Source organism: Limanda limanda, chromosome 19, assembly GCF_963576545.1.
Source record: "Limanda limanda chromosome 19, fLimLim1.1, whole genome shotgun sequence".
Taxonomy (NCBI): Eukaryota; Metazoa; Chordata; class Actinopteri; order Pleuronectiformes; family Pleuronectidae; genus Limanda; species Limanda limanda.
In genome coordinates this window covers 7,076,031-7,357,655 of record NC_083654.1, presented here as the reverse complement: position 1 = coordinate 7,357,655, position 281,625 = coordinate 7,076,031, and the positions used below count along the sequence as shown (strand labels likewise).

The 281,625-nt window shown below is 41.6% G+C and overlaps 17 protein-coding genes and 1 pseudogene across 24 annotated transcripts; 6 read left to right on the top strand and 12 right to left on the bottom strand.

Moving 5' to 3' along the window:
* Nucleotides 1-1,919: 1,919 nt before the first annotated feature.
* Nucleotides 1,920-8,333, bottom strand: LOC133026427 (coagulation factor XI-like; annotated as a pseudogene).
* A 4,900-nt stretch (nucleotides 8,334-13,233) lies between these two features.
* Nucleotides 13,234-30,243, bottom strand: LOC133026426 (uncharacterized). The gene is made up of 17 exons (XM_061093322.1): nucleotides 29,935-30,243; nucleotides 29,030-29,139; nucleotides 28,751-28,926; nucleotides 28,443-28,705; nucleotides 26,503-26,697; nucleotides 25,680-25,822; nucleotides 25,465-25,597; nucleotides 25,099-25,205; nucleotides 24,707-24,866; nucleotides 24,154-24,248; nucleotides 21,631-21,805; nucleotides 21,312-21,384; nucleotides 20,823-21,173; nucleotides 14,738-14,937; nucleotides 14,365-14,471; nucleotides 13,973-14,132; nucleotides 13,234-13,522 (listed from the first exon to the last, which is right to left on the bottom strand). Exons 1-17 carry the CDS (start codon nucleotides 30,114-30,116, stop codon nucleotides 13,420-13,422), a joined length of 2,733 nt encoding a protein of 910 aa, XP_060949305.1. The 5' UTR covers nucleotides 30,117-30,243; the 3' UTR covers nucleotides 13,234-13,419.
* A 5,598-nt stretch (nucleotides 30,244-35,841) lies between these two features.
* LOC133025702 (coagulation factor XI-like) lies at nucleotides 35,842-47,967 on the bottom strand. Of its 4 annotated transcripts, XM_061092434.1 has the most exons (13): nucleotides 47,899-47,967; nucleotides 47,377-47,483; nucleotides 46,996-47,155; nucleotides 43,888-44,044; nucleotides 42,983-43,092; nucleotides 42,716-42,881; nucleotides 40,527-40,645; nucleotides 40,312-40,444; nucleotides 39,913-40,019; nucleotides 39,521-39,680; nucleotides 38,976-39,070; nucleotides 36,716-36,797; nucleotides 35,842-36,494 (listed from the first exon to the last, which is right to left on the bottom strand). In XM_061092434.1, the coding sequence occupies exons 3-12, from the start codon at nucleotides 47,135-47,137 to the stop codon at nucleotides 36,748-36,750; spliced, it is 1,239 nt and encodes a 412-aa protein (XP_060948417.1). In that variant the 5' UTR covers nucleotides 47,138-47,155; nucleotides 47,377-47,483; nucleotides 47,899-47,967; the 3' UTR covers nucleotides 35,842-36,494; nucleotides 36,716-36,747. The 4 variants fall into 4 exon arrangements, with proteins under 4 accessions (XP_060948417.1, XP_060948414.1, XP_060948415.1 ...); XM_061092431.1 differs by lacking the exons at nucleotides 46,996-47,155; nucleotides 47,377-47,483; nucleotides 47,899-47,967 and adding an exon at nucleotides 44,187-46,447; XM_061092432.1 differs by lacking the exons at nucleotides 46,996-47,155; nucleotides 47,377-47,483; nucleotides 47,899-47,967 and adding an exon at nucleotides 44,187-46,447 and having other exon boundaries at nucleotides 36,726-36,797.
* Nucleotides 47,968-52,814: 4,847 nt separating this feature from the next.
* LOC133025704 (coagulation factor XI-like) lies at nucleotides 52,815-56,896 on the bottom strand. Its single transcript, XM_061092435.1, has 9 exons — nucleotides 56,710-56,896; nucleotides 56,413-56,569; nucleotides 55,980-56,089; nucleotides 55,711-55,879; nucleotides 54,526-54,644; nucleotides 54,311-54,443; nucleotides 53,958-54,064; nucleotides 53,566-53,725; nucleotides 52,815-53,129 (listed from the first exon to the last, which is right to left on the bottom strand). Exons 1-9 carry the CDS (start codon nucleotides 56,879-56,881, stop codon nucleotides 53,027-53,029), a joined length of 1,230 nt encoding a protein of 409 aa, XP_060948418.1. The 5' UTR covers nucleotides 56,882-56,896; the 3' UTR covers nucleotides 52,815-53,026.
* A 1,094-nt stretch (nucleotides 56,897-57,990) lies between these two features.
* LOC133025705 (glutathione S-transferase A) lies at nucleotides 57,991-61,171 on the bottom strand. The gene is made up of 6 exons (XM_061092436.1): nucleotides 60,926-61,171; nucleotides 60,755-60,820; nucleotides 60,480-60,585; nucleotides 59,553-59,671; nucleotides 58,396-58,481; nucleotides 57,991-58,310 (listed from the first exon to the last, which is right to left on the bottom strand). The coding sequence occupies exons 1-6, from the start codon at nucleotides 61,091-61,093 to the stop codon at nucleotides 58,178-58,180; spliced, it is 678 nt and encodes a 225-aa protein (XP_060948419.1). The 5' UTR covers nucleotides 61,094-61,171; the 3' UTR covers nucleotides 57,991-58,177.
* A 2,418-nt stretch (nucleotides 61,172-63,589) lies between these two features.
* Nucleotides 63,590-67,758, bottom strand: LOC133025806 (glutathione S-transferase A-like). The gene is made up of 6 exons (XM_061092564.1): nucleotides 67,494-67,758; nucleotides 66,880-66,945; nucleotides 66,205-66,310; nucleotides 64,287-64,405; nucleotides 64,127-64,209; nucleotides 63,590-64,040 (listed from the first exon to the last, which is right to left on the bottom strand). Exons 1-6 carry the CDS (start codon nucleotides 67,659-67,661, stop codon nucleotides 63,908-63,910), a joined length of 675 nt encoding a protein of 224 aa, XP_060948547.1. The 5' UTR covers nucleotides 67,662-67,758; the 3' UTR covers nucleotides 63,590-63,907.
* Nucleotides 67,759-68,417: 659 nt separating this feature from the next.
* Nucleotides 68,418-70,014, bottom strand: LOC133026182 (glutathione S-transferase A-like). The gene is made up of 6 exons (XM_061093048.1): nucleotides 69,847-70,014; nucleotides 69,213-69,278; nucleotides 69,015-69,120; nucleotides 68,799-68,917; nucleotides 68,642-68,727; nucleotides 68,418-68,550 (listed from the first exon to the last, which is right to left on the bottom strand). Exons 1-6 carry the CDS (start codon nucleotides 70,012-70,014, stop codon nucleotides 68,418-68,420), a joined length of 678 nt encoding a protein of 225 aa, XP_060949031.1.
* A 1,434-nt stretch (nucleotides 70,015-71,448) lies between these two features.
* On the bottom strand, nucleotides 71,449-125,701 carry fhod3a (formin homology 2 domain containing 3a). The gene is given in 30 exon segments (XM_061093321.1): nucleotides 71,449-71,555; nucleotides 72,356-72,520; nucleotides 72,671-72,881; nucleotides 73,155-73,178; nucleotides 73,309-73,513; nucleotides 73,614-73,804; nucleotides 74,008-74,169; nucleotides 74,488-74,607; nucleotides 75,540-75,722; nucleotides 75,838-75,996; nucleotides 77,230-77,370; nucleotides 78,118-78,806; nucleotides 79,915-80,238; nucleotides 82,089-82,306; nucleotides 84,679-84,729; nucleotides 85,820-85,954; nucleotides 86,451-86,510; nucleotides 87,432-87,836; nucleotides 88,016-88,147; nucleotides 89,943-89,969; nucleotides 90,123-90,358; nucleotides 90,564-90,707; nucleotides 91,271-91,365; nucleotides 91,484-91,595; nucleotides 92,316-92,410; nucleotides 94,210-94,315; nucleotides 95,188-95,255; nucleotides 115,189-115,256; nucleotides 119,546-119,655; nucleotides 125,537-125,701. Coding segments are annotated over 30 exon segments (4,908 nt in total).
* A 6,639-nt stretch (nucleotides 125,702-132,340) lies between these two features.
* LOC133026063 (sodium-dependent neutral amino acid transporter B(0)AT1-like) lies at nucleotides 132,341-137,781 on the top strand. The gene is made up of 12 exons (XM_061092892.1): nucleotides 132,341-132,545; nucleotides 132,886-133,026; nucleotides 133,376-133,513; nucleotides 133,602-133,783; nucleotides 133,895-134,005; nucleotides 135,019-135,131; nucleotides 135,216-135,344; nucleotides 135,430-135,586; nucleotides 135,774-135,978; nucleotides 136,075-136,234; nucleotides 137,249-137,411; nucleotides 137,572-137,781. Exons 1-12 carry the CDS (start codon nucleotides 132,341-132,343, stop codon nucleotides 137,779-137,781), a joined length of 1,914 nt encoding a protein of 637 aa, XP_060948875.1.
* A 1,155-nt stretch (nucleotides 137,782-138,936) lies between these two features.
* On the top strand, nucleotides 138,937-151,383 carry LOC133026029 (sodium-dependent neutral amino acid transporter B(0)AT1-like). Its single transcript, XM_061092842.1, has 12 exons — nucleotides 138,937-139,141; nucleotides 147,196-147,336; nucleotides 147,421-147,558; nucleotides 147,642-147,823; nucleotides 148,827-148,937; nucleotides 149,027-149,139; nucleotides 149,276-149,404; nucleotides 150,064-150,220; nucleotides 150,307-150,511; nucleotides 150,605-150,764; nucleotides 150,976-151,138; nucleotides 151,234-151,383. Exons 1-12 carry the CDS (start codon nucleotides 138,937-138,939, stop codon nucleotides 151,381-151,383), a joined length of 1,854 nt encoding a protein of 617 aa, XP_060948825.1.
* Nucleotides 151,384-153,338: 1,955 nt separating this feature from the next.
* LOC133026424 (sodium-dependent neutral amino acid transporter B(0)AT1-like) lies at nucleotides 153,339-162,806 on the top strand. Its single transcript, XM_061093320.1, has 13 exons — nucleotides 153,339-153,379; nucleotides 155,478-155,684; nucleotides 158,812-158,952; nucleotides 159,037-159,174; nucleotides 159,263-159,444; nucleotides 159,538-159,648; nucleotides 159,738-159,850; nucleotides 159,941-160,069; nucleotides 160,811-160,967; nucleotides 161,053-161,257; nucleotides 161,340-161,499; nucleotides 162,344-162,506; nucleotides 162,657-162,806. Exons 2-13 carry the CDS (start codon nucleotides 155,486-155,488, stop codon nucleotides 162,804-162,806), a joined length of 1,848 nt encoding a protein of 615 aa, XP_060949303.1. The 5' UTR covers nucleotides 153,339-153,379; nucleotides 155,478-155,485.
* A 2,040-nt stretch (nucleotides 162,807-164,846) lies between these two features.
* Nucleotides 164,847-171,361, top strand: LOC133026082 (sodium-dependent neutral amino acid transporter B(0)AT3-like). Its single transcript, XM_061092916.1, has 12 exons — nucleotides 164,847-165,155; nucleotides 165,912-166,052; nucleotides 166,619-166,756; nucleotides 167,548-167,729; nucleotides 167,821-167,931; nucleotides 168,033-168,145; nucleotides 168,250-168,378; nucleotides 168,460-168,616; nucleotides 168,812-169,016; nucleotides 169,094-169,253; nucleotides 169,345-169,507; nucleotides 170,296-171,361. Exons 1-12 carry the CDS (start codon nucleotides 165,014-165,016, stop codon nucleotides 170,512-170,514), a joined length of 1,860 nt encoding a protein of 619 aa, XP_060948899.1. The 5' UTR covers nucleotides 164,847-165,013; the 3' UTR covers nucleotides 170,515-171,361.
* Nucleotides 171,362-171,516: 155 nt separating this feature from the next.
* tert (telomerase reverse transcriptase) lies at nucleotides 171,517-183,186 on the bottom strand. The gene is made up of 16 exons (XM_061092915.1): nucleotides 182,971-183,186; nucleotides 178,411-179,722; nucleotides 178,141-178,330; nucleotides 177,904-178,057; nucleotides 177,630-177,797; nucleotides 176,701-176,862; nucleotides 176,518-176,619; nucleotides 176,350-176,435; nucleotides 176,109-176,225; nucleotides 175,943-176,014; nucleotides 174,939-175,127; nucleotides 174,077-174,203; nucleotides 173,338-173,399; nucleotides 172,923-173,047; nucleotides 172,680-172,817; nucleotides 171,517-171,621 (listed from the first exon to the last, which is right to left on the bottom strand). Exons 1-16 carry the CDS (start codon nucleotides 183,184-183,186, stop codon nucleotides 171,518-171,520), a joined length of 3,324 nt encoding a protein of 1,107 aa, XP_060948898.1. The 3' UTR covers nucleotide 171,517.
* A 1,060-nt stretch (nucleotides 183,187-184,246) lies between these two features.
* Nucleotides 184,247-189,189, top strand: LOC133025845 (histone-binding protein RBBP4-like). Of its 4 annotated transcripts, none has more exons than XM_061092620.1 (12): nucleotides 184,247-184,453; nucleotides 184,997-185,147; nucleotides 185,256-185,401; nucleotides 185,731-185,904; nucleotides 186,032-186,147; nucleotides 186,298-186,458; nucleotides 186,562-186,688; nucleotides 186,914-186,991; nucleotides 187,166-187,242; nucleotides 187,604-187,661; nucleotides 187,785-187,895; nucleotides 188,476-189,189. In XM_061092620.1, the coding sequence occupies exons 1-12, from the start codon at nucleotides 184,438-184,440 to the stop codon at nucleotides 188,536-188,538; spliced, it is 1,278 nt and encodes a 425-aa protein (XP_060948603.1). In that variant the 5' UTR covers nucleotides 184,247-184,437; the 3' UTR covers nucleotides 188,539-189,189. The 4 variants fall into 4 exon arrangements, with proteins under 4 accessions (XP_060948603.1, XP_060948602.1, XP_060948601.1 ...); XM_061092619.1 differs by having other exon boundaries at nucleotides 186,029-186,147; XM_061092618.1 differs by having other exon boundaries at nucleotides 184,976-185,147.
* Nucleotides 189,190-207,113: 17,924 nt separating this feature from the next.
* On the top strand, nucleotides 207,114-241,920 carry nhsl3 (NHS like 3). Its single transcript, XM_061093107.1, has 9 exons — nucleotides 207,114-207,345; nucleotides 233,830-233,988; nucleotides 234,192-234,235; nucleotides 234,354-234,492; nucleotides 235,343-235,450; nucleotides 235,541-235,707; nucleotides 235,823-236,014; nucleotides 236,150-239,660; nucleotides 240,679-241,920. Exons 1-9 carry the CDS (start codon nucleotides 207,114-207,116, stop codon nucleotides 240,717-240,719), a joined length of 4,593 nt encoding a protein of 1,530 aa, XP_060949090.1. The 3' UTR covers nucleotides 240,720-241,920.
* A 531-nt stretch (nucleotides 241,921-242,451) lies between these two features.
* On the bottom strand, nucleotides 242,452-250,794 carry yars1 (tyrosyl-tRNA synthetase 1). Of its 2 annotated transcripts, none has more exons than XM_061093105.1 (23): nucleotides 250,715-250,794; nucleotides 250,230-250,303; nucleotides 249,760-249,906; nucleotides 249,472-249,647; nucleotides 249,221-249,350; nucleotides 249,017-249,097; nucleotides 248,584-248,676; nucleotides 248,331-248,466; nucleotides 248,140-248,225; nucleotides 247,882-248,017; nucleotides 247,595-247,773; nucleotides 247,062-247,208; nucleotides 246,797-246,972; nucleotides 246,538-246,667; nucleotides 245,255-245,335; nucleotides 244,825-244,917; nucleotides 244,572-244,707; nucleotides 244,380-244,465; nucleotides 244,122-244,257; nucleotides 243,904-244,013; nucleotides 243,588-243,781; nucleotides 243,345-243,486; nucleotides 242,452-242,834 (listed from the first exon to the last, which is right to left on the bottom strand). In XM_061093105.1, exons 2-23 carry the CDS (start codon nucleotides 250,284-250,286, stop codon nucleotides 242,724-242,726), a joined length of 2,763 nt encoding a protein of 920 aa, XP_060949088.1. In that variant the 5' UTR covers nucleotides 250,287-250,303; nucleotides 250,715-250,794; the 3' UTR covers nucleotides 242,452-242,723. The 2 variants fall into 2 exon arrangements, with proteins under 2 accessions (XP_060949088.1, XP_060949089.1); XM_061093106.1 differs by having other exon boundaries at nucleotides 247,595-247,767.
* Nucleotides 250,795-252,232: 1,438 nt separating this feature from the next.
* LOC133026368 (SOSS complex subunit C-like) lies at nucleotides 252,233-252,795 on the bottom strand. The gene has a single exon (XM_061093261.1). The coding sequence runs from the start codon at nucleotides 252,678-252,680 to the stop codon at nucleotides 252,366-252,368; it is 315 nt and encodes a 104-aa protein (XP_060949244.1). The 5' UTR covers nucleotides 252,681-252,795; the 3' UTR covers nucleotides 252,233-252,365.
* An 808-nt stretch (nucleotides 252,796-253,603) lies between these two features.
* mfsd2ab (MFSD2 lysolipid transporter A, lysophospholipid b) lies at nucleotides 253,604-269,883 on the bottom strand. The gene is made up of 14 exons (XM_061092449.1): nucleotides 269,643-269,883; nucleotides 265,855-265,980; nucleotides 265,201-265,325; nucleotides 260,989-261,112; nucleotides 260,361-260,439; nucleotides 260,096-260,271; nucleotides 259,900-259,990; nucleotides 259,286-259,404; nucleotides 258,985-259,068; nucleotides 256,831-256,914; nucleotides 256,523-256,635; nucleotides 256,146-256,289; nucleotides 255,589-255,765; nucleotides 253,604-255,499 (listed from the first exon to the last, which is right to left on the bottom strand). Exons 1-14 carry the CDS (start codon nucleotides 269,730-269,732, stop codon nucleotides 255,445-255,447), a joined length of 1,587 nt encoding a protein of 528 aa, XP_060948432.1. The 5' UTR covers nucleotides 269,733-269,883; the 3' UTR covers nucleotides 253,604-255,444.
* Between the last annotated feature and the right edge of the window lie 11,742 nt (nucleotides 269,884-281,625).

The following is a 281,625-nucleotide window of genomic DNA, read 5'->3' as shown; positions in this document are numbered from 1 at the left end:
AAATATATATGTTTTTAAGAAACATAAGAAAAAAGGTAAAATAACATTTAAAATACTTTTTATACTTTAATACTTTTTTGTATTGGACTTGCTTCTCTGATGTCTATGAGTTGTCTGTTCGCAACTTGGGAGCAAGATTTACAAAAGCTGCATCTCCAATTTTCTTTCAGCTGTTGTTGGGAATATATACTAGACTTGTCTTGTTGCAGAGACACATGTCAATACCATTGCTCAATTCATTCATACTTTATCTCTCTGCAATAAGAAGTAGAGCTCTGTGAATACTGACTCTCAAATAAATGAAGCAGGATGAAAACTTATTGCATTGATCGTTTTATTTTTCAGGTTACAACACAAAAACAATCATCTGTATTTTAAATGACAAACAACTGATCATGTGAGGACCAGCCAACAATCCAAAGTGAGGCATGAAGTGTGGCTGCGAAGACAGATGGGGCGTTCCAGCCTGAATGAGGATAAGGAAAGTGTGTGTGTGTGTGTGTGTGTGTGTGTGTGTGTGTGTGTGTGTGTGTGTGTGTGTGTGTGTGTGTGTGTGTGTGTGTGTGTGTGTGTGTGTGTGTGTGTGTCTGTGTGTGCCTCTACACACAGTTCTTCAGGGAGAATCCGGACACGACATTATTCAATTTATACACTTTGGGAGGAGCAGGTGCTGTGATGACACGCTTGAGATAACAGCGGCGCCTGGGACACAAAATCAAGAAACAAGATTAAACACCATGTAGACAACACTAGATAGTTGATATGATGGGAAGTTCACAAGTCCACTGAGGAGCAGGGCCAAACCTCAACCACACCTGCAATCACCTGTCAAGACTAAATTTACTTGATTTACTTTATCAACCCATCATGCTCTGTTTATCTTCCCTTCCCTTCATCAATCCTCACACACATCCCTTCATCTTCCTTCCCTCATCCCTTCCTCCTCTTTCCTTCCTCCCTCATCTCCTATCTTCACCTCAACCACTTCCCTCAATGTCCATTCATTATTTCCTCAACATCCAATTTATCAATTTCCATTCAAACCTTTCAATCACATTGTGTTTGGGCGTGGTCCTTTCTAGTAAAGATCAAGTTAAATGTTTCATAATTTCTCTGTGTGAACTGAATTTCTGGTTAATGATTTTGTTGACATGAATCAGCACTGTACCTGAAAGCAGAGTTGGAGTAGGATTCATTGAAGTAGGTGTAGAACTGGCAAAGAGGATCTGTAGTACAGGTCCTCTGACACGTGTCTGGATCATCCATCGACTCAAAGCGAAAGGCAGAACCTTGGAAACTGACTCCTTGATGAGACACTTGAAGCCAACCTGTCAGCAGAGAGGGACAGAGTCAGACTCCCCCTGCTGGCCAAAGCACAAACATACTACCCTAACAAGTATTACATAATAACCAGCTGTAACTGTTACCTATTTACACATAATGTGTTTCATAATGGGTAAATGATACATTTCTTCATAAACGTGTGTATAAAACAGTTCGAAGCCAGTGTGTGTGGTTTGTGATGGTCCACAAACAGTTTGTCCAGTCTTAGCGTTGGTTTGTGATACATACTGTCATTCATCTGGCAGAAGTGCACTGGTATCCCAGATGTGACTCTCACTTTGGCTCTGGTCACCATTCCAGCTGGATTTCCCTTCAAGTAACATTGGAAGTCACCACTGCATAAAAAATAAGTTTAGACAGTTAAGACAAAACCAAGCAGATTAACATATTAAGCTGAATTTGCAGAACCAAATGTTCAACCCCCTATATGATCTTCAAGATATTGTCCCAGGAACAACAAATAAGGTGATATATATAAATAGACAATATATACAGTTACTTTACACTTTCTAATGTTGAATGTATTTCTGTTTGCCACATGAGAAGTTAAAGTTGATTTAAATGCTTGTTTCACACTACCTGGTATAAGAGAAATATGTACAGAGTGGTTTATCAGTGCACAGAGCCTGACAGTGTTCAGCAGAGGCGGCAGGAAGCTTGTCAATGTTGTGTCCTGGGATGTCAGTTTTTAAGAGAAGCTTTCCCTGGCAAACTGTAAAACACACAGGTAACATAACAAGAAAACATATTATAAAAGACCTCCCGCTGGATGTTGTGCTTCCACCTGTGCATACCTGGTCCAAAGTATTGAGTTATTTGCAGTTTGCGGGAGAATCCAGATACTGCTCCAACCTTTCTCTTTATAACAGGAATCCTCGGTACCGACCAGCTGTGTTTAAGGTGACATTCGTTTCTGAGAAAGAACAAAGAAACAACATCATCATTGAATGTTAGAACCGGCGATGTTCTGACGCCAGAGATCCTCCCTTCTCATTGGATGGATTCACTGAATTCACTCATCGCAAGGAAAACTAATCAGCCTGTGATGTCACAAAATGTCTGTTGCTCTTATGGTATATTCTAAGCAGCAGAGATGTTGATGATGGTGAAGGAAGAATTCTCTGTGGACCCAGTACTTGCCTGTATAGTAAAGTTTATTACAAATAAGTTACAGGTCAGGACGGGTGTTGGTCTGGGGAAAAGTCGGGGTCGGAAACCTGCATCTTGAGACACAGAGACACTTGTGAGGAGTTAACTGTCCCTGTCAGTGTGTGCTTTCTGTCCCTTTGATGCAATTCTTCTAACCACATTCTTTCATTCACACTCTTATCAGTCTTAGTGCTGTGTTACTATAGTTCCTTCACATGAAGTTCATATTAGGACTACTCAGATCAGTTCCATTGTCCAAATCTTATATTTTTTCATTAACCTATGTAAAGAATTTTTTTATTTTAAGCATTAGTTACCATAAGTCTTCAATCAATCTCCAAAAAGCTATCGTAAGGAGCAAATATGAAACTTAGTAATATAAACATCATCAAATTAATGTAATAACCCCTATATATAATAATCCATTCAGTTCTTTGGAGGGTAAAAAGCAATAAGAAGGGTCCGAAGGCTTTCAGGTCATACACAGACTTGGACCATTAAAACAGTCCAAGCCATTAACTATTCGGACAATTTGTATATGTACGTAGATACAGATCATAAAACTTACTTTTCAACTACAACATAGGTTTCAACCATACTTAGTTAATTTCTCCATTACATTTCCCCCCTTTTGTCATAAATTGACAACTTAAGGGAATGCACTACAGTAAAAATCAAATACATCAAGTCACATGTATTCAAAATGCTTCAACATTAATACTGTAGGAGAAATCAAACTGCTGCTGTTGTGGACACAGGTATGCGCCTTTGTGAACCAGTGTTATAAAATGTCAGCCAACATCCTTTCTAAACATGATTCATCCCATGCATTAACTTTTATTATCAGAGCCTACCCACACCCCATCTGTGTATGTGCAGCCACTTTTCCTCCAAAGTGCACGCTCATCTGCTGAGGCTCTAAGTTGCAGTTCCTGCAGGTCAGCTATTGGGGTGGCAGGGTCAACCCGTTAGAGAATATATGAGACAGATAGTGGCCGGCGAGCCGCTATTGTTGCTGCTGAATTCGCTCTGGGCCATTATTAAAAGTGTGAGCATCACACTTGCACATGTTATCTGCCATTACTCAGGTCAACAGTTATAATGCTTTGTAAAGCATTATAACTGTATGACTCCCTGTTGGCACATTTGGTGCCCGACACCGCACACGTGTCACTCCCAGTGAGGAAAAACAGATATGTTTTTCTTATTTATACCAGCCCTTAGTGTAGATGTTGGCACACTTGATACAAGCATATTTGCATTCTGTAGTCAATGCAACCAATTTCCTTTCTGCGTTTATCAAAATTATCATTATCCATTATTTTAAGTCCAAAATGTCAAATTAAACTGAATTTGTTCCCAAATTAAACCCCTAACTAAGTATTGACGAATTTAATGAAAACCAAATGAAACAAAAACCTTCAAGCAGTAAAAGATTTTTTTAGAACTACAGACATATCCAATCTAGCTGAATCTAGAAAGCAATTTTGTTTCCTAATACTGTCTGCAGAATCTCGCTTTCCCACAAACAGACAAACAAATTGCCTTTTTAGCTTAAACTAAACCCCATTAAAGAATTGTTTAAAAAAACAAAAAAAACAAAACTGTGTTACTCCTTTCTTGTGACCTACAATAGAGTGCTCATCACAGTGAAAATCTCCCTCACGTTTGTACACCCCCCTGTTTGCTCCTTACAGGGGAGATGAGGAGAGACCGCCACACACACACCAGGAAGGTGGGGGCGAGTGGAACGTCCCCCCTTGCTCCCCCTTTTCTGAACACATGTGGTCTTTCTCTCAGGGGAGCCGAGGAGAGGTCTGAAGAAAAACTCTATTTCGTTGCTTAATTTAAACAAAACTCATATACTTCCTAATTAAAACCCTGACTTGTTCAATAGTCAAAGTTCCTTTAATGCTTCAACAAATGTTAAAGTTACCTAATCAATTTAAACAGCTCTCTTTCCTTTGTTTTGAGATTCTACTTAGTTCTAAAGTATTTAAATGTAATTCCCGTTATTTGTTAAAGGAGTTCATAAACTCTCTCTCCACACTTTTTTATTTTATTACACGAGAGAGAGCAAGCCTTGTCTCACACACACACACGGAACATGGGGAAAGTGGAGACGAGTGGAGGGAGGGAAAGGGAGACTCACATGATCTTGTACGTCCTCTCATAGGAGGCTCATTGTTTCATTGCGTCCCCTTTAGGAGAGGCTCATCGTTTTATTAGTCCTTTTAAAAGAGGCTCATTGTTTATTCAATCATATGATCTTTGTTATTAACCTAAACCACATAGACCAACCCCTGCTGCGGGCTGTCACACACAGCTGGAACACATTAGCGACCATGCTTCACACACACACAAAGGACACTGCTGGGGAAGGCTCCCTGTTTCACCAACGCACACACATTTAAAAATACTGTAAATTCAATCCAAGAACACAAACAGCACTCATCTTAAATTCCCAAATAGAACTTCAAACCATACATTCACATAGCATGCTTTTTGCTTCTTTTTCTCTCTTATTTTCTAAAATGTATGCTACCTTATGAGATGTAAATAAAATGATGAGAGGCTGCATCAGACACTGTTTGTCAACAAATGTTAAGAGTGGGAACAGTAAATCGAATTTTTAATTCTACAATCTCCAGTTATTAAACTGGCCTGTGGTGATATTCCAGGATTTATGGCCCATACTAACAGCTCCTTCACTGAGGGGTTTTTTATCCAGATTCTGCGGCTCAGTCCCATGATCATCTCTTTAATCTTATCTTCCTCTCATTACTCTATTTCTTATCACTGTTTATATTTATTTAGCCAAATTCCCCGGATCCAGGTTTATCCCAATTTTTCTCTTTAACTCAATTCCTGACTATGCCAAAGCCAACTGTAACGCAGTAAATCATTAAGAAGTTGAGGGCCCATCTTCTTAATCTTGCACAATGTCATTTAACCACCTTATCGTTACAATGAAGCTATTCTAAACTATTTCCTGTCTTTACCTTATTTCCTTCCTTTTTTAACTCTTATACGATTTCTATGATACTCCCCCTTTTGATTGCCTCGTGCACTACGCAAACAAAAAAATGCTCACCGTGTTTGAAGTCGTCTGGGGAAGCCGCGGGCCCAAGCACGTTTGTTGTTCCTGGCGCCAAGTTTATGGAGATATTTAAGCATCCGAGATGATGATGATGAAAAGGGAATAGCCCATGGACCCTCGACTTGCCTGTATAGTAAAGTTTATTACAAAGAAGTTACTGGTCAGGACCGGCTCCAGATACCCGGAGACATCACAAGCCAATATTGAAGTCTGACTTGCCAGGATCGAACACACATTATATAGAGAGGTTGCCTACGCCTACGACCCGAGGCAAAAGACCCGAGATCATTCCCTAGGGGGAGAGAACTAACGAGAAACAAATGGAGGAATTTCCGAGGATCCGAAGAAGCATGTCATTCTGGTTGATACCCATGTTAAAAATATCTATTAGCTGAATATACCACACTCTAACCCTCACCACTGAGGTTATCTTGACCACTGACAAACTCTGCCTCCAGATCAGGCACCTGTTTAAATGAGGAATATTTAAATTGAATGAAACATTACGTTACCCAGTTATACCATATGTGTGAAGGTGTGAAGGCGTCATTTACAAAAGTAAAGAACCGACAGTGAGGGTCCTGCGTGCAGACCCTGTGACACTCTTCATCACTGGAGGTGAACAAAGATTTGTAGTCTGACCCCGGGAAGTCCACATTCTTGTACAGCTGAGACCGACAAAGTTGTTCTGCCCAGGTGAGAAGACAAAAAGAGTTAAGGAGAGCGTGCCCATACATCACAAATATATAAACAGTTTTTTAAAATCATGTAAAATGTTTGTGAGCTTACCCAGCTCTGAGGGGCAGTTTTTGAGAGAAAAGCCCGAAGTGACACCCTGTAGTGGAGTCCGGACTTTGGGCTTTAGAGAGGGAGAGGACTTGAGGTAGCAGTGGAAGTTGCTGCAGAGAGAAGCATGCATCCATTATCTATGACATTAAGGATTGGATGGGATTAGCTTGAGCTGATGCTAGCATCACATTCACACATATGGCAGTTTAATCTAAAATCTGTATGTTTTTAGGACTGTGGGAGGAAGCCAGAGTACCAAGAGAAATACTGACAGGAGAGGGGCAATTCAGGGGTCGATCATGTTTCAGCTGGGGTCAGTGCCCCCCTGGTTGCCCCCCTTGATCTGACCCTGCTTTGGCTTTATTCATCATTAAAATAGTACAGGGCCTCAATGGATCCAGGTTTATCCCAATTTGTTTCTTTAACTCAATTCCTGACTATGCCAAAGCCAACTGTAATGCAGTGATTAATATACACAGTTGAGGGCCCATCTTCTTAATCTTCCACAATGTCATTTATTCCCCTTATCGTTACAATGAAGCTATTCTATACTATTTCCTGTCTTTACCTTATTTCCTTCCTTTTTCACTCCTATACCTTTTCTATAATACTCCCCCCCTTTGATTGTGTCATGCACTACGCAAACAAAATCGAATTTAGCACAGAGCTTCACTTCAAACACCATCACAACATGCCATGTCCACAAAAAACAGGTTAGACACATAACAGCCTGGCGATAAAAAAATGCTCACCCTGTGTGAAATCGTCTGGGGAAGCCGTTGACCCAAGCACGTCTGTTGTTCCTGACGCCAAGTTTACGGAGAAATCTAAACAGCCGAGATGATGATGATGATGATGAAAAGGGAATTCCCCATGGACCCTCGACTTTGTTTCTCATATTTCACGTATTCATCATTAAAATAGTACAGGGCCCCTATGGATCCAGGTTTATCCCAATTTGTTTCTTTCTCTCAATTCCTGACTTTGCCAAAACCAACTGTAACGCAGTGATTAATACACACATGACCATTAAGAAGTTTAGGGACCATCTTCTTAATCTTGCACAATGTCATTTAATCCCCTTATCATTACAGTGAAGCTATTCTAAACTATTTCCTGTCTTTACCTTATTTCCTTCCTTTTTTCACTCTTATACCTTTTCTATAATACTCCCCCCGTTGATTGCCTCGCGCACAGCACAAACAAAATCGAATTTAGCACGGAGCTTCACTTCAAACAACACAACATGCCATGTCCACAAAAAACAAGTTATTTACAGTGTGACCAGGCACCAGACACATAACAGCCTGGCGATAAAAAAATGCTCACCCTTTGGGAAGTCCTCTGGGGAAGCCGCGGGCCCAAGCACGCCCTTTGTTCCTGACGCCAAGTTTACGGAGAATTCTAAACAGCCGAGATGATGATGAAAAGGGAATTCCTCATGAACCTTCGACTTTTTGTTTTTCATATTTCACGTATTCATTATTAAAATAGTACAGGGCCTCTATGGATTGTATTATGAGTTATGTGATGCGTCAGTGTTAGATACCTGTTATCTCCGGTCCAGTCATGTCGAAGAAAGGTAAAGAAGAGACAGGAGGGGTGCTCAGTGCACAGCTGCTGACAGTGCCTTGCATCCGGAGAGAAGAGCAATTTTATATCTGATCCCCAGAAATCCACATTCTCGATTAACTCTTGAGCGCATTCTGAACAAATGGGAAAGACAAACAAACACAGTTAAATGTACATATAAACACAGATTTGACTACATGTGTATCTGATTTAAAAAAAAGGCTATTCAAAGAGTGTTACCTTGACTAAAGCAGAGGCTGCAGATAGAGAGCAAACCCAGTAAAATCCAACTGGTTCCCATCTTCTTGATTTTGCCACAGAGTAGAATAAGATCACTGAAAAGCAACTGCAGTAGAAGGAGGCGTCTCTGCAACTGCATGCAGGCCAAGGGACTGTTGCAACATTTATACATCCGATCTATTTGCACAACTAAGTGTTGACACAATCATTGGCTGGTTGACAATGATACAGCCCCCTTAATGAAAAATTGTGGAGGTGAGACGGCTGGGAGAGCACCTTCACCTTCACCACAGACGATCAATCAGCACAAGTGAGAGCTGTAGATGATTGATCTCACAGAAGAGGACTCAGAACAATATTGTTTCATATACCTTCATATTTTAAAGTCCTATTTACAGGGAATGCATGATTTACCACAAGCTCTTCATACATAGATTTATATTTGACTTTGGTTTAAAGGCACTTTAAAAATCTGTGTAAAATACATTTTTAAGTTAATTCCATGAAAAGCTTTACTCATTTTGGGGAGCAGGGGCTAAAGTGAGAAAAAGTGAAATATAGTATCACATCTCTGACTAGCTTACAATTTATTTCAATAACCTCTGACTCACATCATTGTTAAATTCTCTACAGGAGTAGAATGAGTGGTGATTCGATGAGGACCCTACAATCAAAACGATGCAGTTCAAGGCAGAACCCTACATGCAAAAACGTTGTTTTTTTTTTGTACTTAATTAATTTAGCATCCATGCCTCATTCTGACACTCTGATGGAAAGAAAACGTCAAAATATAACACCATTTTGTTGGGTTTGTTTTACGCACTGTCCGTTTGCTATTTGCTAAGACACAAGTTCACTATATATGTTTTTTGTCTTTAGGCTAATTGTAAACCTGAGGCACTGGCAGCTTAGTTCATCAGCACTCAGCTCCACACAAGCAAAGAAAAAAAACAGTGCAACTGGAACAGGAGCTGGGAGGTGCTGACTGTGTGACATGACTGATGACTGTGTGCTCACTAGTGCACCTTCACCAGCCTCACGATTCAGCAGTCAACGATTCGAATGCACAACAATGCATCTTGATGCATTTCAATGTATTAATCAAGTGAAAGTCTGGAGTTACTGTTTTCATACTTTGAGGGTCCCTACTGACCCCCTTCAAAAACCTAAAAGACTGTCATACCCCCTCGACGAAATAAGGCAACACACTAAACATTTCGCAATTGCTGCTGGCACTCAGATGACAGAGAGACTCTCCAGTTTTCTTTAAATACCCCTCCACATAATCACACTCACCTGGGAGGAGAGAGAGAGTGAGGAAAAGGAGGAGGAAACAACAAAAGCACGTAACAAAAGGACAAAATGCAGTGACACCGTATTATTTAACCGTTAAAACAGTGGATCCAAAGATCAAACTGATTGCATTTTGTTCTCTTCAACCCTTTGAACAGAATTTGAAAATTGAATGTCATTGAATAGGTGTCAGATAAAACGTCATATCCTGCAGACTTGCACACACAGTGATGTGTGAATGAATCGAGATATATATTTTTTTTTTTTTCGGAAACATAAGAAACATGGTAAAATTACAGTTTAAAATACTTTTTTTTTAAAGACTTTTACTGAACTTGCTTCCCTGATGTCTATCAGTAGTCTGTTACACAACTTGGGAACATAATTTACAAAAGCTGCGTCTCCAATTTTCTTTCAGCTGTTGTTGGGACCCTCTAATAGACTTGCTGCAGATGATGTCAGTGTTCTATAGGGAATATAACTAACAGTTATATTTCTTATAACTTCTTGGGTGAGGAGTCACAGATGCTAACAATGAAAGGTTTCATAGCCTTGTGCCAGAAGATACAAAAATATTAATAAAAATTTCCAAAAAGCAAAACTGTCAGACATTTGTAACACTTATGATGAATAATTAATACAAGCAGAAATTTTAAGTATCTTCCAATGTCATTGAATGGTTGTATTAGAATATCTTGTTACAGAGACACATTTTAATATCATTACTCATGTCACTGATACTCTATCTCTCTGCAATAAGAAGTAGAGCTCAGTGAATACTAACTTTCAAAAAAAATGAAGCAGTACGAAAAATTATTTAATTTATATTTCATGATACAACACAAAATCAATCATCTGTGTTTTAAATGGCAAACAACTGATCATGTGAGGACCAACCAACAGTCCAGAGAGAGGCATGAAGTGTGTGTGTGTGTGTGTGTGTGTGTCTCTATACACAGTTCTTTAGAATCCGGACACAACATTATTCAATTTATTAACTTTGGGAGGAGCAGGTGCTGTGATGACACTCTTGAGATAACAGCGGCGCCTGGGACACAAAATAAACTAACAAGATTAAACACCATGTAGACAACACTAGATGGTTGATATGATAGGAAGATAACAAGTCCACTGAGGAGCAGGGCCAAACCTCAACCACACCTGCAATCACCTGTCAAGACTTAATTTACTTGATCAAACTATCATGCTCTGTTTTTCTTTCCTTCCCTTCATCATTCTTCCCTCATCCATTCATCCCCTCTTTCCTTCCTCCCTATCTTCACCTCAACCCCTTCCCTCAATGTCCATTCATTATTTCCTCAACATCCAATTCGTCAGTTTCCATTTGAACCTTTTAATCACATATTGTTGGGGCATGGTTCTTTCTTGTGAATATCAAGTTAAATGTTACATGATTTCTCTGTGTGAACTGAATTCCTGGTTCATGAATTTGTTGATATGAATGAACAATGTACCCAAAATCAGGGTTGGAGTAGAATTCATGGAAGTAGGTGTAGAACTGGCAAAGAGGATCTGTAGTACAGGTCCTCTGACACGTGTCTGGATCATCCATCAACTCAGAGCGAAGGTCAGAACCTTGGAAACTGATTTCTTCATGAGTCACTTGAAGCCAACCTGTCAGCAGAGAGGGACAGAGTCAGACTTCCCTGCTGGCCAAAGCACAAACATACTATTCTAACAAGTATTACATAATGACCAAATGTAAGTGTCACCTATCCACAGAATGAATGATACATTTCTTCATAAATGAGTGTTAAAACGGTTCAGAGCCAGTGTCAGTGGTTTGTGATGGTCAACAAACACTGTGTCCAGTCTCAGTGTTTTGTGATACATACTGTCATTCACCTGGCAGGAGTGCACCGGTATCCTAGATGTGACTCCCACTTTGGCTCTGGTCCCCTTTAAAGATGGATTTCCCTTCAAAAAACATTGGAAGTTATCAACATATTTAGCTGAATTTGCAGAGCCATACGCTCAACCCCCTATAGGACCGTATAGAAACTGTCCCAGGAAAACAAATAAGGTGATATATATATACACAATATACACAGTGACTATACACTTTCTAATGTTGAATGTATTTCTGTTTGCCACATGAGAATTAAAGTTTCTATCATTGCTCATCTCACTCATACTTTATCTCTCTGCAATAAGAAGAAGAGCTCAGTGAAAACTGACTTTCAAACAAATGAAGCAGGATGAAAACTTATTTAATTTAGTTTTCATGTAACAAAAAACAAAAATCATCTGTGTTGAGATAACAGCGGCGCCTGGGACACAATATCAAAAAATAAGATTTAAAACCATGTAGACAACTCTAGATAGTTGATATAATAGGAAGAAGTCTACTTAGGAGCAGGGCCAAACCTCAACCACACCTGCAATCACCTGTCAAGACTAAATTTACTTGATCAAACTATCATGCTCTGTTTTTCTTTCATGGATTAAAATTTGACTTTTGTTTGAAGGCACTTTAAAAACCTGTGTAAAATGATGTTTAAGTTAATCCAATAAAAAGCTTTACATAACACAGCACGTTCCTGTGCAGGGACGTGAACACACATTTTGGGGAGCAAGGGCTAAAGTGAGGAAAAAGTTAAATATAGTATCAAATCTCTGACTAGCTTCAGAATGTATTTTAATACACTCACATAATTGTTAATTACTCAACAGTGGTAGAATAAATAAGGATTAGACAAGGAGCCTACAATCAAAATTATGGATTCTAAGGCAGGACACTCCAGACAAAACAACAGGATGTTTCTGAACGGTAAGTTACACCGTCCTCATGTTTAGTCAAGTTTTAGCAGGACAGTCGGCCAATGTAGGAGTAACGTCCCGAGTTACAGTACGGAGTCTCTCAGCCCCACCCAGCAAGAAGAGTGCGATTTCATGATGACATCATACGGAGAGGAAGTACGAAACGCGAAATTTCAATAACATATTTCTTAGAATGGTCTGAGTGAAAAAGCTCAGAGTGATTGTTTTCATACATTGAGGGTCCTTACTGACCCCCTTCAAATATCAAAAAGAAGATTATCAGAGACCCCCCACAACTCACAAGGAAAAGGAAACACACAATAAACACTTCCACGAGTGCTGCTGCCACTCAGATGGCAGAGAGACTCTCCAGCTTTCCTTAAATACCCCTCCACATAACCACACTCATCACACTCACCTGAGAGGAGAGAGATAGAGTGAGGAAAAGGAGGAGGAAACAACTAAAGCAAGTTACACAAGGACAAAATTACACTGAATTATTTGAACTAACAACAGTGGATCCAAAGATCAAACTGATTGCATTTTGTTCTCTTCAACCTATGAATAGAATTTGTAATTTGAATGTCATTGCATAAGTGTCAGAGAGAAGATCATATCCTGCAGACATGCATATAATGAGAAGTGAGACTGAATCACTAAATATATGTTTTTAAGAAACATAAGAAAAAGCTATAATTACATTAAAAAATACTTTTGAAACTTTTTTCATTGAACTTGCTTCTTTGATGTCTATCAGTTGTCTGTTCGACAACTTTGGAGCAAGATTTACAAAAGCTGCATCTCCTATTTTCTTTCAGCTGTTGTTGGGAACTTAGAATAGACTTGTCTTGTTGAAGAGACACATGTCAATACCATTGCTCATCTCACTCATACTTGATCTCTCTGCAAAAAGAAGTAGAGCTCTGTGAATACTGACTCTCAAATAAATGAAGCAGGATGAAAACTTATTTCATTGAAAGTTTTATTTATCATGTTACAACACAAAAACAATCATCTGCATTTTAAATGACAAACAACTGATCATGTGAGGACCAGCCAACAATCCAAAGTGAGGCATGAAGTGTGGCTGTGAAGACAGATGTGGCGTTCCAGCCTGAATGAGGATAAGGAACGTGTGTATGTGTGTGTCTCTACACACAGTTCTTCAGGGAGAATCCGGAAACGAGATTCTTATATTTTTTCACTTTGGGAGGAGCAGGTGCTGTGATGACACGCTTGAGATAACAGCGGCGCCTTGGACACAAAATCAAAAAACAATATTAAACACCATGTAGACAACACAAGATAGTTGATCTGATAGAAAGTCCACTGATGAGCAGGGCCAAACCTCAACAACACCTGCAATCACCTGTCAAGACTAAATTAACTTGATCAACCCATCATGCTCTGTTTATCTATACTTCCCTCCATCAATCATTACACATATGCCTTCATCTTCCTTCCCTCATCCCTTCATCCTCTCTTTCCTTCCTCCCTCATCTCCTATATTCACCTCAACCACTTCCCTCAATATCCATTGATTTTTCCTCAACATCCAATTTATCAATTTCCATTCAAACCTTTCAATCACATATTGTTGGGGCCTGGTCCTTTCTAGTGAAGATCAAGTTAAATGTTACATGATTTCTCTGTGTGAACTGAATTCCTGGTTCATGATTTTGTGGACATGAATGAGCTCTGTACCTGAAATCAGGGTTGGAGTAGGATTTATTGAAGTAGGTGTAGAACTGGCAAAGAGGATCTGTAGTACAGGTCCTCTGACACGTGTCTGGATCATCCATCAACTCAGAGCGAAAGTCAGAACCTTCGAAACTGACTCCTTGATGAGACACTTGAAGCCAACCTGTCAGCAGAGAGGGACAGAGTCAGACTCCCCCTGCTGGCCAAAGCACAGACGTACTACTCTAACAAGTATTACATAATAACCAGATGTAAGTGTCACCTACTTACACATATTGGGTGAATAATACATTTCTTCATAAATGTGTGTATAAAACAGTTCAAAGCCAGTGTGTGTGGTTTGTGATGGTCCACACACAGTGTGTCCAGTGTCAGTGTTGGTTTCTGATACATACTGTCATCCATCTGGCAGAAGTGCACCGGTATCCCAGATGTGAATCCCACTTTGGCTCTTGTCACCATTGCATCTCGATTTCCCTTCAAGTAACATTGGAAGTTATCACTGCATAAAAAATAAGTTTAGACAGTTAAGACAAAACCAAGAAGATTAACATATTTAGCTGAATTTGCAGAACCAAATGTTCAACCCCTATATGATCGTCAAGATATTGTCCCAGGAACAACAAATAAGGTGATATATATATATATATATATATATATACAGTATATAGACCATATATACAGTTACTTTACACTTTCTAATGTTGCATGTATTTCTGTTTGCCACATGATAAGTTAAAGTTTATTTAAGTTCTTGTTTCACACTACCTGTTATAAGAGAAATATGTACAGCGTGGTTTATCACTGCAAAGAGCCTGACAGTGTTCAGCAGAGGCGGCAGGCAGCTTGTCAATGTCGTGTCCTGGGATGTCAGTGTTTAAGAGAAGCTTTCCTTGGCAAACTGTAAAACACACAGGTAACATACCAATGTGGCACTCGACGTTTTGAGGGACCAATAAGATGAAGTTTTAGTTGAACTAGTGACAAGTTGCCAGCAACGCCACCCCAGGAATTTCACCTGGAGAGTTAGATTAACCTTAAAGTTAAAGCACACAAGTTCACTACTAATGAAAGCTTGAGACTGGGTCCAGCGTACAATTTCAATTCCTTTTAATTAATATATATATAATCTTTAAACATGACTTCACAATAAAATGTGTTCAACTTAAACAAACTCAATAAATGCAAACAAAAGAAAACTAACGGAGAAATTAAATCAAAAGTAATGGAGATTTATCCAAACTGATAAATCCAAATAATTAAGTAAAGCAATTTAGCCAAACCAAAATAACTAAGAAAACGAATTAAACCAAAAACATGCAAAGCAAACCACAACAAACAAAAGAAAACTAACAGAGAAATTAAATCAAAAGTAATGGAGATTTATCCAAACTGATAAATCCAAATAAGTAAAGCAATTTAGCCAAACCAAAATAACTAAGGAAACGAATTAAACCAAAAACATGCAAAGCAAACCACAACACACAAATAATATCATCAATAAGATCAGTTAGAAGTCGGTCAAAAACATGCAGAGCAAACCACCACACACAAATAATATCATCAATAAGATCAGTTAGAAGTCGGTCAAAAACATGCAGAGCAAACCACCACACACAAATAATATCATCAATAAGATCAGTTAAAAGTCGGTTAACTGAATAGATTAAGATGAGACTAAAGATGAGGCAGCAGTCACCATACTCGGTGGCAGGTACAGCACAGTAGGAGATGCAGAGTAGGATGGATGTGTTGGCTATATAAGCCAGTGGGCAAAACAGCAGCCGGCCAACAGCAGCGTGAAGAGGGGGGGGGGGGGAAACGTGCTGGCAGAAACCGCACACACACACGTCAACCCTGCCATAGAAAAATACATTTATTCTAGAGGCTGAACAACAACTGTGGTAACTTGAGTTAGCGTCATCTTATCCACATACCGTCAGGAGTTGAATGAACATCAAAGGAGAGGAAGGGGATCACTTGCGTCGAGCAGCACAATTACGTGCACTCGATCGATCAGCTGATCACTCCCCGCTGCAACCGGCAGAGGAGGAAAACACTCGCATGCCCTACAATTGGGGCCGATACGGGAGAAGGAAGACCCGGCCAATGAACTGCCTGAGGGATAGAAGCCAATGTTGAGGACTTGTGCAAAGTTTAGAAGGTACACAGACGCAAACAACTACTACATACCAAACAACGGCGAGCTGCACGACTCAGCTGAAAAGGCGATCAGGAGAGGTGGCCAGGTGCGGTGATAACAGGAGGCGGGGCAGTCTGTAGCCCCAAGGCAAGAGGGCTCCCAGTGCACAACCACTCACCTTTATAGACAGCGCAACCAACCGTGAAAGGCCGGTACTGCAGCACTAATTAAAGGCGCATCCTGCTACACCAAGAAAACATATTGTAAAAGACCTCCCGCAGAATGTTGTGCTTCCACCTGTGCATACCTGGTCCAAAGTGTTGAGTTATTTGCAGCTTGTGGGAGAATCCTGATACTGCTCCAACCTGTCTCTTTATAACAGGAGTCCTCAGGACCGACCAGCTGTGTTTAAGGTGACATTTGTATCTGGGAAAGAACAGAGATGTTAAAATGTTATGTTAGAACCTGCGACGTCACTCCACCCTCCTGAAGGCAGAGATCCTCCCTTCTCATTGGATTGATTCACTGAATTCACTCATCACAAGGAAAACTAATCAGCCAGTGAAGTCACACAATGTCTGTTGCTCTTATGGTATATTCTAAGCAGCAGAGGTGTTGATGATAGGCAAGGAAGAATTCTCCATGGACCCAGTACTTGCCTGTATAGTAAAGTGTATTCCAAAGAAGTTACACTTGTGAGGAGTTAACTGTCCCTGTCAGTGTGTGCTTTCTGTCCCTTTGATGCAATTCTTCTAACCACATTCTTTCATTCACACTCTTATCAGTCTTAGTGCTGTGTTACTATAGTTCCTTCACATGAAGTTCATATTAGGACTACTCAGATCAGTTCCATTGTCCAAATCTTATATTTTTTCATTTACCTATGTAAAGAAATTCTTTATTTTTCCGCATTAGTTATCATTAGTCTTCAATCAATCTCCAAAACGCTATCGTAAGGAGCAAATAGAAAACTTAGTGATATAAACATTAAATTAATGAAATACCCCTATATATTTGTCTTTGTGCTAATTAGCTGTAAACCTGACTACAGAACAGAGTGAAAACGATGACATGGAAGCTAAATTAATTAAGTACACGAAAAAACAATATTTTTGCCTGCAGTGTCGTGCCATAGACTGCATCGTTTTGATTTGAGACTTCTCATCTCATCACTATTCATTCTAAAACTGTTGTGTATTTAACAATTATGTGAGTGTGAGTGTATTAAATTACATTGTTATGCTAGTCAGAGATATGATACTATATTTAACTTTTTTTTTGTAATTTTTTGTCTTTATATAATTAATTATGACAAGTGCCCTTCTCAATTTGTGAAAATCTGTGCAGGTTCCTGCTCTACAGGTTTACAAGTGACTCTGATGTTTTATAATCACCACACTTAGAACTGATCTTTATAAAAAGCTGCTGAAGTCATATTCTGCAACAATGAAGTTAAAACCCCACGTTGCATTTTAACCCTGATGTCCTGACTTTGTGCCTCATGTTAAATCTCGTGTTGTGTAGCAGGTTCAAACAGGTCCCTTTAACTCTAGAGCGGATCAAACAAACACAAAGTAAACAACACTCCTGTACGTGTCCCAATAAGTTGTGATCAGTGATGGTGTTTATTGTGAAAGTGTAAAGTGAGTGCAGATCAGAGGAGGAGTGAGGAGGAAGCAGACTCCGAGAGAGACTCAGGAGGACGAGACTTTTAATGTGCATCTGTCCTGGTCCTGAAGCAGTGGTGTTCTTATTATTAAGTGGTGGGAAATCGCTAAAAACAATATGAATGGATTATGTTCTGTCTCTGTATCAATGCAAAGTTGTCCACGTCGTGATGCAATTACGAATAAAGAAATGTCCACAGCTCTAGTGCTCAGCACTGTGCAGGACACGTGGCGGGAGGGAGGGTAGAGACAATCTCCAGAACTGATATTTTGATTGTTAATTCTTTCAATATATTTGTTTGACAGAGAGGCAGTGCACGAACAGGAGTATAGATTTTATTTATTAAAAAAAAGCACCCCCAAAAAAGGGAGAAAGAAAACAAGGCCAGGGTCTCAAGCCCCCTTTGATGTCCATGTGTGCACGTGCCAGCTCACCTTTATCGATATTATTCTGTTTGATGTTTGTGCGTGACGGCACGTCAGCAAAGAACAACCAACTCACTACCCTCTGCCATAGCAGACAACAGGTTGACAAACTGAGGAGAAATAGGCACATCTATCTCCTCTATATCAATTAAACTGTACAAAATCATGATATGATTACTCAAAGCACAATGATTAGACATGGCCTGGGTCACAGCACAAGCCAAAGACACCTGAGAATACTTTTTAACCAATCCGTCCGGACGCTCTGTCACCATCGGGTCGGCTGAAGCCAAACCCAGCTCTTCCGAGTTGGTTGGGTTGGGATAGTTGTCAGCTCGTGAGGCCATGCAGGGCGTGGCTGCTCCTCCCAAATCAGAAGAGGGGGCTTCCAGCATGAGGTCTGCTTGTTTTATTAGGATTGCAACGGTCTGTTTATTGTGTAGTTTGGTGTTAATAAATCCAATTTTTTGGGCTGTTTTAAAGGCTTCTTGTTCTTGATTTGTGTCAATGATGGTAATTGAAACGAGCGTATTAACAAAACAAAGGAGAAACAATGTTAAAGTTCCCATATACTCCACCTTTCTAGGATTTCATTTGAGTTATTGGTAACCCTAATATGATATATCAGTGGTTTAAAGTCTAAAAAAACTGCTGGTATTTCCATGTATTCTATTCTGCTTCTCCTTCCCCCTCTTCTGATTGGCTGACGTCACTTTGAGTGACACGCTACGAGGCCTATCACTGGTCCTATTCTGGCGACTTCACTCTTGTAAACACAGCTGAAAGTCACGTTGGTATGTTTGAATACCGCTATAGGAGACCAGCCACACATTTACAGTTGACTACAACAGGATGCTTCTGAACGGTAAGTTCAACCATCCTCATGTTTGGTCAAGTTTCATCAGGACAGTCGGCCAATGTAGGAGTAACGTCTCGAGTTACATATACGGAGTCTCTCAGCCCCACCCAGCGAGAAGAGTGCGATTTCATGATGATATCATATGGAGGGGAAGTACGAAACGCGACTGTTACGGACCTATAAGAAATGGCTCGTGAGGCCCGGAACACATCAAATAAACGAATCAGAAACAACTGTTGCCACTAAATAATAACAAATGTTTATTGGTTGAAACAAACAAATATTTAGAAAGGCAACAAACCAAAAGGGTTGGAGGTTCCCGGCCAAAACAAACAAAAGAGAGGGGAACACTGAGCCAGCCATCGGCCGTCGAAGTCAGTGTTCACCCCCGAACTAAGTCTGCCTAAATAACCCACTACCTAAATGAAAGAAAAAGGTTATCCGAAAACGGGACTACCGGGAACCCCCGAACCAACTACCAACATAACAAAAGCTCAAAAGGACTTCTGGCATGGGGGAAACCGGAGCCTCGGTCTCCTCACCCGTTCACCTGCATGGAAGAATAGAGAGCAAGAAAGAAATTCACAGCCTCCTTAAGTCAGCTCCAGCTGACGAGGTGATGAGTCTCACCTGAGGACTGGCTGCGTGGAGAGAGAGAGAAAGGTGGAGAGAGGCACAAACACACACACACATTCTCACACAGAGCCCCACCTCCTGGCCACACGTAACACCCCCACCCAGAGCTTGTGAATAGCCGGGGGCAAACGTGAAGACCAGGGAGGAAGGAAAAAAAAACAACACATTCACAAGACCTAACACCGTGACAACGTGTCGGCCAGGACGTTGTCCCGCCCCTTCACATGCCGAATGACCACGTTAAAGGACTGCAGGGGCGGTGATCCTCCGCAGAGGAATAGCCTCAGGAAAACGAGTGTTAACGCACATAATGGTCAGGAGAAACTGATGACCCGCCTTTGTACGGGGAAGAGGCCCTACACAGTCTACGATAACACGTTCGAAAGGCTCCCCTACAACAGGAATCGGATAGAGTGGAAACGGGGGAATGGTTTGATTGGGCTTACCAGAGAGTTGACAGACATGGCAGGTCCTACAGTGCTGACGCACATCGGCTTTAAGACCCGGCCAAAAAAAACAACGCAACACTCTATCATATGTCTTATTTACCCCAAGATGGCCAGCCAGAGGATTATCATGGGCCAGCTTCCAAACTTCTGGTCGAAACAGCTGTGGAACTACAACTTGCTTCACAACCCCCCAATCCTCTTGAAAACCCAAACGTGGTGGCAGCCACGCACGCATCAGCACCCCGTCCTTCAAGAAATACCTGGGAGACCCACCCCCATCATTCAAACCCACAGCCGCAAAAAGAGAAACCAGCGTGGGATCACGCTGCTGTTCGATAATAAGCTGTTCACGTGACATGGACAATTTAACATCTGAACTGTCCAATATAGAAAGGGGAGATGGCGGGGGAAAAGGAACCGGGCCTGGGGAGGGAAGAGAAACCGGGTCTGGGGAAGGAAGAGAAACCGGGTCTGGGGAAGGAAGGGCTGGTAACACTGACGAACCGTCCCCAGCCATAAAACTGTCACTCAATTCTACTTCCTCATCACCGGACTCAGGCTGCAGCTGACGTTGCTTTGCTGCCATGGCACGGGTAATGGCGCAGACAGAAAACACCCCTGGGAACTTTCTCACCAACTCATCTGAACACCCAGACCGGGGAACAGCTGTTACTTCAGGATTAAGCAGGACCTTCCCCCCCGCTAAATCGTTCCCCAGGATGAAAGACACCCCCCCGACAGGAAACTCATCACTGACACCGACAATAACAGGCCCCGTAACCAACTCCGAGTCCAGGTGAATGGTGTGCAAAGGAATCCCCACAAACTGCATCCCAAACCCACGGACTAACGCAGCCGAGTCGGTTGAAGATTTCTCAGACAGAGGCAACACTCCACTCAAAATGACCGACTGAGAGGCTGCACTGTCCCTCAGAATAACGACAGGGACTTTCGGGCCTCCCGCAGTCAGCGAGACCGCCCCCTTCATGACGAAAGGCAAAAACACATCATCAAGCTCCGGAGACTGCCCAGGATGAGAGCGTGAGAGAGATGAACTGGGAGCACGCTTCTTGCAAAAGGAACAAACCCTGTCACTCTCCTTACCCCCTCCACTCTCCCTACCCCCTGGCCTTACACTCGGGCCACTCCACTCTCCACTCACCTTCTGCGTCACAGGGGGCCTGGGCGCAGAGAAGCTGCGACCCAGGGAGGACTGTGGCTTATCATAACTGTCCCTATGAGTCAAAACGTATTCATCAGCAAGTACCGCAGCCCTAGAAATTTCTAGCACGTTACGGTCATTAATGTGTGTCACAATTCGTTCAGGCAAACAATTCTTAAAGTCTTCCAGCAACATCAACTCACGCAAGCCAGCGAAATCAGAAACCTTCATAGAGCGACACCAACGATCAAATAACACTCCCTTCTCATGACCAAACTCCACGTATGTCTTCTCATACGACTTCTTGAGACGACGGTACCTCTGGCGATATTCCTCGGGCATTAACTCGTAGGCCCTCAGCACCGCCTCTTTGACATGATCATAATTCAGGCTCATACCAGACTCCAAAGACGCGTAGGCATCCTGGGCCTTTCCCGTGAACACACATTGTAAAAGCAACGGCCAAAACTGCCTAGGCCACTCCAGGGTCTCAGCTACACGTTCAAACAGGGTGAAATATTTGTCAACATCTTTATCATTAAAAGACGGAACGAAACGGATGCATCTACCTATATCAAAACCACTGGCGGCAGGAGGGGGAGGAGAAGGAGGTGCATGCTGTAACTCCAGCTCCTTCAGATGCACCTGCCTCTTTGTCTCTTCCTCCAGTTCACCCAACAGCTCCTTCTCCCTCAGATCCAGACGGCGCAACTCAATCTGCAGCTCCAATCCCCTGAGACGAGCCGCTTCATCCACATCTGACCGTGACTCCACCCCCTTCACTCAAAAGACCCTCTTTATACAACACAGACAGCAGCTCAGTTTTTATAGCCTGCTTCTTCATCTGCTTAGTCACCGTAACTTTAAGAAAACTGGCCAGAGAAATTAACTGCTCTTTAGTGCAAGAACAGAACTGCTCCATCGTCGGATGAGCAACAAACTCCTCAGCACTAAACGCCATGACGAGACTGGCCACACTGATCAGACCAGGGCGAGAGGAAAAAAAACAAAAAAAACAGACCGCTCACCAACCTACTCCCTCAAAAATACCACCCAAGAGGGCAAAACACAGCAGCACCAAAAAGAAAACCATGGTGCACAAACGTGCCGGCCGAAAAAAACACTGGCAACCACACTAGGAAGTCCAAGCCAACAAACTCTGTCAGTGACGACCAAGTCACACCACAAAATCAACTAGACACGGCCTATCACAATAGACACGGCACTCACAGTTGGAATCAACAGAAACACTGAAGACCCAACATGTGATCTCGGACGAGCCCCCAAATATGTTACGGACCTATAAGAAATGGCTCGTGAGGCCCGGAACACATCAAATAAACGAATCAGAAACAACTGTTGCCACTAAATAATAACAAATGTTTATTGGTTGAAACAAACAAATATTTAGAAAGGCAACAAACCAAAAGGGTTGGAGGTTCCCGGCCAAAACAAACAAAAGAGAGGGGAACACTGAGCCAGCCATTGGCCGTCGAAGTCAGTGTTCACCCCCGAACTAAGTCTGCCTAAATAACCCACTACCTAAATGAAAGAAAAAGGTTATCCGAAAACAGGACTACCGGGAACCCCCGAACCAACTACCAACATAACAAAAGCTCAAAAGGACTTCTGGCATGGGGGAAACCGGAGCCTCGGTCTCCTCACCCGTTCACCTGCATGGAAGAATAGAGAGCAAGAAAGAAATTCACAGCCTCCTTAAGTCAGCTCCAGCTGACGAGGTGATGAGTCTCACCTGAGGACTGGCTGCGTGGAGAGAGAAAGAAAGGTGGAGGCACAAACACACACACACATTCTCACACAGAGCCCCACCTCCTGGCCACACGTAAGAGCGACGTATCAATAACATATTTCTTAGAATGGACTGAGTGAAAAAGCCCAGAGTGATTGTTTTCATACTTTGAGGGTCCCTACTGACCTCCTTCAAATATCAAAAAGAAGACTATCAGAGACCCCCCCACAACGAAAAGGAAACACACAATAAACACTTCCACGAGTGCTGCTGCCACTCAGATGGCAGAGAGACTCTCCAGCTTTCCTTAAATACCCCTCCACATAATCACACTCATCACACTCACCTGAGAGGAGAGAGAGAGAGTGAGGAAAAGGAGGAGGAAATAACTAAAGCAAGTTTCACAAGGACAAAATTACACTGAATTATTTGAACTAACAGCAGTGGATCCAAAGATCAAACTGATTGCATTTTGTTCTCTTCAACCTATGAATAGAATTTGTAATTTGAATGTCATTGAATAGGTGTCAGAGAGAAGATCATATCCTGCAGACATGCACATGAGATGTGAGACTGAATCACTAAATATATGTTTTTAAGAAACATAAGAAAAAGCTCAAATCACATAAAAAAATACTTTTGAAACTTTTTTTTTATTGAACTTGCTTCTTTGATGTCTATCAGTTGTCTGTTTGACAACTTGGGAGCATGATTTACAAAAGCTGCATCTCCTATTTTCTGTCAGCTGTTGTTGGGAACCTATATTAGACTTGACTTGTTGCAGAGACACATTTCAATAACATTGCTCATCTCAATCATACTTGATCTCTCTGCAAAAAGAAGTAGAGCTCTGTGAATACTGACTCTCAAATAAATGAAGCAGGATGAAAACTTATTTCATTGAAAGTTTTATTTATCATGTTACAACACAAAAACAATCATCTGCATTTTAAATGACAAACAACTGATCATGTGAGGACCAGCCAACAGTCCAGAGAGAGGCATGAAGTGTGGCTGTGAAGACAGATGTGGCTTTCCAGCCTGAATGAGGATAAGGAAAGTGTGTATGTGTGTGTGTGTGTCTCTACACACAGTTCTTCAGGGAGAATCCGGAAATGAGATTCTTATATTTATCGACTTTGGGAGGAGCAGGTGCTGTGATGACACGCTTGAGATAACAGCGGCGCCTGGGACACAAAATCAAAAAACAAGATTAAACACCATGTAGACAACACAAGATAGTTGATCTAATAGGAAGTTAACAAGTCCACTGAGGAGCAGGGCCAAACCTCAACAACACCTGCAATGACCTGTCAAGACTAAATTAACTAGATCAACCCATCATGCTCTGTTTATCTTCACTTCCCTCCATCAATCGTTACACACATCCCTTAATCTTCCTTCCCTCATCCCTTCATCCTCTCTTTCCTTCCTCCGTCATCTCCTATATTCACCTCAACCACTTCCCTCAATATCCATTGATTTTTCCTCAACATCCAATTTATCAATTTCCATTCAAACCTTTCAATCACATATTGTTGGGGCCTGGTCCTTTCTAGTGAAGATCAAGTTAAATGTTACATGATTTCTCTGTGTGAACTGAATTCCTGTTTCATGATTTTGTGGACATGAATCAACACTGTACCTTAAATCAGGGTTGGAGTAGGATTTATTGAAGTAGGTGTAGAACTGGCAAAGAGGATCTGTAGTACAGGTCCTCTGACACGTGTCTGGATCATCCATCAACTCAGAGCGAAAGTCAGAACCTTCGAAACTGACTCCTTGATGAGACACTTGAAGCCAACCTGTCAGCAGAGAGGGACAGAGTCAGACTCCCCCTGCTGGCCAAAGCACAGACGTACTACTCTAACAAGTATAACATAATAACCAGATGTAAGTGTCACCTACTTACACAAAATGCATGAATAATACATTTCTTCATAAACGTGTGTATAAAACAGTTCAAAGCCAGTGTGTGTGGTTTGTGATGGTCCGCACACAGTGTTTCCAGTCTCAGTGTTGGTTTGTGATACATACTGTCATCCATCTGGCAGAAGTGCACCGGTATCCCAGATGTGAATCCCACTTTGGCTCTGGTCACCATTACAGCTCGATTTCCCTTCAAGTAACATTGGAAGTTATCACTGCATAAAAAATAAGTTTAGACAGTTAAGACAAAACCCAGAAGATTAACATATTTAGCTAAATTTGCAGAACCAAATGTTCAACCCCCTATATGATCATCAAGATATTGTCCCAGGAACAACAAATAAGGTGATATATATATATATATACACAGTATATAGACCATATATACAGTTACTTTACACTTTCTAATGTTGCATGTATTTCTGTTTGCCACATGAGAAGTTAAAGTTTATTTAAGTTCTTGTTTCACACTACCTGTTATAAGAGAAATATGTACAGCGTGGTTTATCACTGCAAAGAGCCTGACAGTGTTCAGCAGAGGCGGCAGGCAGCTTGTCAATGTCGTGTCCTGGGATGTCAGTGTTTAAGAGAAGCTTTCCTTGGCAAACTGTAAAACACACAGGTAACATAACAAGAAAACATATTGTAAAAGACCTCCCGCAGAATGTTGTGCTTCCACCTGTGCATACCTGGTCCAAAGTGTTGAGTTATTTGCAGCTTGTGGGAGAATCCTGATACTGCTCCAACCTGTCTCTTTATAACAGGAGTCCTCGGGACCGACCAGCTGTGTTTAAGGTGACATTTGTATCTGGGAAAGAACAGAGATGTTAAAATGTTATGTTAGAACCTGCGACGTCACTCCACCCTCCTGAAGGCAGAGATCCTCCCTTCTCATTGGATTGATTCACTGAATTCACTCATCACAAGGAAAACTAATCAGCCTGTTAAGTCACACATTGTCTGTTGCTCTTATGGTATATTCTAAGCAGCAGAGGTGTTGATGATAGGCAAGGAAGAATTCTCCATGGACCCAGTACTTGCCTGTATAGTAAAGTGTATTCCAAAGAAGTTACACTTGTGAGGAGTTGACTGTCCCTGTCAGTGTGTGCTTTCTGTCCCTTTGATGCAATTCTTCTAACCACATTCTTTCATTCACACTCTTATCAGTCTTAGTGCTGTGTTACTATAGTTCCTTCACATGAAGTTCATATTAGGACTACTCAGATCAGTTCCATTGTCCAAATCTTATATTTTTTCATTTACCTATGTAAAGAAATTCTTTATTTTTCAGCATTAGTTATCATTAGTCTTCAATCAATCTCCAAAACGCTATCGTAAGGAGCAAATAGAAAACTTAGTGATATAAACATTAAATTAATGAAATACCCCTATATATAATAATCCATTCAGTTCTTTGGAGGGTAAAAACCTATAAAAAGGGTCCGACAGCCTAACAGACTTGGACCATTAAAACAGTTCAAGTCATAAACTATTTTAAGCATATTGACTCACCTTGCGTAAATGCCTGTAGCTCTCACGGAGTGGACAGATTTAATAGACACACCAAATCTCTTGCTTCCGGTCCGAGCCTCGTAAACACCGGACAGGACGCCAGCTGTACGGTTTCTCCATCTTACGGACGGTTTATCCTCGTTTAACACCCCTCGCCAAGCGGAATGAGGTACGAAGCTGGTTTTAGTCCCTTTGCTACAGGTAGCTCGGAACGGGAGTCGCTGTCACGTTAACCTGTCAAACTTGTCTCACGCAGTTATTTGTTTGTTTAGCTGATGTTTAGGGGTTTTAATGGTTGTATTTGTATTTTACTAAATGTTTATGTTTACTTGTTGTCTTCTAGTTTTACGGTGTTTTCTACGGCGCCTCGATGTGATGTTTAAATAAAGAGCCGTGACGCATCAGTTTGAAACTCTCGTCATGCTTCTCTTCTTGTCTTTAAGTGTTCATTTTTCACAAAAGAGAGTAACGCGAGTAACAAATTCATTTAAATTTCAGTTATTGGTACTGCGTTACTTGATTTAAAAAAAAACTTTGTTGCCTGCTTGTTACCGCTAAAAGTAGTGGAATTACAATAACGCGTTACTCCCAACACTGACGATCATCTGCTGAGGCTCTAAGTTGCAGTTCCTGCAGGTCAGCCATTGGGGTGGTGGGGTCAACCCGTCAGAGAATGTATGAGACAGATAGTGGCTGGCGAGCCGCTGTTGTTGCTGCTGAATTCTATCTTATTAAAAGTGTGAGCATCACACTTGCACACGTTATCTGCCATTACTCAGGTCAACAGATGTTTTTCTCCTTCAAATACCAGTTATAATAACATACCATGCATCATCAATATATTATTTAATTTATTTAATTCTAATAATATCTTTAAAGTTCTCAATAGTTTATTATTCATTCACGGCTGTATTAATAACTCGACAGTCCTTTTTGAAGAGCAATATAACTGCATGACTCCCTGTTGGCACACAGCACATGTGCTGCCCGACACCGCACAGTGTCACTCCCAGTGAGGAAAAACAGATATGTTTTTTTTTATTTACACCAGCCCTTAGTCTAGATTTTGGCATACTTGATACAAGCATATTTGCATTCTCTAGACAATGCAACCAATTTCCTCTCTCTGTTTATCAAAATTATCATTATCCATTATTTAAAGTCCAAAATGTCAAATTAAACTGAATTTGTTCCCAAATTAAACCCCTAACTAAGTATTGTAGAATTTAATGAACCAAATGAAACAAAAAAGTTCAAGCGGTAAAAGATTTTTTTTAGAACTGCAGACATATCCATGTAGCTGGATCAAGCAAGCAATTTCGTCCCCCCCACAATGTGACCCACAATAGAGTGCTCATCACAGTGAAAATCTCCCTCACGTTTCTACGACCCCCTCTTTACTCCTTACAGGGGAGAGGAGAGACCGCCACACACACACCAGGAAGGTGGGGGCGAGTGCAACGTCCCCCCTTGCTCCCCCTTTTCTGAACACATGCGGTCTTTCTCTCAGGGGAGCCGAGGAGAGGTCTGAAGAAAAACTCTATTCTATCGTTTTTTATTCTCGTTCAGTGATTTTTTGCTTAATTTAACAATAAAATCATATACTTCCCAATTTAAACTCTGATTTGTTCAATAGTCAAAGTTCATTTTAAAGGGGACATATTATGCCCATTTTACCACAGTTGATATGGTTCCTTGGGGTCTTAATGAAATGTCTGTAACATATTTTGGTCAAAATACCACAAGGATCATTTAAAACAGCACCCTTTTTACCCTGTCTAATACAGCCCTCCTCAGATTGACCTGTTTTGAGTGCCCCCCCCCCCCCCCCTCCCTCCTTCATGAGATACAAGCGCCCAGATTTTTAGCTATCCATTACCTCTGTAGAATTATGGCTACTGGAGACGAAGATACAATCTTGCAACCATATAGTTTTGAACCAGTCAGGTGGGCCGAAGCCTGGCTCCGGGGAGAGACGGCCCGGCTCCACAGCCCCGGTTAGCTCGCGAGCTAACGCTAGACCAGCTCCCAGGCTAGCGTTAGCTCGCGAGTTAATAGGGCCGCGAGAGCCCCAGCGCAGCCCCGCAGTGGGAGCTGGAGCTGTTAGCTTGCGTGCTCCGTGGTGACGGAGCTCAACCCGGAGCTCGCCATCATCACTGAGGTTATCTTGACCACTGACAAACTCTGCCTCCAGATCAGGCACCTGTTTAAATGAGGAATATTTAAATTGAATGAAACATTACGTTACCCAGTTATACCTTATGGATGAAGGTCTGAAGGCGTCATTTACAAAAGTAAAGAACCGACAGTGAGGATCCTGCGTGCAGACCCTGTGACACTCTTCATCACTGGAGGTGAACAACTGTTTGTAGTCTGCCCCCAGGAAGTCCACATTCTTGTACAGCTGAGACCGACAAGGTTGTTCTGCCCAGGTGAGAAGACAAAGAGAGTTAAGGAGACCGTGCCCATACATCTCACAAATATATAAACTGTTTTTTAAAACAATGTAAAATGGTTGTGAGCTTACCCAGCTCTGAGGGGCAGTTTTTGAGAGAAAAGCCCGAAGTTAGACCCTGTAGTGGAGTCCGGACTTTGGGCTTTAGAGAGGGAGTGGACTTGAGGTAGCAGTAGAAGTTCCTGCATAGAGTGGCATGCATCCATTATCTATAACAGGGGTCTTCAACGTTTTTCAGGCCTAGGACCACCAAACTGGTGATAAGATGGAGCAGGGACCCCCTACTACATAAATTGTATAAAATTGTGTTTTATATTAAACTGGTCCTCGTGCCATGTATAAACATAGCTACCCTGTTATTGTGCATTCAATACTAAACATGTGCAACGTACAGGGTGGCCATGCCACTGCCATTTCTAAACATACATCTTGCATACAACACTGAGCTATTAAAGTAATTCACAGATTCATGTTTTTATTTTAAACATACATGTAGAAGAGACAGTGAATCCTCAAGCCATCTGTGGATGGCACACATACTCCCAAATTTGTGAGATGTCGGACCCTGATGGGAAGCACACAACTTATCTAATCTTGGACGGATGAAGGTTGTCAGGCAGAGGGTCGAATCAGCCTCACAATATGTTGGATGCATTAAACATATTGTCTAATCAACCAAAAATGTTGCGACCCCCCTGCAGTACCTCCACGGACCCCATGGGGTCACGGACCCCCTGTTGAAGACCTCTGATCTATAACATTAAGGGTTGGATGGCATTAGCTTGAACTGATGGCAGCGTCACATTCACACCTATGGCAGTTAAATCTAAACAGCCGAGATGATGATAATGATGAAAAGGGAATTCTTCGTGGACCCTCGACTTTTTGTTTCTCGTATTTCACATATTCATCATTAAAACATTACAGGGCTTCAATGGATTGTATCATGAGTTATGTGATGCGTCAGTGTTAGATACCTGTTATCTCTGGTCCAGTCTTGTCGAACAAAGGTAAAGAAGAGACAGGAGGGGTGCTCAGTGCACAGCTGCTGACAGTGCCTTGCATCCGGAGAGTAGAGAAAAGTTATATCTGATCCCGGGAAATCCACATTCTCGATTAACTCTTGAGCGCATTCTGAAGAAATGGGAAAAACAAACATAAACCCAATGAAATGTTCGCATAAACACAGATTAAACAGATTTGACTACACATGATATGTGGTTAAAAAGGCTTTCAAAACTGTGGCCACAGTCTCGTAAAGTAGTGTATGTGTTACCTTGACTAAAACAGAGGCTGCAGATAGAAGCAGACCCAGTAAAATCCAACAGGTTCCCATCTTCTTGATTTTGCCACAGAGGAAAATAAGATCACTGAAACACAACTGCAGTAGAAGGAGGCGTCTCTGCAACTGCACAGAGGCCAAGGGGCCGTTGAAACATTTATACATCCGATCTATTTGCACAACTAAGTGTTGACACAATCATTGGCTGGTTGACAATGATACAGCCCTCTTAATGAAAAATTGTGGAGGTGAGGCAGCTGGGAGAGCACCTTCACCTTCACCACAGACGATCAATCAGCACAACTGAGAGCTGTAGATGATTGATCTCACGGAAGAGGACTCAGAACAATATTGTATCATATACCTTCATATTTTAAAGTCCTATTTGCAGGGAATGCATGATTTACCACAAGCTCTTCATAGATAAATTTAAATGGACTTTGGTGTAAAGGCACTTTAAAAATCTGTGTAAAACACATTTTTAAGTTAATCCCATGAAAAGCTTTACACATTTTGGGGAGCATGGGCTAAAGTGAGAAAAAGTGAAAGATAGTATCACATCTAGCCTAACAATTTATTTCAATAACCTCTGACTTACATCATTGTTAAATTCTCAACAGTAGTAGAATGAGTGGTGATTCGATGAGGAGCCTACAATCAAAACGATGCAGTTCAAGAAATGATGCATTTCAAGGCAGGACACTACATGCATTTTTTTTTTTGTACTTAATTAATTTAGCTTCCATGTCTTCTTCTTACACTCTAATGGAAAGAAAACGTCAAAAAACAACACCATTTAGTTGGTGTTTGTTTTACCCAGGGTAAAGACACAAGTTCACTATATATGTTTTTTGTCTTTAGGCTAAGTAGCTGTACACCTGAGGCACTGGCAGCTTAGTTCATCAGCACTCAGCTCCACACAAGCAAAGAAAAAACAGTGCAACTGGAACAGGAGCTGGGAGGTGCTGCCTGTGTGACATGACTGATGACTGTGTGCTCACTAGTGCACCTTCACTAGCCTCACGATTCAGCAGTCAACGATTCGAATGCACAACAATGCATCTTGATGCCGCTCAATGTATTAATCGCGTGAAAAAGTCTGGAGTTACTGTTTTCATACTTTGAGGGTCCCTACTGACCCCCTTCAAAAACCTAAAAGAGGACTATCATAGCCTCTCGACTCAATAAGGCAACACACTAAACATTTTGCAATTGCTGCTGCCACTTAGATGGCTGAGAGACTCCAGTTTTCTTTAAATACCCCTCCACATAATCACACTCACCTGAGAGGAGAGAGAGAGTGAGGAAAAGGAGGAGGAAACAACAAAAGCACGTAACAAAAGGACAAAATGCAGTGACACCGTATTATTTAACCTTAAAAACAGTGGATCTAATGATCAAACAGATTGCATTTTGTTCTCTTCAACCCTTTGAACAGAATTTGAAAATTGAATGTCATTGAATAGGTGTCAGATAAAACGTCATATCCTGCAGACTTGCACACACAGTGATGTGTGAATGAATCAAGAGATATATATATATATATATGTTTTAGGAAACATAAGAAACATGGTAAAATTACATTTAAAATACTTTTTTTTAAAGACTTTTACTGAACTTGCTTCTCTGATGTGTATCAGTAGTCTGTTCCACAACTTGGGAACATAATTTACAAAAGCTGCGTCTCCAATTTTCTTTCAGCTGTTGTTGGGACCCTCTAATAGACTTGCTGCAGATGATCTCAGTATTCTATAGGGAATATAACGAACAGAGTTATATTTCTTATATCTTCTTGGGTGAGGAGTCACAGATGCTAACAATGAAAGGTTTCATAGCCTTGTGCCAGTAGATACAAAAATATTAATAAAAATTTCCAAAAAGCGAAACTGTCAGACATTTGTAACACTTATGATGAATAATTAATACAAGCAGAAATTTTAAGTATCTTCCAATGTCATTGAATGGTTGTATTAGAATATCTTGTTACAGAGACACATTTTAATATCATTGCTCATGTCACTGATACTCTATCTCTCTGCAATAAGAAGTAGAGCTCAGTGAATACTGACTTTCAAAAAAAATGAAGCAGTACGAAAAAATTATTTAATTTATATTTCATGATACAACACAAAATCAATCATCTGTGTTTTAAATGGCAAACAACTGATCATGTGAGGACCAACCAACAGTCCAGAGAGAGGCATGAAGTGTGTGTGTGTGTGTGTGTGTGTGTGTCTACACACAGTTCTTCAGGGAGAATCCGGACACGACATTATTCAATTTATTAACTTTGGGAGGAGTAGGTGCTGTGATGACACTCTTGAGATAACAGCGGCGCCTGGGACACAATATCAAAAACAAGATTAAACACCATGTAGACAACACTAGATAGTTGTTATGATAGGAAGTTAACAAGTCCACTGAGGAGCAGGGCCAAACCTCAACCACACCTGCAATCACCTGTCAAGACTAAATTAACTTGATCAACTCATCATGCTCTGTTTTTCTTTCCTTCCCTTCATCATCCTTCCCTCATCCCTTCATCCCCTCTTTCCTTCCTCTCCTATCTTCACCTCAACCCCTTCCCTCAATGTCCATTCATTATTTCCTCAACATCCAATTCAGCAGCTTCCATTTGAACCTTTTAATTACATATTGTTGGGGCGTGGTTCTTTCTTGTGAATATCAAATTAAATGTTACATGATTTCTCTGTGTGAACTGAATTCCAGGTACAAGAATTTGTTGACATGAATGAGCACTATACCTGAAATCAGGGTTGGAGTAGGATTCATTGAAATAGGTGTAGAACTGGCAAAGAGGATCTGTAGTACAGGTCCTCTGACACGTGTCTGGATCATCCATCAACTCAAAGCAAGGTCAGAACCTTGGAAACTGACTCCTTCATGAGACACTTGAAGCCAACCTGTCAGCACAGAGGGACAGGTTCAGACTCCCCCTGCTGGCCAAAGCACACACACACTACTCTAACAAGTATTACATAATGACCAAATGTAAGTGTCACCTATCCACAGGATTAATGATACATTTCTTCATAAATGAGTGTTAAAACGGTTCAGAGCCAGTGTCAGTGGTTTGTGATGGTCAACAAACACTGTGTCCAGTCTCAGTGTTTTGTGATACATACTGCCATTCACCTGGCAGGAGTGCACCGGTATCCTAGATGTGACTCCCACTTTGGCTCTGGTCCCCATTTAAGATGGATGTCCCTTCAAATAACATTGGAAGTTATCACTGCATGAAAAAATAATCAATAGAAATATGTCTCAGATTAGAGAAAACCAAGAAGATTAACATATTTAGCTGAATTTGCAGAGCCATACGCTCAACCCCCTATAGGACCGTAAAGAAACTGTCACAGGAAAACAAATAAGGTGATATATATATACACAATATATACTATATACATTGACTATACACTTTCTAATGTTGAATGTATTTCTGTTGGCCACATGAGAAGTTAAAGTTTATTTAAGTGCTTAGTTCACACTACCTGGTATAAGAGAAATATGTACAGCTTGGTTTATCAGTGCACAGAGCCTGACAGTGTTCAGCAGAGGCGGCAGGCAGCTTGTCAAACTATAAAAACACACAGGTAATATAACAAGAAGACATATTGTAAAAGACCTGATGTTGTGCTTCCACCTGTGCATACCTGGTTCAAAGAATTGAGGTACTTGCAGTTTGTGGGAAAATCCAGATACTGCTCCAAGCTCTCTCTTTATAACAGGAGTCCTCGGTACCGACCAGCTGTGTATAAGGTGACATTTGTATCTGGGAAAGAACAAAGAAACAACACCATCATTTAAAGTTAGAACCTGCGACGTCACTCCACCCTCCTGACGCCAGAGATCCACTTGCTTTCTCATTGGCAGGATTCACTGAAGTCACTCATCACAAGGGAAATTACTCAGCCTCTGAAGTCACACAATGTCTGTTGCTCTAACCTTATTTTCACCTTTATAAATTCAGTGTTTATTTTTGAACTATTTAAACAATTTATGTTATTGCGTTTGTGTTGTAAGGGCAGAGAAAAGCCTACCTGCACTAATCCCATAGGGGGAGGTAACTTTGGGGTGAAGCTATAAGACACGGGGTTAGAGAGACAATACCAGAGAAGAAGTGCGGCCCGTGGCTATGCTATGTCAGTGTGCAGTGGATAATAAACAAACGTAAAGAAACCATGGTGTGGTCGTTAGGATATTACAATTGAGGTAGCAGTGGAAGTTCCTGCAGAGAGAAGCATGCATCCCTTATCTATACAGTTGAGGGTTGGATGGGGTTAGCTGGAGCTGATGCCAGCATCACATTCACACCTATGGACAATTTAATCAAACCCCAATCTGTATGTTTTTAGGACTGTGGGAGGAAGCCAGAGTACTAAGAGAAATACTGACAGGAGAGGAGAACATCAGAGGTCGACCATGTTTCCGCTGGGGTCTGATCCCTGGAAATTCACATTCTCGATTAACTCTTGAGCGCATTCTGAACAAATGGGAAAAACAAACAAACACAATTAAATGTACACACAAATACAGATTAAACAGATTTGACTACACATGATATGTGGTAAAAAAAAAAAGAAAGCCTATTAAAACTGTGGCCAGAATCTCGTCAAGTAGTGTATGTGTTACCTTGACTAACGCAGAGGCTGCAGAGAGAGAGCAGACACAGTAAAATCAAACTGGTTCCCATCTTTTTGTTTTCGCCACAGAGGAGAATAAAATCACTGAAACTGATTATTTAAGCTAAAAACAGTGGATCCAAAGATTAAACTGATTGCATTTTGTTCCCTTCAGCCTTTGAAAATTGAATGTCGTTAAGGATAAAACATCATATCCTGGAGACCTGCAGACAGAGAGATGTGTGAATGAATCACAAAATATATGTTTTTAAGAAACTTAAGAAAATGGTAAAATTACATTTACATACCCTGATGTGTATCAGTAGTCTACTCAATGACTTGGGAACATAATTTACAAAAACTGCGACTTTCAGCTGTTGTTGGGAACCTCTAATAGACTTTCTGCAGATGATCTGAGTGTTCCAGAGGGAATATAACTAACAGAGTTATATTTCTTACATCTTCTTGGGTTAGGAGTCACAGATGCTAACAATGAAAGGTTGCCTAGCCTTGTGCCAGAAGATACAAAAATATTAATAAAAATGTCCAAAAAGCAAAACTGTCAGACATATGCAACATTTATGATTAATAATTAATACAAGCAGAAATTTTAAGTATCTTCAAATGTCATTGAATGGTTGTTTAAGAATATCTTGTTGGAGAGACACATTTTAATATCATTGCTCATCTCACTGATACTCTATCTCTCTGCAATAAGAAGTAGAGCTCAGTGAATACTAACTTTCAAAAATGAAGCAGTATGAAAACGTATTTAATTTATATTTCATGATACAACACAAAATCAAGCATCTGTGTTTTAAATGGCAAACAACTGATCATGTGAGGACCAACCAACAGTCCAGAGAGAGGCATGAAGTGCGTGTGTGTGTCTGTGTGTGTGTGTGTGTGTCTGTGTGTGTGTGTGTCTATACACAGTTCTTTAGAATCCGGTTACAACATTATTCAATTTATTAACTTTGGGAGGAGCAGGTGCTGTGATGACACTCTTGAGATAACAGCGGCGCCTGGGACACAAAATAAACTAACAAGATTTAACACCATATAGACAACACTAGATAGTTGTTATGATAGGAAGATAACAAGTCCACTGAGGAGCAGGGACAAACCTCAACCACACCTGCAATCACCTGTCAAGACTAAATTTACTTGATCAAACTATCATGCTCTGTTTTTCTTTCATTCCCTTCATCATCCTTCCCTCATCCCTTCATCCCCTCTTTCCTTCCTCCCTATCTTCACCTCAACCCCTTCCCTCAATGTCCATTCATTATTTCCTCACCATTCATTTCATCAGTTTCCATTTGAACCTTTTAATCACATATTGTTGGGGCGTGGTTCTTTCTTGTGAATATCAAGTTAAATGTTACATGATTTCTCTGTGTGAACTGAATTCCTGGTTCATGAATTTGTTGATATGAATGAACAATGTACCCAAAATAAGGGTTGGAGTAGGATTCATGGAAGTAGGTGTAGAACAGGCAAAAAGGATCTGTAGTACAGGTCCTCTGACACGTGTCTGGATCATCCATCGACTCAGAGCGAAGGTCAAAACCTTGGAAACTGATTTCTTCATGAGTCACTTGAAGCCAACCTGTCAGCAGAGAGGGACTGAGTCAGACCCCCCTGCTGGCCAAAGCACACACATACTACTCTAACAAGTATTACATAATGACCAAATGTAAGTGTCACCTATCCACAGGATTAATGATACATTTCTTCATAAATGAGTGTTAAAACGGTTCAGAGCCGGTGTCAGTGGTTTGTGATGGTCAACAAACACTGTGTCCAGTCTCAGTGTTTTGTGATACATACTGCCATTCACCTGGCAGGAGTGCACCGGTATCCTAGATGTGACTCCCACTTTGGCTCTGGTCCCCATTAAAGATGGATGTCCCTTCAAATAACATTGGAAGTTATCACTGCATGAAAAAATAATCAATAGAAATACGTCTCAGATTAGAGAAAACCAAGCAGATAAACATATTTAGCTGAATTTGCAGAGCCATAATCTCAACCTCCTATAGGACCGTATAGAAACTGTCCCAGGAAAACAAATAAGGTGATATATATATAACAATATACACAGTGACTATACACTTTCTAATGTTGAATGTATTTCTGTTTGCCACATGAGAAGTTAAAGTTTCTATCATTGCTCATCTCACTCATACTTTATCTCTCTGCAATAAGAAGAGCTCAGTGAAAACTGACTTTCAAACAAATGAAGCAGGATGAAAACTTATTTAATTTAGTTTTCATGTAACAAAAAACAAAAATCATCTGTGTTTTAAATTGCAAACAACTGATCATGTGAGGACTCTCTATACACAGTTCTCTAGAACCCGGACACGACATTATTATATGTATTAACTTGGGGAGGTTCAGGTGCTGTGATGACACTCTTGAGATAACAGCGGCGCCTGGGACACAATATCAAAAAATAAGATTTAACACCATGTAGACAACTCTAGATAGTTGATATAATAGGAAGAAGTCTACTTAGGAGCAGGGCCAAACCTCAACCACACCTGCAATCACCTGTCAAGACTAAATTTACTTGATCAAACTATCATGCTCTGTTTTTCTTTCATGGATTAAAATTTGACTTTTGTTTGAAGGCACTTTAAAAACCTGTGTAAAATGATGTTTAAGTTAATCCAATAAAAAGCTTTACATAACACAGCACGTTCCTGTGCAGGGACGTGAACACACATTTTGGGGAGCAAGGGCTAAAGTGAGGAAAAAGTTAAATATAGTATCAAATCTCTGACTAGCTTCAGAATTTATTTTAATACACTCACATAATTGTTAATTACTCAACAGTGGTAGAATAAATAAGGATTAGACAAGGAGCCTACAATCAAAATTATGGATTCTAAGGCAGGACACTCCAGACTAAACAACAGGATGTTTCTGAACGGTAAGTTACACCGTCCTCATGTTTAGTCAAGTTTTAGCAGGACAGTCGGCCAATGTAGGAGTAACGTCCCGAGTTACAGTACGGAGTCTCTCAGCCCCACCCAGCAAGAAGAGTGCGATTTCATGATGACATCATACGGAGAGGAAGTACGAAACGCGACGTTTCAATAACATATTTCTTAGAATGGTCTGAGTGAAAAAGCTCAGAGTGATTGTTTTCATACATTGAGGGTCCTTACTGACCCCCTTCAAATATCAAAAAGATTATCAGAGACCCCCCACAACTCACAAGGAAAAGGAAACACACAATAAACACTTCCACGAGTGCTGCTGCCACTCAGATGGCAGAGAGACTCTCCAGCTTTCCTTAAATACCCCTCCACATAACCACACTCATCACACTCACCTCAGAGGAGAGAGATAGAGTGAGGAAAAGGAGGAGGAAACAACTAAAGCAAGTTACACAAGGACAAAATTACACTGAATTATTTGAACTAACAACAGTGGATCCAAAGATCAGACTGATTGCATTTTGTTCTCTTCAACCTCTGAATAGAATTTGTAATTTGAATGTCATTGAATAAGTGTCAGAGAGAAGATCATATCCTGCAGACATGCATATAATGAGAAGTGAGACTGAATCACTAAATATATGTTTTTAAGAAACATAAGAAAAAGCTAAAATTACATTAAAAAATACTTTTGAAACTTTTTTCATTGAACTTGCTTCTTTGATGTCTATCAGTTGTCTGTTCGACAACTTTGGAGCAAGATTTACAAAAGCTGCATCTCCTATTTTCTTTCAGCTGTTGTTGGGAACCTATAATAGACTTGTCTTGTTGAAGAGACACATGTCAATACCATTGCTCATCTCACTCATACTTGATCTCTCTGCAAAAAGAAGTAGAGCTCTGTGAATACTGACTCTCAAATAAATGAAGCAGGATGAAAACTTATTTCATTGAAAGTTTTATTTATCATGTTACAACACAAAAACAATCATCTGCATTTTAAATGACAAAGAACTGATCATGTGAGGACAAGCCAACAATCCAAAGTGAGGCATGAAGTGTGGCTGTGAAGACAGATGTGGCGTTCCAGCCTGAATGAGGATAAGGAACGTGTGTATGTGTGTGTGTGTGTCTCTACACACAGTTCTTCAGGGAGAATCCAGAAACGAGATTCTTATATTTTTTCACTTCGGGAGGAGCAGGTGCTGTGATGACACGCTTGAGATAACAACGGCGCCTTGGACACAAAATCAAAAAACAATATTAAACACAATGTAGACAACACAAGATAGTTGATCTGATAGAAAGTCCACTGATGAGCAGGGCCAAACCTCAACAACACCTGCAATCACCTGTCAAGACTAAATTAACTTGATCAACCCATCATGCTCTGTTTATCTTTACTTCCCTCCATCAATCATTACACATATCCCTTCATCTTCCTTCCCTCATCCCTTCATCCTCTCTTTCCTTCCTCCCTCATCTCCTATATTCACCTCAACCACTTCCCTCAATATCCATTGATTTTTCCTCAACATCCAATTTATCAATATCCATTCAAACCTTTCAATCACATATTGTTGGGGCCTGGTCCTTTCTAGTGAAGATCAAGTTAAATGTTACATGATTTCTCTGTGTGAACTGAATTCCTGGTTCATGATTTTGTGGACATGAATGAGCTCTGTACCTGAAATCAGGGTTGGAGTAGGATTTATTGAAGTAGGTGTAGAACTGGCAAAGAGGATCTGTAGTACAGGTCCTCTGACACGTGTCTGGATCATCCATCAACTCAGAGCGAAAGTCAGAACCTTCGAAACTGACTCCTCCATGAGACACTTGAAGCCAACCTGTCAGCAGAGAGGGACAGAGTCAGACTCCCCCTGCTGGCCAAAGCACAGACGTACTACTCTAACAAGTATTACATAATAACCAGATGTAAGTGTCACCTACTTACACATATTGGGTGAATAATACATTTCTTCATAAACGTGTGTATAAAACAGTTCAAAGCCAGTGTGTGTGGTTTGTGATGGTCCGCACACAGTGTGTCCAGTGTCAGTGTTGGTTTCTGATACATACTGTCATCCATCTGGCAGAAGTGCACCGGTATCCCAGATGTGAATCCCACTTTGGCTCTTGTCACCATTGCATCTCGATTTCCCTTCAAGTAACATTGGAAGTTATCACTGCATAAAAAATAAGTTTAGACAGTTAAGACAAAACCAAGAAGATTAACATATTTAGCTGAATTTGCAGAACCAAATGTTCAACCCCTATATGATCGTCAAGATATTGTCCCAGGAACAACAAATAAGGTGATATATATATATATATATATATATATATATATATATATATATATATATATACACAGTATATAGACCATATATACAGTTACTTTACACTTTCTAATGTTGCATGTATTTCTGTTTGCCACATGAGAAGTTAAAGTTTATTTAAGTTCTTGTTTCACACTACCTGTTATAAGAGAAATATGTACAGCGTGGTCTATCACTGCAAAGAGCCTGACAGTGTTCAGCAGAGGCGGCAGGCAGCTTGTCAATGTCGTGTCCTGGGATGTCAGTGTTTAAGAGAAGCTTTCCTTGGCAAACTGTAAAACACACAGGTAACCTACCAAGAAAACATATTGTAAAAGACCTCCCGCAGAATGTTGTGCTTCCACCTGTGCATACCTGGTCCAAAGTATTGAGTTATTTGCAGTTTGTGGGAGAATCCTGATACTGCTCCAACCTCTCTCTTTATAACAGGAATCCTCGGTACCGACCAGCTGTGTTTAAGGTGACATTTGTATCTGGGAAAGAACAGAGATGTTAAAATGTTATGTTAGAACCTGCGACGTCACTCCACCCTCCTGAAGGCAGAGATCCTCCCTTCTCATTGGATTGATTCACTGAATTCACTCATCACAAGGAAAACTAATCAGCCTGTGAAGTCACACAATGTCTGTTGCTCTTATGGTATATTCTAAGCAGCAGAGGTGTTGATGATAGGCAAGGAAGAATTCTCCATGGACCCAGTACTTGCCTGTATAGTAAAGTGTATTCCAAAGAAGTTACACTTGTGAGGAGTTAACTGTCCCTGTCAGTGTGTGCTTTCTGTCCCTTTGATGCAATTCTTCTAACCACATTCTTTCATTCACACTCGTATCAGTCTTAGTGCTGTGTTACTATAGTTCCTTCACATGAAGTTCATATTAGGACTACTCAGATCAGTTCCATTGTCCAAATCTTATATTTTTTCAGAGACAGATAGTGGATGGCGAGCCGCTGTTGTTGCTGCTGAATTCTATCTTATTAAAAGTGTGAGCATCACACTTGCACACGTTATCTGCCATTACTCAGGTCAACAGATGTTTTTCTCCTTCAAATACCAGTTATAATAACATACCATGCATCATCAAAATATTATTTAGTTTATTTAATTCTAATAATATCTTTAAAGTTCTCAATAGTTTATTATTCATTCACGGCTGTATTAATAACTCGACAGTCCTTTTTGAAAAGCAATATAACTGCATGACTCCCTGTTGGCACACAGCACATGTGCTGCCCGACACCGCACAGTGTCACTCCCAGTGAGGAAAAACAGATATGTTTTTTTTTATTTACACCAGCCCTTAGTCTAGATTTTGGCATACTTGATACAAGCATATTTGCATTCTCTAGACAATGCAACCAATTTCCTCTCTCTGTTTATCAAAATTATCATTATCCATTATTTAAAGTCCAAAATGTCAAATTAAACTGAATTTGTTCCCAAATTAAACCCCTAACTAAGTATTGTAGAATTTAATGAAAACCAAATGAAACAAAAAAGTTCAAGCGGTAAAAGATTTTTTTAGAACTGCAGACATATCCAATGTAGCTGGATCAAGCAAGCAATTTCGTCCCCCCCACAATGTGACCCACAATAGAGTGCTCATCACAGTGAAAATCTCCCTCACGTTTCTACGACCCCCTCTTTGCTCCTTACAGGGGAGAGGAGAGACCGCCACACACACACCAGGAAGGTGGGGGCGAGTGGAACGTCCCCCCTTGCTCCCCCTTTTCTGAACACATGCGATCTTTCTCTCAGGGGAGCCGAGGAGAGGTCTGAAGAAAAACTCTATTCTATCGTTTTTTATTCTCGTTCAGTGATTTTTTGCTTAATTTAACCAAAAATCATATACTTCCCAATTTAAACTCTGACTTGTTCAATAGTCAAAGTTCCTTTTAAAGGGGACATATTATGCCCATTTTACCACATTTGATATGGTTCCTTGGGGTCTTAATGAAATGTCTGTAACATATTTTGGTCAAAATACCACAAGGATCATTTAAAACAGCACCCTTTTTACCCTGTCTAATACAGCCCTCCTCAGATTGACCTGTTTTGAGTGCCCCCCCTCCCTCCCTCCTTCACGAGATACAAGCGCCCCGATTTTTAGCTATCCATTACCTCTGTAGAATTATGGCTACTGGAGACGAAGATACAATCTTGCAACCATATCGTTTTGAACCAGTCAGGTGGGCCGAAGCCTGGCTCCGGGGAGAGACGGCCCGGCTCCACAGCCCCGGTTAGCTCGCGAGCTAATGCTAGCCCAGCTCCCAGGCTAGCGTAAGCTGGCGAGTTAACCGGGCCGCGAGAGCCCCAGCGCAGCCCCGCAGTGGGAGCTGGAGCTGTTAGCTTGTGTGCTCCGTGGTGACGGAGCTCAACCCGGAGCTCGCCATCATCGCCATCATCTCCCCGGTGAGATGATGGTGACCCCCCACCATCATCACTGAGGTTATCTTGACCACTGATAAACTCTGCCTCCAGATCAGGCACCTGTTTAAATGAGGAATATTTCAATTGAATGAAACATTACGTTAACCAGTTATACCTTATGTCTGAAAGTCTGAAGGCGTCATTTACAAAAGTAAAGAACCGACAGTGAGGGTCCTGCGTGCAGACCCTGTGACACTCTTCATCACTGGAGGTGAATAACGATTTGTAGTCTGCCCCCAGGAAGTCCACATTCTTGTACAGCTGAGACCGACAAGGTTGTTCTGCCCAGGTGAGAAGACAAAGAGAGTTAAGGAGAGCGTGCCCATACATCACAAATATATAAATTGTTTTTTAAAACAATGTAAAATGTTTGTGAGCTTACCCAGCTCTGAGGGGCAGTTTTTGAGAGAAAAGCCCGAAGTGACACCCTGTAGTGGAGTCCGGACTTTGGGCTTTAGAGAGGGAGTGGACTTGAGGTAGCAGTAGAAGTTCCTGCATAGAGTGGCATGCATCCATTATCTATAACAGGGGTCTTCAACGTTTTTCAGGCCAAGGACCACCAAACTGGTGATAAGATGGAGCAGGGACCCCCTACTACATAAATTGTATAAAATTGTGTTTTATATTAAACTGGTCCTCGTGCCATGTATAAACATAGCTACCCTGTTATTGTGCATTCAATACTAAACATGTGCAACGTACAGGGTGGCCATGCCACTGCCATTTCTAAACATACATCTTACATACAACACTGAGCTATTAAAGTAATTCACAGATTCATGTTTTTATTTTAAACATACATGTAGAAGAGACAGTGAATCCTCAAGCCATCTGTGGATGGCACACATACTCCCAAATTTGTGAGATGTCGGACCCTGATGGGAAGCACACAACTTATCTAATCTTGGACGGATGAAGGTTGTCAGGCAGAGGGTCGAATCAGCCTCACAATATGTTGGATGCATTAAACATATTGTCTAATCAACCAAAAATGTTGCGACCCCCCTGCAGTACCTCCACGGACCCCATGGGGTCACGGACCCCCTGTTGAAGACCTCTGATCTATAACATTAAGGGTTGGATGGCATTAGCTTGAGCTGATGGCAGCATCACATTCACACCTATGGCAGTTAAATCTAAACAGCCGAGATGATGATAATGATGAAAAGGGAATTCTTCGTGGACCCTCGACTTTTTGTTTCTCGTATTTCACATATTCATCATTAAAACATTACAGGGCTTCAATGGATTGTATCATGAGTTATGTGATGCGTCAGTGTTAGATACCTGTTATCTCTGGTCCAGTCTTGTCGAACAAAGGTAAAGAAGAGACAGGAGGGGTGCTCAGTGCACAGCTGCTGACAGTGCCTTGCATCCGGAGAGTAGAGAAAAGTTATATCTGATCCCGGGAAATCCACATTCTCGATTAACTCTTGAGCGCATTCTGAAGAAATGGGAAAAGCAAACATAAACCCAATGAAATGTTCGCATAAACACAGATTAAACAGATTTGACTACACATGATATGTGGTTAAAAAGGCTTTCAAAACTGTGGCCACAGTCTCGTAAAGTAGTGTATGTGTTACCTTGACTAAAACAGAGGCTGCAGATAGAGAGCAGACCCAGTAAAATCCAACAGGTTCCCATCTTCTTGATTTTGCCACAGAGGAAAATAAGATCACTGAAACACAACTGCAGTAGAAGGAGGCGTCTCTGCAACTGCACAGAGGCCAAGGGGCCGTTGAAACATTTATACATCCGATCTATTTGCACAACTAAGTGTTGACACAATCATTGGCTGGTTGACAATGATACAGCCCTCTTAATGAAAAATTGTGGAGGTGAGGCAGCTGGGAGAGCACCTTCACCTTCACCACAGACGATCAATCAGCACAACTGAGAGCTGTAGATGATTGATCTCACGGAAGAGGACTCAGAACAATATTGTATCATATACCTTCATATTTTAAAGTCCTATTTGCAGGGAATGCATGATTTACCACAAGCTCTTCATAGATAAATTTAAATGGACTTTGGTGTAAAGGCACTTTAAAAATCTGTGTAAAACACATTTTTAAGTTAATCCCATGAAAAGCTTTACACATTTTGGGGAGCATGGGCTAAAGTGAGAAAAAGTGAAAGATAGTATCACATCTAGCCTAACAATTTATTTCAATAACCTCTGACTTACATCATTGTTAAATTCTCAACAGTAGTAGAATGAGTGGTGATTCGATGAGGAGCCTACAATCAAAACGATGCAGTTCAAGAAATGATGCATTTCAAGGCAGGACACTACATGCATTTTTTTTTTTGTACTTAATTAATTTAGCTTCCATGTCTTCTTCTTACACTCTAATGGAAAGAAAACGTCAAAAAACAACACCATTTAGTTGGTGTTTGTTTTACCCAGGGTAAAGACACAAGTTCACTATATATGTTTTTTGTCTTTAGGCTAAGTAGCTGTACACCTGAGGCACTGGCAGCTTAGTTCATCAGCACTCAGCTCCACACAAGCAAAGAAAAAACAGTGCAACTGGAACAGGAGCTGGGAGGTGCTGCCTGTGTGACATGACTGATGACTGTGTGCTCACTAGTGCACCTTCACTAGCCTCACGATTCAGCAGTCAACGATTCGAATGCACAACAATGCATCTTGATGCCGCTCAATGTATTAATCGCGTGAAAAAGTCTGGAGTTACTGTTTTCATACTTTGAGGGTCCCTACTGACCCCCTTCAAAAACCTAAAAGAGGACTATCATAGCCTCTCGACTCAATAAGGCAACACACTAAACATTTTGCAATTGCTGCTGCCACTTAGATGGCTGAGAGACTCCAGTTTTCTTTAAATACCCCTCCACATAATCACACTCACCTGAGAGGAGAGAGAGAGTGAGGAAAAGGAGGAGGAAACAACAAAAGCACGTAACAAAAGGACAAAATGCAGTGACACCGTATTATTTAACCTTAAAAACAGTGGATCTAATGATCAAACAGATTGCATTTTGTTCTCTTCAACCCTTTGAACAGAATTTGAAAATTGAATGTCATTGAATAGGTGTCAGATAAAACGTCATATCCTGCAGACTTGCACACACAGTGATGTGTGAATGAATCAAGAGATATATATATATATATATGTTTTAGGAAACATAAGAAACATGGTAAAATTACATTTAAAATACTTTTTTTTAAAGACTTTTACTGAACTTGCTTCTCTGATGTGTATCAGTAGTCTGTTCCACAACTTGGGAACATAATTTACAAAAGCTGCGTCTCCAATTTTCTTTCAGCTGTTGTTGGGACCCTCTAATAGACTTGCTGCAGATGATCTCAGTATTCTATAGGGAATATAACGAACAGAGTTATATTTCTTATATCTTCTTGGGTGAGGAGTCACAGATGCTAACAATGAAAGGTTTCATAGCCTTGTGCCAGTAGATACAAAAATATTAATAAAAATTTCCAAAAAGCGAAACTGTCAGACATTTGTAACACTTATGATGAATAATTAATACAAGCAGAAATTTTAAGTATCTTCCAATGTCATTGAATGGTTGTATTAGAATATCTTGTTACAGAGACACATTTTAATATCATTGCTCATGTCACTGATACTCTATCTCTCTGCAATAAGAAGTAGAGCTCAGTGAATACTGACTTTCAAAAAAAATGAAGCAGTACGAAAAAATTATTTAATTTATATTTCATGATACAACACAAAATCAATCATCTGTGTTTTAAATGGCAAACAACTGATCATGTGAGGACCAACCAACAGTCCAGAGAGAGGCATGAAGTGTGTGTGTGTGTGTGTGTGTGTGTGTGTGTGTGTGTGTGTGTGTGTGTGTGTGTGTGTGTGTGTCTACACACAGTTCTTCAGGGAGAATCCGGACACGACATTATTCAATTTATTAACTTTGGGAGGAGCAGATGCTGTGATGACACTCTTGAGATAACAGCGGCGCCTGGGACACAATATCAAAAACAAGATTAAACACCATGTAGACAACACTAGATAGTTGTTATGATAGGAAGTTAACAAGTCCACTGAGGAGCAGGGCCAAACCTCAACCACACCTGCAATCACCTGTCAAGACTAAATTAACTTGATCAACCCATTATGCTCTGTTTTTATTTCCTTCCCTTCATCATCCTTCCCTCATCCCTTCATCCCCTCTTTCCTTCCTCTCCTATCTTCACCTCAACCCCTTCCCTCAATGTCCATTCATTATTTCCTCAACATCCAATTCATCAGCTTCCATTTGAACCTTTTAATTACATATTGTTGGGGCGTGTTCTTTCTTGTGAATATCAAATTAAATGTTACATGATTTCTCTGTGTGAACTGAATTCCAGGTACAAGAATTTGTTGACATGAATGAGCAATGTACCCGAAATAAGGGTTGGAGTAGGATTCATGGAAGTAGGTGTAGAACAGGCAAAAAGGATCTGTAGTACAGGTCCTCTGACACGTGTCTGGATCATCCATCGACTCAGAGCGATGGTCAAAACCTTGGAAACTGATTTCTTCATGAGTCACTTGAAGCCAACCTGTCAGCAGAGAGGGACTGAGTCAAACTCCCCTGCTGGCCAAAGCACACACATACTACTCTAACAAGCTCTACATAATGACCAAATGTAAGTGTCACCTATCCACAGGATTAATGATACATTTCTTCATAAATGAGTGTTAAAACGGTTCAGAGCCAGTGTCAGTGGTTTGTGATGGTCAACAAACACTGTGTCCAGTCTCAGTGTTTTGTGATACATACTGCCATTCACCTGGCAGGAGTGCACCGGTATCCCAGATGTGACTCCCACTTTGGCTCTGGTCCCCATTAAAGATGGATGTCCCTTCAAATAACATTGGAAGTTATCACTGCATGAAAAAATAATAGAAATATGTCTGAGATTAGAGAAAACCAAGCAGATTAACATATTTAGCTGAATTTGCAGAGCCATACGCTCAACCCCCTATAGGACCGTAAAGAAACTGTCCCAGGAAAACAAATAAGGTGATATATATACACAATATATACTATATACAGTGACTATACACTTTCTAATGTTGAATGTATTTCTGTTGGCCACATGAGAAGTTAAAGTTTATTTAAGTGCTTAGTTCACACTACCTGGTATAAGAGAAATATGTACAGCTTGGTTTATCAGTGCACAGAGCCTGACAGTGTTCAGCAGAGGCGGCAGGCAGCTTGTCAAACTATAAAAACACACAGGTAATATAATAAGAAGACATATTGTAAAAGACCTGATGTTGTGCTTCCACCTGTGCATACCTGGTTCAAAGAATTGAGGTATGCAGTTTGTGGGAAAATCCAGATACTGCTCCAAGCTCTCTCTTTATAACAGGAGTCCTCGGTACCGACCAGCTGTGTGTAAGGTGACATTTGTATCTGGGAAAGAACAAAGAAACAACACCATCATTTAAAGTTAGAACCTGCGACGTCACTCCACCCTCCTGACGCCAGAGATCCACTTGCTTTCTCATTGGCAGGATTCACTGAAGTCACTCATCACAAGGGAAATTACTCAGCCTCTGAAGTCACACAATGTCTGTTGCTCTAACCTTATTTTCACCTTTATAAATTCAGTGTTTATTTTTGAACTATTTAAATAATTTATGTTATTGCGTTTGTGTTGTAAGGGCAGAGAAAAGCCTACCTGCACTAATCCCATAGGGGGAGGTAACTTTGGGGTGAAGCTATAAGACACGGGGTTAGAGAGACAATACCAGAGAAGAAGTGCGGCCCGTGGCTATGCTATGTCAGTGTGCAGTGGATAATAAACAAGCGTAAAGAAACCATGGTGTGGTCGTTAGGATATTACAATTGAGGTAGCAGTGGAAGTTCCTGCAGAGAGAAGCATGCATCCCTTATCTATACAGTTGAGGGTTGGATGGGGTTAGCTGGAGCTGATGCCAGCATCACATTCACACCTATGGACAATTTAATCAAACCCCAATCTGTATGTTTTTAGGACTGTGGGAGGAAGCCAGAGTACTAAGAGAAATACTGACAGGAGAGGAGAACATCAGAGGTCGACCATGTTTCCGCTGGGGTCTGATCCCTGGAAATTCACATTCTCGATTAACTCTTGAGCGCATTCTGAACAAATGGGAAAAACAAACAAACAAACACAATTAAATGTACACACAAATACAGATTAAACAGATTTGACTACACATGATATGTGGTAAAAAAAAAAAGAAAGCCTATTAAAACTGTGGCCAGAATCTCGTCAAGTAGTGTATGTGTTACCTTGACTAACGCAGAGGCTGCAGAGAGAGAGCAGACCCAGTAAAATCAAACTGGTTCCCATCTTTTTGTTTTCGCCACAGAGGAGAATAAAATCACTGAAACTGATTATTTAAGCTAAAAACAGTGGATCCAAAGATTAAACTGATTGCATTTTGTTCCCTTCAGCCTTTGAAAATTGAATGTCGTTAAGGATAAAACATCATATCCTGGAGACCTGCAGACAGAGAGATGTGTGAATGAATCACAAAATATATGTTTTTAAGAAACTTAAGAAAATGGTAAAATTACATTTACATACCCTGATGTGTATCAGTAGTCTACTCATTGACTTGGGAACATAATTTACAAAAACTGCGACTTTCAGCTGTTGTTGGGAACCTCTAATAGACTTTCTGCAGATGATCTGAGTGTTCCAGAGGGAATATAACTAACAGAGTTATATTTCTTACATCTTCTTGGGTTAGGAGTCACAGATGCTAACAATGAAAGGTTGCCTAGCCTTGTGCCAGAAGATACAAAAATATTAATAAAAATGTCCAAAAAGCAAAACTGTCAGACATATGCAACATTTATGATTAATAATTAATACAAGCAGAAATTTTAAGTATCTTCAAATGTCATTGAATGGTTGTTTAAGAATATCTTGTTGGAGAGACACATTTTAATATCATTGCTCATCTCACTGATACTCTATCTCTCTGCAATAAGAAGTAGAGCTCAGTGAATACTAACTTTCAAAAATGAAGCAGTATGAAAACGTATTTAATTTATATTTCATGATACAACACAAAATCAAGCATCTGTGTTTTAAATGGCAAACAACTGATCATGTGAGGACCAACCAACAGTCCAGAGAGAGGCATGAAGTGCGTGTGTGTGTCTGTGTGTGTGTGTGTGTGTGTGTGTGTGCGTGTGTGTGTGTGTGTCTATACACAGTTCTTTAGAATCTGGACACAACATTATTCAATTTATTAACTTTGGGAGGAGCAGGTGCTGTGATGACACTCTTGAGATAACAGCGGCGCCTGGGACACAACTAACAAGATTAAACACCATATAGACAACACTAGATAGTTGTTATGATAGGAAGATAACAAGTCCACTGAGGAGCAGGGACAAACCTCAACCACACCTGCAATCACCTGTCAAGACTAAATTTACGTGATCAAACTATCATACTCTGTTTTTCTTTCATTCCCTTCATCATCCTTCCCTCATCCCTTCATCCCCTCTTTCCTTCCTCCCTATCTTCACCTCAACCCCTTCCCTCAATGTCCATTCATTATTTCCTCACCATTCATTTCATCAGTTTCCATTTGAACCTTTTAATCACATATTGTTGGGGCGTGGTTCTTTCTTGTGAATATCAAGTTAAATGTTACATGATTTCTCTGTGTGAACTGAATTCCTGGTTCATGAATTTGTTGATATGAATGAACAATGTACCCGAAATAAGGGTTGGAGTAGGATTCATGGAAGTAGGTGTAGAACAGGCAAAAAGGATCTGTAGTACAGGTCCTCTGACACGTGTCTGGATCATCCATCGACTCAGAGCGAAGGTCAAAACCTTGGAAACTGATTTCTTCATGAGTCACTTGAAGCCAACCTGTCAGCAGAGAGGGACTGAGTCAAACTCCCCTGCTGGCCAAAGCACACACATACTACTCTAACAAGCTCTACATAATGACCAAATGTAAGTGTCACCTATCCACAGGATTAATGATACATTTCTTCATAAATGAGTGTTAAAACGGTTCAGAGCCAGTGTCAGTGGTTTGTGATGGTCAACAAACACTGTGTGCAGTCTCAGTGTTTTGTGATACATACTGCCATTCACCTGGCAGGAGTGCACCGGTATCCTAGATGTGACTCCCACTTTGGCTCTGGTCCCCATTAAAGATGGATGTCCCTTCAAATAACATTGGAAGTTATCACTGCATGAAAAAATAATCAATAGAAATATGTCTCAGATTAGAGAAAACCAAGCAGATAAACATATTTAGCTGAATTTGCAGAGCCATAATCTCAACCCCCTATAGGACCGTATGGAAACTGTCCCAGGAAAACAAATAAGGTGATATATATATAACAATATACACAGTGACTATACACTTTCTAATGTTGAATGTATTTCTGTTTGCCACATGAGAAGTTAAAGTTTCTATCATTGCTCATCTCACTCATACTTTATCTCTCTGCAATAAGAAGAGCTCAGTGAATACTGACTTTCAAACAAATGAAGCAGGATGAAAACTTATTTAATTTAGTTTTCATGTAACAAAAAAAAAATCATCTGTGTTTTAAATTGCAAACAACTGATCATTTGAGGACCAACCAACAGCCCAGAGAGGGGCATGAAGTATGTGTGTGTGTGTGTGTGTGTCTCTATACACAGTTCTCTAGAACCCGGACACAACATTATTATATGTATTAACTTGGGGAGGTTCAGGTGCTGTGATGACACTCTTGAGATAACAGCGGCGCCTGGGACACAATATCAAAAAATAAGATTAAACACCATGTAGACAACTCTAGATAGTTGATATAATAGGAAGAAGTCTACTTAGGAGCAGGGCCAAACCTCAACCACACCTGCAATCACCTGTCAAGACTAAATTTACTTGATCAAACTATCATGCTCTATTTTTCTTTCATGGATTAAAATTTGACTTTTGTTTGAAGGCACTTTAAAAACCTGTGTAAAATGATGTTTAAGTTAATCCAATGAATAGCTTTACATAACCAGCACGTTCCTGTGCAGGGACGTGCACACACATTTTGGGGAGCAAGGGCTAAAGTGAGGAAAAAGTTACATATATTATCAAATCTCTGACTAGCTTAAGAATTTATTTTACTACACTCACATAATTGTTAAATACTCAACAGTAGTAGAATGAATAGGGATTACAAGGGGGCCTACAATCAAAATGATGGATTCTAAGGCAGGACACTCCAGACTAAACAACAGGATGTTTCTAAACAGTAAGTTAAAACGTCCTCATGTTTGGTCAAGTTTCAGCAGGACAGTCGGCCAATGTAGGAGTAACGTCCCGAGTTACAGTACGGAGTCTCTCAGCCCCACCCAGCGAGAAGAGTGCTATTTCATGATGACATCATACGCAGAGGAAGTACAAAACGCAACGTTTCAATAACATATTTCTTAGAATGGACTGAGTGAAAAAGCCCGGAGTGACTGTTTTCATACTTTGAGGGTCCTTACTGACCCCATTCAAATATCAAAAAGAAGACTATCAGAGACCCCCCCACAACTCACAAGGAAAAGGAAACACATAATAAACACTTCCACGAGTGCTGCTGCCACTCAGATGGCAGAGAGACTCTCCAGCTTTCCTTAAATATCCCTCCACATAATCACACTCATCACACTCACCTGAGAGGAGAGAGAGAGTGAGGAAGAGGAGGTGGAAACAACTAAAGCAAGTTACACGAGGACAAAATGAGCCTGAATTATTTGAACTATTAACACTGGATCCAAAGATCAAACTGATTGCATTTTGTTCTCTCCAACCTCTGAATATAATTTGTAATTTGAATGTCATTGAATAGGTGTCAGATTGAATATCAAATCCTGCAGACATGCACACAGAGAGATGTGAGACTGAATTGCAAGATAAATGCTTTTAGAAACATAAGAAAAAGCTAAAATTACATTAAAAATATTTTTTAAACTTTTGTTTATTGAACTTGCTTCTCTGATGTCTATCAGTTGTCTGTTCGTCAACTTGGGAGCAAGATTTACAAAAGCTGCATCTCCTATTTTCTTTCGGCTGTTGTTGGGAACCTAGAATAGACTTGTCTTGTTGCAGAGACACATTTCAATAACATTGCTCATCTCACTCATACTTGATCTCTCTGCAAAAAGAAGTAGAGCTCTGTGAATACTGACTCTCAAATAAATGAAGCAGGATGAAAACTTATTTCATTGTCAGTTTTATTCATGTTACAACACAAAAACAATCATCTGTGTTTTAAATGGAAAAAAACTGATCATTTGAGGACCAGCCAACAGTCCAGAGAGAGTCATGAAGTGTGGCTGTGAAGTCAGATGTGGCTTTCCAGCATGAATGAGGATAAGTGTGTGTGTGTGTGTGTGTGTGTGTGTGTGTGTGTGTGTGTGTGTGTGTGTCTACACACAGTTCTTCAGGGAGAATCCGGACGCGACATTATTCAATTTATTCACTTTGGGAGGAGCAGGTGCAGTGATGACACGCTTGAGATAACAGCGGTGCCTGGGACACAAAGTCAAAAAACAAGATTAAACACCATATAGACAACACTAGATAGTTGATATGATAGGAAGTTAACATGTCCACTGAGGAGCAGGGCCAAACCTCAACCACCAATGCAATCACCTGTCAAAATTAAATTCACTTGATCAAACGCCCTGTTCATCTTTCCTTACACACATCCCTTTATCTTCATTTCCTCATCCCTTCATCCTCTCTTTCCTTCCTCCCTCATCTCCTATCTTCACCACAACCACTTCCCTCAATGTCCATTCATTATTTCCTCAACAACTAATTTATCAATTTCCATTCAAACCTTTCATCACATTTAGTTTAGGTGTGGTCCTTTCTAGTAAAGATCAAGTTAAATGTTACATGATTTCTCTGTGTGAACTGAATTCCTGGTTCATGATTTTGTTGACATGAATGAGCACTGTACCTTAAATCAGGGTTGGAGTAGGATTCATTGAAGTAGGTGTAGAACTGGCAAAGAGGATCTATAGTACAGGTCCTCTGACACGTGTCTGGATCATCCATCGACTCAAAGCGAAGGTCAGAACCTTGGAAACTGACTCCTTGATGAGACACTTGAAGCCAACCTGTCAGCAGAGAGGGACAGAGTCAGACTCCCCCTGCTGGCCAAAGCAGAAACATACTACGCTAACAAGTATTACATAATAACCAGATGTAAGTGTCACCTACTTACACATATTGGGTGAATAATACATTTCTTCATAAACCTGTGTATAAAACAGTTCTAAGCCAGTTTATGTGGTTTGTGACAGTCAACAAACAGTGTGTCCAGTCTTAGTGTTGGTTTGTGATACATACTGTCATTCATCTGGCAGAGGTGCACCGGTATCCCAGATGTGACTCCCACTTTGGCTCTGGTCCCCATTCCAGATGGATTTTCCTTCAAGTAACATTGGAAATCACCACTGCATAAAAAATAAGTTTTGAGAGTTAAGACAAAACCAAGCAGATTAACATATTTAGCTGAATTTGCAGAACCAAATGTTCAACCCCATATATGATCGTCAAGATATTGTCCCAGGAACAACAAATAAGGTGAAATATATAAATATAGACAATATATACAGTTACTTTACACTTTCTAATGTTGAATGTATTTCTGTTTGCCACATGAGAAGTTAAAGTTTATTTAAATACTCGTTTCACACTACCTGGTATAAGAGAAATATGTACAGCTTGGTTTATCAGTGCACAGAGCCTGACAGTGTTCAGCAGAGGCGGCAGGCAGCTTGTCAATGTCGTGTCCTGGGATGTCAGTGTTTAAGAGAAGCTTTCCTTGGCAAACTGTAAAACACACAAGTATTAAAACAAGCAAACATATTGTAAAAGACCTCCCACATGATGTTGTGCTTCCACCTATCTATACCTGTTCCAAAGTATTGAGTCATTTGCAGTTCGTGGGAGAATCCAGATACTGCTCCAACCTCTCTCTTTATAACAGGAGTCCTCGGTACCGACCAGCTGTGTTTAAGGTGACATTTGTATCTGGGAAAGAACAGAGAGGTTCAAATGTAATGTTAGAACCTCCTGACGGCAGAGATCCTCCTTTCTGATTGGATAGATTTACTGAAGTCAATCATCACAAGGGAATCTACTCAGCCTGTGAAGTTGCACAATGTCTGTTGCTCTAACCCCTTACCCAAGTGTAAGAAAATAACACATTGTGTCACTCTGACATCACTGAGGTTATCTCAGCTTGTGCTTTTTCTGGACGAGAACTTTTTAACAAAAAAACCTACAACTACACGTGAATCGGCAACACGAAGGGTAAGGGCCAAGTGGTGAAATGGGATTGGGCCTGAGTCTGTTGCTTTAAACAGACAACTTGTATTTCGGCCACTAGAGGTCTCTCAATCAAAACAAAAACAAAAGATCTAGTTTGATGACTCCGTGAAGCAGCATGGGATCATGGGAGTTTTTGTCTTCACCATCATTGCCAAAGAAAATCTACCTGACGTGACTCAGACACAAATTAATGGATGAGGTCCTGTGATACATTATATCCACGTCAAGCACCAAAAAGCAAAGACTACTTGGGATCATTATGAGTGACCAATACAGACTGAGAAAGCATTTTCCTTCGTTAAACGTTGTTTGCTCTGGACATTATAGCAGGGACAGATCAAGCGGGAATGACGTCATTAGAAGGCGGCCAAACGAAACCTCCCTTTACCTTGAGTAAAATTGGGGATTTCTCTGTGAGTAAACAAGTCAAAAATAATTATTCGCAGTTAGATATATCAGTGAAGAATTGTTACGTGTTATATTATGGATTTTGATTCCTTTTAACTGTCTCTCTTGAGTCACCATACCAAAGATATGATTAATTCCTGGACTCCCCCTTTAAATGACTCAATGTTGAGTGTGTACTATTGGGTATAACAGTGGGGGATCTTTGTGGCATATCATAACCCTCTCTCACACATGCCCAAAAAGGTTTGTGTCATCCCTTTACATCCCTCCACTGAAGTTTATCTCAACCAAAAACATAATAATCTGCTTTCAAAGGAATAACTTAAATTGAATGAAACATTACGTTACCCAGTTATACCTTATTATGGTCTCTGGTGTGAAGACGCCATTTACAAAAGTAAAGAACCGACAGTGAGGGTCCTGTGTGCAGACCCTGTGACACTCTTCATCACTGGAGGTGAAAAAGAATTTGTAGTCTGCCCCCAGGAAGTCCACGTTCTGGTACAACTGAGACTGACAAGGTTGTTCTGCCCAGGTCAGAAGACAAAGAGAGTTAAGGAGAGCGTGCCCATACATCACAAATAAATAAACAATTTTTTAGAATGTTTAAAACGTTTTTGAGCTTACCCAGCTCTGAGGTGCAGTTTTTGAGAGAAAAGCCCGAAGTGACACCCTGTAGTGGACGCCGGACGTTGGGTTCTTGAGAGGGAGTGGACTTGAGGAAGCAGTAGAAGTTCCTGCATAGAGAAGCATGCATCCATTATCTACAACGTTAAGGGTTGGATGGGGTTAGCTGGAGCTGAGGCCAGGATCACAAACATGGACAATTTAATCTAACCCCAATCTGTATGTTTTTAGGACTGTGGGAGGAAGCCAGAGTACCAAGAGAATTCTTGACAGGAGAGGGGAACATCAAGGGTTGATCATGTTCCAGCTGGGGTCAGTGCCCCCCTGGCTGCCCCCCTTGATCTGACCCTGCTTTGGCTGTATTCATCATTAAAACATTACAGGGCTTCAATGGATTGTATCATGAGTTATGTGATGCATCATTGTTAGATACCTGTTATCTCTGGTCCAGTCTTGTCGAACAAAGGTAAAGAAGAGACAGGAGGGGTGCTCGGTGCACAGCTGCTGACAGTGCCTTGCATCCGGAGAGTAGAGAAAAGTTATATCTGATCCCGGGAAATCCACATTCTCCATTAACTCTTGAGCGCATTCTGAAGAAATGGGAAAGACAAACATAAACACAAAAATGTTCAGATAAACACAGATTAAACAGATTTGTCTACATATGATATGTGGTTAAAAAGGCTGTCAAAACTGTGGCCACAGTCTCGTCAAGTAGTATGTGTGTTACCTTGACTAAAGCAGAGGCTGCAGATAGAGAGCAGACCCAGTAAAATCAAACAGGTTCCCATTTCCTTGTTTTCACCACAGAGAAAAATAAGAACACTGAAACACAACTGCAGTAGAAGGAGGCGTCTCTGCAACTGCACAGAGGCCAAGGGGCCGTTGCAGCATTTATACATCCGATGTATTTGTTTAACTAAGTGTTGACACAATCGTCGGTTGGTTGACAATGACACAGCCCCCTTAATGTGCAGTAAGTGAAAATAAAAAACTCATGCACAATATTGTATCATATACCTTTGTTATTGTAATGTCCAATGTACAAGGAACGCATGATACACCACATGCTCTTCATACATGGATTTAATTTAAAAATCTGTGTAAAATAAGTTTTAAAGTAAATCCCATGCAAGGTTTCAAATAACACAGCATGTTCCTGTGTTGTGTAAACAAGCTATGTCCTCACACAGCTGTTTACTGTTTCAGAGTCCACATTGACTGCTCCGAGGCAGAGTCGCATGAAGGGTTCATGGTTTATTTTGCGTTGAGTCTGGAGTAAAAGACTGAGAGTCTCAGTGAGATGAAGCTGAGGATGAGCCTCACAAGGGCTATGATCAGTGTTTCTTTGTAGTATTCTGAAAACCAGAATGAGGTCAAACCAATATAAGCAACACTTTACTGACCTCTGATGTCAAAAATGTAAAATTCTAGGGATGACGTCCAAGTGACATGACAAATTTGTTCGCATCAAAATGGAAACTTGCCATTTGTGACCAGGTTAAATGCCTTTGGTCAAATGTACTAATAAAGTAATAGTTTAATACCATTACATAATTTATACATCATGTGTGTAATTTATATGCCACAATTGTTCTGTTTAGTATTTTCTATATATCCCATCAATCATAGCTATTTATTACTTTGTGCAGAAAGTTTAGAAAAGCATGCACAACCAAACTTGATAAACTCAAGGTCCTGGGCGGAATTGACTAAAGCCAAAAATCCTGTGCCTGAAACGTTAAATAAAAGTTCATTGGAGCATCAACTGATGTGCAGATGTTCTTGTCTTTTAGTTTTTACTCTAACATATGGGCAATTTAATCACATGAGGTCATTCATAGTCTTGTTTTTCCCTTCATGTTTATAAATTATATATGCTTCTCTTTGGTCCATGAGCAATATTTAGTTGCTCCTCTGATCACAGACCTATGAATTATATTCCTGTCAAAAACAGATTCAAAGAAGGCTCAGTCTAAACTGATATTGAAATGAATACAAGATGCACCACTGAAAGTCAGTTTTTATAGTTTTTTCTTTAACGGATGAAACATCCGTCTTTTAATTCACATACAAACGATAATAGAAAATGAACAAGCACAGTTATAGCAAATTCATTTTTCCTGTCAGCCTAAGTAGTGCAGTTGGAAGAGGGTTACATATTACACAACAAGAGCGGAGGGTGCACGTTTTGAATCTCAGACGTCTTTCAGCATGTCTTGACCCTGTGGACTCTCCAGCCAGGTGGGGGGCCAGCTGGATTTGATGCTGGGTCTCTCCTTCAGAGAGTTGTAGTACGCCGTCAGTTTGGGGTAACGCTCTTCAGTTAACCTGCAGAAAGGAGAGCAGTTACTGCACATGCATAACTTTTTGTCATGCAGCTCGACACCATTCTCTGTCGATTTGATCCACTTACCCAAAACGGAAGAGATAAGCCACGCCTGGGAAAACCGACACATCAGCCAGGGAGAAGCTCTTTCCTGCCACGAACGAGCCGGACGTCTGTAAAACAGCAGAGGAGCGGAGTCCACGTTCATGACTATTACAGTGGGATTCAGCAGTGATGTGTTTATAGCTCGACTAACTAACTTAAAACAGAGAGAAAAGGCTAGTCTGCATCTGTCCAAAGGTAACATGAACCTAGACCCTCTTAAATTCAATAACTATCTTATTTTAATTTCTTCCATCTACACAAATATCGAAATGTGAAAACAGGTTGCAGTTTTTCTTGGGGTGATGTTTTGGACTACCTATGGCTGGGTGCAGTGACTTGCTGGTTAAAGTGGTACAAAATGCAAAGTAAAAACACATGTAATTTTCACACTACAGCTCTTGTACCAAATTTAAACGTTGATAACTCTGGGGTGAAATAAGTCAATATTTTTGCCCCATTTCCACTTTAGATGCAAAGTTAAGATAATCATGTTGTATCTTTAGTTCTTCTTATAGTTAAAACACACACTATAAAAGATAATGATATATCTCAAAGGTGAAATTATTTATGGTATTAGTTTTAGCAATTGTGTGTAGTTACTTATACAGACCACAATGTGGCAGTAGAGTATAGATCAAGGTTACAGTGAAGAAAGTGAAGAGGTATAACTTAAAAAAAAAAAAAAGAGATGGGCTGTGACCCATGTTTTTTTTCTTCTTTTGCACGAGTTAGATGTGCATGTGATGAAACGCAGTCCCTCAATAAAAAGGTTATAACGCAGAAACGTGACACGTCATTACTTGTGGAGTTTACAGAAAAGTCCCCACACATGGCTCAGTTTTTATATTTAACCTAAAGTTGCACGAGTTGTATCGATCCTCTAACTCTCAACTAAAAAAGGTCAACAAGCAACCAAACACTGTATTGAACGACTGTGTAGCCTTTTTAATGCACTGAGTTTTTTTTTGTTTTTAAAAAGTTGGTGAAACCTGACGCCTCAAAGGTTTCTCAAGTTGCTCAACCTGTTGGTCGGAGATGCCAAATTGTCCATATACACAGCAGCATCAGCAAGAGAACAGTGGAGGGTGTTTTTTTAAGTATGAACAACTTGGATCTCTCTCACTCTCGCTCTCATTTACCTTCTGCAGATATTCCTCCCACAGCTTCAGCTCAGTGCTCAGATTCTCTTTGTTTCTCTTCACAGCAGAGTCGTGTCTCTCTGCCTCCGGGACCTTCCAGCTGTAGTAGATAACATCCGCTGAAAGAAAGGAAAGTCAAACAGGCATTCAGTCGTGGCAGCCGAGGACGTCTGCAAAGATACAAATGGATACAAATCTATTAAGACGCTGCACAACATGGACTCCCACTGTGGGCTGAGACGGATTGTTCTCATTTCCCTTCAGCAGCAGAGGGTGGGGTCAGTCAGGCGGTTATTATGCAACATTAGTTCCAAACTGGAGAGAGTAACAACTGCTCAAATAAAGTTTAAAGCAGCTGACTCAGGAGAGAATATGTTCAATTATTGAACAACTTGTTGATTACAATTCAGAATCTTTTTTTTTTTTTTGCACCACCCTATCCCATGACTTCAGCTGCAAGCTGCTCTGAGCATGTGATCCGTTGTGGGAATCAACATGTGACCTCTCAACATCACTACCTGATTCCTAGGGTGCACACAGCACAGAAGTATTTTGTGAATGTGATGCTCATTAGTGCACGCCACAGCATGTTTTTTAACAGCTCAGGTCTCTCGGGGTGGGAGAGGGCTGGTCGCTGCTCAGCTCCTGGAGACATCAAGTCTCTGGGGTTTAAAAGGTTGCAGATTGTTGTACGATGTTGCCAAGTGCAGGTCAAAGTCTCACAAGACAGCCCGACCGATGACAACAACAATTTAGATTATGGATTTATTGGTGGGAGAAAGCCTGGTTCTAATTTAATAAGTCACTAAATCTAAGTAGTTAAACATTTGTTTGGAGGAATGAATATCATCCAATACATTTCCAGGAGCAACAGGTTGTATGTTGCCTTGCAAGACAGTGGTCAAACACTTGCAGGGTTTAACATACCCATTTTCTGGGTGAGCGTGAGACCCTCAAACATGCGCTGGTACATCATGGCCTGCTCAGCGGGGCATTCGGGGATCAGCTTGTTGCCCTGGGACTTGAACTGGCTCTGTTGTCATGGAGAAATGAAAAAGACCAAAGGCTGTGAACAGCTGCATGGAGCTCCAGTTTCATTTTCCTGTGCAGGGTAAGGTTTCCCTCTGTCTGTAGAGATCACATGGGCAACACCTTGGAGGGATCTGGTTTCACTACAATGTAACTATAGGACAAATTCTCACCTCCAGGTACATGCAGGCGGCGTAGGACTCATTCAGAACTTTGCTGCCATGTTTGAAGGATGGAAGCTTTAAGACACAAGAGTGGAGTTAATGCATTTGTTTACTCTGCTAAAAAATGTATCCATATCGGTGTATCCCAGAAAAATGATCGCATTTGAGGAGTACACTCACCTGACCCCTGGGGTTCATGGCCATCACCTCGGCGGACTTGTGCTCCCCTTTCTCGAAGGAGAGCAATTTGCTATTGTAGCCCTGCAGGTTCTTCTCCTCCAGCACGATCATCACCCTCCAGCAGGGAGGAGAGCCGGAGCCCCACAGCAGAGTCATGTCCTTGGCCATGGTTTCAGAGAGAAGCTGCAGCACCTGTAAGGTTCTGGAGAAGAGGAGTGGTGGAGGAGGTGGAAGGTGAGGAAGGAGTGGGACAGACTCCTGCTTATATAGCAACACGCTCTCCTGCACATCTGGGTTGGTGGAAATAAGTCCCTTCCCATTTTTGCGTGATCACCAAAGATATTGACTCAAGATAGTTCACACCCTGTCCAAGTATGTTAACCCTTCCCTTAGTAACTCAGGGCAACATGATGTAATAATCAAATACACTTGTTTTTTTATCAACTGTAAAATGCATATCACACCAGATGGTTGTATTTATAAATTACCTACATATGGACGAACATTAATGATATCCTTATTAACTGGGCACTTCTCGAAACAGAGTTACAAAGTGCAAAAAAAAAGAAGCGCAGATGAAAAACATACAAATAAAAACACAGTCTTGACGGAATAAAATAATTTCAAGCATGACTAAAATGCCTCCTTGTGTGAACAGGCAGTAGCAGAGCTAATGTGTGGAGGGGGGGGACTTCTCTTGCTTTGTATTATTACTCTTTGACCACAGTGGCGAATAACCTGAAAAGAAACATGAATTAAAAGTTTCTCCATTGAAAGAAACCTATTTGAATAAATATTAGATCAATAAAAACATAAAAGCATGTAACTGACGCTTCAATGCTGAAATTATAGTGTTACAGTTCAAGCGATGCATTGAAAAGGGGTTTTAAGTCTGTAGTTCTTATTCTTAAAGCGTGTTAAGAGATCAGGCTGCAGTTATCAATATATGCACCATTAAAACTACACTATTGCATATTAGTTTTGATTTTAAACTTATTTCTTGGGTGATTTGACTTTTTGAGCATTGAGCATCTGCTGCAGCCTGAAGTTGGACACTCACAATGACTCAGCACTTTACAGTCACCCCTGCACACACACACACACACACACACACACACACACACACACACACACACACACACATACACAGCCACACACACAAAACCAGTTCTAGGCTCGGTCATCCCAACAATCAGTTATCCACTGGATGTAACAGACACCACCTGGAGCTAATTCACGGCTGACATTTTACCCTGACAGTGAATGAATAATGAAAAAGCGAGCCGCCGCTGTTCACATTGTTCACAATCTTGCTGTCAGGAGAGACGTTGAGTGTTTGATTGGTTGCCCCTGTCAACACTAACCTGTGAGTGGAGATGAACAGCAATCCTGTCATGCACACACACAGATGTCACTTCACTGCTGTTTTTCGTCTGCAGGTGCAATCAAAAACAACCTGCAGATACATGAAACATATGAATTTGCTGAGAATCGGTATTCAAAAGGAAATCTTCATCAGATCTTCAATCTTCAGCATCAGTCTCTTCACCAGTGTCATTCTGTTTGACAAGCATGACACAGCTGTTTTCTCTTGACAAAGCTAATTGGTTGATGTAAAAACTACAGTGCACTGTACTAACACTTCACCAGTGTCATTCTGCATGACATGCATGACACAGCCGTTTTCTCTTGTCAAAGCTTATCGGTGGATGAAAAAACTACACTGCACTGTACTAATGTTTTTATTTAAAATGTTGTCATGGCCCCATTTTCTCAAGTTTTCACCCCTGTCTTTATTTGCTTGTTTGTTGTTTTGTTTGTTTGCAATAAATCCAATGCATAGAAACTGACTTTCTATGTCAAAAAGATAAATGTTTTCATGGATTTGACAGTAAACAGTATATTTATTCTGTTAGTATTGCCTGCCTGTGAACTTCTCATTTGCCACTATGCGTATTGCTCCTGTCAGACGGCATGTTGGTTAGATGGAACAGCCCCGTGAAATTGTCAGCCTATGAGGGAAAAAACGGGGGGGGGAGCCCCATGCGAGTCCACGGTGCCAAGAAGTAACCATGAGCTCAGAGACGGATCCAAAACTTTCAACAGGTCGGATTCAAAGGCCAAGATGCCAACTAGACTTCTAGTGCTGCTCTCTGTTTAAGAACTGTAAAGTCTGCTTTGACAGGGCCTGAACCCAAGCTCATATTAAAAGTATGAACTCTATATACTGATGCCCAGTCATGATGGCCCATGTCATTTCAGGTAAGAAAACTGGTTCAGGCACTGCCGGTCACATAATAGAATGAATAGACTCCGACTACCTTTTATCTGATTGTGGCGTCGCACAATGGCCTGAATAGAATAATGAGTTTCAGCAACCATCTGTTAGCCTCTTATACATCAGGTCATATAATCACATACTCTTATAACTGTAGATCAGATATACTGGATGACAATGTAGTGTGTTTAATGGAGGAAATGGGTGGAGATCAGACGTGTTCTCTGATAGAGGTGATCCACTTTCAACGCAAAGGCTAAAACCATAGGTTGTATAGAACGATGAATATGCCCCAACGATACCCTCCTGGGGGTTTCAGTACAGGTCATAAATCCCAGCTCCTCCATGTTAGGGGATGGGACATACTTTATATACAGTAAAAACTCTTTTCATGTGTTGCTGCAGATTATTTATTGTTCATTTGCACCCTTTGTCCAATGAATACATTATATGTATACGTTTAACAATGTCAAATATTTGTCATTCATTTTTTACAGTTTCTACATCTTTCAATTTGTGCATCTAAATAACAGTCTATTTATTTATTCTTACAATTCTTTTTTCCAAAACCTAATTTCTGCCATTGTTACACTGATATATTTCGAACATCATCTCAACTCTTGAGAGAACAAATGCAAAAGGCTGCTTAGGGAATCCAAACTTGAACTTTACAAACAGAAGCAGCTTTCAAAAGTGAGTATGTTTCAGATGTCTTTGAGTGTGTCTTGGCCCTTGGGGTTCTCCAGCCAGTGAGGGGGCCAGCTGGCTTTAATGCCAGGTCTCTCCTTCAGCAGAGCGTAATACTGTCCGAGCTGAGGGTAGCTCTCTGCAGATAACCTGGAAAACAGCAGGCAGGGAGACATTTAGTGGTTCACGGGTCACGACTTCAGGACGATGCGACGGGCCTTTCTACTCAAACTCACCCGAATCTGAAAAGTGTGGCCACAGTTGGAAAAACGGTCACATCAGCCAGTGAGAAAGACGGTCCTGCCAGATGCTTGCCATGCTTCAAAGAGAGATATGAACATGTTAATGTTTGCCAACTGTGTGTGTGTGTTTGTGTTGCTACTGAACATGCAGTACCTTCTGCAGGTAACCCTCCCAGAGTTTGAGTTCAGTTGCCAGCGCCTCTTTGTTTCTCTTGAGAGCTGAGTCATGCCGTTCGTCCTCAGGGACAAACCAGTCATAGTAGATAACGGCATCTAAAACAAATAGATGAGAAAATAAAAACCCAGTTGGGGTTTGACAAGATTATATCCACAGTATCAAACCTTTATTAAAACATAGGATTTTTAAACATGAATAAACTGTTATGATTAGGGATGCACCAATCCGATATTTGTATCGGGATCGGTACCGATATTGAAGAAATTTCTAGATCGGGTATCGGTGACAATGGGCCGATCCATATCGGCTGATCTATTCAGTGTAATTCTATGCTGTGCGCTGTGAGTGACGTCATACGCAAGCAACACGTCGTGCGGAGCCGACAGTGTCCGGCGCCTCTCCCCTGGTTCCCGGTGCGAGCCGAGCCGCCTCCACCGGGGCCGCGGTGCTCCCCGGAGCCGGGCTGCCGGCTCCCGCTCCGGGTCCCGCTCCCGGTCCGGCTCCCGGTCCCGCTCCCGGTCCGGATCTCCCGCCCTGCTCAGTTTGAACGGGACCGGCGGAGCTGCAAAGTTGGTGAACTCGCCCGCGGGTGACTTAGAACTGGTGCGGACCAGGGGAAACCGACTGTTTAATTAGTATCGGTATCGGATCGGTATCGGCCGATACTAAACCTCAGATATCGGTATCGGAGGTGAAAAAAGCGGATCGGTGCATCCCTAGTTATGATGAGGCTGAAGTTATTTTTTTCATTGTTTTATCTTTCTACATGTTTGTTTGCTTGTTTATTTGATCGCATGATAAGCAAAAAATACAAAGCTGATTTCAGCACACTTGGTGGAGGGATGGGACCTGGGCCTGGAGCGAGCCCATTCAATTTTAGATTGAGGGGATACATGTAGTTGAGAGTAAAATTTATATTTCTTTAAATATATTTTCTTTTATATTTCTACAATAAGAACTAGAGAATCATGAGTAGTAGCCTCACTAATTCCCTTTTGGTGACTTTAGTTTCTAATATATTTATCAAATAGGACTAGATAGTGCATTTATTTGGCACTAATTTCAGCAGTGGATTTATTACCATCTGATCCTCAGTATTTATAGCAGTACGACAGTCATGTGGATCTGACTAATAATAACCTGGAGGGCCCATGGTCGTCATAAGAAAGTCACACAGTGCAACAGTGAGGCTCATTGAGTGTTTTTTTTTAACAGTTTAGCTCTTTGCAAAGAAAAATAAGTGATTTGTGTTTTTTTTTTTCATTTTGTAAAAGAAATTAAAATAAATTCGTCAATGTAGAGAGCAAAGGAGGTAGCACACATTGATCAACATTTTTTGTGTATATATAAATTCACACTTGAGATAAGCCAAAATGTCTTCTGGATTTAAAACACCTACGAAAAGCATCACTGTTTGTGTTTTGCATGGAGAAACAAAGAAACTACTCTGACTGTAAACAGAGCACAAGGAATGAAAGCCCTAGTCTTGGCTCAGATATCCATTGTCTATTGTCGGGCTCAGAAATCACCTGATCAACCCGTCAAGTTCTGTTCGGCTCCGATTGCTTGACCCATCTTTTCCTAACCCTCATCCACCAGCCTCTCTATTTAACCATCATAGGTACTGGCTTGGGGAGCCCGTTACCAGCTCAAATTGATTGATGCCTGACTCTCTGAACCAATCAGACACATTTTCACCTCTAACCACTCATCTTTCCTCAACATCCAATTCTACATTTAAATTAGATGTAGTTGTGGGGTGTGTCCTTGCGTGTGTGCCTGTGTAGTAATGGTGAGCCAATAGGTCAGCTTCGGTTTGTGTTGCTTGGGGGTCGCCCAACAGTTAAGGGTCCCCCCCCCCCCCGACTAATTTAGTTATTTGTATTGGTCTTACTAAGTTTGTCGTAGAGCGTCAGACCCTCAAACATGCGTTGGTACATCAGAGCTTGTTCCGCAGGGCTGTCTGGGATCAGCTGGTTTCCCTGGGACTTGAACTGACTCTGTCATTAGGAGAGAAAAAACAAACACACACACACACACACACACACACACACGCACACACACACACGCACACGCACACGCACATACATCTGAGGCAATATGAATGAAACATCAGTCCCCTCAACCATTACTGTCAACAAAGGTTTTTGACTCCATATTGTACTGTGCATTCCTCAAGCACGCAAGAAAAAGGGACTTGTTCTAAAAAAAACAATAATAAAATATTTGTTAATAAGTCAAACAAATGTTGTTTAAAGTCATGGATTGACATGACACTGGAAGGCAGAGAGGACACATGAATAAATTAAAGCTACTCAAGTCTGGACAATCCCAGAGAAGAAAAGTGAAGAAATATAGTGACAGAAGATATGGACAAGGTCGAAATTATTCTGAGAATTGAAAGGAACAGTTTAGCATGGTTGTTTTAAGGGTAAATGTATGTAAATGCTGTCGGCTGCTCTCTTCCACTTCTACTCTAAATAGTGGGTTTGCTTATTGTGTCCAACACAGGATAACTGTTTTCTTACACAAGCACACCTTTATTCAGGCGATGGACTGGTTCACTCACCTCCAGGTAAAAACCGGCTGCATAGGAGTCATTCACAACGTTGTCTCCATGTTTGAAAGAGGGGAGCTGAGGGAGGAACAGAAGTTGGCAACATTAATCCAGTGTCAATGCTACTGGGAGCTAATTAACACAACCGGCTGAGCTGCCTCACACAAGTGCTCATGGGAACAAAAACATGTTCAGCTAGCTGCGTGGGGAAATGTAACATGGGGGTTGTTTTCAAGGCAGAGAAACTGGGAGGAAAACTCTTAAATAAAGACCATCACTCAGCAATCTGAGAAATTATATTCAAGTTTCAGTCAGTTTAAGTTTATCTTGCTAGCTCTCACGCTAAATAGCTGGACAATCGTGATTTAATAACGGGGATTTAATAAAGTCATAACGGAGTTTAATGACTTAAGAAGACTTCGGGCATTATAACGGTTCATGTACTGTAGTTACGAATTTACATACAAGTTCATCTTCTTCTGAAACTTGTCAATAGATTTAAAATATTTAATGGGTTTATTATGGTTCTATTTACGTTCAGATTTAACGCAGGAAAGTCACTGATGTTTATTTCAACGTGTCCACTAGCAGCTGGTTGTTCTGTTATAGCTCCACCAGGCTCCTACCTGACCCCGGGGGTTTATATCCAACACTTCTTGGGACTTGTGCTCCTTTTTGTCGAAGGAGAGCAGTTTGTGGTTGTAGCCCTGCAGGTTCTTCTCCTCCAGGAGGATCATCACCCTCCAGCAGGGACAGGATCCGGAACCCCACAGCAGAGTCATGTCCTTGGCCATGGTTTCGAGATGTCGAGCCGGAGAACTGGAGCTTCGCTGTCACTGTTGCTGGATTCGCGCAGGGAGTAACGCACAAGAAGAAGAAGAAGAAGAAGAAGAGATCTGCTGTTGTTCTTCCCTCAATTCATGAGAATCCAAGCTGTGGTTGAAGTGCATACTGCCACCTCCTGTCCGGAAGAAGAAACTACAACTTGAACTGGAATAACTGTATAAAATTGGTTGAATGTCGACATAAATCTTTCCAGACTCATATGAGGTCACCGTGACCTTTAACCTATGAAATCTAATCAGTTATATCTGAGTCCAAGTGACAACTGGTCAAATACGTGAGAAAATTTCCCAAAGACAGATTTGAGACATCTTGTCGAACATCGTTTTGTGAAACCACCGCGACCTTGACCTGTGACCCTTGACCACTCAAACCTAATTAGTAAATCCGCGAGTCTGCATTAACGTTTTTAAAGTATTCTCCTAAGGCGTTACATTTTGTTGCATTCACCTTGACCCTTGACAAACACATTCTTATCAGTTAATCCGTGAATCCAAGTAAATGTTTGTACCAAATTTGGAGAAATTGCTTCGAGGCGTTCTCGAGAAATTTTCCAAAGAACGGACCACACAACCTGAAAACACAAACCTCCGGCCATGGCCATCACAGATAAAGGGGCTTAAAAAAATGAAAGCACAACTTAATTTCTTTATTTTAATGTTGAACAAACATGCAATAAAAACGATGAAGATTTTGTGCCGTGTGCTTCACAGGTCCTTCAGGATGTCATAACCCTGCGGGATGGCCACCCAGTGAGGGGGCCAGCTGGTTTTAATGCTGGGTCTGTCCTTCAGCAGGCTGTAATATTTGGCCAGTTTGGGGAAACGTCCAACAGACAGCCTGAAGGACAGAACACAAGGTTACTGAGAAATCAAAAAAGGCAGGCGTGGCTCACTCATTCTTCCAGACAGAACTGAACTCACTCACGTACCCGAACCGGAAAGCATAAGCAATATTTGGAAAGACGATCACATCAGCCAGCGAGAAGCCCCCGGCCAGGTATGAGCCCGCAGCCACCTTGATGCAGAGGACACTGCTGTCAGTACAAGTGTGTGTGTATGTGTGTGTTTGCGCTGTGTGTACACTACCGTCTGCAGGTAACCCTCCCAGAGTTGGAGTTCAGCTGTCAGAGCCTCTCTGTGTCTGGTCACAGCAGAATCATGTCGCTCCTCTTCAGGGACGATCGACTCGTAGTAGACGACTGAGTCTAAGACAGGGCAATGTGAACATCATTGTAGAGTGGGTACTTTTCTAACTTTTAGTGTGTTGGTGCAATTGTGTGTGTGTCTGAGTGTGTATCTTACTGAGTTTCTCGGTGAGGGTGAGACCCTCCATCATGCGTTGGTACATCCGAGCTTGTTCTGCAGGACTGTCAGGGATCAACTTGTGGCCCTGAGACTTAAACTGATTCTATAACAGCAGAGATATTTGAAAAATCTAAATAAAGATCATCGATAACATGCACAGTATTAAACATTCCATATTTAGTTTTTAAACTTTACCTCCAGGTATAAACACACAGCACTGGACTCATTGAGGATGTTGTCTCCGTGTTTGAAGGTGGGGAGCTGGCAGAATCAAATAAGGTTTAAGATTATTCATCACGCAGAGCAATTTGCTTTGCTTGGAATATGTGCAGCATGGTCAGTTATATAATATAATAACAACACATTTTAAAATGTTTCTTTGTCAGACACTTAATGTTCAAACGAGAACGACAGATCTCCCCTATGAGGCCCAACAGATTTTTATTGGATCTGCATCACAGCCATCTGTCCCTTTAACATCTTTTTCATCAAGATCCATCAATTATTATCTTGAAAATCAATGAAAAAGTTGTAAAATGTCCTGTCTCGCAAAGTTAAAGATAGTGACAAAATTCCCTGGATCCGCCCCATGATCAATATCTTCCTCCAGTCAACCCCACACTTCCAAAAAATGTCATGGAAAACACTTGATTAGTTTTTGCAAAATCCTTCTTACAATTAAATCAACTAACTAGAGCAGGTGAAACGAAAACATAACCAGCTTATTGGAGGAGGTAAAAAGTATAATATTGGCGATCTGAAATGTATCTTCTATCCAGCGGGCATCCTGTTTTTGTACTTCTAATCATCATGTGCATGCTACGCCGACCTGTCCTCTGGGGTTGATTTCCAGCACTTCCTGGGATTTGTGCTCTCCCCTCTCGAAGGACAGCACCTTGCGTTTGTAGCCGTGCAGCTTCTTCTCCTCCAGAGCGATCATCACCCTCCAGCAGGGAGGAGATCCGGCTCCCCACAGCAGAGTCATGGACTTGGCCATGGACACAATCACAGATAAACTCAGCAAAAAAACAAAACAACTACAGGTTGAAGCGAGCAGCAGGAGGGAGTGCGCTTTATGGCACCTCATCGATCCAAAGGTCGGCCCCTCCCACGTGGTCTCCTCAGTGCTCAAGGGCACAGAAGCGAAAGCAGTAAAGAAGAAAGACAGACACGTTGACTTTTTCATGTAAGAGTTTAGTGTTTTCTTTATTGCAGAATGTGTATACACAGCATGTCAAGTGAGATCGTCCTATGTTCAGCTCACTACAGTTTGATGCTGGGACTCGATGTGACCACAGTTCAAAAGCTTGATTTCCAAATTCCTCCACCCCTCTCCCTTTTTTTCGGGGAGCCACATATTTTTTATCAGTGACCCAAACTTTAATGTCTTTTTATCTTTGAATTACGATTCACAGAATAGCCTCTTCCTCTAACCTTTCTCTCGGGCTATAATACAAGTTTCTACAGGAAATTACAAAAATTATACAGAACAATAACCGCACTACACATGCACACAGTATCTGGCAGCTTGACAAGGGCATTTACACATTTTGTATGCAGAATTCTCTGCATTGTCCTTCAAATAGTTTATTAAAATCTTAAAAAATGTCCTCATCTTTTAGTCTTTTTACACTTTACAAACAGTTCCTCTGAGATAAAAACTTTTCCTTTTCCCTGTGTTTTGAAACAGTTGTTCATATCAGCACGAAAGACCGTTAATGCTGAGTAAGGTGCACGATGTCTGAGCTTTGCAAATAAATACGGAGAGAAACTTTGTCAACATAAAAAAAAAAAGGTTATTGTCGTCAACAGTGAAGCAGGAGGTGAATAAAATGAGAGGAGGAGATGGAGAAAAGGAACAGCTTTGTCCCTTTTACATGAAAGGCACACGTCAGATTTAAAACCTTTCACATTGCTGCCCATCCGCTTGTCAAAGGTGCAGCTGCAGAAACAAAACATTTAGCTTTCTCACAAAGGTTGATTCTTAGTAAGCCTCTTCGTCTGGGCCGATTGTTTGAAAGTGGATAAGAGAGTAAATGAAGCTTCTTCTGCACCCTGTTCATCTTTACAACCAAAATTCACAGCTTAAATAAATGAAACACCTCACAGCTGCAGAGACTTACAAGCAAAACTTATCCCTTTGGACTAATGCAACGTTTAAAATAAGGTCATATAAATAAAGTGTTTCAGCTCAGTGTCATTTTGATTTCCCTCTTCATATCTTCATTCATTATTTTCTCTTCACTTCCACTTCGTCCTCCGTGTGTCGCATTCAAAACACTATGGTGGCTGCAGCTTTCTCACTCAGACACATCAGATTAGCAGCTGTCAGACATCTAAAGGGGGCATGTAACCGGTGGAATACGACTGTTTGTAATGTGTGTCGAAGGCAGGCAGCTGACAGAGATGTGCCGCTATGTTTCCACAGCGATTAGGACGGTGGGGGGGAGGAGGACCACATTTTTGAGTCTGGAGAATCGGCTAATCCTAAAGCAAGAGCTTCTTCTGGCGTCAGGCCGTTCTTCAGAGTCCGCCTCACTGTGGGAAGAAAAGTAAAGAGACGATTAGCTACCACATGATCATTGGCTGCTGGTAATCTGGTGCTTTAGTCCAATACGATACTACATACTCAATACATACAGTGTGCTTATAAGTGCTACCAACAGGGAATCATATGTGAGAAATATCCATCTGGAACTCAGAATGTCTCCAGCAGAGGTCGACAAATGCTAAATTTTACTTCCTTAGGTATGTTAGCTGATGCTGCTACATCTGATAAGCACCAGGGTATAGAACACCACGTGCAGGAGTCACAGGTGAACAGTGGCAGGAAATCAGAGACACAGTTTTTCAACCTTGTGTGAGCATCTGTGTTTTTTGTCATCTTGCTAGCTTGGAAGTTCACAAGCTTGTTTTTCAGCAGTAAACTTGTCCTTTTGTAGTTGATTTTAAATACGACTTAATAAAGTATTAAAATGCAGCAGGAGATCTCATCTTTTATTTTGCACCAGTATACGTAGGGAAATGACTCCGGCGTTTTTGTTGTTCGGTGGCCACTTTACGCTGGATCCTACATTTCCCAAAATGCAATGTTTCCTTAGACCAAGTGTCTGCTTCTGTCAAATGTCATGACCGTGGCATCTTAATGCAGGCTTTCTTTTAAAACTTTAAAGATAACCCTGATGACAACATATAATAAATTCTACAGCTGACAGGTACACTATCCAGGATTAATGTTGCTAGAGTCGCTTCTTCTGTCACTGAACAACACTTGTTTACTTTTCATACTGATACAGTTTGATTATTATTTTGGAATAGGTTTATCACTCAGGTCTTACATGACTTGCGGTTTGCCCTGGATCTCCTCCTCTCTCTGGGCTGAGCTCTGGTTCCTGGACCCTGAGTGGCCGACCTCACGATGCGCTCCATGATCTCGTCTGCGGCGTCGTCTCCACAGATCTGAGTGTCCTCCACGACCGGAGTCCTCGGCAGCGAACTGCGACCTGAACCTAACAAGAAGAGAGGCATGAGGAGAAAATCAATTTAAAGATCTGTGCCTCTTGTTTTCCTGTGTGTTTATCTTTGTCATGCTGGAAGGAACTTCCTGTCACCCTCACCTCCTCCTCCTCCTCCTCCTCCTCCTCCTCCTCCACCCCCTCCTCGTGCAGGCCGTGACCTTGTCCGTGTGCGAAGCCCCGGTACCACGCTGCTCTCCTTGTCACTGCTGCTCAGGCTGGTTCTCAGCACCGCTTTCATGTTCTCGTGTTCTGCAGCATCCTCTGTGTGGCCGAGGCCCTGAGGCTGCTCGCTCTCCTGGCTGCCACTAGGGGCGCTGGTGCTGCTGCTAGATCCATGACGACCACACTGACAGGGAGGAACAGAATGAAAGAGAGTAAGAATTTGGCAGCTTTTATCAAAGGTATTTTTGGCTTTGACCTCACCATGCCAAACCTGAGACATCAAGGAACACATCCAAACTGTAAAGATTATAGTCTCAACTGTTTCTTATTGACTGATTCACTCAGATTTTAAGTGAAGAGGAAACTTTAACGTCTCTGGTAACAGTTACTGGATGCATGCACACACACTCCCACGCACACAGACATGCAGATATGCAGGCAGTACACATGTTGATACCTCACTCTCGTCTTCATCATCAGACTACAGGAGGAAGAAAGAGTGAAAGTTAAAGAACAGATAGAAGAAAATAAAGGGGAAAAGTGAGAAAAGCAGCAAGATTTGGGAGAAGAGTGTGTCTCTGTACGAGGGAGGCTGTGTGTGTGATGCTCACAGGAGCGTTGACGTCAATGATCATCTTTCCCCGGGTCTTGTTGCGTTCGCGATGGTCGGCCCTTTTCTGCTTCTGCTGCAGCACGCGGTCTCTGGTGGTTCGGTACTCTAGTGCAAACTCGCTGAGGATCTTACTGAACCTGTGGACGCTGACCTCCCTCACGCTGTAGGCCGGATGACCGAGAAACAACAGGAACGAGTGGAACCTGGGGGACAGAGGAGGAGGAAAGGACATTGAATCTGAATCTCTAGTCGTAGTATTTGAGTGTTCTCTGTTTGTTTGTACGTTGCTGCGAGGGGAGCTACCTGTTGATGATCCTGCGGTGGACAATCTTGAGAATGATGATCCTCTCGGCACAGTCTTTGAGGAAGTCGGACATCTTCTGCTTCAGCTGAGGCTTCATCTCGTGCTTGGCGATTACCTTCAGGTGGTCCCATGAGGCTTTGCAGCGGCGCTCCATCTGACACAGGTTTTCCTGCAGCTGGTCGAAATCCACCTGATGGAGGAGATGATAAAGCAAATAAGAGACTTGTTTGTGGGACGTATAAAGGATTATTATTATTATCAAACTTTCAATTTGAGGTCAGTTACTATCACCCACATTTCTCAAGCAAAAAATATAATTGAAACGTATGTACAGCGTAGTGTTTCAATCTAGTATGCGCATACAAGCTTTTCAGTAGTGAATGCGGATCATACCTTTGCAGAACGTGTGATGGCTCCGATCTCGGAGTAGAGGTCTGTGCTCTGGGGGAAGTTCTCCACCACCACAGAGCAGGCGTGATGCAGCAGAGACTGTTTGTGGACCGTGTCTTTCACCTCTGGAACCTTCTCCAAGTACATCAACTCAAAGCCTTTTGCCTGGACACATGAAGACACAGATTACTTACAAAAAAAAAATCAATACTTAATTCTGTGCAATTTTCTACATCAACCAGAATCCTCAGGGCTTTAGATACATGTGAAAACAACTTAAACTCATGATATAGGAAGTAGTAATGACTGAGGTTGTATTAGAGGTATATCAAAGTACAGGTTCTAATATGTGATGTAAATTTGTATCAACAAAATATAGACTTGGCTCATTCACACTTCATTAAAATGAATGATAACTACCAATCAGTGCAGTAGAAAGGAACCTTGTCATTATGAGCTAGGAAGATGATGGTCATGACTCACATTGGTGCTATTGAGGAAGTTTCCGATCGAGAGCAGCGTGGAGAGGATGTAGCGCAGAGTTTTGTTCTTCTCCAGCTGCTCCATCCCCTCCTTCAGATCCTGCAGCGGCTCCGCCACTTCCTGAGAGGAGGAATACACACGCACACACACACAAAAACACACACACACACAAACACACACACACACACCCACAAACAAACACACACACACACACAAACATAATTAGTTGAGTCAACCTCAAAAACGTTTGTTCCATTAGTCAAGTAGTCGATACAAGATGTGAACAGGTGCGCCTCCTCTTCCAGCCGTGAACCATCTGCTCTTGTTTCAGGTCATGAGAGGCTGTTTAAAGGTCTCTGCGTCTGTAAACCTTCACTATCAAATGTACTCGTACCCTTTGTTTACCCGTGTGCACGTATTTATGAGTCTTTGTTTGTGTCCCTGCGCGGTACGCTGCCCTCCATTAAACCGCCCTCGCCCCAACCGTCCCACAGACCCGAGTCGGGAACATCGCTCTACGGAACAAGCGGTCGGGTTTCGTGCCTCTCATGGAGAGATGAAAGACAATTGCATCCTGTGGAAAGTCGTAAAATTTACGGGACATCAAGGGATGTTTCTCATTCTCAGGGGTTTGGCTTTGAACTTCTTCTCCTGGACGCATTCTTCACTTGAGTAAAACATGGTGTGCCAGGGTAAGACGAGGATGAGATGCTGCTAATAAGCTTGCATATTTTGTTATGATGTTATGATGTAACTATGTTGATGCTTTGCGGATGTTTCTTGCAATGAGAGGGTTGTTGATACTTTCTGACGAGTGAAAAAGACACACATGTACACATGCACTGCACATTTACTCAACCCTTTATGGTTCAAAGTTCATTTCACTACAGTATCTTTCTGCTTTATTAAAACCACATTCACTTAGTGCGTATGAAAGTAAGGTTTTAATATGCATTTGATGATGAGAAATCTAGTGTTTTACAGATTCTTATAGTTTAATATAATCAGAGCACTTTTAACAGATAAAAGCACTGTCCCATGTTTAAACAGACCTTCTCTGTTGCTTCGTAGTCCATCTTAAAGGCCCAGAGTTGGAGTCGGGCAGAGAGCTCGCTGATGGAAGACAGAGTGAGCAGGAACTGTTCTGCTGAGCCCAGCGGGACGTCGGGGTTGGCCAGCTGAGCCTCCTGGATCTTCTGCTTCTCCTCCTCTGTGGGGATCATCGTCAGGATTTTCTGAGGACAAAGACAGATATGTGGGATAAGAGAAAACATGGGTGTCATATATGAAATGAAAGATAGGTTTCAATCATCACTTGCTCCCTTTTTAACCGTGACCTAAATCTCTCACCTCTATGCCCTCCTTGTTGAGCGCATACTCGTCAAAGTTAAGGATGGCCGTCTTGATAGTGCGAGGAGGCGGCAGCACCGTCAGGCCGATGTTGATGGCGTTACTCCTCTTGGAATCCAGGACTATGACCTCCTGACGCTTGCCATCTGCTGCCGTTTTCTAGGACACAGAAACACAGAGAGCGGGTCAAAGCTGGGTGTCTTCCTCTGTGTGGTCCTCTTTATGGGCCCATAAGGATTAGAGGGATCGTTACTCCGGTTACACTCAATGCAGCGGGAACTACACGCTTATTAAGAGCAGGAAATACCATTACAGGTTAGGTCTGTACTGTATGTGTGTTTAAGTCTGCAGACATGTTGTCACTGCTCAGCCATGTCTTTGCCAGCACTCGAGGCTATCATTAGCTATTATTGGAAGAAAGTCCTAAAATGTCACCTCATTAAAGTGTAACAGAGAAGATGCTAAGACGTGGTTATGCCTCTGGGAAATTTACCATAGTCATAATATGGAGAGGGGTTCATTTATATTAGAGTACAACTCTGCCACAACTAAGTCTCAGGTTAAACTTAATGTTATTACGATACATAAGACATAAGATAATAACTTGGCAAAGTGGGGCAGTGGTTACCACTGTTGCCTCAAAGAAAGGCTCTGGTTTCGAACCTGTGTTTTACTGTCTTGCAGCTTAGGTTAAACTGTGAGGGTTGTTTGTCTCATATGATGACATGACGGCTCCCCAAAAGTGAAGCCAAATCGTTCACTAATCACGATCACTACTCCGGAAAACTCTGGCTCCAAATGAGGATGAGGGAGCATCCTACCTCCCGCCCTGACTTACAACCTGACCTACAACCTGCTGGGATTTTAAAGATCCCTTTAAAACTTGGATTCTCTCATTAACTGTCATATTTACTTGAAGCAGCGACTCAGGAGTTCAAAGTGTGAGACGCCTGGCTTCAGCTCCACTCGTTCAGGACACCATACTTTGGTTATTTAAAGGCTTTGTGAGAATTACAAGGGATTCAACGCTCCCCTGCTCCAGTCGGGATCAGGACACATGACCTCACTTAACCCTTAAAACAACAGCTTTCGAGTACTGGAGATAATGGACGCCAAACCTAAATGCTGTGTGACAGGCAACATCAAGGGTGTTCGTGATGAAACGGCAGAAATCATGATGATGGTGCCACAACACATGACCACCCAATGATGATGTACAGTAGTTGACGTCCAGATCAAATATTTATTCTGGTATGACAGCACCACCTTTGGGCACCGTGTCACAATTTGAAATCACTGCACCACTTGAATGTTACATAATTTAATAATTAATAACTAACAGCTCCTCTATTATATTGTAGAGCATTGTAGTGGACAACAGATGGTTTTTACCTTTGTTACTGGCATTTCCTTTGACTTTGTCTCAAACAGGTGTTCCAGTTTTGCAGTGTCCAACTTCACCGCTTCCAGTTTTGACCAGAACGAGTCGCCACTTCTCTTATAATCTCTGTACTGGGGGTCTGCCGGACGCACCTGTTCACAAACATTAAGCAGAGACATATATGAGACTCCCATTTCCCACAATAACATATGTAAACGAGAAACAAGGAATCACAGCAGCAAAGGGAACACAGTGAGTGAGTCATAGACTTTGATGACCCCTTAATCTTAACAGGCTAATAGAAACATGTGTCTTTAATGAACTCTTCATGTTGACCTGCAGGATCATCTGCCCAACCAAGAAAATAGGTTATATACTGACAAACCTAAATTACTTGATTCCACCAGGTGTAGAGAACCTGAATGTCTGCATGCCTTGCTCACCATAGTTTAATGGTTGTTAAAGTGAAATCATTTGCTGTAATTTCCTATCCTTAGTGCAGTGCCCGTTCTGAACCTGACTGTTTGCAATGGGCTGTTAGCTTGATCATGCTCCAGAGACACTTTGGTGTTCTGGACGTTATGCGCTGAGCTTTTTATAAACAGTCTACGGTGCAGAGTGACATCACAGTTCACAACTTTTCAAATGAAAAACTCTGTAAGTCAGCTCGATATACAATATTGCAGCAGCAACACAAGACATTGTGCTTTCGCTTTGGAGACAAACTGATAAAGACGAAATGATTCTATGAATGCTGTTGCCATGACGGAGATCAGCACCAGTGAATGTCATTATATAATTTAAGAACTCAAGTTGTCATCTTCTGCATAATGTTTGTGGAATTTTCAAAGTTTTATGAAAAGCCTTAGTTTACCTGGTTACTGAAAATCTTGACTCACCTCGCTCCAGAAGAGCCTGATTGTCTTTTTCTTCTTGTTAAACAGAGGCGGCTCCGGGGGTGGAGGCACCGGGATTGTGGAACTAAAGCAAGGAGGAGGTGGAGGCCTCATAATCCCAAACAAGGGAGGAGGTGGGGGGCAGCAACCCATCATGGGTGGAGGCGGGGGGAAGCAGGGCGGAGGAGGAGGCGGGGGCGGGAGGTCGCCACATCCGCCCATCAAAACGGCGTCCAGGATGTCCTTGTCATCGTCCTCCGTTAGGTCCGTGAAGTTGATGTCCCCGATGCGCAGCTCTCGAGGGCTGGCCAGGAGCTGGTCCCAGATTGTGTCTGATTCCTTCTTGGGTGGAGGAGGAGGGGGCTCGTGGGCGGTAGCGTCAAGGTTAGGGTGGGCTGCTCCCAGGTCCTTAATCAAGTTTCCGAATCGCTCAGCGAACTGACGGATGCTGCCCTGGCTCTCTGACTTGTCAGCACCGTTGTTGCCCTCCTCAACATTGCCCAGTTGCTCCTCAGCGTTCTTCTGGGTTTCTTTGTCCTCCCCCTCGCCTCTCTCTTTCTCCTTCTCTACATCCTCCTCTTCCTCCTCCTCATCACTGGGCTTCTTGTTCTGGGAGTACAGCATGTCCAGCATGAAGAGTTTGCTGTTGAGGAGTTTGCTGCTCTGCTCGTTCACCTCTCCCTCCTTGAAGCCTGACAATGAGATGGAAAGAGAGATGTTAAAAGATGTAGAACTTTACCATTGTAACATTTAAAGTACAATAAGAACAATAATTTAACCAAGGGTCATGTATTTTACTCTTCGTTTATTGTCCAATATTAATGCTGAAAGAGGTCCTGTGTATGTTTCCTTATGTATTTTGACCTTTTCTACACATCACTTTTGTAAGTTCTGTGCACTTTTCACATTCTCTCGATACACCAGTATGCTCTCATCTGTAATAGTATCAATGAAGTCTGAAAATATAGGAGGCACAGATAAGATCCACTTGATCTGCATCAGCATCGACAGTGAGCAGGTAACAGCCAATTGTACTTTACATTCAGTCTCTAAGTCAATGGCCCTGTTCAGACCTGTTTTAAAATCCATCCTGAGAGATTCGGTCTCTTCCCTGCTCTATATGCAAATATCACGAACATTATTTGTGTTCACAAAGACCAAAACTGTTGTATTAACACAGTCTGAGTTTACAGATATGAGTGAGATGGAGAGTGAGTAGAGTCAGGGACTGAATTAATTAAATCAAGCAGCTACCAAGAAATATTTTACAAATTTAAGAAAAGTATCAATCATTATGAGGTGGTCAGTGTTAATGTTGTGGCTAAAAACAAAATCGATGTATGGATATTGAGGAGCTCATGACGCATTAACGTTTAGGAAACTAATGCGTCCACATGAGTCCAGGACCACCTCCAGTGTTCTCTGAGTGATTGGATATCAGAGCACATTCGGCCGCATTAAGACCTGAATTTATCACTGACCACTTGTGATGGTATCACTCAGGACGAATATTAATCCCAGGTCTGAATGTAATTAATTTATAGTTTAGCGATCAGTAATGGTAGACTGAAGAACCTGGCTCTGTGGATCCTTTCACAAAAATGATCCCTGAGTTCGTTGCATGAGGTAAACATTTGTAATTTGAAGGATAACTGCACTGGCATCGGATTAAAACTCTCAAATAGTTAGGGTTAGGGTTAATAGGTAAACTAGGTAAATAAGTTGTAAATATAACTCAAAGTTTCCTCCAATTGGAAACTAACTTGAATCAAATGCTTTGCAGTAAAAAAAACTACCCACCATCCTCAGCGCTCTCCCTCTCCTCTCTCTCCAAGGTGCTGCTGGCAGAGGAGATGCTGGAGGCCGAGCAGTTGTCCTTCTCATTTACTTCTTCATTCTGCCGTTCCTTGTCGCTCAGGATGCCGCTGTCCTCCTCCAACTCCTCTCTCTCCTTCTCCGGTTCCTGCTCGTACTCGTCGACTGTCTCCTCCTTCTCTACCGGCGTTTCTTCCCGCACCTCTTCTTCTTCCTCCTCCTCTTCTTTCTGCTCTTCCTCGTCCTCAACGGCCGCCTCAGCTTCTTGTCCCGCCGCTTCTACACTGGCACTAGAGTCATCCGCCTCTCCTGTGATAAAAAAAGTGTGTGTTACTTACAGTTCCTCTTTAAGACCGTGATTTACCATCTTTATCTCTTCAATTGATAACGTGATCCCTTCATTCACACAGAAGCTTCTGTACGACTGCAATGAAATACTGTTTGAAACATGTGACATGGCTGCATTTGATTTTAAAGGTCCCACTGTTGGCACATGGGAAACCCCTGTATCATAACACACACACTAACATGAAAAACAAAAACACACCCATACACCAATGCAAAAAATGTGGCGGCTACACAAAGCCGGGTTGTCACAGGACCAGGATATGGACAGGAAATGAAGAATTAAGTTCCTGTTTACGTCAAAACACACTCACGTACGTGGGGCACACGCGTTACTCAACAGCACAGTCTGTGCAGTGATGAAGGCGGGGTTAGAATAACACGCCACTCTGAGGCCTCATACACTCACCTACAGTACCTCAGCTCACGGCTGTGCATGGACGCCGACACAAGGCTGTTTTCTTACACGAGATGTTTTGGCATCACACTTTTCAAAAAGCCCTTTCAAAAAACCCACCTGACCCTTTCACCCTTCGTCCTCGTTCTGTGTTTCTTTCTCGTTCTGCTCTCCTGCAATATTTTCCACAATCCGTCTCTCCGCTCGCTCTTTTGCTCACACCTGCCTGGTCATTTAAACAGCAGGCTAGCAGAGCTGAAAAAATTGCGGTTAAGAAGGATTGCTTCGGGGGCACATTGTTGGGAATTGATCCGGTGACCCTATGGTTTTAATTATAAGTTTCAGCCGGTAGAATCCAAAGTCATATAAGGTCTCTTTTCCGCACAATGCAACATTTAAATCATAATCCTCAGGATTTTCCTGAAGCCAAACCCACAGATTTGAAAGTATTTTGAAGCAACATATTTTTAGCAACAGCCATCAAATGCACTGTGTATACATTCAGTCATTAATTCTCTATATATTGTTATTTTCACTGTTAGTGGCAGAGTCAACCATTCCCACTTTGGACTGACTCCACAACCAATCGGGACTCACAGGAGAACATGCATGTAATCCAGCTTTAGCACTGAGAGTCATCGTATATCAAAAATACATCAGACATGGTCGCATGTAACGGCAGATCAGTGTTAAATATGAGCTATCAGCACGACTCCAGTTTCTGTGCCCCTGCTGTTGTCTATTACTGACGACTAAAAACCACTCGCAGTGTGTGAAGCATGAAATCTGAGTGCGGTTCCAATTACTGTCTTGTTTATTAAAACTTGACTTTGTTTGGCTGAACTATAAACGAACACACCAGTTGCAGCTCTGTTGTTTATCCTGGTGCCACCAAATAAACCAGGACTGAAATATTTAAGATAACAACCTAGAAGGTAAATTGAATTCAATGTTTCTACTCCCATCACTTGTTATAATACCAGCTCTGGAGATGGAGAGGGTCGTCCACTAACCAGAAGTTTATGGTTTGAACCCTGGCACCTCCAGTCTGCATTCTGAAGTGTCCTTGGGCAAGATACTGAACCCAAAGTGCCCCTGATGTCTGCGTCGACAGTGTAGCAATGGTGGGTGAAAGTTAGAGCGCTGTGTATGGAAGTGCTGTATGAATATATGCGTGAATGTGCTTTGAGTGGTCGATTAAGATTGGAACAGCACTATAGGCCTTCCATTTACCATAAAGTAATTAACTGGGAAGTATGGGGTAGCGCTACTATAACAAATAAGAATTTAAAGGTTAGATTCTTATTTTTTATAGTAGAGCTAGCCGCACTAGCAGGAGGAGCAAATTTTAACTAGTTAATAACAGCCATATCCGTACTGTGTCAATGGTTAATCTGGGTGTTCTCAGTTGTCCTACCAGTCTCAGATTGTGTATAGGGGGTGGAGGGGGTCTCGCCCTCCAGGTCAACCTCTGCGTCCTCTTGGGAGGCAAATGAGGATGGGGTGCTGCTGCGCGATGACGAGGGCCAGGCCTCAGAGGGCGCAAAAGGCAGGTTTAGGTCAGGGCGAGTCCTCGAGACCCGCACGTGCTCCTTTTCAAACTCCTCCGATGCTAGACGCTCCACATTCTTATACCTAAGACGGAGGGAGAAGCAGTTTGAGAATAAAACAGGTGAAAAAATACAAAGTTTGAGATGATGCACCAGCCGTCTTGCCTGTCACAACTATATAAAGACTAAACCACTATATTTACCAATCTGCCAGTTTACCTGAATGCATCACAAAATTCCAACCTGCTGTATTTACCTTAAAAGCACTCCTCTACAGCTGCCCAACATCTTAACACACTACAATGTAAGTGAATGCCACTTATTTGCTTTACCCCATTAATAGTCCACAAAGTAATCAATACATTCATCACTCATTTCCTGTTGTCTACAGGTTCACCCTCCCCCCTCCCCTCCTCTCCTCTGCAGCCAAACACTCATCAGTCCAAACATGCCACCATCGAGTGTGAGGAAGGAAGACGGTGAGAGGGGAAAGAAGAATGACAAGAAAGAAGAAGGGTAAGAGAGATGGGGAGAAGTTCATGTAGGTTTGGCTGCAGAAAGGCCAAACATCAGAAGTAAATCAGAGTAAACCTGTTCAAGATGTGCCTCCATCATCCTCGTCCTTTTTCATTTCTCTTCCTTTTTCTCTTCTTCCTCCTGTTCTCCCTCTACAAAACGTTACCATTCAACCTGCCGGCCAGAACAGAGCTTTCGGGCACTGAGTCAACTCTCTCTCTCTCTCTCTCTCTCTCTCGCTCTCTCGCTCTCTCGCTCTCTCGCTCTCTCGCTCTCTCGCTCTCTCGCTCTCTCTCTCTCTCTCTCTCTCTCTCTCTCTCTCTCTCTCTCTCGCTCTCTGTCTGTGTTTCTCTAAGCCCTCCTTCTTTCCCACCGTACCATGAATGTGTGGAGCTTCTGTTCAGAGTTCATTAGCATAAGGCCACTTCAGAGGGCTGAAGAAACTGGATACTAATATGTGTGTGTGTTGTTGAAATGGAGTGAGTGAGCCAACTGTGTATTGTGCACTTGAACTTGGAGCACAACCTTCGGTGTGCTGTACGTCCTCACACGCTGAATAAATAAGTTGTGTTGAGTGATTTTTTTAACAAACTTCAGAGGCCAGTCTTGTGGTGTTTATGGATATTTATGTATGTATAATTAGTCCAATTAGTTACAATTACTCTAAGAATCAATGCATAATCACATATTAACCTGATATTACCACCGTATAAAACATCTGATGAAAGCGGAGCGTCAATAGATTTAGTCAAGTACTGTAAACCCTATTTCACAGGTTTTAATAAATAAAAGGTATTTGCATCACACTTAGGGGATTGTTTCAGTCCAACCTAAGTTTGTACAAGTCTGTGGTCCAGAAATATAATCAATCATCCAAGACGACAGGTGCCACGCCCCCTAACCTACAGCTATTTGAGCCTTAATATCTTGTTCATTTTTACATCATTTTGACTCAGTACTTCATGAGAGAATTGTTGGTGTTTTTTGAATGGCAGTCTACCGATGCAGGGGTCTTTTGGCGCCAGTATTGCACGTTTAAGCACTTTTCATTAACAGTCTATGGTAAGCACACAGTTAACAGTGGATACAGTGACGTGAGGACATCATATTCCATGCAGTTCTTGTGCAGGTGTTACTGTGCTGTATCTTGTCTTTGTCTTTCCCTCTGTCTCGCTTTATTTCTTTTAGCATCATTGTATCAGCTGAACTTAAATTGAGGGTGAAAGTTGTCTGAGCCAACAGAAGAAGCGATGTATGCCCAGTATGCACAGTGTTGAGTGTCGGTAGATAAAAAATAAGCAAACGTAGGAAAGGGAGAAGATTAAGAATAAGAGGAAACAGGAGCTTTACCTCCTCATACTTTCAAATATTGTGATGATCATCGTGTTGGTTTTGGCTTTCATACAGTTATTATCAGTCCAGGCTCAGTCCTAAATCTGATTGTGACCTCACATACCCTCTTCAGTAAATCTCTTTCTTCCTGTGATTCCCATCTGCAGACAAACATAGCTTTAATATATATGAAAACTCTTCTTGTGTCTGTTTAAATCGATAAACGCTTGAGTAAAAACTGTGTCTGTGTGTGTGCGTGTGTGTCCAGGGTCATTCTGTGTGAAAGCCTGATGAATCCTGGAATCTGATTTTCTTACAGCATGAAGCCAAAGCAATCAGGCCCCTGGCAGAAGGCAGAAGGCAGCAGTTAAAATACAGCTCCTTTCGAGAGCGACGAAAACAGGCAGACGGAAAAGAGAAGATCCAGCTAAGCGTCCCCCCCCCCCAAGCCTCTGGCAGCGGAGGGCACCTTTTTAACCTGAAAACATTACACTATTACTGAGCTTCCCAAACAACTGGCTCAAGCATATCCCCCCCACCCCCACCCCCCCCACCCCCGGGTTCAGCTGTTCCGAATGTGTGTTGTTTCGATTTAGTGCACACACTTACCTCTCTTCGCGTGCATGTCGGGCCTCTTCCATTTTATCCACATAGTCGCGGCTGAAAGAGACACACAAACAGAATTTAAAAGCATAACAATCGTAGCCTTCCCCTGTCTGTTCTCTGTAGACCTGCCAGTGTAAATGCACCACATGTATGCATGTCATGCACATCAAGCATTTAAGGTACTGCTGTAACACATTATCCTCATATGTTTCTCATAAAGTCCCTTTCTATACTCTTTTAGTCTCTCTTTCATATATATGAAATACAGATTTTCATGCATACTTTTGACGCACTATAGATTCTTGAATGATTTTATATTCTCCATATAAAGTCATGCTTGTCCTTTTCTTGATATGGATTGTTATTTGAGTTCTTTTTAACCCTTTACATCATCTTTATTGTAATTCATTATATAGCAATCGATTGCCTCTATAATAATATTCACTTTACTAATGCATGTCTTCCACTAATGCATGGTTGCTTTTTTTTGCAGTTCGGGAAACTTAGGGAAAGTTTGACATTTTGGAAAATACACTTTATTATATTCTTGCTGAGAGGACACTCATAACTGCTACCAGCAATCAGTTAGCTTAGCTTAGCTTGAATACAGGGGGAAATAACTAGACTGGTTCCATCTAAATTCAAGACAAATCTGAAAAACCACAACCTCTAAAGTTATATAGCTTAATTAAGTGAATTAATGTTCAATAAACTCTTCCTATATATATATGTGTCCACAAATGATATTGTGGAGAAATATAAATAATATTTAGCTGGGTTGTTTCTTTCTGGGCTCTTCTATAGTTGCCTAACAACTTAATGGACGCCAGGACCATCTTTGTAGCCTCAGGGTGGAGATGAATGACCCTAGAAGGCAGGGGAGGTCCCATGAAATATTATTTTTAATTTGCTTTGTGGAAGTTTTATGTTCCTGTGTTTGAGGACCTTCAATCATAATAGAGACAGTTTGGCCTCTGCTTTTTTAAGTTTGATAATTCTTGTTTTTTATTGGTCTTTTGTGAGTCCTCTAGCTTAATCGAGTTATCATATTACATTTCCATCAATTATACTGTCTTTATGGGATTTATTCGCTCATCTCAAACTGTTTGGGGTCATTTCAAACACAAAGCCAGCACTGACTCACCTATGCTTGTTCCGCTCTTCCCGCTCTATCCTCTGCAGCCTCTCCTCTCTCTCCACACGGCGGCGCTCTCTCTCAGCGGCCAGAGACTCCTGGTGCTGTCGGTAGGAGGAGGACAGGAGACCTCCCAGGGCAGGTCTGAGGGAGAGAACAAGAAAATAATTTGAAAATGTCCAATTACACCAATGTTATTCATGGCTATTGGATTACGATGACAAGATAAAATCCTAATTTATTATTTTTCAATGATGTTGCCACATCACTGTTCATCTGTTTTAATCTGCTGTACCAATGTGATGCAATATGAGAAGATAACCAGCTGAATCTGTTTGTGAACACAACATGTGCTCCTGGCATGATCAGAGCTTGTATATGTGTAACTATGAATTTAACACATCATTAATCATGTTGTAATGTCATGAAATTAAAGCAGCTTCTAAATTAAGGAACCAGAGAGATGAGATCACATTCAGAATGGGTTCACCCTGAGACTGAACACAGATCAGCTCTGTGCATGTTTGTTTATGCAAACACACATGTCTTCACACATGTATGTGAACATGTTTTCAGTACCAGAGTGTGTGTTTTAGGGATGATTCCATGCACATGTGCAGGCACATGTTGGTCCTCTCACCTGGAGGTGGTGGGCGTACTGGGACTGCTGAGGGAGGAGTAGGACGTGAAACCTCCATTCCTGAGTAAGAGAAGAGGGGAGAAAACGTGTGACACTGAGCAACCTCTCTCCAGTCGTCCATTCACCCGACACCACGCTGACCGACTAGTCAGTGTGAAAACTGGTGGGGAGAGACGAATGTGACACCTTGTTACGTAATGGGGATAAAATGTTTGTGCAACACTAGAGTGACCCTAATTAGTAACTGCTGTGGTGTTTATTCATGTGTGTTTCTGGGAAACTCCAGGCAAGGTGTTTCTCTTCACATCAAGACCACTTCTAAAACATATTTATCTTTGACAGCTCATTTAGCAAGCGTTGTTGGGCGGCAACTTCATTTCTTTAAGCTACAGGTATATGACTCAGGAGTCTGGTACCACATGCAAAAAAACAGGAGGTGAAATATTAGTATGTAGCAAAGGTGTCAAAGAATACATTTTGCATGTATTTTAAGCATCATGGCAAAGTATCCCTGTGTATCAGTGACATGTAGGTAATATTTTAAAAAAATATACCCAGCATGAGAAATACCCAACTCAACAGTGCAATACACCTATTAAAGAGGACAGTGAATGGAGAAAATAAGAATGAAAAAATAGCGCTTTCTATAAAAAGATTCTAAGAAAGGAAGAATATACAGATACAAAGGAGAAGAGATCAAGAGACATCTGGACATCAACATAGTGGCAGAATTAAGAAGAAATAGATACGAACGTGACAATAAGAAGTGCACAGACAGACTGAAAGTGAGAAGCCGAGCAGTCAAAGAAGTGAAAGGAACTGGTGAGAAGTGAAGGTGATGAATGACACAAGTGGTGCAAAGAGATCCAAGTTGGTGCAGAAACAGAAGTGGAAAGTGAAAAAGTGCAACGTCAAAGAGGTAAGAGAAAGGTAGTCAGTGCTTCTCATGGGACACTGAGCTCTGACCATTGTCCCTCTGACCTGGGAGATGGTGTTTTGGGTGACTCCGCACTGGGTTTGACTGGAGCCGGTGGTGACTGCTCCTCGTCAAGGTCGTAGGAGAAGAGGTGGAAGGGCGAGTGGGGCAGGTAGGGCATGTGGGCGGGGGAGGTCCGAGAGCTGCCACGCAACGGTGGGCTGACCTCTTTGGTAGCCGGGACGGTGACGACAGACCTCTTCCTGGCCAGCAGGGTGGACAGAACGGAGGGCTGGGATGGGGGGCTGAGAGGGGAGAAAACCGGAGGAGAGGGGGAGCAGAGGGTGGATGCTTGAGGTGAGTCAATCTGAGTCCTCTTCTCTTCCTCCTTTATACTCCCCTTTCTGGAAGTGATGGTGATGGACTGGACGGTTGTTCTATGAATGATGGATGGAAGATGCCTAGCTGGGCTAGGAAGAGAGGAATAGATTGAGATGATACATGGATGAATGCTTAAATGACGGAGAAGCCCTTTAACAGGATTAAGGGCTGCAAGGTAATGCACTTAAATACCACTATGTACATTGATCACAAGGAGATCAAACCCACCAGATAAACAACAGACAACAGTAGTTAATTTCCATGTTACCACTATGTCCTAGAATACCTGGGGGTGGTCTGATTAGACACTGTATTAGCCCCCTCCTGCTCATCGGAGTCAGACTCTGTCACTGGACTCTCCTCGTCCTCCTCCTCTATTCCTTCCTCACACTCCTCCTCTCTGTGGCGGTGGGTGGATGGATGAATGGTTGAGTGGAAAATGTAAAGGAAGGATGGAGTGAAAGATGATGCGATACATGAGAATGGCATGCAAGTAGAAATTACCACACTTTTGAAGAGATGGAACCAAAGTAATAGAGAGATGGAGGGTTAGATGAGAGGATTGATGTGTGGAAATAATGATAGCAGTTGCACAATAGCAAACCACACAAACATTTGTTCCAAGACGACAAGACAGAGACATGGCATCAATCAGATGGAGATAAAGTGATAGAGAAACAAAAGGATTAAGACGAGCCAATACACAAAACTGAATCAGGAGAAAGGGTGGCTGAATGTTTCTCATTACACACTCCATGCCTCCAGTTAGTTTTACATGCACATGAGGAGAGAATGTGACGACAGGCAGGAGGCTAAGGAATAGTGAGAGGGGAGCACACAATGGCTGAACAACTGACTTGGGATCAATGTCGCCAAACGCTGTTGTGTAGTGATACCAGATGAGCCTGGATGCAGTTGAGTTGCCGTGTGCTGCAGGTATTGTTCCACATGACCGGACCCATGTGTTTGTGTGAAGAACGGGGATGGCCAATAAAGGCTGTGTTTGTTTTTCTGTGTGCATGCATAATATGAAGCAGGATAGTCTCAACAACTCACGTCATCCAAAAACCCACATGGTAAAAAATTCTCACAGTTGCCCACATTTGTACTTAATTTCAATGGGAAACAGGTGCCCTGGTTTGCACACACACACACGCACACACGTACACACACGTACTGCTTTAACACTCGCTGAGGCATGGGGACATAATCTGATTTGGTCCGGTTACACCCTGCCAGAATGTTAGTATGACGAAGTATTAAGGACATCTAAAGGGAACATTTATATCAAGTTTTTATATTACAAGGAAAAGTCGTAAAAGTAAAATATTGTAATATTACGGCAATAATATTGTAATAATCTAGTGGTGAAGATGCATGTTGCAGCTGAATACCCCCTCACCTCACCCTCCACTTCCAAACATTAAAGAAAACCTGTGGCAGCAGGTCATACAAACAGGTTGTCCAGTTTGGGTCTCCGTAGAGAGGACCAGTTCCCCGATGTAAATATAAAGTATTTGAATACAAAGGGACCATTGTAGGATAAAGATATCAACAATTTGTTAAATTTGGGCGATTACAATCCAGTGAAAACATCACTAGGAATTTGTTTCACCTAAATCCAGAAGGAGTGTAATTGGATCGAATAAGAGTTCTCCTTGCTGCTTGCTTGATTTCCTAAAATCCTGAATATTATAATTACAACTTTTGTCTTGTAATAAAATGTCTTCGTGCTTGAAATCTCAAAAGGATGACGATTTTTTTCCCTTTTTGCCCTGATACTTCATTGTAGCTTAAAGATGAAGGAGGAGGCATGTAACAGAAGTGAGAGATCCTCGACAGTGAATGAGAGGACACAGAGAAGAAATATTTACCTGAGAGTAAACAGCACCAGATGCTCCCAATTCTCCTTTTTGTGCATTAATGCATAGCACCGAAGCCTGTTGTGTTTATTAATGCACATGTTTGAAACCTTAAAGGCTTGTGTGGCTACTGGGAACAGTTTTATTTTGTTTAGTTGAGCACCAGTGATTCATTGGAGAACCAAAAAAAACCCACTCAAAGTGCTTAAAGTCCCAAGGGACACACTGTGACATAGCTGTTACAGCATGTAGGTGAGGAGCAGGAAAATATAGACAGGATGTCACAGCGGTCAACAGCTGACTGTTTTTTTTTTCAGTGACCTTTGAACTTACATGGAAGGAAGGCAACCTGACAGAGCCCTGGAGCGGAAAGTGGAGGTATGAGATAGTCAGCCTTTCTCTCTTGAGCGGAGTTTGCAGCATCACAATCACTCATTATACCTGCTGAAAAGCAACCCCCCTCCTTCCCTCTGCTGTTGTGACAACCTTTAACTTCTGACACACTTCTCTCACCTCTCGCTAGTGTCCTCGGCTCTGTGTCCACTAAAAGGGTGGAAGCCGGCTCTCTGTCGGGATGCAGGGCTGCACGGGGAGGCGTAGCCCGATCGCCCGAGGGAGGCCCTGCGGCTCCGCCTCCTCTCCAGGCCTTTCCTTTTGTCCTCAGCCCCAAGGCTGGATCGTCGGCGGTCCCGGCGTCCCGCTGGTGGCGGCTGGCTGTCGTCATCACCATCTTCATGCCGTAGGGTCATCTGGGGGAAAAGTTTGAATAGGTGTGAGGTGACTGGTGCTTCCCAGAATTTTAGTATGACGCAGATGTGCTATAAATAGTGTACAGAGTCACATTGCATCATGTTCACTGGATGTGAGCAGCCCTTAATAACTGAAATCTGATCTTTAATAAAAAGCTTCTATCAGATTGCAATGACTGAACATGCATTTGCACGTGTCTCAAACCTCATAGATGTTGAGCTGCTCAACCAAGTCAAGGTCAGTGCCTTTCCGTCCCAGGTGTCTTTGGGACACTGTCTCAATGCCCTGCTCCTCCAGACCGTCCACCATGTCATAGAATGAATCCTGGTCGGGCAGCGATGAGAGTGTCTGCAAAAAAATAAAAAGAGGTCAAGATGTAAATGGGGTTTGATAGCCTTTTGATGGCCTTTTTATGCTCTATGGGTGAAGATGGAGAACTGATTATTCATTTCTAATCTAATTCTATTTTTGATTTTTTTATCTTGTTTTTATTTATTTAGTTTGTTTGCTTGCACTCAGGGGATGATGTATCAGAAAGCTTCTTTAAAGCACCATTAGAACTCAATCCCTCCATAATCTAAAGCACTGATCCTTTTGAGAGTTGATGGGGCCTTGGCCGAGAGGGGGGGGGGGTACATCCTAAACAAGATCCTAGTGTATCGCAGGGCAGAAATATAGACGCAAACACAGGGAGAAGATGCAAACTCTACACAAAAAGACCCAGACCCAACCAGGATTTGAACCAAGCACCTTCTTGCTGTGATGCTAACCACTATAAAACCATGCCGCCCACCCCAACAAAAACAACTCAATTATAATAGAAAAAAGAACGCACTCTGGTACAAATAAGAAACTGTATGTTATAAAGCACAGATGTTCTTATATAAACTTGCAGTGAATAGAATCGATACCTTATTGACGAGGGTCATGGCATAGACCAGCAGCTCTGTGTCCACTCCATCCTTCTCTTGTAAGATCTCCATAGCATTGCTCCAAGGCTTGCAGCCTGTAGATCACCAATGAAAACATGAGTTGTGTTATTTCTGCTCAACCACACACACCTTCCTCTAAACCAAGCCATTAAATAAGCAAAAATCCTAATGAACAATTAGAGTTTTCTGTACCTCTCTTGGTGTCCACAGAGTCGATGGCTTCTATCAGCAGCGGAGCGTTAGACTCTGAGTATTCCACAAACACCAGCAACAGCTTCAGGGATGTTTTCAACACCAGACGGAACTAGAGCCGAAATACAAGCAAATTTGCACAATGGGATTGGTGATGCAGCAATATTAAATTATATCTATATTTGATCCCTCTGCATAAATTATGATATTTTAGATATATAACAGATTTCTTGTCAGAAGTTTGTGGTATATGTCAGGGATGAAGCCTTTAAAGTTTGGGACGGTAGATATATGGGACTGTTGGGCCTTGGTGAAGGTGTGCACTTTAATGAATGCCATTTTAGTAATTAGACAACCAATCACACGGCACGGACACAGACCAGGATTACATATAGACCTGATATATTCAAAAATATTATTTATTTGAATAATTATTCAACTTTGTTTTATTATGAAAATGCGGAAGGTTGTATTTCTCTGTACCCTCACTGTTTGTGCTATAATTTGTCCACATTAAATAAATAAATAAATATATAAATAGAAACAAAGTAACGTCAGGCTTTAGGCACTGGAATTAAGACTGATACTTCCAGTACAAATACCACAGTACCACAAAATCAGGGGGAAAGTCACCAGCCTCAGGTCAGGACACAGAATACAAATCAGTAGCAGATGTGTTTGTGTGGGTGTGTTACTGTGCATAGAAGCTAAAAATATCGACCCCCAAACAATGGATGGGCTGCTGAAAGCCTGCGTGTGTCTGTGTGTGTGCTCGCAGATGCTTGAGTGTAACTGGAGTTGAGGATGATTTAGTATGCATGCGTGTTTTTACCTTTGAACCAACGAGAGTGTACAGCCACTCGATTGTCTCAGCGTGGCTAATGACACCGTTCATCCCGTCTACGTACAACATGATCTGCCCCAGAGCTGAGAGAACAACACAAACAAAAAGTTAGACAGGCAGAACAAGTAAATAAACAGGGACTGTTAACAAAGCAAGTGTGTGTCGCACACCCGTCCTGCTTTTATGTGATCTGGTACTTGACATTTGTTGATTCATTTCATTTACACTGTGACTGTGCTGAATGACCTTTGCACTTAGTATTTATATTTTCATATTAATTCCAGTCTTTGCCTATTCAGAACCAGGGCAAGTGCCTAACATGAAAAAGCATGTGCCTTGTGTATAAATCAAGACTTGTACATTTTGTGTTATGTTGTTGAGGTTATAAGAGATTTCCCACAGAAACCAAACCTCAGAGTTTCTACCTTAATGTGTAACCACGCCCCCTTTCAACCTCAAGGGGGTCTCACTGGTAAATATTCTCATTTATATCTCATCCCTTTTATAATGGTGCACAGCAAAAAATGTGTTCTTTCTTCAAATCAAGGAACTGTAAAACAAGTATTAAATGACGACTATGATGCTCTGTGGGATCTCAAAGACTTTTACAATAATCAAAGAAATTACCTATTGTATATGACTCTTACTTCAATTCAGCTTCTTATTCTAGATTTACATCCACACACACACATTTCAACAAATTGGTGCATATTTGAAAGCTTGTGTCATATCAACACACAATCACCTTATGCCAGCTTGGTTCTTTCACCTGACAAAAAGGCTTGTTGTATAAATAAAGAACTGTAAATGCCCTCCTTCACAGTGTGTTTTTACTGGTGGGGGGAGTTAAAAAGTTTCACTGAGGGGTTCAGGGGACCACAGGTCCTCTGACACCACCGCTCACTGCTCAGAGCTGCCTCTGTAAGATTTATCACGTTCATTACACAATTAACAGCAAACAAAAACACTCTGTAATTACGCTACTCATGAAATGATTATCTGTGACACATGTTTGGAGAGGGGGAACTATGGGTGTGTGGGGAGGAATGTGTGTGTATTTTTAAGTGTGAAAAATGAAAGCAAGGCCTTCTCTTAGGAACTTCAAGTGTATTTACTGATGGTGGAAATTATGGGTGGCATGCGTGTAAGATATGAAAAAGCTGCAGGAGCTAAATAACAGCAGCGCAACAATGCCTTCACTGTTGTGGTCTCTTGTGTTCGCTGAGATCTAAATAAGCCACTTCTGCTCTCATCATGCTTAATACACCACAGTGTCATTATAAAAAGCTCATTACAGACAGAAATAGGAAGGAAGTGTCAGGAAAGACAAAGACTGAGTGTCAGTCAGAGAGAGGGAGAGAAAAGAAGAGAAAGAGAAGAGGAGGAGTGACTTTGTGAGAAGATCACGGAGGAACTGTTACAGAGATACAGCTGCTCTGTGTGGGAACAGAACTTATAAATCTACAAATAAACATCCACAGTTTTATTCCTGAAAATGCACAAAATGGCACTGGAACGAATTAAGACTCTGTCAGCAGGACAGTTTGTCTCTGACTGCCACAACATGGAGGAATAAGACCATCATCATCAGCCATCAGATTTACCTTGTTTCTCTTAACTATATTTATTACCTCTGTCAAGGATGTAACGTTTTCATCCCTGTCTGTTAGTTTAGAGAGAGAGAGAGAGAGAGAGAGAGAGAGAGAGAGAGAGAGAGAGAGAGAGAGAGAGAGAGAGAGAGAGAGAGAGAGAGAGAGAGAGAGAGAGAGAGAGAGAGAGAGAGAGAGAGAGAGAGAGAGAGAGAGAGAGAGAGAGAGAGAGAGAGAGAGAGAGAGAGAGAGAGAGAGAGAGAGAGAGAGAGAGAGAGAGAGAGAGACTGTACCTCTTAATATGTAGTTCTGGTAGTTCTGGTCAGCTTCTGCTCCCACCTTGATGAGGCACGTGAGACCTTCAGCCATCACAAACTCATGGACCAGATCTTTATCATCCTGAAGCATTAGACAAGTGTAATAAGTTAAAACAGTAACTGTTACTACATACACCACAGAACCACAAAACTAAACATATCCCACAGCTCATTACACGGTTCTCATTTCTTACCACATGGTGGCAGTGATGTGCATGATAAGGATTTAAATTGGTACACCCCCCCCAAAACAAACATACTAAAGCCCTCTGATACACACTCCACATGTCAACAACGGTGCACTTCGCAGTTTTTCTTTTAAAACATCTCTTCAAACTAACATAAACCGGGAAGATGAAAACACTTTGTCTGAAAACTGTCTGAACCGATGCAGGACTCTTTAGGTACTGTGTACACTCTCAAATTAACACAGCTCCATGTGGCTTTAGGTTAATTCAAGAGCTTTTACAGGAAAACGAACATGAGACATGGGTGAAAACCATTTGCTAAATTTGGTTTGGCTGCTCTGAGTGAGTGAGTAAAAAGGAGGAGATGTGATAAATGCTCGTCGACAAAAAAATGTAAACAGTTTCAAAGTTCTCACATCACTGCTTTATTTAAGAACCATGTGTTGTCATATTTGCGTGATTTGTTTATTTGCCCCAGAAAAAAAGCCATTGGTGGCTTACTAACTTGTCTCAGCCTAAAATAAGGATTCACACACCGACACACACACACCGACACACACACACCGACACCGACACCGACACACACACACACACACACACACACACACACACACACAGACATGTACGTAATCACACAGACATACAATAGGAGAGAGATGCCACGTTGATTGAGATCCCTGTCATCATGGAAGCACACAGTGGCCACAATAACCAACTGCAGAAGAACGGACTGACTGTAATTGCATGTGAAGTGTGTGTGTGTTACCTGAAAAATTTGCTTCAGAGAGAACAGTGCTCTTCTTAGGTCACGTCCATTGGAGTTATACAGTCTTTCTGTAGAGAGAAACAGAGACACAAATGTTGTTATGGGACTATACTTCAACAGACAGTAGAAAAAGCCACATAAGAGTGACAAAAGTGATGCAAAAGTGTTTCCGCCTGACGTCACACAATGTTTTTGGCACAATCTATTTCTAGTATTCATGTTCTTATTTACAAAAAAATCTTTGTAGTTTAATGAGTCTCATCTGTGCAGCAGTTGCACAACACTTTGGCAGGCTAGAGATGAAACACTGCACATCGATGGAGCCAGTCACACCATTTGGCTATGAGCACCTGAGGTGGGAACCTTTCTACAAGCTTTAGCTGCATTCTCACTCACAGGGCAAAACGTGCAAGGTCTCTCCCTCTCTCTGTCTCTCTCTCTCTCTCTCTCTCTCTCACACACACACACACACACACGTGCACACATGTTACAGTAGTGATTAGAGCTGAATCGGAATGTTAATGAGCTGCTGGCCGGAATTCAACTGTGAAGTATTCAGGTCACAACACAGAAACCATTGGGACCAACAGATTATTCCGTCACACTGATATTTAGCCCCATTATTTCTACCCTTGGACACAACACATCATTCCTACAGTACCTTAAAAGTAATTTAGCAATGTATCACTACAATAAACCATTCAAGAGTTTCTTTAATAAATATTATTTACCATGTCGTTATATTAATATTATCTCCATCACTTCATTCATGCTGTGACGTCACACTACAGCTTTATTATCTTGTCTTTAAAACTGTGTGTTTATGTCTCTATAAACAAGGATTGACAGAATTTGTTTTTGTTTTAGATCAGACTGAGCATTTTCAGGGTGCAATTTATGTTGTACTCGATTTTACTTTACACTCCAGTGTCCCAATAATTGTGCGCGCCCCAGGATGTACAAATATTAGCATAAGCCTGTAATACAGTACTTATATTTACATGTGCAGACCCCTGCAATGAGGCAGACGTCAAAAAAATAATTTTCCAAAGTGCTCTGCATTAAGCTCAAAATGTCCATAATGTCCATTTGTGCTCATAAGAACAGTAGTGCTTTCAACTGTGTGTCAGCGGGGGGTTCAGGAACCTGTGTGTTTAAATCCTGAGTTTGCGTGTTGTTCACAAATCCTTCAGTCCATCAGGAAGGAGCTGGCTGGTCAAGAGAGTACAAAAGTGAGGGCAGGGCAGGACAACACACTCCCCCTGATGTGGGCCCATGGGCCAGCCAGTCTGTCCTTCTGTGTTGAGCACAGCGGTAACCGTCGCTAAGCTAGACAAGGCTAACCCAAGGCCAGGGTCAAAATCATTATCATTCCACACACAGAAGAAAGAATTACAGGCCTGTCTGTGTCTCTATCGGCAGTTCCCTTCGTCCAAGGTCAGAATTCATGACATACAACTGTGCTGGTTTACAGTAGAGATAATCAAATGATTGAACGTGAACGTGAAGTGCTAAGAGGCAACACAAAGATGAAAAAGATTAGGAAAGGTAGGAAATGTTCTCTAGACAACCATCAGGGCCTGTTCATTAGCATGCATCTTCGGTTATCTGATGACAAGTGGACACCTTAAGAACGTCAATGAATGAGGGATGAGATGTCTGATGTGTCCTCAGAGCATCTTATGCTGGGGTGATTGGATCAGAGACATGGGTTAATGCCACGTTTGAAGAGGGCCAAAGAGATGGAAGAAGATGAGAAGCGTACAAGGAGAGATGTTGTTCAGTCATCAAGGCAGAGGGGATAACTGAGAAAGTTGGTAATAAAGTCAAAATATGTCTCTACCGTGTCATCAATGTAAATTGTTGGTATTTAACCTTTTTAACCCAATTCAACCTTAAACTCTTTTGTATTGTATCTATTTCCCTGAAATCATTTGGGCAAGTCCATTCACAATCATAGAATGTAAGAGATGTATTTGTGTTATCTTTCTTGAACATACTTTTACCAGTATCTTATTTGACACATGACGACAGACTCTTAACTGTGGCTCAGCTTCAACTCTTCAAATAACCTGTTTAGATTGATTTCCTTGTTTTTTTGACTCTTAGTTTCCCTGGAAGTCAAGTGGACTCTTATTGAGGCAGGAGACACTTCATCTGGCCTTTGGGTGTCAATGGTTCATCCAGATGGCCGTGTGTAATGTCCGTGTTCTTCATCAGGCCACGAGTGGGGCTGTCAAGGTAACCTTTACCAAAATGTCTGCTGTCTGTCAGGAGCATGTCAGCGGCAGCGATAAGGCTTAAACTTGGCCCGATTCATTCTGGTGTACCACTGGTTTCATGGAAGATAGCCCTAAGTCTCTTAGCTAATGTCCTTGTTTAACAAAAGAAAATAATACATATACACGCATATATACATGTTGTGATTTCTGCCTATTTTTGGATAGACACAGTGAAACAAAAACAGGAAACTGGGTAGAGAAAGTGATGGCTATAGCCTGGTGCGTAGATTATGGAGGACGTGTCACCACTTCCACCCAATACCCAGAAATGAAGCTAATATAGCCTGGATACAAAATGGGCCTGGTCCTACAAACACAAACGTAGCAGTGGCGAACCTTCACCTCCCATTCATGCCTGAGCGAATTTGCTTCCTGTGACGAAGCATGACTTCTCGTGGAGTTCAACTTAAGTGGACTTTGACCCGTAACATTTGCGTATGTGTGACCTTGCCCCAATATGGATGCCCCCATCTTGCTCATTAGGAACAAGAGTTTGAGTATCTTACAAGAGAAGGAACCACATTTGCAAGGTCCGACATAAAAATCTGCTCAACCAATCAGGAGTAAGTCTCAGCTGTCAATCATGACATTTTATCCCATTCAATAGCATTGAATTATTAAAGCTAAACTTGTAAGAAAAATAGCATTGGGCGGCTGTGGCTGAGGGGTCGTCCTCCAACCTGAAGGTCGGCGGTTCGATCCCCAGTCTGAACCATCTGCATGCCGAAGTGTCTTTGGGCAAGATGCTGAACCCTCAATAGCCCCCCCATAGAATAACAAAGTGCTCCAAGTAGATGCACTGTATGAATGTTTGTGTGAATGGGTGAATGTGAAACTGTACTGTAAAGAGCTTTGAGTGGTCATCATCAGACTAGAAAAGCGCTATACAAATCCATCCATTTACCATAGGAACAAACATCAGTGTGACAAGAACAACCTTAGAATTTTCTTTGATTCAAGTGCCAAGAGGTGGCGATCGAGACAATGTGGAATCACTTCAGGAAAGCAGTCATGTCGTCTATCTTTACACTCTATGACCCAGATGATCAGGAGTCGAAACAGGGACATGCTGCTCAAGGTACTTGTAGTATGCACCAGGTATAAGGTCACACCAAATGAAATATAAATAATATCATCTAAAACAGACTTGAGGTGAGTGTACACATATGAGCCAATCACAAAATGCAGACCAGATATATCAATTTAATAATAACATAGTCTAATTTCAGTGTACTGAAATACAGACTTAAAATAAATGTATCTAGAAACTGCATGGCGACATAGGCCTATGTTGGGTGCACTGTAACTGAAATACTGTCCTACCTGGAGACAGATGATGCACAGTATCAGGGGAGATATTGTGACAGAGACAGGCTCCATAAAAAGACAACGGGGGATGAGATCGATGAGCAATTATGTAGCCTTTGATAAACCAGCCATAATGTGTTTGGTATTTGAAAAGAAGATCCACTTGTTTCACAGATTTATTCTCGAATCAAATAGTTTTGATGCCCTGATACAAAGTATAAAGAGTGTTTTTTCAGACTTATATAGAGTGTTTATTCAGTTCTAAGATGTTTTTCTGAAGTGTTGTCATGACAATACTCCATAATCACCTTAAAGCTGCTAATAAAGTCGTGTCACTAATTGCCCTGCTGCTCAAGCAGAGTTTGACATGCTAAATAATCAATCAGCCTTTTTCCCATTGGCACAAAGAGCTCCAGCTGTCTTCACACAGCATGACTGGAATGATGGTGCATTCAGGCTGGAAATAATTCAAACAAACTACTCTCACCTTCAACCTCTTGGCCAAACAGCTTGGCATAACAAAATTAGGTCAGAGCCATTATCTCTCCAGAGGTGATCTGACATAGAAATGAAACACAAACTTAGAAGATAAACGTATCTTAATTAGATGTCTTCATCTGGTCTGAGAGACAGAGCAGCAGATGTGAGAAAAAGTGAAAAAGAAGGAGATGAGAGTGATAGAATCTGAAGAGAGTCCACGTGTCTTTGGTCATTCTCCTTTTTTTTCCTGGCACTCGGTTTTATTATTGTCACAAGAAAAGCTAAAACACTCACTGGGATGTGTCATTGTGGCTTGTGCATGTGCTGGTACACAGCGTGCATGCATGTGATCGTGTGCACGCGCCCATGTGTGAGCCCGGGCGTGTTTGCTGAGTGCAGGAGGACAGAGGAAGGAAAGACAGAAGGGCTCATTTCATTTATAGGTTTGCTTGGAGTTTTACTGTTTTGTTTTGGAAGACTCGGAGTTCTCGTCCACACTTTTTCACCATGACCTCACATGCCCTGCAGTGTGTCAGCCCTAATGAGTCATTGAGCCTCTTATTCCATCTTCAAAACTTAATTTTCTTCAAGTAAGGGGAAAAATCTGCCAGCGGAGACACTTGTTTCCACTTGTTTTTGATGTAGTCACTTCTGTTGGTAACCCTCTGCTTTAATTACCTCTCAGGTTATGTTCTCAACCCTGTTTGTTTTGTTTGTTTGTCAGCAGATTTACACAAAAACTACTGGACAGATTTCAGCGAAACTTTGTGGAAGAATTGTACCTGGACACAATTTTGGCACAGATCCAGACAAAGGGACAGATTCTGGAATTTCTTCACTTTCTCTTTTCTTTTCTCTTTTTGACATTATCTTAGATTTCCCAGGGAATAATTTGGGAGTGTGATGGACACTCAGTATCTTTAGGCTCGCTACTTTTGGTTATAATAGCAGAGCCGTGCATTTGTTAGAATGCTCTCTCTATGTTCCCCCAAGACTTAGTGTAAATAATTAAGAAAAAATTATCAATTATCAAGAAATAATGTATTCATTTATTGCTCTTGCAGCGGAAGATGAATGATTATGAGTGTGTGTGTGTTAAGTCTGGAAACACAAAAGAAAGCAACTGGAGGACAGTAGAGTTGCACCTCAAACTGCCAATGTGTCAAAAGAAATACTGAAACTTTGGTCTTCTTATAACTCCACTCAGCAGAATCTGCAGCAGCGCCCCTAGTGGCTAGGTCCCCAACCAACCTGTGCATTAAAACCAACATTAAAACTATTTTAAAGGCCTATTTTTAGGGGAACGGCATCTATATGTGTGTAGTATAAGTGTATTAGTGTATTCACATAATAATTCTTCTATTTGCCTTTAATGGTGTTAAACAGCAAATACAACCTATAAAGATGGGAGATCAGTTTAAAATCTCATAGCTTTAACACAAAGTCAACATCACAAGTGAGGACTTGACAGAGTCACCGTATCATCCAAAGACCTTTTGTTTGTTTATAATTCTATCATCATTTTTGAATGAATCCCTCCAGAAACCTTCTGCACTGCACTTGTTTCAGAAGTGGAAAATTGCATTGGAAGAGCTTGTTTGTGCATTACAGCACATGTGCGTGTGTAAGTGACTGTTGTGTGTGTAAGGGACTGTATGTGTGTGTGTGTGTGTGTGTGTGTGTGTGTGTGTGTGTGTGTGTGTGTGTGTGTGTGTGTGTGTGTGTGTGTGTGTGTGTGTGTGTGTGTGTGTGTGTGTGTGTGTGTGTGTGTGTGTTCTGTAGTGAAACAGGGATTCCCTCCGGGCTGAGGCTGCCTGCTAAGTCGCTCAGGAGTGGTCAGATCCCTCCTCCTCCTCGTGCCATAATGAGATTAGTGCTGTGACCCTTCAGCTTTGACTAATCCCTCAACATTTACTGCATCATCTTCACATCTCCAAACAGAAAAGCACACAGGCCAGCTCAGGCAACATTGGGTATAATCCACAGCAATTATGCTCAGAAATACACTGTATTTTGCTGTATACTACTAAGTGCAAAATTGGAGTCCCCATGAGTGTGTATAGTCCTATTCTACTTATTTGGCCTTCACAAAGGGCAGATAAAATCTACTACTACTACTGTGTTTAATTCTCAGATTTAACAAAAGGCAGCCAGCTCAGCAGATGTTTCTCAAAGGTGACCTAGTTAAAGGAGCACTGGTGTTAAGATGAGAAGTAGCAGACAATGAAAAACGAAAACAATACGACAAATCAAGTAATTTATGAGCATATTCAATGACGCCTCTATGTCCTTGTACGGGCTTCAATCAATATTTTTTAATTGACAACAGAACCCGAGACTACTTGTAAGTCAAAGTGGTCACTTGTATAAACCCAAAAAGAACTATCACCCAACTCTGTATCTCCCCTAAGCTCTGCAGAGCCTTTTAGTCTAGAACTTTACTGTTCTGGTTCAACCACATTGCTATTATAGTCTCTCTTTTTTTTCAATAAAGCTGCTCTCCAAGAAAGTCAGAAACCCACGGAGCATTACCTGTACCTGGTTTTAGCACTAGGACTGAATTTAAAAACGAAAATATATATTTTTTAATTATAAAAATATGAATTCTTAAAGATACTGAATGTTACCTTTTCCAGATTTGTTTTACTTTAAGTATCCTTAAATATACTGTATTTTAATGTGAGGTCGTTTCAAAGACTTATATGATGGAGACTCATCAAAAATCCTGGCAGAAGTTCAGATATATTCCAGTAAAAAGTGTTAGAGCAAGCCTAACCCTATACTAACCAAAAGAGAAGAACAAAGAGGTGTGAGCTAATGGATGTCGATACAAAAGTGAACCAACTTAGCAGCCAGCAGTTGGAAAACATCACTATTGCCAGGTTTTTTAAATGCAGGTAAACCCACTAAAGAAGCATTTGACTACTTTTCCATTGCCAGTTGAGGAGTTGAGCAAGATGTTAGTCGGTGCGAAGAAATCTTTTGACCTGTTGAAAAAAAGCTTAAGAGTAATCCACAATTTGTGCAATTGCTGAGACATCGTGCATTAAAGGATGTCAGTGAAGGGCTGAGTAGAGTGTAACAGAGACGGGCGAGTGATTGTCATGCTCTCACTTACTAATTTCATTAAGTTGTGTACTGTAGCTTTAAAATTCCCAAAGCTATCTGGGCTTCTTAACTGTGAATACCTGTGCTAACCTACCTTTGTGCAAAATTGAATGTGTTTCCATTGGTTGCAGTTATTGTGAGCTGTTCAGTTATGGCTGCATGATGTGTAAAATGTCTACTTTGCCGAAATCAGGTTTTCCACAACATGCACAAAAGCATTATTTGAAGTTCGAATATACGATAGTTAAATATATTAGCTGGCCTGAGTCATGTCAGACCTTTAATCTGCTGCACAGTCAATGTGGACCTGCCACAGTGTGTGACTGTGGACCAACTGGGACTGTTGTGATTCAGGAAGGTTAGCTGACTCAGGCTAACCTAGAGATTACATCTATGAGACCGTCTTCCGAAATAAGAAGCACGTTGTCTTTTCATGGTGTTGTACTCTCTGTGCTTTGATCATTTTAGCGCCATTCATTTTTATTAGGTCGCAGGATATTTATGGATGAAAACAGACTGAGGTCGACCAAGGGTAATATTATTCAGGAAGGTGCAACTGTTTGTGTGCCAGGCGAGAAAGGGGCGGGTCACAGCTGGTGGTCCTGAATTTAAGCCCAGATATAACTGCTGACTCGTGTTTCTGGAGGATTTCATGGCACCCCTCTAAAAAAGCCCCCACGCGGCTGTCTGGGCCAATCAGTCATATGTCTTTCAAACTGGGTCTTGGGTGAGCCAGACCACTGGCACACTGGAGTGCTTGGTTTAATCCCAGGAAGTCTTTTCCCTCAGTGCACTGGTATCACGCTAAATATAGGAGTGTTGGGTATCAAGCAAAGTGTAACAACACTAGATACTGCGTGGGTTCAAGCTCTGTTCAGGTCAGGCGGTGCACTGTGTGTGTGTCTTTGCTGCCATGACTTTACATTCAGGCAATGAAGAACAAGTCAAGTGGACGATACAATTTCAGCCATTTGCAATGTAATTTCATGTTTATCACAAATTTTCTTAGTTTCCAGTTTTTCTTTAGACAAGCATGGCATATTTGTTTTAATCATTTCATGACAACTCATTGTAAAATTCCATGATGCCTTAATATTGACCTTTTGCGAGTGATGTTTCTCTGTAAGAGTTTGCATTTCGTCTCAGCACCAATGTGCAAAGCCGCTGGGTGGTATTTCCTTCTTGTGTGCACACATCTGTGGAGTGCCATGTCCATTAATCTGTACTTAGAATAAATACTCTATCAATCTGTCAGACGCTGATACAGTTTGGACAATAATGCACGACTTCAGTCTCATGTCAAGTGAAGTGAAAAGGAAAAGTTGGCAGGCGGCGTGGGCCAGACTGCTGAGGACAACTCGGTTATTTTGCGACTGTCTATTTTTTGTGTGTTGGTCTTGGCATACAGTACGAGCAGCACTGGAGGCTGCTGATGGTACGGATGACGATAGTGGCCCCGTGAGCTCAGTGTGTGTGTTTGTGTGTGTGTGTGAGAGAGAGGGGAAGAGAGACGGAAAGGGAGAGTGAGACCTCCAAGGTTTTACTGTGGGATTCGTGAGATTTAAAGAATGGCGACGGACCTAGACGGAGATTACACTAAGCTCAGCAGTGACACACACATGTACACACACAAAGTATGTTCACACATCTCACAGGCAGATACAGTACAACTTCAGGCCTAAAGGCAAACGTACTGTGAATGGAAACACTTGGGAGTGAAGGAAAACAAACTTTTTTATGTTTCCCATAAATCCACCCCTGTAGAAACAAATGGCTGCTATATTTTATTGGTAGCACACTTATATATACTACATAATACATACCTACACACACACACACACACATTTAAAACATCTCCAGAATGTAACCTAGAATACTGAAGGATATCAGATGTTAAAGAAGCTCGGAAGCAGATGTCTTCAGGAAGGCAACTCACTGCCTAGCACACGCACACACGCACACAGAGTTGTGTCTCCATGACTTCCAAAGACATTACATTGGCTTGTCATGGATTTACTAAGGACCTACTCCAACCTTAATCCACAACAAAAATCTAAACCTAACTTTAACTTTAACCTAAACCTAACCATCTTAACTCTAAACCTAAACTTAACCTTGAAATTTAATGATTAAAGTTTTGCGGACTACCTGGAACACACACACATACACACTCACAAATCAACCATGCCACACCACATGCTAAGACCAGAATACCCTGTGCCCTTCACATGCACATTTGTCCAAAAACACACACACGGACAGATGCACACACACACACAAACATACACGTATACACAAGAATAGTTACACAAACCAAACATAAATATACCCTCTGCCATCGCAGTCGCTCCATAGTCTGCTAGAGAGACAGTGATGAAGCATTATATACTCACATAAATATTTCAATATATTGGATATTATACTTTATAAGCAGCCTGTTAGTTTAGCTTAGCATAATGACTGAAAACAGAGGAAAACTGCTTGCATGGCTCTGTCTGTCAGCACCTCTAAAGCTCACTAAATAACACATTATATTTAATGAAATTTCCTACACCAGACAGAGTGAGCAGCAATATTCTGCTCACTACCAAAAAATAGTCTGGCACATTTGTACTATTAAACCATGACGAGTCATGGGTACACTTTGGATTTTAAATGAATTAAACAAATAATATATAATGTGATTCCTACAGGTGTTGATTGGTTGCGTGTGTTTACTTAGACTGTAAAACTTAAACGTATTTAGAAATCAATCTTTTGTTCAACTGCTGACGCTGCTTTCTGTGCATCACAGTTGTTGTGTAATTGCATTTGATCTGTGATCAGTGCATTCTTATAAAGTGTGACCTGATTTTCTGCAGCATGTAGCCTGAAACAAAAGTTGATTGTGGGAAATATGTCAGTGTTCAAGCCCACATTCAACTGTGCACGTGTGAAACCAGCGTTCTGTGTTTTCCCTCGCCCCCCTCCCCACCCTTTGTCCTTGTGTCTCTCTCACTCACTCACTCACTCACTCACTGTCAGCCTGTGTGTTTCATGCTTGATGTTTGTGTCATTGTTAATTGATTCACTGGGCATGTGCAGCAGCAGTGCATGACAGAAAATGAAAGAATGTGCGAATTAAATGAGAGATAGACAAAAAATACATATTGCAGAGAGAGAGAGAGAGGGAGAGAGAGAGAGAGAGAGAGAGAGAGAGAGAGAGAGAGAGAGAGAGAGAGAGAGAGATTTTAATTTGAGAAATTGTCCTGAACATTGAGTGCAATTATGACAAGTAAAACAATAATTCTGTTTGTTTGTTTATTTTGACAGGGACAGTGCATATTAATAGACATTTCTGTAAATATGCCAGATTTAGCCAGAAGGTTAGTTTCCATCTGCAGTCCTTGGCCAGATGTAACAATAGGCTCCCTAAAAAGCAAATAAGCAAATAACAGAAAGAGTTTTAAAAAAGAACATAGAAAAGCAACAGATAAAACATTAATTATAACCACATACAAGTATTCAGTAGTTCAAGCATTAAAATACATGAAGCATGCAGGACAAACAAGAGTCAGCATCAAACAAACACAAATTGAAAAGGTAGACTAGGACTTATAGAGGACATCTATATGTGTTAGACATCGAGGCAGTAGCCCACCAAAGCAGACAGTACATGCACAACAAACTAACAAAAAGTCGACATGACAATAGTACATGAAGCAGCACAGGAGAGACATAGAACGAGCTACAAAAAGCATACAAACAAGCAAGCATACAAAGTAAGTTGCAGGACAAATTCACAGACACGCTGACACAAGGAGGCAAGAGCAGGCGGGTCAAGTTTAGTGCTGGCAGATCATATTATCAAACAGCCACTGTTTCAGATTAGAACTAAATGACCGATATGTGTTTAGGTCTCTGATACATGTTGGGATGTTATTCCATTCACGTGAGGCTGCAACAGAGAAGGTTGACTGACTAAAGGTACTTTTCCTAAATGGAATAATGCAGTCCCCTTTCATGACTCCTCTTGTGATCCGATGTTGGTTTGTTCTAATAGTTACAAATTCTCTAAGTGGAGGAGGGGCCATGTCATGTATGATTTTGTAAAAGAGACATGCATTTTTGTGCTTAATCATGTTTTCCCAGCTCACTAGATTGTGTTTTCTTAAAATTGCACAGTGATGGAATTGCCTTGGTTTTTTGTCCAGAACTTTCAGTGTTTGTTTATACAAAGACTGTAGTGGTTTTAGTGTTGTGTGATTAGCCTGAGACCAGCTCGTCAGACAGTAGCTCATGTGAGAGAATATCATTGAATGCATGTACATCATGGCTGCCTCGGTGGACATAGAGTTTCGTATAAATTTGAAATTGGCAAGATTGAATTTGATCCTTTTGCAGACAGTTTTTACATGTGCCCTGAAATTAAAGTTGGAGTCCAGAATAATGCCAAGGTATTTAAATTCCTTAACAATTTCTAATTTTTCTCCTGACACAAGAACATCTGGGTTTTCACTACAGTCATTTGTTTTGGAGAAGAACATACCAACAGTCTTAGACACATTTAGTTGGAGACAGCACTGATTGAGCCATGCTGTAATTTTCAGCATGGCCTTTGTGAGTTTGGCAGCAACTTCGGTTTTTGTCAATCCATGCACATACAGCACAGTATCATCAGCATACATTTGAATGTGGGCCTCTGGACACACAGACGGCAAGTCGTTGATATACAAACAAAATAAAAGTGGACCCAGTATGGATCCCTGTAATGTCAATTAGATTTCAGTATCTAAACCATTCATTTGTTTTGTACTTTTATAAACAGTCATCTAAATAAATTGGCTGGATTGGGTTTATAGAAAAACGAAGGCGAGCCAATAAGAGAGAGGAAGAGAGGCATGAAGGGGAGAAAAGATCGGCGCAGAAAGAGTGAGAAAGACAAACACAGTAGAAACAGACAGAGAAACCAGAGCAGGACTAACAGGAGCCAAAGTGAGCAAACACAGAGGATATTGGAGGATATGTGCTGCTTGCTGAGTGGATTATAGCACAGTGAATTCAAGCTCTGACTCATACCACACTTACCTGATATCATAGCCCTCACTTGTTTGTGTGTGTTTAGGGGGATTTCTTAATATCTTTGTGCGGGCCATTTTAAGCATAGACCCTACAGAGTGAGGACATTTTGGGAAAATTAGGACATTTTGACCGGTCTCTAGTTTTTAATTGGTCTTAGGTTTGGGTTAGGGTTAGGCATTTAGTTTGGATGGTTAAGGTTAGGGTAAGGGGCTAGGGAATTAAATATCTCCTCAATTAGATAGAAGAACAAATGTGTAAGTGTGTGTGTGTGTGTGTGTGTCTGACTGTCTGTCTGTCTGTCTGTGTGACAGATACAAGTCTTACACTAGCAACTTTAGTGTCAAAAAGATAACGTGAAATACTGTATTACACTACTGAATGCATACAGAATGTTCACGTGCATCAGTTAGCAAAGTGCAGCCAAATTTATATCTAGTTGAAACTTTCACTTCAATATATTTTGGGATTGGGAATGCACAATATAGTGTAAAATAACCTCAGTGTGTGTTGTTGTTGTTAAAAGAAAGCAGCAGCTGTAACTGTAACACCTTGGCATAACTTTCTCTACTTTCTGTCCTCACCTGGAAGTCAGCAGACCACAGAGCTATGACATAACCAGAGGATCTACTTGCCAACTGCTGCTGCTGCTCTGTCTGGCAGGTGCATTTCCTCCCCGCTTTGTTTTCCCCTTGTGCTTCCTTCCCTAAGTGATTTACCATTTCCCTGGAAACTGGCCCTCTCCCCATCTCTCTCCACACATTCCCTAAACCCATCATCTCCAAAAGCCCATGGCCGAGTAAGACGCCAAACCTGCAGATTCTCCAGTGAGCGCGCTGGATGTTTAGCTTGTGGTACTTGTAATGTTTTATTGCATTATGTAATCGCCTCAAAATGATTAAAACAGACCAGCTCGAGGTTTTGTGCAGACACATTCGGGTGCATGTATGAACAAGCCCAGACTCACAAGAGTGCACAGGCAAACACACACACACACACACGAAGGGATACTGTATATTTCTTACTTTCTTCCAGCAAGCACTCTGAGACTTGGGAAAGAAACAAAAAAAGCCCAGACCGCAGTGAGTGGTGCCACAGCACAACAGTTGGTCGGCTGATGTTTGTCAGCATAATAGAGCCCAGGGAAAACCCTGCCACATCCACAGTAAGCACAACACTATGACATATAAACAGGAGCCGTCACAACACAGCAACTGATAACAGCAACAATGGAGACACACATCATGCAACAGGATTATGAAGCAATAAAAGACAGAAATAATCACATAATATGGAAATGTGGAGCCAGATGGCTGAGCCTGATGTCCAGTGTGCATGCTTGTTATTGCTCTCTGCTTATAGCAAACTGCAACAGAAACCAGATCAACTTTTTTTTAGCCCAGGGTCCCTTTCACCCAACATGATCTACAGCTGCAAGTTATTTATAGTTAAAACACAGGTTGGAGAAACACTACAGCAGTGGGAATGGAGAACAGCTTCAACAGAGATGCATGTTACAGGCATGTTATTCAACCCCTTCTGCTGCTCTACACCTCCATCCCTAATGCCTCATCAGATGATCTCTCCATCTCCCACAGCATTAAGTAAGGCATGACTCATGTGGGCGCAATGCTCTCGGTAGCTCCTCAGGGTCTCAGCTACTGGTGTGGGTAGAGGGAAAACACTTTCTCTCTGTGAAATACAGATGAGAACCGAGAAGGTTGCCTTCTTTTTGGACTTTAGGTAATGCTCAGATCATGAGAACAAACACATAAATAAAGACATGTGAACTGTTTTTAGATTGGCTAAGAAGAAGCAATTTCTGTTAGTGTAGTGTTAGCCAGAGATAACTAAGATGTCAGCAGTTTCGCAATATTTCACACAAACAGCAACATGTACCATATGTAAGATTTCAGTTTTAAAGGGTGGCACTGTTGTTCCCAATTACAACAGTAGAAATCTCATAAAGCAGTTAAAGAACCGAGTGCAAGGAGTTCATATGATGGCCAACGGCCAAAAAAGAGAAACTACAGCACCAAACATCGGAAACCGCAATAAAAATGAAGTGAAAAATCCGACAAAAACAACCCCGAAGCAAGACAGATGACCAAAATACTGGTGTTGTGTTCATTGTTGTGTATTCCTCGATTTATATATTTGTGTTCTTTTTCAGTTATGAAGGTCACACAAGAAAAAGTACGTTCCATGTTATTTATTCTCTGTATGTATTTGTTTCTCATAGGATTTACCCTGAGCCATACAACAATGATGGCAATCATCACTTCCACACAGGGTCAGTAGCATACAGCTGTTATACTACATTGTATGAGTTGTTATTATCTTAAATATATGGTATCGCATAAGTACTCGGTATCAGCCGGTGTGCAAAGTCCAGGTATCAGAATTGGTATCGGGAATCGCTATTCATAAGCACAGAAAAATGTCCTTGTTGACTCACACACAAGCAAACACACAAATCATAAAGCGACAGCTCCTTGAGCTGAAGCCACAGGTGTCGACGAGAACAAAGTGTTAGGAAAAGTAAGTGATGCTGAGTGGAGTAAATATAGATTTAGAGAGTAAAGCATGCAGGCCAGGAAAAGAATGAAATGCAGGGGGTTAAACAACAGAAGTGCAGAGTGTTTGCGAGCAACCAGTCGGGAGATGTTGAAAAAGAGAAATGGGGACAAATGGACAATGTAGGGCAAAGTAAAAAAAAAAGAGGATGAAGTAGCAATGGAAATGATGCCAGATTGAAAAGAAGTTAGTAGCATGTTGCGAAAGGGTAGCACAGATGCTAAAGGGCAGCGTTTTAGCAAAACCATATAATGGGTCTGGAGTTTTATGACTGCACAGCCACAGATGTTCAACTGTACACCACTGCCCCCTCGCAGCTTACCCATTACCCACTGAGCATTATCTCCCTGTCACACCATGCCATTACCAGGCCTTATCTCCCACAGCGGGAGGGAACAGCGCCACAGTAAATCGCTGTTCAAACCAGCTGTGGTCATTTCATTCTGAGGCATCTCAGGCCCAGAGTACTGTGACTACCACTGCACCCCCACTGGTAAAGCAAAATCGAGCGCTGACTGCTGCTTTGTCACTCAAGACCACCATGTCAGTTTAAGCTTATATTTACAGAGATTTGGATCTGTTCCACCCTCACTGATTCCATCAAATCCTCAAAATATATCATTACAATGTATAAATACAATTACCATAACTCTTCTTTTGTAAATGTGGTGTGAGGACAGACGTATTTTGTGAGTTGAGAATCCTGTGCTGAAAGGGAGGGATGAGGTTGGACGGACAGACGAGCGAAGACAGATGAAACATTTTCAACATGATGCTAATTTGTTATGTAAAAACACAACCAGACAAAATCAAAGAGAGTCAACCTTTACTTCACCTCACCCTCCAGCTCCCGCCTCTTCTTCGCTATACTGCAGGGGGTGGTTAGAGATGGATAATTGGGGAGCAGAAATCCAGCAGCGCAGAGGCCAGCTTTTTTTGGGTTTCTTTCGTTTTTGAGTGGAAAAAAAAGCTAAAATCCACAGCTCACTGCCAAGGGATTGAACGTGCTCCAAAACACATGCAAGGTCTTTTGTTCTGCACTCCAGTTCTTTTGTTTCACCTGCTGTACCACTCATTACAGGGAGCTTTACCTGTCAAATAGCATAGCCTCTCCTTATTTGATAACTTAAACTGTATTTAATTACCGCATACCCTTTCACTTGAGGAGAGGCTGGGAAATGAGACACATGGGAAGAAAAAACCCTTTCTGGATCCTGGAAACTTTCTGTCACAGTTACTTGTATATTAGCCGTTTGCAATGAAAGGAGTTGAAGTTTGTCCTCAGCCTGTATGTTTTATATGTGATTTCATCATTTCTACATTTGAATTTATTCATTCATGTTTTGTATTTTGTTTTTATGTCAAATGTAGAGCAGATAAACCATGTAATGAAGATCATAAAACAAACACTAGGTATAACATAGCTAGAGCTGACGTCACTTGTATGCTCAAAGATTTGTTCTTATAAAACATAGACTGTGTATAAAAATGGACGACGCATGTCCGCGTTTTTCTACTGTGCGAAATTGAAGCCAAAGTATCCCTGATATGGGTACTTCCATCTCTCGCTGGTTACATAACTTGGAGCCAGAGTCTGCACAGTAGAGCTCATGGAGTTGAACCACAAAAGGCAACTGTCAACAAAACAACTCTAACACTAGTGGCTACCTAATGAGCAGAGTGAAACATTTATCAGCTAAATTTACCTTATATTCCTGGGATTTAGTTAGTCAGTGTTAAGCTGTGTATCCAATCGATAGTGTAAATAGGTTCATGCAAAACACTGTTTCTAACATAGTTTGCCTGACACATTGAACTGATATCTATATTTTCTGACTGTAAAATGTCCAGCTGAGTAAATACATTTGCAACTAAAATATGATATGAGGGTATTTTTTATCTGTCAGTAGATTATATAATATAATTAATAGGATTCTATCTAATATGTTGCTAGAATCTGTTGTAGGTTACCCTCTGACCTTTCCTCTGGAGCCATTTAACATACTGCAAACAGCCAAGATTCACATTCATGCTCCCAAGAGGATCAACCCTTTACATTTTGGACACTTTAATGACACTAAGCCATGTCATAAAATAATTGTCTTACACATTAGGCAGATGATTGCTCTTTTTACATCACTAAGTTAGATGCAGCCACATAATAGCAATGATTAAATCCACCTTGACAATTTATGCATATTATGGGGTGTAAGGGGAACTGCTAGTCTTGTTGAATACAGATCTGGCTGATTATAGCTTTAGGAATAAAAATAGTGCCACAAGAAAACATTCAAATAATTTCTGTACGACCTATCAACATTATTCCTTCCAGTTCTCCTGTCTTCTTCAAATGACCCCTTTGGCACCCCTTACTTCCTGTAACACATTTAGCAACTGGAGGTTCAGCGCTGCGCTGCCTTTCTCCCATGTGTCTGTGCTGTCAACACATTCTAAAGATATCACCTCCACTTTACCCCTAGCACCTCTCTGCACCCTTCAGCCACCGTCCACAGCGAGTGCACTGCAACCCGAAATACAGTCTATGGCTCCAACGCTAAAATTAACCCTAAAACAAACGGATCTGATCTGACATGGCTGCTGAACACGGGATCGACTGAGAGAGGGTGTGTTAATGCCACAGTCTTGGTATTTATACAATTGACATTTCCAAAGTGACAATTTCGAGATTGACTTGGGATCTCACAGAATCGTTCATGATCAAACACGACTCCGGGGCGAAACAAATGGAGGAGATGGACAGCTGGTTGCACGTTGGGTGTGTACAGAATGTTTTGCACCAAAAAACTTAATACAAGAGAAACACTGTGGATCACGTCATATCGGGCAAAATTGGCTAATACATTCTGAAACATGAGCTGGAGGTGACTAGGAAATAAAGTTGAATTGTAAGTCTCAAACGGGTGGCTGCTGCCACAAGCAAATTCTATTGTGATCATTAGAAATGTAGTCATTTACTTTCTCTGCCCTTCCAATGTCACGGAGATACATTTTGTTTCATTACTGATCAGTGTGTCTGTGATGAGCTCACTCTCGTTAGGGTTTCAACTCAATTTTCCATTTCTGTTGATTTCACTTCACTGGATTTCAAGCAGTGAATACCAAACATGTTTAAGATTTACGGTTGGAAATCCGGGACACTCCGATCCAATCAGTAACATTAAGATTATCTCTGTAAAGGCCTCAAGCTACACGATCATTTGGGCAGATGACCAGACTGACCTCGAATATGGAACAACTTCGCAGTTGTCGTAAGGGGCGTATACAACCATAACTTGGACAAGTTATCCTCCAGTGTGGGTCTGGCATTAGCAGTCGTGCCAAGAAATGCCAAACAAAGCAGTGTTTCTATTAGTGGCCTTGAAATAAGATCAATAGACGACTTAATAAGGACGGAAACCTTAAGATCTTCCTAATATTTGACCCTAATACAATCAAATCCTGATCTTTGCTGATCAAGCCCGTAGATTAGGAGAATCTGTAAGGAATTGATCCTTTCTTTTGCTTTAATCATAGATAGTAAACATTAAGCATCATGCGGCATCATCAGCGATCTACGATGTATGCTTAGTTCAAACATGTGATCCTCCGCCGACCATCTTGTAAATCGTAGATCCTTGATTATACAAATAATCTTTATCCTTGATTGTGACAGACTTTTCATTTAGTGGATAGTACGCTGACCATTACCCAGGCGATTTGAAGGTCAAGTCTCCGCAGGATTACAGAGCGATAAAGGGCTCGAAGAGTGGACAGCTGAACCGACTCACTGCAGCAGCAGCAACTGAGAGGGGGGTGGGATCTCTGAAGGAAATGTATCTCTTGGACTAACTCAAGCTGTCTGATTATACGTCTGTCTAATGCAGCTGAATTACAACCTGCCGCTCCAGAATATCAGCTTGCCCCCGATCGGGATTGCTGCCCTGAATCTGTGCCATGCCGACTGGTCAATACAGGGTGAGGTCAATACAGTGAGCAAAATCATTACGGTTTGGCCCAGGGCAAAATGTCACTCGCCATTCGATAGGAAATGCATCTCGTGTTATGACGATGCTCTCACAGGAAGCTGGGTTTTAAAATAGTAGAGACAAGCAAATATAGTAATATATACAATTACCTGTTGCCCGGCCCATTAGTGGCACGCATGTAGACTTTCTATTATTATCACACACAATATACATATATGTATTTATGTATTCAAATGTTTTCTCTCCTTAACACCCTCAGCCCCACTCAGTTTGACCTTTAACCTCCTCACGTTCTCAACGAATGAGAGTCCCTAATTCTAGGATCCAGAATTAGCACTGCTATCACTGGCATGGAGAATGTTAACCATGCAGACTATAGTCACGGAGGAAAGGAGTGAGGAGCACTGACTGAAAAGTTAGACTAAGAAACAGACTGTGTGTTCATCTTCTTAGTTTATCTTGGTTTTTGGTCATAAACCAGAGAGAAACTTTGATGTGATGGCAGTGCCACATGAGTATTTAAAGTATCCTGATGTTATTGCAATTGGTCCAGAGGGGGACATGGATTTTTGTACCAAATTCCGAACAATCAATGTTAGTTGCAGAGCTATTTCAAGCTGGACCAGGGGACAGAGTGAGTGAACTCTTTCAACTCTAATAACTATATGCCAATGGGAAAACTCTACAGATTTAAAGGTTACCTAAAGAGAAAAAAATCTGAGATTTTATATGGAAAAGTCAAATATTTAAAAAAAAATAAAGATGAATTTTAGACCAAGTGTCATTTTAGAGAGGAAAATCAGATGATCAGCCTGTCGTCTGTGTTAAAATTAGGAATATGTAACATTTTGTACAATTATACTTCAGTATAAAGTTTCAACATGGCTACAATACTCCACATGGAATACATGGGAGATTGGGTTGTCTGTTTTCTCATCATAAAGCACGTTTAATTTTGTAAGGCTATATGATAGAGATATAAACATGCTGTAGTATCATGATTCAAAGTATTTGATGGACCTGTGTTGAAGGTCTGACCGAAGTATGTACCATGTGTAAACCCCTGGACAGCCATTTGAACATTCAGTACAGTGTGCACTGGTGCTTTCTGAGTTGTCAAACTATGCATGTGTGTGTGTGTGTGTGTTCCCAGGGAGAAACATTTTTTTAAGCACATATAAACATGTCACACATGCACTCACCGATGCAGGAGTGCACACGGACTGTCAGCTGGGTCCGTAGAATAACACTGTGCTTCTTCCCTCTGGCCCTAAGAGACAGAGAGATGGAGAGAGAAAGAGAGGAACGACAAAGGGGATTAAAAAGTTACATTTGATTCAAAAACATTTTCATGAAAGTAGCTGAGTGAATTAAACAATTTCACCTAAGGCCATAACGATTGTTTAGTTTCAGGAATCAAGTGTAATTTCCGTGGCTTTAGCAAACTGATTTTGTTACTTGTGTGAAGAAAAATCTGATTTCAAAACACAATATGACACAAGGGTTTGTTATGATGGACCTTTTCATGGCGCAAACCTGCTGGCATGACGGGAATGATGAAAACAAATGGTGGCCTGCATTAGATTGGTACCCCCATACTGATACACATCTGAGCCTTGAGGATACAGACAGCAGAACTGCCAGAGCAGACACAACACACTAAACACACATTCATACACCTCTGCAAACCATCATGCCAATGAGCACACACTCATTCACAGCGTAAATTCCAGTGGAAAAACAAAATGAGTGCACATAAACAAGAGAGAAGAGTATGATGGTATTTTGAGTCAAACTCTCTCTTCTAACCTCAGCCCTTATCCTCCGATCTATAGGAGCTTCCATCACTAACATGCTGATAGCATCCAGCCCAAAATACTCTGATAACACACACGGTTGGAAGATACTCGTTATGCAAAACATGTAGTAAGGTTAACACACACCCAAACAAGAGAACAGCTGGCTTCATGTAATCCTGTTGTGCTCTGTTATCAGCGTTGCTTGGAAATAGAGCAACATGTTAACCAGATCTATTTAGATACATGACCTTTGATTTGATTTGATTTCCTTACCAGTCTGATCATCTATTGTGTGAGGAGGACAGTTAAAGCAGAAATGCAGAAAGAGTAAAAGTGGACAATAGAAGGAAATGTAGACTTATAAACACAGAGAGTGGGGGTATATAATGTGATTTTCCATTTTTGTCTATATATGCAGGGATAAAAAAAGGAAGCATAATCTACAGCAGTTTTTACACCACCCTCACTCTCCTACACTGGAAGCAGACTGAGCTGTCCTGTCACCAGAGGCCTTTGTTTACTGTCGGCTGTGGCGAGCAGTGTCCAGCCACAGCTGGAATCTCAACACATTTTTGATGCATGGGAACGTAAATTCGGAGTGAAATTAATTTCATACCAATGTGCTGTTTATCAGACTCTGCTCTCTTCATAGTGAAAGGAAAAGATTCAGTTTTCTAGTTCCTGGTTGTCAGTAAAAAAATAGAAAATTCATTCATCCGTTATACTGCTTATCGTTTGAAGGTTACAGGGTAGCTGGAGCCAATCCCTGCTGACATTGGGTTACAGGGGGTGCACCCTGGACAGGTCGCCAGCGAATCACAGGGCCAACAGCATACAGAAATAAAAAACATTCACAGATTCACTTATCAAATTAGAGTTTACACCTCACCCATGTCTTTGGACTGTAGCAGGAAGCCGGAAAAAATCTAGCAGACGCAGGAAATCATAAGAAGAACGGAGATTCTAACTAGTAACCTTCTTGCTATAATTACATCAGCAGCTGTCAAAAACAGCCTGCGGTGTGGGTGTGAGGCTGAGGTATTAGGTGTGATCATTTCATTCATTTAAGACACAATATAAATAATATGAGAGTGAGGACAGAACAGGCTTGGACAGAAAGATCCATCCTTAGCCTCTCTTTGCTCTGGTCAGGGGTCAAACCCAACCCAACGTATGAATCACTTCCTGCTGCCAGTACCTCGCTAAGAGCTTCCGTTTGATAGGATGACAGACAGGCACGTCCAACTCAACCAGTTCCACAAGGTCTCAGCCACCCCGATACACAAACACACCGTTATTAACCTGTCCATCATCTGTCAAAAGTCTCACCAGGCACAACAAAGACACACACACAACACACACACACGGACACACAAATAATCGTACCCATGGAAACCAGCACAATCTGACACAGAGAACAAGCAGCTCTGTGGATCCGCCATCACTTATCATTCTACTGGCCCCCAGTCTCCAAACACATCAACATACCACACACACACCAACATATGCAGCCACTTAACAGCTGCAGTCTCTGTTCTCGGAGCTCTGCATGACAATGCTGTCTGTACACAAAGTGATTTCAGGTAACACAATACTGCATTGTGTTGGAGGCAATACCTGAGAACTGAGTAGTTGTGACCTAGTTAAACTCAACAGGACAGAGTAGTGCAATTAATCTAGCTCCACACACTATAACTATAATGTTAATAATGTCACACTATGTTTTTCAGTTAGTTATTATGAAGCTAATTAGTTAAAATTCACACCTGGTCAGCTAAGCAACACATAGCTCAGTGTTAAACAACGAGAAGTTATCTAACTTGCACCCACGCTATATTTTGTTAACTTGTTAACATAAGTTAAAATGTATTTGGTCTACTTGCTATGTATGATTTGCCAACTTAGCTAGCTTACTGGCTATTAAACATATATCTATGAAAAGATAGAAAAAACAAGCTAACCGGCTAACTTTGCTTGCTAGCTAGAAATGGAGTGGCTAGCCATAGCACTACGGAAAAAAATGTGAAGGTGGCATACCTTTGGAAAGAAATTAAAGGGATAGCTTACTGAACATTTTTAATTCACGCATAATCTACTCACCACTATTCCAATGGAGGGCTGTGTGAAATGTTTGACGACACAAAACTACTTTAGGGGTCTCAGGGGTAAACAGCGTTGAAGCCAAATCAAATACAATTGAATTAACAGGGGACATCATATTCAAACGTAAATAAAAAAACAGAAAATGCCTCCATACTGCTCGTGTCGTGTCATCCAAGTTTTTGTAAGGCCCGTCATTCAAATTTGACTGCACCGCACAAGCTAGCTTGTGTGTGCTTGCGAAAATTTATGCGGCTCCAGTCAGGAGGATATCAGAGGACATTTAGGGTAAAAACACGTTGTAAATTACACTGTTTCAAGTCACATTTGAATGTCGGGGCATACGAACACTTGGATGACACCACAGGAGCAGTATGGAGGCATTTCTTTTTGTACGTTTTGAGACAGAGTCCCCAGTTACTTCAATTGTTTGAGATTTGGCTGCAGCGCTGTTTACCCCTGAAACTCCAAAAGGGTTTTGTGGATTTAAACACCTCTTCATTGGCATAGTGGTGAGTAGATAAAGAGTGAATTTAAATATTTCTGTGAGCTATCTCTTTAATGCCAGATTGTTTGGTTGTTTATTTACAATAGCTCCTCAGTCCTACTGTATGCTGATGTAAAGACTGATTTGATTAATAATAAATACCCCCTTCTAATAAATCAAAAATAACCAGAACATCTAACTGGCTTGACTGATTGTGTTGGCCAGTTATTGCATAGGCCATCCAGGGTAAGTTCGTTGTTATTCACTGACATAAACCATAAACTGTACATAAAGATGGATGACACATCTGTATTTCCTCACTATCCAGAAATGAAGCCAAAATATCCAAGATAAGAACGCTGCCATCTTGTACATTAGGAGCCACAATCAACAAAGTAGTGATCGGGGGATGTAGCCATCAGAAATCAGACTTAGCAGTCATGTGGTCCGTCTTCATAAACAGTCTGATCACGACACTTAACATACAATCAACAATCTTAATGCTTAATTATAATTATCCCATAAATTTGATAATTATCATACACCTGTCAACACTAAGGTACTACTTCGCACAGCTCATAATATACGGCTATTGTTGCGGCCTAAATCTAGTAAATTGATCACAAGACATGATATGTCAGGTTCCAGCTGGCTCATCACTTCTGCCACAAAAGTTTCTGTGGGAAATCCTGAGCTGGATTCAATTTTCCATTTCTCCTGTTGACCCAAAGAGAGACAGCAGATATGTGAGAGACTGAAAATGATTGTCAGCAGCACTGTAAGAAAGGGGTCGTGCTGTTTCCTCGAGCATCCAGAGTTGACAGGTTTGTGAACTGTGAAACTCCTGTCACAAAGACGACCAGAATAACAAGTATCATAAGAGTACAGTTCAGAGAGGGGAGCTGTTGCTGTGGAAGGGAGGGCACATGTGTCTCGCTTTCCAAAGGGCTTCATACTTTCCGTGAACTTGCGTTTCCAAGAAACCCATATCGAGCAGCTTGTGATTCTTCCCCATTTTATAAGAATGGAGAAGCTCAGAGAAACGTGTGTGTGTTTGAGGGAGAGAAGACTTAAATGATTCGAGATGTTTTGACGGCGAAGAGTGGAAGTGTGTGATTGTTTTTAGGGGTATGTGCGGTTGCGGCAGAGATTCTAAACTTGAGTCACTCTCACCCTGTGTCGTCCTGCTGAAATCCCTCCAGCTCGTCCCTTTGCTCGGCCAGAGAGGACTCCAGATCCAGATAGGTGCCATTGTGGGAGAGCTGCAACGTACAGTCATCGAGCTGTGGAGAGGAAGAAATACATCTTTTTTTAATCCAAATGTTTTAAATGAATGAAATGGGCCTGATATTGAATATAACCGAACTGAAAAACACAAAGAGAGAAGCACTATAGCTGCAGTTGCCCCCACTTAAAATTGGCCTTTACATTAGGGATGGAAAAAACATTGAGTAGGAACTTGGACATCCAAGGTGGCATGTGAAATTTCCCTGGCTGTGATGTAAAATGGTCTCTGGGCTCACTTTTTTAATTCTCCCACACTATGTCTCCCAACATTTCACACCCTTTTTAAAAAAAAAACAATTTCAGCCCGTAAAACTAAGCCAGTTTACAGGGTAGGGGTTTGAACACGAGTACGTACAGTGGTGCATGAAAAAGTGTGTGTGTGTGTGTGGGGGGGACCATATGCAGTGTGGCTCTGCTTTTACCATTACAAAGCTGTTAAGAGATTTAACTACTAGAGACATTGCCACAAAGGCTGGAGAACATGAAACTAAAACCAGAGGGGGAAAGTGAAGAAAGAAAGACAGATTGTGTGCATTCAAATACCAGCTGTGAGGAATATGACACTTAAATGTTATGAAATCACGTATAATATGAAGCTAAAGCACGTTTAAGTCAATCACTGTCATCATATATTCCTGTTTTTCACCTCTCCAGAGCTGATCAGCCTTACTCCCAGGTCATCTGCGATAGTTCGACTTGGGTAAAACTGCAGAGCGGCCTATGTCAGAATTGACCCACTATGCTGTGTAATGAGAAACCCTGCTGAGCTTGAGACCAGGTGCACAGTAATGTATCTGCTCACCACTGGCAGCGATGTTTATGGGCACTGTCACAAGTTGATAGCAGGTGCAAGCTGCCATCCCAGGGAGACGTCTCGTAAAAAAGTAACGTTATGATTGCGAAGCAACCAGTGTTAAAGCTGCTGTTGTACGAGATAAAACCCTGAGATAAATTAGCATTTAGCACTTCAATAGTACCGGTGGGTTTTAATCAAGCCCGGCCTCTGGTGAGTGGCCAAATCACCAGAGGCCAATCCCTCCACCCTGTGCTGCATGACAACACTCGCTGACCAGGCGAAGACCACAGATCACAAGACCCGCTGGTGCTCTTCTGTCTGTCCCTCCCTTTCACTTGGAAACCGCCAGACGGACTGTCGGATGAACTCACAGCATAAATATAACCCTGCTATATTTGCTCGGCTCTGAGGCAGCATGCACACAGGAGCTCAAGGGTGGGTGTTTAGAGGCTGGGAGTGGATTGGTGGGGTGGGGGGGCGTAACCGAATATCCCGACGTGTGTCAAATGAGGATCTAAGCAGCGCGATACAGCCAACGAACTTTGCAGAAGGACTCTGTCATTTATTCTTTAAGTCATCTTTACTTCCGCCAAAGACAAGAGGTTATGTTTTGGTTTGTGTTTGTTTGCCTCTCCGATATTTAGCAGGATTACACAAACACTACTGAGCGGATTATGGAGAAACTTGGTAGAAGGATGCAATATGGGTCAGAGAAGAACCCGTTTGTTACAGATCCGGCTCAAGATGTGGATCCAGGATTTTAGATGGGCTGTTTTTCCATATTTCCATTGATTTCTCAGAGAATAATTCATGGACTTTGTTGATGAAAAAAAGGCATGTTTAAAGGACTGATATCTTATACCAAACACACAAGGCAAACCCCAAGAGAGGAAAAGTTAGGGGATCCATCGATTTAAAGCAGTTTGTTGTCTTGCAACATACATTGTGCGTATCCATCAAAAAGTTGATGAGATATTTCATTCTGGACCACAAGTATTGGACTGACCAACATTGCCTGCCTGGTTGCTAGCCTGGCCAGAAATTTGAACCCATAAAAGAAAAATAACAAGGATTCTAGTGCAACTAAGGGCTGTTTCTGTAGTCTAAGCCAAGTTTCACCTGCTAGTGAATCCAGGTGCACTTCGCTGTTTTTATTTATGCTTCTCGTGCCAACGAAGCATGTGAGATTTGCTAAATCTGGTTTGAAGAGGGCGGGTGGGGACAGTGGGTTGTGTTAATCACGCCTTGTCCCACTTCCCCAGATTTTTTCTGTAGGAATACGACAAAAACACTTCCTGTGCCCAATCTGTCAGCATTATTCAGCGTTTTCATCAGTATTCCACCCATATGTCGCCGTGTCCCTCATCCTTTTAGCGTGTCAGTGGATTTATCTCTCCCGGCATTCTCATCCAAAATAGACCCATCCTCTTCTACCTCCACCTCCTCTTTCTGCTGCTCCAATTTATGTTTGCACATTACTCGTACAAATACCGCTTGGACAGCAAGAGGTGATCCCGGACCACTTTGAAACTCAATATGTACACAGCTCCCCCTGCAAAGGGTTTCTCTTTAGCAAAACCCTTGGATTGGGTAATAGGAGTGGTAACATAACAAAACAGATCATGCGGCGTAAAGCCGGGACCACAGCGGCTCCAGGAGGAACCGCAAACCCTTCACACTCAAGTCTCCGGGACGGGCAAGGCAAACACTTGAGTGGCTCGTATACTTTACACTAATTTAATCAACTTCTCCCAGAAGAGCAAAGCAAAGGGAGGACAAAAAAGTGGTGGTGAGGGGGAGTAATAACGTCCACGTTAAAACAACACCGAGCCTGCCGGCGATCACAGTGGGACGACAGTTAACGATGCCCTTACGTAACGTGGACGATGAGATTTTAAGAACCTTTTTTGTGTGTCGGGATCGGAGCTGGAGGAGGATCAGGCTCTTTGAAGAGTGCGGGGGAGGGCGTGTTCTACACAGCCATTAAATCTCCCAGTGTTGCTTTAATGGGAAGCCTTTGGTAATGAAATAAAAGTTAAGCTGTGAAGTCTAGGCTTTGTTGTTTTTTCGGAGGGGGAATGGGAGTTTTCCTTTGTACAACTGTAGCTGCTTGAATTATGGTGATGCTTCTGCGTAATTTATCATTTTGAGACCTGGTGTCTGAGCTTTGTTGAGATTCTTTTCTTAGTTTAGTTTAGCTTAATTTAGTTCATACAACATTAATACAAAATACATAGATGAAATGTTTATATGCGCATGGGGTGTGGTGGAAACCGGTATTGGCTTATATGAAAACCACACCCAAATATAACAATAACCCGAAACAAAAACGAATCCATCTTGAATACATGTTATGCATTAGTAGTAAAGAGAAACTTTGATAAATATTACTATAACAGAAATAAAATACAGAGAGGGCGAATACATACAGATGAATAACATTATCTTAAAGTGCTTATTGTCATTGCAAATCAAATGTTTAAACAGCAGAACATTTCTAAGTCTCTTTTTGTACAAGGACAGTGACACAGAAGTATGTGCTTTTAGAAAGTAATTATATGAATATTATTATTGGCATGACAGAGATCAGCACCCCTGGCTCTGTCTCTGTCAGTTTGAAATGGTGAAATAAAAATAATCAGATTATCAAAATGATCCGCCCGGGACAGACGCACTGGCCTCAGGCTGCCAGTTCCAAATACAGACAGACAGAAGTTTGTAATATTAGTAGGTTGGAACAGAATTGTGAATTGTTGTCGAACTTTTGTCTATGTCTGAGTTTTGTATATCGGTTCATTTCTTAAAAGCTTGAAAGGTTAAAAAATGATTGTCTCTTCTAGAGGAATCCAAGGGCAACTGCTTTGTTTAGCAAGTTTGGACAAAATGACACATCCCATGCGCACTGATTTAGCCTTGGCAACACATCCTAACATTGTGTGTGTGTGTGTGTGTGTGTGTGTGTGTGTGTGTGTGTGTGTGTGTGTGTGTGTGTGTATGGTCAAGAGAGGTGGAAGAGGAGGACATGGAGGAAGAGGTCAGGAAAACCACAGCACCCAAAAGTGAGGAGAACAAAGTGTCGCAGGGATCCAGGGCCCCGGCCACAGGAATTCTGGGACAAGTGACCTATACTTTACGTGCAGCCATACACAGAGCTCCACCATCGCAACATAATAATACAGTAGGCATTTTTCTCAGAGGAGATCGCAGAAGGTTGAGACAAAAGAGAGAATCACTATCTCAAAATAATCAAAGCATATGGTCCAAAACCAAGCACTTTTGATCTTTTCCAATAAGATAATGACACTAAAGTCTTTTAAGCGCTATCATTTAGATCTTGACAGTCCACTGGGCAAATTTGCAAACAGTTGAATTCCATCCCTATAATCTAAGAGCAATATCCCATGGCCATGGCGCACAGTCGCTCCTCCTGATGTGGACAAAATTGCAAACAGGAACACAAGCTGTGCCATCTGTCCTTGTATAGGTTGTAATCACAAGCTTGTCTCTGCTGCGGGCCATTTTTCATTTGTTTTGTGGCTTTTTAAAAGATGGGGCAGCGATAGACTTGACTCGATCTGGAAAACCACTCTGCTGTTGAACACTAGTTCGCTGTCAGAGCTCCGTGCCAGCAGCTGAACTCTCTTTCTCTCTCCGTCTAACTTTCAACTGTGTTCAAAAGTCCAAATTTCCAGCTTGAATGGAACATCTTGAAGAATAAAAGATGTGGTCACATGCAGTATCTGTTATACTTGTAAGGCCTCTGAGGGTGGTAGTGCATCTCACTCAATTTTATCTGTGAGGCCGCTTTTTCTTTAATAGATCATCCCTAAAAACATACTTTTACCAAGTTACATTTAGTTGTTTTTTACCTATAAGATAGATAGATACTGTCACTTTTGACTGTTTGCGTGCTGGACGGTGTGTGCAGAGCTGTTTATAAACAGTCTATGGTGCAGAGGGACAAAACTTTGTGTACATCCTTCCTGGTTTATCTGCAATGAATATTTCATAGTCAAAGTTTTTCATTAAATGAAACCGTTGTCTTTGAGTTTTGATTTTGCATAATATCCTCTGCCGTTTTTGATTTTAGATTCTGTGTTAAATCATCTGCTCTGTTTAATTTCAAATGACATTGTATTAGTTTGCTTCTTGTCTCTGATGCTTTCTATTCTTGGTTTTATTTGTCCTCTATGCACTGTAATGACTGCTTTGAAAGGTCCCCTATAAATAAAAGTTTATTTTCTATCTGGATCGTTTTAAACACTGAAAAATATCTTCCTCTCCATCACTTTCCCACATCCATCATCAGCATCTGACTCATCCTATGAATTTTAATCATCTACTGTTCGGGAGCATCTTTTAAGTCCTGGACTTTTACGGCCGTCACCTGTGGGCACAGTGAGGCGACGCAGGATATAGCTGCAGTAATGCCTTTGCAACCACCTGTCACAGTATCATGCAAAGCAGGGTGCAAAACAATGCAGCAATAAACATGGGACGATTTCTCATTCAACAGCAGGGGTCAAAGGTTAGCATCCTTGCTCAACGGCAATTCAGCAGGGCCAGTCTGTGCCACTGCCAGCGTGGGATTATTTGGTCAGAAACAAATCATGTTTGATGTCAGTTCTGGGATTTGAGGCAAACATGTGCAGCCTTGTGTCAGAGAGGAGCCAGAGTCACTTGTGCTTGCACGAGTTCCCAAAATAGCCTGAGAATGGAGGGTATGGAAGTTTACTTGAAGGAGGCTCGGGGTGGAATCAGCAACCTTGAAGATCGCAAAGCACACTCTCACAGAACCAATGCATTGACAGAAATTGGAAACATTAACCCAAAGGTATATGTTTCTATTATAATGACATGACATCTGTAGGATTTTATTGGTTTCGTGATTACATTTTGGTATGATGGATATCTATTACATATTCCACCGGTCGAGGCAGGTTCACAGAGGTTTCTTCCACGTTTGGTTTCTCTCTAAATTGTTAGTTCTCGATCATATGTAAAGTGCCTTGACATCCAGATACAACCGAAGTGAAGTGAGTGTTTGAGGGAACAGAAGTGAGGGCTGGGACAGGTCCTACCTTGTGCGGGGCTCTGAGGAGCCGGTGGACCCCCGCTAACTGGTTGATGAGGGGGATGTCCTCCCGGAAGGTGTACAGCGGCGGTCGGGTGGGCTCGGGGAAGTTGGTGCTGTTGAACGGATCGGTGTCGTCTAGAAACTGAACCCGGCACACAAGCGTGGCCATGGCGCATCCATGCAACTGGGGCGCCGCAGAGCCGGAGCAGCTGAGCCCGCTGCGAGCTCCCTGACCTCTCCTCTCTCCGGTCTCTCCCTCCCTGGTAACGACAACAAACCCCGGGTCGCCAAGTGGCCTCCCTCCCGGTGATGGTTGGTTGGTGTCGCCTCCTCTGTGTGGATGTCGTCCCGGCTCTCTGGTGTTATCCTCGGGGAGGCAGGTGGCCGGTGGGAGTGGACGGGAGGAGGCAGCGGCAGCAGGCGGACTGACTACAGCTCTGTGCCGGGGAGTGAAGGATCAGCGCCGCTCGGGACAGTCTGCTGTCTGAGTCCCACTAAATCCTCCCCCACACTCCCCCCCCCCCCATCCCGTATCCATTTACCCCTCTGCCTCATCTCTGCCTCCCCCTCCCCTCACATTGCTGTGCCCGGCTTATAGCACTGGCTTCCCATATGAAAACTAATCCTATAACAACCTACATTTATTTCGAGGAACCTACATGTAAAACATGAATACGCAAAGGTGCCAACTGTTAGACAGAATCATGAGATCATACAGTAGCAAAGTGTTTAAACTTATATTTATAAAGCTTCATAAGAGAGTTATTGTCTGTTGAATGTGGTGGAGACTTTCAACAAATAGACCATAAGGATAAAGAGGTGAAATATGTAATAAAAACAAGTGTGCTATTAGTTAAAAAAACAGTCAAACACACACACACTTTACTTTTTTATCAGAGTAATACAGGGACAAATATTATTTGCAACAAGTTTGAGCAGAATCTTGACATATCCTACCCTCTTGTGGCAAAAATTTGTTAATGCAGGTATTTATGTTAGTCCCACATTAACTACAATGTGGACCAGCTTGCAACCCTTTTCTGTAATAATAATAATAATGATGATGAATACGATTAATATTATTATTATTATTATGAATATTATGAATATTATTAATATTATTAATATTATTATATATTTGTAGGACTATACTTTAATATTTATTCAGTTACAGTAAACTAACTGTTGGTCTGATTCATTGATATCTTGCCACAATCTAAATAAGACACTAGTTTGAATGGCTATAATTGAATAATGTCATCATGAAAAAACAAAGCCGAGCTGAGGTCAAAAGATCATCGTTTCATGTTTAGAGGAAACAAATGCATCCCATTAACTTCCCACTCCACCCTTTGTCTGTGCACATGTAAACCTCACTGGTTTGCGTGAGTGGAAGCTGTTGTGTAATTGACTCCATGGGGAAAGTCAGTGGAGCGTCTGTCTGTTGCCACTGGAGGGCAGATAGCTGCTGAGTCACGCCACTAATGAGCGAGGAGACACATGCAGCTCCATGGTGACAACCGTGAGGCTTGGTCGTGGAAAGATTTCCTCACACACTCTGGCAAGCGCTGCCTTACAGTGGAGAGCCTGGTTATGACGGATCAGCCAGTGTGTGACTGACCTCAGGCTCATAATCCCTGACCATACATTAGTGCACCGCCGGAAAACAGCACCTTGAATAAGATGAACTGTTTGTAGATCAGCTGCAGGATGTCTATGATGTGTGGGAGTGATTTGCCATCAGGAATTTAAGCCATCACCACGACTGAAACTACTAACGGTGATGATCGTTAATGAGTTGGTTCATCTTATTGTCATATATCACAAATTATTACCAGCTGACCAGTTGTAAAGAAACCAGGTCCTTAATCCTGATGTTATTTAATATATAACTTATAAATGACTGACCTTTACTCATCACGCTAATGGGAGTTACTCATTTTATTACAATTATATTAATAAATGTCAAAAACAGATTATATCAGTGACCGAGAAAAATAATATGACAACCCTTAACAATTACAAATCAAAAAAATGAACATTTGCCATATATACAGTTTACATATTCTAAACACCAATGAAGATAATTAATTTCATGCATACTCTAAAAGATGTGTTCATTCATATACAGTATATAAACACATGCCACACACGTAATTACACACATGTATATAGACATACAGCGAACACACGTGTATATACTCTGATATATGTATGGATACAGATACACTGAATAATATCAAGAGGAGAAACAAACAAAGAAGTGATGTCATGTTCACAGGGTGAAATGTGAAACAAGACAAATGACCAACTCTGAAAACATGACATCAAACTCAAGAAATTATGATTTCAACACCATCTATCAGACAACCCGAGGTATGAGGATACAATATGAGGTGTGAAGTTGCAGTGGCTTCATATATTCATACACAGTGGTGCATCTTGAGGCTGTTATCTACCGGTTGTCCCTGCAGCCAGGAGGCACAGCCGAAGGGATTTCAGTGAGCAGCTGCCATAGCAACCTTTAAACACCTCAAATGACTCACAGGAAACTATGTGGTTTACAATTAGTGCAATCCATCTTATGGCTTGAAGGCAGATTGGTACTTGGTTAATAAAGTGCACTTTGTACTTGAAATTCTCCACCATGCACAAAAATCTGGACACATCCTTTTAATCATTAGCAGGGAATTTTAGAATGGTGAAACCCATCCACTCTGTGCTGTCCAGGTGGTCGATGAAATGTTTTTGCCCTCTAACCATCAACACTGAGAATCTCTCAAGAAGCTGATGAGGTTGAGGTTTTGTATCTACCTGAAGCAGAGGAGCAGATCCTTGGGCTCGGGTGTCGCCTGCAGCTTATCAGACAGGAACCAGCATATCTCAAGCACTCTGTATATAAGTCAGTATAGACTAAGACTAAGATAAGAGACTGCAGCAATGCTAGCTGCTCAACGATGCAGAAAGTGAAGCTAAAGCTGGGACTAATAAAAAAAGTCAACCCGTTGGTGGACACAGAGGCAATCAGACACAGGATTCATCCTCTGGAGACCATGAATATCTGTAAAGAATTTGGTGCAGATCTGGACAGTTAACTGGATTTATCTGATGCACTTAGGTGATAAATTGGCCAATCATCCTAGGCAGAGGTATGGGCTGGCCAAGTGCCCTTCTTGTTCTGTTTTATATGAAACCAGGTTGTTAGTGAGAGCATCATTACACATCACTTCCAAGCAGGCGGATTAGAGATCACAACTGGCAGAAATTAAAACATGCCATCAACAGAAAGTGGGATCAACAGAACAGATTTTTACTCTACAGACCTTTTTACTTGGATCTGATGAAGCAAAATAAAGTCCTTTCTGACTTTTTTAAGATTAGTTTATGCTTTGCTTTTAGATTATTTCATAATTAAATAGAAATTATTTAAAGTTAAAGTGAAAAGTTTCCCCAGAGAGAACACATAATACAGCTTCATGTAACTACTGTAGATTAGACTAAAGACGGTTTACATAAATACAAAGGCTACTTTAAATAGGGCCAGCTCAGGGTGAGAACGCTCTTTTCTTATCTCACAAGTGGAAATCCAATTTCCCAACAGTGGCATTGGTGTCAAGGTTAAGCATGCACTTTCTGTTTATATGATCTCCACTGGTTAACATTTAGCTTATGTTACTACTGTGAAAGGAAAATTGGAAATTTACTTTGGCTGAAACCCCCTCGGTGCTGACAGTAACAACATGCACAGATGACTCTACCTGTCTTAAAATGGATATCCCTATCTAAAAAGGATATCACTATCTAAAAAGTGTTCGGACACCAGAGTGAACCCTGAGCCTGCCCCACCTCCATCGTCATGCATGATAATGAAGACAGTAAAACCATTTTGTGAACGGCAATTATAGTTTTGTTGTAATTGTTTCCACACAAAGTTTTGTTTAATAACTGTATTGAATGAACCTGGGGAACCATACAAAATCGCAATAGTAAACATTTCAACTCGTAATGGAGGGTCTCCTGGAATTCACCATCTGCAAAACAATAGTGTTGCATAACATAGATTTTTGTATTGATTACCTTCCGCCAAGGAGGTTATGTTTTCATCTGAGTTAACACAACAATGACTGGACAAAATTCCACAGAACTTGGTGGAAGGAGACATGGGTCAGGGGAGAACCCATTCAGTGTTAGTGCAGATCTGGATCAGGAGGCCAATTTTTTTCACTTTCTTCAACATTTCAAGGGTGTTTTTTTTTTAACATTTTTATTGATTCATTGATCCTTATAAAGATAATTCAGACACTTTGACGGATTAGTGCTCAAAATTTGATCAAAAACAATAATCAATATCAGGCTAATTTAAATGTGACTTTTGGGCTTTGGCGGAGGTATGCGCTCTACTGATTGCTTCTACTTTCTTCAATAAATCTAGTGTGTGAGTTTCATGAGAAATTTCTTTGGTGCAAATTAAGCATTGTCTGGGTGAGGGTTTCCTTTACAGGTAATGTGTTCATGACTGTCTAAAAAACGTACCAATTTGAAGAATATCGTGGCTGTTTCTTTAAATTTTAATAGATTATGATGAATTGAAACAAATGGAACACCTTTTATGATTTTTTTCTTTCTGATTGAGTTAAAGTCATGATTCACCATGATGGTGATGATGTATAAACACACATATATATATATATATATATATATATATATATATATGTGTATAGATAGTTCATCATCATATAAGTAGATAATGATGAACATAACCTCCGATAACCTAGTATAGTAGGAGTCTTTACACCTTTACCCTGGGTCAGTTTGAGCTGCTGTGGATCACAACAGAGACAACATGGCACCAAATCTTATCAGTGGAGATAAACAGAATAAAGTTGGCAGTTTTTTTTTTTATGATGACATATAATGAAATGCTCACAGGGTCATGTCTACGTCTGTATAATATTTCAAGTTTTTATCATTTGGTTCAATTCCCATTTTCAGGATCATTGTGATGCTGCTCACTGTATTTGATCAACAGATGAGAAGGCATAACAGATCTTTTTACTTGGGTTCTCCACTGTGTTCGGAAATGTGGAGGGCATTTTCCTATGCCTCTTTAGGGTCCTAAAGAGGCGATCACAGGTAAACAATCTTATCGGCAGGTGCAGCAATCTACTGACCGTAAATATATTTCTGGACTAAAAAGAGTTTGATGACATTTACTGTTGTTTTTGTGTTGTTATGGATTTTAGGAGTTTTAAAATTCAAAGTCAGCCTCATGCGGTCTCATATAATCCTGTTTTAATTGTATTCATTTGTATCTTCTGCGCCTTCTTTTTAAAGTCAATTTTATATCATCTCTCGATTGTTTTTATGTTCTTACATGATTGTGAAGCCCTTTGGATCAACTACATTTGTTTTTAATGTGTAATAAATAAATCTGACTTGAATTACAAAAACGTATTAGCGTTTACATTTCCAGTACACAGGAAAAACAGGTATTGTGTAACAGTTATTTTACCCACCATTTACGCATACTCACATGTGTTGCAATATAATTATATGGTGTAGTGTAAAAGACAAGATCTATTAGGTGATGTGACAAACAGCGGTGGTGATAATATGAGATAAATGTGTTTATTACAACTTCGGAATCTCTGTGTTTGAGTGTTTACATTACACATTTCACATTTGTAACAAAATACTTTATTTCCAACTACATTCATTAAAATCACAATGTCAGTTTATACAGTATTTCTTTTTTTAATCCTGAACTTGAATTATTTGGGTTTTTATAACTTTACAGAGGTTTTATACCTGCTAAGGAAACCACAGCATTAATGATTACATTTGTAATGTTAATGCAATTTAATTTCTTTCAACAAAGTAAATCTTGAATTTTTGCAATTTCTTTTCTATTTTTCTCTATGAAATCCAAACATTTATTCCAGGTACAGTCAATAGAGAAAAACTTAATCGGTACACCTGGCACATGTTATAGCAGACATACTTTGGTTTAACAATTGGACGACAAAGGAGATGATTTATAAACGCTCAGAGTTGTTTAACAATCATACAGTAGAATGAATGTTATGATAGAAACACAAACTGAAAATTGCCTCAAGGCTCCTGGACACTTTAACAATCACTCTCAGCATTTAGATTTTAAGCTTGAGTGAATGTGGACTGAATGTGCAGGCTGAGATGACATGTTTGTACATCCCCATGCAATAAAACAATCAGATTTGTCAAGGCCTGGGTAAGGCGTGCACTGATTGCCAAGATAAGCTCTGATGGACAATGTGTTCTTTCCGACAAAAGCATTTCATCCTGCATGTCAGTCCAATTATGATATTTAATATTTCAGACACTTTTAGCCCTTACATCAAATGTTCCACCCAACACACAGTGCTCCTCCCCACTGATTTTTTAACTCCTTTTTTTTAACTCCACTGTTTCCCTTTACAAGCTGATGAATACTAAAGTCATCTCTCAGGAGGAAGCGTGAGAGATGGCACCTCACGTTATGCATTAAACATTATCAAGAAGGTCCCACCTTTTTCTATTCAAACTTGCTGACATTTGATAATACAACACAGACTGTCATGTGCTGCAGATAAATGTGGTTTGGGTGTCATAGGTCGCAGGTAACACCTCAGTGTCGCCTCCCAGGACACTTAGTCGAGGTGAAAGACTTTGAGCGAGAAACAGTGAACAGACTATCAGTGAGTTTCAGAGAGGACTCTTGCGAAACAGGAGACTTAACGGTGAACGCTTTTTCAATTCTGTGTCCTCTGAAGTTGACAAAGAAGCCACGATGAAGCTGAAACTTCCAAACCCAGGACTGGATGACCGGATCCCCTCTCATGAGGACTTGGAGAGGATGGAGAAAGAGGAGGCAGAAGGGAGCGACCGGCCCAAATGGGACAACAAAGCCCAGTACCTGCTCACCTGTGTCGGCTTCTGTGTGGGACTGGGCAACGTCTGGAGGTTCCCTTACCTGTGTCAGAGTCATGGAGGAGGTAAGAGGCAGAGAGACTGAATGTTTTCAGCCTTTCAAAACACGTTGTGGGTTAAAGAATTGCCAGAAAATGTGCTGTGAATACTGATTATCACAAGGATCTGAATGTCTTCTCCCAATTTTCAGTAAATAAGGAGGGTTTCCCAAAAACTCTGTCTACACTTAATGAAAAATAAATGTAACACCCTTAAAGTTTAACTCTTCATTTTATAGATATTAAAACATGCAGTGCTTTCGGTGTCTTTATAGGAACAATTCTGTGAATGCTGTCACCCGCAGAGTAAGGTCAATCACTCACCGCACTGTTCACCTACCATGACCTGAATGTTGTGCTTCTATAGGAGCGTTTATGATCCCGTTCCTTATCCTGCTGGTTCTGGAAGGAATCCCGCTGCTGCACCTGGAGTTCGCCATCGGTCAGCGTCTTAGGAAAGGCAGCGTCGGAGTATGGAGGTCAATCAACCCCCTTCTGACTGGAATCGGTACGTTATAAAAGAAAAGAATAGAAATGTCCATGTTAACTGTGCTTATTAGGTAAATACATTTGAATGAATAATTATCTCATTCATAATAATGACTTATTTTATATATTATGAATAGTGAGGATAATAAAGTTAGGATTTTAATTTACGTCTGTTTGTATGGCATTGTCAACGACTTACACCTGAGCATTTGTTTCTGAAAAGTAAAAAATAACAGGGTGAAGGAGGAAGAGCGAACAGAACATGCACTTTTGTTTGTGAAGCTTCCAAGGTCATAGGGGATTGCTGCAGACTTTGAGTCCTGGTACAAGTAAGGGAACATAAACCTTTATCGTTTCATCTGTCACAGGTGTTGCATCCTTGCTTGTCTCCCTTTTGGTGGGTATGTACTACAACACCATCATGGCCTGGATCATGTGGTATCTCTTCAACTCCTTCCAAGATCCTTTGCCCTGGAGCCAGTGTCCTCTCAATGCTAACAGGACAGGTACGCTGTGCCTTCATCTACCAAGATATCTAACAGTGGCGACATTACATTAGAGGGTCGCCTCACAACTTGTTCTTGACCGTCGCAGGTGTGGTGGAGGAGTGCGCACGGAGCAGCACTGTTGACTACTTCTGGTACAGAGAGACCCTGAACACCTCAACAGCCATCGATGAGTCTGGGGGCCTGCAGTGGTGGATTGTGCTGTCCCTGGTAGCTGCCTGGAGTCTGCTCTATGTCTGCTGCATCCGGGGGATCGAGACCAGCGGAAAGGTCTGCCTGTGGCATTACATTTGAGTGGTGCAGTTCCCTCCAAACATGACATATTTATTTCTTTTCAAATAGTTATCTTTGGATCATTATTAAAATACTCTCATTTCTCAGGCTGTGTACGTCACATCCACTCTGCCATATTTGGTCCTCACCATCTTCCTCGTCAGAGGGCTGACTCTGAAAGGTTCTTTCGAGGGGATCAAGTTCCTCTTCACGCCAGACGTGAGTGCCATTGTTACACCCCCACCACTATAATAACTACAATTACATATTATATAGATATATTGATATTATTTAACTTGTTTAGAGATACATGAGAGATTGACAGGAGACTGACTTCAGCAGCCGCTTAGCTTAGCATAGTGAAAAAGGGCCCACAACCCTTCAATTAACCACGCATTGTTGAGAGCAAAGGTCTTCAACAGGGGGTCCGCAGAGGTAATGTAGGGGGGTCGTGAAATTGTTGGTTGATTAGACAATAAATTTCAAGCTATTTAATACTTAATACATTAACATGAATCCAACATATTATAGCGAACGGATAAATGGAGGCAGAATATTTTTCAATCTTTCTGTGTATTATTTAAATAGCTTAGTATTGATTGCACAATAACAGGATAGCTATGTTTATACTTGGCACTAGGCCCAGTTTAATAAAAAACACAATTTCATACAATATATATAGTAAGGGGTCCCTGCTCTATCTGTCCATCAGTTTGGGGGTCCTTGGCCTGAAAAACGCTGACTCCTGGTTTAGAGTAAGGTTTGAGAATAGAGATAAACAGGGTGGTATTGAGAATAAACAGAGATAACCACAGCAGCTGAAAACAAATGTATTGAAGTTTTTGAGATAAACTCTAATCACACATCATAAAACTTCGATGACAACCCTATCTATACTGATTATGATTAGAATAGAAATGATAATAATATTTACTGACAAATTCAACATGACTCATGCTTTTATATAAACTTCAAAGTCATCAGGATGTAATTTAGCACTCAATTTATCATCCAGTATATTGTTTATGGGTATTTTTTGTAAACTCTTCTCCTGATTTTATTATGTGTCAAGGAAGATTAGACTTTAAATCGTGGTGCAGTACCTTCATGTATTAATTATTAACAGTACCCAGGACAGTAGGAAATAGTGTTTACTGACTAAGCCACAATTTAATTGCACAACAATCTCAGCTCAGTTTTTACTAAGAGTATGTATTTTGATTCTCCTGCAGGTGAATGAGTTAATGAATCCATCAACCTGGCTGGATGCAGGGGCCCAGGTTTTCTATTCCTTCTCTTTGGCTTTTGGAGGTCTCATCTCTTTCTCCAGTTACAACTCTGTTCAGTGAGTAACAGCCTAGTGTGCACAGTCAGAAGATTAACAAACTTTTTGAACTCTTCTCATCACGCCATCATCATTTTCTCGCAGCAACAACTGCGAGCAGGACGCTGTTCTCATCTCCCTCATCAATGGCTGCACCTCGGTGTACGCGGCAACGGTTATCTATTCCATCATCGGCTTCAGAGCCATGCAAAACTTCGATGACTGCATTGCAGAGTGAGTCGCAAACTTCCCAGCAGGAAACCTCGAGTCCGATTTGCTTCCATCAAACTGAACTCATCTCTCTGTGCTTGATTTGCAGCAACGTCTTGCAGCTGTTGAACACCTTCAACTATCCTGAAGACAGCATCACAGGCAGCAACTACTATGAGGCCCTGACACACCTCAACCAAACACAGCCACTTGTCATCCAAGGATTGCATTTAGAGACCTGTGACATGCAGGTTTTTCTCAGTCAGGTCAGTAGAGAGCATCAAAATCCTTTATGACACTCAACAGAGCACACACTCATAGAGATCAGTCCCCAAACAGGCCTGATTTGTTTCATCAAGATCCATCAATTATTCTTTAGGAAATCAGGGAAAGCTAGTTTTCAGTCTCACAGATATAATGATAATAGAGTCTGAATGATTGAAATATTTTCAGGGTGTAGAGGGAACTGGATTGGCCTTCATCGTATTCACAGAGGCCATCATCAAGATGCCTTTTTCCCCTCTCTGGGCGGTTCTCTTCTTCGTCATGCTCTTCTGCCTCGGCCTCTCGACTATGTTCGGCAACATTGAGGGAGTGGTGGTCCCTCTGCAGGACCTCGGAGTGTTGCCTCGATCATGGCCCAAAGAAGTCTTCTGCGGTAATTTCCTTATACTTTCAATTAAAATTTACACATTCAAGTGGGCTTAGAATATTTAATCGATACATAGAGTAACCTTTTTAATTTTTTTTCCAGGTCTGACTTGCTTAGGTTCTTTACTTCTTGGGCTTATATTTGCTCAGCGCTCTGGAAACTACTGGCTAGCCCTTTTTGACAGCTTTGCAGGCTCTATCCCCCTTCTGGTCATTGGGCTCTGTGAAATGATCTCTGTTGTCTACATCTACGGCATAGATAGGTGAGTCTGTATAAGGGATCATTGAAAGGCTAAAGATTGGACAAAGTCCAAGGTAAAAAATATTTTAGACACTTTAGGGCCTTTATGTTTTGTGCTAATGTTAGCATTCAAACACACCAACACTGACGGGATAACTAGAATTGCTCTAAGTTGAGGGCATAACATCCGACAAGGACATTTTTTACACATGATTATCTAGTTGTGTATAAACAACTGTAGTGGTCTGATAACATATCAAAATTCCTTAATCTGCATCGGGACCCAATCCCCACCACCAAGTTTTTTGGAAATCGGTTTTGTAGTTTTCGAATATTCCTGATGACAATTATAGAAATGATAGAAATTGATTCAATAAATGTTCTGCCCCTTTTGTCCAGAATGCTATCCAAAATTGAAAGGGTTCTTTCTTGGCCCTTGTACCATCCGTCCACCAAATTTCGTAGGAATCTGTCGGCCACTTTTGCATAAAACGTTTGAGAAATCTACCAAGTAACGAACAAACGGATAGGGGTAAAAAAAAATATCCTCTTTGGTGGAGGTAAATATCAACATGTGACTACATTTGGCATTAGCTCAAAGAATAGTTATTGTCATACATGCATGAAGCGGGCCAACTTATTGTATTCAGACCTTGGTACAGAGTTAATTTTACAGGAGATCATATCATAGATAAGGAAGTACAGAGTGTATCTTGTGATGTAGCAACACCTGGGTGACGATGTGGAATATGTATTTTTTGCTTATTGTTGTTACTAATGTTGTATATAAGCAGGAAAAATATCACTTATACCTAAATGGTCAAAAGATTGAATTGTGCCATGTAAAAAGGACAGATTAGAAAAAGAGTGGAGCAGAGGTTGACTTCTTTGAAGTCTATTGCCGCATCAAGGTGAAGGAAAGTCACTAACAGGCTGCTTTATGTAGTGTAACTAATAAAAGTACAAGGCCGTCTTTTATGGATGTTTTGTACATGCTCAGCTGACACGAGATCTCCCTGTGATTGCTTCTACACAGGTTTAACAAGGACATTGAGTTTATGATTGGCCACAAGCCCAACATTTTCTGGCAGGTGACATGGAGATTCGTAAGCCCACTCATTATGGTCGTCATCTTGGTGTTTTACGTTGTTACCCAAGTCACCCAGAGTCCCACCTACTTGGTCTGGGACGAGACGGCGGTAAGTGTGCTTTTTGATTTAAAATAGTAGTAGTTTAAAGATCTTCTGAGATGCCTGGTCTTAAAATGTGCAACAACTTTCTTTATCCTAACATTAATAATTCCTTTTCAACATGATACATTTCTGTAAATCATATTATATCCTTTGAACTTGGCTGCAGGAGAATTTCCCAACCCTGGAGGCTCGTTCATTCCCATCCTGGATCTATATCATCATCTTCATTCTGGCTGGAATCCCCTGTTTAAGCATCCCTGGATTTGCCCTCTACAAATTCATTCAGAGGAAATGCTGCAAGCAAAATGACTACAGTGAGAAGACAGTGGACAGCATCTCCGCAACTGTAGCAATGAGCGAGAAAATTAAGTATTAAATAGCTTGAAAGTATTTAAAAACAAAGCAAAGTAAAAATGGATCTTTGCTATTGTTTGTATATACAGTAATACCTTTTTTGTTTCTTTTTTCTCTCCATGTACATTGACGGAAGAGCAGAATAGAGACTGCATACATTTGACAGCATTTTCTATAAAATACTTGTTTTGTGATTAATAATATGTTATTACTATTGTAATATTAGTTGCCTTTTATTGTGTCATGATTTGTACATTTGACATTTGGGGAAATATACTAATTTGCTTGCTTTCTTTCTTTGAACTAGCTTAGCTCTGTCTAAACATCTCATCTCATTTGTTTAATCTATACGGGGGAAAAATGAAGAGCAAAAATCATTATTAGTAGTTGAGCCAAGCTCGATCCATGTTTCCAGTCTTTCTGCCTTAACCTGCTGCTAGCTGTAGCTATTCATAGCTACTTAGCAAAATGATCATCACTATAAAAACCACTGCCTTATATTTAGTATATGTCTTTGTTTTAACATTTTGTAAATTATCTTCAATGTCAGAGCTGATTCTTGTAAACTTTGACCTCCTGTACCTTCTTTCTCTTATATTACACCACATGCACTTAGCCTGCCATAAAAGCCCCAAGTTACGTCCTGTACATTTCTTCTCCCCAGCTCAGACTAAAGAACAGAATCATGTGGTTACTGTTTGCTTATTATATATATATATGTGCTATTAAAATAAATCATGTGGAATATCATGACCCATATTGGTGCTTTTATGGCTCTTTGCCTGGCAACAGGAGTCCCATGTTTTACTATTGTAACCTTTCAAAATAAGACTCCAATTGACTTAACTGATAAGACAATTGCCCACTTCTTCATAAAGGCAAATCATGCAGTCATGTGTTATTATTACTAAATTACTCTAATCTTTTTTTTTTACTTTTATATTAAATTTATTATATTTTATGTTTAACCGTTATATTCATGAGTGTATCAGTGGACCCTGTATGAAGATACAAATTCACTTGGTGTACTGGTTAATCTGTGGTCTGCCTCAGATAAAGAAAAAAGATCATAAACCTGTCATCACTGCTTAGTGCCCCTATACGAACACTGCACCAACCCATAATAACTGTAGCGCAGCAGACACTGCCTCTTTGCTTCAGTGCACATGTGACAACCATGAGACTGGTGCTACCTAACCCAGGGCTGGATCTCCGGATCCCCAGCCATGAGGATCTGGACAGGCTGGAGAAAGAGGAGGCAGAAGGGAGCGACAGGCCCAAATGGGACAACAAAGCCCAGTACATCCTCACCTGTGTGGGCTTCTGCATCGGACTTGGGAACGTGTGGAGGTTCCCTTACTTGTGTCAAAGTCATGGAGGAGGTAAGGACAGACAGGGTTGGGATTTATATTAGTTTAAGATTGATTTGTCATATGATTGATAGAGAAATAGTCGATAGTTTAGTTAAACGGGCATCCAATTTATTGTTATCATATGGGAATTTGGGAATAAAATTAACATTTCAGTACTTTAAATGATTGACAAAAACGGTCAGTTCAGTCCAACTCATCACGGCTAAATCAGAACAGATTGAGTGACTGAAGCCAGACTGCTTTGTTTTAGTCTTAGTTCTTTTCAGAATTTGGGTGGAAAAAATCCAATCGGTTGTTGATTTGATTTTGATGGCAAGCTTAATGTAACTAATCTAAATATTCTCGAGGTAATCTTTGTAGTGCTGTGTAGAGCACCATTTATGGAGCTTTCCAAGTATGTTCCTCCAAGTTTAAAACATAACCAGGCACATATAGTAATTTTCAGATATGATTTTCTCTGACATTTTGCAGCACATAAATAGTTTCTGAGAGGACCAAGAAGGGTCAAGGCTATTGCCAAATATCTGAACAGTGAACTTATCTACTTTACTTTGACCAAAATCACTTGTCCTTTGAGCCTGAAGACAAAATAAATAAAGTTAAATATATCACTTATTCAAGGCAGAATGATTCTTAAAAGTATGAGGTCCTCTGAGGTAATGACTAAACTTTGGCTTGACATTCAGGCCAAACACTGGTCACATGCATGTTGAGTTGATTTAAATTCTTAGAATTCTAAGAATCTGTAAAGCAATTGTTTACGTGTGTGAATGTGTGTGCGTGTGTGTGTTATGTGAGTCAACGCTATTCTTTTAGAACTCAGCATAAAAAAGGACATGAATATTTGAACAAATATGAACTGTTTGAGGGGTCAAATCACTGTCCATAGTCCATGTCATCAGCTGCAGTAATGTGATGATACAATACAACACAATGAGTTAAGTCTGCTTTACGAGTTTAAAAATTATCTTGTAAAACAAAATCTCACTAAATCTTATTACAAATGCATAAATGTTGCCATTCACAGTTTTGTCGTAAAAAAATCTGTCACCTTTGAGTTTATATGATAGATAAAACATAACTGATATTATCTATAAGTTATTTATTAGCTATTATATAAACGTGTCATGTTGTAACCCTGCCCACTTTCCCACAGGCAAGATAGTATTACAATAATTTTCCAATATCTATCAAAACATCAGCACAATGGTAATAGTGACTGTATAGTTACAGGGGTCCGAGCTCAGGCCTGAGCAGCAAACAATGATTATATTAACATGCTGATGTTTAGAAGGTACATAACAGTGTCAACATTATGAGGTAGGAATTCATATATTTATTTGTAATCGTGAAAAAACCTGAATTGAATAACAGTTCAAAAATGTCTCATTAGTCATATGTCACAAGTTATGTTTGTAAGTGTAAGACAACTCCAAATACGAGAAAATTGGTGAATGCGACAAGTTCTCCTAAATCACACGCACACGCAACTAAATAACAAATGTGTTCAAAAAGTGTACAAACCGATCTTGGCAAGTTTAACAATCAGCACAAGACCTAAAGTTCATTTGTTGGCTTCATTTGACCGTGACCTTCCACATGCACCAGGGTAGCAGAGTCTGAAGGGGCTGATGAGAGACAGCTGCTCCAAATCTAAGGCTTCTCTGCCTTAGACTATTGGATTACTCTATTTGCGTTGGAATGAATTAAAGAGTTAAGGTATCTCATGGTCTTGTTCACTGGAGCAGGAAGAGTGGACTGTGACTTAAGCAGCAGGCATAGTACTAGAAGAAGGTTTGAGAGTTGAACTGGATCCCTTTTGATTTGCTCGTCGATCTTGTCAGGCCTGGACAGGAATGAGGACTCAGAAGCAGAGAATATCACGTACCAGCACACTTTATTGATTTCAGAACCTCAATGCAGAGTGACAAACAAGAAGGCTATGAAAATCTCACTAACTATATAATAATATAATACTTGGCAAGCAATAACTGGGGAAAAAGAACTTCCTAATAATTACAAAACATACACTAGAAAAAGAAAAAGCTTTTAAAAATAAACCACTCCCGAAGGAGGACAAACAAATGGCAAGAGCAAGAAATCAAAAGCGCTCCCGAAGGAGGAAAACCAAACTACTAATAAATGGGGCAAAAGAAAAGGCTCACCTAAACAGGAGGCTCAACAAACTAACTAAATCTCTCTTAGCATAAATCGCTCCAAAAGGGAGGAAGAAAAACAGTTTACAAAACAAAGCTAAACTGGAAAACTTTAACAAACAAAAAATCACTCTCAAGGAGGAAACAGAAAACAACTTACGTGGCGTAGCAAGAAACTCTTTGGCAAAAACGACAATGACTGTGGGTAAGGCTTAGGTGCACGAACAAGAACGAAACACTTCGGCACAAGACAAAGGGGAGACGCAGACTATAAGCACATGAGGGTGAAGGGAACAGGTGGAAACAATCAGAGACAATCAGACCGGTGACACATGAGGAACGGCAAGTGACCTGAAACGAGAGGAGAGTTAGGATTTCAAAATAAAACAGGAAGTTACGAGACAAAAACCCCAAGACAAGACAAACCTCACCGCGGTGTGACAGTACCCCCCCCCCCCTAGGGCCGACTCCTGACGGCCCAGGCTGGTCAGGGTGGTCCCTGTGGAAGTCTGTAATGAGTGTAGAGTCTACAATGTGACGAGACGGAACCCACTGCCTCTCCTCAGGACCATATCCTACCCAGTCCACCAGATACTGTTTACCTCGACCCCTCTTGCGAACCGCCAGCAACTGCTTGACCTTGTATACCGGACCGCCTTCAATCACTTCTGGGGGTGGCGGAGGGGTAGCGGCTGGAACCATCGAACTCTCCTTGACGGGCTTGACCCGGCTCACATGGAAGGTGGGGTGAACACGGAGGGATCGGGGCAGGCGAAGGCGAACTGCTGCAGGACCGATGAGCTTGATGATGGGAAACGGGCCCACGAACCGCGGCGCCAGCTTCTTGGAAGGGACTTTAAGATGTAGATCTCTGGCGGAGAGCCACACTCTCTGTCCTGGCTGGTAGGCGGGGGGCGGGTTGTCTCTTGCGGTCCGCAGTTTTCTTCACTCTGTCCCCTTGGCGAATCAATACCTGCGTGGCGGCTGCCCAGATGCGGTGGCAGCGGCGAACCATGGCATGGGCGGAGGGCACAGACACCTCCAACTCGTTGTCTGCGAAAACAGGGGGCTGGTAACCAAATTCACACTTGAATGGTGACATACCTGTGGCCGAGGTGGGCAGTAGGTTGTGGGCATACTCGACCCAGACCAGGTGTTTACTCCATGTCGAGGGATTCTGGGAGACCAGACACCGGAGGCCGGTTTCAAGCTGCTGGTTTAGGCGTTCGGTCTGGCCGTTGGCCTCCGGGTGGTAACCCGAGGTCAGGCTGGCCTTAGCTCCGATGAGCCGGCAGAACTCCCTCCAGAACCGGGAGACGAACTGGGGACCCCGGTCTGAGACAATGTCTTTGGGAAATCCGTGAACCTTAAAAACAATGTTCATCATGATCTTCGCCGTTTCTTTGGCGGAGGGCAGTTTTGGCAGAGCGATGAATCGAACCATCTTGGAAAATCTGTCCACCACTGTGAGGACAGTGGTGTTACCTTGAGAGACCGGAAGCCCCGTGACGAAGTCTACCGAGATGTCGGACCACGGTCTGGAGGGGATGGGAAGTGGCTGCAAAAGACCCATGCGTGACCCGGAGGACGTCTTGTTTCGGGCGCAGACCGAACAAGCCTCTACGTATTCCCGGACCTCCGGTTCCATGGAGGGCCACCAGAACCTCCGGGAGATAGCGAACATCGTTCTTCGAACTCCCGGATGGCAGGAAAGCAGCGTGGTGTGGGCCCAGTGGATCACCTGTGGGCGCAATTCAACTGGGACAAACAAACGATTATCTGGGCACCCACTAGGTGATGGGACCTCACCATTAGCCTGCTTAACCTCATTTTCTATCTGCCAAGTCAGTGCTCCAACCACACAGGTAAGTGGGAGGATCGTTTCTGGGTCCTTGGCAACAGGTTCGGGGTCGAAGAGACGAGACAGGGCGTCTGGCTTGACGTTCTTGGACCCCGGCCTGTATGAGAGAGAAAAAGAGAATCTGTTAAAAAATAGCGCCCACCTGGCCTGGCGAGAATTGAGTCTTTTGGCTTTCTTGATGTATTCCAGATTTTTATGATCAGTCCAGACAATGAATGGATGTTCAGCACCCTCGAGCCAGTGCCTCCACTCTTCCAGCGCGAGTTTGACCGCCAGCAACTCCCGGTTTCCAACGTCGTAGTTCCGCTCTGCCTTGGATAGCCGCCGTGACAGGAAGGCACAAGGATGCACCTTACCATCCTGCTCTGACCGCTGGGAGAGGATGGCCCCGACTCCTTCGTTGGAGGCGTCCACCTCTACCACGAACTGTCGTTGAGGGTCAGGCAGGGTGAGGATGGGAGCCGAGGTAAAGCGGTGCTTGAGGATCCGAAAAGCAGCATCAGCTTCAGGAGACCACTGGAACTGCACCTTTGTGGAGGTAAGAGCATGGAGAGGGGAAGCTATTGCGCTGAAGCCTCTGATGAACCGCCTGTAAAAGTTAGCAAACCCAAGGAACTGCTGAACCTTTTTGCGGCTATCAGGTGTAGGCCACTCGACCACAGCGCTAATTTTAGCCGGGTCCATCTGCACACTTCCAGGGGCTACGATGAAGCCCAGGAAGGAGACAGTGTCGGCATGGAATTCACTTTTTTCTGCTTTGACATATAGTTTATTTTCTAGCAGTCTTTTCAGTACCTGAGTTACATGGTCTTGGTGTTTTTTCAGGTCAGAGGAGTAGATAAGTATGTCATCTAAATAAACACACGAAATGGTCAAGAAAGTCTCTTAACACGTCATTTATCATAGCCTGGAAAACAGCAGGAGCATTTGTGAGACCAAAAGGCATGACTTTATATTCATAGTGTCCACTGGGTGTATTAAAACCAGTCTTCCACTCGTCACCTTCTCTGATCCGCACCAAGTGATAGGCGTTGCGAAGATCCAACTTGGTGAAGATCTTGGCCTGTTGGAGCTGGTCAAACACGGATGACATAAGAGGAAGTGGATAGCGATTCTTTATAGTGATGTCATTGAGTGGGCTGTAGTCAATGCACGGTCTGAGGGAGCCATCCTTCTTCCCCACAAAGAAGAAACCGGCTCCGGCTGATGATGATGAGGGGCGAATCAGACCCGCTTTCAGGGAGGTTTCGATGTACTCCCGCATGGCTGCCCTCTCTGGCCCAGAAATCGCGTACAGGCGGCCTTTGGGAATGGTTGAGCCCAGAATCAGCTCAATGGCACAATCATAGGGTCGGTGAGGAGGAAGTGAGAGGGCTTTAGTTTTGTTAAAAACTTCTTTGAGGTGGTGGTAGCAGGAAGGCACAGAGTTCAGGTCCGGGTAATTGGGATCTGCGGCTGGATTGACAGAGATCAATTTAATGTTCGTAACTTCCTCCTCCCAAACTGAGGGGTTCAAACAGTTGCTCACACAGTCCCCTCCCCAGCCCAGGATCTCTCCTGTTCTCCAGTTTATATGGGGATTGTGACGGAATAACCATGGCTGTCCCAAAATTAGAGTCTGTGACGGTGACTTGAATACATAGAAACGAATGTTTGCCCGGTGATGGTTAATGCACAGTTTGAGAGGTGCTGTGATATGTGTGATAGTAAACAGTTCCTGTCCATTAAGAGCTTTAGCTCTGATGGGCTTAGCTAAAAGTTCTGTGCTAAGGCCCAGTTGTTCTGCTAGTTCCCAGTCCATCAAGCTTTCATCAGCCCCTGAGTCTATGAGCGCCTTGAGTTCAGTGGTGGTGTGGTGCATTACCTGGACTGTCGTGAGAGTGCGTGAGGTGGTGCCTGAAACCTTGAATTCACTCACCACGGTCCGTTTGGCAGTGCAGGTGGCGACGAGATGACCGGGTTCACCGCAGTAGAAGCATCGGCCCTCCTGCAGACGTTTCTGTCGTTCCCCGGGTGTTAGTCGAGCTCTTCCTAGCTGCATGGGCTCTCCCTCTCCTTCCGGATGGGAATGATGACGATGCTCTGGCGGTGATCGACGGGTGGTTGACCATCCTGGTGCTTGAGTGCGTAGGGGTCTCTCCATCGTTGTGGGTCTCGGAAGACGTTGCTGCCTGAGTTGACGGGTTCTGTTGTCTGTCCGGATTGCGAGTGCGATGAGTGAGTCGAGATCTGTGGGTAGGTCCAAGGGAACCAGAAGGTCTTGGATAGGAGCTGCCAGCCCCTTCAGGAACACGTCGTATAAGGCCGTTGTATTCCAGCCACTCTCCGCCGACAAAGTGCGGAAACGGATAGCGTAATCACAAACGGAGTCGCTGCCCTGTCTCAGCCCGCTCAGCTCCCCAGCTTTCTCCCGGTCGGTCGAAAGTTTTCTGCAGCGCCGCTTCAAAGTCTGTGAGGGATAGATAGAGGTGATTGGCTCGGTTAGAAGGAAAAGCATTGGGGTTTAGTTCATAGTGTATGGAGCAGTCTATGAGAAATGTTTTGCATAATCCTAATTCACCAGCGAATCGTGCTGGTGGGGCTAACTTGCATCCCGCTCCAACGGCTGGCACAGTCAGGACGGGAACCACGGGTGTAGCATCCGCTGCTACTGGAGGCTCGGGTGCTGTAATTGTCATCTGCACCAGACAATTCAGGCTCTGAAGTTGTGTCGAGAGAATCCCCATCTGGGATGCCATAGCGGTCTGGAATTCCTCCTGACGGGAGAGCCGGGCTTCTTGGGCTTGCAGGACTGCCGTGAGTTGTGTCATCCCTGCTGAGTCCATACTTGCCGAAGTGTAATGTCAGGCCTGGACTGGAATGAGGACTCAGAAGCAGAGAATATCACGTACCAGCACACTTTATTGATTTCAGAACCTCAATGCAGAGTGACAAACAAGAAGGCTATGAAAATCTCACTAACTATATCTATATAATAATATATTACTTGGCAAGCAATAACTGGGGAAAAAGAACTTCCTAATAATTACAAAACATACACTAGAAAAAGAAAAAGCTTTTAAAAATAAACCACTCCCGAAGGAGGACAAACAAATGGCAAGAGCAAGAAATCAAAAGCGCTCCCGAAGGAGGAAAACCAAACTACTAATAAATGGGGCAAAAGAAAAGGCTCACCTAAACAGGAGGCTCAACAAACTAACTAAATCTCTCTTAACATAAATCGCTCCAAAAGGGAGGAAGAAAAACAGTTTACAAAACACAAAACAAAGCTAAACTGGAAAACTTTAACAAACAAAAAATCACTCTCAAGGAGGAAACAGAAAACAACTTACGTGGCGTAGCAAGAAACTCTTTGGCAAAAACGACAATGACTGTGGGTAAGGCTTAGGTGCACGAACAAGAACGAAACACTTCGGCACAAGACAAAGGGGAGACGCAGACTATAAGCACATGAGGGTGAAGGGAACAGGTGGAAACAATCAGAGACAATCAGACCGGTGACACATGAGGAAGGGCAAGTGACCTGAAACGAGAGGAGAGTTAGGATTTCAAAATAAAACAGGAAGTTACGAGACAAAAACCCCAAGACAAGACAAACCTCACCGCGGTGTGACAGATCTACGTTTCTGTTTTAAAACAGTTTTCTTAACAGAGTGGCTGGGCCCTGTGGTAGAGAGGAGGTAAGGAACTCTAACATGTAGAAGGAGCTTAGAGTAGAGCCACTGCTACTGTGTGTCACAAGGAGCCAGTTGAGATTTTTCAGGCATCTGACTAGGATGTCTCCAGCACACCTTCCATTGGAGTTCCTCCAGGCACATCAACTTGGTGGAAGAGCTTGTAACAGGAACATTCTGTTGAGATGATATATCTTGTCTGGACTCCGAACTCCTCAGGAACTTCCAGGAGGAGCTGGAAAACACTGCTCGGTGGGAAAGGGCTGCTTGGACCACAAATATCTAGCCAGCGCAATTATCGATGGACGTAATGTTTACAGACTTAATGGGTAAAATCACAAAATTCAAACCCCTATCCCATATGTTTTCCAGGTGCCTTCTTGATCCCCTTCCTCATTCTGCTGGTGCTGGAGGGAATGCCGCTCTTGCTGCTGGAGTTCGCTATTGGCCAGCGTCTGAGGAAAGGCAGTGTGGGAGTGTGGAGGTCCATCAACCCTTATCTGACTGGTATCGGTAAGTAAACCAAGCTCTGGAGGTAAAGTGATTCTCTGGCTTCCTGATGAATGTTTTATGACAGTTAATGATGTTGTTTCTCAGGTATCGCCTCCATGCTGGTGTCCTTCTTGGTTGGACTGTACTACAACACCTTAATAGCCTGGATCCTATGGTATCTCTTCAATTCCTTTCAAAGCCCACTGCCTTGGACCCAGTGTCCTCTCAACGACAACAGGACAGGTATTTGAATATCCGTCGATTATAATGGACGCACAGTAAAAAAAATGGCTGAATTGTGCATGTACATTGTTTTGTCACTACAGGATTTGTACCCGAGTGTCAAGAAAGCTCCACAGTGGATTACTTCTTTTATCGAGTGACTCTGAATACTTCGACCTCTATCGCTGAATCAGGAGGAATCCACTGGCCCATAGTCCTGTGCCTGTTAGCCGCCTGGTCAATAGTCGCTATCTGCTGCATAAGGGGGATTGGCACTTCTGGCAAGGTTGGTTAAAACTGTTTTATTAGCCTTAAACTACCTCTATAACTTTCTAGTTTCCATGAGAACAGTGAAATGTACTTGAATTTCATCATACTTCTCAGAATGGGTATGATGAAAGATAGCCGGTTGTAGATAAAAGCAGGGTTCTCAAGTCTGCCATTGAGACAGCTGCTGCCAACAGATATCAGCTGTAGATAGATAGACTATTAAAGATAAGGTTATTAGTCCTGAAGCAAAAGCTGTCTTCTCTTTGGAAATATGCAACCGAACATCCCACCCACTCCCAGAGGCCCATTCGTCACAGCCACGCCCCCAAAACACATGAACGCACTCTGCAACAGCTTGAAGCAAATTCTTTCATAACTCGGAAAATTCCAGCTGACTCATTCATCCCTGAACCCTGTAAAGGATTCTTATGCGCCCAAAGATTAATGTCAGAGGCGGTGGACTAGTGGCAGAAACTTGGACTATGGGCATAAATGGTCTCTGAAAAGGTCTCTGGTTCGTCTCTGGTTCGACTCCACGGAGAAACAACAAAAAGACGAACCTGGATTGATCTGTCCAAAAATCCAAGAGGATTCTCCCTACCCTGTCTAGTGCCCCTGAGCAAGGCACCTTACTCCCCCAACATCTGCTCCCCGGGAGCCGTACATGGCTGCTCACTGCTCTGTGTGTCCTGCATCAGATGGGTTAAAAGCAGAGGTTAAATTTCCCTCCTTGCATGAGTGTTCTTGTGCATGTCTGTCTTAATCTTAATCAGGCAAAAAGGTAGTATCTTTATTTAAAAAAAAAAAATAGACAAAACTAAACTTCCAAACTTGAGAAACATTATTTTCATGGAATGCACTTTGCTTTAAACATGGAATCCTAAACTTGTGAAGCCTTGCGCCTGTATTGATGTCTTAGGGAAGGGTTTTAAGAAATAATCATTTATTCTGTATTACTGAAAATACTTCAGACTGATTTCCATGATCAATTACTCCATGTTTTCTTGTCATGACCTCAGGCAGTGTACGTCACTGCCATCTTGCCGTACATAGTGCTCACCATCTTCCTGATCCGAGGACTGACTCTTAAAGGAGCCCTGAGCGGAATCACGTTCCTCTTCACACCAGACGTACGTTTCAAATATCAATAGACAAAAATAAAAAAAAGTTGTATCTCACAGGTCAAAGCCAAATCACTATGTATACCTCGTTCTTGCAGGTGGAGGAGTTAATGAAACCATTGACCTGGTTGGATGCAGGTGCTCAGGTCTTTTACGCCTTTGGTTTGGCATGGGGGGGCCTCATTTCCTTTTCAAGCTACAACCCTGTTCAGTAAGAGACATTGAGAAGAACTGTTGTGTTTGATAACCACATAGCAGTTTGAGTCTTATTTCGCTCAGTTTAATTAATATAAAAATATGTTTTTGTCAGACTGATGAGTCCTAAAACTTTTGTCTGTTCTCCTTAGCAACAACTGCATGCAGGATGCTGTGATCCTGTCTGTGGTGACTGGCTGCACCTCAGTCTACGCTGCCATGGTCACCTACTCCATCATCGGCTTCAGGGCCACTGAGAAATTTGACAACTGTATCAGTGAGTGAGTACCGTTAATATCAAGGTTTAGAAATAGTCAAGTAGACCTTTTGGATATTTGATTATGAAAAAATGTATATATAACAATGCATCAAATTAATCTCAAACCTGTTAAAACACTAATCTGCATTTCAAGACTTTTATGCACATTACTCAATGAATATATATGTATGATAAAATATTTGATTATTGTGGGCACGTTAATATGCTTAATTTTTTATTTTTTGAAAACTGCTCCATGGTTGTGTCCAAGTCAGTCTGCTAAAGCCTCATATTGGCTTAAGCTAAACAATATTTCAAATCACATTAATGCGCTAAACCAGGCATGGTGTCTTTATTTTAAAGTAACACTAGAAAGGGGTCACTCAACAGTGAGTATGGACAGGAGGAAAGATTACAGTCAGCATAGATTTTTGGAATATATGGGCCTTTGAATATTGAATTGAGATAGACCTGAAAAATCTGAACCTATTCTTCAATGTTTCCTCGGGTAAATCTGTTTAGTTCATCATCATCAGTTTTGATTTACACAATATGTCATTAGTCGGTGCTCAGGCGTGCAGAAATGCAGCACCAGAGATATTAAAGCTGCCAAGAAAAAGACAAAGACTAGGTAAGACGACAACAAATGCAGGGTTAGTAAACTGTGACGTGTGTTTTCAGAAACATCATGACATTATTAAACGAATTCAATCTTCCTGAGGACAACATCACTACAAGCACCTACGAGGCATCGTTCAATCAGCTCAACAGCTCCTATCCTGACGTTGTTCTTGGACTGGACATCAAAACGTGTGACATGCAGACGCTTCTCAGTGAGGTAACATATCTAATATCTATCAGGTTCCTCAGTTGTTGTCGTTGTTGTTTGTTCTTATCTGCATTGTGACTGATGTGTTTGTGCAGGGAGTGGAGGGAACAGGTCTGGCCTTTATTGTGTTCACAGAGGCCATCACCAAGATGCCTGGTTCCCCCGTCTGGTCTGTCCTCTTTTTCGTCATGCTCCTCTGCCTGGGCCTCTCGACCCTGTTTGGCAACATTGAAGGGGTGGTGGTCCCCTTAAAGGACCTGCACGTGTTCCCTAAACATTGGCCCCATGAAGCACTGACAGGTAACCTGGTCTAAACAGTCCACTCAGCCAGTTCTTCAGCTTTCCCTCTACTAAAGAAACATCATTCTTGTTTTTGTCCTTTGTGTGTTTCAGGCACAACGTGTTTTGTCGCCTTCCTCATCACCCTCCTGTTTGCGCAGCCTTCCGGACTTTACTGGGTCAATCTCTTTGACAGTTTTGCCGGATCAGTTCCCCTTCTCACCACTGGACTGTTTGAGATGATAGCTGTTGTTTACGTCTACGGCATAGACAGGTAAGATATTTTTCGAAACTATCTTTGCAACACGTTATCTTTTTGTGTGTTTACCTTACATGTTTGTAAAATGACTGTAGAGTAAAATACTCAGCAAGCAGTGCCTGTTTTTAAGCTAAATCTAATTTGGACAGTGGATCTACTGAGGTCATGTGTTGCAGGATTGCAAATTGTATTTCAAAATTTTTATTAAAACCCTCCTGTGTGGCAGGTTCAATGAGGATATTAAGTTCATGACCGGACGTAAGCCCGGCATCTTCTGGCAGGTGTCATGGAGGTTCATCAGTCCTCTAATCGTCATGGTGATCTTAGTTTTCTACCTGGTGACCCAAGTTCAAGAGGAACTCAGCTATTTGGTCTGGGACCCAAACGCGGTAAACACACCCACACCCCCACACACATCCACACAATGTTCCCTCATTGCTTTTTCATGCTAAATACACTAACTCCAATGCTTTGTGTCTTATAGGTGGAGTTTCCATCTCTGGTGTCAACACTTTACCCTTCTTGGATCAATGCAGTCGTCTTTCTATTGGCAGGCGTCCCTAGCGTGGCAGTGCCTGTGTATGCAGTGTGTAGACTGGTTCTTAATTGCTGCAAGAAAAGAAGAAAAAATTAGCCCGTAGCTGACCTCAAATGATTTAGTCAGACACTTCAGAATGCAAGATGCAAGATTATTCAATTTGTCCTGTTTAAATATATGAACGGTGTGCATCCATACATGCTTTTCTTTTTGTTTACGTATGTCGATGTTATATTGACACACAACAGTAGAGTTGTAATATTTCTGCTGATCTTTTGTGCAGCTTTATGGTTCTGTATGACTGTACTTTCTCTCCACACAGATATGATTTCTTGTTGTTTTGGACTTTTCTTCTCTTAAATACAAAACTGACGTAGTTTTACATCCATGCATGCTTTTTTTCTAATAGTGTTTAAAGAAGGGCATATTATACTGTGTATAACTTGCTGTTGAAATCATTTTTATTTCACTATAAAATAATTTTGACTTTACAGTATAACTTGTATAACTGTATATAAAAAAAGGGAAATATCCTCCACCGTTTAAACATGTCTCCATAAGAAAGAAAAAGGAATACGGCAAATAAAAAGTTTTGTACTGAAAATGGGAGATGTATAAATTGTGTGCAAACGAACCCCGGAAGTATAACTAATGAAGTGCTGACTCAAACCTCGATTTAGATACAGTAGCCTTATTTGGATAAAGAGTTACACTAACCGAATAACAGAGGGAGACCAGCTGACTTGAGCTAACGCATCAGTTGATATATAAACTGCATTTGCTGTTTGAACTGCACTCTGGTGTTGTCTGTCTAGTGTGGACCTAACTACACAGTGTAAATGTTTAAATCACAGACTGTAAGTTATGATGCATGATGTGTCTCCACTCGGCCTCATCCCACTATCCACAAAAGAAGACAAAATATCCCAGACACGAACGCCGCCAACTCCACATTTAGAGACATGGACTGCATAGTACACGGCCAATCGAGAGTCAGTCTCTGCCATTAATTGTAAAAATCAAATAACTAATTAGAAGCAAAATTTCTGGAAAAAAAGAAAAAACATTTTTTGTTTGCTGCATGTCCCAATATTCACTAACATGTGGGAGGTAGGATTTATGACAATTACTGCAGTCAGCCACCAGGTAGCGTGGTTTGGCTTCAATTTTAAGCTGCAATCATGTCGTCCATCTTTAAATACTGTGCCTGTTTTTATTATGCAGGAAATGTTGTGTAGCAAAGTGGACCTGAGAGGGGGAAGTGGGGTCAAGTAAACCAGATGAAGAAAAGCACAACATATTTTGCAGTGGACTCTGCATCTGATAGAGGCAGAGGAGACAATTGAAATATGACAGGCTGTTTAACTGTGGTAATAATAACATAACTCTACCTGTGCAGTAATAAATATCTCAATTCATACCACTTCTCTTGATACATTATAGTGATCTATTCAAACAAGGGGGTGTTACTGTTTATTTAAGGTCTTGACTCTTGACCTTACTATGTAAAGTGCCTTGAGATAATGTATGTGAACATTTGGCACTATACAAGTAAAATAAATTTGAATTCCATGTTTTAACCCGGCTGTTCATTTGTTGTTGTTTTTTTTGTAAGCAGCATAACGCAAAACTACTTGACAGATTTCTATTAACCTTACCGGAAGGATGCAGCTTTTATCAAGGGAGGACCGATTACATTTTGGTGGGGACATTTTCCTTGATTTGTCAAACACAAATCAATGGATCTTGATTTAAAACAAATACAAATCTGGATCTAGTGAATTTAAAGGGGACTGTTGGGCCTGGGCAGAGGTATGTACTTCACTAAAATATGACAGCAGATGTTGATCCATCAGCAGTCTGTATAAGCTGATAGAGTATGCAAGAAAATAACAGTTGCAACTCAAAATCACTTTAAGTGAAGTGGTTCCAACCAGATTGAACTTTGCCTCTTGTTCATTTGGTGCTAACGTGTTGTCCTTTAATGATTCACAAAAATAACAACAAGAGCAGGAGTAGGCTTCATATAATTTACTTAACGGTCAGGGTGCTACTGTACAGCGGCTGAATCCCCTTGAAGCAGCGTTATCAGGTGAGTCATATTGGGGGAATCTCCCCTGCAGACTGAACAGGAAAGTGTGTCAGCTATAGCAAAAGGCTCGTGAACGGTTATATCATCATTATAAACGTATTCTAGGGTGATTTCCGAAGTAGGAGAGTGTGACGTTATCTAGAGTCTGGGAGTCTTCAAGTAGTTTTCTTAAATTATAAAAAATAAATAAAAAAGACAATTGTTGTGTTTTAGAATATGCTCTTAAATGTTATCAAATATGTGGGATGTCTCACCTGATAAAAAACAAGGAACATTACAGTTTATATAACTGTATTATAAAACCTCATATTATAACCTGAACGCAGCACTTTGATTATCTCAATATAACAATAAATGACTTGATACTGGCACTAATATGAAGGTACACGGGAGGAATGAATGGGCTTATGTCATGAGGGGACTTTGAAATAAACTTCCCCATAGGCGTCTTATAAGTTACCGATTGAATAATTACTGGGTGCAGGGTCGTCCACGGTGGACAAAGCTTCAGCTCAGGAAGGAAGGAGATGTGAACCTCTGTCATAAACTTAGCTACTAGAGGGGTTGGTCTATATTTACAACAGGATGGAAAAATACTGGAGTTACAGTCATGGAGGGTTCAATGCAGGATCCATATGTCAAGGAAAACTGGTATTAGAGGAGAAACTAGTTCTTGTTAAGTGTTGTCATATCATTACAGCAGAAATTAGTAAAATGCATTATTTATAATTTCTTTAAGAAGGAAGTATATGAGGAACACAGCACGGAATTCATTGTTCATAAGTTTCCTTAACTTCTCTGAACTTTTTGTATGGTACATGAACATTAACGCCTCCAGTTGAGGTATTGGCTCTCACCTTTATAAGCTTGACAAAGTGTAAATACTTGAGAAAGAGTCCTTATCACAGTTTAAGACTGCGATGTGTCGGCCATCCAGCCTTTTTCCACTATAAAAGCAGTGTAATTTTAAACAAGGGTGAGGGAGTGTCTAAGCATCAGCCGGCTCAGAGCACCAACCAGTGTCTGGACGAGAACAGAACCTGATCTGTGTGATCACGTCTGGAGCAGGTGGCAGGAGCATGGCTCCCTGACAGAATCTAATTGCTGCTCCATGTACTGTCACCCATGCAGTGCCTCGTTCACCCAGGTTTGAACTGGATGACTAAGCATGGGACCCATCACAGTGGGACTATACAACATATAACCATAAAGCCTGAAATGAGACCTGTAACCAGATTTTGGCGGCTAGGCCCCTTTCACAGAGGGCCCATAAAAACTGGACCCACCTTAGAGCCTCATATGAGATCAGCTGATATTGTGTTTAAGCTCTGAATCCCACATAAAATAAAATAAGCTCAATCTAATAATACACAGCGAGGGGACGGTTACAAATATACGCAAACATAGCAGTGGTGAACCAAGACTGGATCTTGGAAAGCCTGGATATCTGAGGGCCCAGGGGCATTTGCCTGCTTTAAGATGCAGCCTTGTTAATAGCATCAGCATCTTCATTTGCATAGTACAGTCTATGATTGAAATCAATACCATCAAACAAAAGAATGTGTACATCTCTATGTTAATAGACGTCAAAGTGGAAACTGTTATTAGATTATTCACACATCAATTATTAGCAAAGGACAACTGGAAACAGTGTTTAGTGCAAGTTTTGAGTAGTAACTGAATATGCACTTTGTTCCATCATTAAATAACCACCATCCTATTCATTTTGAATGAGATCATAAATACTGTGACAAGGCAGGTTCACAGGTACATGATTGTTTCAACTCAAACTCCAGGTGAACTCCAGGTGAAACTCTCTCTCTCTCTCTCTCTCTCTCTCTCTCTGAAGCCTCCGCTGTACAGTTAAAGTTGGTTTGGTGAGCTCTCTATATTTAGAAGTCCTGCCCACATATTCATACAATTGTTCGTGCAGCAACTGGTGATATAAAATAGAAGTACTGACTGTGCACTAACTAATCTGAACTGCGACAGATAAAGTAAAAGATCATAAACCTGCCTCAAGCCTGCTAAGTGCACGCTCCAAGCGGCCACTTTGTCTTCCAAGATCACTCGTGTTCACATCTCACATCTCAAGCAGGAGTCGCCATGAGACTGGTTCTTCCTAACCCGGGACTGGATCTGCGGATCCCCAACTTTAAGGATCTGGAGAGAATGGAGGAGGAAGGCGCCAGTGACAGGCCCAAGTGGGACAACAAAGCTCAGTACATCCTGACCTGCGTGGGCTTCTGCATTGGGATCGGCAACGTGTGGAGATTTCCTTACTTGTGTCAAAGTCATGGAGGGGGTAAGTGAAGATGAGCCTGGTTAGAGGATGTCTCATGATTTTCACTGGAGGGGCTGAATTTAGCAGTACAACGTCATTATCAGACTTTAAAGGGTTACCGTGGTGATACTATGTGAACTGTGAACCCTTACACTTTCAAAACAATCACCAGTCGTGTGTGAATACTTTTTAAATGACCTGTGTGAAGGGAGTCATTGTGCCTCTTAAATATCTGGATGAAGCCTAAGGAGATGAGATCATTTAAGGGCGGAACCTATTGTTGTTTTTTAAACTTGAAGTGTAACACGTTATCTGATGCTCATGACATGGATGGTGAAAGTTGAAATCTAGTTATTTTTTAAATCATTATTATCTGCAGTACAAAAAGTATAACAAAAACAAAAAGACAGGAATAAAAGTGATTTAATATTGGTGTAAAATGTTGTTAAACAACTCAATTGAAAAGAGTTAGGGATGTCATTGTTGTAAATATGCATGGATGTTGACATGAATGCCTTTTACATATAGGAAAATGTAATGTGTGAACAGTGGAAAATCCACAACATGGCCATCTGTACTGGGCCCAGAATCTTTTTTAAGCTTAGATATCTTTAAAAATTATATGTAGATAAAAAACACATCAGTAGTGAATTATAGTTTTTTAGGTAGTCATGTCAGAATATCAAGAAGGCGTATCAATGGTGTGTTCAACCAATTAACGTTACCATTAAAGTAGATGGGATCATTTGACTCACATGGCTTTTGATTTCAGTGTCCAACATAACTTATCTCTCCCATTCTCACATTGGCCAGTTGATCAGAGTTTTACCACTTCCTTGTATATTTTCACTGACCTGGCAGCCAAAATATGAATAATTCTACATTACATTATCATCATCACCCTGATTATTATTTACGAGCACTCTGCCAGTAGCTATACAATGAAAAAACACTGGCGTAAAATTGTTTACAATTTCAACTTAAGTGTATACACAGTTTAGCACCTCAGCAAATGAGAACAACATTTTGTTTATGGGATATTTTAAGATAATTTGAACCAAACAAACAAAGGGGGCAGGCTGGGGAGGATGTTAAGAGTCCAGATATGAGAGAGAGGAGCGAGACCCACAGAGGCAGTAAGACAGTCACCTCTGCACAGAGAGATCAGGTAACAAACAACCAACCCAACTCCGCCCACAAACTACAAACAGACCAGGTGATAGACTAGGTGGGGCTATCACCAGGTCATTAGTATTAATAACTGTTCACGTCCAGTGGGAATGTTTAACAGACTGGACTAAACCTTTTGTTCAAGCTGTTTGCCTACTTAAGCATTTTCAGACTGTGGAAAACGATACTAATTTAACATAAGATATAAGTTACAAAACCAGATGCATATTTATTTTTCATTCATAATAACATAAAAAATTATAAATACAAATAAGATACCTCATTATGCACTTACAAAATATGTATGATAGGTGCATCACAAGGCAGGAAACTAAATGGAGTCATACAAATATAATATTTAAGAGAATATAGTTATATAGATGCTCAAAAGAATTTAAACTTAAGTAAAATCGGATCATCTCTGCCTGAGGATCTCAAGATATGTAGGTGCGTAGGGTACAAGGTCTGACATAGAGAGGCCTTAAAAGAACCGAAAGAGCAATCAGTAAAATCAATACTACAACATAAGAGGCGCCAATTTCAAGCATTTTCAGACTGTGGAAAACAATACTAATTTAACATAAGATATAAGTTACAAAACCAGATACATATTTATTTTTCATTCATAATAACATAAAAAATTATAAATACAAATAAGATACCTCATTATGCACTTACAAAATATGTATGATAGGTGCATCACAAGGCAGGAAACTAAATCGAGTCATACAAATATAATATTTAAGAGAATATAGTTATATAGATGCTCAAAAGAATTTAAACTTAAGTAAAATCGGATCATCTCTGCCTGAGGATCTCAAGGTATGTAGGTGCGTAGGGTATAAGGTCTGATATAGAGAGGCCTTAAAGAACCGAAAGAGCAATCAGTAAAATCAATACTACAACATAAGAGGTGCCAATTTCAAGGAGCCAAGGTCAAGTCTCAGCTGAACTTTGTACAGTTTGGAGTTACTCAATAGATATTAGGTTGAGGCAGGTAAAACTTCTGTTGGAATAATCCAAATATAATGAGATGAAGTCATGCCGGATGGTGTCAGACTAAAAACTAAATCACTTTCAAAATAAAGGCAAAGATTTCTTACAAAAGGCTTGATATATTCCACTTTGTAACCAGCAGATGGCAGTGATACATATGAGAACTCATCTGTCCGGGTCAGTTGGACTAACATCTTTGGGTCATAAGTGTGTCTGTCACAGTATTATGTCAAACTCAGGGACGGACATGGTTATTGAAATGAGCAGAGAGTTCTCGCACACATTTCAAATGCAGGAAAAAGGTGAAATCAAATTTGACACTTATTTTCACAACATTTTATAACATTAGCCTGAACATTTTCTGCCAAAACAACAGATGACATATGAATTTATGTAATTATTGCATTTAAAAAGAATAAAATGTCACAGCCTTCTGTGTCAGACCTTACATTACCTGTTCACATAGTACTCCAAAAGTGTGCAGTTTAATATTTATAATATTGGAATTTCCTGATTTAAAATAAGGATATGGTTTCATACTGGATAGATATTTATTTACATTTAAACATATTAAAGATGTAATTTATGGGACCATGCATGGCAGTCAATTAATTGGATAATATTTAGATTTATCTGCAAAAGAATAGGTTTTTACCAAATTTTAAATGATATAAAAATATGAATTAAGTCATATTTTTATATTTTTGAAATTGTAATGCTAAATGGCCTTAACACTTTTTTTAGTCTTGATGACTACTTAAGTTTAGTTTTGCCATTCACACACAGATTCAGTGCATCAATGTGCAGCACTCTCTATCACACGTGCACTCACACACTGCTGGCACAGCTGTCAGGAGCACGGCTCAGTATCTTGCCCATGGACACTTCGGCACACAGAATGGAGGAGCCGGGAAGTGAACACACACCCTGTGATAGTAGAGGAACCACAGCCCACCCACCACTAATGGCATACATTTTCCAGGTGCCTTCCTGATACCGTACCTCATTCTGCTGGTGCTGGAGGGAATGCCGCTCCTGCTGCTGGAGTTCGCCATCGGCCAGCGTCTGAGGAAAGGCAGTGTGGGAGTGTGGAGGTCCATCAGCCCTTATCTGACTGGTATTGGTAAGTAAACCAAGCTCTGGAGCTAAAGTGATTCTCTGGCTTCCTGATGAATGTTTTATGACAGTTAATGATGTTGTTTCTCAGGTGTCGCCTCCATGCTGGTGTCCTTCTTGGTTGGACTGTACTACAACACTTTAATAGCCTGGATCCTATGGTATCTCTTCAATTCCTTCCAAAGCCCGCTGCCTTGGACCCAGTGTCCTCTCAACGACAACAGGACAGGTATTCGGGAACACACACACACACTCAAGCACGGGAATTACCCCAAACTCCACAAACTTTTGCAGAGGCCTGTTTCTTTCCTCCACAGAATTTGTATCCGAGTGTCAAGAGAGCTCCACTGTGGACTACTACTTTTATCGAGTGACTCTGAACACTACAACCTCTATCGATGACTCAGGAGGAATTCACTGGCCCATGGTAGTCTGCCTGTTCGCTGCCTGGACGTTCATCTGTATCTGCTACATACGGGGGATCGGCACATCAGGCAAGGTTTGTTGAACCTGCTGTTAAACACTATGATTAAACACTAATGAATCAATATTATTTCATATTGACCATTTTTATATCTTGTCATGACCTCAGGCAGTGTACGTCACTGCCATCCTGCCGTACATAGTGCTGGCTATCTTCCTGGTCCGTGGACTGACTCTCAAAGGAGCCCTGAGCGGAATTAAGTTCCTCTTCACGCCAGACGTATGTATCAAATCACGTTGGAGAAAAAAAGGTTAATTATTTACCTCATTAGATAAAGACGGACGGTAACATGTGCCTCCCTCCTGCAGGTTAATGAGCTGATGAACCCGACGACATGGCTGGATGCAGGTGCCCAGGTCTTTTACGCCTTCAGTATAGCGTGGGGAGGCCTCATCTCCTTCTCAAGCTACAACCCTATTCAGTAAGAGACATTTTAAGGAAGTTGAAACAGGTTGTAACCTTTGTTAGAAATAATGTGTCCTGAATCTTTTGCTTATTTTCTCTCTCCAAGCAACAACTGCATGCACGATGCCGTGATCCTGACAGTTATAACTGGTGCGACCTCAATCTACGCTGCCGCGGTCACCTACACCATCATCGGCTTCAGGGCCACTGAGAGATACGACAACTGTATCAGTAAGTGAGTACATTGTATCGGTGAGTCCTCACAAAATGTGGGTTCCTGGCCCTCAACCTAGCCACTCAACCATAATGCCTAATCCTAGCCACTTGTCTGAAACAAAACAAAAAACCTGGAGATCAGAAGTAGACAATCCTCTATTAGTCTACCCACTAAATTGATCATGAAGCTCAAGGTCATTATTGCTTGACAAATTCATCATCCTATAATCCTATCACTCGAACCTAGAGGCCTAAAAATAACCAACCTCTGAAACCTAGAGGGCAGAAGGTTAAGATGATGGTTTCAGTCAGAAATCTCTCATCTAAAAGCTGAGGTAGGACTAAAATCAACCTCTGACCAAACAAAATTGTACAATAGCCATTAAGTGAGAAATATACTAAATAAACAAAACTCATGTCTGAACAATAAGAATGTTTAAACCTGTGTTTTCAATCACAATTTCACTCTTACGCTAACAAAAGACAACAAAACACAAGTTTAAACAGGGTTATTAGATAAAATGGTTTCTTTCTACTGTAAAAATAACAATGTGTTAGAAGACTGTTTGATAAATAACATTCAAAATATTTTTTTTTATATGTGATGGGATAGGAGAGGTAATGACAGGAAAGGACAGGACAGTTCAAGAGAGGATAGGATAGGATAGTAGATAGGATCAACAATGCTCACTAAAAGTCTGATATGTTATATTGACTTCAGGAATGCAAGGTTACAAATCCGTGACGTACTTTTTTTCAGAAACATCATGACATTTTTAAACGTATTCAATCTTCCTGAGGACAACATCACTGAAAGCAACTACGAGGCATCGTTTCTTCACCTCAACAGCTCCTATCCTGACGTTGTTCTTGGACTGGACATCAAAACGTGTGACATGCAGACGCTTCTCAGTGAGGTAACATATCTAATATCTATCAGGTTGCTCAATAGTTGTCGTTGTTTGCTCTTATCTGCATTGTGATTGATGTCTGTTTGTCCAGGGAGTGGAGGGAACAGGTCTGGCCTTTATTGTGTTCACAGAGGCCATCACCAAGATGCCTGGTTCCCCCATCTGGTCTGTCCTCTTTTTCGTCATGCTCCTCTGCCTGGGGATCTCAACCCTGTTTGGCAACATTGAAGGAGTTGTGGTCCCCTTAAAGGACCTGCATATGCTTCCTCAAAATTGGCCCCAAGAAGCCCTCACTGGTATTCTGAGTTTTAGTTTAAAAATAAACTACGTCAGCTGCGCTTCGTTTTAACACGTGCTTGCCTTTCTTGTGTGTTTCAGGAATAACATGTTTTGTCGCCTTCATCATCTCGCTCCTGTTTGCGCAGAATTCAGGGTTTTACTGGGTAACGCTCTTCGACAATTTTGCTGGATCAGTTCCACTTCTGACTATTGGATTGTTTGAGTTGATCGCTGTGGTTCACATCTATGGCATAGACAGGTGGGTGCTCATCCTCCCAAATCCTCTATTTTATTATATTGTACAGCCTACTGCAAAATGCCCACATTACAAGCCACACTCGTTCTCATAATGCAATAAATATCTACCTACATATTTCTGTCTGTATATGGAATGAATATCTCACTAACTGTTTATCTTTGTTTATAATTGAGCTGAATGACAAAGCTTTTACTAGCTGTGAATATTTCTTAAAATTGAGTCTGAAGATTGAGTTGATTCCTTAACAGACCTCTGGAAAAACAGGCATGAAAACATAACACCTAGTTATTCATTCAAATTTATAGCAATAATGTAAATTCTGTTTTATTTTATGAAAAAAAATGTACTACAATCCTCTGAATCACAGATAAACAAGGTAGGATGAACACAGCGTTTAGTTCACTCTGCAAGATGGATGTTTATAAACAACTCTGCACACAATCAATAAAAAGTTGACAGTTTATGTTTGAGGAAGACTCATTAATGAAGTAGCTCAGGAGAATTGACACTGGACAAGAAAACAGCCCATTTCAAACAGGCAGGTTTAGAACGAGCACTGCATTATATACCATATTAATGCATTTATTTAAAGATGAGTTATTCAATTGTTCTATTATAGCAAAAAAAACATATGTATGAAATGTATAATGCAGTTGCCCTCTGCCCTTCAGCCCACTACTGTAACATTTATTGGTGCTATATCAATTTTACCATAAATCTGTGATACATATTTTGAAACCTGTTCTTTTATCTTGGCAACGTCACCCCTGTTAATCTATTCAAGGAATTTGAGGACTTGATATTTTTCATAATCTAATATAATCTACACCCTGTCGTGTGGCAGGTTCAATGAGGACGTGGAGTTCATGATCGGACACAAGCCCGGCATCTTCTGGCAGGTGTCATGGAGGTTCATAAGTCCTGTTATCATCCTGGTGATCTTGGTTTTCTACCTGGTGATCCAAGCTCAAGAGGAACTCACCTATTTGGTCTGGGACCCAAATTATGTACGTGCACAAACTCACAACACTTATCTGTGACCTAAACTTTTAATTCCATCATCATCCTTTTTTTCTCTACCCTTTTGTTCAAGTACATATAAAAATAAAAATACTGAAATACTAAATATTACCTATTGCGTTATTTATGTTTTACAGAAGGAGTTTCCAGCTCTGGAATCAGTGCCGTATCCTTCCTGGATCAATGCAGCCATATTTCTCTTGGCAGGAGTCCCCAGTCTGATGGTGCCCGTGTATGCAATATGCAGGTTGGTGTTTGTTCGTTGTAGAAAAAACACTGCTTCCTGATTTGTTGTTTCTTTCATAAGTTAACTTTTTATCTGAATAAAATCTAAAACTTCTACACATTTTGTTGTAATATTGTTTTTTATTTTATTTTTAGTCGTTTCTGCATATTGCTTGTTTATGATTATGTATAATAAACGTATTTACAAACTACAATTTTCTGTCATTCCTTATCGCACTTGCCACTCACACACACGGACGTCTCTCTATAGTTGTGAAGACACGACATAATGCAATTCCCAACCCCTTACCCTAACCATCACAACTAAATGCCTAACCCTAACCTAATTCTAACCGTAAAACCAAGTCTCAATCGTCAAACAGCCCTTTGAATTGGTGAGGACCAGTCAAAACATCCTCACAACGTAAAAATGTCCTCACAATGATGGCATTGAACCAACATTGTTCCTCATAACTATAGATAGACATCCGCACACACAATATTGAGGCTTTGCAGGAACATGTTTACACCAGTAGGTGGCAGAAACAGAACTGTATCAATTCAAAAGCAAGAGATTTACAGATGTTGCAGTTAATCCAACTTTACTCCCATGTAGAAGTAAAGTTTTCCACATAAGCTAGCAGTTAGTAAAAGTTGTTAAATATTAAAAGGTTCTTCTTTATGTAGGAAGCACAATCAATCAAGCAAAATTGCCTCAAAACAAAGGTCAGGTGCCCTTTTGCAGATTTTGAATCAGTCACATTTTTGCCCACACAGGGAGAGCTGCAGCCTGAACAGCCTTGGAGACTATGACAGGTCTAAGAAATATAGAAAGAAAACCCCTTGTATAAATAAATGAGAAAATCATCTAACCTGTCTGTCTTTGGACTGTAGTAACACATGCAAACACACAATCAACACCAGAGCTGGTACTTTGAGATATACCTCTTTCAAGGCACAAAAGTCCCATTATGAAACTAAAATGACACTTCAAATGACTAGATTTGATGTCTGCTTCAAATTGCACACATTCATAAATGGGTCCACTAAACATGACTGATATTTGTCGAAAAGATCCATGAATTATCCTTTGATATATCAAAGAAAATGTAAAAGAAGGTGCAAAAAAATGTAGGATCCTGGATCCACCCCTATTTTAGGCAAAGCAGGCAATTGCCTGGGGCATCGAACTGAGAGGGGGACCCCTGAGAATACATACATGAGACTGTAACAACACCATAATGGTGGGAGATTGCACTTGGGCCTGTAACGTTGATACAAGGTCACACTTGATGACGATTTGGACATAACTTCAATTGTGCATCTTAACATCTACTGGTAGTTGGTTACCTAAATTGTGCAGAAGACCTTTAAAACGTTCGAGAGATATTCAACATCACGTCCTATATTGTAAATTATACTACTTAACTGTTAATTATATGTAGGTTATTTTGCAAGTTGTCTATAATTATGATAGGAATTAGGGATAGTAGTATTAAGAATCATTTGAAGATTGGATTGATGCGTTTTGGTATCACGTGTTTGTTGGAGGGGTGGGGCTCAGTTTGATATACCCTTGAAATGCTGCGGCACCAATCAAATTCTACTCCTAATTCATATTTGGTCTTCTATTTTGTAAAACATGCTGCCTTAAATTTGAAAGGATAAGCATGTAGAATTGAGTGACATCTAGTGGTGAAGTTGCACGTTGCAGCGGAATACCCCTCAGCTCACCCTCCCCATCCAAACATGATAGAGAACTTGTGGTCGCCTTCAGTTGTCAGGACAGCCTCCGTACATCACAAGGAGTCTTTATATAAAATGTCTGCCAATGGATCCCTTTCACCTAATTGTTACATACTGAATCTTTAAAGACTACAACTTTCATGATGTCCTTTTTATTGACTTCATCCCAGCAGTTCATTCACCAGGTTATCCATTAATTTGAGGTTTAGCACATTCCTATTGTAAACAAACAGGAAGGTTGAACCACTTAGTCACCATAAAAAAACAATAAGATCTGTATCCCTGACTCATAGCCGAATCGGATTGGACGCTGGAGTAAAGCCCCCTGCAGGGAGTCAGAAGAGGACGAGAGGGGAGAACAGGACATCACTTAGACTGAACCACTCGAGAGCTGTTTGTTCTGACACCCACTGAGCGGAGATAAGGACGTGGATCCTGGGCTACAAGAAACATATAAACTGATTGAGGCATTTGAATTAAAGAGAGTTTAATTGTTGTAACAAAAGCTTTTAACCAGCCGAGGATGGGTAAAACAGAGGACTCCGGGGAAGAGGAGAGACCCCAATGGGACAACAAGGTGCAGTACCTGTTGACTTGTATCGGCTTTGCAGTGGGACTTGGGAACGTTTGGCGTTTTCCTTACCTATGCCAAATATATGGAGGAGGTGAGATGCTACCTTTCATTCAATTTTACACAAATCAGTTACATCGAATGTGACAGATTGTATATGTTAATGTCATCCAGTCATGAGATGCTTTATGTTGACCACAGTAAAAATGTCCCAAGAGCAAAAGTTATACATTAGTTTGCCAGGCCAGTCATTGTCCCTATGCACGCACAATGTTGAGCCTTTTCTCTGTTTGAGGGATTATTCCCACCCAAGGACTGAATTCCAGTATTTACTTCCTCATAGCTGTCAGTGGTATCTGGAGCCCCAAAGCCACAGAATCCTAAAGCGCCTGGGTCGGGGTCAGGTTGTTTAAACAGTCGATCCTGAGTCCAACAACATTGCAGTTTGACATACTGAGACTCCCACAGGCAGAGCTCTACAATCAGCCAAGCATCTATTTGACCTCATCTTAATGATCAATCAGTTGCCTACATTTCTTGCTCAGATTATTTGGTGAATGAACAGTGAAGGGTAGTGGTGATTTAAATACTGTTTTTATAAATATTTATCATCGCCTGACTCAGGTCCAGTCATGTTTTTAGCAACTTGGAAACTAGTGAGCAGTTTCTATAATATACTTCCATTTCTGCAGTGCCTTCATTAAGCATTGTTTGAAATGTCGCTGACTATAGCTTGAGGAAGATCATTAAAAAGTAGTTGTTTAAATCATTTGATGCTGAGATGTATTGTTTAATTTCTCAATGAGGTTTGTTGACTCGGCTGAGGTTAATGTTCACTCCATGTCTTCAGGCGCGTTCCTCATCCCCTACACGATAGCTCTGGTGTTCGTGGGCCTCCCCCTGCTCTACCTGGAGCTGGCTATAGGACAGAGGCTCCGCAAGGGCAGCATCGGTGTCTGGACCTCTATCTCACCAATGCTGGGTGGGCTTGGTACGTGACTTTAACACATATGTGCAATGTTTGGCTTCATTTCTTTAGCAGAAAATGTCCCGACAGTTAAATAGAATCACTATCAATTATATATATATATATATATATCAATTTCCAACTTGTTTGTGTAATGTGAAGAATTATGAGAATTATGATATTAACCAATGTTCAAAATTGCTATTTTTTTATTTGCACAAAGAGGGAAAATAGTCACAGGGTACCTATTCAGCTATTTACACCAGTAAACAAATGAATGCCAAAGCACCATGTACATTTTTTTTTAATTAAAAATGGGAAACAGGACATCGCAAATTGTTGCAATATGCCGTTTAGTAAGAGCAGCATGTTGATATAAATGTCTGACTCTGTCAGGTGCTTAATAAACACTACTTTCTTGCTGAAAGGCTTTAGGAGGACAGGTGAAGTGGTATTATATATAGAGAGGTTATGGTGGATGATCTGGCACACGACATTCAGCCAGGAGAATGGGTCCTATGAAAAATATTTTTGGGGGATGCAAAATGCTGTTAAGTGTTTTTCCTGACAACATGTTTTCCTACATGTAGGTGTTGCCTCTATGGCGGTGTCATTCCTGGTGGGTATTTTCTACAACACCATCCTGGCCTGGGTTCTCTGGTATTTCTTTCACTCCTTCCAAAATCCGCTGCCGTGGGCCCAGTGTCCACTAAATGAAAATCACACAGGTAAGGAAGAAGCCCACCTGTCTCTCCCCCTAGATCCTCTCAGGTTACTGTCAACACTTCCACGTCGACAGTAACAGAAATTATCTCTGATAGCAGCTTGTTATGAGTAAATTATCAAATGAGCTTTCGGGAATTTCCATTTCCTCTTTGGGGCGTATCATGTCAAAGTTAACAGGAGAACATTAGATTGTTTTATGGCACAAACACATATTACACCACAACATGAAATAAAATGTGATTGTTTTGCTTTCCTGCCAAGTTTGCTCAGTGACGCAGTGAAAAAAAACTCCTTTCTTTATGGTTTGATGGACAGGGTTTGAAATGCTATATTTTTTGCATTTTAAATTGAATCATAAGGGAACACAACTTAAATGCTAAATAAATCTGAACAATGAACATTTACGAATATAAACTTAAGTTTGCCACAAGCATAGACTGCAAATAAATGTTGGAAAACGCATCCGCACCTACTCCCACTATCCAGAGATGAAGACACAATATCCCAGATACGAACGCTGCCTTCTTGCACATTTGGAGCAAGAATCTGTGCAGTAACAATGTCAGTTACAGCTGTCACTGTTGCAAATGTTATAGCCTATACTGAGGCCAGCAACTAGGGGGCAATCAAGAGGCTTTGGGTTCACATTTTGGGAGCCGGCATGTCGTCCATCATTATATTCAGTGGATGGTTACATGACTAAATGCATTTTTAAACCAAAATAAACACAAATAACTTTAACTTCTTGAGACTCTGTTAGTGCTAGTTCTTACCTGTGCATGTGTCCGTGTAGGTTATAATGTAGAGTGTGTGAAGAGCACTCCGTCAAATTACTTCTGGTACCGTGAGACCCTGAACGTCACGCCTGACATTGAGACAAGTGGCTCCTTGCAGTGGTGGATGGTGATCTGTCTGGCCAGCGCCTGGTGCGTTGTCTACATCTGTTTCATCAAAGGCATCCAGTCCGTTGGAAAGGTAAGGTTTACTGTGAAGAAAAATACAAACTTCAAATTCAGATTTGATCACTGTATCCTATCTAGTAATGTTTTTAAATTATTTTAAATAGGCTGTGTATGTGACAGCCACCTTCCCTTACCTGGTGCTGACCATTTTCCTGATTCGTGCCCTCACTCTGCCCGGAGCTAGTGATGGACTGTCGTACCTCTTCACTCCTGATGTGAGTGCAGAGACTTGCTTCTACTGCATTTTAGGGAAAATTAGTTTCTCCCATCAGATAAAACACACTGACCCAATGTTTCATCTTTATGCTCACTCCAGTGGGAGGTCCTGAAAGACCCCCAGGTGTGGCTGGACGCTGCAACCCAGATCTTCTTCTCCCTTTCTATAGCCTTTGGAGGTCTCATAGCCTTCTCCAGCTATAACGGAGAGAAGTAAGACCTAATTCTCCTCAATTAGCTCGACAAAATTGGCAGGATTTTGTAAAACTTTGAAAAAAAAAAAAATAGTACTTTTAACTCTGTTCTATTTCTATTAGAAACAACTGCGAGAGGGATGCTCTTGTTGTTGGGATAATAAATAGCGCCACATCTCTGTATGCCTCCATATCCATCTTCGCCATCCTGGGATTTAAAGCAACTACTGGCTTTAACAAGTGTCTACAAGAGTATGTATGCACATCTATAGGATTTTAAAGCTTCTTCTTTCCTTTCTGATACCAATGAGGAAGATGTTTTTACCTCTGCAGAAACATCTTGGATCTGACGAACTACTTTGAGTTATCTGACCAGAATATAACATTGGAGAACTACGACCACTGGTTTAAGTATCTAAATCAGACGTCTCCTGATCAGGTGGCCAACTTGCAACTGAGGCCCTGTGACCTGCAAACATTCCTTGACGAGGTATTGCAATTTTCACAATATAAATTAGCATTGCTCTTGCCTGCGTCACATTTTTCTAATCTTCCTCTTCCCCAAAGTCCTGGCTGTGTTCCACTTTCGCCTCCCTGTTCTCCCAGTAAAAAGTACATCATGTGCCAGTCAAACACGCACAGTCCCTTCAGGCTTCCAAATTACATTATTTTCTTCCTCCCACAGAGCGCCTCAGGTACCGGCCTGGCTTTTATTGTGTTCGCCGAAGCAGTTGTAGAGATGCCAGGCTCGCAGATTTGGGCCATATTGTTCTTCGTCATGCTCTTCAGCTTGGGCCTCTCCTCCATGTTTGGCAACCTCGAGGGAGTCCTCAATCCCATCCATGACCTTAATCTGGTACCAAAGTGGATCCCGAAGCAACTTGTAACAGGTCCGTGCAACTCTGAAAAAGTTACAAGTTGTGATGTCTCTGAATTTCCTCTCTGAAAACATTTTTTTCTCTCATAGCCATCACGTGCTTGGTAGCCTTCCTGACGGCTCTCATCTTCACACTGGGCTCCGGGAACTACTGGGTGGAGGTGTTTAACACCTACGTGGGCTCCGTACCTCTGCTCATCATTGCATTCTTTGAGTTAATTGGAGTCATTTATGTCCGTGGAATGAAAACGTAATCCCATTACTTCTTCCTCCTTTTCCATAAACCTCTTTAGCCTCCTACAATTCTAATTCCAGTTTTGTCTCCTGTGTCCTCTTGATAGTTTCAGTGAAGACATCGAGTTCATGACTGGGAAGAAGCCCAACATCTTTTGGAAGGCCTGCTGGATGGTGATCAGTCCCGTAATGCTACTGGGTGTGCTGATTGCCTACGTGGCCACTCAGGCACAGAAGCATCCCACCTATTTAGCATGGAACCCAGAATATGTAAGAACGGATATAGATATTACACTCAGTGACAGATCTCGACAGAATGACATAACATGTTTAAACCTGCCCAGCACTAAAAGACAGGAACATTGATGACTTGCTAGTGGACATATTGGAGCCTTTCGCAGCTACAGATTTACACCATTACATTGTAATTAGGTCAACTAAACCAGTAACCTAGATTGGTTGGCAAAGATATTTATTGACTTATTGATTTATATCAAATGAGAAACAGCTATCAATGCTCGGAGCAATAAAAATACTACTTGTTTGTAGTGTCCATGTTGTTTGCATGACTCGACAGCATGTGAACACACAGGAGTCGGAAGAACGACCTCTCGGCATGGAGCATGCAGAGAACATGAATGCAGCATTATGTTCACCTGCAGTTCAGGAACATGTCTCCTAATGTGGATGCGCACCCTTTTGCAAACATGCTTGCTATAGTAACATAATGAGCTAAAGCTACTATCGCTATCCTCAAGTGAAACAAAAGGAACCACCTCTGCCAAGGAGATAACCTCCTTGGCAGAGGTAAAAAAAAAAAAAAATCAATGGAAGCTGAGGGAAACGGCTGCTGTAGAAAAGTGTGTTCTGTGTATTTAATACACAAACAACACTTTCATGCTTTAAATTAACCAGGTTAAACACAGGGACTATAAGCTAAGCTGAGTTAACTGCTATATGTCAGATTTTGGTAGCAATATTTTCAGCTCACTCTGTAGCTAGGAATTTACTTTTAAACTTTCATCATGTCTTATACATTTTTTTGTCTGCATCTTTAGGAACTATTCCCTTCAACTGAAGTAAAGCCATACCCAGACTGGGTGTTTGCCATAATCATCCTCCTCTCTGTGCTGCCTGTGATTTCCATCCCTGTGGTGTTTGTCTACAAACTGATCAGCCATCTGCAAAAGAGGTCCTCCACACAAGCCGAACTAAGCCCCTACTTCAACAGCGGCTTTGAGGTGGAAACGCAAGAACAGCGGAAACAGGGAGCTTAGGATACTGTTCGAGCAACAAAACTACTTCCTGATGATCACGTCTGGATTTTGCCTCTAAAATCACAGAAGAGCTGACATATAATCACACGAGCCACTTTGAACTTTTTCTATTAACTAATGATGCTGTTTAAATTAACAGGATTCTATAAGGACAGACATGACATACTACAAATCACAGTTGTCAACTCCAAAACAAAACCGGATTTATTGAACATCCATATTCCTTACTTTGTTATTCACATGATACACATTACACAGTAAATTTACATGAGCTGGATAACATTCAGTGTAACACATCAAACTGAAACACAAAATATCGTCTTTTATTCCGCATTTACAACGCCTTCCATTTGAACACAAACACTGCAGCGTAAAGAGCTGCCTCAACACCACATTGTGCAAAACTTATTTAACTCCCTGTAATGGCTGACAGGTTTTCTGTGGGTTGATTTTCATTTCAATTATTTTGCAAAGTCATGTCATGTGTTTTTCCGTGGAAAACTACCGCAAAGTATAAATCAAAGTCCAGAGAGAGAAACAGCTCAGAGTTGAGACCAGGACTGCTACGGTAGCTCGAGAAATTTGAATCATCCATTTATATTGTTGTGGAGGTTATTGTTCAGTTGGGTGCGTTTATGACTTTACTTTATCATTTAAGTGTTTGATATAACGTGACTAAGAGCTGTTTTCGCTCTCTGTTGCCAGCCACTGTAACAGATATATCATATTTGTTTTGGCACGACGACAGGTCAGATAATCCGAATGACTGATTTCAAGCCTTGAAACCTGAGGATGAGACAAGCAAAGTAAAAATTTTTTTTTATAAATAAGGTTGTAAATAGATAAAGTTGTATTAGTTAGAGGGGGGGGGGGATCTGTGGATTTTGGAAAATTAAAGACTAGATAAGATTAAATATGTCAGAGATCCTAGATATAATTCTTGTCCGTACCTTTGAGCTGCTGAGGTGTCTTAGTTTCTGGGAGCTGTAACTCGAGCAAGCGTCTACATGTGGATGGCCAGGAAGTCAACTGGAGTCCTGGGGTAAGCGGCCTGTCGGACTCTGGCCAACCTCATGTCCCCCAGGCGCCGCTCCAGACTGCGCCTCCCTGCCAGCAGAAGATACGGATCTGCTTTTATTTCTCTTTTTTAGAGAACAGAGACATTCATGTGCTTGAACCTTTACCAACACCTGTAAAATCGAGTTACGGTGGCAATAAACTGACTTAGAGTTCATGTAAGATCACATATTTGGTGCATCTCTCACAAAGTCAACATTCAAAAGGGATTGGCCCTTCTCAAGGAAGATGAGGGCTTTCTTCTCCTGTACGTGCAAAACGAGCACAGTTTTGATTGATTTTAAAAATTTTCTGGCTAAAAACAAACCTTTACTCCACATGTTACATCCATGCACCACTGAGAGTAATCCAGAGACCTTAAAGCTTTCTGCAAAAACATCTCGCCTGGAGTTCAGTTTGACCCGTGATTTTCTCACAACATGTACACTGTTAGATATTTTCTGTGCAGTTGATTCAACACCTCTAACTACGAACCAGGAGGAACATTTTGAGAGAGAATCTGAACTTATTTCATTCATGACCGAAGATCAGCAATGTCGGAATTAATATATAATATCACATTACATAACACATTGACAGAATCAGGAACAAATGAATATTTTGTATTCCAATTAACAGCAGTTACGAGAACTCTTACAACTACAATCTGTTGAACATTAGACTGATGCTGCATGGTAACATTTTTTTGTTTAAACAATAATCCATCTGCTCCTTTGACCTTTTCCCATGATTAAACAGTTTTTGCACAAAATGAAATGTGGGGCTTTGTTTTGTGGAAATATGGGGCTCAGCCATTATCTAAACTGAATTTCATCTCAGTCTCCAAATTATGAAAGGGAAACAACTTTAACAGTTAATTATTAGCTGCAGACATAACACACTTTTCATATTACTCATAATATATTTAGATTAGTTTGAATATCTAATATATCGAATGTGCTTTACTATGTAAATACTCTTTGTGTTGGACACAGTGCTTTATCTTTGTCTGAATGAAACGTACAATATCAATTTTTTTGGAAGTGCTAATCGGGACAGAGTCTGTGTCATATTTTTTCTGCATGAGTGGGTTTCCTGAGGTAACATACGTTTGTGCAGGCGTGTGAGCAGATCCTTGTACAGAGGACGATGCTGGGACAGCACCAGCAGGAAGGAGAGACAGAAAATCAACTCCACTGCTTCATACTGCACAACACCCGTCTGAGCCTTACTGCCTAAAATCAGACCTGGAGACATCAGAAGCAAGAAGGATAGAAAATTATTCAAATGTGTGACTTCAGATTGTTTATATTGATATTCCAAGATGTAAAGTATGAAGCAGGAAATGTTGCCTTTGTTGCTGTGCCTGATGAGATGATTGCCGTACTTAGCCATGTCCCATATCATTTTCAGGAAGTATTCAGGGTTCTTATCAACCCTCTGGCCAAAGGGCAAACTTTGGGCACACACATGGAACCTTAAGAGGAAAACAAAACAATTAAAAAAAAAAAAAAAAAAAAAAGGGAGCGAAAACAGATATAGATTGGACTCATTTACACGGCTCAGTGCAGGTATTGACTGATAATATGTCACTGTTTATTAATCCAAGGCCGGTGACCAACACATTATAATGCTTCACTGGACAGTGGAAACAAAACATTCTCACCTATTCAATCTGAATAAATTGAACACATTATCAGATTATAAGAGCCATATTTTATATAGATTATATATTATAAAACACAGAAATTAGATCAGCATCTTTACCTGTATGCATGAAGCAGCACCAGCTTGTAGGTGTTGTTGTAAACTGCCTCAAGAGAATTAGTCTGAGATGGGAAACAAACAAGTCATTATATTAAGCAAAAATTTACACGTACAGAAATTAAACCAGAAAGATCGAACTAGGAACAAATAAGTGGGACTTCCACTTCATCGATGCAACTAAATAAAATGCTATATTTTTGTGAGGTATGCTTGAGCGGTCTTTAACATTTGTATATGATATATAAAATAAGCCAAATTAATCAGTTATATTTTTTATTCTCTGGCGTTTTTCACATTGTCTCATACATGGCATTCACTTTTTAATGCTTAGTATAATTTGTATTTGTGTGTTATGCGTTGAAATTAAAATAAATCATTCTCCAATAAACTTGATCATTGTGTAACTTGACAAGTTTACAGCAGATTTTTACCGCTTTGTTGCTGTTTGAGGGGAATGTCCCACTAGTAACCATAACATGTTGATGAAGCCTAAGAGGAAGTGCAGGTTCACATTTATACCTTTATGGCGTTCAAAGAAGAAAACAACGATAATACAAATTTTGTTTTGAATTAAGGGTCTGAATCTTAAAGTTAGAATAACATTTCTGTATCAGTGAATTTACATATCTTGTGTGTGTGTGTAGACTGATATGTAAAAAAACATTTAATTTTATCCTTTTTAACTTAAAGCAACATACAAACAAATGTTTTAAACTTTCAAAATTATTATTTCACCGACCTTCAGGTCCAAGAACAGGGCATGGCATTTGAGTCTGAGGATTGACATCAGTTTCCTCTTCATTTGCTGTCCGGCTGAGTGGAAAGAGCCCAAAGTGAGGCTGTAGCGCAGAGACAGGCCTGCATAGCTTTTAAAGATGGAGAGTAAGAAGTAAACAGACAAAGTAAATGGCTTCAAACCTGCAACAGGCTTTCTCGTGAAAAATGTTGGGCATGGTGATACAATTTCAATATGTCCTGTGTTTTACTTATGAATCATCCATACTATACTATACTGGGGATTGTTTCAACCCACCGTTTCATTTTGGGTTGTTCTGGACGAAAAGTGACCTACGTGAATGCCACATGATTTATTTTGTCTTTGGTACAAATATGTAGGTCCATGTCGGAGTGTGAGTTGGGCTCAAAGACGCCCCTTGTAACAATGTCAGAAATTAATTGATCATCTCACAATGTGACTGCTGCTACGACCTACATATGTATACCCATAGGAATGCAGTATGAAATGATGTAGTGAATATATAGAGCCTGTTTTCCACAAACATATAAATACAACTGTTCCAGTTTATGAAATCATAGCAGGTGTTACCATCCTGCAGTCTATAAACATTAAAGTAGATGTATTAAAATGAAGTAGATGCATTAAGCATGGTGTGGGGCTGGCAATAAACCTGCATGATGCTGATCAGATCTCACTGTGTCAGCCACATTAGAATGTTTACAAGTTGATACAAAGTGCAGGGATGAGTGATGAAGCTTACGAGAAACTGTAAACATTGACAGAGCCCAATAACTCCTCATCCGAGAAGCGAATTGGAGGAAACGATTCAGCAGCATGACTCCGGCTGAGGAGAAGTTTTCACCTAGAATAGTCTTTGTGGACGTCGAGAGAGCGCGTGTCCAGCAGCAGTCCACACCAGGGGAAGAGGCACTGAGGGGGAAGCACTCGGATGTCGGGACAAGAGTCAGTGCTTCCTGATGCTTGGAAGTTGAGCATAACCTTCTGGGGGTTGACCACTAGACCATACTGTGGGACACCAGCCAGCAGGATCCTACACACACACACACACGTGCAAATGCCAATATTAAGTACTCGATTTACAAGAATTGTGCATCATGATGTTAATTCTGCTTTCCATTAAAAATAATAATTATGTTCTGGATATGCATGTGTTCCACTTGAATTGTCTCTTTCTATCGTATGCATGTTAATACTATTAATTTAATTCAATTAAGTGTATCTAACATTTCAATGTGTGATTATGATATGCAATTTATATTATAGTCATTTGTTTTAAGGATCTGTTTGTGTAATTCTGCAAAGCGTCTTTGAGCATCATTAAATTTTTTAACAAAAACAATGTATTATAATTTTCATTAATTTCTAAAAATTAAGATTTTAATTTGGTGTCTAGTTTGAATCATTTTACTCAAACCTATAGACTATTATCCTGTTTTTATTACTACTATTATTATTCTTAATTGCTTTTAACCTCATAGGTTTTAGATAACCATTGATAGTTAACTGTTGATAGTTTTAAGAAACAACTCGAAGATTTATTTCTATGATCTTGCTTTTAACTAAGTTTACCCCTTTAAACACTATAGTCTTTATGGTATCCTGCTTTTTAAACCTTTTACTATTTTAATGCTTTTACCCTAAGTTTATTGTTCATTACTAATTTGATCTTTGAATCTTTTATTTAATGTCTTTGATTTTATTCTAAAGTCCTTTGAGCTGCATTTTATGTATGAAAGGTGCTGTATAAATTAAGATAGTTCAAAATGTAGTTTAAAAAAGTTCATAATATCTAAGAAGTGCATGAGGAAAGTAACATTTAATGGCCAATGCTGGTATTTGTCATACTTGAGGAAGCTTTGTGCTTCATGCAAGTCTGGGGTGATTAGAAGGAAGTCATCCACCAGCCTCATCAGACACCTGCAAGAGACACAGAGATAAAGACAGACTGCTCTCTGCTGCTGCACATGTGCTACTGCATCTACAGACGATTATGCAGAGAGGTCTGCTGTACCCTTTGTTTTTAGAAACATCTTTGAACAGGACATTCTCCATGTGACCGTAGCAGAGACAGCAGAGCAGACTGGACACAACGGATCCCTGCGGAATCCCTCTGCACTGACGGTATGTCCTGGAAAACAAAGCGCCAAGAATCCCACTTACTGTCCTGCTCACACTGAATATGAAAGAAAATAACTTATGGAAGGCATGCTAATTGTAATTTAATGTTAAATAAAACACAAGATAATGCCTACTTTTTGCCAAACTGAACAACACTGCCAGTTAGCATTTGGGTGAAAAACTGTGACACTTCTTTGCTGTGAAGATCTGAGGTGAAAAGCTAGAAGAAAGAAAAATAAGAAAGTAAAGTAAAGTAAAAAAAAAAAAGTAAGTTGCAAAGATCCTTATGGAAACCTGCTGACCTGCTCCACCAGAATGGCATGATGGACTTTCCCTTTTTTCTGCATTGACGTCACAAACCCTTTCATGTTGGTGGATCCTATGTTGTCCTCCAGGAAATCTGCCTATATATTGACAAATGGCCAAATTACATGGGTGTAATGTGTATACAAAACATACATGATCGTGTGTGGGTATAATCTTACCTGTCGGACAAAGGTCTTTTTCAGGCCTTCATGGGAATCTACCCAGATCTTGGCGTAGCGGCGGGTGGTAAAGAGTTCATCGTGGTCAGTTGAGAGCACCTGGCCAACCACCTCAATGAGTTTGTCATGAGGCAGACTCTCATAGGCTCCGCTCACATCCACCTGAAACACAGAGAAATCGCAGAATGAGGGCTGAAATTACAATTAAGAGAAATAAAGCATCTTTATGCATCACGGACTGGACATGAGTGAACATCTGGATTACTTTTTTGTACTGAGGTGATGCTTTTGTGTTTGTTGCTTGAGCAAGAGATTTGTTCTGAGTTTTTAGCTACCGGAGGTTACGCTGCTTTCGTGACCCCTAACAACTCACATCCGAACAGAATTGAATTTGCCATGGTCCTGTAAAAAACACCTGAGACTGTAGAGGCTACTGTTGCAAAAGTTAAACATGCTGTATCTGGACACTTCAGGTCGTATTTACATGTGGTACACTGTCCAGCCTGTATACTCACCGACACAGTAAAACAATAATAATTTTGACTTATATCAATCATCAATCAACATTTGTGTGCTCACTGGAAATCACAACAATATTTTAACCACATCTGGAGCCCGCCAAAAGGTCTGTCGGCTTTTTTGCTCACATAAAGACTTAAGGATAAAGCTTTTTCTCTCTTGTGTGTGCACCCTGATTCAGGCTACCTGGAAATTACATCATCATCAGCAACAAGGATGTAGTCCCCTTCCTAAGCTGCCATTCATGGATGTTTGAAAACAAGATGGTGGTCCCTCCCCAACAAGTGCTCATCGTATTAAACTGCCCTTGTTGATCATTTTGCAGTCATAGTGAACTGCATGTTGCTATACTTTAATGCACTTTTAGACCCAAAACATCAAGTGAAGCACAGCAATGGTCTCGCTTTCACCTTCACAAAGTAGAGGGGTTGTGGCTTGTCCTTCTGCGCTGCAGCCAGAGAGCTCAAAACCTTGTGAATGTCCGTCATCCCCCAGACCGTGCAGCCCAGGAGAGAGGGAGTGCAGCGCGCACAGGCCTGCAGCATATCCTGCAAGTTCCGGACACAACTTTGGTAAAGCTGCAAGGAAAAAAGGAAAATGCCCCAGAAATGATACACGCACTTACAAAACTTTTAAACATGTCAGGGAGAATTTTATTGCCATTGTAAAAATTTAAAAATATACCCTAGTTTTAGCATCAGCTCCTATGACTCGCGTGATCGGCCTCATGCTGTCAGTCTTGGGGATGAATCGAAGGCGGGAGACCACCGTAGCTTTGGGGAGGGAGGCAACCTGTGTCGGTGTCAACTCTTCCATCTGACCCTTGGCAAGGTGACCTCTAAAATCAGAGCAATGGTTTGTGAGCTTGTGCCCCAGGACTGTATAAACAATTTGCAGATGTGTGTTAGTTTGAGTGTGTACCTGAAGGCCAGATCCTGCAGTTTGGCCCAAACTTCCTGTCTGTAGAACCTGAGGGAATTCTTCTGTCCCATGCTCTCTGTGACATAGAAGGAGGCTCGAACAAGGCTTACAACAAAGCCATCCAGAGCCCAAGCCAAGAACTGACCTAGGACCCGTGTCCGGTATGAGAGCTCACTGGGCGGAACCCTCCCTGCAGATAACACTGGTCAGGTCATCGAAAAACACATGTACCAAGAGAAAACAAACATTTCTCATCAGTGACAATCTTACCTGTCTTACTGATCTTCAACCAATCACAGTCATTCACCTTCATCTTCCACAGCAGTTCAGCCAATGAGAGCCTCTCAAACTTGCCGCTGCGCAGGAAGCCCCTGACCCTTGTTAAGAAATGAAGTCGGTTGTGGTCGGAGCCCCACAGCTCATGCGGGATCACAGCGGAGAGACACTCCCTGACAAACAGGTAGACCCTGTGAGGTGCACAGCGCTGAGGCAAGAGGGAGATCAGTTCTTCCTGCCCTGCCACTCTCTCCTCCAGCAGTGGACACATCCTCTGCAGTATTCTGCTGTACGGACATCTCCTGTGTTGACACAGCAGCTGCCTGAACAGGGGAACCATGTTGAAAAAGCGCCGGGGAAGTTTCTTCGGATTCCTCTCAAGCCCGTTTAGATAAGCCAGTCCCTCAAAGAAGACTATTCTCACCAGATCTCTTCCTTGTAGCCTCCTGGACCCAACGCCACTCTTCTTTTTCCTGTTGAGAAGGAAGCTACGCATTCCCCTTCCCCCATACAGGAATCCCAGCGTGCGAATAAAACACTGCGAGGGAGGTAATGGGGGAAAAACCCCTGATCTCCAACTGGGTCCTCCCTCCAAGGGACTTATTGTTGTGTGAACGTCAACAGGCTTTTTAGAACCAGTACCACCGTCTTCCAAGGGCTTCACAGATGATGCTCGTTCCACAGACATGGGCTGCTCTTCCTCCACTGTCTCAGTACATACCTGATGGATGTCTCGTGTTTGTTTTTGCTGTCTTGCTCGTCTTCTCTTTCTTGAACATGTCATTACCTCCTCGCCATCCTTCTGATCAGTTTCTCTCTTTCTTTTCCCCCTCCTCCCTTTTACATCTGCTCTGTTCATCTTACTGACTGTTCGGTTGTCGACTTGGTGTCTCTTTTTCCAGGTCACCGACTCTTGATATTTTCCAAACTGGGTACCGTTATGTGCCCTGCGACGAGGCTGGAGAAAAAACCTGGGGGCGGCAGTAGCCATGGAGACCCTGTCATACACAGGAGGGCCACTCACCTGGAAAACACATGAAGGGGGGACTGCCACGAACACAGAGCAGCTCTCCAACAGGTACCGTGTGATGTCTGTGCCGAGACGTACTGTGACCTTCTTCCACAAGTCGCTGCCATGGATGTAAGCCGCACTTTGAGTTATATCTCCTTGGAATTTAAAGTGGTCTGCATCCCGCTCCTCCTGAGCAACAGAGCGAAAATTGTAGCCGTGTGCCAAGACGTTCCTTTTCCTTTTTCTTTTCACACTATTGAGAACGAAGGCCAACAGCTCAGGCAGAGAGCAGATCTGTGGAAATGAGATAAAGAAAATACACAACATTGACAAGAAGTATGCTTTTCACATTTAAGTCTTAGCATTTACATTCCTCTTAAGCATCATGAAAATATATGAAACATCTACTGACAAATATTGCACTCCTATAACTCTGAAACATTGTTTCTTTTCACATGAAATCATTATTACATTTTACTCAGAGTCACACTTAAAGAGTGTCATCGTGATGGATGAGCCAGAATATTCCTTGTTTTTATGACAGACAGAAAATGATGTGCAGTATCATTGTTGTAAACTGGATGCACATGTTGGTTGACAAAGGTACAGATGATGTTAAAATAGCTTTGTAGAGCCCACTTCCTTTTGCAGGTACAGCTACATTCATGCAAAACCAGAAACGCTTATTTTTCGTTTCAAGTCCAACATATTTACTGTTTAAATTAGGAGATTTTTCAAAGTAAAGTCCAACATTTTCACTGTGGAACTGATCATTGCAGGATACTTCAAAGTACTTTAAAAACACTTTGCTCAATAAGTTCAGAGAGAGACTGATATGCCTGTGTTCAGGACCTCTCTGACTACCTACATACCGATTATTAAACATTTTTACAGTATAGATGTGGGGATTTTTCAAAGTAAGGTCCAACATATTTACTGTTTAGATTAAGATATTTTTCAAAGTGAAGTCCAACATATTTACTGTGGAAGTGATCATTTCAGGAAACGTCAAAGTACTTCAAAAACACATTGCTCAATAAGTTCAGAGAGAGACTGATATGCCTGTGTTCAGGACCTCTCTGACTACCTACATACCGATAGTAAACATTTTTACTGTATTCATCTGGAGATTTTTCAAAGTGAAGTATTTACTGTATAGATGTGGAGATTTTTCAAAGTGAAGTCCAACATTTTCACTGTGGAAGTGATCATTTCAGGATACTTCAAATTACTTTAAAAAGTTTTTTACTTTTTAAAGTACTTTTTAAAGTACATTATAAAATACTTTTTGCTAAAAGTACTTTTTTACTTTTTAAGTAAAAATGAATAAAATACTTTGTAAAGTACTTTGAAGTATCCTGAAATGATCACTTCCACTGTGAAAATGTTGGACTTTACTTTGAAAAATCTCCACATCTATACAGTTAAAGTACTTTCTCTGAACTCAATAAGTTCAGAGAGAGACTGATATGCCTGTGTTCAGGACCTCTCTGACTAACTACATACTGAATATCAAACCTTTTTACTGTATAGATGTGTAGATTTTTCAAAGTAAAGTCCAACATTTTCACTGTGGAAGTGATCATTTCAGGATACTTCAAAGTACTTTAAAAACACTTTGCTCAATAAGTTCAGAGAGAGACTGTAAAAAAGTACTTTTTTACTTTTTAAAGTACTTTTTACTTAAAAAGTAAAAAAGTACATTTTACTTTTTAAAGTTCTTTAAAAATTACTTTTTACTTAAAAAGTAAAAAAGTACATTTTACTTTTTAAAGTTCTTTAAAAAGTACTTTTTGCTAAAAGTACTTTTTTACTTTTTACTTTTTAAAGTACTTTGAAGTATCCTGAAATGATCAGTTCCACAGTGAAATTGTTGGACTTTACTTTGAAAAATCTCCACATCTATACAGTACTTTTTAAAGTAATTTCTCTGAACTCAATAAGTTCAGAGAGAGACTGATATGGCTGTGTTCAGGACCTCTCTGACTAACTACATACTGAATATCAAACCTTTTTACTGTATAGATGTGGAGATTTTTCAAAGTGAAGTTCGACATATTTACTGTGGAAGTGATCATTTCAGGATACTTTAAAGTACTTTTTAAAGTTCTTTAAAAAGTACTTTTTGCTAAAAAAGTACTTTTTACTTTTTTAGCAAAAAGCTAAAAGTACTTTTAGCTTTTTGCTAAAAGTACTTTTTTACTTTTTAAAGTACTTTGAAGTATCCTGAAATGATCACTTCCACAGTGAAAATGTTGGACTTTACTTTGAAAAATCTCCACATCTATACAGTACTTTTTAAAATAATTTCTCTGAACTCAATAAGTTCAGAGAGACTGATATGCCTGTGTTCAGGACTTATCTGACTAACTACATACTGAATATCAAACCTTTTTACTGTATAGATGTGGAGATTTTTCAAAGTTTAGTTCAACATATTTACTGTGGAAGTGATCATTTCAGGATACTTTAAAGTACTTTTTACTAAAAAAAGTAAAAAAGTACTTTTTACTTTTTAAAGTTCTTTAAAAAGTACTTTTTGCTAAAAGTACTTTTTTACTTTTTACAGTATCCTGAAATTATCACTTCCACAGTGAAAATGTTGGACTTAACTTTGAAATATCTCTACATCTATACAGTACTTTTTAAAGTACTTTCTCTGAACTCAATAAGTTCAGAGAGAGACTGATATGCCTGTGTTCAGGACCTCTCTGACTAACTACATACTGAATATCAAACCTTTTTACTGTATAGATGTGGAGATGTTTCAAAGTAAAGTCCATCATTTTCACTGTGGAAGTGATCATTTCAGGATACTTTAAAGTACTTTTTACTTAAAAAGTAAAAAAGTACTTTTAGTCAAAAGTAAAAAAAGTACTTTTTACTTTTTAAAGTTCTTTAAACAGTACTTTTTGCTAAAAGTACTTTTTTACTTTTTACTTTTTAAAGTACTTTGAAGTATCCTGAAATGATCACTTCCACAGTGAAAATGTTGGACTTTACTTTGAAAAACTCCACATCTATACAGTACTTTTAAAAGTACTTTCTCTGATTTCAATAAGTTCAGAGAGAGACTGATATGCCTGTGTTCAGGACCTCTCTGACTACCTACATACTGAATATTAAACATTTTTACTGTGTAGATGTGGAGATTTTAAGTAAAGTCCAACATATTTTCTGTTTAGATTAGGATATTTTTCAAAGTGAAGTCCAACATTTTCACTGTGGAAGTGATCATTTCAGGATACTTCAAAGTACTTTAAAAACAATTTGCTTAATAAGTTCAGAGAGAGACTGATATGCCTGTGTTTTTTTACTTGCTCGTGCAATCATCCTGTGCCACTGCTCTTTACTTTATAACATTTCTATACAGTGAAAGGTGTAAATAATGTACATACTCAGATTTGTTTTTCTATTGGCTTGTGAACGTCAGTGTGTATCTTATCTTAAGAAATATCTCCACCCAGCGTTCAAGCTCTGCTGATGAAGTCTATGTGAATCAATGACAGTTAGCATTAGCATGACAGCTAGGACAAACGTACCTGGCTGCAGCTCGGTATTTGCTTTAGCTCCTTGTCAGAACAGACGTAAACAGTCCGGACGAAGGACTTGAAGCGGAGGGTGTCAGTCGGCTCCACCAGCACCGCCCCCTGTCCCTCTCTGAACACGAGGCTGTCCGCGAACTCCTCCAGAGTCCGGATGTGCAGGTAAAGTGAGCGCAGGATTGCCAGCACCGGGGACATGTCGGTGGACGACATACTGACCTTACAAACCCGCCTGTGTCCCTCACTCAGGGCAGGGGAGTCTGTGAAAGTATCTATTCGTACTGGCAACGTTGAGGCTGCGCTGTATGCGTCGTTTCAATAGCCCGCGTCTGTTTCAGCCAATGAAGGAGCCGTTTTTAACCACTTGTCCAATCAGAGAGCTTGATACTGCAGCAGCGAAATCCCAGTTGACCAATGGCGAACAAGAAAAGGCCTGTTGTCCCTGTTCGTGAGTTGCTGAGGAACTTGACGGGTTCATGGTGATTTATAGTTGTACAAACATGTAGTCATGCATGGACAAAACTTCATGTGAAGGATGTTTAAGGAAATACGAATATAAATAAATATATATATTTCATATTTATTTTTCCAATTGAGTTTTATCATGGGCACCATGAACGTTTTTTACGTTTTCAACAAAACATTCCAGCTACACACCGAATCCCCCTAGGTGTCTGAAGAAAATGAATCGCAGGTAGTTCCTTCCTGCAGCAGCAAAACTGTACATCCAGCTCTGCTCCCATAGAACTACATGCACCCATTATGGACTGCACTTTAACTCTGGTTCAACTGTGCACAAATTAATTCTGTGCAATACAAGGATTCATGTGCATCCATTCACTGTACATATTGTTACACTGCACACATTTTTCAATCAGAAGACAAACATATTTGAAGGAAATGATAAACGATAATGAGAAATTTATCATTATAATTCTAAAAATCCACTGATTAGAAAATGTTCTACTTTGTATGTTTTGGGCCTTGTCGCCCAGCCTTGCTGATAAAACAAGCACATTTTGTTTAAGCTGCATTTTAATTGAATGAGATAGTGTATAAGTAAATAGATTATTTTAATAAATAAAACACCTGCTCTGTATTAGTATTTATTAAAGCTGAATATGACATTTGCCCCAAAAAAGACTTGTGACAATCGCGCGGCCTCTGCTGCCCCCCTGGTGGCCGTCACAGCTGCTGCTCTCTGATTGGCGGAAGGACGCCGCTCTCGCTTGTACTGAGCGCGCGAATGAGCCCACGTCCCTGCGAGCCCTGTGTTAGCCGCTAGCTTGTGTTAGCCGCTAGCTTGTGTTAGCCGCTAGCCTAGCTTAGCCTCGGTCTGTGCTGCCTGGAGCGGAGTGGGGATCGACTGACGCACCACGGGAGGACGTGAGACAAGGCTCTTTGTCTCCGTGCATCGATCAACCTCTAGTCGCTGTGGTTTTCCTGCCACTTCAGATACCTACGATGGCGGACAAGGAAGGTAAAATACAGGTTCTTCTTATTGACCGCGACAAATATCCCGTTTAGGGGACTTTTACTGGGCTAATTAGCCGGCTAGCTTAGGTAGCATTTAGCTGCCCTAGCTCCTGGGGGAACCATCGCTCGCCTGCAGGATACGCGTCGCTGTTCGTGTTATTCTTGCTTTCGTTTGACATCCAATCGACACGTTGCTGTTATCTACTTATTATACTGATAGCGAAGCGTCATTATCTTGTAAGTTTTATTCGGTATGCTAACCGTATAGCGTGCTCACAACAGCGAGGTAACCAACTCTTGCTGCGCGTCCTCACGGCTGGTTACTGAAAACTACTCTGTTTGAGTTTTTCATCTTGAAACTGCTGATGTCTTTCCTCATTGCATTAACTGTCCGATTCTTGACTGTCGCTGGAATGCATGAACACCTCTCCTCTATGTTAGACTAACACCCAGTGGCAGCTATTACACACATGTACTTTGATCATTTACATGCAAACTGAACTTGTTGAGGGGCGTCCAACGATAGGTCCCTTTCTGTCCGCTACAGCTGGCGCATACGATGATGCGGTGGAGGAGAGGGTGATCAATGAGGAGTACAAGATCTGGAAGAAGAACACCCCTTTCCTCTATGACCTGGTTATGACCCACGCCTTGGAGTGGCCCAGCCTCACTGCCCAGTGGCTGCCTGATGTCTCCAGGTATACACACCTTTAACACACTGGCCCACTATCAATACTGCCACATGCATATGCTGCTCTGTATATTAGCAGTGCTGTCGTTAATGACCCTGTTTCCTCCCTTTTCAGGCCGGAGGGGAAGGATTACAGTGTGCACCGACTGGTGCTGGGCACCCACACATCTGATGAGCAGAATCACCTAGTCATTGCCAGCGTCCAGCTGCCCAACGATGATGCCCAGTTCGACGCCTCACAGTATGACAGTGAAAAAGGAGGTAGGAGATCTGTGCAGTCACATGCCTAATAGGTGTACGTGTTTGGGCAGGCTGAGTAATCATTCATATTTCTGTTAAAAGTTTGTTTTAAACAGCTCGAGTAACACTGTTCTAGTTATATTGTGCAATGATCCGAAGCCATGTAATGGAAAAAGTGGCAGTTATAGTTGTTTAATGTGAATCAAGTCACATTTCGTATTCGACTTCTTTTGATGTTATAAGAATGAGAAACCACTGCAAATACTACTCTGGAGTTAGTGGTTATTTTGTGCTTTTCAATACCTATCTTAACTTATACATTAATACATGTTTTTTGTGTTACCCTACAGAGTTTGGAGGTTTTGGCTCAGTGAGTGGCAAGATCGAGATAGAAATCAAGATCAACCACGAAGGAGAGGTGAATCGTGCCCGTTATATGCCACAGAATCCCTGCATCATCGCCACCAAGACCCCCACCTCAGATGTGCTTGTGTTTGACTACACCAAGCATCCGTCCAAGCCAGGTACAGAGATCACACACAGCACAAGACACTGATAAAGGTGGAACCTGTTTTGAAAATAAAGCAGGAGACTTGGTACCTTTTGACTTACTGAAAAATGTTATTAATGGACTTATTGGGTTGTCAGCAGATCCCTCTGGAGAGTGTCGCCCTGATCTACGTCTCAGAGGTCATCAGAAAGAGGGCTATGGTCTCTCCTGGAATTCAAATCTGTCTGGCTGTCTACTAAGTGCATCAGATGATCATGTAAGTGGACATCAGTTTCATTGTTCACAATATTTGTCAAGGATCTACTTATATTTTAGCTTTTATTGTGTCACTCATTCTGAAAGTATTCAAACATAGTATCTGAAATATTAATGTGTTTCCAACCTCTCATCTTTCCTTAACCTTTAGACGATCTGTATGTGGGATATCAGTGCTGTTCCAAAGGAGGGGAAGATAGTTGATGCAAAGACGATATTCACCGGTCACACGGCTGTGGTGGAAGATGTCTCTTGGCACTTGCTACATGAGTCCCTCTTTGGATCTGTAGCAGATGACCAGAAGCTCATGATGTAAGAGGCTTTATAATGAGTCTAATCTAACTCATGCCAACTTGCAGATGTTTGTCAAATAATGCAAATGAATGACTAATCTCCCTGCCTCTTTTCATGTTAGTTGGGACACGCGCTCAAACAACACCTCCAAACCCAGCCATGCTGTCGATGCCCATATTGCAGAGGTCAACTGTTTGTCATTTAACCCTTACAGCGAGTTCATCCTTGCCACTGGTTCTGCAGACAAGGTAATGCAACACTCCACCCCATCTTAACTGTCTTAAGTTCAGTTTCAGTATTGGGTTTAATTCTATTATACCATAAGTATGTTAAACTTCTCATACAAAATGAATAATGGCAATATTGTTGATGTTTTGAAACAAACTACAGTGTTATTACAGTCACAGACATGAAGGAGCTGTGGCAGGTATGTGTAATGTTTCCCCCCCTCTCTCTCTCCCTCTCGTTCACAGACTGTGGCTCTTTGGGACCTGAGAAACCTCAAATTGAAGCTGCATTCCTTTGAGTCACACAAGGACGAGATCTTCCAGGTAAAATATAGTCAGCTAAAAGACATTGCGGGAAACTCGATTACATGGATGTATTAATAAATAGAAAGCATCAACACTTGGATTTGTTCCTGTCAAATTGTTTGTGACGAGAGTTTCAGTATTTTATGAGCTGCTGTTAATTTTAACCTAACTTGAATTCATTGGCTGTTCCAGGTTCAGTGGTCCCCTCATAATGAGACCATTTTGGCATCTAGTGGGACAGACCGTCGCCTCAATGTCTGGGATCTCAGGTAAAGAACTTAAAATCTATTCTTAACATTCAGTAAATGCAGCTGTCATAATTCAGCTCTATTGTGGCTGGACATGATTTTTCCCTCACATCGTTGTATCGTTATGTCCTTTGAACAAAAACAAAAGTCTCGCCCATGTTTTGGGTTTTCTTCAACTTAGTAATCAATGTAAAGTAATGCAGATAAAATGGGATGGTTTGCATTTGTACAGTCGTAGCCATCGGAAATAAGGCTCCTGGTGAATGGACTACCTTCCACTTCTAAAAAACGCCGAGTGGACGTTTGCATCGTGTGACAGCTGCATCCAGTTGACATACTGGGCTTGTTGTATGCTAACATTGAACTCGTTTTATGTGTGTAGTAAAATCGGAGAGGAGCAGTCCCCAGAAGATGCAGAAGATGGCCCACCTGAGCTACTGGTGAGTCTCATTGGAGCCTGCGGCTGGAATTTGAAAGTTTTTGGGGGGGTTTCACTTTAATTAATCACATTGCCTTGAAACGGAATAACAAAAACTGTGGCTATTCACCTACCTGTCTTATAGTTTATTCACGGAGGCCACACAGCCAAAATCTCGGACTTCTCCTGGAACCCCAACGAACCCTGGGTCATCTGCTCTGTGTCTGAAGACAACATTATGCAAGTCTGGCAAATGGTAAGAACTGGAGTCCACATTTTACTAAACATGTTATCCAAGGACACATATTTATTTTACCTCAACAGACAAAATTACAGGATCATTTTGAAATCAAAAGACAGCAGGTGACTGCTCTGAAGAAGTGTGGATCAAAGCAAACGATGATTTCGTAGGGCAAAGTCGTGCATTGAGAGGTTCCTGGTATTTTAATTGGTGTAAAAAAAAAAAAAAAAAAAAACACAGTTTATCTTTGATTTAACAATTAGAGGTATTTAGTCAGGGCAAAGAGACAAGACAAGAGTGAAGTGGTGAGTGTCATATGCAGGTCTGTGTTTTTATATCTGTCTTTTTAAAAATATCTTATTTATCCTTAACTAAAACCCCTCTATATCCTGTCACACTCTAAACTGCCATAGAAGTCAGAATATCTAGTGGCTAAGGCTGTGGTAATGCTATCTTAGGTAACACTTGTCATTTCAAAAGCCTCAGGCCATCTTTAAATTTAGATTCAACTTTATTGTCATTGCACAGAGTACAAGTACCTAATGTCCTTGAATCCATAATATCTGACTCTCTGGCGCTCTTATTCTTGCTTTAGGCTGAGAACATCTACAACGATGAAGATCCTGAAGGTGCAACAGAACCTGAAGCCACAACCTAAGACTTCTGCTTTCCACCTCATCACAAACTGCCACTTCAGACGCCCCCTGCAGCTACTTTCTCCCTTCCTGCTCTACTTCTTACTGGTGTGGCACTGTAACGTGCCCTACATCACTGTAAATATGGAAATGAGAGGCATCACGTACAGTCCTGGTCTTGTTTGGATTATTCAAAGTGAAGAACTCTCTTTTTACTCAGTAATTTATTATCTGAGGAATCTCAGCCATGTTTTTCACATTGCATAAACAAGGTATATTTTTGTAATCAAATTGGCTTTTCCTTGTATGCTGAAACGTTTTAGCCAATACTTTTTCAAAAGTAAATGTGCTTTTCTACAACACACTGACAACCTGCTGCTGGAAACAGTTCCATCCACACTTGTTGGAAGTGTTGTAGAAAATGTCATTTTATGGAAAATGCAGTCCACCTTTGTGACATCATGTTTCAGTTCGGTCGCCACCAAATTGTAATTTCAAAATTTGAAGTGAACCTGTCTGTGAATTGTTTCTCCCATCCCCTCATCTTAACAATAGAATAAATACATTTTCTTTCTTGTCATTGTGAAATAAATTTTTGTTTTGTATGTAAAAGATTTTGCAGTTGTACAATTAAATTGTTAGTGCATCCTCTAATAAAATGTCTTTCACCAGTATTTGGGTTCACTTGATGTATTGTCAACATGTCTCATTATAGTATCAGTGTCTTGCTCAGCTTAGAAGTATTTTTAAACAATCCCTAAATGATCCTTGTAGACTAACAGTTGGTTATGTCTAGTAACACTTTGCTCAGACCTTTTTGTTATGTGTTTGATGTGATGTCTTGGTGCCCTCTTTTCGCCTGAGCTCACTATTACTATGTCCCACTGTTCAAGTTCTCCAGACATGTTGCCCTTATAAGTACACGTAGCCCTCTCTGCTCGCTGGAGACACATTAATTCATCAGCCACACTGACTTTACGAGAAGCCTTTATTTATAATAACCTTTCTACAAGCAGCAGTCTCGATCATCTTCACAGACTGTTCTGAAAAACATGTCATTGTCATTTCTGTGTTTTAACAAGTGCATGTCTCAATATGTGTAAAGTGCATTAGCTGAAACTTTGCAATCACTACGTTGCAGATTAAAAAAAAAATATGATCAGTTTGTTATTAAATTGCAGAACCGCACACAGGTTTGCTCATTTAAAAAAGCATGTTTCCTGCTCATGGTCACACTCATGGTCTTCAATGGCAGCCCTGGAAGAAGAAAGGATAAAATAAAATTAGTCATTATTAGTCCTGTTGTGGGGAAGTTTGTTGTGATGCAGTAGCAAAGTGGAGAGAAAGAAATAAGTAAAAACACAAAATGCAATGAAAAAAATAAAGGTAAGTAATCAATGAAAAAACAATATAAACTGAGTATATGGGATTGCCTATAGAATAATTTGTATTGTACATTAAAGGTAGTTAAACCTCAGTGTTTAGCAAAGAAGAATGTTTTAGTTACAGCCGTTCCCTCAACTTCCCTTTGTGATTTTTAAAGTACAAAATACAGAGTCTATAGAAAACAAGTCTCACCTGTAAAGCTGGAGTTGTTTTGTGAGTCTGTCTCTCATCTCCTCTATGTCTTTGGTTTTCTTCTGCTGAATCTTTAACTCAGTCTTCAGTTCCCTGCTGCTCTCCTCCAGAAAGTACACTGTCTCCTGCAAGAGTCGTAAAACTTAAGTGCTTTGAGAATCAAATGGTACAGCTTTTTATGAAGGAACACTTGAGGGACAGTTTATCCGTTCCCCATTTCCTCGTCTTTCTTTCCATCTTCCCCAGTTCTGCTCACCTTGTAGCGGCCTGCATCCTCTTTGCGGTGTATGTAGATAAGTTTTAGTTTCTCCTCCAAACAAGCCCTACGGAGCTTCAACTGTTGGATCTCATCCCTCAGGGGTCTCAGCTGCGCCCTCAGTTCCTGGGCCTGTTCTTTAGCCTTCACCAGAGCTCCAGCTGTGGCCTCTCTCCTCTTCAGCAACGCCAGCAAAATGGGTTCGTACCTGGTCAAGGCAACCGTTGAGTGTTTAGTAAGTTTCTCCCCAAAAACTGATGTGTGAGCAGCAAAGTACCTGTAGTCGACTGCAGGAAACCAAATGGAAATACGACACTGGCAGGAGTAGCTTGCAGGAGTGGATTTAGTGGTTATGATTTGAAAACAGCAATGCGTAATTCACTATAAAACAGTGATTCTCAACCTGAGTGTTGCAAGATTATTTCTGGGCGTCGCTTGGCATTTCTGGAAAAAAAATTATATCATATATTCCAACTGAAATCACATATTTAAGACTGGTCATTGTTTTTACATTAAGCGATAAGATCTGCTGTGGAATGGATGCTATTAAGTGAGGTCCAGGGTCAAGTCAGAGAGCATGTTCTTACTGTGCACCAGCTGCCTGGTGAGCCATGTTCCTTACAACTAGTTTGCTCTTAAAGTGCGAAACTACTCCTAAAATAGTCAAAGTGGAGCACAATTTAATGAGGTTAAGAATATTAGCGTGGAAGACAACAGTGCAGGATAGGTGCACCAGCCTGATTATTCTAGTGGATTGGAACTCAAAAAGGTTGAGAACCACCGCTATAAAAGATGAGCATAAACAGACTCTAAATGAGATCCTGTACTAGAAGGTGACAGCACCTGTTCTCCAGGGCTCTTAGTCCACCCTGCAAATACTGCTGGATGTCCCCACAGGACTGCCTCCTGTACTCGGTCAGCTCCTGCTGGGCGTTGGAGTTCTGACTGGAGGTCTGGGCCTGTCGCTGTGTTTGTAGTTGCAAGAGCTGCTGTTGTTTGTCCGACCTGAGGTGGCTGCTTTCCTCTGTCAGCTGGAGCACCAGCGACTGCAGCTTCTCCTGTAGCATCAGAAATAAGAGGTTTTATTACAAAGAAATGCAATATACACTTAGACTCTTCTCGACTCTTCTTGAAGATTTTTCTTACCTCCTCTCTCTTTAGCAGCTCCACCTCGCGGCGCTGGTTGTTCAGAGAAGCCTGACTGTGGGTACACGCCCTGACCATGGTAAAGAGACGCATTTTCAGCTTCCTGAGCTCCTCTTGCAGCTCCTGTCTCTCCAGGCTGACCTTCCACATCCTCCTCTCCTCTTCTGCTCTCTCCTCCCTGAGGCTCTGTATCTCCTTCTTTCTCTCCTCCCTCCTTCCTTCTTCCTCACTCTTCAGTATATCCATCAGCTCTGACACTTTGCTGTCCATTTGCTCGTCTGTCACTTCTTCCTCTTCGTTGCTCCCCTCTGCCTCGTCCTCTCTGTTTTTATTCCCTCTCAACTCCAGCACCTCTGCCAACAGCTGCTTTCGCTTCTCCTCTAAGCGCTGTACTTCCTGTATGCACTCCTCCATCCGAGACCCTAGCTCCCCTAATTCATAGCTACCAGTTCTCAGAAATACGGTGTCCATCGTGAGCTCTCGTCTCTCTTCAGCTGGCATTTCAGTGTCAACGAGTTTGGTCTCAGATATGTCTACCTCTCTCTCTGTGCTTTCGTGAGACATGTATTGTGTCTCTGTCCCTTCACAGTACAATGGATAATTTTCGTTATAATCTGATGAGTCTGATGGGCTTAAAAAACTTATGTGTGGATCAAGAAACCCCTGATCCATTATTCTTGACCTTTCCAGGCTTTCCGCCATGTTTTCACAACAAAGCAAGTGATTCTGCTGGCTTTCATTGGCTGTTGAACCCACTGTCATTCCACTGCTGCCGTCCTCTGAGACTGAATCTCCCTCTGCGTCTCTAACAGCCCAGGACTCTCTCTGCGTTGGCTGGGTCTCCAGCTTCACTGGCATCTTCTGCTGAATGGGCACCAGTGTCGTTCCACTATGAAGATGAGGATTCTTACTGATGTGCACATATTCTTGACCTGCATCTGTCTCCCAGTCCTGTGGCTCAAAGTCCATCCCGGCCTCCTCCATACAGCTTTCCAGCATGGACAACATCCCCAGCAGCTGGCCCTCATACTGCACCATAGCGTTGCTCAGTTTGCTGCCGGCTGAGGTCAGAGGCATTTCTGGCTCTTCTCTCTTGCTGATGATGGTGCCCATGCCTTGCAACTGCCCTCGCTCTGGCTGCTCGTCTGCTTCAGCCCCATCCATGTGTGTGTCCATGTAGCTGGTGGAAAGATAGGCATGAGGAGATACCCTTGTCTCTCTGTAGCTCTCCATTGTAACCTCCTCTTCGCTCTGGCCGTGAGTTGATTTGCTCAGGCTTGTTTCTGTGTAGCCTTCAGAGAAGCGCGAGACAAAAGGGATTCCTGTGAGGTCCTCGCAGCTCTTCAGCAAGTCGTCCATCTCGTGTAGGTAGGGCTTGATTAAAGCTGATGGATTCATCTGTGTTCCTGGGAAGGGGAGCTCCGACTGTGGCGTGCTGCGCTCTCTCTGAACAATGAGGGTTCTGTCTGGATCGCCAGCCTCTTCTTGGATGAAGAGAGGCTCGAACCCAGCGGATGAAATGCTGTCGTCCATATCCTCCATTGGTTGAACCTTATTCTTGCAGCCTCTAGTTGTAGATAGTCTCCCTCAGTACGGTCTCATCCCTTGACAAAAGCAAATGAATATGTAAGCTGATGCAAATCAACCATGATAGCTGCAGTTGTTGGCAGTCCTGCTGCATGTCACAGATACTAGGGCTGACATGTAATGAGGGTATTGACATAGGATATGTGTTAGCTCTGCTGGTGTCATTAGCACATGGGGGCATGTAGAAGCGCGCTCGGGCCCAGTTTATTAGAAAGTATGCTACCGCCAGCTGTCCCGGTAGACTCGATGCCCTGGTCACCAATTTACTGCCTGGCACACACCTTAAACAAACCTATCCCCATGAACACTGCATCGCTGCTAATGTAAACACATTCAAACAGTTCATGTCTGAAGCGCCAACAAGTGGCATTCCACAGTTTACATTAGAGAAGAGATTATCATAACATGTCATGGTCCTGATAGATGGCCATCTGCACTCTCCCCTGGTGAATAATCAAGCTGTAATTTCACCCTCTGAGGTGTTTACCAAAACGTAATAGAGACACCCAGAGAGTGAAATTGATTAAATTGTCCCAATAGTGTCATTTAACACATTTGTAATATAGTAAGGGCATGAATCTGTGACTTTTCATTTGATATTTGCTATCTCGTGGTCACAACCTTTATCTACAGCACCCACAAATCCCTCTATTTAGTTTGTTATGTGTGTCCACAGTGCCTATGGCCTGGACTTAGCTGTGAACAGCTGATCAAAAGCCTGGGGAGACCAGCTGTCTCCCTGCAGGACAGGAATGGTGCAAGACACATTCCTTCAGTCCTCTACAATTTAAATACAGCACTGGCCTGTATTCGCTGACCACTCTTAACACAAACAGTCAAGGCAAAATTCAAAAAGAAAAATTTATTTCATGCAACAATGACAATTAATTTCCTTTGATTTGTTGCATCGAGTTTGAAGATTGCTAACTGTCAAGAAATTATAATTTTCTCTCAAATGTGATCGATTGGAACATTAGATCAAAGACATTATGAAGCCATCAACTATAACTGAACTTACTTTTCAGCGTATGCTCCTGTTTCCTCGGGCCTTGTCCTGTATCCTCCGGATGAATTGGTTTGGATAGGAGTGGTGGCTCATGCCACAAAGCAAAGAATGAGCGGGAGCGGTGTGTGCACATGAACTGAGAGAAGGGGGGGGGGGGTAACGACAGTTGACCCAGCCTCCTCTCTCTGTCAGTGTGCTGCTATGTGTGACCATGGCTACCTCAAATCTGTTTAGGTTTATTAATAAACACTGGGCAGACCGTTTCAACCCGAGAGAGAGAGAGAGAATTCTTAGACGTCCAAAATGGACGTCTAAGAATTAGACCAAGCACCTGGCAGCCATATTTACTTTATAAGTAGTTTGTTTAATGTTACAGTCGTTAAGACATTACGTGTTTTTAGTGTCACTAACTTTTTCTTGAGCCATTGCTTTGATATACATATTGTTTTTGATATATCTAGTATGGAGTAATAAGCTTATTTGGTATTATGAACTGGCATTCTAAAGTAAAATTGTATTATACACTCACTGAATATGTCTTAAGTTTGATGAAAAAACTTGGTCAGGCCTTTTGCATCAGTAGAACTTTAAGCACACAGACAGCATCTCTGGCAACTTCTGTATTGGAAGATGAACAGATGGAGTTGCAGCTGGTTGCAACTATTATGGCTGGTGAGAGGTGGAGGGCTGTCGGGGGTTTACGGTGTGTGTTTGTGTGTGTATGATGAAAGACACCATGGCTCCAAGGATTCCACCCATGCCTCCTCATTATCGAGAGGTCTTTAAATAGCTGGCTGGACTTTTCTGGTCACTTCCCATGGGAGGATTGGTTTTCGTGTAAACTTCTGACCCCAACAATGGGCCAGTGGACAGGTGGTCCTCCTCTGTAGTAAAGGCGAGGGCTTTAGAGGATGAGACAGAGCTGCGGGAGACATGAAAACATGTGTCAGATGATAGAGGAGGTTCAATGTGTGTGGGGAAATTTCAATGAGACCTATATCTTTTATTATGTCTACCTTAATTTGGCATTCTTTTAATCATTATTAGTTTTTTACCTTTTTTCTTATGACACCCATGTCATTTAAACACTACTTTTGAACATTTCTAAACACATACGAAACCATCTAAGAGACACCACTAGATGGCGGTACAATCTCACGGTACTTCCTTACTAAATGACAGACATAATACCATGCTGTGGATAACGCTGCAGTCTTTTCTCTGTGTTTGTCCATCTTGTCATTTTCTTACATTTGTGGATTGTCTTCTTTCACCACAGACTTGATCCATACAAATCTTAGACATAGGATCATTTGATGGTGTTTGTTAATAATTTGTTATGAACAGGCTGTTGCGTTTTGTTTTGCTAAACTGCATTTAGCAACAAATCCCCACTATTTGGTATTAACATTACCCTTTTGCACCCAATATGCTCTTATTTTTAGCGTTTTTAGCTAACACCCTGCATTATATGTGTGTCATTCCTCTGAGACCGTGATTCATTGTTTCCATGACAAAGATTACGTCCCTTGTTCTCGAGAAAAGATGTAATGTTTATCTAACTAACCCTTGTTGACCACTATGACTGTGTTTTGGCCAGTCTAGGCTTTAGGAGAGAGACACAGTAATTTACATGACGTCATGTCCAGGGATCAACAGTCTCAGCAGTGCAACACTGTTGAGCTGATGCAGACCCACACAGGATCCCACTCCCTCACTTGCCTGCCTAAAAATCATCATTTATTTCTGTTGTTTCCTTCATAGAGGATTGAGAGATCTTTAGTGTGTGTGGGTAGGGGGAAACCAAATATTTAAGGGGGCGTTGTGGTTCAGGACTGAATGTCCCACTGAGATAGACCATATGCTGGACATTCATTTGGACTAGCCTGTTACAGTCTGCTCCAATCGTCAGTTCCAAACTCCCCAGAACATCCTGTTAGTGTGTCCTCCTCTTCCACCTGTTTCTCCTTTTTCTCTTCCCTCTTTGATCAATATCCAGAGAGAGCTTGGAGATATGAAATACACAGGACCGGTTCTCTTTATATTGTTCATATTTATAACCTTTTCTGCCATTTGAAGCTGACAGTTACTTCTTGGCTTAGAATGGGACTTTGGTGGTGGTCCAACAACGTAGATCACTATGCAGAATGCATTTACTAAGATTTGATGCACTTTCTGCATGATTTCATGCTAGTTGTACCCATGATTTTACACCATTTTACTTCTTTTATCCAATTCAAGTTTTCAGGGGATTATGATTTTTATCTCACGTGATTGTGAAATAATGATGAATAAAATATGGTAAGAAATAACAATCATAGCTCATTATATAGAACACACCTAACGACGCCAAACAAGCAGAAGTTACGGTTTTGTTTTTGTTTTTTAGGGTAAAAATCATTATCCTCTGACATGTTATCCTACAGTTACATACAGAGAAAAATAATTACAGTTGTTTTTGTCTGAACTCAACAGGCCTTGTTTGTTATAAGTGCATTAGGTTTGTAATGGTAAAAGTCTGTACTAATGGAATCAAGTGTTTAGAGGAGCACGTTCAGAAAATGTCAAGAAGACAAAGTATAGAGACGTTAACATGCCAATCATGTTCTGCGTATCCTGTCGAACAAGTTCTAGAAACATTCCGTGATTAGGAAAAGCTTTTTATAAATTCTCCTGTGTAAAGTTCACTCTTAAGATTACTCGCTCTGAAATCATAGAATAATAGTGCCTCTGGGGTACAGTTAAGGCAGCAGTAAATATAGTTTGTTATAGTAAATAAGAAGAGCATCAATGCCATTTTCAATCACAGTCTTCCTTCATAATCTCACTTCCACCCCGGTGCCAGTACAACCAGTCTCCTACTGGGATAAGAGATAAAATGCCTTGCACAAGGACACCTTGACAACTACTCATTGTGATGGAGCAGAATGTTTATCATTCAGTGTCCTGAGACAGATTTTCTCTACTGGTCAATGGATTTCAACTGACTTTCTTATGACAAGCCTACTTTTCCAAATTGTGATCGGTCACTTTGTTGTTTCCTTTTGTCTGTCACAGCATGCATCATACAGGATTGTCTCACTGTGGCTGAGTGTCTTTTAATGACAGTGACCTTACCTGGTGTTTACTCAAACAGAGTGCCTCTGCCACATAATTGTCTAGTGCCAACTTCTCACTGTCATCAGCCACCCAGTGTCTGGACCAGTGGGCTTCTCCCTGTCTTAAGGGATCACTTAATAAAATGAAGTAGTGGGGGCCCCATGTCCTCCTTCAATGTGTTTTTCTATTGTTTCCACCATTGAAAGATGACAGACACACAAACCATTAAAAATACACAGGGAACAAATTGTGGCTAACAAGTGGATAGTTTGAAAATAGCCCTCATTTGAAAGTCTTGGGACAGAACCTGAGCTTCTTTCATGTTGTGTCAAACTCTCCTGAAAATCTTGTATTGTTCAGCTGGTGAGGTTCATACTGTTGGTGCTGCAGATGCAGTGTCATCTACAGAGTGTTTAGTAGGAGACACTGAACATTGATGTGTAAATCTGTAAACAAATACATAATGAATAGGGTTCTTGGGACTATGGTGGGTTTTTTTTTTAGTTTGGAACTGGGTTTTATTGATGCATGCAAAACGTGTGTAAAAGTTTGCATGCAACATTTGCATTTTCTGTAGGCCTATAGTATTCCTCTCAACAGGGTCTTTCATGCAATCGGCATAATTCCATACTGAAAGATATGTATTGATAGCTGCAGAGGTGGTGCTGCCTGCAGACCCAGATAAGAATTGTTCATATTCAGTAATACTGATTTTCCGGGCTGAATTATCACAACAACTATTGGATGGATTATTAGACATTCTTGGCCCTGAAAGATAACACCTAATGCCTGTAGTGTTGCAGTGACCTTTCTGTAGCACCATTAATAGGCACACACTTTTTTATCTTAAGTGAAATATTTTGAAAACATTTGAGATGGATTGTTATAAACACAGATTTGTGTTTACCTAATGGTGAACTATAATCACCTTAGTTATCCACTAACCTTTCATACTTTATCATAAGGATGACAACATGACAGCTCCCCCAAAGTGAAGTGAATCTGTTTCCATTGCCCCCTAGATGCTGGCTGCAATATAGACCATGAACCCAGCCTTCTCCTTGTTCGCAGCTGGTACATGGACCACACTAGAAAGTAAAAGTACATGTTTTTTAAAGATAACACTGACATTATGTCCAAGCTCTAATTTGTCTGGTAAGTGTGGTTTCAATGATCTATTTAATGTAAACAGCTGACACTGACTCAGAATTGATTGACTGCGTGTTTTGGCGGGACCTCGATAACGCTGCCCTATCTCCCGATCGCTACTGCGCACATTCCCTATCGGCAAGATTTTTTGTATCCAGGATATTTTTGCTTCATTTTTGGATTGTTGGAGAAAGTGGAGACGCGTCATACATCTTTGTATACAGTCTATGGGACTGTCTCACAGAGTTATGCCGTGGTTGTAGACTCGAAGTCTTGTTTCAACATTTCATCATGTATCTCACAGAAAGTGTAAAGTGAAGGCAGTATAAAGTGTAGTATTCCTCTGAGTCACCCTGCTCCGATTGTGCCACTTCTGGTACAGACTGTTCACTTGAGGCTTGTATCTAAATCCAAACATATGAAGCTCAGATTGTAAGTTAAAAGTTGTGACTGCTGAGTCATAGGCTGGTGTGTGTACAGCATGTGAACGTGAGTCCATGTGCCTGAGTCTGTCTTCATCCATTAAAGGAGCTGCGATTTTGCTGTTTTAAGACAGCTTATGTTGTGGCATTGATGACGAACTACAGTAAATATTGTGAAGGCCACTTACAATAAATTTAGTTTTATGACTTTTTTAAAGTTAACAAATACGTTCTTGCGGACTCTCAAAAACATTAGACTTGAACTGCACAAATATGTTCCTAATCTCTGTTGTGTTGGGATATGGTTTAGACTGAGAGAATCACCACTCTGTATTCAGCTCTGTTAATTAGACGATGCATGTGCAAGTGCAAATCCTGTTATTTGAGCAATGATTGGACAGAGGTCACGTCAGGTCTCCCGGTTGTGACGTCAGTGGCTCATTTAAACGACCCCCCGGAGAGAAGGAAAACAGTCAGACAGTTCCTCTGCAAATGGAGCGAGGGAGAGACAAAGAAAGGCAGAAAAAGAAAGAGAGGAATAGTTGGATGGATGGAAAAGCTGTGGTCTGTTTTTGTCCAGTCCCAAACAACCCAGCAGCAACCACACCCGCTCAGGAATTCCTGCTGTAAAAATATTTCATGTCATGTTTTTAAAGGAGCAGTGCAGCCTAATCACAACATGGTCGTTGTGCTTTTTATACCTGAAAGACCCCATGTCGCATAACAGGATGTTTCGTTAATGTCCATAGAGGGGGCCCACAGTACTACAGATGTAAATAGAACTTGGAGCAACTTTTTACAGTAGAAATCATTGTTTTTTTTAAACTAATATTATGTGAGTAATTCTTAGTTCTATTGAATAGTTCTAATCGTTATATTATAAATAAATAAGCGACAGAATTTAAATGAGAAGGATAATAGGAGTTTATCAATAGGAACGGATATTTTACACAACAAGAAAAAGATATATGTGATGAAATTTACGGGAAACAAAGGAGAGGTCTGGACCTTGGTTTAGGTTATTTATATTCAATGAAGATAGGAAAATATGCTTACAACCAAAGGTCAAGTGGACAAAATAGCAAGAATGGCAATAAAGCAATTGCAGGCTTCAGTTTGAGTGTGTGTGTGTGTGTGTGTGTGTGTGTGTGTGTGTGTGTGTGTGTGTGTGTGTGTGTGTGTGTGTGTGTGTGTGTGTGTGTGTGTGTGTGTGTGTGTGTGTGTGTGTGTGTGTGTGTGTGCGTGCGTGTGTATGCATGGCTATAGCCAGATGGCTCTGTATGCAGCGTGCAGTGTGTTTTGGCTCTGACCACTCCTGGATTCTGAGAAATGCTCGAGTGTCCACTGCGAAGACAGTTTCATCCTTAACATCAGCCACTCGGGGCCTTGTGTGTTTACTCTGACTGTGTTTTATTATTTCATCTCTCAGTAAAAACACAAGTAGTGTAGCTGCCCATGGGCCATTTGTAACATTTTATAGTTTTTTGAATGCATGTCTGTTTATGTTAATGCTCAGGAAAGGTCGCGTCAGCCTGAAGCAAAGACCATCAACGGGCCGGCCTCAACTTGTCCCGGCAAAGACAAACACTGATTGGCCAATAAAATTTAATGAACAGCTTACGGGTCACAGAGCTGATCTGTGACAGGGTTACACACACATGAGGATCCCACCAATCTCCTATCCTCTTCAGATTGTATCAGACAGCCAGACACTGATCTGTGGGGTCAACATTACAGTTAAGTTTCCCCATTACATCACAGATCCTAAGTTCAAAGCATCACAGCTGATACAGATGTGTGTTTTCAGGCAACTTCAAAGTAGCAGTTATCATAATCACTATCAAGAAGAGGACATGCAGTCAATGCAGTTTACAGTATGACCAAGAATAACACATGCTTTGTGGATACATGGTTTGTCGCGTCATGTGGTTGCCTGACATGACAAATCACTGTGTTTTTCAAGAAAGCGAATTACGCATCCGTCCTTAAAGCAACACTATGTAACTTTACCTCATAGACTGGACAACGCATCTCCACCTCCTCCCACTATCCAGAAATGAAGCCGAAATATCCCTGATAGAAACGCTGCCATGTTGTGCATTTCGAGCCAGAGCCAGTGGCGATCTTGGGATGAAGGCGGCGAGGCCCTGCTGTTACACTTGATTGACCAATCTTGAGTCATTATCGGCTATCAGATTGATAGCAACCAAATAACCAATTAAAACCAATCTGACCACAAAAATGAGCTCCTGGTCATACAACAGTGTGACAAGACCTAAAATGACTGAAACCATCATTGAGAAAAATGTATTTGAAGTGTAATTTCCCCTTTTAGATGGTCCATGTGCCATCCACTAACATGGAGGAGGCAGCACCCTCATCAGCCACATGTGGGGATTAGTTTTATCAACTGAGTGTGGAATATTCCTTATGATCGCCAATTTTCTGAACCAGAAGAGCTGCCGTTATAAGAAATATACCAAAGTTCTACAGAGTGTGGCGCCCATTTTTGGATTATATCGGTCTAGACCTTTCCTCCACCCTATTAAAAGGACTGCTGTGGACTTGAATGACATTCGTGCACTGTGAGATTCATCACCTATTGTATCATGCCATATGTTTATCCCTTATGTAAGAGCTGTCATGTATGTTTTGTGCTTGTTTGTTTTGTGTCTAGTTTTGTAGACACTGTTTGTTTGTTGAATAGAAACAAAAAACTGCAATAAAAACAATGAAAAATAAATAAATAAATAAATAAATATACCAAACCAATATAGGAGATATCCCTGGTTTTTGATAACTTGTAGGTCTATTTAACTAATCTACAGTTCAGCTTTACTCTTGAACTTGCTGGGCCTGATTCTTGCCATTCAAGATGAGTTAAGCATCAGTTAAGAACCTCGCAGGAGATCGAACCCGCTCACCTAGGTTTCATAGAGACAAAACAGGCATTAAGGGTAAGGAGTGGTTATGGAGGCAGCACCATTCTCCGTGTTCCAAATCATTGTACCATCAAACTCTCTTTGAAACTGCTATGTAATGGTACAGAAAGATGTGACAGTGTTGCTTTAAGAGGAACAGATAGTCTCCACGCTTTTTTTAGGTTGAACCTACAGCTATTAAGAGAACGACCTTCCCTTAGCCTCTTAGTCTTTTTTATCTGGCTCTTAAACCAAATTGTTCCCTAGAGGCGCCATAAACAGGCAATAGCCAACTCCAATAATTTCATTTTCTGCAGTTTCAACCCGTATTTCCGCTTTCCTCACCTCCTCATCTAACTGAACCAACTCACCAGAGACATGACATCATAACAACATTTCTCCTACTTCCTCCCTTTCTGTCGTAAACGCAATGAAACAGACACCCACTGGCCACTCTTACAACCCTATAACGTATGCTTTTTGTGTGGCCCTTTTAGGCAGGTCAGAAAAATGGGGTAGGGGGCCGTGACCAGTTCAACCAGGAGGAAGGGCACCAACATGTATGAACAGCGAAACCTGGAGTTCAATAGGTGTCAGAGGATTGATTTGTACCCCTTTTTTCTGTGTCTTTGCTCCCTTTTAACTACTTTGAACTACTTTCACTGCCAGAACTCGTAGCCTGCAGAGACTCCAACATCTATTCCCATCGTAGGCTGCAGACAAAGCTGTCTCTGTTGTGCAGAGGATTCCCCTCTGTGGGTTTCACAGCTGAGTATCAACCTGGAGCCTCTTCTCTACAAAATTAGAATATGCTATGCTTTTTTTTCCTCTGGCCTCATTTCTCTTCCCTCTCACCTCCTGCTACACACTTCCTATGTTAGAAAATGTGAACTGTGGATTGAAGAGTTTAGTTCTTTTTCCGTGCTTTCGATAACTCCTTGGTTCTTTGAAATACTTTTCTAGGGAGTGAAGAGACAGTTAAAATTTTATGTTGTTTCATTGTTGTGTGCTGTTTGAGAAATTGTAAGAGAGAAGTAGTTGGTGCAAAAAGAATGTGTCTGTTGCCGGACAAAGGCCGGTCTGGAATGATAATGCTGGTCCGAGAGAGCTGGGCTTATCCCACCCGGCAGTATGGATTTCCTGCCCGCAGCCTCCTTTCAGTCACATCTCACACACACACACACACACACACACACACACACACACACACACACACACACACACACACACACACACACACACACACACAAACACAAAGAGGCCAGTGACAGAAGGTTTTTGTTGCCGTTGTTATATTTTGTTTATTTTGTTTATGTTATATCTATATTTTTGTTTCTTTATGTGTTCATGGTATTGTTTGAGTAGACAGTCTCAAAGCCTCCAAAGTTCCTGAGCAAGGTTCTTATCAGCAGCTGCTGCATCAGCAGCTTATGTCAGCTTTAAAAAATGGTGCACATATTATAATATTACAAAAAAACGCCTGAACAGTGCGGCCACAAAAAAATGGAAATCAGACAGCTTTCCGAGTGTGAATTACATTATTATGCACATGCTGTTAGTTACTATGTGCTTTTGTATAGTTACTAATTGACAATATGATATTATAAACTGTGATCTGTTAAAAACTCCATTTACTGTTCCTAGCTGTTGAGAATTACAGGTAGATTTCTTGACGTATATATGTAATGCATTTTGGTGCAAACATTCATGATCCCCACAATCTGAATTGTTATAATCTCTATAAACAGATTCTGCGTGTGAATATGCAGAAAGCTAAATTAAGATTTTTAGGGCCAGAAGCATTTTGGTTTCCGTTTCTAGTTTAACCAATCACTTGCAGGTCTTACTTATATCTTACTGTGCTTGTTATGTTTTGGAGTTCAGTTTGTTTGAGCTTGTTTTGGACAGTGGTATTTTTATGTATTCTGCAACATTTATTATTTATGCATGGCAAGATTATGCGTACCTCTATAATCATGGATCCATAAATAAACATAATCCCATATCGTCTGTGTTACTCCACAAATGATATAGAATTTAGTTTGAGAACAACCGGACTTATTCTGTATCTTATTCTACAACTATATTTTTTCGTGGCCATCTTCAAAAAAAGAGAAATTCTTTGTAGTCGTTACCCTGGAAAAGGAGTATGGGTGTGTATGTAAACATAGCCAGTAGATGAAGAAAGAGAAAAACAGAGGAAAACCGAGCAGGGGAGGACTGGTGATACATTCCCCAGTAGGCTCAAAGTGTTCTGGTGGTTAATGGTTTCGTAACTTACTACACACACACACACACACACACATACACAAACACCACCATAAACTACACCTATTACCAATTGGTGAGAAATATTTTTCCCCAATCGCACAAGCCGTCCACAATTAACTGGTCCATAGTCTGACATTTGTCCCCAAAGGTGGTCAGACACAGGAACACACACATGTTAACACAGACACGCTACAGCTCCCTCGCAGACATACTGTGGGTGGCTGTTTTCTATTGTATCACCATGGAAACGCGTAAAACATTTCAATGTGTTCAGCATGAGTGAACTAAACCATGACTCATTCCGACTCCTCCCAGCACACGTACAGTATGGATTCCCCCACCTCACACACACACACACACGCACGCACACAAGTTAACATTTAAATCCTCGGTTGAGAGAAGCAATCTGGCACATGAATCTAATTTGACACAATATTCAGTGTATTAAGTAAACTCTCTCCACATGTTTTAACTCACATTTGGCTGAAGATGATGCTTGAGATTCTCCTTTCTGTTGAGATACAATGAGACGCTGTACTGAAGATCACTGACAGCGTTTGATGTACCTGAAGGATGAAGGCCATTAAAGAGGCAGCAGGAGAACCACATGGTTTTTTCTTTTCTAAACTCTGACTGACAGTGATATCTTGAGGTCCCGTGCCTGAATTAGCTCAGGAATCCCAGCAGACAGGTAATGAGTCTGTCTCATGTCCCGAGCTAAATGTAGAAGACTGTAAGTGACGCAGACCTTGTTAATACAGTGCAAGAGTTATATAATACATCACATACGCAACTAAGAAGTTACATGTGAGTTTTGGGGTTGTAAATGTTGGCTGGAGCTGAGAGAATCGAGGAGAATTACAACTGAGGTAGATACCTCTACTAAGGAGGTTACATTTTCACCCTTGTCCGTTTATTTGTTTGTCATCTGGATAACAAAAAAACACTTGACAGATTTCCACAAAACTTGGTGGAGGAAAGATTCTGTGACATTTTGGGGTGGATCTGGACAAAGGGGGAAATCCAGGAATTCCCCCCCACCCTCTCACCAAAATCAGGCATATTTAGGAAACAGATTTCTTTGACTTTGTGCTGCTTGCTTAAATTCATTGGACTGTTGGGCCTAGATGGAGATATGCTACTTTTACTTTTTTGTTCACTTTTGCCACATTACAAAATGCCGTGCTGTTCCATTAGCCTATAGAATGAAAGTATAAGTCGGATGTAGGTGGTCGTTGCTAATTGACACTCTGTATTGTGGGTGTGTCTGAGTCTGCGCCCTCAAGGCTTTGACTCCTCCACCCCTAGCTTCACCCTCCTCTCCCCTCCCCATTCAGACCAGATAAGCTAGTCCTACGACACACATGCACGAACATATGTATGACACATGCCTGTGTCTTACCCCCACTCACACACCTACACACACATATATATATACAGTGATGCTACTTGCCTCAATCACAATTGAATTTGTAAAAATCCACTTCAGATTTCAGATGCTATGTTGACAGTGAGTGCACCTGATACTTGAGGGTAACTGGCCCCTTGTGACTCGCCGTAGCTGTCACTCTAATTGTGTGTGTGTCATTACTAACAAGGGGTTTCAGGTTTCCACCTGGCCACACAGTGACAGGAAAGAGCCACTCCCTTTTGTCTGAAGAAAAGTGCTGAACCTCTTCACCTTTGCCAGACCACCTACCAACACTGGACTTTACAGTAGTTTCTCAGGGATATTTGTCTCTCAGGCCTGCTGTCTTCTATCGTCTTATAATATGGAACCACTGATCCAAGGTGTGTATTTTTCCTCCCCAGATGCCCGGATGATTGGATGCCCAGGGGTTCCCCTCCTGAGGGAGACTGAGACGACTGCACCTGACCCCCGGAAAGGAGGCTAGAAGAAAATAAGAAAAGGAAAAAATTAAATCGCAGCTGTTTGGAGCGTGAGGAGAAGCACAGCCAGCACCGGAATGGAATACCTCACCGCTAACAGCTCTGTGAGAGGTGGGACGAGAGGCTGTCTCTCATACAGAGGGAGGGACTGACTGTGCAGAGAGCATGGAGCTTCATTCACTCTGCCAAACACACATATACACACACACACACACATACACACATGCTCGGCAAGGCTGTTCTCAGGCTGAGAGAAAAGAGGGGAGCAGCCGAGAAGAAGACAGCTCGTTCGCTGAGTAAGTCGTATGCATGTCTGAACATTTCACATCGCATTTGTTGCTCCTTTAGTTAACATGTAGAGAACTTGCATGTGTTCATCTGTGTTCTCTGTAATTATGTCTTTAAAAAAGTTAAGAGTTTGCATTTTGTGTGTTTTCCACTGCTAGTTTTATTGAATGAAGCTTGTTTCTATTCTCTAACTCATCCGTACCCACTTTTCTGCTGATGTGAACCACATGTCACACATGCAAGCACACACACACACACACACACACACACACACACACATGCATAGACTCTGCAGAGGTCCAGCTCTCCAGCCTGGGGCTTCTCCTCTACAAACACAAAAATGAGAGAATAGGAAGACAGAGCGTGGGGGCGGATAAGTGAAGGGAAAACTTTAGTCGGACAATGTGGGAATGCTCTTGGTTTTGTTACATTGTTAACACTCAGGCTGGTTAATGTTCTGTTTATCCTGACATTTCTTTTACCTTGTTATTTCTTTATAATCCTATGTGAGTTTGACTTATTCTCCTTGCTCAAGCATATGACCTGATTTGATACAATCTGTCCTTGTCTTTGTTACCCTCAATGCATGTATGTCCTTAAACATGTAAAGCGTCCATGGGTCTTTTAAAAATTGCGATTAACATTTAAATGATGATCATTATTATTATTATTATTATTGTTATTATTAACTATCCTCCTTTTCACATCTGATTCTTACATACTAATGTCACTCTGTCCTGGTTTAAATTTCCACCCTAATTTTCTATTTTTCCATCTCACACTGTCTAAATCTGATGATGTCATTGTTGTCCCAGGTGGTGACAGACAGCATCAACAGAGACACTGAGCGAGGCCGAAGAGGGACAAGAGGGGTTGATCGAACCCTTCAGGGGGAAGGGGAGATTCTGTAACCTGTTTCTGACAGAAGAAGCAAATTGATTTAAGTGGAGGGACCAGGCTTTAGCTCCCAGGACCAACCTCCAGGATGTCCCGGAGGAGGTCTACAGGTGACCTGGTACCCAAGGACGTCACTGAGATCTTAGCAAAGGAGGCGAGAGCTCAGCGTGGTAAGAGGAAGCCTGGAAGCTCCCTGGGGCAGGCCTTCAGCTGGTTAAAGGGGAGTCGAAGGAAGAAGAACGTCAGCAATGGACTGAGTCAAGCTGTTAGTGGTGTGACAGATGCCAAACTGGGACTTCAGAATCAAGACCCTGCAAAAGGTGAGAGCATCAAGGGTTTATACCTTTTTTGACACCCTGACAAATACAAAAGACTTAAAATGTCTGACTATTTGACTATTGAAGGTTTATTATAAGTTGAGGATATGAATTAGATTACATTTTAAAGAACTTTCTGTTCTTGAACGTATTTACGAACACAAGGGAAATTTTAAGTCTGATTCTATTTATTTTTTTAATATAATTAATCATTCGTACTGCACATAGAAAATATTCTTACACTAACAATGAACCCTCTATTCTTTAGGATGTTTTATCATCATCTCAAGGTTCAACCACAACAGGAAAATCAAGACACTGTATACAACTGACCCAGAACCAGACATGAGCATAGTGGAGCATTTAACAGCATTTTTTGGAGATAAAAACTGATCCAAAAAGAGAAAGAGAGGCTAATGTTGCCTCATGTATGTTGGATATTATAATACAGACGTGTTGTACATTTAGCTTAACAGCTTACTAAAGATGTTTCTGTGTATTTCAGTGTGAATTCAATATAAAATCAGCCTAAAATCATCCAGAGATTCTGTTTCTGTCCTGAATAAGCAACACACAAGTTCTGTCAGGGTGGATATTACTCATCCGGTTGGCTGAGGTTAGCTTTGGAGCCATAGTCTGTTGTTTGGCACCTCTGATGTGTAATTCTGTCTTGTTTGGTCTGTCGGGATCATGTGATGTTCCAAAGAAATGTGTTGACTTTTGGATTAAGATGGTAAAGTTAAGAGAGATTTGGTTTGGTTATCATCGGGACATCGCTCTGTCCGTTTATGACCTGGGAACAGTGACACGCACATACACACACGTTGACCGCTACAGGGGTCTAATCCCCTTTTTCTGTCAACTGATGCGTTCGCTTGGTCGGCAGCACAGAGATTACCCACAGTCCTCATTTCCTGTTTTTGTTCCACCTCTAAAGCCATCCCTTTCTCTTCTGTCATTGTATGTGCGTGAGTGTGTGTGTGTTACTGTCGTAACTATCCAGCAACTCTTGGCAATCCAGATTCACAGTCTTTTTTGGGTTGATTTCCTTTGGGGTTTTTATACTCGTTCCGCCTAAAGGCCACTTCCCTAATCCCTTATTATGCCTTGCATTGTGGTTTTGTAATGTCTATGGTGAACTAATAACACTAAATGGGAAACAAACAGTGACTCCAATTGAAACCAAAGATTAACTAGTGGTGGGGCTAATAATTCCCCAGCAGAAGATGTGGTCAAAGGCTGCTGGTAAGAATGTGTGGGAACCATGATTTTCCCATTTTAAGACAGACGAGGACCACAGTCCCACACAAAACCCAGCACGTGATGGAGCTCGAAATTGACCATGACATAGTAAAAGGATGAGTTTTTTGCTCAGTCACTGTATTTGCTGCATTTTAGATTAAATGTTTGATATCTGGCAAGTGTATTTGGCTATGGATGGCCCAAATGTAACCGCACATAGGATTAATATCCGTTAAGAGAACCCTGAGATACCCTGGCAACATTTCCATAGTGTACCCCGGCTCTCGCACAATGTCAGCTAGGATTGGTTCCAGCCCCTCCTTGAACCTCAAAGAATAAGAGGAATAGATGATGAATGGATGGATTAAAGGAAACAAACACAAAGTAGCATTATAGAAAATGCCTCCAGACTACCATAAACACTATCCTGTGAAAAGCAATTACCCGGCCTAGATTTAAATAGCTTCAGCATATCTGGAGGGATGGATGATTGGATTAATGGTAGGTACCATCGCAGGTAGAGAGGATAACTTATCTCCTGTTATCTCAATTCATACTCAGGAAATTCTAAAATGTAGCCGTAGACCACTGAGTGGAACATGTCGAAGTTAACTTGCTGTCTACGTGCACAGGAGCCCTGAGGAGTCTCATCTTACTCTTACAAAAGAAGCAATCGTTGTATGACAGAGCGATTTGTTCCTTAAAACATCATCAGCTGGTGTTTTCTCTCTCACCTGTGTAAACAAATGAGATTGTCTTGTTTTCTGTGTGGCGCTTTGTCTCCTGTAGAGAAAGTAAGGGAAGCCTGTTTTTCCCAGCAGTAAATAATTAGAGCATTGCACCTTTACTGTCTTGTTGTACTTGCTTTACTTTTTCACACGTTTTCTAATCATAGTCACTGCTGCGGTCCATTCTTCCTGAACCCACTGGGTGACTTTACCAACCTGACAAGACAAATGATTAGTGTGTGTACAGGCACACACTCCAGACGCCTAGACAGTATATGTATTCATACAAGTCATCATACATCAGCTTGTCTAACTGCTGGCTTATATGACTATACTGTGTTTTTTGGCTTCTAGATTTTATTTCAGTCCAACTTAGGTTTAAAATACTGTCCATCCCGCAAACTGTTAGCGCAGCTCCATATGGACGGAAGATACTTGTTTAGTACTTTGACATTTATTCAGTTTGAAAGCAAAATATGGTTTGAAGTGACATGAAGCTTCTTATACCAGTTGCACCTTTTTGTACTTAAAATATACTTGACATCAAGAGTACATATCTTTGTGTTGACCCCAAATCGTTTACACTCATGCTACCTTTACTGTAATGTCTTTGTTGGTGGTTTTACCTTGACTGTGTCATTCCTGCTTGACGGGCTCAGATCTGCTCCTCTGTGATCCATCAGTCAGCTATATTTTACAGAGATTCCTCCTCTGTAAAAAAAAAAAAAATAATAACACTCTTTGATGTGCTGAATTCCTGTGAGCTGTATATTAGAGTAGTGTGTGTGTGTGTCTCTGTGTGTGTGTGTGTGTTTCAAGGTCTTTTAGAGTGTGTGTGCGAGCGTGGCAGCCTGGATGCCAGATTGGGCCTAGAGTTATGCGATGAAGAGGAGAGATTACAACGAATCACAAAGCCCCATTCAGCCTTGAGAGGACTCTTTGGGAACAGTCTCTCAATAGTTTTTTTAATTAGAGAGACTTCAGTGCGTGCACCCGCAAAACACACACACACAGATCTTTCTCTCTCTGTCTCAGGTTTTTGCAATCCTTGCCTATCCATTACCTCATATTACTGTTTTTGATTTTCTCCTCAGATTGCTTAACGTCCTCTGTTCAGCACTAGTGTGAGTGTGTGTTGTCTTCACAGCCTATTATCGTGTAATCAGCGTGTCTTTATAGTTGTGTGTGAGTGGACGTCTGTACTGCTGTGTGTGAGGGTGTGGGACCGAGTGCTACCCTGTATCAGAGGGTATCTCTGTTTGTGGGTGTCAACGTCATATTGCTGGGCTTAGGGCGGCGCCAACACTCATTACATCACCTCCACACACACACACACACACACACACACACACACACACACACACACACACACACACACACACACACACATACACAATCAAACGCGTTTAGAACTGCTGCAACTACCTGCTTTGTCCGGCACACTGCATCTTTGGCCGGCTGTTTGAGCGCTGAGGTCATTTTGCGCAATCCCCAGGATTCCACTTGTGTGTCTGTGTGTGTAGTCATTGTTTTAATGTGTGTAGTCATTGTGTGAAGTCAAGCGTATGTTTGTGGAGAATTCTTTAAACTACATCACAAATGCAGGCCTTGTAAATGTTTGTAATGAATCCGAACTGTGTTTGTATGTGTGCGTGTGTGTGTTTGTGTGTGTGTGTGTGTTGTTGTGTGTCTGTGCCACATCACAAAACATAGTCAGGGTCTGTGAATTCACAAACTGTATTGCAGATTACAGACCAAGCAAAGTAATTGAAGAGCAAACATCTCATTACACAGAACATTGTGTACAGCCTTAGCTCTATTACAGGCCACAACGAAGGGGTACTTTACTGCAATAGGTAGTGAGTGGAGGGCAAAGAAAAGACATGTCAAAGAGAGGGTGGAGTGTGAAAGTTTAATGCAACCCCACAATTTCCCCCTGCGAACATCATTCACCACTCTCTCTCTCTCTCACACACACACACACAACACACACACTTTGAAGGGTGAGGTAATTTTACCTGGGTAAGCGGATACCTCCGAACCCTCATCCATCACCGCAGACCTAAAGCCATGCCGGTGAGGTAAACGTCTCCCAGGCAACGGCATTGTGAAGAGCATGTAGCTGTGGGAGCAGCACTGCGAGGCAACAATGGGGTCTGACTGTGATGTTGGAGGGAAACATTAAAAGTCTCACAGCAGAGTAGCTCCAAGGAATAAAGATGGAGATAACATAGGAAGAATGGGAAAGTCTTATAAGAGCTGAAGTCACAACCCATGTGTTAATCCAATTTAATTTCACCATCATGATAATACATCCCATAGACACACGCCACGTCGGCCACTCATTGGAACCAGGCAGACGGTGGTTCGAACCCCGGCTCCTCCAGTCTCCATTCCAAAGTGTCCTTGGGCAAGATACTGAACCCCAAGTGACCCTGCCAATGGATAAATTGTGTTTGATAGTAAAATGCTGCAGATAGAAGCTCCGTATGAATGTGTCGCTGCATCGGTGAACCCAACTTGTACTGCAAACGACCTTGAGTGGCCGATAAGACTAGAAAAGCACCATATAAATCAATTTACCATGGTAGATTCCACTGGAAAATCACTGTTATATGAGAGTGTGAGATCATCCATTATGATAATATGTTATGTCATCTGTGTTAACAGTTTCTTATTCATGGCTTATTATAGTGTTTTTAACATCAAATTAATACAGTCTTTTACAGTATCATGCCCACATACCCTTTAAACTCATGCAAATTATACATAGCATGGACACATATAGGCGTCGCCTCAATGACTTGTGATCAAAATCCAGATATTGTTTATGGAATAAGAGATAATTGGTTGTTTTATCGGACATGGAGTTTGTTTGATGTGGTGAGGACGCAGCTGGAAGACATCAGCGTGGGACTGAGGGAGTGGGAGTCTGTATACACAGGGATATACAACTGATGTACCCTCAGGACTGTGTCTGTGTGTGTGTGTGTGTACATGTGTGTGGCTGTGTGTGTGTGTGGCTCCTGTTATGTAACGCGCTGTAATAGATACACCTGTTGAACGCTGTTTACCTGATCCAGCTGTGTGTTCCCCCTTTCGGACTTTTTTCCACTTGAAGAGAAGAATAGACCAGACGATGACAAAGCGGCTCAGGAATTCAGTCAGTCTCCAGTTAAGTGACACTTGGAGCCATAGATGCTCTGATAACTGGAGCTCGGTTAAACAACTCAAGACGTTGATAAATGTCCCTTAATCTGGCGCTTGGTTCTGATGCAATTCCACATTATGAGTGATCATCTGGATAAACCTCTCACGGCCTCACAAACCGTTAACAGTGTATTCGGCAGACTGCAGAGACAAAGTGACTTTTAGCCAAGTTGCACACACGCCAGCCCATCGCCCCCCCCCCAACACACACCATGTTCACAAAGTCCCCACCCTCAGAATTTAGCAAATTTCACCAATTTTGATTCTTTAAAATATTTATTAATCTGCCACTTTTTGAGTTATTTTCACTAACTGTTTTCTTTAAGGGTTTTCTTATTAAGTTTTGCACTAATACATGTATAAACCTTTTAGTAATGAATTATAATTAATTAAAATGGAGAATAATCTGATCTACAGATCTACGGTGGATATTTGGACTACTACTACTGATGATATTAATATTAATATTAATGATAATGGAAAAAACCATGATTCAGCTTTGCAATGGCCGTTAGCCTTTAGTTAGGCCAACATATTCCTTCTGTTTTTTTTTTACACAAATTATTAACCAGGATGACACACAGTGACATTTTGAGTCTTCATACTTTTCAGAGTATTCAGCAGAAAATGAGTTGCATTCAACAAAACTCTATACATTTTTGAAAAAGCACCAAAACGTAAAAACATTCATTATTATGTTCTTGCCTGTAGATGGCGTGCTTATGTTTGCGTCTCCCTTCTTGCCAGTAGATGGTGCATATTAGACTCAGCTGAAACTGCAGCTTTTACAAGACAGCAGCTCCACAGTGACATGTTATCGACTGGCCGTGGCTCTGAGTGCTCTTAGGTTGTTGTTTTTATTGTGCTAGCAGAGTGCTGCCACAAGATGGGAGTGGTTGTGATTGTGAGGATTTAACTGTGAAGACTTGTACCGAGGCTAACAGACCTGATCAAGGTCATACAGGTCAATCTATAACTACGAGTGATTTTTTGAAAACAGACCTATTCTTAGACCTCCTTGACACACCACACACACACACACACACACACACACACACACACACACACACACACACACACACACACACACACACACACACACACACACTCACACAAACCAATAAATGTACACACAGAAACATTTAGAAAGATAGATTCTCTAATCTTGTCTTGCGGCCCTGGTAATGGTCACCCCAGACAACCAATTTCCCTGATGCTGGCATTCCGCCCCACTAATGTCCTCAAATGTATGCATGCGTGCAGACACACACACTTATACACAAACTCTTTCCACTCTCCAGTGAGTCGCCTGCAGCTTTCAAATCCTCAATTCTCTCGACAATGACACACACTTTGATCACACTCATATTTAAATGTATCTAGGGCAAGTTTGACACGTTGCGTTGCAGCTCGTAGGTGACGGCGGGGTACAGCGCATGCACCAGACACACACACACACACACACAGATACTCACACACTAAGTGCACTCTCACAGCTCTATGACAGATGAGATAGCGAGCTCGGAGTACTCCAGCAGCACAAATGTAATGGGTGTGGTTCTGTTGAGGCTGCATTAGGAGGCAATATCTCTCTGGGCATTTTAATGTGCAGATCATTTTACTCTTTACAGTGAGAAGCTTGAGGTATATCATGCCCTCACATCTTTTTCTCGCACACATACCTTAATAAACACACTGTCACTGCAAGAATTCGTATTCATACTGTGGAAAGTCCCGGTGACTCCCCCTGCTCTCAGGACACCGAATTGATTTCTCTTCGTAAAAAAAAAAATACTAGGGATTATAAATTCTTCACCCAGCAGCCTAGGAGCTCTCCCCTTCCTCACTGCCCACCCCGTCAGGCAGTAAATCTGCTTTTTATTGGAGGCTTTTTTTTTACTGCCTTTCTCCACACATCACAGGGGTATAGGGGATAGAGGGGCGGGGGGAAACGTGCTCTGGGGGGACCATGAGGAGGAGCGTGTGGTTTCGTTTTCCTGCTTTTCATCATCACTCTCCCTTCCTTCTCTCATGCTCTGCCAAGATGGACTCTCAGTTTCACGTGATGTGATGCTGATGGTGTTCATATAATTTCTCCTCTTCCATATGTCTCTCTCTCTCTCTTCTGGATGGCTGCTATCGATCCACAAGCTCTGCGAGTGGTGTCACCGACACTGAGTGATAGCGAAGGTCCTGATATCGTCAGTGTGGGACAGACCCTGCCCAGTCATCATGGTGTGCAGGTTCATCACTGTTAAATATGATAATTTAGAAAGATTAGAGAGCTGGGCTTAAGGATTGTTGCCTCTATGGAATATGTAACTCCACCCTCTGGCTCAGCGTCTGTATTTCCATTAAGCAGCTGGAATGTTTACATCTCAAAAGAAGCTTTGATCTGCCTGACCAGTCAACTTGCATATACCCTGCTCTTACAAATGCTTTGTGTATGTGTACATTCATAAGAGTGTGCGTGTTGTGTGGAGTTTCAAATGTGGGGCTGCACCTGTGAAGTTCAGCTGAATTATTGAGTATCCCTTCGCTGTTCTTAGTTTCCACTCCTGCCAGTACCTCACTGTTTATTTCTGCTTTTTGTTACTCGTTCCAACGCATAAACACCCCTGATTATACTGCACTGTGTGTGTGTGTGTGTGTGTGTGTGTGTGTGTGTGTGTGTGTGTGTGTGTGTGTGTGTGTGTGTGTGTGTGTGTGTGTGTGTGTGTGTGTGTGTGTGTGTGTGTGTGTGACAGAGGAATCTGTGTTATCTCCATCCCCACATTGCGTTGACAAGATCTGTCAGCTGTACTCAACAAAGGTTTGCAATAATCACTGCTCGCTCAAAGATCAAAATAGGGGAAGTACATGACTAAAGTGTGCCAGTAACCATTCAGGAACAATGTGTGAAACATGTGATGATGAAGATGAGCGTGTGTTAGTCTGCATAAGAATTTGTACCCGTCTTCAAGAGGGAATACGCTGTGTGAACGATCAGCCTTGGAGCACAGCAATCACAGAGGAAGAGAGTGGGAGGGGCACACACACTCACACACACACACACACACATACATGCATGCACATACTTGGTATAGTGAGCTTGTCAGTGCCGGATTCTGCCGTTGCCTCAGCAGCTGGATGTACAAGTGTGTCAGCTCGGAGAACAGGACTGCCTACAGAGTTTGTGTTGCATTTTCTTGTTCTGGATCTGTGAGTGTGTGTGTGTGTGTGATAGTGTTAAAGCCGGAGTGTATTTGCTTTATAGGAATGGTGTCAGTGGGTCTTTAGCACGCCTAGACGATACCAAGGTGTGTGTGTGTGTGTGTGTCAGCAGGGGTGAATGAGCTCGAATGATTTGACCACAGGGATCCAGAAGCGAATTATTGACTCTGACTCAGGGAGTGTTTCCATACTGGAGAGCGATGGACTGTGGGCAGTTCTAAAGAGAAGGAACATAGATGTAATGTTACTGGACGACAGGATGACAGAGCCCCTTTAGGGGCTTCAGGACTGCCCCAGGATGGGGAACAGCATCCAGAAGAAGAAGAAGAAGAAGGCAGAGACAGAGAAAAACTTCTCTGCACCCCCCTCCCCAAACCCTGTCCAGGGAAAAGCAAAAGGCTCCTGGCTGTTTGGACGTCAAGGGAAACTGAAAACAGGTAAGAGGAGCTCAGGATGTGCAGAGGGGATTTGGAGATCATGTCAAAAATGCTCATTTAAAGTCCTGTGCTGGAAAAACAGAGATTAGGTACAAGATAGAAGATTGTTCAAAGAGGAGACGTTTTACTTGTTTGTGAGACTTGACTTGTTTTGAATGTGAGGAGTTTTAGCTATGTGGTCGGCTGTGTACTTGTGAGTGTGTGTGTGTGTGTGTGTGTGTGTGTGTGTGTGTGTGTGTGTGTGTGTTTGTGTGTGTTTGTGTGTGTGCATCTGTATGTGTGTTTGTGCGTGCTCATGTGCATGTGAGTGAGTTCCAACAGTAAGCTGTTTAGATGCAGAGGGCCAATTTTCCCAAGCTGACTTTACCTTAGTCAGCTTCAAGGTTTCCTGCGTATTGCACAACTGTGCAGAAGAGGGTTGTGTGTTTGTGTGTGGGGGTGTGTGTGTGTGTGTGTGGGTGTGTCTGTGCGTGTAAGACAGATTTTTCTCTTGTTTTCGTTCTAGTTATTTCTTTCTCCTGCTGACAGATGAGAATGGAAACAGATGATTTTAATTTAGGACATTTTCTGAATATATCTTTTTTCGCCCCCCCAAACCTCCCTCCACCTCAGGGATACAGTGTGTGTTTCTCTGTTGCTCTGAGTGGGGTTACTATTTTATGATTCTCTGACTTGTTATTGCCCGACCACTGTACCTGCTGGGGGAAACCAGGCGCTCTCCCACGCTGATCCTTGTCTCTGTTAACAGTCCCTGAAGCAGCAAAAAACACCTGAATAACAGGTTTAACACAAGCTCACAGTGACACAGACAGATTGTCAGATAACGCTGTGCTACTGAGATTTTGTTAATATTTCCTTTTTTGTTTTCTGTTACATTTTGTCCGCCCGCACCCAGGACAACTTTAATCTTCATTATCTTATTGTGCATCTAATTTCACTTTGTGCACTTATCATTTTACTGAAACTGCATATGATTTACTACAATTTTTCCCTGCTGCTTGGTCAAAGACTGGCTCTAGGATTACTAATTAACATCCACCTATTCCTTATCTATACTTCTTATCCTCTGAAGGTTTCGGGGGGCCTGGGGCGAAAGGCAGGGTACACTCTGGGCAGGTCACCAGCGAATCATAGGGATGACATATAGAGACAAACATCCATCCACACCTACGGACAATTTTGAATTGAAGTAAACTGCAAACTCTGAGTAATTCTAACCAATAACCTTCTTTCTGTGACATTGAAAGTGTTAACTACCGTGCTACAAGACTCATAAACACCCAGTAGAAAATATTCCGTGGGAACACATGGTTTAAGTTTGATTTTAATTACATACACAAAATCCAAAAAAGCTGAGCCAGTGTGTTTGCTTCAGGCGAAAATTTATAAATCATTTGTTGAATGAATGGTAAAATACATCTGACAAACTGATGCTGAAAGAGCAACTTGTTCACGGACATGTGTGTTTCCTCTCCTCGTCAGACGGCCGCCAATGGCCACATGGCCATTAGTCAGAGTTGGTACATTAGAATATTACCAAAGGCATTTATCTGCTTACAGTCAGTAGACAGCATGAAACATGACCGACATTAGCTGGAGCTAAACAGCAATAACAATCAGGCCGAGTTCAATTCATGCAAGATTTCCATTTGACTGAAATTAGTCCCTGGTTACCATGGAAACAGTTGGCCCCATTGAATCTTTAGGGCTGTATGTTAATTGTACAGTCTTATGGTTAGCTGGCATTTGTTTGTGTTGGTGTTTGTGTGTGTGTGTGTGTTTATTTCGAAAAAAAGATGGTGGGTGCTCATAGGAGATAATTATTGTGTGAGCGTACACACATCTTGAACTAATTCTCTCTCAGGGTGGTCGATGTCCATGCGGGTGCGTGCAGCCGCCGTCTTCTGTTCTCCCCAATTCACCGACTCATTCATTGGGAGTTTATTCAGAAACCTGGGGTGTGAATGCATTCCCACATTCCAGACAATTTCCGTACGCATGGGCGCACATCCTGCACACAAACACACAACTTTGCACAGCATCACAAAATGTGGCTCGATGAGGCTTTTTTCAAGATGACTGTCCCAAAGGAAAGCCAGATTGAGTTAGAGAGGAGTGCAATGTGTTGAATACCTTTGTACACATGTTCAGGTTGCTGCCATTCTGATCTAAGCTGACTTCATGTCGGCTTTATTTATGTCCCAGTAAATCGTAGTTAATGGATTAGAGGCAACAAGAAACCAGCACGTACAGGATCTCTGTGCTGCAGCAGGATGAAGCATGATCTACTTTCCTGAAATACTATGTGTCACCTCTGTGGTTTTGGTCACACCAAACCAGATCCCCTGCCTGGTGTCCTTCACGACACCTGAGGGGTTCTTCATGTTGAGGACACTTCACAGACTGAGAGACGACTGAGCGTCACACATGAGCTGCATCTCTTTATCTGTTTTTCCCTCAAGGTCATCCATGGGAGTGTTTTGTTCATTATCTCACGCCTCCTATTGGCTTTTGCTTGGTCACTGACCAGCTCATTTTACAAGATGATGTTAGCACCCGAATGTTAAATGTTGTGTTGAACGTCAAAATAGCTGCTAAATAATTTACATAGATGAATCACAGAATCGCTCCAGCTGTAGCTGCTCAGAACTCCATTCAGGATACATTTCCCTATTGGCTACTGCAAATGTGACTTTGACGCTTTAAAATGTTTCAATTTGAACTTGTTTTGACCCGGCATAATTACACTAACAACTCAAGAATCAATTAGCGTTGGATGCGTCTCACACAAACTGTTAAAAGGCACAATATGCTGTGTGGCTGAGATGCTGCCAGCTGAGCTCGAATGTCACAAAGACGCCTATTCATCTGGTGATGTGAGCACAGAGTGGCTACAGTGGAGATCAGCTCAGTATGAACTCACTTTACTGCATCCACAGGTGCTCAGTGACGCACACACACACACACAGAAAACTCACACACACACTAGCACACAGAGGCTCTCCCTGCTGAGATCCTTTCATTCCTTGGCTCTTTTGAAGTTTTATAAAATCATGCATTGCAGCTGATGGGTCTCCAGATGTTTCATCTTACCTTCTTATAACTGTCCACTCTGCCTCATGGCTTTCATCACTGGGCTGTCTGGCCCAATGTGTGTCAGTATTGAAATAAGCAGTAAAGTCAGAATGATCCCACTAATGAACCAATATTACTATGAACTAGAATTATTGGTTCACATATTGTTGAAATTAGGTCTTTCCTCCCTTCATCTCATTCCTCTGAACTCCACTCTGTGCCCCTTTATCTTTTTGACCTTGGATCGTTGGCTTGTAATTTATCTTCCAGCATTCCGAAGGGAAGATATTTGCATTTGGACACAACGAGATTTACACGGACTGCTGGAAAATGGGGAAGAAACTGCGGCTTTATGGTCTGTGAATGATTCAGTGGGTGAGGAAAAATGAAAACTGATGACAGAATTAAAGAGGGATGATGGGAGCAAGGTGAGAGAATACAATAGAAAAAGAAGAAAGAGACATGAGCAGGTTGTGTAGGGCTCCGTATAATTCAAGAACAAGGCTGCCAGTGGATTTCCACCTCCATTTTCATAAGGACTGTCTCGTGCAGGGTGTGATGTCCCGTATTCCATTATTCTGCTGCTGGGTACGGCTCGCCTAAGCCTTTTGATTTCTGTAAGCGGGGCTAAGACGCTCTCCTTTTGGTCTTTCTTTTGAAGATCCCATTTAGCGTGTGCAACTGTCAAAGTCATGGGCTCCCTGCAGAGAGCTTAGGCGACACACAGCTGGATAAAGGGAGGATGATTTTTCGCCTTGCTATCTATACCTCGCCCCGTTACGTCTTCCATCCCTGAGCTCACTTGTTCTGATGCTGTTGCTCTTTGTGCAGCTCTGTGCTCTCCTCCCCTTTTCATGGAAGCAAGTTATACCTGCACAAAAGTACATCTCAACAGTATATGTACTGCATATATCCTCCATTTTTTTTGTTTCCTTTCCACACTCTTTCCTCCCTAAAGACACGCAACATAAAGAGGAATGAGTGAGTGTTTCCTTAACCAACCTCTGCATTTATACGTTTCCCTTTCTAATTTCTCCTTTGTCCGTGCTGGCAGCTAAGTACTGAGACTTCGGTCTGTTTAAAGCCTGTGAAAAATCCTGTCATTCATCCCTCCTCTCCTCCTTCCCTGTGACATGAGGTTTCTCAGGACCTCAAGGGCAGTGCAGCCTGCCTGTTTTAATTGTCGTCGTCAATTTTTGCACCTATAACATCATGTTCTGGCTCGTTGCGCCAAACTGTCTCACCGAAAGTGTTCTTTGAAGATGAAGGGAAGATCATTATCTCTCGCCTCTGTCCTGTCCTCTCATGCCCTTCAGCAGTGGGAACTTTAGTTTGCTTCCTCTTTAAATGAGAGGGAGTGTGGCAGCATGCAATTGTGGTTCGTCTGCATGCTCTTGTCCTAAATGTAGCATCGGAAATGTTTTAGTCATCGGGGGGCATCTCTGAAACACTTTTAAGTTAGGATCATTCCATCTAAACAATCCACAGCCCGTAAGCAAGTCTCATGCATGTAGAAACAAAGTGTAGTATTTGTAGGTTTGCAGTTTTATGACCCAAATTTACCTTAAGCTGCCACTGGGAAGGAATTCCTTTTTTGAAGACCAGGGCTGAGCTCATTATTCATTTTTAAGTATACAGTTACCACCTGAGGCAGTTATCCAGTTAACACCTCATTATCTCATTTTCTTTCACCATACCCCTCAGATTAATTAAAGCTGCATTAGCAAAATAAAATTCTAGAAGCTGGATCAAATGACTCTGCTTAACCCTCTATTTCTGCAGAGCCTTTCAGCGTCTCTCAGCTCATTGCTTTGATTCACACACTTTCCAGCAGCAGCAGCTGTTTTCAGAGAAAGAGTTATAATAAAGAAATTGTATTTGGCAATCATTCAATGTAGCTTTAAGTTTAAGAAGTACATCTTGAATGAATGCTTCCAATATCATGTGACGGGGAAAGTAATTAACTCTTTTGTTGTGTTAAAGTTGTGTCCCTGGACTTTGTGTTTGACCGACAAACATTTTCATGTAAGATTTCAACACAACAGTGGACGTGACCATGTGTACAAGCGATGTCGCTGCTCAAATCTCCTGCAGCCTCAGCGTATCGGAGTGATCTCACCGTCTCCAGTATTAAAAGGGCTCAGTGTTTGGACTGCTCTGTACTGGGGCTCAGTCCAGTGGCTTCCTGCATCACCAGCAAAATTGAATTAAAGCAACTAATCATACCATTAAACAGCACATACGCAGAGAGAGAGAGGGAGACCTGTTTGTGACCTTTCTATTCAAAGGTGAATATTTAAATTATAGACATGGCTTGGATTTGATGTTTATCATTTTCTAAATAAGGACAAACTCCTCTTTTATTGCTGTCGGCAGGCTTCTCTTCCCCCCATCACGGTGTCCAATCTGTAATTTGAAGCTTTTGACAGTCGAGGCTAAGCATGTCCTTTCTGCTGATGGACAAGAAAGTGATATCAAACCTCAGATTAAACTTCACTGAAACTGAGTTATCCCTCCGTCAAAAGGGCTTTTATTCTGGCACTGATAAAAATAAATCTGGTTTGATAGGCTGCTATAATCACTTTCTAATGTACGTTCAGGCTTGGATTAGAGAGCCAGGAGTGAAACATAGTGATTGGATGAACTTTGCCATAAAATCAGGGGTGTTTACAAAAAATTCACCAGTGACACAACAAAAATACTTGCTGTAGTTATGAATTATTACTTAAGATGTTTATTTCTTATTAATTTAAGATGTTTTCATTAAAGTATCTTGTTTATCAATGTCAAAAAGCTCCAGAATGAGCATTTAATCAGCAGTAAAATCCTCACTTGTATCCAATATTCAACACTGGAATTCTTCCAGGTATATTAGCTGCAGTTTGTGATGTAGAATGAGATGTGTATCCGTGTAGCTGTACTGTCAGACATGTAAAATAAATAACTGCCGACCTCTTAAATAATAAATAATAGGAATAGGAACTTTGGACTCAAGGAAGGGACTTTAACTTTGTCATCTCAAACCTGTGCAGCCTCTTGTTTTGACACTCAAATGGTTTACTAGTAATCAAATTCTTGCAAAGCATGGTTTACAAACACTGGATCTCTGATCATCATTTTTTAATATCTGACTCTTTTCTGGGCCAATACAGAACCTCCCTTGTATTATACTGTAGAATCACTTCACCAGCATTTACCTATAGATGAAGAGTAAGTAGACGCATATTTCAAATGGATCCGTCACCATATACATGCAATCAATCAGTATAATGCTTTGGGGATTTTTGCCAGCCACATCTATCATTAAACTCATTAACTTTACATCTTACTGATTTCAGGAGACGTTGGACTCATGTAGGCAAAGAGGCCACGCTGGCGAGCCGTGTGTCTGTGCCAAGCAGATGGTGCCGAGCCAGAGCCAAAGCCAGAGCCAGCCTCTTCTTTTGTTCTTCAACATTTGGCTGCGAGTTAACTCAAACACGCTGTCGTCTTTTCACACAAATTTACAAGTGTTTTCAGACTGATTCAGTCAAAATAGTTTAGACTTGTTTACGGAAGAGAGGCTCAGGGTTTAGTTCACTGGCCGCGCATAATGGGATTTCGCTGAGGAAGAGTGGCGAGGAAGAGTGCAACACAAGTGAAGGCGCACATTTGCCAACTTGAGTTGTTGTTTTCTGTGGGCAGGACAAGAACATGCACGACCCGCGCACACTCACACACAGCTCCCAATCACTTTAACTCACTTACACACATTGTAGCACTTATATCAACACAAACGCTAATACTGTCACTGCTTGTTTGTGTGTGTGTGTTTGTGTGTGTGTGTATGTGTGTGTGTGTGTGTGTGTATGTGTTTGTTTGTTTGTTACATGTGTACTTTGTATTGAAGACAGACTACTTCTGTTCAGGCCTAATGTGTCTGGCGTGATTTGGATGACACACACAGTCAAACAAACTTGGAGTTGTCACTTTGTCTCCTCGCTTGCGCCTCCCCGCTCAGCAATCAGCAGACATATTGTTTTACATCTGAACTCTGCTCCTCCCTTCACATCAGTATATTTGATAATGAGGATGCTGATGAGGATGATGAAAAGCATCAACATTTCCATGGTGACAGAGCTAGCACCCCACTCTGGTTGCTCAGTTATATTTTCCATTGTTTAACAGCTTCTGTATCCAGTCCCCAGTGTCCCAGCAGTAAGTGGCTGAATCACATGTGATTAATCCATTAGAGTTAACTGAATCCATGTATAGACAAGAACAAGGGATGATTGTCTCACAGAGAAGAGCACGTCTGGAAATCTCAAGAGATTTGTGTAAAAGGATAAAATGACATGTTGCTCACAAGGAAAGTCAAATATACACGAACAGTTCTAGTTCTCAGTCTCGATGATGGGCAGAGCATTACATGGATGAACTCTCAAAACTGACTTGTTTTGTGAGATATAACATTTTGTGTTTTGAGTTTTTAATGTTTTTGTAATTATAGCCTACTTATTAAGCAATTGTGTCTTCAAATAATTTTTAACCAGAGAGCAGTTGATGAGAAGACTTACTAAATACCACTTTATTATCATTATGAAGATTATAAAGTGACAGCCAGGTTGTGATTAGCTTAGTTTAGCTTAAATAAATTAGATCAAATATGTTAAGTTTCAATGTGATATTAAAAGTGGATTTGGTTATTTGTGGACAGAGTCAGATGAGCTGGCTCTTCCTGTTTCCAGTCTTAATGCTAAGGTAAGTTAAGTTAGTGCTGGATCAACTATTTGTCTTCTCAAGTTTGGTGAGAAAGTGAAAAAGAAAATTTGAAACCATATAGAGCAAGAACTTTTTTATTATGCTGAAATTTTCCTGTGTGTCTGAAATGCTTCAGGTCCAACAAGCCGACTGACATTTCTGTAAAGTGATGTATAGGTCCGATGGGGGAATCAGACTTAAGGGCATCAGGCCTGTCCTGTCCTGTCCTGCTTGGAGATGAGCTTGTGCAGGAACTGTAGGTCTCTCATTAACTCATCAATCATACTAAATTAGCCCATTAACCATTAGGGAGACAGGGTCTCATATAACCTGCAGCACTTTCTATTTTCAGCTGTTGCCTGTGGACTTCTTCCTGTTGCACAAAAAACACCTTCACAAACCATGTTTGTGTTGCATAAATTAATGTATTGTGTTTGTTTTACTACAAATGTCCTCTGTCTCTGTGACTCTGTATTAGAAACACTTCTTAATGAGTGGAAATAGTTAATTTTTTTCCTGTCAGTTTGCTTTACACTCTTTCTGGCAGTTTTGTCTGGAAGCCTTTGTATCTCCCAGTACCCTGTCATTTCCCAGGGTCACCCAGGGGACTCATGCTCACTCCCACACACCAGTTGGCAACAAATTATCGTATTATCTTGTTTTGAGTCTGTTTATGGATGCACTGGACAGTGGGTCAACTCTGTCTTCCCTGTGAGGCATCCATATCTGTGCGAGTGTTTACAGAGCCCTCAGCTTGGCTCTCAAAAAGCTTTTAAGTTGGAACGACAAGCATCAAGAACGGCTCATCTTCCTCCAGGAAAAATACCCACAATCCTCTTATCATGTTGTGAGAGGGAAGAAGAAGAGAGACAGAGTGATGGATTATTACAAAAAGAGTGACTGTTGCTATTTTTAATCGCAGTGCTTCTACAGCTAAATTTAGCTTTGTGTTTGTGTGTCATTGCATAGTGTAAGCTCAGGTTTACAACCTGCTCCAGGTTAGGGCCAAGAACTACAGGAAGTACAGGACTGATCTCTGATGAAGAAATGAGACACCAGGTTAGGTTAGGTTAGGTTTGGACGTTATCACCAAGACCTCTTTAATATCTCCTTTCCAAGTCATCATTTTTTTGTTTGCATCTTCTATGCGTATGACACTTGTTTTTCATCCTTAGCAATTTCTATTCTTTCAGTTTTACGTCAGTCGTAGGTTAGAAACGTCATCAAAACACCAATTGCTCACCGACAATTTCCTGCTGTTTTCTCACATTGACATTTGCAAAACATTTTCTTTGGGGCTGGCAGGAAAAGTGCATTAGTGAAAGTAGTCATACATTAAAATCAGAATCATCACCAGTTTAGATTATGCTCAATGCAGCTCTGCAATGACCCGTCCAGGGTTTACCCCACCTCTCTCTGAATATCAGCTGGGAATGGCTCCAGCCCCATACATCCCCCCTTAATAAGCAGTATAGGTAATGAATGGATGAATGCAGTGATGTTTTAAACAGCACTAACAACTGTGCCACTTCAAATTTTGTATAAGAATCAGTTGTCTGATGTTCCGCATCACTTTGATACTTATTTATTGTATCTATGAGCTGAGCACCCATTTGCACAAATGCGCCACATAACCCACCAGTCACTTTACTCCGTAATTTAACACCACCCCCTCCTTATTTTCCTATTTCCTGTGCTCCTTTTCAGTCACCTTCCTCCACCGTGTTGGATTACAAGTTTGCTTTTTTTTTTTTTTGTTTTATGCGCTATCCATTAGCTCTAATCAGATATATACCGTGAGTTATGAGCCTTATCTCAAATTTTCCCATATTTCTCTCTGAGCAGGCCACCTGAACAGACTGAGAGATCCTATCATAACATGATACAGGATACTTGAAATATTCCACTGGCTGTGTGTATGGAGGATGGAGGTTAACCTGCGTCCTGTTAATACTACACCACCCAATGTAGAGAGGCTCGTAAGTCAGTTCCACCACAGCGGTCATAGAATACAAATCAGGGGAGAAGTAATGAGCTGAATAATGGTACCTGTTTGTGTGTGTGTGTGTGTGTGTGTTTGTGTGTGTGTGTGTGTGTTCTGTGTGTGTGTGTGTGTGTGTGTGTGTGTGTGTGTGTGTGTGTGTGTGTGTGCGCGTGTGCGTGTGTGTGTGTGTGTGTGCGTGTGTGCGTGTGTGTTTGGTGATTGGAGGTTTATTGCTGGTCACATTTTAACCCTCTCTTCCTGCACTCTGGCAGCTTCATTACCTCTGTCTACGGGGATGGAAAGAGCGACTGGGAGAGAAAGAAACTGCGGCAAATCACCAGTGGTCAGCAGACTCAAACACCGCTGTTTATCTACTGATATCACTGCATATGCTGTTGTCTAAACCCATTTTAAATATTGTTGGTGAAATTGTATATTTTGATCCCAACAAAAACAAAACAAAATGTATGAATCCCACTGACAAGTATTAGCTAAACCAGAGTCCTGCACGGTTCTTTTTTGCAAGACCCGGTTCAGGACCCGAGCCGTTACCCACAATTATCTCCAAATCAAATCCCACCACCTGACCCGTCATCTGTGATTAAATACACATGCTACATACAGAGTCAGGTGCGGAAACCCTGTAACTGCTTATGGTCCTGGGGCCTTTGTGCTAGTGAGGTTATGACAAAGGCAGAACAGCTCTCTCTCTCTCTTTCTCTCTCTCTCTCTCCCCCTCTCTCCCTCTCTCTCTCTCTCTCTGTTTACCTCCTTCCTCTCCTGTACAGTAAGTGAGGGGTGAGTTGAGGACATGAGATGAGCTAATACTCATCATGTGGTCACAGTATTATATTTTCCACTAAGTGTGTGTGTGTGTGTGTGTGTGTGTGTGTGTGTGTGTGTGTGTGTGTGTGTGTGTGTGTGTGTGTGTGTGTGTGTGTGTGTGTGTGTGTGTGTGTGTGTGTGTGTGTGTGTGTGTGTGTGTGTGTGTGTGTGTGTGTGCACTAGCGTCAGGGTTGAGGCTTGGTCAGTCCATTGGGAGTCATATTTTACATTTAGCTGCTCTGTGTCTGACATCAGTCCGAGCCGGGCCTGTGTATCTACAATAAACATCCTCATCAGATTTTGCAGCCTCATACTTGAATGGATGTAGCACTATTGTAGAGTAGAAAGTTAATATGGGTGTGTATGAGGAATGACAGTGTTGATATGGATCGGTGTATCTATGAGAGCTCTCCTCAGAGAGATGAGGTCTCTCTTTGTCTGCTCTGGTAAAACTGATAAATTTGCCTTGTATTAAATGGTCAGCGTTTTATATGAAGTCATTTCTGTCCAGATTTTAAAATGGGTGTGGAGGGTTACACATAACTCTGAGATGTATAATGTCACCCGTGGCTGTGGAGGAGGTTTCCCAAGGTAATACAAAATAACTCTGAGCTGGAGCCTGAGTTTTTAGTAAAAGTAACTGTCAGCAATCTTTTCATCAATCAGGAAGCAAATTGTTTCCAAAAGTGTCTGTTTCGAAACAACAGTGTAGCCCCGGGGTTTTCAAACCAAAACGAGACCAGCAGCGTTGTGATGCATTTTAAATCAAAGATGTATAAGTGTGGATGTGGCTGAAGACTGTTGAAGAGAAGCTCTGTGAGGTTTGAAAGAAGTGGGCATCCAGGAGGCTTTAGGAGCTCTTACACAAGATTCCATTGAGTTACTTAATGATGGCTGTAGTTGACCCACACATGGGACCTAAAGTAACGATATAGTATCTAACTCTCCTACACTTACTTTCTCTATTCTGTTTTTAACCCTTTGATACACAAGCTATGCAAACCCCCTCTAAGGCACAACATGGGTGTTTCTTTGCTATATCTTTGGAAATCTAATTATTTCATCATTTAATATTCAAAGTATTCATTAAATATCTTGTTTTTGATTACCACAAATCATTATTTTCATTTTATCTTTCATAATTTATTAACTAAAATAGTTTTTGTATTTTTAAATCAAGTTTACACACATGGGTCAAAAATGACCCGATGGAGTTTAAATTGTAAATATCTTTGCAATAAATTTATTTCATCATTCAGAATTTTAGGAATTCCTCAATTAACTTGTTTTTGATCATCACAAATTCTTATTTTCATTTGTCCTTATTTACTTTTTTAATAAAAAACATTTCTGTATCACAACCCTTCCATGGGTCAAAAATGACCGTATTCATTTCACATGTTATTTCATGCATGGCTGTGCTTCTTTGCTATATCTTTTAAAATATATTCATTTAATCATTTAATATTTCAAAGTATTCATTAAAATATCTTGTTTTTGATTACCACAAATCATTATTTTCATTTTCTCTGTCTTAATTTTTGAACTGAAATAGTTTTTGTATTACTTCATCAAGTTTACACACATGGGTCAAAAATGACCCATGTATGCAAGTGTGAATTTGATAGGAACCTTTGATTTGTAAATGTTTGTAGTTAGGAACATGTTTACTGTGGACAACTTTTCACATGCCACACTTGTCAGAACTACTTGTCAGAACTAAATCATGTTGACCTAGCTATCGTTAGCTACAATTGACCTAGCTTACATAAGCTAACATTAGCTAGATAAAAGAGATGTTAACAGCTAGCTAATAATATTGGACATATTTATCTTTCCCACCAGTAGAGGGAAGTAATGTTCAAATGTTATGTGCAGTTATCTTTTCACAAGATATCAAATATTTTCTTAGGTAAAACAATTGTAAAATAAGACTTACATGAATCAGATGTGCAAACGTATCCCGTTTAGTTCTGACAAGTGTGGCATGTGAAAAGTTGTCCACAGTAAACATGTTCTTAACTACAAACATTTACAAATCAAAGGTTCCTATCAAATTCACATTTGCATACATGGGTCATTTTTAACCCATGTGTGTAAACTTGATGTAGTAATACAAAAACTATTTTAGTTCAAAAATTAAGACAGAGAAAATGAAAATAATGATTTGTAGTAATCAAAAACAAGATATTTTAATTAATACTTTGTAATATTAAATGATTTAATAAATAGATTTTAAAAGATATAGCAAAAAGGCACAGCCATGCATGAAATAACATGTGAAATGAATACGGGTCATTTTTGACCCATGTTGTGCCTTAGAGGGGTAGTGATACAAAAATGATTTTTATTAAAAAAGTAAATAAGGACAAATAAAAATAAGAATTTGTAATGATCAAAAACAAGTTAATTGAGGAATTCCTGGAATTCTGAATGATGAAATAAATTAATTGCAAAGATATTTACAATTTAAACTCCATCGGGTCACTTTTGACCCATGTTGTGTATCAAAGGGTTATAGTGTCTTTTATGAGCCAAATTTAAGGCAGTGTATTATGAATAGAACGTTTTGTGTTCTGCCACTTAAGAGAGAAAAATGGAGAAAGCACAGAAATAATCTGGCATGAAAACAACAGAATACAGATGCAAATCGTTGCTTTTATTGTACCACATACAGTTTAAATCTGGTTACACAAAGGATTCCAGGAAATCCACAACATGAGATGTAAATCAGTGAAAGAGAACATTATATTAAATTATTACCATTATTATTTATTTGAACTGTGGCTCTTACTAATGACCCGTATATTTTCAATTCCTTTATTCTTGTTTTAGGTGAATTTTGATATTATCTTTAGCGTTACAAAGAAACTGTTGAGGTTAAACTGTGAGTTTTAGGAATCCACATTAGCATGATGTTATCATATGTTACTTTGTTCTGTTCTCATGCACTGTGTTATTTGGCTTATGCTGTGGAATGGCTTGTTGTGCACACTGAATCAAAGGCATTTCAAACCCCTCGCTCCCCTCTGCCCTCTCCCCCAAGACCAGATGGTGTCTCTTAGAGCCATCTAATGAATATTGATATGAGGGATCTTGGTTAACAACAGGGGGGTACAGATACCACCCCAGAGACCCCCAAAATTGGCATTTAGTAAAGGTCTGCTGTGAGGGGACTGGGTGTGGATGGATTTGGTTTTGGAGAAAGGGAGTATTTGGATCTTAAAGGGCCACATCACCACGAAACAAAGCAGTTTTTTCCATGCACATTAGCTCCCACATGTCCCACATTGGTCCGCCATCTCACAGAAATTAAAATGGGTTAGGAGATGATGAATATGAGTCGCCTGAGTGACGGCATTCAGAGGATCCTTTATGATTTGCAGTGAAGTAGAAAAAATGGTTTAAGAATATAGTAAAAGTGACTGACGGAGAGGAGGAGTAATGATTAGGAAAAAGAAACGTCAGGAGCAAGGAAAGTGTAAGGTGAAGAGATGGACAGGTTAAGCTACTGGCAGCATTAAGCTTCTGGCATGGCTCCAATGTCTAAAGCTGCTCTCCTGAAGGCCTCAGCTGAGCTCAGCCCTGGCTGACCAGGAGACTGAACCACCGCCAGCACCCTGGACCGGTCAGTCTGATCTCTGGACACTGGGGCGGAGATTTCTTCACTGAAGAAGGGCTTTTTAATGCCACTTCAGTTTTCAAGTGCCAGGAGTCCTGTGTTGGTGCAGCATGAGTCAAAGTAATTGTGTTGCTGCCCTCCAGCTGGTCCGGGAGGATGCAGGCCAGCTGTAGCCCCCTGCTGCCACTTTATTGGGAATAAACACCCATTCAGAGCACAAGTGGATCGAAGTGCTGATGATGCTGCGCCAGGGAAATAATCCTGGGACACCACACCAGAACGCTTGTTGTATTTCATACCCTCTGCAATTTGTCAGGAAACATTGGTAGGACGTTGAACTTATCCACACACACACACACCATTAGAGATGATGAAGTGAGGCTGTGTCAGCTATTTATAACTCAAACTAGACATCAGTGGCTGTAAGGCTAAGGGGCAGACAGGGAGAGAAAGGCAGAGGAAGGGAGAGATGTGAAGGAGGAGAGATTGGCAGGGACAAAGGGGTGAGGAAGATTTCGGGAGAAAGTGATGTATGCGATGCAGAAGAGGGTGAGAAGAACAGTGCATTGGATGGGTTGTTTCAGCTTTTTCCCTGTGAGGACGCAACCTCTGCTGTCAGATGCAGCCCCTGTGGCACTCACATGAAGAGACAGAGCGTCAGATGGATGGACGCTGCTGAAGGCTTTAATTAGGGAGGAGACAATGACAAATAGAACTTTATCAGCCTCAATTACATCAGGAAGTGGAAGTTGGAAGCGTTGACAGTGAACACAAAGATGTGTGAATTTTTTTTAAACACAGCTGAATTGATTGGACTTTTATCATATTGAGGACGTAGTTATGAAAAACATTTACATCTTTGTACTAGAATGGAGCACAAGCCTTCACCAAGGCCCATCTGTCCCATTAAATCAAATCAGGCTCCAACAAATTGCGCTCACTCCACACCAACATTTTTGCCTTCTTCCCTGGCCTATATCGCATCCTTTCACCAAGTTTTGTGGTAATCCATCAAGTAATCCTGCTAACAAACAAACAAATGCTATCAAACAAACAAATGTCAAGGAAAAACATAACCTCCTTGGCTGATGTAAAGAATCGTTCATACATTAACCACTTCCAGTTACTGTCATTTTTTACACCAAGAAATACAGTTTATCTTCCATATTAGTGTTGTCCTGCTGACTCAAAACCAAAACATTAAATTGTTTTCCCATCTACCATCTCTAAAGGCTCTAAAATGTATTTCAACCTAAACATTTAAGCAGATTTATATTATATAAGCACACTTGTGTTTGTCTTTGTTGAGAGACGTGGGGGTAGATGCCTCCTGAAAGCCAAACTTTTGACAGCCGTGCTGCTGGTGAGGGGTTTTATTCCTTTGACAAAAAGAGGGAATTGCAAAGGGAATGAGCCACCGTGAGCGACAGAGCAAAATAGAGAGAGAGAGAGACGGGGAGGGAGAACAGAGGGGGGAGGGTATCAGACTCAGGGATAAGGCAGCTGGGACAGGCTGCTTTGGCTGGAAGCAGATCTAATTGTGCACATGTCCTTCCCAAGTCATTTAGACACTGAGCAGGAGAGGAGAGCTTCTCGTCCCTGATCATCCTCAGTCAACCTCAGAATTTCTGCTTTATTTTTTTTAAATTTTACTGTTGTTGGACGCTCAGAGCATCAAGATCTTCACTGTGACATATATATCCTCACAAGTGACACAAGGAGGACTCTAGGATTCTGCTTTGAGTGATCACAATCATTTCACTTTCCACCTGCTATGGCACTGGTGTAGACATGGTGGTCTACTTGAGGAAGAGCCTCCACTCTCTGCTGTCTGTCTTCAAGAAGAAGGGTGAGTGCTGACTCACGTGGAGGAATCTGTCAGCCTGTAGCTTTAGTCTGCTGACAGAAATGAGCGCTGGTTAAAGTGACAGTAATACTCGCTATCATGGTTGCTTTATAGTTTGTTGACTTTTTTCACACTCAAGAAACTTTGCCTGTGCTGTTGAGGATACATGAGGAGATCCATTGGTTGCGTGTTTTAATTATAATATTATCATGATATTTGAAGATTTCTTGTGTGGGTCGTTGTGTCTGTCTCACACAAACATACGCGCATACACCGACATGCAAGAATTAGTGTCGGGTGCAATTTGGTGGTCCTCTCTAATGAGATAATGAGCTTAAGGGATTTTTTGGCGATCGTCTTAATCAACCCAAAGCCCTAAAACTCCCGCAGGGGTTGGCGGAACCTATAAGGGATGGCTTCTTCTCCAATTAATCACAACTGATAGTTACAACACCTTGTATGTGTGCAACGCTTCTCAGAACTCCCTTAAGTTCTTCAATGGGAATTCTTCGACACACAATGACCTGAGATTTCCCACAGCCACACACAGGAGTGGGCATTGTGTCTGGGCCGCCTCACCTGTGTGAATCTGGAAGGATCGGGGTTGGGAGTGTCTGATACCTCACACACACACACACACACACACACACACAAACACATACACACTCACACTTCTACAGTCGGTGCATCCACACTCACACAGTCTTACCTAACCAGGTCAGACTGAGAGCCAGTGTTGAAAGTGACAAAGGCGGGAAAGCGGACACCGCACACTTGACCTCGATTAGCTAACAGCCATTTTACACAAACGATTTTCCACAGGTCGTGCTCTCAACATTGAGACCCATCATGTTACACTTGATGCACTGCATGGAGTAGGGCCTCTCGACTGGTTTATGACTGAAAGTACATAGACACCCTTAGAGTTTTGACCATTCCATCAAAGATTGTAATTTGATTAAACTAAGCTAAAGCTGGCAGGTACGAAGCATCAGTTGGAATGGCAAGCTTTGACACTTGACAGTAATCTGGCTTTTACTAACGTTTAATTCTAAATTTAGCTGCTGTTTTACAATAAGTACGGCCAGCATGAATGGAGAGCCCACTCCAGTTCCCATAAAGGAGGTCCTGCAGCAGGTGGTCTAGTGGCATCCTTACATGCAGACCATCCAGATTATTTTATCCCCCAAGGGACTAGCAAAGAAGAGCGATACTGCAGGAGATTAGCCAGGCACTAGTCTACTGTTGAGTGCCAGACTTGGACGTCTGCCCTTGAAGCTGCTCAGCTGAGGAGATTTGAAGTGTCCTGTGTCAAACGTGCAGCAATTAACAGACTCAACAGGTGGGAGAGGATTCACAGTAAACCTGTTAAAAGTTTGTGCAAGGTGCGAGGACACTAGTTGAGCATGTGTCTGGGTTTGTGTTGGTGTATACTGTGTAAGAGGGCAAGGAAGAGGAAGTTGAGAGACTTGAACTTAACTGATTAATTGGTCCAAAAGGCAAAACGATAGTAACCCTTTTTCCCTTCAAATGAGTCAACCAACTTTTCTCCTTCATCCCAACAGCTGGCCCAAAAGGAAATGAAGAGCAGAAGAGGTTGGCTGTCCACTACAAGACGTCACAGCACCACCAGGAGAATGTTTTCATCGAGGGCAGCAGACCACAGTACCTGGAGGACCTGCACACTGAAGCTCAGGAGGGACTGAAGATATTACAGCAGGAAGGTCAGACACATTTACCGGGTCTTTAGGAAACACACCCATTCTGGAATATGTTTCTGTTGTGTTAGACATCATATTTATTACTATCAAAGGGATTCAAGTTTGGCGATGGCTGTTTATGGATTGCACCTTTTTACACCTATGATAGTTAGTGTGTGACTGTGTTCAGATTGTGTGTCTTCAACTGGTCCGTTTGTTTTACACAGAGCACAAAAATGGAGGGAACTTTGCTGACGATGAAAGCATTTCTGTAAGTGAGCCAAACCTCTGTGGATCATTTTACCTGCACTTCCTACACAAGAATGCCACATAAGTCAATACTGCTGTGTCTGAGTGTGTGTGTGTGTGTGTGTGTGTATCCCCTGCAGTCCGCAGATACCCTCCGTCCAGAGCAGGATATCAGCTCCAAGGACGGAGGTGGCTCTTCGGAGTCAAGAGCCACTTCCGGGAATACTGATACCACAGTAACCTCTTCTGTGTCGACGAGGCCTATGCTCACCCGCCAAGGTAAACAGCAGCTCTGTGTGTGTGTGTGTGTGTGTGTGTGTGTGTGTGTGCTCTTGTACAGCTATCTTTGTGAGGACCATTTTGAGCTTACAACCTAGCGTACTGTGTGAGGACATTTTGGGGAAGTAAGGAGGTTTTCGGCGAGTCGTCACTTTCTGACCAACCTCTAATGTACTGTTTGGGGGTTAAGACTTGGTTTAGGCATTTCGTTTGGAAGGTTAGGGGCTAGGGAATGTATTATGCCAATGATTGTCCTCACTCAGATAGAAGCACAAATATGTGTGTGTGTGTGTGTGAGAGAGAGCGTGAGTGAGTGTGTGTGTGTGTGTGTGTGTGTGTGTGTGTAGACAGGAAACGTCTTTATTTTGTTCATACAAATTAATCAGAGTACTTGTTAAAGCACTTTCAGTTACTAATTTGGCATGCACATCTCATTCCTATCTGCTTCGTCTGCTCTGCAGTTATGGTGTGAAATCAAAGGAAGAGGGACTTGATATGCACACACTCTCACACACCAATACACACAACTGTAGGTTTATTTATTTGTTGGTAGCTCAAAAGTTATAAGTATCTGAAGACAGCACTGCGGCTTCCTCTGCATATCTCCCTCAGCTGGGAGGCAAAGCATGTCTTTCTCTGTGTGCTGCATGCAAGAACCGTCATTTGTATTCGTATCATATTTCAAAGATCCTTTTTTTAAAGACAATGTGTTCTCCACAAGCTGGGTTTCAATGCTTTATTGTGCAAGGCTCCAGTTATTTAACCAATCTGATCTCCTGTGCCAAATATACTTTTTTGTTTGGAATAAAATAACCCTCGTCAAATTCAGTTAAAATTTTGAATTTTTCAGGTTCTACCTTTAAGCCCCTGAATCCAGTGAAAAGATTAGATAATAGCAGGAAGAGAAGCAGGAGGACCACCATCATGGGTATTCCCAACCAGGTCCAGAAAGAGCTTGGTAGGTTTTTAGCATCAACCTTGCATAATAAGACATTATGTGTTTTTTTGTGGGAAACATGTTATTGACAGTGACGCACCATCTTTCCAGCACTGCACAGAAGCTCCACCTTCCAGCCACTTGTTTCTGTGCAGCTCACTAATCATGATGGGCAGGTCACTGACAGCCAATCAGGGGTTGTTATCATTCCTACGGTTGATGGATCAAATCTGACAGCAAATACAGAAGGAGCGAGAGTGCACCTTTCAGAGTTGGAGGTACAGTAAAAGGCTCAAACTGAAATAATTGATTTATTTATCAATATGTTTTAACAAGCAATGTAATGTTGTTGTTTTTTTGTAAATTACATGTGAATTATCCACTTTTTAAAAGGCATCCAGAGATGAACTGCTGTTTAGGAAGCACCTTCAGGCTATGTACCAGGATGAGCATCCCCTCAACCACCATGGCTCCCATCTCTACCCCACATCTGCTTTGAGACCCAAGTCCCTTGCAGTACCTCACATGACCCATTCCTCCTCCTTCTGTCCTTCAACAATGTTCAGCTTCCTCCAGGAACCCCAGGTAAGAACTAAAACCTGGCTGTAAGTTAAGAATACATTCAAGAGTCATTCCTCTGAAACTTCAGTCTTCAGTATCTTGGATTATTCTGTCTTGACTATTTATAAGCTTTTACTATAAAACCCTTTTTTTCAACAGGGTCCAGTGATGTCCATATCTCCTCAGGCCACGTATTTGTCTACAATCATCCCTAATGCGGTCTTGCCAGCCTCGGTTGATGTCATAGAGATAGACCGCAGCATCAGTCGGGCCCGTTGCAGCAGTGTCCTCCATGGTGGTAGCATATGCACTGTAAGCAAAAGCAGCCTCGCATCAAGAGAGTCATCAGTCAGCCCTTTGTTATCCAGAAGATCAGATGGTGATGGTTTCCAGACTGACCATTCCCTCAACGACTCCACACAGATAACCATGTTGACTTCAGGGTCAAACTGGAGCATGTCTCAGTCTTCAAAGACCATGATTTCAAACTCCTCCCCTAAATCATCGAAGGGGAGCACACGCAGTAATAACTTCCATAGAGTGTGTCATAATGGACAGGAAAGCCACCAACAGCACTCTGGTGGAGATCAAGACCATGTCAGTCTGTGTAGCTCAGTTAGCGGGATTAGCAGCATCAATAGTAAAAGTGAAAGTCTTGTTACAGTTCAAGGATCAGAGTCTGGTGTATCAGGTTCAGTTACTGCTGGGGAGGATGCAAAGAACAAGCGTAATTTCATTCGTAATCTTTCAGTTATGAAAACCAAGCAACCCCCAGCACCTCCACAGAGAACAAACTCTCTCCATAGTAACAAGATCAAGAGCAGCTCCAGGTTTCTTGTGGAAAGTAAAGATCTTAATGACTCATTGTCCGGAGAGGTGGAAACTGCTACAGAAAACACTGAAGCAAAGTATGAGATGAAATTGGTCTCTGGTGCCAGTAAGGTCCCCACCATTCTATCGAACTCTACTGGGTCTAGCTCTCTAGATGTTTCATCTAGTCCTCTGAGCCCCACACAGGTCTCTTCCAAAGAGATTGAAGGGCCACCAGAGCCACAGTCAGAATCCAGGAGCTCCTCCCCACATAAAGCTCCCTCAGAAATTGGGAAATTTGAACGGACCATGTCCCCTTCCAGCGGGTACTCCAGCCAGAGTGGAACTCCAACGCTTTCCCCTAAGGGTATCTCTCCAACCTCTCCAGAGAAACAGAAGAAACCCATCAAACCAGAGAGGTCAATGTCCCGGGCGTCATCCTCCGCAGCTTCGCCTTCCTCCTCTCTCACCTCTCTATCATCCGGTACATCTGAGCCAGTACATCCCGATGTATCCACAAGTAGCCAAAATATTCCTCCACAGGGAACTTCACCCACAAACGAACTCGCACCAAATAACAATTCATCAAATTTGAGAGTAGATTTCAGTGAGCTGTTGAAAATCCCACCACCTCCCAAAGTCAAAGCCCCATGCCTTCCTCCTCCAGAGACATGGGTACACAACAGACGGACCGTTGAGCTCCTGTGTGGGTCCCACTCCAGTGTCAACAAAGACACCCACAAACCCCCAACTATACTGGACAGCACAGTTAAACAGGTAGGAACCCAGAATAAGATACAAGAGATACAAGTTTTAGTTGAAAAACAGACAGCCATAATCCAACCTGTCTTGGAACTGTCAGAAAGTGAATCAAAGCCTGAGATATTGTTAGCAACAGATCCCCAAAATGTTCACAAGCAGCAAGAGAAGGGGGAATGTCCAGGTGCTGAAATAGAGGGAGTAGAAGCAAGTGCAGATGTTCAGAGACAAGAGCAGAGTAGTAGCACCATAGTGAAGAGCCCCAAGAATCAGGAGACGTCTCCGAAGAAAGATCCCCCTCCTGTGATGAAGAAACCCTCCACAATATTGCAAAGAGAGGAACTGATGTCAACAGAGCAGTCGGTAGAGAGACAACAAGAGGAAATGAGTAGTACCCCGATAGAAGTGGATTTGGCTGCTGAGAAACTTGCCACCTCCTCACAGAATGGGGTTACAGATGTAGTTGAGAAGAGTGATAACGAGATAGACAGAAATGAGGTCCCATCCATGCAGACACTTTCTGCAGAAGACCCCAAAGTTACTACGGTCTCACCACCACATACCCCTCCTCCACCATACCACCCCAAACCGCCTCCCTCAAGAACCTCATCAGTGCCTATGCCACCAGGCGAATTACAGAGGGTACAGGAGGAGATCCAAGCTGTTGAGTCTTGCTGGCCGCCTCCTCCACCTCCTTTGGAAGGGGACTCAGTCTTCGAAGGAGGAGATGAGGTAGATTTTCCTCCTCCGCCGCCACCATTTGTAACAGATGTGCAAGATGTGATGGACAGTTGTGTCAAAAAGCTGGATGTCCTTAATGAGTCTACCTTGGCTGCAGAGGAAGTTGGAGAGACAAACACAGATTCAAGTGAAGGTGGGACATCAGTACAGGGAGAAAGTTTAAATTTGCCTGTTGCTGTTGCACAATCAGCAGTAGAAGACAGCAAACCAGAGGTTGTTGTGCAACTTTCAGAATCTAACAGGGTTGATGAGATTTCTTGCAAACCAGTGAAGGACATTTCATCTGTTTCAGATAGTGCCCCACATGCCCCAGTGGAGGCACCTCCTTTACCACCAATTACAAGAGCAGAGAACACTGTATCAGTCTCAACTTTAGTTCCCTCCAGCACTTTCCTGAGGCGAGACTCTCTTAAAATTGAAGATCAGTCTTCCTGTGGGCCGCCCGTCAGTACCCAAACTCCTATTATAGTCCCAGTAGCACCTCCTCTACCAGCAGAAAATAAAACCCATGGAGTTAATTTCAGGAGGCAGCCCAGTGCAGCAAACCGGGACACCAGGAGCAAGGAGTTACTTTCCCGCCACAAAAGTGCACCCATTCCTAAAGAGGATGCAAATATACCACTTGTCACCCCCTCCCTGCTTCAGATGGTTCGCCTCAGAACAGTCAACATGACTGAAGATCAGGTAAACACTTCCTCTGAGGACAAACTAACGAACCAGGGACCTCCAGTTCAGGAGAGTTGCCAAGTCTCAATCCCAGGACATCAAAATATTCCACAAAAGCCCATCCGCAAGTCTCTGTCTCTAAAATCTCCAACTCAGACAGTAAAAACTCCCTCTGTGACATTAAACAACCCTTCCATGCGCTTACAGGAAGCCATACGAATGAAAACTGCAGCAATGTCACCAAGAGATTGTCTTCCATCCAGACTGGGTGTGAGGTCACCTACATACAGTTATGTGAGTGAACCAGGAGCTGTGTCTGTCAAGTCACCTGAAGGAAATGACATAAACATGTCCCCAGCCTCTACAGCCAGCTTCATCTTCTCCAGGAGTACCAAAAAGGTTGTCATAGAGACAACAGCTGCCACCTCGTCTGAAGCTCAGGCAAGTCTGAAGCAAAGCTTAGCGGCCGAACTCATGCAGATGTCTGACCAATCAAGAGCTGCCACTTTCTCCAATGGTGGGGTGAAGTGTGATAAAGTCCCTCCACCGGTCGCAAAGAAGCCAGCGCATGGCAGCATCAGTCCTTCACAGCACTATCCCACCTGTTCAGGCAGGATAGAGTACAGCGTTGAAGGAAATGGAGCAATCGGAGGAGCACAACAGTCGAGCGGAATAACACCCCCAGAGACAACAAGTAAGAATAATAACATTACTTATCACTCTGATGTATCTTTGCTTAAAGCTAGGGTTGAAAATAATGGAAAGACTTGTAAGAGCAGGCTACTGTGGCAAACGTCAATGCCACGTGGGTCCCCCCCACACAGCCAAACATGGTGCTTTTCAGCATACTTTATTAAATCAACACAAAACTCTAAACTTAATGTACCAGCACTGTCTGCTGGTTTCTTGGCTCTGCTCAGTGTCTGTGTCCATCACTATTGTGTCTGTGTTCAGAGTGTCTTTGAGGCAGCTCCACTGCTGCCTTTTAAACCTGAGGATCAATCAGCTAACAGCTCTCACCTGCACTGACTGATCCTCTGGTGCAGGTGAAGGTGCTCTCCCAGCTAACCTCCATAGCTAAACAAATTTAAAATACAACCCATACATCCCACCCCCTCCCTTGGCTCTCTCATCAAAGCCCTGCCCCCTAAAACACATGATGCACTGCTTGACAACTTTTCTGCAACCTGTATTCCTTCTTCTGACCATCGTCTCTGCATCAGTCTTAGTCTCTGATTATGTGTGTAACAGACAGGTTTGCCAACCAATCATTTTATTCTTACATTCCTACGAGAGCTTTGTTTTTTCAGAAATAACTTATCAACATTACCTTTAAGTGCTAAAGGATGACCACTGCCCTCATCAGTGTTTGAGTGTGCTGCTGCTGAGTATGTGCTAGCTTGAATCAATAACTGATGCAGAATGCAAAGTCTAGCATTACCATGAGACAGCTAAGCACTTTGGCATCGCCTTCAAGGCCATATTTTGCCGTTCATACCAACAAGAGAAAAATGTAAACACAGGTCCTACCCCTCCATTTTCACACAAACACAATCCAAATGCTGCTTCCTTGCATACATCTTTTTCCAGCAAAGCATAAGCTTCAATCAGCCTGTAGCTCATGCATTATATCATGTCAGAATATTCACGATGTGTGCACGTGTCACTGTGTCATGCTGCAATGTCTCAACGCTCCTATCTTCTCCCTGCAGCTACAAGAGTGACGGCAGACACAATTGAGACGCTGTTTTGAAAAAAGATCTCTGTGGTGATGAACTGAGGACCGGACTCGTGCCAGAAGAACAAGAAAAAAACCTACAAAAAGTAAAAGGACAACTCACAGCGACGACCGACTGACCGTTCTGAAAGACGTTAAGCTTTACTCGTTCGAGTGTTGTCATAAGTTAAGTATTCTCCAAAAGCCTTAGCCTATAAAATGGCCTTCCTATATTTATGCAAAAAAATAAGTTGCTCCCAATTTCTATGACAGCTTTATTCTGGAGTATTTTTCTATGCTATAGTTTATCTCTTATTAAGGCCCCTCAGGATGAAATGGTGTACAATGGCTGAGCTGTAAATATTTGGCTTGTGTGAGATCACCTCCTAGAGGTTGGATTAGGTAGTGGTCACTGCAGCTCAAGAGTTTGAACCGGAAAGCATTTCTGTACTCATGTTTAGTGTCTTTAGTGTTTCCCTGTTGTAATATAGTACAAATTTTTCATGGTGATTTAAAGCTGACAATGTGATCCACTGCGAGACTAATCAGCATTTTCACCTTCTTTGCTTAAAGATCTGAGAACAGGCAAATTATGATATTCAGTTTTTCTCCTGGCTTTCACTGTGTAGACAGATCTGAAATAGGATCTGCAAAAAGAAAGGGATGCTGCATACTCACAAGAACGAGGGAGATGTTTTCTCAGTTACGACGGCAACATTTTTGTAAAGCTACAGATTATAAACCATGAAGACTTAACACAGACTTAGAGGCTTCTACACAATCTCTTTCTTTTGATACAGTGAGGGTGAATCCGCCTCATTCTATGACATTTTTTTGGAGGCAGTAACACAAGCAAACTATTTATTTATGTGTGGTTGTTTCCACTTGTAGCACTGTCAGACACCTTTTCCTACCAAATATGAAATATTTAAGAATTTATGTCATCTGATAAAACACTTATAGGGCTATAGATTCGGTGACTGGCCCCAGATGATTTGATACACTGGAGTAGGCCAAGTGTTAGGTCAGTTTTTTGTTTATTAAATGTTCTCTATCGAAATCTTTGGCCCAGGCCTTTTTTTATGGAAAAGTGGAACTCGTTACTATTTGCACAAAATGCTTTCCCCCAGCAAAATCATCAGTGTGTGGATTATCCTGACTCTCCTTAATGGGTAGAAAATAAAAATCGACATTTTGATGATTATAAAGAATTATGTACAGTTAATACTTCTATAAATAAAAATCTAAGTGTATTGTATGTCTTCTGCTTGTTTTCTTTAAGCAACTAGACAAACATATGGTTACTGTTCTTCTCACACATTTCTGATCCAACATAGACCTGAAAATAAATCCTTAAATCCTGCAGACCACTGCATTCCACATTTATTTCATATATGACATGTTGCATTACTGGAGTTTTACAGTTAATGTCCAGAGTTTGATTTTATGTACAACACTGCACCCAATGCACCCAACCTACAGCCCCCCCCCCCCCATGTTTGATGTCAGAAACCCACAAAACCATATGAGGTTTGGTAAATTGCTTTCCGCTGCCCTGATATTTACCCTGGAGGCAAATTAATAACACTTTAATTTTACACCAAGAGAAGCACTGAAACTTTAAGTCCCTTTTTAAAAGACCTGAGATTCCTAATCATCTACTTCCAGGGAAGAGAATCTGATGCTTCAACATTCAAGTAAATCATTCCTTCCATCTGAATAGGCCCAGCTCTGCCAGTTTGCAGAACATATGTTGTATTTGTAAATCAAAAGCATTTGTAAAACCAGCAACACCCAGTAAATAAAGAGGAACTAATGAAACAGCGGTTGACTAGTAAAATTGTTTATCATGAGTGACTCATGCTTAAATATCCTTAAGTCAAAGCATGGGAACAGATTTTGTCAAAGCATCAATGTCTCATTATTTCTCCAAGAAAACATCCAGATGAGGTTGGACCATTGTTGCCATGGCAATTTAGTGATGAAGGTAATGTTGATGTAAGGTAGTCGGCAGGTGCTGCTTGGGTGATGTGTGTGAATTTAACTGATGTTGCCTCCTTTCAGTGTTTTACACGTGATCTGTCCGAGTTTGGTCATCAGCTGATTGTCTTTCCACTGAGCTACACACTCGTCTGACACCTTCAGGTCAACCTGGGGAGAGACAAGAAGAATTAAATCAATATGACATTATGCCATGTAAGGAAATTGTTCCTCAATACGAACCTATTAATTCATATAAAACTAGAATTACCACACTGCGGTTGTATGCCTCTGCCAACCGGCGCAATTTCTATGTATATATTTCTACATATTTTTTTGCAAGATTCATATCAAGGTCACTTTGACAACTGAAACATAATCGCTTTGTCTTTGAGTCCAAGTGACAACTGATCCGTAGTTGAAGAAATTCCCTAAAGCAGTCGTGAGATATCACATTCAAGACGCCACTGTGACCTTCGACCGCTGAAAACTAATCAATTCATCAATGAGTCCAAGTGAATTCTGCCAGATGTAATGAGATCCCCTACTAGCGGTCCTAATCTGTCACATTCACAGTAACATGAGGTCACTGTAACCTTGGCCTTTGACTGGCTGTTGCCAGCGTGGAGACATAAAATTGGCTCCTCTTGTATGTAAAAGTTAAATCATATTGAAACGTACCTGTAGTTTCTCCCAGACCTTCTTCTTCGGGTTGAGTCTCTCATCGGCTTTGCCTGTCTCATATCCCTCCACGAAGACCCGTTCACCTGGAGATGAACCCACTGGAGGGTCGAGAGGCTCCACCCTCCTTGGCTCCCCTTCACTGGAAATCAGACAACCAGAGAGAGCGAAAGCGATAGATGATGAAGCTGAAGGACAAGCTGAATTTTTCTTTGTGCAAAAAAAGAAAGAAAAAGCACTCACATGGCGGCACACAGCAGCATGGCCTGAGACTCCACGCCTCGCATCTTCTGGGGTTTCAGGTTGCACAGCAGCAGCACCATTCTGTCCTGCAGGTCCTCCGGTGAAAGGTAGGCCACCAGACCGCTGACCACCGTCCTCGGCTCTGCCTCACCCACGTCGATCTTCTCCAGGTAAAGCGAATCAGCGTCTGGATGCTAAGGCGGACAGAGGAGAAACACGTGAGAGGAATGTGATAATGACGCATAATCAAATCACAACCTGAGATTATATATTGATCATCTGCTCAGGCATCAAGTTACAATCTTTTTTGCTCTACCCTCTCCACACTGATGATCTTGCCAACTCGGATGTCCAGTCTGGAGGGAGCCAGCTCATCATCCTCTCCTCCTCCTCCTGCTGCTGCTTTGGCACCTTTTCCTCCCGATTCTAAATATACAAAACACAGACACATAAATAACAATAACTCTCCTCACACAGCAAATCTGCCAACTAGTCAATCAGCTGTGTGTGGGTTGACAGCAGCCTTGCACTGACTTGTCTTTGAGGGGTTGGGGTAGGCAGTGTTTGTAAGCTTGCGGAGCTCTGGCGACTCAAACTTCTTTCGGATTGGATCCAAGAGTTGGTTTAGCGTGACTTCCACCGAGGCCTTCAGGTCTCCTGGATGAATCAGCTGAGAAGAGCAGAGATCACTGATGATTAGACCGTGAAGAGAAAATAATGTGCTTTAGATGAGTTATTATTTGTTAAGCATTGTTCAGTATTCTTCAATGGTCCAGTAAAACTGTGATTTACCTCCTCAGCAAACTCCTTCTCCACCTCCTCAAACGCTGTGTAGATTTTATCTCCACCCCACTTTGGGTCTCTTTTGATACAGAACTCTAAAAGACACATGGACCGCAAATATTAATTATTAATATGAATTATTCTTTATACAGGGGGAAGAGAAGCTAAGAAAACAGATTATAGGATGAATTTTTTTTTTACCTCCACGTAGAGGGAAGACGACGTGTCTAACAAAGGAGAGGAGGCCGTTATTCACAATGTTACCGGGCTCACAGAACGCCTTCTTCAGCTTCTTCTTCACGTCTTCTTTGGAGTCCAGCAGGTCAATCTGTGACTCCTGCCGCCGCAAAGAGATAAAGACGTAATGACTGGTCCAAGGCAGCAATAAAAGTGTACATAGAAATATGATCATCACTTCTTCCTTTGAAAAATACAATTATCTAACAAAACGTACTTCTTCTGAAGAGCTCATCTTGACTCCTGTTAGTCCCGGCACCATCGGGTTCATCAGATGTACCCGTTTAGCATAACCGAGAGACGGCAAGTACTGGATACATAAAAAAAAAACATTCGATTTTAAAGACCTTATTCAGAGAACTGTTTCATGAGTTATTGTCCTTGTGATATCAAAACTTGCAGTTTCTTTTTTATTTAGTCATTTATCATAAAGAAATGGTTAAACTGAACTTCAAATTACATTAGTGTTTAAGTATTTGAGTATAGTTAGAAAGTTAAAGTATATTTATTTGATGATATATCAGAAGGCAAAAGATTTTGACTCCTTAATATATCATCGATTTCGGTCTGGCTTTAGTAAGAAGTGTGAGTAATAAGGGAAAACAGTGGGGTTAAACTAAATGTGCCAGTGTGGAGGGAGATGTCACCTTCTCTGCCAGGGTGAAAATCTCCCTCTGGTCCACTCCTCCAAACTGGGCGTCCACCTTCAGGGACTCCTCATCCAGAGCCTGTCGAGAAACATGTCACATTTACATTTAACAACAAACATTAAGATAAACAGAAAGGTCCTGAACACAGGCATATCAGTCTCTCTCTGAACTTATTGAGCAAAGTGTTTTTAAAATAATTTAAAGTATCCTGAAATGATCCACAGTGAAAATGTTGGACTTCACTTAGAAATAGAACAAAAATTTATAGGACTGCAAAGCAGCACTGGGTTGGCCAGAGCACATGCATTTTGAAGTGTGCATGCATTTTGCCTGAAAAAAATAAATAATGACTGATGAAATATTGACACATTGAGCTGTTCAGGCTTGGACTCTGATCATGAGACAGAAGTGTGGTGGTGATAGGACAATACACAGTGGAGTTATGACAACATTGTCTCCTTTGGCGAAGGATGAACCTTCGCCGTACCTCAATGTTAACACGGTTTGAGAAATGTACCAATTCTGAGAGAGAGACGTCACCTTTGCAAGACATAAAGATTCCTTTGACAATGACCACTGACACTGTCACTGCAGGAGTGGAATTGTTTGTTTACGGCTCAGCATCAAAGGATTCATCGTCCATGTATGACCGCGTTACAAAACATTGTGTTTTATTGGCATATAATCAAACTTTGACGCCACGCCAGGGTCACACCGTGTGACGAAAAATCGATCTTTGGATAACTTTGTATCTCCATCTTGTTGTGATGACACTTATCTCAATTTGAAGTAGATCTGATGAAAGCCCTGGTACAAGTACATCAAAGTAAAAATGTGGAAAATGGCCAAAATGTCCACTAAATGCAAAATAGCAGGCTTCCTGTTGCGTTTTTCCAATTGCACCTACAGACTTTTTTGTTTGTCTGGTCATGACACACCTGTGTATTGATTTTTGTGAAGATTCGTCAATGTGGACATGTTCCGGGTGTCTCAGGGGGGGGGCACCATTGAGCCATTTTGCGACGCCAATTGAAAATTCCTCCAGAATGTGTACATTTTCACCAGTTTCTAATTTTCTGCAAATTTTGGTAAGAATTTGAGCATGTTAAAGCCCTCAAAAAGCCAATTCATTTGCCTGAATAATAATAATAATCTTTACAATTTCAATAGGGCCTCACCTGTCAGTGCCTGTCAGTGCTCGGGCCCTAATAAACACTGTGGTGAGTTTACATAAGTATTTGCAGTTTAATATGTCAGTGGGTTTATGAATGTGTTGTTACCTGCAGTACAGGGTACAGAAGTCCACTCAGCATAGGATGCTCCACCTGTTTGACAACCTCAGCTCCGGCCTTCTTAGCATCATGCTGTGTCACCATGGAGGACAGGCGGTACACATCCAGAGTGTACTCTCTGACCAACATAAAAACAAAGAGCTCAGTAATAAGTCGGCGTGTAGGTTGCAGCGTCTGAGACTCTTTCACTGAATGTAATATTAAACAAATGTCAGGACAGTCTGGGAGTAGCGTCAGCACAACTGACCTGCTGAGCTGGAAGTCCGTTCCTTTGACAAACTTGAGATTATCCAGAGGCACACCGATGCTTTCCAACATGGCCTTGATCACCTGTTCGTAGTACTTCACCCTGAGCTCCAGCAGCTCCCAGGGTGCCTTCATGTTGTCGAGGAAGGCATGCAAGTCTGCGAAGAGAAGAGTGACCTGAGGAAATGCAAAAGAAAACAAAAGTGCATGTGTGAGCTGCTGTAAAATGTAAACACAGATTAAATTGCTCAGTGCAGCGTATCCACCTCACAGCCCGCCTTGAGGAAGTCTGCGATCTTGGACATGGAGACGAAGTAACCGATATGGGGTTTTCCTGTGGTTGCTGTTCCCCAGTAAACTTTCAGGTCCCTCTCCTGAAGAACCTGCTTCAGCTTCTCCTCTCCAAGGACCTCCTGCAGTGCGCAACAAACAAACAAACACACACACACACTATCAGAGATCAATGAGACAAAGAGTGGCAGGTGGACTTCAGTCCCTGTGGCCGTGTTCAGACCTGGTGATGACCTCCATCCTGATAATATCTCCTGTGATCACTGGTGATCAGATTTCCCATCCTTGCTCTGCATGCAAATAATCACACATTTGATTTAGTACCAGTCATTGTGTGGTGATTAGGGTTAGGGGTTGTGAATGCTATCTGAGTGATCAGATGTCAGGAAACCTCCAGGACAGATTCTGGGTGCGATCAGACCTGCACCTGCCACTGACCACTGGTGTATTTTAATACCAGGTCTGAACAGGGTCTCTGAGTATGTGTGTGATGGTTTGTCTTCCTCACCTGAAGGTTCCTCGAGATGAGGTTGAACTTCTCATCGGGACTCAGCTGCTCTGCCATGGTGCTGGGTCTTCTGACTGGGTTCTCACTGATGATCTCGCCAACTCCAATGTCCAGTTTGGAGAGAGCCAGCTCATCATCCTCTCCTCCTTCTCCTGCTTTGGCACCTTTTCCTCCTGATTCTAAATATACAAAACACAGACACATAAATAACAATAACTCTCCTCACACAGCAAATCTGGCAACTAGTCAATCAGCTGTGTGTGGGTTGACAGCAGCCTTGCACTGACTTGTCTTTGAGGGGTTGGGGTAGGCAGTGTTTGTAAGCTTGCGGAGCTCTGGCGACTCAAACTTCTTTCGGCTGGGATCCAGCAGTTGGTTTAGTGAGTTTTCCACTGAGGCCTTCAGGTCTCCTGGATGAATCAGCTGAGAAGAGCAGAGATCACTGATGATTAGACCGTGAAGAGAAAATAATGTGCTTTAGATGAGTTATTATTTGTGAAGCATTGTTCAGTATTCTTCAATGGTCCAGTAAGACTGTGATTTACCTCCTCAGCAAACTCCTTCTCCACCTCCTCAAACGCTGTGTAGATTTTATCTCCACCCAACTTTGGGTCTCTTTTGATACGGAACTCTAAAATACACATGGACCGCAAATATTAATTATTAATATTAATTATTCTTTATACAGGAAGAAGAGAAGCTAAGAAAATAGATTATAGGAAGAATTTTTTTTTACCTCCACGTAGAGGGAAGACGACGTGTTTAACAAAGGAGAGGACGCCATTATTCGCAATGTTACCGGGCTCACAGAACGCTTTCTCCAGCTTCTTCTTCACGTCTTCTTTGGAGTCCAGCAGGTCAATCTTTGAGTCCTGCCACCGCAAAGAGATAAAGACGTGATGACTGGTCACAGGCATCAAGAAAAGTGTGCATAGAAATATGAACATCAATTCTTCCTGTGAAAAATACAATTAACTAACAAAACTTACTTCTTCTGAAGAGCTCATCTTGGCTCCTGTCAGTCCCGGCACCATCGGGTTCATCAGATGTACCCGTTTAGCATAACCGAGAGACGGCAAGTACTGGATACAGAAAAAAACCACTTTAGATTTTAAAGACCTTATTCAGAGAACTGTTTCATGAGCTCTTGTCCTTGTGATATCAACACTTGCAGTTTTCTTGTTTATTTAGTCATTTATCATAAAGAAATGGTTAAACTGAACTTCAATTATATTTATTTTTCACAAGTGTTTCAGCGTAGTAAAAAGTTCAAGTTTATGTATTTGATGATATGTCGAATAAAAATTACTTCTTAACATCAGTATCGGCATCAATTTTGGTCTGGCTTTGGTTAGAAGTGTGAGTAACGAAGGAAATTCAGGGGGGATAAACTAAATGTGCCAGTGTGGAGGGAGATGTCACCTTCTCTGCCAGGGTGAAAATCTTCCTCTGGTCCACTCCTCCAAACTGGGAGTCCACCTTCAGGTACTCCTCATCCAGAGCCTGAGGAGAGAAACGTGTCACATTTACATTTAACAACAAACATTAAGATAAATAAACACTGTGGTGAGATTACATCAGTATTTGCAGTTTAATTTGTCAGTGGGTTTATGAATGTGTTGTTACCTGCAGTCCAGGGTAGAGAAGTCCACTCAGCATAGGATGCTCCACCTGTTTGACAACTTCAGCTCCGGCCTTCTTAGCATCATGCTCTGTCACCATGGTGGACAGGCGGTACACATCCAGAGTGTACTCTCTGACCAACATGAAAACAAAGAGCTTAGTAATAAATAGGTTGCCGCGTCTGAGAGTATTTCACTGAATGTAATATTAAACAAATGTCAGGACAGTCTGGGAGTAGCGTTGGCACAACTGACCTGCTGAGCTGGAAGTCCGATCCTTTGACAAACTTGAGATTATCCAGAGGCACACCGATGCTCTCCAGCATGGCCTTGATCACCTGTTCGTAATACTTCACCCTGAGCTCCAGCAGCTCCCAGGGTGCCTTCATGTTGTCGAGGAAGGCATGCAAGTCTGCGAAGAGAATAGTGACCTGAGGAAAAGAAAAAGAAAACAAAAGTGGGTGTGTGAGTTGCTGTAAAATGTAAACACAGATTGAATTCTATTCTCGATGACAGACAAGATGCTCAGTGCAGCGTATCCACCTCACAGCCCGCCTTGAGGAAGTCTGCAATCTTGGACATGGGGACGAAGTAAGCGATATGGGGTTTTCCTGTGGTTGCTGTTCCCCAGTAAACTTTCAGCTCCCTCTCCGAAAGAACCTGCTTCAGCTTCTCCTCTCCAAGGACCTCCTGCAGTGCACAACAAACACGCACAAACACACACAATCAGAGATCCATGAGACAGAGAGTGGCAGGTGGACTTCAGTACCCGTGGCCGTGTTCAGACCTGGTGATGACCTCCATCCTGATAATATCTCCTGTGACCACTGGTGATCAGATTTCCCATCCTTGCTCTACATGCAAATAATCATAATCATATCCAGGACAGATTCTGGGTGCAATCAGACCTGCACCTGCCACTGACCACTGTGGATTGTATCTCCCAGGACGGATTTTAATACCAGGTCTGAACAGGATCTGTGAGTATGTGTGTGGTGGGTTGTCTTCCTCACCTGAAGGTTCCTCGAGATGAGGTCGAACTTCTCATCTGGACTCAGCTGATCTGCCATGGTGCTGGCTCTTCTGACTGGGAACACAGTGAAGACAGCAGGTCAAGCACTGAGTCTCTGGGTCACATGAGCTCAAATCACTCCAGATGAATGTCCTTATTAAAGCCCAATGACAGAAACCACACGGTAACACCCACTGACACGAGTGTTTACACACAGGTACATTCAAGCTGAGCGAGGGTGGTCGTTAGCAATCGCCCTGCATTCCGCCTGACGTTAGCCCTGAACTGAGCTGGACTTACAGGGTAACATCAAGAAAGTGATGAATCAACACTAAAGCTAAAGCTAAGCGGCTAACTAGCGACCAAACCATGTGCAGCTCACGTCACCGAGCTCCGGTTAAAGCTGCGCCTTGTTCGGTGGCTACATTTACAGCTCGTGTGACGTCAGCTCACTACAGAGGCTCAGGGATCAAACTGCTGACTGACCTCAAGACAGGAGTTCTTCCTATGGGACGTGTGAGCCGCCGGCAGGATGGACCAGCGGGTGGACCAGCAGAGAGACAAGTCTTGCGTCAGCGACAATTTCGGCTCTGCTATCGATTCACTGTAGGATTCAGGGAGAAGCAACCGAGTGACGATCATCTATGTTTGTGCATTACCGCTACCAATCGGTAAGAAGTCTGGATCAAAATGTGTGTAATGCCATGTTAAGTTTTGAGCGATTGTTACTTTATAATTACAAATGAATAACTAATTATTGAAACGACTGGGCATATGTTCTGGTGCATTCATTCTGTGTTGATGTTCACAGATTGATACAACAAGAAAATGATATCATACCCCGCTTCTATGACTTAAGATAATATTACATTTGGTATAATTTTACAAAAATGATGAACCCAATTTGGCTTTTTTCTTAGATGTATTTAAATTATATTTAAAATCCGTGAGATTAGTGAAGACAGCCAAAGCACAACAATTATATACTTTGAAAACCATTCCCACGCAATTAAATAATGAGTTGGAATTATGTTCCCTTATGTAACATTTTATAATTTATTTATTTATAAATATGTATTGATTGTACTAGCTAAATAGTTTTGTGCAAAGACCGCCCAATTATTGTATTAACTGTCTATTTTCCTGGATTCTTTGAAATTGATAAATTCCCCAAGATGGCACACTTTTATACGAATATGTTAAACATCTTCTGGACCCCAAACAGATATTTCAATTATATGTATATATATTACCATAACGTTTTCTGCTGGTGGAAAGCGTAGAGGTAAACGTCAGATAATTACGAGCTTGATCAAACTGACATAATGTGTCAGTAGATAATGATGGATTGAAACAGCCTGTGTCAATACATAATTCAATAAATGCCCTGATAGATAATGAGTGGCTCTGGGTTTGGATATGATATATGTCAACAGTAAGGTTGAGGTTGGGAGACAGGGTTGTAAACCAGTGGTCTGAGGCCCTATAGGGGAGGGGCCGCCCTGAATTACTGAACAACAGTACAAAAATCCGCGCATGTGCCCTATCCCCTGGAGCCAACTTCGAAATCTGCCCACTCAACCTGCCATACACCATCAACATCTCTATCAACATCTAAAAAATCATTGAAATTGCTTTTTTGACTTTCCCTCTCTCTCTCTCCTCCGTCAAAAGTATTTATCCATCTATCTATCTGTTTTGGAGTATGCATATTGCAAAACCAATAAAAAAAAAGTAAATAGAATTAAGGTCATACACTACATTTTCTCTGTCAGTACTATTATTTTTAAGTGTTTATAAGCAATTGACACTTTCTTACCCAGAATAATCAACCCCCTTGTAACAACCGTTACAATCCATTAAGTGTTATTACACTAACTGGTTGATGACTGATCGCCCTGTTCATCCGTCCTCATCAGTGGAATAAAGAGGAAACGCGACTCTGAGGACCCACATTTCATTTCTGCGCCTCAGCAGATAGAGTAACACTGGTGATGCGTTCAAAAGCCTCGTTTTAATCACACTAAATCACACACAGGACACACATCGTATAAAAGAGTAACAAAACAAAGGGAGGTTTCCCCCCCATGGTCCAAGAGGCCCGGGTCGGGTCAGTGTTTGTCGGGACGATGGAGAGTCAGGTTTCGGGATCCAGGCGGGGGAGCACCGGGAGGATGAGGTTCCCGAACGAGGAGTCCTGAGTGATGAAGAAGCCGGACGAGTGTCCGTGTGCGTGCTGCAGGGCCGCCTTCTGCTGGGCGGCGATGTGCTGCTGCTCGGCGCTGTCCCTCGCGTCCTTCAGGCTCGGCCGGGACGACAGCGCGATGTTGGCTCCGGGGCTGTTCATGGAGCCGCTCTGCAGCAGCCGCCTCTTCTCCTTGTCCAGCTCCGCCAGGATGGCGACGCGGGCCTTGTTCGGGAAGCCTGGTCCCGGAGGAGGGTTGGCCGCCATGTTCGCAGCTAGGCAGCGCGGAGAGTCAGCGGGGGCTCCGGTCCATGAAGGAGCCTGCTCGCCGTTACTTGTTTATGCGATGAGCTTATCAAGCTAACTGAAGCTAATGTTGCTAACAGACCGGGAGCCGTGGGAACCAGAGGGATGCTACATGCTGACACTTCCGGCTCGTTTCTTCAGCTTCCTGCCTTCCAAAATAAAAGCACACACGTTACTGAAGAAGCCCGTACTTCTGTTGGATCATCAAACACGTTGTCATATAACCTTATATTACAAGTGTCAAGTCATGATTACATTCGTTTGTTAAATCAACTGTTGGTCTTTCACACTATATATATATCTATATATATATAGAATAAAAAATAGTTGTTTTGTGCCCCTACCATAGATGCTGCTTGTTATATATAAGACATTATGTGCCTATATTTACACCCCTAGATTATCTCAATAGCGAACATTACTGCTATTAAATAATAAAACAAATATTTAATGTTCAAGCTAATTTTTTTGTCAATATTGTTTTTTTTTAAAACGTGAAATACTTGAACACTAGATGTCAGTAGTGTACACTGAATAACATACCTTATAGGCATCGCAGTGGACCAACTGTATAAGTTCAACTGAAAAGCTACTGACAGTGTAATGTATGAATGTCTAGCTAATAATGTCTCCGCATCACATCATGTTTGATTAATGTGATGGTCTGCTTTTTCTTTCTCATTATTCGTAATATTTTTTTAATATTACTAATTTTACTCTGCTCACATTAGCTGGTCCAGGTATTTCTATAGGACATTTTAGGATGTGTACAAAACGGTAACACAAACTGTATGATGTAAGAGTGCAACCATTAAAATCTCCCTTATTTTGTTCCTTGATTAAATCGTTTTTTTGGTTTAAAGTAAAGACGTGACGACCTCTCCTTCATGTTCTCTTCATCAATTAGTATTTATTAACCTCTCTTTTTTTCCCAGTCTCAACATCTTTTCCTTAAATTACTACAGAACAATATACAACGTTAATTTCACTTGCAGCCACGTATATCAAAGATATTTACAGGTTTACATACAATATCTACATATGCACAGGAGGCACGTACACAAGGCTTCTGTGTGTCCCAGTGGGATTAAAGCTCACACATTTGGCTACAGCCCCAAGAGTCTCAAGGGAAGTTCACAGACGGAGCCGTAAAAGACAAGAAACATAGAAAAAATGATACAGGATGAGATTTACAGGATTTACAGTTGAAATAGGGTTTGGGGTTGAACATGGCAGTGTGTTGGCACATACAGTATCCACCAATACAGATATAAGGACCACCTTGTGAGGGAAAAAAATTGTAAAAAGTAACGGATAGACTAACATTTTCACATCGACAACTCAGTTGTCAGAAACATGTGGAAGATGCAACAGTCTGTATAACATATGAGAACACATTGTCATATCAACAAACATAAATATTACTGGGATTGTGATGATCAAAGATCCCAGGTTGTTGCATCAAACATGTAAAATATATACACAAGAAAAATAAAGTCAAAGAAAAAAACAAACAACGGAGGCTACAAGTCCACTTCCTCACCTTCCCATCCGCTTTTTTCCCACAATTATACGCTTCCCTTTTTCAAACGCATATGGAGCAGTAGCAATGGGGTGAATGTTTTTTTTATTTAAATGTTGACTCCCACCTTTTTTTTATTCAGTTGGAAAACAAACCTTACAGGCTTTAAGTAGATTTAAATACTGCAGAAGCCATGACTTTCCAGCAAACATGAATTCAACAACAGTAGAATCCAAACTAATAAATATTTAAATAATGATATATCTAAAGTAGTACAGGCTGCAGTCACCATTTGTTTTGCTCCATATTAAGGAAGTGAAAGCATTTGGAGAAAAAAAGCTTTTCCTGTCTTCAGTAGCTGTTAATAATTCAATTGCCGGATAATCATTGCAGTTACGTGTGCAAACTAACTCTTTCTTATGTAGTGGTTTCAGCTTAATGGTTGGGAACAACAATGAGACCACAGCGGTTACTGTTTGCCCATTGGTTCCAACATCACATTATTACGGCTTCTTTAAGAAAAATAGAACAGTGCGACAGGAATGAGATGGAAACGGACTGACGATCAGGAGAAACTGTTAAATTACAAAACACATTCCAAAATGTTCACAATACACAGCAAGTCAATTCAATGACTCAGGAGCAAGTGACCGACACAAGTCTCTGTTTTGAATGAGCGGAAATTAAGGCGTTATCGCTTTGTTCAAGTTTCCTCCGACGGTTTCGTCACTGAACTATAAAGTTGTTTGTTGCTCAGTGCTCAAGGCCATTTTTGTTGGTTGTATGCAAGAGGGTTGAATATGCTCAGTTCCAGCGAGTAGCACCAGTAATGGCAACACTGACAAAACAATAATCCCAACACTTTACATGGTTTCGTGCAGTTTTAACCAAAAAAGTCCAGTACTCAGAAGTTATATGTGATACAAAACCTAAGGCTTCATGAGATCCGACTGAATAAAAGAGGAAATGAATTTCATGGCACAAGAACTGTCCCAGCTGTGGCAGGTGTGTTTGTTTTTTAAAGAGACCGCAGCGTGGCTGAAGCGATTCTTTTGAGAAACACACACAAGTTTCTGGAGATGTGCAACAGCAGCGGCGGGATTAGACAGAGCGGTGTCTCTGTGATGCGAAAAGGCAGACAGGTCCGAGGTCCTGTCCAGTGCAAAGTGCCAAGTCGATCACCCGATTGGTCCACGGGTCGTCCTACGTGATGATGGCCAGCTCTGTCGAGTCTGTCTCTGAATCTGTCTCGTTGTCCCTGCAAGAAATCAAGAGCATCTTCAGTTGGACGATTGCTTCTCAGATGCATGAACACAAGAGGGAAAGAGGATTTAAACCGGGTCTTACCTCTGTTCCTGGAGCAGTTTGCGGTTGCCCTGCCTTCTCTCCTCATCGATTGGATAAAAGTACAAAATGACCAGACCAACTAAGATGAGAGCGACGGGCGCCCCGGAAACCAGCACCTTCAAGGTTATGTGCACTTCCTCTGGTTGAGAGCAGCCTCTGCTGATGTAGCCTGCAAAACTAAAGACGAGACAGAGTCAAGAAACTGAAAACACAAGCATTACAATTAAACTCAATGTACAACTGTTCTATAGTAATATAGACTACAGTCATACATTTTAGTAGAGCGGAGATCTTTAATAAAAGGTAAGTTTCCCACCAAATCACAGATCAAAAGCTGACACTGATGTAAAGTCAGTCATGCGATTCATGCGCACGCACACACAAACACACTATACTTAAAAGAACAGTTAAAGGAATTCCTCACTTTGAAGAGGGATTTGGGTGCTGGGAGATTTGGCTTAGCCTCATTTTGACTTTTTTTTATCTATGGGATAATGCCCCTACAACACATTTAGAATGTAGGTTGTGTGATTGTGTTCTATCATGTGAGTACTTACTCTAAACTGAGAGTGGAAATGCCCAGGGAGACTCCAGAGGCAAACTTGGTGAAGAAGACATAGAAGGAGTAAAAGAGAGCTTCATGACCGCTGGAGTTCGGGTTCTGCACTTGGAAATCATCAACAACGTCGGGCAACATGGACCTGAGAGAAGGAGTCAAGAGTCAGTGCTGGTTTCACACAGAAGCTGTTTTCAGATATGAACTCCGGAGAGTGTCCGCACTCCTGCTGAGTTCTCACACCAGCTCATTTACTAGAGGGCTGCCCGGACATTTGCGCTCTCACAGTCCCTCCAGAGACTTTCTGTCTGGGAGCAGCTACACACACTCGACGATCCTGTATGTAAAAAGCTAACCCAGCAACAGCAATGGTCTTACCAGGGCAGCAGGAAGGCTGCGGCCACTCCGACCCCGGCAGCGAAGGAGACGATGTAGGTGACGATCAGGTTGCTCTTCACACACACCACCAGGATCATGAAGGGAATCACAGACTGGAAAGAAGTAAATTATATGAGACCATGAAAGCACAGCAGATCAGCTGCCCTGCACAGATTTACTCTCTAAAGCAAGTCTTTAAGTCTCTCAAGCAGTTTTCTTACAGCACCTAGGATAACACTCTATTCCCGTCAATCACACAGACTTAATTTGACTTAGAAGTGGTTTCTGGATGGAACTGTGGCTCTTACCAAGGAGCCAGCACAAACCGCTGTCTTTTTCCCAAAGCGAGTGAGGAACCACTGCCAGAAGGGGATGGCCAGAGTGGCGGAAAGCTGTGGGGGGAGAAGAAAAACAACATTCAAATTCTGGTTAACCAGCTGTTTTGTTTTCACACACACATAAATCCCACATAAGGTGCTTTATTACTGACTAACATGATTTTGGAGAAGAAAGTCTGGATGATGATGTGTGTTACATAAAAGTAAAGGAACAGGAAATGAGGTGAATTCTCAGAATGCCTCAGCTTCCACTTCAGACTTTGAAGCGCGGCGATGCTGAAGCACCTCCGACCCGCAGTACACCTGCCAAAGACAACAGCGACGGCGGAAGAGAACACGGCTTCTCCGGCTCTTCCCAAAACAAAACCTGAGTCTGATGTGTTGCAACACTTCACAGGGGTCATCCTATCGACCCTACGGGAGTGGGCAGAGGGCTCGGGCGGATCAGTATGACCTCTGATCCCCACAGTGTTTGAATAAGGGAGAGATAACACAAAGGCCTGTGTGAAACTGTGGGTTTTCCACCACCTTTTTCTGATGGACACGAGTGAGATGCTAAGCTGAGAGATAAACTTCCCACACATCTCTTCTGTCTCACTGCACATACGTGTCTGTGTTTTAATGCACTGAACTCAAGATAATCTCCGGACATTCTCTGGAGGGGCTGCGTGTAAGAACGCAAATGTCCAAGTGAGAAACTTTCTGAATCAACACATTCATTATCCATTAATGGGCCTTTATCCTATAAATTGACCTCATAAAGCAAACCTCAGTGAGTTCCTTCCGAATGAAACACTGCAGCACGACATACTTGGCCTCTTCTCTGGTGTAAACACTGTCCAGCTCTTGAAAATGCGATAATCTGTCGTGCAGCATCGAGGTCGGGGAACAATGTGCAGTGTGGCATGCTTTCTGCAACGTGCCTCACGTTGACAAAAAAGGGAACACAAAAGGCTCTTGTTGTTTGACGTCATTTGATGAACTCCTGATTCTCTCTCACACAATGTTTCATTACATTTGACCTTTACCGTCCTCTTATATAACGCCCGTTAGTTTGATTTGTGTGACATATCTTTGTTGTTATGAGAGCCGGGCTTCTCAGATTAGTCCACCGGTCTCTTCACATTAGTGAAGGTGAGGATTAGAATCTCTCAGCGCTGATCAAGAGTAACTTCATAAAAGGGGCAGCTTCTCTGAAAGCTCTGTGTTGAAGCCCCTGAAGGGTAATTTCACTAAATAAATGAACTTATATAAAAAAGGTCACTAGCTTGCCTCCGTAATCCTTTCCATAAAGTAAAGGATCAAAATGTGTAATCTTTTCGGCCTCTTTAACCTGTACTTTCTCACCCTGTACAGTCGAGCTGGCCGTGCTACAGTCGGAACATCCTTGGATAAATTGGGAATAAAACTCTTCAGGGACGAAAGGCTGACGGATTCTTTCATGAGTGAAATTTCTCTTCGGAGGGCATGTCATTAAAAGGAGAAGCCAGTGTGTCTCCTCTACTGTCCGTGGGAACGGGCTGCCATTCAGGCAGAGTGGACACACATCATGGAAATGGGCCTCCAGGAGACGCCGCTGTCTGACCCAAGTCCAGAGTGGCTTTGTAACTGAAGACGATTCATGTGGCGATCCTGGGAGTCGAAGCTTTTGTCTGCACTCTGGAGATAATGGTTCACGTATTCCACACAAACGCAGAGGCTGTTAGGTTTCAGGCGAGCAGGGGGAATGTGCTCATTGCCATGGGAACGTTGAACCTAGCAATTGTCTGGAAAGGCCACCTGCGTCTGTGTGTGTGTGTATGTATGGGGTTCAGGTATTACTCATGTTGGGGGGACCTAAATCTCTTTACATAGTCACATCATGGCGAATTAAGTCCCCCATAATGTAAATCATTACATTTTAAGGTAAAGACATATTAAGGTTAGAGTAAGAAAGAGTAAGAGTGGAGTCATCAGAAGTCATGGAGACACTGTCTGTCTGTGTGTGTGTGTGTGTGTGTGTGTGTGACTGTGAGTGTGACTGTGAGTGTGTGTGTGTGTGTGTGTGTGTGTGTGTGTGTGTGTGTGTGTGTGTGTGTGTGTGTGTGTGTGTGTGTGTGTGAGTGAGTGTGAGTGTTTGCTCACCATGATGACCAGCAAAATGTTCTGGAAGTCGTTTCTGAAGCCAAGGGTGGAGCTGCAGAACAGAGCAAAGTTTCCTTCCAGGAGCTGTGGGTATAAACACACAAGCAAATTGTAATGTCTAAACACACACAGATTGGGCTGACCCCGCGGGCGCCATGTAAACAAGCTGAACACTCTAAACACTGAAGATCAGAAGAACCAGTTGAATAAAAGAAAGAAAACAAACATCCTGGAGATGCAGACTTGTAGATGTGATTGAAATACTGATAATAAAAAAAGTTGTGGATGTCTCCAAACGCACCATGAAACCCAGTGAGGTGAAGAGGAAGACCATGACCAGCTTGGCGTACGGCCCGTGTCCCATCACCAGCTTAATTCCCTGGAAGAAACCCACGGGCTCCGACCTGGGACGACAAGAATCTGCAAGGAGGGAAAATAGTTAAAGAATTAACACAGATGAAAAATAACATTCACTTTCAGTCCTATTTATCTCTTACGAATCCTTTACAGGTTTACATTTCAGGCTCAGCTTGTACTGGACAAACGTGTATCAGTCCGCTTACTGGTCACGAGGCTTTAACCAGAGCCTGATTGTTTTTACGCAGCCTGTCAGCCGACAAGTCATTCCAAAGCATTAAGCCATAATTGTGCATCAGTGGACACGTCAGCAACCGCTCTGTCACATGAAAGAAGTGTGTTCATCTTTATTGATTAGATTCAGATGAACACACTTCGTTCACTCTATTTTTTCAGGACTTGAATTTGTGAAAAACACACCGCTGACTATAATGACCTGGAATGAAAGGCAAGGACAGCCTCACCTTCATTTTTTGTTTGATTTAAAGCTTTAATGGAGGATTACAGGCATCTAAATTGAAAGACAGAGCCAGTTTGATCGAGGAATTAGAGCTCTACCTTTTTTCTCTCTCACACCGAAGAAAAGAACGAGAGCGCAGAGGACGTAGATGGCGCAGATGACACCGGAGGCGATCATGTAGGCCGCCCTCTGTACAGGAAGAAAGAAAGGGAGAACACAATCTGTATCACAAGTTTTACTTGAGCCCTTATATTCGGTTCACACTGTTCCAACAGTTGCTATTAGCCCATTTACCGTGTCCTCCAGGGAAATGACAGGCCCTGTGTCATTGAGTGCAACAGACAAGCTGGAGTTGTTCAGTGCAGCAGCGATTTCAACAGGTCCCGGGAGGCAGGGGGCGTTGGCCATGCCCACTATCTGGCCCTGGATGGCTGTGCCGACCACGGTGCCCAGGACCTCCACCGTCATCCCTGGTTGGGAAGAAACACGAGAGATGTTTGGTCACTGAGGAGGTGACCTCTCGATATGCTTTCTGTGAGGAGATTCTTGTGATACTCACTGTAGGCAGTGGCAGAGTCTCTCTCCTTCTGATCCGAGGTGATGAACATGGTGAGGGCAGAGTATGGCACATGGAAACACTGGAGGCAAAGAAAAAGAAAAAGAATTCAGCAATGAACGCAGCTCTTTTGTTCACTTTTGGTCAAAACAAGAAGAAGTAGATCTTCTAAATTTCAGGAAATTGTACAATGAGATAAATAAGTAGCAGTTTCCTTCAGCTAAGCCAACATCCTCCATGATGCTTGTTTTCGATTATTATGAAATGAAAGGATTTCCTGGAAAACTGTGTGTATTCAGGCATTTGCCTTGACTCAATTAAAGGCCACTTTTATAGTTTCAGAAAGAAAACCACAACCAGCATCACCACAGGCACAGAAGAGGAAGAACACAGCCCATTATATACAGGCAGGTTTGGAACAGGCACAGCACTTGCTATGGTAACTCAAGGTTATGTACCACATAATAACCTTTATTTTTTTAGTAGCCACTGAAGGTGTAAGAGATAGTGAAAATCCTATCAGGAAGGCAAACATTTTCCTTTGACCTTGTACTGCAAGGAACTGTGTGTGTGTGTGTGCGTGTTTGTTTGTTTATGCTTGTGTGAGAGAGAAGGAGAGTGTGGTACTCACAGTTTGAAGGGTCTGGAAGAGGCAGTAGAAGAAAAGGTACCAGATGACTTTGCTGTCCTCGAAGGGAGGAACGTACCAAATAAGAAAGTAAGCGACCACAGCCAGTGGGGTCGAGAGGAGGATCCTGCACATGGACGAAGGTGGGGGGGGAGAGACAACAACATCAGTGGATGAAAACGTGATCCTACTCGAGTGTGACGTGCTCTTCACTCTGTCAACAAGCATGAAGAGAGGGGCCACGTGTTACATAACAAATTGTGGCCTCTTGGAGTGCGTCCTTCTTTCAGGTCGTGCCAACTCCTCCTCAGCGGAGAGTGAACGTTCAGTTTACTTTTTCTCACATATCATGGTCCCGGTGTTCACATGTTTGGAGAAGATTGGAGCTGGAGAGGAACTGTGGCTGGTTCTGAAGGTTATGAGAGGATCAAATTGGAGCTTCCTGTAAAATTGGGGTTTCCTGTAAAATTGGAATTTCCTGTAAAACAAACTTTGTTGCAGGAATGATGTTCTCTTGGGGGGGTTGTTCCCTTTTTGAAGGGTTTAAATTCAACTAAGAACGTGTTTTACGTTTGTAAACAAATCCGTGCCATCGTGTACTCTCCCCATCTCCCCCGCTTACTTACACAATTTCCCCATGAGGTCATTTTCCGGAATAAAAAAAGAAAAGCAGATGTACAGTGAGACTGGTGAGTTCCTGACCTCTTTTCACCTTCCTCTTATGGTCACATGGGTTCTCTCCAATCAGATTGTGAGTGCAACAACACTTCTGACGTACAGGGGGGGGGGAACAAATGAGCCTGCCTAAGGAAAAGCCCATCAAGCGTTTGGTTTGTCCATCTATTCCCGGGAGAACAACATCCATTGGGTGATTGATCTGACAGGATATGAAATCATGCATCTTGTACGGACTGCGTGTCATTGCCGTGTATAAACAGAGTGACGCAGCTTCTCGACACAGCAGAACTCGCTGCTGATCAACTTTAGGACTTAAAACGTTAGACGAACAGCAGGAGCTCTGAAGAGAGGAGCATGAGGAGGCGCAGCGTTCAATGAGCTCTCTCATGCATGTTATGTGATTAACTGTACACCTAGTTGGCAGCGGGGTTGGGTGTGTGCTGGGAGTGGTGTGCAAGTAGAGGCAGATGTTTTATCTGGTCATTCCTGTTAAATTCCTCTACCAGATTAAACACGCCACCTCCCGCTCATATTCAATCTATGACAAATGCATCGCTTGCAACACAAAACTGAATCGCTGAGATGTTTCAAAATAAACTTGCCAGTCCCGTCTTTCTCAATGCGTGCCGTTCTTAAAACAGTTTGCAGAGCTGAGCTAAGATAGTGCACCGAGCTTGCAGGTCTGCAGCAACACAGGCTATACATGTTCTGTCCAAAGGCCGCCACTGAAATCATATTCAAATGTCATCTGAAATAGCCGTGCTGACCCGGGAGCGGTGAGTTGACAAGACTGTGACACCTGACCTCCCTCTTCCGGCTGCCCCTCGTTGGGGCTGCGTGCGAGCAGCTGCGATGAAAGAGGAAATTTGCATAACGTTCGGTTGCGAGGCCTTGACGTCGGAGTTTCAATGGTAACTTAGGAAATCGGAGAAAGACCAAATTCATGAGGAAATGAACCTTGAATAATTGGGAAAACCCCATCCTCACATTTTCTAGTTTTAAATGTAAATTGGCCACGAACAGACATCAGTTCGTGAATGTCGTTTACGAAATTCTTAATGATAAATTAATCGATCGTCTATTAATTATGCCCATCCCTAAAATGAACGAAATGAAAATATTATTAAAATATAACAAATTTTCATGACTTTTCCAAAACTTTTGGGAGATTATTTTTTTCCATGACTTTTCCAGGCCTGGAAAAACACATTTAAAATTCCATGACTTTTCCAGGTTTTTCATGACCGTACGAAACCCTTTACTTATGAAAGTTGTGATCGAATTGTTTTTTAACATCCACAGTGAACAAAGACAACTAACAGTCAGTGTTTTAAATAAATGCATTTCACATTGAGAGGCAGAACGCTGCAGCTCGTCACTTGTGACCGCTCCAGAAGCTCCGCAGCAACAGGGAGAGTCATTCTGCTCGGCTCCCACACCTTGAACTGGAGTAACCCCGCTGAATTCCACAGCCACTCTTTAAAGATCCTGACAGGCCCGTCAGAGCAGCCGCTATTGGCCGAGCCCGGTGGTGTGTTGGGGCCGGACCAATGAGGAGCCAGCTTGACTGCTCTCCCCTCCCCCACTTCCGAAACGCAGATTTTTTGAAATGCAGCGACTCTCCTTTAACTCATTCACTCACTTCTCAGCTAGGGGCCGAAGTGGGCGGGATGAGACCCCCACATGCCAGTCATTCCTCCATTTTACCCTGAGATGATCTGACTCGGTGAAAATTATAGTCATGACACAACTTCAAGTTAAATGAGCTTGACTCATCTTAATTTACTGCATATACCAAAGCTCAACTGTTTTGAGAAAAGATAGGCTGTACTTGTTGCTATAAAATTAGATTAAACCTTTTTAGTTACACAAAAAAAACAAAATATTACTGACATGTATAAATATTCTTCAAAGTTAAATATACCGTGGTTACTATGAGGCAGAGGGCTGCTTTTAATAGGAATTATCCAAACACCAAAGTTGCAAATAGGTTGCAAAATCCATAATCATTTTTCTTTTCTAATCGCTCAGCAAATTCCAGATCAAGGAGTCATTTGAATATATTTTGCGTAACTACCTTAACTTCATTCCTTTTACAGAGATCTACATATCCGACACATCACAGGAACTGCTAACCAAAACAGGAAGATCATTCCACTGCTCTCTAAATTAATTACGAAGGTATTCTCCCAACAAGGGAATATAAACGCAGGAAACTGATCTGAGAATCCCCAGGGATCGTTATGGCTCCTCTGAGTACACAAGGTTTCTTAAGCAACAAGGGAGATTATATTTTCAATCAAGCAGACAAGATGGCATATAGCGCCACACCTTGACCCTCCAACCTTTCATTCATCCTGTGAAAGTGTCGCCTTTGCATCCATGTGAACATGTTCTGCCCCGATCACCCCTTGAGGTACTGCATGTTCCCACCTCCTGCTGAAGGAAGCTCTACAACATCTACAGTGCTGACAAGAGGCTGGCAGCCACTTTAAACAGCTGCTCAGGCTGACACCCTACACCACCCTACACCACCCTTATCCAACCGTGTGAGTTATACCCCTCCGAGTTCCATAGGGGTCGGCAGTATTCCGGGCAAAGGTGCCACATTGGAGGACAGAAGGCACAGTCTGATATTTAGACGTTGAACTCTACTTGGTTACTCAGATGCAGAGATGAAGCTGAAAAGGAAAAGGGTCCGCAACCTCGCTGTGGTCTGAAGCTTGTTCGACTGCCACACCCCCCGGCCACAGACAATTACGGTCCGGGCCTGGCTGCTCTCCATGAGATTTCTCAGAAAGGGCGTGATTGTTTTTGTCTGAATCAAAGAATATCTCAAGATTTCATTCGGAAACCAGCAAAATGTCAAATAGCTGAAAATGAGTCAGCTGCAGTGGAATTTCCTCCAGGAAAAGTGTTTCCTTTAAGAATCACCCTCAAGTAGCAGGAAGCAGTAAGATCTGTCGAAGCCATGCCAGAGGCCACGCTAGCTGCAGGGATTGCTTTTATTTGTTTGTTCAAATTAGGAAAACTCTTTGACTTCTGGCCTCAGTGATGCAGCCTGGACCATTTTAACTGGAGTCACTTTTCAGGTGATTATTTGAATGCCAGTGTGTATCACAGCAGCTGTGTGTGAGTGTGCGTGAGTGAAATGGAGAGAGGGGGGTGGGAGGGCGAGCGAACACATGTGTGAGCAACATGGTAGTTGCAATAGCATGACGTATATTAACCCCTCCTGGGAGATGACATTGCAGAGTGCTGGCACAAAGCCCCGCCCCTAATATTTGACACGTGTGTGGCTGGAAAAGTTGCAACCGAAGGTCTGACTCAGTGCAGATGAGAGCCGCCCCACATACGCATGAACAAAAGCATGCATGTAACTCAGGGAGGATATATGACGACAGTGGGCTTTAGCAACAAAACCTGTATAACACAGCTAGAGGAGGAAGGTGCTGTAGAGAAAATTAACCACATATATCATAAAAATATAAATAAAATGACTACTAATTATTGTTTGCGTCTGTTGAGTAGACCTACCAGGGCAACATGCGCCCGAAACGTGTCCATGGGCTCCGGGAGACCAGGAATCCCACTGTGGGGTCCGTCACTGCGTCCCATGCTCGGCCACCGAACAAAATGATGGAGGCATAGAAGGGATCCAGCTGCCAAAGTGGAGGACACAAAGATTAGTGCAACTGTGGCCAGTGTAAAAAATAATAAACCTAACCGTGTCTGTACTCCTGACTGTACAATTGGCACCAAGCTGTGTTACCCAATATACTCTTAATCAACGGTCCTGGTGGCCAGACAAAGCTAAACCACGGGAGGCTGTTGACTTGCACATTATTTTTGCCCTAACCATCAGATTAGTGTCAGAGTCTATTAAAGCGAGCCGCCCCCTCCCCTGCATTTTTCTGAACCAACCCTTCTAAGCCCGTTCATACTGTAGAGCCCAATCATGGGGATAATTATGGAAAGAAGAGCGAAATCTTTTCCTCCTCTTCATTTTGTCCGGGACAGTCAGACCCTTTGTTGGTGCGTTTGTATGATAACTAATTAAAGAGGTGCTTTGAGGCAACAGGAAGGATCATGTACAGAGCCATGCCTTCAATCTGTGGCAGGACAGTGTTTGAAGGACAGTAGTGAATACACAATCTGAGGAAAGTTTTCAGTTAACCTTGAGCAACTCACCTGAGCAACATCCAGAAGATAAATCTGCAGAAAGAAGCCCAGGGCACATCCAGTGATCTGGTAGGGTGCGCCACCAATGGCATAGCACAACTTGTTGCAGATTGACAACTTGTTCCCGGCGTCATGCTAAGAAAAGAAAAAAGAAAGAACAGAAAATACAGAATTCAGGGTTCATATACATTTTGACCGATGGATTTCCATGACTTTTCCATAACTTTAAACCAAATTTCCATGACCAAACATTTTGTGAGATCTCGGTGTATACATGAAAAAGTGACAAAATGTAGTATTCAAGGTACAGTATACCTTGAATTACACAAATGAATGAGACAATAGTTTGATTGAGGTCTTTGTCTGTTGTAACCCATGACATGTACTTTTCCATTTGTAGCCAAGCATGGTTAAATCTACACTTCCCTGGCACAGTGCATTATCCCGCCTGCTTCCCCATCGAACTTTTCAATTAGTATGAGAGAGTATGCTTACGTATATTTTGAGCGTATTTCTTTTAAAAGCATATGAATTGTTTAAAACTCAACGTAAATGAACAACATTAAAATATGAAAATAACAAATTTCCATGCCTTCTCCAAAACTTTTGGGATTTAAGTTTTTTCAAGCACTATTCCAGGCCTCGAAATAAACATTGAACAATTCCATGACTTTTCCAGGTTCTTCATGACCATAGGAACCCTGAGAGTTAATCAATGATGAGGATATTTTGTGAAAACTTGCGATTAGCCTTTTTGCTGTAAAGGTAATGCCCAACAAACACTGCATGAATATGCAATAGCGAACTCTGGGAGAATGCATCCAAATTTTTCCGCAGCTGTGCACAAACCTTTTCTACGCTTTTGCAAACACTACGCCACTAAATAATAAGTTAAATCTACAACAACTCTCGACAACAGTTTGGCCTCAACAGGGTGTCTGCATAAGGCAGCACGCTTCACAGCAGCACACTCCACTGGCTTAGAAATACTCAACTATCTGATCCTCCAACTGCAGTTCCTCTCAACTCTCCTCTCGATGTTTCACTAGTCTAATTAAGACAATAATACATTTGTAAGTGCCTCACAAAGAATACACTCTTAGACTTTAAATCAGCTAGAGTCTTAAGGAGCCAGGAAAGTGCGGCTGGCAGAAAGCTAGCCACCATGCAGCATATTTGGCAGAAGCCAGGGGCAGCCACTGGGAAACAAGAAACCCTTGGTTTCCTAACAAGAGCTCATTCTTCCTCACTGTACATGTAATAATTTACTCCACAGTCAAGACTCTAAGCCACTCTTAATGGCCACACAAATCACCGATGATTAGTGCCAGGACATGACAACACCATGGTGTCACTCACACACACCAAACACCATGGCGAGAGCACCTTGGCAGCGCCCTGGACCGACTTAGCACTGGAATGGATGGCTGCCAGCGTGACCAGTGATCTGACCACCGTTGCCCACAGAGAAAACACACCCTCCTCCCTGACCAATCATGAGGTTGTGTTTGGCGCTGCCTAGTCAGCCCCCTTTTCAAGTGGTCAAAGAATTTGACTGCTTCTGTTAATAGCCCCACGCTGAACAGAAGATCCGTTTCAAGATCAGTTAGTGAGCAAAATGTCCTTGAACTGCAAGCACATAATCAGTTTTTGTTGTCAATGAAGCTCGGGACAAGAACACAGACACCGTCTCATCTCGGATTGGACCACAACATAAAACATCACTATGACCGCATCTTGGTGAAGCACCCATGCCTTTGTTTAGGTGATAAACACGCTCCTGGCTGATACGAGACACCATCAGCAGCACCTTCAAAGACACAGGAGCAATATTCAAACTGTAGTGGCGCAACACAGTGGCTGCTGGCCTTCCAGGACTTGGGTCGACTTAGGTCAAGTTCCTGTGGTGAGTGAGTGCAGGGTCTCATGGATCAATCTTTCCACCCGCCATGTGACTTTTACACATTCCCTCTACAACTCAGAAATAAAGCTGTAAAGCCGAGGAAGGAGTGGTCACTGCAGACCCTGTGCGCCCTGGCAGAGGCTCGTGACCAAACAACTTCAGGCTGATATTCACCAACACCTGTTCCACATATGCACAAGATTATTTAAATGTTTGCTCATCCTGGGTTTTAACAGACAATGCAGTGAGTGTGCACCTACGGTTTGTATGCAATCGCCACAGGAATGTCTCTTTGTGACAGCATGTTAAGGCTCACGTAGCTTTGAAAGAATACACCTGCTCTTGGCAGTATGAATCATGAGTTATGGGTATAGTGTATTAAGAAAAAAAAATTCCTCTCATTCCATATAGTCAATAGCATGGTCAGCAGTGTTTAGTAAACCTGACATGAAACACAGCCTCACATCTCCACCTCAAAGGCCACAACTTGTGGTAATATGTTTGCACCATAAACAGTTAACATGCTACAGCCAGTCAGAGGCATGAGGAATGGCTGGGTGGGTATCTTTCCCCCCGAAATATTAAAAATGTATATGGCTTCAACCTGAAAACACTACTAGTCCACTACCCGAAAAGGAAAGTCAGAGGACTAAGATGTTTCAGAAATGCACTGCTGTCTGCTCCCTCATTATCTGACACGTCGCCTTGGTGGCGATATCCTGCTGCATTCAGGGACATGGGAAATATGGGATCTGTGCAGGAATTACTAACAAAAGGGGGATTTACTTTGATTTTGCGATTGACTTCAATGAAAAAAAAGTGTTAAAACCCGTGATCTCTGCTTTTTCCTTTTTCCGGCTTTTTCCTTTTTTGCTAAAACTCCACTAATATGTCAAAGAATGAAGATGCTGATGCAAAAAAAAGGCCGACTTGTATTATAGTAAAAAAAATATAAATAAAATGCTGTCATGTTATTTCTGACACATAATATTTTTCACATCTTTAATACTTCATTATAATTCACATATGCCGACAGGTGACAGAAGTGGAGTCCCTTCTCTAAGGAGGTGGGAGGGGTTCAGAGAAACCCGTGAACGCATCTTTATGTGTTCCACATCAAATGCTATGAAGGATGTAACCTAGATATCTCATGTGGTCGATTGAGGCAACACCCTGCAACTGTGTTTGATACAGGCACATTCTTCACTCATCTGTGCCAACACTTTAATGAGACACAGACTTATGATCAAGAGAAATACCGATATGTGATTATATGTATACACACACACACACGAACAAAAATATATATTTACTGTGCAATGTTGTGAGCCACGCACACATGTATGCGATAAGAAATACGACCATTATGAACGGGTTTTTTTTGGGGGGGGGGCAGCCTCCAAGTGCGCACAGTGGCACGTTCATGGTTTAAATATAGCTCAGTGTCTGGGTGAATGAGTGCATAGAAAACCTATAGGATTATTGTCTATAAATAATAATACAAAAAAATAAGGATTTAGAAGTTATTTCCCTGAACCATGAAAATATATGATTTCAATATGATTTTTTTTAAAGTGTCTCTTGGTGCATAACCACAGGATTTGATGTATTGAATTATATATTTTTTTTATTGATCTTTTTTAAATTGATTTATAGGATGTTATTGAGCCACTCCTGTGTAGAGATATGACAATGGGCAAGGCGGGCTTTGAGTCACTCCTTAAAAATGCCATTGGACCGGTGTGCTCGGTCCAGTCACAGTATCGTTATTTTTTTTAACAAAGAAAATAGGGAACGAGGAGCAGCCTCTTCGCCTCCATGTGTTGAATCTGAAGCTTCCGATTCAAACTAAGAGAAGGAACGAGAAGCGATCGTTGAATCGAATTGCACCCACCTTCCTCGCAAGCTTGATGCCATCCGAGTCCAGCGGCTTATTCAACAAACTGGTGTTGGAGTATTCTTCATCTCCTTCTCCTGTGGCCATGGCACAGAGAGGAACAGATCAGCTCTCGGTCCGGAGACGAACAGATGCAGTACAAAAAAAAGGAAGGATTGTTCAGTAGGAATCACGTCTGGTTCGGTCGTCGTGTGAGCGCAGTGATGGTCGCAGACTCTCAGTCACCCGGTCTGGATGTAGTAATTTCCACAGCGGCCCCGCCCCCTTCCAGGGTGCCATTCACTCTATGTCTGAGCCCGCCCTCCTGGGGGCGGGGTCACAGTCGGGCCCTCATCATTCTCCCATTTGTCCTGAAGTTTACATACTGTCTGTAACACGTTGCATGTCAACAGGAGGGTCGGTACACAGACACACTGTCCCCTGCTGTGTCCCCTGTGTCATCAGGGCAGCTCACACTGGACTTCGATCATAAAAAAGTTATGGATCACAAAAAAAGTTATGGATCATGAAAAAGAAAGTAAGAAATTATTTTACTGAAAGTATCTGGGCAGTTGAATTGTAAATCATATTAATGATTCAATTTGTGAAGAGGTGGATGACATTTGCATTAGTTACTGTCGTTTCATGGTATGTCTTTTAGAGTGTTCCAATGTTTATGATTCATTTCAATCAGTTAACTTATATCAACATATCATAATCTGAAAAATAAAGGAAAAACTTTAAGAGTTTTATTTACATGTTGCGTCTATTGCCTGTATTGCACTGATTAATGATTAAGTATACATTGTGCAACATTACTATCACTTGATTGATCAGTATTTAATTTCTTTGTGTAGTGTAGTTGTAGGTGAAATTCTGGAGAGCTCATTTGAATATACAAACTTCTTGTGCATACATTGTTTATTTTGGCAGCTCCACAGTATGTGTGCCCGTATGCATGTCTGTGTGTGTGTGTGTGTGTGTGTGTGTGTGTGTGTGTGTGTGTGTGTGTGTGTGTGTGTGTGTGTGTGTGTTTGCCGTCCCTAGACAGGAAAATATAAAAGCCAACACAAAAATGTATAGCAAACAACTAACAAAATTACATTAGTATGTCACATATAAACCATCAAACAAGACACATATGACATGTGTGAGTGTGTGTGTAACTGTCTAATCAAAGTGACCTCCTTCCTCTGTACTAACCATCAATGACTACGGTTCACAGTGACTGTTTTAACGTCTTTTAATATGGACTCACATATAGCCTGGCTGCTAAATGGAAGCACACGCAAGATTCCTCATGTGTGGTCAAACAAACAGCTCTTCTCACACGGCCGGCCAGAGGTTTGCCCGCTCGGTACCTGAGGGTTTCTCAGATTCCCTGACCCAGGTCTGTATTTGCAAAGCGTCTCTTGCTCTGGCAGGAGGCCAAGCATCTATATGATCCCAATTTACCTGAGCACACATACCATGAAGCCTCCAGTATACTGTACATATGCAGTATACACACAGCCCGGCTTATCTGAATGTTAATCTGTGTCTTGTAGGAGCCTCATGATCAAGAACACTACCGTCTTTTCACTTTCACACATACTTCGAAACAAGTTGCCGCCAACCCTTACTCAAACATTCACGTACAATGAAGCTGTATATCGGAACCACCCAGCTATTTGTCTATACACGCCCAACACACACACACATGCACACACTTTCCTCTAAGAGTGATCTTCCTGAGTGCATTATGAAACTTGTGGTAAAACCATGACTTCGACAACCGCACAGTAATGTACAAATCAATGTATGTCAAATTAAATGAGATTAGATCTAATGTTATGGCCTGGTTCAAGTTGTGTTGTTGTAGTTCAGGTGGCAGTGTGGACTCAGCTCAACTTTGATCTCGTGGCAATAAAATGAAAAAAAACTGTAACGCCTTTAGAGCAAAGAGTAAGTGGTTTGTTGCAAGGGGTTGTGTGCATGTCGAAAGATCCCTGCCAGTAAAAATATGGTGTGTCTGTAAGATCAATTCTGCACAAGAGGAAGGAGTTTTAAGACATTTTGTAATATTGAAAAGACTGAGAGAGAAGAGGTTGATGTTGGTTTCCACAGATGCAAACTACATGAAACAAAGGCAAGGTTAAACATAATCAAACAACATCATCTGGTGGTATCAGTAAAGTTTTACTGCAGATCAGAGAATATAACCAGAGGGTAGCATGTATTTCCTCCAACAAATGAACTGCATTTTCAGCAATAACATAGACAATTGCGCAATTCTGTACACTCAGGCATTTCACTGCTACAGCTTTCCTTGATCTCGTCATATAATACCGGTGGCTTATGATGGAGAAAGACAGCTAATGTGAATGAAGGTTCCGTTTTAACTTTTAAAAGAAGAAATAACAGAAGGAAGTTGAATGTATTTGTGACAAAACACAACTGTTGTACATAAACATTAAGCAGCCAAACATGACCAGTAGCATATGGCTAATATTAGCAAATGTTTGCTCAGATTGAGATCAATTCCCTCTCAGACTGTATAAAGAGATGGTCGACATGCCAGCTCCCCAAATGTGAAGCCAAATCCTCTTGATCACCTCCTGGTGGCTGGCTGTGGTGAAGATAAAAAAATACTGTCTCCTTAATGTTTGTGAATGGGACATAGATGAAAAAAAGTCAAAGATGTTCAAACATGTTGAATAAAATTGACTTCATTTTCGGGAGTACTTATCATAGTGATGTTTGTTCAAGTGCAAGTTTCTCCAACAAATTTGGTAGTCACTACAAATCCAAATGTCCTCTCTCTGACTTTCTGCTGTCCTGATGTCAATGGGGAGCTCGTCCCAATATTTGGGATCCAGGACAGCAAACTGTCGTGTTTTTGTTGAGTGTCTAGTTGTCCCTTGCAATGATGGAGCAGCAAGCCGATTGGCCGATGCAAAGCGGAGTGGACAGGCTGGGGTGTAAGCTTTAACCATGTCCTGGATGCAGGCTGCATCGGTCTAGATCCGTTCACTGCACGGTACGCAAGTACAAGTGTCTTGAAGCGGATACGGTCAGCCACTGGAAACCAGTGAAGGGAGCAGAGGAGCAGTGTAGTGTGAGTGAACTTAGGTAGGTTGAAGACCAGTCGAGCTGCTGCATGGATGACTGCCAGAGCTTGGATGGCACTGGCAGGCAGACCAGCCACGTCGGAGTTGCAGTAGGCCTGAGATAACAAGAGCCTGGATCAGAACCTGTGCCGCCTTCTAAGTGAGAGGTCGGACGTATTCCAGCAAGACAAAGCCTGCACACTGCATTCTGAGAGACCTAACCCTGATCTAACATGATACTTTCCCATGGATCACCTTACCCGTCCCATTTGTTGAAGCTCGGCGGAAGGAAAAGCGCCCTGAGAGGTTTAATGTGTATCCAAGCAGGAACTGCTGTGACCCTGCGTTTAACTTGGAGGAGTTACTTTCAGTTTTGAAATGATGCTTTTTGGATTTGCTCTGTGGTGCTTTGTCTGCAGTGTTGGAAAATCAGGCCAAAGGGGACACAGTCACACTGGAAAACCTTGATCCAGACATGGGCACAACAAATACAGGCCAAAGTCGTTGGCATGTTTGTATGTGCGTGTGTGTGTGCGTGTGTGTGTGTGTGTGTTTGCCACCTGTGTTGTAAATGTATTATGTGCAAGTGGATGTACTGTATGTATTGTACGTGTGTTTGTATTCAGTATACAGCCTCATAACTGTGTGTGTGTGTGTGTGTGTGTGTGTGTGTGTGTGTGTGTGTGTGTGTGTGTGTGTGTGTGTGTGTGTGTGTGTGTGTGTGCGTGTGCGAGAGAGAGCGAGAGAGAGAGAGAGAGAGAAATGCAATGCTATGAATGCTGAAGCTGTCCGTCTTTGTGCGTCACCCAGGAAGCAGTTATACATATATACAGGTGGGATGGAAAGTTAGGACGAAGGACACACACACACACACACACACACACACACACACACACACACACACACACACAAACACACACACACACACTCGCACACACACACACACACACACCCACACACACAAACAAACATACACACACACAGGCATACATAAAGACACACAGGTATACATAAAGACACATACACATAAAACTGTGTCCAGGGAGTTATAGAGGAAAGACGAACTGTCCAGAAGTTCAGGTATTTTCACATGAAGTGAAGGAAACTGTTTTACTGGGCAGCAGTTTGTAACTTTCTGGGTCGTAGGTCATAACTCACTCTGCCAATGAGCTTATGCTTCCTCTGCCTTTCTATTTTCAGGATGGCAGAAAAACTACTTATACAATTTTATTGAAACTTGGTGCAGTATGGATAGGAAAGGATTCCATCGATTTTACTTTCACCTTCTTTAACTTTGTAAGAGAGGTTTTGTTTTTTTACATTTTGGGAAATGTCTCAACAAATAGTATCGAGATATTTATTAGAAAAGACACAAGACATATTTAGAGTGCTTATATTTAAAACTTACCGGTGTAATTGCAAGCAGTTTGTCGACTTTTTCTCCTTATGTGGTCGGCATATGCATCTGATCTCAATACATATAAGCAATATGGTGACACAGTGGCCTTGGTGGAGGTATGCATACCACACACATGGTCATTTACCTCCAAGCTATGAATTGTGACCCACATGATTTCTGTGTGACTAACCTTGACTTGGCTGATTCAAACAGACTGTATATGTTTCAACATAAAAAGTTATTGTATCCTAAACCCACATCAGGATGTTATCGCTCCTACAGAGATCAGACATGCATGAAACAATTTTAATTTTCCATGGTAAGTGTGTGTCATGTGTGAGTCCCTTAAGAGCGTATGGATGGAAATAAATGTGTTGTGAATAAAGTTTTAACAAGGTGATGATTACATTTGTTTTAACAAGGTGATGATTACATTTTCTTATTTGCTATTGTGTTTTCCTATTTGCTGTGTGTTTTCCTATTTGTTTTTGTGTTTTCTTACTTGTTGTGTTTTCATATTTGCTGTTGAGCTCCCGAGAACACTGCTTCCCTCTCTCGGTGTCATGACCCCACTTCTGCTGCAGACACAACAGCCTGTATGGCGATGCCTGTACACACACACACACTGAGGTGATTGATTCAAAGTCCGTATTCCTGGGTCGTGTGGCTCAGAGTGACTAGACATTGAACTTGGCTGTTATCAGGATGGTCTGAACTTCTTTGCGTTCAGATAGCAAACCCAGACTGGTGACAGAGGTTAGGTTAGGTTGACTGACTGTTTGACAGCACGTCTGCGGATCATCCAGGCCTCAGGTGAGGTCGAGATAGAGAGAAATTGCATTAAGCAGAGCTGGGGAAAGTTAAACATCGACTGGCCCCCACTGCTCTGAACCTCAGCTCCCAGAAATCACATGAGGTCATGGTATTAAACTGTTTTTGTACTTGTTAGAGGCTTATAGCAGTGGTGAATAAGGGGAAGTACAACAGGCGTTTCACTGTTGAATTTGCACATGTTACATAAACTGCTGCAGCTTTAAATGCAATTGTCCAAACGCTGTAAAGGTTCAGAGAAAAGTTCAGAGTTAGGTTTCATCCCACTCCAGCAGGTGGCTGTGATTTCAGCAGAGATCATGTCCTCTCATGTTCTCTGCACAGCGAGATAAAAAACATTAAAAGAACATCATGTTATAAAGTGCTTAAGGGTAATATTGAAAACATCACACTGGTGCCATGTGTGTATGACTGAGGATGTCATTTTTATGTCAACAGTGCGCCTGCAGACGGTATCTGGATGAGATCATGCAGATATTAGAGAAGCTGCAGAAAAATAAGGAGAACAGGAGATTTGTGAGAACGAAAATAAGACATGCACAGACAGAACAAGCTCATCAGCAAATAACACAAAATCATGCATTGCGGTTGCTCTAGTGATAAAGCAGAAGGACGCAAACAGCAACACAAAAGCACAAGTAAATAAACACCAAGTTATACTGCACCCCCTCCCTTCCGGTGCTGGATGTCAACACAAAATAATTTCAAGTTTGTCAAGTAACAGGGTTTGTCTCAATTACAGTAAAGGTTTTCTTCCGTTTGATAAAAGAGACGATTGAACTACAGATCCTTGTTGTTTATATTTTTCTGCTCATCAACTGAATGATCCGTGATCAAACACATGTGCAAAATATTAATTTATTATTGCAGTGCTATGGCAGAGGAAAACGTTTCGCAATGACCGTTGGCCACGAGTGTTGGCAAGCTCAAGTTTCATTGTTTGTTTCCCACTCAACTCCTGACTCCCCTCATGAAACATACACTGCATACCACTGCATTCATCCCTGGGACTCTCATGAGGACAGAGCAGAGCAAATCAATCATGTGATATATGGTGTGTAAACTCACACTTTGAATATATGACGTGTAGCTTATCTTTCCAATATGTGATCGTATCTGGTTTTGAGCATTATTAAAAGCACTTTTCAAATAAATGATGATGATGATGATGATGATCAAGGTCAAAATTCTACTCCAAGCCAGGAGAAAGGCTGTCACAAGACTCGACAATCAAATCCAGACGTAATGGCTAGATAAACTACAGATCGATATACTATAAAATAAGAGAAAGGACTTGTATATACCAGCAAATAGGAAAATAGATCCGGTTTAGCGATAAAGTCATCTGATCTGTATCACATGAATATTACTAGAAATTATTGATGAGGGGAATTACACAGAAACTGAAAAATGTCTAAATATAAACCCTCTCTGCATTTGTTTTCTGTTTTGTTCTGATGTTTTTCCTTCCTCTTCCTTATTTTGAAAATTGGTTTTGAATTTATGCATAACAGCAATAAATACTCAAGTGAAAATATGCACAACTCCACACAGAAATGCGCGGACCCGACCAGGATTTGAACCAAAACGTAATTGCAAAAATTGCATAGATGTGAGATAGAGAATTCCACTATGATAAAAAAAAAGAAAGCCGAGTCCATTATCACTTTATACTCTGCTATTATAATCATAAAAAACGATAAATTAAACTTTTACAGCCTCTACACACGCTGACTTGATCGTATCATTCACCACAAGCAGCTGACTTACTTTCCAGAGTGACTTCACTCTGTGTTGTGTTTTGGCTGTAGTGTTTTCACAGTGGATCATGGGCCCAGTGGCACATGGGATGTCCCTGTGGTGGGTCTGTGTAATGATTCCCTTGCAGGTTGCTTCAGACCAGACTAAAGGTCATTCATACTCATCAACATTAATGTCGGCTCGGTCACTGTGGTTCCACAGATTGATCGGCCTGTGGATGAGCAGCTTGTTTCTGGTCACTTATCAGACACTGTGTTGATGGTAAGTTTAAAGTGGTTCGGTGACTCGCACCCATCATGTGACAGAATGTGATGTGGGGACAGGAACAGCTGCTGTGTCATAATAAAGGCCATCTGTGTAAGGCTATGCTTCCAGGAGGGTTTATTTACGTTGAGGATGGAAACTGTGACGTTTGCGTGAGTGTTTATGTGTGTGTGTGTGCGTGTGTTTGTCTCGTGTGTGTTTGCTTTGTGTGTCCCTTCGGAGAAAATAGACAAGGACAGCAGTTCACCAGTTCACTGCCAGCCAGTTGATTTGTGAACACATGATCTGTTGTGTGTGTGTGTATGTGTATGTGTGCAACCTCTGCCGCTTTGTTTCTGTTATTCATGCCATTTCTCTCCTTTTTTAATATTTTATTTTTAAAAATATTATAATTTAACATTTATTGGTGATACAAAAACCCAACAAAAATATCTATTTTTATTAAAAAAAATAATGAAGTTACGTGAGAATAAAAATACAAATTTAACTTCTAAAGATGAAGTAAGATGAATGAAAAAATTTAGCATCAATGAAAAAAATATATATAGTTGATCGTTCTATAATGTGAAATGGGAGGTTCTTGTTTATGTAATTGATGAGAGGTTGCTGTATCTTATAGAATAGGTTCATCTTATTTCCAGATGTGTGCAGCTGTTCACTTCTGAGATCCACAGTCCAACTGTCAATGGGAGATCTGACTTCCATTTCACTGCAGTGTATTTTCTGCTAATTACCATTGGAAGCTTAATGACATTTCTCCTGGTATAGAACAACATCTTAGTATTTCTAATGAATAATAGTAAATAATACAAGTGTGGCATGTTTTCTTATTGAAATAGGCCCAAACTTGACATTGAAAGATTTCAGTAGTTTTTTATTTCACACGTTTATTTCCTTTCCAATGCGACCATGAACACATTCTTGCTCCAGGAGAAAGTCATTATCTGAAATCATTGGCCATTATCTTTATTACCACTCCAGGGAAATTCCTGTTATCACCTGCTGCTGTCTAATGTCTATGGCCTCTTTTAATCTCCCCTCAAACAGTGTTTCTGAAGAGAGAGGGATATCAGTTAGTGATAAGAATAGTTAGTCACACTCTCAACACGAGTACAGACCCAGATTAAATGCATGAAACTTCCCATTAGTCATTTAGAACTGAAGAAGCCTCCTGAGGTGCCACGTCTTCAAGAAACACGAGCAAGTCCAGTTGTCTACATACACGTTTACAAGTTGTGAAGATACCATGACCTGGATGACTGAGAAACTACACAGACTTTATAAAGAATACTCACTGTTGGAATGTAGAAGGTGAACTTACCCTGGAAATTCTTCTCTGACCTTATATCTCTGCAACTTTGCTGTCCCCTAGAGGCAGTGGTGGGATATAACACAGTACAATTACTTTTTAACTGTACTGAAGTATATGTTTCATGTTTGCGTACTTTACTTAAAAGTTAAGTGTGTAGAATTTAATGACATCTAGAGGTGAAGTAGCATGTTGCAGCTGAATACCCCTCACCTCACCCTCCCCTTCCAAAACATGAAAGCGAACTCGTGGTAACCTTCAGTTGTCATTAAGACTCAAAAGATGTTTGGGCTACTGTAAAAAATATGGCAGTGTCCGTCGAGAGGACCTGCTCCCGATGTGATTATAAGGTATTTAAATTTATAAAGGGCCCATTCTAGGGTAAAGAGAACAGCAATTTGTAGAATTTAGATGAAACACACTAGTGAAAACGTCACTTGGATTTTTATTGTTATATTTTTAAAGTTATCAATAAGAGAGCAGGCAGGCTACTTCAGACCCGCCCCCCTGCATCAGCAGCATCACTGGTGAAAAAGAAACAGCTGAAATGGATTCAGAGGAGATTGAGACTCAGCCACAATGATGTAGTAAGTAGACCAGCGCATTAGGGAACAGGGGTCACTCTGCAGGTACTTGTAATAATTTAAGTATATTTAAAAGCAAGTACTTATTTAGTGCTTCTAGGCTTTCTCTCAGAATAGTCTGGACTCAAATAGAATTAAAAGGCAGAGGAAGATTTAAGAAATGTAGGAGCCTGATGATGATTCCACACAGTAGAGCAGACTGACTGTCAGGTCATAGATCACATGTAACAGGTCAGAGGTCACAGGTCTTTTCTAGGGTCTTTACACCAGCTCCCTGTATGTTTTAGACTTGTTTTTAAGAATTGACTGATTACTTTTAAAGCCCTCCATGGCTTTACTCCCAGCTACATATCAGACCTTTTAGTATTTTGTGTGTTGTCACGTGCATTGAGATCCTCGGGCAGAGTGTTCCCAATACCAATTTAAAAACTAAAGGGGACAGAGTGTTTCTGTGAGGGCCCCAAAACTTTGGAACCATCTGCCTGACGAAATCAGGTCAGCTGAGTCAGTGATCTTTTTCCAATCCCTTGTTAAAACATACTGTTATCGGAGATCCTCTTCTGATTTTACCTGAATTATTCTCTTTTATAGAATTGTATTCTTAAAAATGTAATTTAAAAGAATTGTATGTCTTTTAGAGATCATTTAAATGAATATTGTCTTTTCATATGTGTGATCCTTACATATTTGCTGTGCTTTATGACCTGTCTGTTTTGTTTTGCCGCCCTTGTGAAGCACTTTGTAACTTAGATTTTGAAAAGTGTTTTTTAATTGGTACTACAGGTAACACGTCACAGGAAGGTTGGAATACTGCTCAAGCAGGTGAGGGAGAGTCAAACAGTCAAAGCATCAGAAAGTTGGTTAATGGCTGCACTGTTGCCAGATTATATGACCTGGCAGAATGTGGATGAATGAATCATGGTTTAAACACTGTAGTAGGTTGAGCAGGTGATGATCTCATAAACCAAAGGTGCAGTTGAGTAAGCAGTGCACACACACACACACACACACACACACACACACACACACACACACACACACACACACACACACACACACACACACACACAACCCAAGCGTTTCACAATACTAAGTAATACTAGTTACCATTCAAAACCTATTGGTAACCTTATAGGCTACTGTATATAATGTATAAACCACCACTACTCAGTCTGGAAAACAATGCATGATTCAAAACACAGAAAACATCATTCACAATATTATTGCTGTGATATGATATCAACAAACTAACAATGGTACTTGTTAGCAATAAAAAGGGGGATTTTGGGGCTTGTGTGTAGGGAAAGACTATGTCCAGCAGGGGGCAGTAAAAGTCAATGATTGTGTACTATTCAAGGTGACAATCCAGATGAGTGAAAAACTTAGTTGTTTAGTGGTAATACAGAAGAAGCAATAAACTTAGACTGTAGTAATAACAGGATTAAATGGGTATCTAGAGATATACAATCATAGAATAAGAAAACATATGATACTTTGTAGATAGATAGATAGATAGATAGATAGATAGATAGATAGATAGATAGATAGATAGATAGATAGATAGATAGATAGATAGATAGATAGATAGATAGATAGATAGATAGATAGATAGATAGACACATAGATAGATAGATGGATAGATAGATAGATAGATAGATAGATATATAGATAGATAGATAGATAGATAGATAGATAGATAGATAGATAGATAGATAGATAGATAGATAGATAGACAGACAGACAGATAGATAGATAGATAGATAGATAGATAGATAGATAGATAGACAGACAGACAGACAGACAGACAGACAGACAGACAGACAGACAGACAGACAGACAGACAGACAGACAGACAGACAGGCAGACAGACAGACAGACAGACAGACAGACAGACAGACAGACAGACAGACAGATAGATAGATAGATAGATAGATAGATAGATAGATAGATAGATAGATAGATAGATAGATAGACAGACAGACAGACAGACAGACAGACAGATAGATAGATAGATAGATAGATAGATAGATAGATAGATAGATAGATAGATAGATAGATAGATAGATAGATAGATAGATAGATAGATAGATAGATAGATAGATAGATAGATAGATAGATAGATAGATAGATAGATAGATAGAAAGATAGACAGATAGATAGAAGTGCTGCAGTGATGATATAAGCATCAATCTTTATTTTCCCATCAGACAATAATACTTGCACACAGCTCACACAGCTTTTAAGTGTGACGAGCAAGCAATTAGGTCACCTCCAGTGCAGCACATCTTCTTTGTCACACCGCTTTGTATCACAGGGGGAATGTAAGAGAGTGTTAACATGATTACTTTGGGGACTGCAATTGATCTATATGCTCAGTGCTGATTCACACTGTATCTCTTAAAGTGGGTAGGGTGGGTGGGTTGGGTAGGGTATTGGATGATGTCACAGCTACCTGTCTTACTGACTGAGTGATTAATCACCGGGGGTCTCGGAGTGGGAGGAGAGGGCGACAGGGATCGGATTGGAATGAGGGAGGGATGGGCTGAGGACTGATCAATCACCGTGACTGACAGGCTCGACCTGAGGATCAGCATCCCTGGAGGACACTGCATCACCACAGTCGGACTCACACACACACACACATGCACACAGAGTTTATGTTTGTCACCATATATTCATGTCAGCCACACATTCTCATCACGACCACTCTATCTTGCAGGGGGGGGGGGGGGGGGGGGGTGGGCAGTGCAATGCTAGATTTAAT

Coding starts and splice junctions, on each gene's coding strand:
- LOC133026426 (XM_061093322.1), bottom strand. CDS start 30,116: ATGTTTGTTTTTCCCATTTCTTCAGAATGCGCTCAAGAGTTAATCGAG. Junction 29,140..29,934: donor GACTGGACCAGAGATAACAG/GTATCTAACACT, acceptor CACTCTATGCAG/GAACTTCTACTGCTACCTCA. Junction 24,249..24,706: donor TACTCCAACCCTGATTTAAG/GTACAGTGTTGA, acceptor TTTGTGTCCCAG/GCGCCGCTGTTATCTCAAGC.
- LOC133025702 (XM_061092431.1), bottom strand. CDS start 44,358: ATGTATAAATGTTTCAACGGCCCCTTGGCCTCTGTGCAGTTGCAGAGA. Junction 44,045..44,186: donor CAGCCTCTGTTTTAGTCAAG/GTAACACATACA, acceptor CCATTTCTTCAG/AATGCGCTCAAGAGTTAATC. Junction 43,093..43,887: donor GACTGGACCAGAGATAACAG/GTATCTAACACT, acceptor CACTCTATGCAG/GAACTTCTACTGCTACCTCA.
- LOC133025704 (XM_061092435.1), bottom strand. CDS start 56,881: ATGTATAAATGCTGCAACGGCCCCTTGGCCTCTGTGCAGTTGCAGAGA. Junction 56,570..56,709: donor CAGCCTCTGCTTTAGTCAAG/GTAACACACATA, acceptor CCATTTCTTCAG/AATGCGCTCAAGAGTTAATG. Junction 55,880..55,979: donor AAACTGCACCTCAGAGCTGG/GTAAGCTCAAAA, acceptor TGACCTGGGCAG/AACAACCTTGTCAGTCTCAG.
- LOC133025705 (XM_061092436.1), bottom strand. CDS start 61,093: ATGGCCAAGGACATGACTCTGCTGTGGGGCTCCGGCTCTCCTCCCTGC. Junction 60,821..60,925: donor CCATGAACCCCAGGGGTCAG/GTGAGTGTACTC, acceptor TGTGTCTTAAAG/CTTCCATCCTTCAAACATGG. Junction 58,482..59,552: donor GGGAGGAATATCTGCAGAAG/GTAAATGAGAGC, acceptor GCTGTTTTACAG/ACGTCCGGCTCGTTCGTGGC.
- LOC133025806 (XM_061092564.1), bottom strand. CDS start 67,661: ATGGCCAAGGACATGACTCTGCTGTGGGGTTCCGGATCCTGTCCCTGC. Junction 64,406..66,204: donor GACGCTCTACGACAAACTTA/GTAAGACCAATA, acceptor TATTTGTTTTAG/ATGCCGTTATCTACTATGAC. Junction 64,041..64,126: donor GCCACACTTTTCAGATTCGG/GTGAGTTTGAGT, acceptor GCTGTTTTCCAG/GTTATCTGCAGAGAGCTACC.
- LOC133026182 (XM_061093048.1), bottom strand. CDS start 70,014: ATGGCCAAGTCCATGACTCTGCTGTGGGGAGCCGGATCTCCTCCCTGC. Junction 69,279..69,846: donor AAATCAACCCCAGAGGACAG/GTCGGCGTAGCA, acceptor TGATTCTGCCAG/CTCCCCACCTTCAAACACGG. Junction 68,551..68,641: donor GCTTATGCTTTCCGGTTCGG/GTACGTGAGTGA, acceptor TCTGTCCTTCAG/GCTGTCTGTTGGACGTTTCC.
- LOC133026063 (XM_061092892.1), top strand. CDS start 132,341: ATGAAGCTGAAACTTCCAAACCCAGGACTGGATGACCGGATCCCCTCT. Junction 133,784..133,894: donor GGATCGAGACCAGCGGAAAG/GTCTGCCTGTGG, acceptor CTCATTTCTCAG/GCTGTGTACGTCACATCCAC. Junction 134,006..135,018: donor AGTTCCTCTTCACGCCAGAC/GTGAGTGCCATT, acceptor ATTCTCCTGCAG/GTGAATGAGTTAATGAATCC.
- LOC133026029 (XM_061092842.1), top strand. CDS start 138,937: ATGAGACTGGTGCTACCTAACCCAGGGCTGGATCTCCGGATCCCCAGC. Junction 147,559..147,641: donor TCTCAACGACAACAGGACAG/GTATTTGAATAT, acceptor TTGTCACTACAG/GATTTGTACCCGAGTGTCAA. Junction 150,221..150,306: donor TGCAGACGCTTCTCAGTGAG/GTAACATATCTA, acceptor GTGTTTGTGCAG/GGAGTGGAGGGAACAGGTCT.
- LOC133026424 (XM_061093320.1), top strand. CDS start 155,486: ATGAGACTGGTTCTTCCTAACCCGGGACTGGATCTGCGGATCCCCAAC. Junction 159,445..159,537: donor GGATCGGCACATCAGGCAAG/GTTTGTTGAACC, acceptor TCATGACCTCAG/GCAGTGTACGTCACTGCCAT. Junction 160,968..161,052: donor TGCAGACGCTTCTCAGTGAG/GTAACATATCTA, acceptor CTGTTTGTCCAG/GGAGTGGAGGGAACAGGTCT.
- LOC133026082 (XM_061092916.1), top strand. CDS start 165,014: ATGGGTAAAACAGAGGACTCCGGGGAAGAGGAGAGACCCCAATGGGAC. Junction 166,053..166,618: donor ACCAATGCTGGGTGGGCTTG/GTACGTGACTTT, acceptor TCCTACATGTAG/GTGTTGCCTCTATGGCGGTG. Junction 169,017..169,093: donor CCCGAAGCAACTTGTAACAG/GTCCGTGCAACT, acceptor TTTCTCTCATAG/CCATCACGTGCTTGGTAGCC.
- tert (XM_061092915.1), bottom strand. CDS start 183,186: ATGTCGTCCACCGACATGTCCCCGGTGCTGGCAATCCTGCGCTCACTT. Junction 178,331..178,410: donor GTTGAAGATCAGTAAGACAG/GTAAGATTGTCA, acceptor TGTTATCTGCAG/GGAGGGTTCCGCCCAGTGAG. Junction 175,128..175,942: donor GAAGCACAAAGCTTCCTCAA/GTATGACAAATA, acceptor GTGTGTGTGTAG/GATCCTGCTGGCTGGTGTCC.
- LOC133025845 (XM_061092616.1), top strand. Junction 185,905..186,028: donor CAAGCATCCGTCCAAGCCAG/GTACAGAGATCA, acceptor TTGGGTTGTCAG/CAGATCCCTCTGGAGAGTGT. Junction 187,896..188,475: donor TTATGCAAGTCTGGCAAATG/GTAAGAACTGGA, acceptor TTCTTGCTTTAG/GCTGAGAACATCTACAACGA.
- nhsl3 (XM_061093107.1), top strand. CDS start 207,114: ATGTCCCGGAGGAGGTCTACAGGTGACCTGGTACCCAAGGACGTCACT. Junction 233,989..234,191: donor GAAGATATTACAGCAGGAAG/GTCAGACACATT, acceptor TGTTTTACACAG/AGCACAAAAATGGAGGGAAC. Junction 234,493..235,342: donor GCCTATGCTCACCCGCCAAG/GTAAACAGCAGC, acceptor TGAATTTTTCAG/GTTCTACCTTTAAGCCCCTG.
- yars1 (XM_061093105.1), bottom strand. CDS start 250,286: ATGGCAGATCAGCTGAGTCCAGATGAGAAGTTCGACCTCATCTCGAGG. Junction 249,351..249,471: donor TCGGACTTCCAGCTCAGCAG/GTCAGTTGTGCC, acceptor CATGTTGGTCAG/AGAGTACACTCTGGATGTGT. Junction 249,098..249,220: donor TTCTCTACCCTGGACTGCAG/GTAACAACACAT, acceptor TTCTCTCCTCAG/GCTCTGGATGAGGAGTACCT.
- LOC133026368 (XM_061093261.1), bottom strand. CDS start 252,680: ATGGCGGCCAACCCTCCTCCGGGACCAGGCTTCCCGAACAAGGCCCGC.
- mfsd2ab (XM_061092449.1), bottom strand. CDS start 269,732: ATGGCCACAGGAGAAGGAGATGAAGAATACTCCAACACCAGTTTGTTG. Junction 260,440..260,988: donor TCTTCCAGACCCTTCAAACT/GTGAGTACCACA, acceptor CTTTGCCTCCAG/TGTTTCCATGTGCCATACTC. Junction 256,915..258,984: donor ACATTTTGCTGGTCATCATG/GTGAGCAAACAC, acceptor CTCCCCCCACAG/CTTTCCGCCACTCTGGCCAT.